Source organism: Argiope bruennichi, chromosome X2, assembly GCF_947563725.1.
Source record: "Argiope bruennichi chromosome X2, qqArgBrue1.1, whole genome shotgun sequence".
NCBI lineage: Eukaryota > Metazoa > Arthropoda > Arachnida > Araneae > Araneidae > Argiope > Argiope bruennichi.
This window is the reverse complement of record NC_079163.1, coordinates 59,868,262-60,156,619: the sequence shown is the minus strand read 5'-3', so window position 1 is coordinate 60,156,619 and position 288,358 is coordinate 59,868,262. Positions and strand designations below refer to the sequence as shown.

Sequence of the window (288,358 nt, the reverse complement as noted above, 5' to 3'; positions counted from 1 at the left end):
TTTTGAAAATTTACTCAGAGAAAGTCTGTCTGCCTGGCTGTTCCAGTACAAATGAATTCCATAAAAGGAAAACGTAAAAAGCTAAATAGATAAAATTTGGTACAAGATTTTAACATCTAAAATGTTGATTTTTATAAACTTTTAAACCAAATCTGTCAAAAGGTTAACCTCTGTAGGTCAGTACTTTTGCATGCATATAAAGACAATGACTTTAATCGATAGAATTCGATAGGTGATTACATGACAAAAACTTTAGTTCTGGGTTAAATTTTGGTTTCAATCGGGCGGAAGCCGGCGTCCTGGCATAGAGGTAGCGCATCTTCCCCGTGATCTGGGCTTCCCGGGTTCGAATTCCGGTTCGGGCATGGTTGTTCATCTATCTGTGAAGTGTGTGAATATGCCCCCCTGTAAAAAGGGGTTGTGCAAGCGAATGTGTTAGTTTCATCTTCATATCAGCTAGAAGTCAGACTTCTGTCCTCGGTTGCTCAGGGGTCTTTACCCTCAGAAGCTACTGCACCCCCTTTCCGTGGTAACACGGACACGACATCATCATCAATCGGGTGGAAAAAAGGTGCTTAAAATACATATTCTTATGATTTCAATAAAAATATTAGATTCATACCAAAGATATTTCGTTTTTATTGCCAGCCAATACCATGCAAGGCATTTGCGGCCTTACCCATGTTCCATAATTTTATGCAAGAAGAGGTGGATAAGGTATTTATTGAAGAAAATGCGAGAAAGTTTCGGGGAGACCATTCCTACTAATATGTCTAAACCTTTGAGATTCTGCATAATCACGTAGCCAATTTTTTTTTTATTTTTTTATCCTCGCATTATTTCTATTTTGTATATGAAAAAGTAATACGTATACGAGAGTAACTTTTGTATACGAGAGTAACTTAAAATTACAAACAGAATACATTAGATGTTTCTTTCCTTTTTTTTTTTTTTTTTTTTTACCTTTTTCTCACTTTCAGAAAGTTTTTAAATATTATGAGGGTTTTTTTAGTCTAAAGTATTATCAATCGACTAATCTATATATGTTTATTAAGTCTGGTTCACACTTGCACAACCATTTTGACACACTATATGTGTTAAAAATAATTTTTTTTAATTAAGATTAAAAGGTCAAAGTTTTTTAGTTAACTTTGTTTCCGATTAAAAAGAAATCTTACGGAGCAATTCAATGAGTTAAGAGAGGCTACGAAATTTTCTGCAGGATATCCATCAATTAAAGATAAACGGTCGCTTCTGTGAAGGAGATGAAATAAGATGGGGAGAGTGTCAACCTTAAAAGAAAGTAAGTTTCCCGGTAATTACATTCGCGTATACTTATGGGAAATTGCCTGCTTTCAAAAAAGCCGACTTGTGATGAAGGAGGCGTTCATCCATCAGCGCGAAGGGTTGGTCAAATCAGGTGAGAAAACATTTTTCGCAATACAACCCTTGACCCCCATCAAGTAATGAAGCTGACCCGATCGCTTGAGAGTGGGCTGTTGCAATCATAAATCATAAAGCCTTTTAGCAAAAATGAAGCGTTAATTGATTCTCGAGATTCTGAAGCTACCTCTGCCATTCCTGCAGCTATCCAATGGATTTTTTTCACTTTCCGGGCACGTTTCGGTCGGGAGTAGAACAAGAACGGCTCTTAACACCTCTGGAAACTGGTGAAAGGAACGACGCGTTGGCGGGCAAAGTTACTCAGTTCTGTAAAAAAAGATGTGAATAGGATGTGCAAAATACAAAGGCTGTTATTTTACAAAATATCTTGTGGTTTTCGTGGGTGTAAAACAGTTTCGGAAGCGCTGTTGAAATGAACTGAATGGAACAGACAAAAACGTGGAGAAAACAGGAGGGGTAACCCCCCCTACATGATTTTCCGAGTCATCAGTCGGAAAAAAATTTTGAAAGCATTACTGATTTTTTTTTTTTTTTTTTTTAATTTTCATTCTATATGTTGGAAACATTTGAATAAATATGAATATAGTGTTAAAAAAATGTAGAATTTTATTTGTTAAATCGGTATTTTTTCAAAATATTTTTTGGAAAAATATTTAGAAATTATGTTATTTTTGAATAGATAAAGTAGATAGTTGATATTACCGTTTTACATATCTATCAATTCTTTTGGTGTTAGATCAAATAATCAATGTATTAAACTGCAAATGATAATGATGCTCAAGACAAACAAATGATAGACATCAGTCGCATGAAAAATTGTTAACTTGACGAGGGAGCAAATGCCAATTGCAAAATATCAATCGAGAAATCGTTTAAATATATCATTCGTAATTTTGTTATCATTGTAATGTCGCCTTGATTGTCTTTGGGCTATAGCAGTTTTTCGAACTGTATATACATCGGTTAATGTATAAGAAGGAAGAAAAATCGGACGAATTTTTGATTATTTAACTTAATTCGGAAATAACGTAATTAACGAGACAACAAATATTCAACACAAAACAGAAACAATGAAAATGTTAATCCTGTAGCTAACAAAGAAGATTACAGAGTATATTGGTTACTGATATTAATCTGACCCGTGATGAGAAATGTTTAATGTATTTGATGTCAGAAAGCACAAATGACGTCAATACTATTTCAATCGGATTCTTAAAAATAACATGGGTTTTTTGCAATTGTTAAAAATTATTTAGAAAGTTCTAATTGCAGTGGGACTTTGCCAAATGGAATGTTTTTAACTCAATTCAAAAGTAATTCGAATCTGTTTCCTTGAGATTCCCTACTAAAATTATGTTAAGATATTCTCTACAATTCGAATACATTTTGGTTGATTCATTGTAAAAACTAAAAATTGCATTTATTTATAAATTGTCATCATTACAGCAATGCAGTAACAATATACAGTAATGCAAGTATAATAATAATTAAATTCTTTAATTAAGTCGGAATGTCACAGAAAATTTATATGCTATTAGCGACAGCAAAAATTCAATAGAAAATCCAGTTTTTGTCAAGCTTCGAATCATTTTACAACTTAAGTTTTCGTATTATCACCAATGAATTTTGATATTTAGATTTTAAAGAATCAGTGAAGTAGTTAAACTAAGATTTTGGCATACTTTTGGCAATCAATTTCTTTTGTGCTTTTTCTACATTCAGTGTTTGCATCACAATTCATATGGCGCTGCATAATTTTTCAAAAGAGAATTTTGGAAAGCTTGAAATTAATTTTGAAATTGGAATGAGTTCCATCTTTATAAAATTGATTACCATGAAATAAAATCTTAAAATGACTTTGAAAAGAATAAATTAACTTTCTTTGAAATGCAAAATTTTTCCACTGAGAACTTCAATTTAAAATTAAACTGAACAAATAATCAGAATCAAAGGAACAGGATTTCACATTTAAATAACGAAGTTTATTTTAAAAATTCTATTATATATTGATTAAATTTATACAAGTAAAACATTTTTTACAGAGTTAAATATTTGACAGTTCTTGAGAAAAGTTTCGTTTTGTATCGTTATGTGGACATATTAGAATTTCTTCTCAACTTGAATATTTGTTATTTTGAACAAACAAATAATTTATCCAAAAGGATAGTTGATAAACGTCGTTTTTGTTGATTTCAAAATTTAGAATAAATTATTGACCTAATAGTATCCCTTTTCTCGAAATAATTGAATTGCCCGATGAAAACGAAACCAAATATAATGATTCAAATGATTTGAACAGTAAGAAATTGTTATTCATAACAGTGTTGACATCTGTTTAGGGATAATTTTACTTTAGCTAATAAAAATAGCTTTTATTTCATTCTTAACGCGACATTCTTAAGAAATAATTTCATTTTATATAAATATAATTCCTCAAAAGATTCCATGTCAAACAAATTCTTCAGTCTCTCTTTACAAATTCTTCAGTTGTTAACTACATTTTATTCCTTTACTTTTTGCATTAACAATGAAACAGAGTCTTTAATCATAATTTTTGAAATAAATATTATTGTATTCCACATATTAATACTGTGTTGAGCAGTTAGTTAAACGGAATACCTTTCAACAAATAAAAAGCGGTCGATTTTTTCCATCATGAACGATGGATTCAAGTTATATTAATTCAAAAAGCACAGTTCAAATATTCCATGAGCAATATCTTTTCTAACGTCCTTTGTGTTCAACCTGCCCTCTACACGAACAGCAAACCCCTTTCGAATTGCCTCTGTGGTTTCCCCCTCCCTCCCGTGTTTTTCAGCCCTGCGAGATGGCCACGTGTGACAGTCCCCCAGGTGTGAGTCGATATGAATATCAAATAATGACACCGTGCCATTCTCTGCCTTTTGAAAAGGCAGATTCAATATTCAATTTCTGTGCGTGGAGAGGGGCGTAATTAATTCCCGTTTGTATGATAATCATCATAATCTCGGTAACATGCACCAAAGAAATCAGGGAGTCGGTGACATTTTCCGGGCTCCGGATGTGACAGCTTCCCCAATATTCCCCCTCACTCCTCCGCACTCTTTCCAAAGTGCCTTTCGGGGAGAGCGGGTTGTAAGATCGCCAAGCAGCGCCAAGCAGCGCCAACCAGCGATACTTTTCAGTAAGAAAATAATTTTTAAACGAATTCTCTTTCAATACATATTTTGGAAAGATAGTTCAGAAATTTATTTATGACTGTAAGAAAAAACCTCGATATCTAAGGAGAAAAAATCGAGCGGTATTTTTCTTAACACGAAGAGCATCGTCTTTGTTTTCTGTACTTTTATCCCTAAAATCGATTTGTGTTTATAAATAATTAATGAAAATTCAATTTAACCCCTTCCAGTAAGATTTAATAATGAAAAATTGTGCATGAAATAACCATTTAATTTTTATTTAAGAAAATGTTGCTTATTTCATAATTCTTACATATTGTTAATTAAAATTATATTATTGATATGGATATAATTGCAAATCGTACGTTCATATTCAACACTTCTTCAAAAATCTAGTGATTTCAGATTGGCCCCCAGCTTTCGCGTTTATGTCAGGCACTCACATTACTTTTTTTTTTTTTTTTTTCTTATTTCAAGCTCATTCATTATCAAATCCATTCTGATGATATGTCTACGACTCCAGAGCATTCACTAAAATCACTTTTTAGTTTCTCGGCACGTTTTTATCTTCTTGGTAATATTTCACTATCATTAGTTTCATTATCAGTATCAGGTAAATGCACGTTTATTTCTTCTAATTTTTCTGAATCCCTCCAATCACCTTGATCTTCATAGTCTATACTACTCTTATTCATTACGGTGTTTATTTTTCCTTTATTAAGACTGATGTTCGCATTAAATGTTTATATGAATGAAATCCACTGACTAGCGACAATTTGGTCATGCCTTGTAACAAGACAATATAATGTAAACAATATGGAATAGTGATCTATGATATCAACATAAATAATAAAAATGCTTCCAGATTCAGTACATTAGAAATTTTAAACCAAACTTATTATCATATACAGTAGTAACTATAGTCGCATGACGAGTATTGACGAGTCATTTTACTGGATGGGGTTAAGGAAAGTTCAAATAACGATGGTCATGTTTGTGCACTTCAGTTTCCAGATGATTACTTTTTAATATTATTTTACGTTTTGCTTTATTAATTTTAAATATAAAATTGCACAATTCTTATTCATATTTTTTCTATCCTTACCAGGAACATTGATAGCCATTAGTAAATACAAAATATGACAGCAGCAAATTTTCTTATACAGTGAGCCATGCTGATATAAAACATTCAGCTTGACTACTTGAAAGTACTAAAGATACAAATATATTTGATCTGGATGTAAATAATTTCCAATTATACTATTTGGAAAAAAATGAAACTTTTTAAAAAAATGATTCAATGAAAAATGAAGTTTTGGAAAACAACCGTATTATGCTGAAAGTGCTGATGGATTTTAGCCTCAGAAGATCTTAGGCGATAGCTGAAAGGCACTTGTCGATCCTTCAAAACTTTCATTCACTCTTTGAGCTTCCTCTTGTCAACCATTAAATAGCATAGCAAAAGTAAATTGTTCGCAAATAAAATTTTCTCAAGAATATTCTATTTTAATAAATGATATCCTTTATTTTGATGCTTATCAATTTAGGAAATGATGCGATACATCTTAAACCAAATGCAATGATTACTACCAATCAGTAGGTTATCAGTAAATAGTGATTTTAAGAGGAATTTTGGTAAATTTTTTTTATCAGCAGAAGTGCTGACAGATTAAAAAAAAAAACTTTATATTCTTTTCTTATCATACTGAAATGAAAAATTCTTTTCAAAGGATAAAACTTGCAAGTACTTCTGGAATTTTCGAACTGTATAAGAACACATTTTTGAAGATTTTTCCTTGTTTTCAAAGATACAAATTTGATGTATTTTGAAAAGTTTTGTATCAAAAAGTAAGTTGTATTTAATATATTATTTTGTGGTTATAAAATATTTAGTTAAAAAGAAACAATAAATAAGCCAATGGTCGACTTCTTTACAATTGCAAAAGCTCATTGGACTCCAGAAAAAAAAAATGAAAATTATATATATGAAACTTTCATAAGAAAGAGTAAGATTTTTACATACTGAAGATAGACATTATATTCTTGGTTTTATGAAATAAAATGCAGCATTCTAATTCCATTTACCCAATTTAAATCTAATTTAATATATCTAATTGATAAAAAAATAATTTGCTAAAATTTTTCATATTATTTATAATTCAAAATAAGGCTCAGGTTTTTAATCAATGCTTTGTGCCCATTTATTGCTTTAGATTGGGACACTTGATTGCCGAATTATTGCCAAGGATTTAATAAACTACAAATAATAAAGTATATGGAATTTCGAATCCAGAAAGTAAATTTTCTTTTATAGTAGTGCATCTAAAAAGGTTCCCTAAAAGCATACTTTAGTTAAAATCTAAATTCACAATTTTTAATCGCTTTTATTTCTCATTTCATGCCTGTAAATGTGGAATTTTGTAATTGATTGTTCTCTTATTTCCTGAAATTCTAGAGGACTGAAAATTTGTGCTCATTTTTTCTTGATGCCAATACACATATTAATAATTTCAGACTTTAATTACTCGTTAATCATTAACTAAATCAAATTTTGATTCACTCCCTGTGGCGTTACCTGTTAGTGAGCGTGAAATGCAATAAAACTTAAAAAAGAAGAAAATAATTCAAACAAAAAAAATCCTGCTTTTTAGCAAATTTTAAAAAATGCGCTTTAAATTTTTTTTAACTCCTAACAATTATTATCTTTAATTTTTCACAGTTTAAAGCTTTACATTACCAACAACTATAGTTTGGTAAAAATATATCTATATACTCTGATATTTTTTTAATTATTAGAAACATGCTCTTATAGAGGATTTCTTCATTTTCAGTTCTTAATGTTTTCACATTTAAAATTAAAATCAAACAGAAATCTTTAGAACCTACAACGACAAGACTACAACAATAATAGCAACATGAAAGGAGATGTCAAAAATGTGCAACAGCAAATTCTAAAATATAAATTCAATATCAACAAATGTATAGCGTTCTACTTCAAAAATAGGATACCTCTATGACTCGAATATTTATTAACCCATGTTCATAAAATTGATGTTGATGGAAATGACTGGGAGGGACAGGTTTATTCAGATTGACAAACTCATATGACTAGATGATTTAATTCCTCCATTACACTTCCCAATATTTTCGTTGAATTTATTATCCATTATGAGACTAACCCTTTCCACCAAAAAACACTTTTATGGAGTTTAGTTGAAAATTTTGAGAGTTTGAAAAATGACACTTTCAAAGCTAACCCTTTGCACTCCTATACTGAGTCCGATTCCCCATTCTGAAGGATTTTTCATTTTCACATTCTTGTTGGATAACAATCATTATAAAAACCATATAAAGACATATATTAATTTTTAGAAACATATATTCTATTTTTGAGCTTCTTTAGTATTAAAAGTACTTACATTCGCATCCTTGCACTCAAGTATGTATAATCATACATCTTATTACTGTTCTGAGTACAAAATGCTGAATGAGTCAAACTTTTGAAACTATCTCAAAAACTAGTATATATTTTTCAAAAAAATTTCTTCTAACAAAAAAGAGCATTATTTCCTTTCATGAAATCACGAAATACATTAACAAATTACAAAGGTGTTAAATGTGTTGCAAATTTTTAAATATCATTATGAAAAAAGTGAATCGCAACAAAGTATAATTTTTTCATGAGAATAAAGCTGACATACTAAAACGTCGGAAGCTGAAAAATTGTGCGCATATTTGTAATAGTTCCAGAACTACTTTTAAAAAGCCGCAAAGTTACCTAATTCCCCCCGAAATTCTTACTTTTTTTAATATTATATGTTTTTGTGCTCAGTTTTCGTTAAACCTTTAAACCTTAAGGGCTATTGTAAAATCATGGTTGATAAATATCAATTTCTATTTTAGATCAGACGATTTTAATACAAAATGTATTTTAAGCTTTGGTTTAAATTTAATATTTTTTATACTTCGATAATATAAAATTTATAGCATTTAATGAAGTAAAATTTCAGAAAAGCAATAAATGCGAATCAATGTTTAATATGTTTCCAATTTTAGAGCAAACTTGGATTTTAGAAATATTTACCAGCCGTTGTAGCTAAGCTGTGCAGTTTGCAAGATCAAGCCACCATCTTGTCTTCACAAAAGATTTTTTTTTTCTTGTTCGGAATTGCACAACTTCGCTGAGATACCTTAAATGCTCAATTTCTCAGATTTCTGTACATTTGTACATCTAATGTATATATATTCCCATCTAAATTCATGATAAGTTCCACTGAATTTAGAAATAAACATATATCTGCCCATTTTGTAAACAGAAATGTGAAACTTTTTATGTCCACAGGTGAATGCAAGATAAATATTGTACTAATTGATACTTTTATATTGTGGGGGCTGTTTGAAATTGAAAATAAAAAGTTAAAAATTACAATATCCATAAAAGCCTAAATGTTTTTATGCAATTGTCCACCTTATTTAATGAACTGTAAACTGTAACTGGAAGTATATTCCGTTTGCAATATTTAGGGAAATAATTGTTTCACTTTTGTTGACACCCTGAGGCGATATAAGATATATTGAAAGGTATTGTTGATATTATATATAGACCAACCATTCCGTTTAATAATTTTTTTAAACTCATTAATGCTGATTAAACATTCCTCTGAATGACTTTCCATTTCTTCGTGAAATTTCATCTTTACGTTTTTTTTCTTTCTTTTTTGTGTACAGAGAAAAAAAATAATTCTACAAAAGAAAGGATTTGCATATAAATTATTTGTATAGAATTCTTTGCAAAGTATAAAACATTTCAACGATTAAAAAAAAGGAGCTTAAAACATAAAAAACATGGTTCTGAAATTTCTGGTTTTAATTTTAAACTTTATTCACTAGATAATTATTTGAAATATATTAACGAAAACAGAAAATCCATTTCAAACACTGAAATAGAGCTGAATGACATTGTCACGAAAACTGATTTCAATTTAATGGAGGCACTTAATCACCCCTTCCGTAAAATACCACTGAAGGCGGGACTCGCACTGAAAATGAATTCGGGCGTCTCCCGTACTCATCTGCAAACGCCCTCCTCATTATCAGAAGAACGAGCTGTTAATGAAACATACTTGCTTTCTTTTTCTATTACGAAATGAATCAGATATTGAACAAGAAAACTGAGCTCCGATAAATAACCTTTGAAAGTAAAGATTGACTCAAAGAACGAGATTGAGAAGGATGCATTTTTTCTTAATATGTCACGGCATATGAAGAACTCCAGAAAAATTATTACATGCGAGTTGATTCCAGACCTTTGAAAAAAATCGTGCTTAAGAAGGAAATGTACAAGCGTAATCCACGGAGTAAGATCCGGCTCCATCGAATGTTGCTCCAGTGTAGAATACCTTTCTCTTTTGAATTCTTTCTATGCTTCTCAAGACTTCACTTTAGAAATGACGCTATTTTGGGGAAATTATACAGCATTTGGTTTTCAAACCGATATCCTTACAATACAAATGCAAGAAATAATACTTTTGGTTTGTTTAGTTTAATTATTTTTTCTTATCATTTTGAAGGATTACAAGGGTTATTTTCACAAAGTTGTTGGACAGAAAGGACTCTCATGAGAGGGAAGTATAATTAATGGAATAAGGGATTTCTAAAGAAGAAAAAAAAATACTGCTTCGAAAAATGAAAAACTTGCAAAGGATTTTATTAACCCCTTACCTGCCGAGGATAACTTGCGAGATTCGGTCCCTAGTGCCACGAATATATATACGTATACAGTTGCGAGACGTATATATACGCCAGGGGCAGTTAACACATTGACTTAGGGAGACGTATATATACGCCCGCGGCAGACAAGAGGTTAAATCGAATTAAACCAGTATTTTTGAAATGAAGGATCAGTTTAAATAAAATAATCTTAATTTTAACAAATATTCAAAGACAAAACAAAAGGGTGAGCAAATTATCAACAATTTATTGTTGAACAAAAAAAGAAGGAAAATATCACTTCCCACTAATGAAAGAGTGACGAATTACGAAAAATATTCCTTTATTTGAATATTCTTAATCTTCACTATTATTTTATAATGTTATCGATAAAGATGTTTATGATTAACATGAAACAGAAATAAGGATACATGTTAAAAAAATAAGGCAACTAAACGTGCGTGAATCTTTCAGGAATGTTAATAGTAAGCACTAGAGAGTAAAAACAGTCAGTTACCACCTTATTTAATATTTATTTACTGTTGTTGGCTTGTAAGCCTAATAGATGATGAATGTGACACTACTCTACCAACATGTACTGATCAAATTAATCTCGGCAATTTCTGAATGTAAGTATTCTATATTTCTGAGCTGAAATTAAAGAGATTGCTTAACAAACCGACAATGACATCCTTTTGGAATTACAGGCTAATGGTCTTCACAAACTGTCAGGAACATGGAACTATCGTTACCAAAGAAGAATATTATTCGTCCGTTGGATAAGTTATAGCGTATCTTATAAATAAAAATGACAATTATGAGCGCAATTATTCAAGACTGAATGCTGCTTAACTGGCAGTTCAAAAGATTGCGGTATCAGTACCTGACCAATTTCCATACAGTATCGATCTAATGTCATCAGTATTCAGTTTATCTAGAGTACTGAAAACTGATGCGTGTAGGAAGCAATTTCTAGATGACAACGATATCATTGTTTTACGAACGCCTTGTGAGAAAAGATGGCTAAAGTGAAGTAAATGGATCATATATTAAGTGACATTTCCAGGGGTGGTGGTGGAAGAATAATGCTTTTATCTAAAAAATACAATTCTCTTAGTGCTTATCATTATCGAGCTACAGTGGATTGTGCGTTACGTTTTGCCATGCCATTGTGGTACATTTTTATACTGCTGTATGATTTTATCTCAGTCCATCATTTATACAATTATTAAAAGTTTTCTCGTCCGATGCTACTTTTTAATTTTTTTCCTCTCCCTCTCCTTGTTGAAATATATCTAGGACGTTAAATATGGTTTTCTTGTCCTGTATGTACTCTAATTGTGGCCCAAGATCTAATTCCTGAACATTAAGAGATAGATATATACTTCAAGTTGGAAAATGTTTTAAATGAAGTATATGATCGTTACTGCTGAACGCTGACAAAAATATTGAAGCCTTTTTTATACAGTTCCTTATCCTATTTTAAATAAAAAGAGTTTCACACAACTGTGACCAAAACTGATCGAGATATGAAGATTTTAATTTCAATATCTTACGGCCAATCAACGTACCCCTCCAGGAAGTGATGAACGTTGAATAATAAATCTTCCTTGAAGGGCCATTGAATTAATCTAAAATACGGATCATAACTCGCTCAGTTTTAGTAGCAAAAGCGACTAAAACTGGGCGAGTTTAAAAAATCAGAGCATTTAAAATATACCATTCATTTGGATTGGTTTTTTGTTTGGATTTTTCTGATGCAAGAGTCATGGTTTCCACTATGCTGCGTCAAACCAAGGTTAAAATCATATCAATGTACAATAATTAAAAACGGATAATGTACAAAAGTACTTAAAAACAATCAAGTTTAAATGAGTGCATAAAATCTGATAGACTAAAAATGAAAACATTTGAGCATGTGGTGTCTTGCCAAGTAATAAAGGTAATGGAGAGTTGGCGTTTTGAAAAAATAGCAAACGCTGAGCATTGAAATTTGGGCATTGTGATATTATATGTTGGACAGACATTTGACAGTCACATTGAGAACATAGAGGTGTTTGTTCACTTAGCAACACGTGGAGATGTGTGAATCTAGTATGCCTTATGCGTAAACGAGTTAACACTGTCTGCTTTTTGATTCGGTAATGTAGACTACAGTTGTGAATGAGATTTAATAGCATGTAGTTTGTTAGTTTCAAGGTGAGCTTGAACATTTGGAATAAAGAAGCATTTTAGTGTGCTTCTTTAAGTCGCTTACAGGGACAGACATAGCTGCTGGAACTCTTGCCAATGTAGCAGCCTTGTCTGCTTCCTCATTACCCAGAATTCCTACCAGAAGGTATTCAACAGAATAAAATAGAAATATCCCGAGAAGTCAGATGGTTAAAAATATCTATGATTTTTAAAACCAAAGAATGAATATGAGGATGAAGATAAAATGATTTTAGGGATTGTAAAACACAAAGAGTCTGTAGAAATAATAAACTTTTTTCTCTCTCAGGTCTCTCAGAAATTTCTTCTAATGCATATAAAACAATATATACCACTCAATTTGATTAATAAGACTGGAGACTGTATAAAAATAGACATTATTATTTTTTTCATTAGTACATTTATTGAGTCAAACAGCATAAAAAGATATTTTACGTATACGAAGGCCTTTTTCCAATAGAATATGCCTATTTCTTATTAATCAGAAATAAGAGATTGGAGAGGATACCCTTTACAGAGAGAGTAAGCAAAATAAGTATCTGATTACATGCTTTATTCCGCTTAAATAACTGTAGAAAGCATTTGTTAAATTGTTTTAAATATTGCATTATTTAAATTATAAGAAAATACAAATAATAAGAATGAAATAATAATAAATAAAATAATAAGAATTTAAAAAACAAAAAAGCATCTTCTCTAACCTAACTAAATTGTCTCAGATAACATTTACTAACTTTAAGGTTGGTAAATGCAAGCCATATGCAAATTTTCATTTAATGTGAAAGGTCCCAGTTTTCAAATGCATAAAAGGATCATTAAAGTGATGGTTTTGACATATTCAAATCGTATGCCTTCAAAAACGTGTATGCGACTATTCATGAGAAGATAAATCTTTATGAGAGAGTTACATAGAAAAAACTAAAAAAATTATTTTTTTCAAGCGTTTGTTATGTTATAATGATAAAAAAAAAAGAATACTAGCATGATAGTGAATAAATACAAATTGGTGCTAAATATAAGAGGAAAGAAATATCTCTGAATACCAACAATAAAAAAATTGTTATACACTCAAATATAGGCTACTGATGTTGGCTTCAAACATTAGTTATTACAGTTGCATAGCAAAATATTAGAAATATTCCGCATGGTGCAAATATTTAAGGAAAATCGCCCAGAAAAAAATATACAAATATACAGGAAAGGCTTGCATTTGCCAAATATATCAACAAACCAGTGGAATTTTTTTTAAAAAAACCATTATATTTTCTGATGAAAGAAAGTAATATTTTCACTTCTGATTGAAAAAAATAATTCAATATAAATGCTAAATATATTCTTGTCACATAAATTGAATGGTGAAGAAGAAATATTTTAAAGGAATTGCAATAATTTAAATCCCTTCTCCCAAACAGTTTGTTGTTTTCACATATTTCTTTTATGCATAAAGGATGTTTTTGAATTCTTATGAAATACTTTTGAAAGATACAATTTATGGCCATTGTGAAGATCTTGCCAGTAAAGCGGCAAAGATAAAGCAGAAGCAGGAAACAGAAGGTAACAATTAGAAAGCCCTCACAGACTTTTACTTTGAAAGCTCGGAAAAAGGTTTACTCAACAATTTTATTGAGGCCTGAAAAATTAAAGATTTGTGCTACTTTTTAAAATATAAATCTTTTACATTAAAATGGATGAACTTTTATCGTGAAATTAAAAGGCGTGCATAAAGAATAATTACATTAATATATCACAACATAATTTTTTTTAGAAATGCATTAATGGCAAATTCCTGTTATTCTCAAAAACACAGAGACCATAACCACAACTACGATATTATGGTTACTTTATCATGATAAAAAGTATTGAAAACGCTCATTCATTCCTATTGAGCATATTTGTATAAGAAAGTACAGAAAAAAAAGAATTTCTGAGAAAATTAATCAAAAGGCAACTCTTAGAAAATAGGCATAGAAACAGGCATGTCATAAATAAGCAGAATCAATGATTCCACGTCATTTTTGAAACTAAGGATATGAATGCTAAATACCAGTAGTGTTTAATAAAGTATTCTCTACATTTTATTTTCATTGCTAAAGTGTAAATATTTCTATGACGTTACAAACAAACGTTTTTTTTTTATTTTTTATTTTACAATGCTAACTTCAAGTCAAGTATCAAATCAAACTGGCTCCGAATTATTTGGTCTAACGTGGTGGATGAGCTGGTAGAATAACAAAATAGTTGCTCTCAGCACAGTAAAAGTCGTTTTAAGCACACATTTACTAACCCACTCATATAATTAAAAACTTTTTTTTTTCATCCTAAACCCACTCTTAGACATGTTTTTAGAATGGGCCAATATTTAATAAAGAATTGTACTCTACCGTTTGCTCAAAATGTATTGATGGAAAATTAAGTCCATGAAAAGAGTATTGTACAGATTGCAAGATATTATATAATTTCTGGATGAAATTCAGGAAATATAAAATCAAGTACTTTGTATTTGATAAACATGAATTTTAAAAATAAATAAAACGTTAATGTACAAATCTTAGTTCTTTCAAAAAGTATTTAAACTCACTTTACTTTTCATTCATTAATTATTACATTAATATGAGAAGATGGACTTAATATGAAAGAGTTAACACAGACTGGCTTGAATTTGAGAAATTCCAATGCTTTGTTCAATTAAATTATTCCTCATATTATAATGGGAAGTGCTTTTTTTAACTGAACCGGATTATCAATATTTTTACTGGATTTTGACTTCTTTTGAAAAGTATGTTTATGCACGCGTGAATAAAGCCATCCGATGACGAGATTTCAAAATTTCGATATATCGTCTAAGATTAATCAATAATTCCCGATACATTATAGACTACTATAATCAAACAAAAAGGGGAATGCTTTATTTAAAATGCATATATACTAGAAATCATTTGAATACTTTTATTCAAAATATTTACAACTTATAAAAACACATAGCCTAAAAACTCAGTATTTGATTTTAGACTATTTTTGGAAATACATTTGTTTATAAGATGAGAATTTTAAGTTTGCCGATTTAATATGATGAAGTGGATTAAATTTTGTTTTCTGTATATGATTCCTGTTACAAAAGCATTTAAAATGTTGCAAAAAGACTTTGAATATGAATGCTTATCAAAATTGAAAGTATTTGAGTGATAAACGTTTAAAGGAGGTAGAAATCGTCTTGGATAAATCACGCTCTGGTACCAAACTTCGCTTGGTAGCACCATCAACAGGAGCCACATTTTGTAATTTGATATACTGTGAACATTCGACCAATGCATTTCCTGAAAGAAGTATGTCCTTTGGCTATTGTATTGACTTTTCCTCTTTCAGTGACGTATACTTTTTAAAAATTTCAACCATTTGATTCCCATTCACTTTGGTCTACTACAGCGTTTGAGAGAGAAAGATTATCTTTTCGCTTTGCTTGTTTATATTTTTGAAGAAAACATTGTTCTTTTACGCGGTTTGCTTTGATTCGCCAGCTGAAAACTCAACTGACATTTTTGACTGCGTTTTTCTACCTTTTATACCTCCATTTGTTTTATATTATATATATTTATATGAGAGGTAGAGTGAAAGCCAACAGCTCGCGAAACTCAGAAGTTAAAATAAACCTCCTTCTTTTTGAGTTTGAATTTAAGTGGTTTGGAGAAGAATTAATTTTGAAAAGGCTGATAATAATATATAGTCTTTACGATTAAAATTTCACTTTAAAAATGCTATAAAAAGAAAACTACTGGACAAAATGTTATCAAACTTGGTAATAATTTGCAGGAGGTCATGGGATTTTATTTTCCGAAAGTGCCTTCACCACCAGCTGGTAATGGTGCTGTATATAACATTGTTAAATGAAATAAGTCATGAATACATCAGTTTTAAATTTTGCTAATCGTTCTGAAAAAGGTAAAAATCATATCTAATTGTGGTGTCCACTATCTTCAAAAAGCAATTTAAATTGCATCACTATATTCCAACAGTAATTCTTAGAGTATCAGGAGAAATACTACAGGGATATCGGTATATCACATTTTCAATTCCACCAAATCGTATCGCATTTTCATTACCACCATAAACCAGTATTTTGAGGTAAGCGGTAACCACATAGACAGAAGTCATAGGGATTGCAGTCTGGCAAACAGAGTGGCCAAGAAATGAGGGAAACGACAGCTTATAATCCGGTTAGCAGTGAAATGTTACTTAAGAAATCGTTTGGCACATACACCATTGTGACAAGGAGTCTCATCCTGCATAAAATTCGAGGTGTTTAAAATGTCATTTTGCTGAAGTTCAGACGTCACGAATTGTCTTAACATCGATTCAAAGCTAGCAGCAGCCACAAGGGGATTTTATACTGTTGTGATAGCATAAGTAATTTGGCGGAATTGGAAAATGCAATACACCGACATGTTCGTAATATTTTCCACCCGATATGCTAGGAGCTACTACTGAGAACGTAATAATGCGATTTACATTGATTTTAGAAAATGCAGGGTGCCGTATTGAACTTGATATGTACCATGTTTCAGAAAGATTAAAAACAATTTAAACGATGTCTTCATGTTTTATTTCATTTAAAAATATTATATAAAGCACCATCACTCACTAGTATTTTTTTTCTCCTTGTTTTTGGAAAATAAAATCTCACGATCTTCTGCAAACTGTCACCAAGTGAAAACTTGGTAACAGTTGTACCATTTTGCCATTACCATTTGCCAAGTACCATTTTGCTCGGCATTTTTCACTTTATGGAAATTTCAAAAAGTGTATATATTTCCGCATAGATATATAAAAAAGAGTTTCATTTCCGAGTCGCAGTCTTTACTGCAGTCTAGCAGACAATTCAGGGCCGGATTATCAAATAGATTAAGTAGGCCACTGCTCAAGCGGTCGCAACTTTTTTTGGGTGGGGGAGGAGGGGGGAGCAAACCTTCGAGACTTCTTTTTCGGTACTTGCAGGGTAATTTAATTTTGTGCTTTCGCTAATTTACAAGGGCGGTACAATTGAAATTATTAAAATTAAAAATAGTATAAATTTTAGAACATTATTATAAAAACAATCAAAAATTTGTCAGTTTTATATCATTTTATAATTCTAAATAAATGATGCTTTATACTTTAAAAAAATGTTCTATCCTGTAATATCCTTTTTAGGTGGCATTCAAAGGGGTTTTTTAAAACTTTTTTTACTATTGGTTTGAAATTACTTTTAAGTTTTGGTTTTGAAATTTTTCATACGCAAGATACTGAAACCTATTCTTTTGAAAGTGACATGCTGTTAAATACTTCGTAATTTCAATTCGTCAAAATTTGGTTCTTAAAGCTGATTATAAAGGGACAAAATTTAAATCAATAAAAAGTATCCGATTCTGGAAGTTGGGGTGACGAGAGCTGCATCGCCTAAAGTTTTGCCAGAAGACTGTAATTTTGTCATGTTTTTATCAAGCGTTTTGATGGGAATCAAGCTGCAGGAGCTTCAATTGAAATTCATTTTTTTTTTTTTTTATGAATAGAATAGAAGGAAAAAAAAATTTAACGAATCAATGAAAAGCATCGATTACAAAATTTTTGTCCATTGAAATGTAAAAGATATATTCGAAAGTATTCGTTCATTTCCAAATTCGCTAATTTTTTTGAATATGTTCGAAAGAGCTAATTTAGTTATATTTACGTTCCGTTTCAAAACAACACTAAGAGTACTTTCGGAAAGACCTCGTAATTATGATGAGACATTCAGATGGCGTGGACGACACCTGAGCTAACATACCCTTTTCAAACTTTCACACCCCCTTAGCGGGGAGGAAGCTTGACTCACTGTCGGATGTAGCATGCACTAGGTCCACAAACACCGCAAACCTTTAATGAAATCGGATCCCGAGCTTCAAGGATTTCAAGGTTTCAAGGATCGAGACTTCACTATTAGATCACCCGCCCCCCGGAGAAAAAAATTGGATTAGCCTGCTCAAAATTCAGATCTCGATTTCAATCTCAAAGAATAATTGTTAGGTGAATTGGAACTTTGCACTCGAATCGGATTACAACATATCAGTTACGGAGCGTAATAGTTTTCTTTTTACAAGAAGGACGTCCAATTCCTGCAAAAAAACCTGCATTAAACTAAACTTACACTATATTATCATATTAGTAAGTATATGATTATATACTTACTTTATAAGTAACCAGGCGAATTCAGCATATTTCAAAAATTTATTTAATTTAATATAGTTATTCAAAAATTCATGTTTTAAAAATACTAATTTGCGGAAAATCCATATTCAGATTCATTTTTAGAGCAGCTGAACTTCAACTTACTGCTTTGTCGTTATTTTTTTTTTACTCTTAAGCATATTCAACTGGAATTTTCGCATGAGCTGCTATATCATATATCCGGCTTTGACTGTATGAAATAAATCTGTTATACTGCTTACATGCGGAATTAAAAATTGCCCTTCACAAATATTCATATATCCTCGAATATTCAAAATATTTAATTTAAATTTTCATATAATCAGTTTTCAAGTATTCTTTTTTTTACTATAATTAACTGCCACCTAATTGCCAAATATTCCTTTTCATATAAATTAAGTGAAAACTGTTTGGCAAAATTAAAAAAAAAAAAAAAAAAAAAAAAAAAAAAAAAAGCAGAAAAATTTAGAATTTAAATTTTTTAATATAGTCAGTCTCTCATGTAATACATGGAAATATTTCGCATAATTAATAAAACCATTGATAAAATTTGCAATTTATTATCTTTTCGTGAAATAGGGTGAACTTTTTTTTTTTTTTTTTCCCCTAATGACCGAATCTTGGCTATGCAATGCGAGCTTGAACGTATTTCTTACGTAGTCGAAATTCAAGGGCAATTCGTCTTGCTTTTTCTTAGAAATTCGAAAAAACAAAACAAAAAAAAAAACTTGTGTAAATGTGTCCGGATTCTTTTGATCACATAAGGTAGCAATGTTCAGCTGTGTTCACGAGAAAATTTCATCCGAGTTAGCCAAAGTGGCAAATACTGGAGCCAATTCTTGCAACCCTACCTCTTTTGAGTGACTTGGGGCTATCGAAGATGGGTAATAATTGGAGCGGTCTTTGTGACGGCTGTAATTTCTTCCTCATTTCTATCATCCGCTTATTAAATCAAACATCCCAGCCTCCAAAACTTTTCATCATTTCTAATATTGGATGCGTTTATCCATTCACAGCGCCCGCTGCTACTGTGTATGCTCGCTTTTTTATCCAAAGCTTTTCTTTTTTTCTACATTTGCTCTTCTGATAGATGATGCTTTTATTTTTCATTTCTTTCGGTAAAATGTTATGGTATCCTTTAATAAAAATTGGATTGTATACTGTTTAGTAGTCCGCATTAAAAGCCTCGAAGTGATTGTTTGGTAAAAATCTATTTTCAGTGCATGCATTTATAAGATGGTAAATTGAAAAACTTCTTTTTTGTCGATAGATCATGAATGTTTTGGTAGTAGAGGTTTTATCTCAAATTTACTTACGAAGTAAAAAAAGAAAATGTTTGTAGCTTTTTAAAATGAATTTTTTATATCGGAGCAAAATGGGTAAAATTTTTGTAATTTTTAATAGGGTATTATATGAATGGCCTTTTTATTATTTACCCTAAACTGGGATAAACTTTTGAGTGAGTGCATATGAAAGAGAATGAAAAGCTGAAATCCTGGGAAAAAAATCAGTAAAGTAAATTAACTAACGATAACAGATTTCATTGCAATTATTTTGTTCATTTCACTAATAAAATTAAGATGCATGAAATAAATTTATAGATATTAAAAATTATTAATGAAGTAATACATACTACATGGTTGTATCATTTAAAGATCGTAAAAATCCTTTCTTTCGAGTCCTTTAAACAAAACTATTAAATCTTACAATAGCGATATGAGTAAAAAGATCGCGTACGTAGAAACCAGCCCCATCCCTTAACACTTCTTTGCATGGTGGAAAATTATCATAACATTTAGAAAAAAAAAAAATGTACTCAAAACAGGTGTATTGCAAATTGGCTGTTGCTGGCAACTTTTTTCATTTCTATTTTGCGTAATAAGGAACGTAACTGCAAAACAAAAAAAAAATCAAATGTCAATCATTATAGCGGGTTTGAAATTGTCATTCCGCTGTTTGTTGTGGTTGGAAGAAACGTGCGATACTTTTTTTTATAACTAATCTGAGATTTTTTGCTAATAAAAGCGATAATGAGCGGATAAGAGGGACACTGAAGATTTTGCACTGAGCTTAACATGTAAATTTGCATAATGAAGGATATTTCCATCATACTGTTTTTTAATTATTTTATATTATATATTTATACTAGGATTTTTTTAAAAATATTTTTCCTTTAATCTAAAGCATGAATTATATCAACCTGATTTATTTCACAAAAAAAAGAAAAAAAATCATGCAAAGGGGGGTTAAGAAATGTTGTGACTAAAAGCTTTCTAGTTCAATGAAAAATTATCGAAGCATAAAGATTAGGATTTTTAAAACAGTGATATGGCGCTTTAGACGCCATCTAATCAAATTTAGCCTTAATTATAAAAGCACTGAATGTTCAAAAAATATATATAACCAATCGTTTATGTAATTTAATGTTCATGATTAAAATATAAATATGAAGAAGCCGAAAAAATTTTTTTTAATTAATCGAAAGTCATTAAATGATACGATATCTAAGGACATTTGTTTTCCCTCATTAATTGTTAGTTTCTGTAATCCACATTTTTGAGCTCACTGGAGGACACTTTTTGTGAATCGTTTTCTCTAAATTTATGATGTTTATCCAACCCCCTTCCCCGAAAGAAAAGTTCAATAAAAATATGTACCAAAGACCTTTGGGGGATGCAGAATTCCAGGTGGGATTTTATCAGCTCTCTCAAATTATTGAGTCAAATTTTAGTTAAGCTTAACCTTTTCGCATATAATGACAAGTCTGACTCGCACATTGAATCATTAAATTCTAAATTTTAAATCTGCATTCAAGTAAAAATATTCAACAATTTAAATTGAAAACAATCACATACAAACGCTTTAGTATTTCAAATACCCTTATATTATTATAAGAATTATATTAATAATAAATGTCTCAAATAGAATGTCATCTAAATGAAAAGTTAAGTAAATTGGTAGGTTAAGGGGTTAATGTATTTAATTCATTTTAGTATGAGGTAACTTTTTTTGTTGTGAAATTATTATTTTTTACTTTATCAAAAGTCAAAGAATTCGGCCTCATTTTTCTATTCGCTTCAGTTTTTCAAAATTATGTCTATCTACTATCTGCAATTTGATAACTAAAAAACGAAATAAATTAGATGGATTAAGGTTGATAAATGGTTTTTATGTAAACACTTTGATATCCATCAAATTTTGGGAAGTTTACTGGCTGTCTGATGCCAGTTCATCTATTTGAAAACGATAACTCGAGTACACGAATAGCTAGATATATGATGATCAATTATGTGATCTTTGGCGATTCATTTCTGACAGGCTGTTAATATGCAAATAATACCTGTAAATTGAATTTGTATTTTGGGCACCTTTTTGTTTTCGGCCGATTGAAACAAAGATTTTACACAAAACTATAATTATAATCTGAAGATCACAAATCAAATTTCAGTAATTTAAGTTACTGTGTTTTTGTTGTTATGTTTACATCCATGCGTTAGTACAGACTGACTTTGACGGATGCGATTCAAAATTTGATTTTGAACTTCACTTGAACCCTTTCTAGGGCCGTGGGAAGTATGCTTCCCACCAAATTTATCAATCTTTGTATGAAATTATGTAGGTTAGCATAAGTTCTGACAAATTGTTTTTAGTAAGTCAGAAACTTAGATGCTTCAGTTCTTTATCTCAGACAAAATGACGTGTCTTGATTTGTTACTTAATTATTAATTAACCAAATTAATCAAATTAAATTTATCTAATAAGCTAAATGAATCCCTTTTCTTATTCTAATTTCAAGCCTAAAAATATTTTAACATAATATGACTAGAAAAAAATGGTCCTTTTAAGGGTTAAATGCTAAAACTGAACTAAATTTCATTTACCCAGGTTATTACGTTTTCAAAACATCATGCTTATATGGATACAAAATTACAGACGATCAAACCCTTGACAGATTCAGTTCCAAATTTGATGTCAATCTTCTCTTTGGATGATAAATCTTCCTCTGAATGGATTTCGTTCAAAATTTGTTAAAAATCTACAATTTGATGTTAAGATCAAATGTCATCCATCTAGCTCAAAGCGTTTGTGACTTATCTTATTCGTAGGCAGAGAGTATAATTGCAAAAATTTGTTTTTTAGAATTAGGGAGATCCAAATTTTGAAGCTTCGTCAAAATCTCTTCGAATTTTTTTGGACCATTTCAATACTTTCTCTTCAAACACTTTATACATGAGAAAGTAAAAAGGGTTTAACAAATGAACAGCTTTCCAATTTTATATTATAAACTTGTTCGTTTAACCCCTTAACTGTTTTATTTTCTTCACTATCTAATAAGATGACACCTTCTATTTTGGGAATATTTTCTTATTTTGATTCAAATGGAAATGCATTGAATACTTGACTTATCTATTTATTCGAAGTAATTTTAATATTGAATTATAATCGTTTATTTTTTGCTTACAACTATCAAAATTCAATAAATTGATGCACGTATGGCACTCGGGCAAAACAATTAAGCTGTTAAAAAGGACGTTTCTTATCAAATATAGTTGGTTGGCCGTCATTTCAAACATTATAATTTTGTAGAATACGTTATCGTCGGAATGCTGGATATTAGCAGTCTTGTAAAAATAGCTGTGGGAATGGAGCCGCGATGATGGATTGGAATAAAAACATTGTTAAAAGTAAAACCTTTTTTCCCCTCTTCTGCATAGTTGTCACATATGTGTTAAAAGCACAGGGTGAGCACAGAGTCTTGTCCTGATTACAAAAAATTAGCATGCAATAACCATTGAGGATAGAAGTACAAAATTTGTGTCATTACATTACCCTATTTGTAGAGGTGGTTTTTTTTATATATAATTGAAAAGTTGTGCAATGAATTCATATATGTTAATGTAAATGAAATTTCAATTTTTAAGGAAATGGAATTGAAAGAAATAGTGCAATGTTTTTTGCGCTTCCAGGAAATGAAGTCAATCATTTCTGTTCAAAGGGGTTTTAACGTTGTAATGAATGTTTGTCGCACGATACCTTGATAATAAATCAGTAAAAACTTGTAGAACAGATGTTGTGTTTAGATGCAGAATCTAGACAAATGATGTGCAACCTATAGTGAGAGCCAGCAAATTGCCTTGGCATTTTTCGATCTACAAAAAGAGAAATAAAATTTTTCTGAAATTTGCTAAACTAATTAATTTAAATTACAATTTGAATTGAAAAACTTACAATTTACAAAAAAAATCATGTCTAAATATAATAGTTATCTAATACAATATAAAAATGAGTTTATTTTTTCGTATTGTATGGGCTGTTGCACCGTTCATACGATTGCGATAAAATTTTGCCAACTTATTGCTTGCACTTGCGCGAAGGCATGGTGCGACTTGCATTCTCGATAACCATCGACTAGGCACAAGGTCAGTTACTTCGAGTGTGAGGATTGAACCTAGAAAATCCATGTTTTTCACATGGTCAGTTGTATGTTGGATGCGCACTAGTCGGACGGCTAAGAAATTTGTTTTTACTGAACGCGGAAAAACTAAATATATTGTCTACCCTAAATTATATTTGAATAATAAAATTTTAAAAAATAGAAGAAATATTATTAATACTTTTCCTTTATCTGTGATTAAATTTCAATCAATATATTCATTGTCGATAAAAAAAATAATATATCATACCTAATTAAACAAGATAGCTATTTCAAATTTCAAACGATATTTCCAAAATTATTTCTTCTGCGGCAGCGCCGCGCCGGGTACCAGCTAGTTAGGTAATAAAATTTTTCAGTTACGGCAAGACTTTATGCTCACCCTGCGTAATACAATGTTAGCAGTTTAAAATGGGTTATTATTTCAATATTTGATCATAATATTATAAATAATTCTGAAGATGAATAAAAATTTCTAAAATAGAAGATTTCAGAACTAAAGGCCACAATTTTGACAACTATTCTACGCCTTGTCTCTAATTTTCCCCCCATTTTCTCATTGAACAATAAAATATCCGTAAAATCTGACTAATTTTCGAAGACAATCGACCCATGGCCAATCTGCCATGAGGTGAGGCGATCTGAACCCTTTTCCCTCCAACCGGTAATGCTCCAGGGAAGATGACCATTAGAAGGGGGTGGAAAATTGTGAGTGATTACATTTGTCCCAGTGAGCACCACCCTCACATTCTTTATCTCTAAATGTCCCAAAATCCACCTCCCCGACACATTCAGCTGTTATTGAGGACTAAAGGGTGGCTACCAAATAACTCACTTCTATTATTGCCTCTTTGTTTCCAAACAACGCTGGGGCAATGAATCTGTTGACTGAAAAAAATCGATTCTGATTTGCAGCATGAAACAGAATATCAAAGTCAGGCACTGATACAAATGTAGCTGACAAATTTCTAATAATTTCCGGGAGAGAGGAACTACCGAAGGGGGAAAAAAAGATTTTAAAGAAAATTTGTGTTTAATTAAAATCTTTATTTAACATGACTTGGTTTATGGTTGTAAAGATAGAATTTTATAATCTATTTTTTTACTACATATTGATGTATAAAGGTTCTGAAATTTTGTACATTTGTGTGTTCCCAATGACTATACAATATTTTAATATTTTCAGAATATTCTTTTAGATAGTCGAAATTTTTTTATTAATTTTGATTTCAAACAAACGGTGCTATCTAAAAGTGGTTTTAAGAAAAACTGATTTTTAGGTTCTATTTGTTATAATAATGAATTGTGAAATACATTAAAAATTAAAAAATTATAAAAGTAAAAAAGTTCTTACAAAAACTTTCATTTATATACTTAATTTTTGAAAAAAAAATATAGATCTCCATATAAAATCTGAGTATAATGCGCTAAAAATAATACCATAAATAAATTAAGTCACAGTGAACAACATCTCTGATAGAAATTCCCTTAAAATTCATTAAAAGTTGAAATATATTATAAATGTGATCAAAGTTCTAATTTACTTAAAATATTTCTAGAAGTAGTTGACATGCTTAGATTTTAATTCCGATGTTCATATTTTAGATAAATTTTTATGAAACATGGGAATTAAATCATGTTTAATTTTTTATATATTTATATCCTTTGATTTAATTAAATATCTATCTTGAAGCTCCCCGAGCGTTGTTTTGCCATGTATCTTATACTGAATTGAAAAGCGGTCAGAGGACGATACTTAAGTTGGCCTTCCTTTATCCCCTCTAAGCGTCTACAAAACACCTGATGGTTAACAGCCGTTTCAGGCAGACGGATTTAATGAGTAAGGAAAGCATTAATTAAAAAGAAGAAACTCTGAAAATAAAATTTTGTTTGTGTAAGAAAAAGGATACAATAAGTATAAATATACTGAAATTCTCAGAAAATTAGGAACAATCACTATACCGATAAGTCAAAAAGAAGAGAACAGATAAAATATAGATAACATCAGCTTAAAGTTTTAAACAATGATCATTCAAAAAATATAAGTAGTATCTATGATCGATCCATTTGGAAATTCATGAGTTCCATCGAATATGAGGTAATCGGATACAAATGGCCATTTGAACTTAATAATAAACAAACAAACAAAATATAAACAAACATTCAAATATAAAAAAAAATAAAACTTGTTTTTTGCTTTTTCGGCACCAAAATTTAAAAAACTGTTTGATCAAAGGTTGGGTTAGGTACTGAAATTTAATGCTCAGATCTCATTGATTATCAATGTTCAGGTAATTTTTAATTTTTAAATCTATATAATCTCAAAATTCGTTACATTTTGCAAGAACAAGATGGTACCTAATAAACAGTCTGCATAAGCCGTTTGAATTTATATTTTCTACAAAATAAATTTATGTATGCAGACATTCTAAAGGAAGCTGACTTTATTCAGCAGAGAGCTATATCTCCATATTTTAATGATAAATTCATTAAAACCAATTTGAAACACAATTTCGAAATAACTTCACATTTTTTTATCTTAATATATCAGTGATGTTAATTTAAACTTTAAATTGCCTAATCTGCATCTTAACTAGTCTTGTAAAAATAGACTTCCAAAAAATTAACCATTATTAACGGCAGCACTGATTATTTTTTTTTCAAACACTATCAGCCTGATCTCAGAAATAATTTCACAACTGAAAATTATATTAGAAAAAATTAATGATGAGAAGATTCCAATAATAGCACATTTAAAATTAAGCTTTGTATAGATGATCGAAAGCAGTATAAACAGATAGTTTTTTTTTTTTTGCAAAGTTGTTTTGTTTGAATGAATTCACTATAAATTTAATAGAATGTAGAAGATAAATTCCGTTATTTAAATATGAACTCTTATTTCCTTTCTTCCTAATTTTCAATTAATTTTTTTGGAAATATTCTAGATTTCTATGAAAATTAATTTAAAAATAATTATTTCAAAATGATTTTAAGAATTTGATTGCAACTGATTTCAAAAAGAAAAAAAAATACTTCAATTATAATTTAAATCCACACACACACACACACACACACACACACACACACACACACACACACACACACACACACACACACACACACACACACACACACACACACACACACACACACACACACACACACACACACACACACCATAACAGAATAATTTGCTGCAATGTAGTAGAACAAGTACACTGAAATTTTTAAAAGGAGGGAAACCTAGTAATAATATGAATAAATTAATGTTGGATTGATTCGACAAAGCCAAACTAAATATTTAAATTCATGTATAATACTAGTAAAACTAAAGTTAGCTAATTATGTTAACGTCGTGTAGGGCATAACATTGCATAACACTAGGGTTATTTTGGGACGGACCCCTGAACTGGCAGCCCTCTCCAAACTTTCACGCCACACCAGCGGGAGGACATTTGGCCCCGACGGATTTAACATGCACCAAACCCGCTTACACGACGGTTCTTCGGTGGAATCGGGTCTCAAACCTCAAACCCTCCTGTTCCAAAGCCAAGACATTACCACCAGGTCACCACGGCCTAGTAAAACTGGAGGTGGAATGAAAAAAAGAAAGTGAAATTTATGAGAGATACTGGATATCCGATAATTAAATGTGTGAATGCTAGGTAAATAATGGATTAGCTTTTAATCCATTATTTACCGATTGTACTGAAAAATTCCATTCAAAGCAGACTGATATTTTCGTAATACGACTGGATTTTTAACGGTACTCAAAGGATTCAGACGATATCATTTGAAAGAAGAAATTAAACATTTTTATTATTTATTTACTATATTATTATTTTTATTATTTATTATATTTATTATATATTTTATTATAACATTTTATTTAAAACATTAAGATATTTTAATTTATCAAAAAAATTTCCTCTTTCTTGGGCTTATTTTTATCCAAACTCAATAAAGGGTTCAAAAATAAAATTGAGAAATTGATAAAATCACTCGTTAAATGAAGTGGTCGTTTAAAGCATAAAATTCAATAAAATTAGGCCAGTACCACCTTAACGTATTGTTGAAGCACAAAATTTATCAGAAAATCCAATAGGTCTCTATAATTATTCTGTAAATCACTTAAACCTTCAAAAAGCCGTAAATAGTTCTTAAATTCCCCAAATCTAAAATTCTCATTTGTTTGATATGAGATATCGTAGCATAGCGCCATCTATCTGCAATTGAATTCGTAATTGCTGACAGATTATATGCCATATGTACGCATTTATTACAATCTTGATCGCAAAATTTTTATAAAAGATAATTTATTTAAGTATCAACAAATGAATCTACATGAAAGAATTACTACTTGTGTCTATTTACGAAAACTTTCTATGATTTTTCGAATGAATTAATGCTGTTAAAAATCATTCTCTTATGATTACTCACAACATTTGTTTTTAGAAGTATTTAAATAATGAAAACAATTCATTGATAAATATATGGATCAATTTTTATTTTGAATAAATCGAAATAAATAGCATTGCATTATCGAAATAAATATCTTAACATTAATTAAAATATTTCTTAAGTTTTTACTTCACTTGATTTAATGTTTGCCGATCATATGTAAATTGATTATGTAATCTGAAGTATAGCAACTCTAAAGAATTATAATAATTTATAATTTTGATAGACATTTAAAATAACATAAGCTGTCTAAAAAGTATATTTTGTGTTTGTATGAAAACAGAATCGAAGATTACTTGTAGCTTCAAAAGAATCAAACTATAGAATTTTGAACGAAATTAAATGAATTAAAACAATAACAAGAATGTTGAACTTCGTTTAATAAGAAGTGAGCGGTCAGTGCATGATATAATTTGAAGAAACAAAATTAATTTCTTCTATGCTTCAATAAAACGTATTTCAAATACAAAGTAAAAAATAAATGCACTCGGAAGATATTTTAATCTTTGTTTTAGTAAGATGCACATAACTTCTCATAATGGAAAGATCAAAATTAAAGTTTCTTGCCAATCAGAATCGGTCTTCATCTTCCATATTTAACAATAAAAGTTCAATAAAACTCAATAAAATATTGATATAATTTTTATATATTTTACGGGCTTATACGTTTGGGTGCAAGGCCCATAGTGGGTCGGTTCGAAATTCAATGCAAAATCGTATTTGACAGTTTGGAGTGTTTTTGAAATCGTAAATCGACAATTTGGAACTTGCGAAATTATATTTACTTTTTAAATATTAATTAGCTTCTCAAAATATACTAGGTCACGCACACCCAGCACCTCACAAAGCTCAGCAAAGTGGCAAGCATAAATCTGAAATTTTTGATACTTCAACCGCGTTGCCAAATGCAGTGGTGGGATTCCTGTCAGAACGATAAGAACTTGCATGTCTTCCTAATCTATAGTTCCACAAAACGATTCTCTGTATGGTATATAATCTCTTTATACTTTCAGATTTTAGAACCCAGCCTTATACACCTACGGCATAGAGCAATTTTTATTCCATTACCGTCTGATGAAATAATTTCATTATTCTTTTCTAATAAATAATTTCATTATTCTTTTTTCAGTGCTGAAGTCGGCCTGTAAAATATCTATAAAATGTTAAATAAATTATAAACTTTAAAATTCAAAGTTAAAATGTGTCAACCTACTACCTATATTAATACTTAAATGTTTTAAATTATTTGTTTTCTCATTACTTCCATTATCTATCTTAGAACAGAGAATCTGATAAAATGACAAGACACCTGCCTATTCAACTTTAGCACAGATCTTATAGCTACAGCCTGGAACTTGTCGACATACAACTTAAATAATTTGAGTTTATTAAGAATGTTATTAGTGATTTTTTCTAACGCCTTTCTAATCTTATCAGACGAAACAAGTTCTATGTCATCGGCGAAGGCTTGCATGGCAAAACTTTCGTTATTGAATTCTAATACCAGATGTATCGATATATTCCATAATAGCGGTACTTCTGAACCCCGATGACAGTCAGCTATATAACATTTATTAATAATAAAATATCCACTGTTAAAAGCTACCTTTCTATTTATTAAATAGTGAAATATAGCACTTTTTATAAAGGTTTGAAACGAGATAATTGAGTGTTCTTAAATAAAAAAAAAAAACCGTATTTATTCGAAACCACAACCACAATATTTTCTCGAAGTTTTTCCAGCAATTGTTTGTTGTTGATATTATGGGTTCGAAAGATTATAAAACAAGGAGCACCAATATCAAGCGATGGTATTTATATTTACAAATACCAACACATTCAAAATACATAAGAATATTTAAATATAAAACTATCTCTAAAATACTTTAGAAATAAAAAACACGCCAAAAGAAGCAAAATCCAGAAACACAATATTAAAAACCAGCAGTTATACTGAATAATAATTACAAATTTATAAAATATTTTTAAAAAATCCTTACCAATTGCACGGCTAAATTAGCAAAATGACGAGAGAAGTAAGAGGGAGGGATTTGTAGCAACAATGGCTGTTATCACCGATTTCCAGATGTAGAGAGCAAACACAAGAGCGCGTACACATACAAAAACAAATTGTAGGTTCATTCAGTTAGCAGTTACAGAGCAACTCCGCTGATGCGATTTAGTCCATATTCAAGTTTCTAAAAGTCAAATGAAGAGGTACAATAAAACGGAGAGTTCCCGCAACACGGAATGGTGGTAAAATAAAAAGACCCAAAGAGGCCACAACAGAATACGGTCAACAAAATTATTAGCAAAAAGACGAAATCCAACTGTAAATAATCAACGCAATTGAAAAAAATCAAGTTCCAAAATGACTGAAACAAAAAGTTACTTAGAAGGAAAGGAAGATAGAAATATAAACACAGGACTAAAACCTATAAACATTCTATTGGTTACAAGGAATTAAGTGCGTAGTTCTATACAAAACAAAATAAGCAGAATAGCAGGCACTAACATTTCTGTGGTAACACGTTCTTTTTTCCATGGTGAAATGGTGGTACACCTGTAAATTATTTTCATAGGTATACCAGCAAAGAATCAGTTTCCTCTGAGGCAGAAAGATCTGTTTTATGTAATACTGTAGACTGATTTGGAATGCTGTAAAAATTGTGTAAACATTTGGGAAACTCTTCAAATTTCTGAAAGGAAGTAATGTTCGAAGCACCAGCATTCTAACCTTTGTGAGTCTTGCTGTTTCACTACCCACTATGTAATCTGGCCGGCAAGAACTTAATTTCTTTCCCAACTCGAAAGAGCTACTTCTACTTGTTCTGTTAATTTTTCTTGTTTTGTTCTTTTTTTGTATAAAATAAATCTACTCTTGTTTTCGTGATATTCGTGTTTTGGATTTGTTAACCCGACATAAAGTAAAAATCCATTCACACCAGGAAACAAACCTTCATCCTTCCTTCTCTCTTGTTAAAAATGACGTAGCGTTTCTTGAAGCTTTGAACATTTAAGTGGAGGAATCATTCCATAGCCCCCACTTTTCATAATATTTCAAGGATTCCAACCTTCCTTCAACCTTCCCAATTACGGTTGACATATTTAACACTATCTATTTTTTCTGAGTAAGTAAGTAATAATTTTACCGAGTTTTGTTAAAATAAGTCATTTGGTTAGAAGGAAATGCGGAACAGACATAGATACTCGCATATGTACATACAGTGACTTTTATTTAACTTAAGATTGAAAATCTCAATTTAAAAACATTAGAAAACTTCGTAACCAATAAATTGATGAATTAGATTTCAGATTCCTTTTTCCCATTAAAACAGCTAAGTGAAAAAACAATCGTATTCTGTCAATTCAGGTCCATTGGATGATCATAATGTTCAGAATTCCGTCAAAAATTGGGCCTTATAATTTAATTTCAATCTTATGAAATCTGAAAGAAAGATTCTTTTTTTAGAATTAGTTTAAATAATAAGATTAACTGCTTATAAAAACAATTCTGAATAACACATGAAAAACAAAATATAAAACTTGTTTCGTGTACTGTAAGCGTTCCTTCATTTCAATTAACTACTGTCTTCTGTGTAACACAAATGTCCTGGATCTTTTTAAAGGTAAGTTGCATTTTTTGCTCGTCCAAGATTCGATTTTTTATTTTGTGATGTTACATACAACAGCAAAGGTATCAAAATCAAATGTTAGCACATGTCAATAAACAAGAGAAATGAAAATACTAGTCTTTATAAAAATGTTGGTTAATTTCAAGATCACAGAAAAAATAAAGGGAACGATAGTAAATCTGATGTATTTTTCGTGACAGTATGCATCTTTTGTCTGATGGTATCGTTCCTGCTTCGAGAAATATCATGCTCACAGAGATTGCTTACAAAACTGATCCAAGGTAAATGTCAATAAAGTAGAACCTAAAAGGGAACTTGTATCCTTTTATAGATGAAAATAATTGCTCCTACTTATTAGTATTTTCAAACAAGGATATAATTTCATTTAACAATTGTCGAGGGCACTAATCATGCATAATAAAGGACTTGAAGAATTAAGTAAGAAATTCTTATTAAAAATTTTGCCACAGACTGTTATTATTGCTGGGCCCAAAAGTTAATCTTTGTGGCCCATGATTCTCATATCTTTATACCGAGAATATAAAAAGATGTGCGTCTGTATCTATCTTATCAGAACAAAAATTTGATTAACTCTATGAGCCTCACATGTCTCATTTTTATTTTATACTAATTTTATAAATTTGCTTAATTGAATATAAATTGCTTATTTAAATTTAATTCAAGTGTTATCAAAAGGGAAAATAGCTCTTATCAAATAAATACGCAGGCAATTAAAGAAGCATAATCTATGTTAAATTGATAACAATTTTCTGTGATATTTAAGAGCAAAAAAAAAAAAAATATGGAAAATGACATCTTCAGTGTTTTATTTTAAGCAGTTATTTGGATAGCTTTAATCAAATGTTAAGATTTAGAAATGTTAAGAATCAAGAAAATGTTAAATTACTGTTGTTTACCTAATTTTAGCTAACGTTGTTATAAAGATGCTACTGTTTACATGGCAGTGCCAGTCCATTAAGCCATGTTTGAAAGGAAACGTTTCTTTAAATCATTAACTTATAAGCATAAAGAAAATTGAGATAATCCTTAAGAGATCAAAATCAATGACATTATCAATAAATTGCTCAGCTACATCCTCAGATTCCCAGTTTAAAGAGAAAATTTCTGCCTCTTTTGACCTCAACCATGGGTGCTCCAGCAAAAATCACTTTTCGGACTATCCCTTTCATCATCCAATAATGAAAAGAACAAATAAAAGAAAACTAGATATGTGGTGTTGCTTCTGACCATCAGAAATTGCGGGGCGAAAGAAAAAGAGTTATCAAAATGATAGGCTCTAAGTAGCTCGTAAAAAGCTGCTTGAAAATCGACGCAAACGTTCAATTACCAGGCTTCAGTTGAAGGGAAAGTTGGCGAGCCACATTTCAAGTATAGCTGATTTATGACCAATAATGGGTCTCGTGATCGCCGCTCGTGGTAACTAGAATCGTCATCAGATGGGCTTCGTACCGGAAGATCACTTGGAGCTTTTCTTACACAAGTATTGATTGAAAAGTTCCGTAATGTTCATAGTTGGAAAAAAATATCGTCTGTTTGTTATATATATATATAAAGTGAGCTATCTCTAATTATTTTTTCTACCAAATCTTTTAAAATAACTATTAACACCCTTTGTTTGAAAAAAAAATGACCAGAATAAGAAATATGTCATATTTTGTTGTCCTCGAACTGCATAGCAGGACACATTAAAAATACCGAACATACCGAAAATTTTAAAATTATATGCCAAATGTTTTTGTACATACGAATGATAAATATTTTTCTCTAAATGAAATATAATCATTTATTATTTCATAACTGTTCACTTATATTTCAGATAGCTCATTCTTTTTTTTTATTATTATTAATCAACGAAATGTCAAGTAGAAATAATTCTCTTTGAACCCATTCTCCTTCACTGAAATAACCTTGATTTAACCAAATGATATGAATAACCATCACATTCTGATGGTAATCCCCTTAACATGTTTTGCTACGTTCAATCTGTAAGATTAATTATCTTTTTACCGAATCTTTTAAAATAACTATTACCACCCTTCATTTGAAGGGGGGAAAAAATAACCAGAACAGAAAGTATGTCATTTTTTGTTCTCGAAGTACGTAGCAGGACGTATTAAAAACATTTTATGCATCCCAAATATTTTAAAATTATATGCCAAATGTTTCTGCAGATACGCGTGATAAATACTGTTCTCTAAGTGAAATATAATCATTTATTATTTCATTTCTATTCACTTATATTTCAGATAGCTCTTTGTTTTTGATTAATCCTTTAAATGTCAAGTAGTTGAAACAATTCTCTTTGAATTCATTCTCCTTGACTGAAATGGCCTTGATTAACCAAATGATATGAATTACCATCACATTCTGATGGTAATCCTCTCAACGTATTTTGAAAAACAACTACCATCTGCGCAATACGGAAAAATTGTACTTATTTTTAACTATCCTTCCTATTCAATGTAAATTAAATTGAACCAAGTTGTCTTTATAGAACGACAGTTTATTGTTGTACTTTCTCTCCTGTACTTTAAAAATCTTAATGAAAAACATATAATTTGAAAAAGTAAGCGAGAAAGTGGAGGGGAGAATATTTAAACTGGTTGCAGCACCATTTTATTATGCTTTCGAATTAACAAATGCAGAATATCCGGGCTAATAGTACATTTGGAATTAATGATTTTTACTAAGAAAACTGTAATCAGAGTGGAATGCGGTATTCATTTGGATCACGCAATTGTTTTATGCTAAAAATGGAGGTCAAATTGATATTGTTAGTTTCATAGATAAGGTAAAAAAAAAAAAAAAATGAGATAGATTTCTTAGTTAAATCAACTTTCCAGAAGAACAGGTCATTAGATGCCCCAGATTTGATTTTGACAAAAGAAAAATTACTGTGAATACAAAGAAGTTTGAACTAACACTTCATAGTTCTATTTGAATGTGAAAAGGGTTTCGTTAAGAAATCGTTCAGTAATTGAAAAATATGTTTGGAAACTGTCCGGGTGGAGAGTTTTGGAATTTCTGTTTTGATGACACCACTCTACCTGGCTCATCAGAATTTGAGGAAATAGTTACATCTTCAGAATAATGCAGTAAAATTCAATGAGAAAAAATCTAGACTTATTGGAAATTTTATCGTACCTTTCAAAGAAGTAATTGTTGAAGAAATACTAACTTTAATTAATGTGACGCTATAAAGGCAGTCAAAAGGCCCTAATAATTACAAAAAGAAAGAGTAAATGAAAATATTAAAACGAAAGGTTTTGAAGAGAATAATCATTTAAATGTAAGTAATTTTAATTAATCGCGTTTTTAAAATGGATTAAAAAGACTAAAATAATATCTCTTATCTCCACACAGATTTCCTGAAGTTTGCAGTTGTGAATTTTTAATAGTTATAAAAGTACTTGTAAGACTGAAAATGGAAAACGTGGGGCACATGCAATAGATGGATAGACAGACTTCGGGCTTTTTAACCCCTGTCAGATGACGAGGACAAGCCCTGTGCTGGAATTCCCCTTTCCAAACTTCCACATTACACCAGTGGGAAGACGTTTGGTCCCGACGGATTTAACACGCACCAAGCCTACTTACACAACGGTTCTTCGGTGGAATCAGGTCTCGAACCTGAACCCTTCGGCTCCGAAGCCGAAACCTTACCACCGGGCCACCACGGCCAGAGATTAACACAGAGACATATAGTAAATTTTATTTCGGTTTATTTTCACCTGAACATATCTGAAATAGAAAATGGTTATACCTAGTTACCAGTAATATATCACTCTCTTTAATTGTTAAAATTAATTGCAAAATTTATGCCAAACAGACAAAAAAAAAAAAGAATCGACAGATAAAAAAGCGAGTAAATAAAAAATACAAACACTGCTACGTCTTGTCATGCTCCATTTGTTGGTAACGAAAGTTTTGATTACTTTACAATCGATTGCAAAAATTGTACTGACAGACAAACAAATAGACAAATAGAAAGCAAGAAAGTAAATTAATATTGCATTGCCATCCAATTCTGAACCATATTTAAAGTTTCAAGTTTTTAGTTCATAGGAAATTAGTTTTAAATCGATTGCAAATCGAATTATTAATTAATTACACCAAAATTATAGAATTGTTTGCAAATATATGGAACAGACAACATACAGAGATGAAAACAAGTAATTAAGGACATTTTAATAAAAATAGAAATATTTAGGAAAAGGAAATAGTAAAGAAAGTTGAAAAGCTTAATAAAGGAATTTTTCAGTCATATACTTCTTACTGGAAGGAAGACAAAATAAAAAATTAATTAAAGAGTTTTAGCAAGAAATAAAATTATTTAAATTGTTGTACAATACATAGTTGTAGTGTTAAAAAAAATCTAGCCTTGACATTGATATTATTCTATAATAGAGTAACAAGAATAACATATTTTTACAGATACAGATTCAAAGTAATTTAAACAAGTATAAAATGCTATTAATTCGCAAAAATTTAAACTTTTTTGCAAACTTTTTTCAATAGGAAATATGAGAATTTTCAATAGGAATAAGAGCACACTTCGGCCATTAAGAAATAATCGTATTCTAAGATAATTGAGAAATAAGTGAAGTCTTTTTTATTATTGTTTATATTTAGATTATTTATTTCTAATCATTTCATTACGATTAATTTATTATTTACTTTTAACGATTACTTTATTCTAATCATTTATTCATTCATTTATTTCACTCATATCATTCTTAATTCTAATCATTTATTCATTCATTTATTTCACTCATATCATTCTTAATTCTAATCATTTCATTTTTCATGATTATTCTAATCATTCATTCATTTCATTCTTAATTCCAATCATTTCATTATTATTCTAATAATTTATTCATTTCATTATGGTTCTTACAATGCGGTATTTTCAGTAGGAAAAAGGTAGAAAAATTAATTATAGGTGAAACCTGTTTCCAGAATCAAGGATGCAGTCATTGTTACTAATTAGGGTTGATTTCACTACTAAAGTACAACCGGCTGTCTTAATGGCAAAGAAAAATAGCCTCCAAATGTAATACCATTTTGAGAACAGCATTAAAAGGAAAAGCATCCTCTCCGCCCATCGCGAGTGGACAGTGTCTTCATGATGATCTTGGCCAGCGAAAAATATCGCCCCTCTCCAAACACATTTCTTTGGAGTGTGAAAAGCTTTGATCAGCACCGCCCCTGCCTGATTCCCAACTTATCGGCGCTCATCCCCTCGCCACCTCAATCATTTAAGTGAGATCCCAGTACTGGTGAACGCCCCTTTTCGAAACTCTCGTTTCGGAATCGATCGACCATTTTCTTGGTGGCTCCAATCCATCTTGTCACCCCTAATTGGAGTCTTCCGGATGATGTTTCAAAGCAGTGATCAAGGCTCTGTACCTCCCACTGCCGGACACCTCCGCTGAATCACCCTCCTGCCCAGTTAAGCCGCCGGGTGGTCCGGAGGTGCACCTCCCCGGGCCGAATAAAGATCATAATTAAGAAGAAATGGAGACGGGAGGGTCACTCGATAAATTGACCGGGGGAAATAAGAACATTTTTTGTGTGTTATTCGCGATTTTTTTGTCTCCGCATAACGAAGGCGTTATTTGCTTTTCAAGCTTGCTTTGTTATCATTTTTTAAGGGCGCATTTGAAACTTCTCAGTATTCATGTTTATTTTGCTTCACAATTTCTGTATCATTAAGTTGATATCCGCCAGTAATTCTTTTTTGCAATTCAGTGTAAATAATAATCCTTAACTGGGGAGCTGCGGTCTACGAGCACGCCTTTTCTTTACACTCAAATTTTCGAATGAAAGTATGAAAACCAGGTAATATATTCTGCAGATATGTTTCTTGATATATAAATAATGTTTTAGAAATTTTTCAAAATATATTATCATTGTAAAAATTAATTGCGTTCGAACATATATTTTCTTCTCAAATTACGTGTTACGACAAATAATATTCTAGAAATAACATAATATTTTTTTTTACTTTTTAAATCATATTTATTTTTCCAGGATACAAAGGTATATAGAAAACAATATAATTGAAAATTCAGCAATTATATGAAAAATAAAAAAAATTCACAATGAGTAAAACTGACCCTTTTTTTTATCGGCATCATTTCTATGCAGAAACTTGTGAACATCCGGTCTTCGATGGCATTTTAGGCATACAGGTTAAGTACTAGTATAAAAAATCAGCCTGTAAATTCTGTAGATATTTCTATTGGTATATTAATATATTTTATAAATTTTTCAAAATACATTATCACTAGAAAAATTAATTATATTTAAACATGCATATCAGAATCAGTCGAATGCGAACTTTCATCGAAAAAAAAAACTTCTATATAACTATCCTCATCACTAAAATCACTTTCTATATCATTTAAAAGTCTCTGGAATTCTGCACCATAACGAGGATCAGTAAGTTGGATGATATTTCGAGGAGCAAGTTTTAGGGCCATCTGCTAAGCCGTGTATAATACTGAAACACTAAAAGGGTAGTGCTGTCTTACAGACGTCGCGCAAAGAAATATCTGAACTATTTTTTTAAAGTATCCATTGAAACTACTTGAAAAAGTGCACGCGTAGTGAAGGTCACAAAACAAAAAGCTATGCGTCAATCCATTCGATTGAGCTAAAAATAGAATAGGGTGACCGAAAGTTCGTCCTCAGAAGTCTTAGATACCGCACCTCCCCAGTTAAGGGTTAAAGAAATTTTTATATACATAGAATCACTGGAAAAATTCTTAAGTGAGGATACAATGGATTGTAAAATTTACGATTTTCTCTGGGAGAAACTAGACAAGATTAATTGTTAATAACTTATGACAGGAAATGAAAAAAACAATAAATGTCGAATGCTAAATTTACAAGAGAGCAAAAGGAAAGTTTCAAGCCTGTTTTAGCACTTATTGCGTTTTTCTATTCAATGTTACTAAATAGATAAAATTATTATAATCTCAAAAGTAATCATGAAACCTTCTACAATCTTCAAGTTACAATTCATGTATTTGTGTCACTGATTATATGAAAGCTCTTTCCAATTACTTAGAATGTGTTGGCATAGTTTCCCATTCATAAATTTACTGTACTTTGATGCAGAAAAACCCCACCCCAAAGGAACCAAACTGCAAAATTTTGCAGCGAAAGGTTTTGGCACTTGCAGTAAATTCCATTTATTTCAAGTCAATTTTATGTGAAAATCTTTCTACTCTTCCTTTAAAGAATTATTAAATCTCATTATTATAGCAAGTCATAAGAAATAAACTGAAAAATAAGGAATTTAAAAGCCGTTCTACTTAAAGAAATTAATGTTCCCTAAATAATGTTCCCTAATAATTCCCTAAATAATCATCACGTTCAATTTCTTTCTACACTTTGGTAAAAGTTTTTAATAAGACAATTTGATTTTCAGTTACTTTACTGAAGCTCTGGTGTTCCCTGCTCATAAGTAAAGTCGTTTTAACACATGTGAAAGCCATGGGCACTTACATCTGTTAATTTGGCACTTAATGAGAGCTACAGATAAGAATTTAACACCTCCTATATAAATGAAATGATCGAGGGTAGAAAATCCTGCTCTCAGACTAACTCCTTACGATTTTGCAAATAGGAATTTTTTCAAAAGAGGATTTTTTTACAAGTCACCTTGTATCGTTCCAGATATTAAGCATGATTATTTTTTAATAGTTGTATTATAAGAAAAAGTATTTTTTTTCTGTTTTATTCTAAATATAAAATAAAACCGAAATAATAAACTTAATATTCAAATAAATACATCGAAGTATATATAAACATTTGAACATTTTTTTAGATTATTTATTTAATTATAACCACTCTGTGCCATCACAATTGTAAATCTCCATAGTCAAAATATTTTCTTTAATTATGAAAACGTATAAGAAATGTTGATTAATGCAAGTAATTTTTGACAAAGAAACATTAGGAGGAGAGAAAAAAACAATTCTGTTTGAAATTTGTTTTAGAAACTTCTCTTTATAGGAAAAAAGTTAATAAATTCGAAAAAAATAAAAAATAAAGTCTGAGATTATTTCTATTTTTTATATTATATTGATCATTCTTAAGAACACTTTAAATATCAATTTAAATCTAGAACTCTACCTTCCTAATCTTTATGTGTTATAAGAAAAAAATTATTTTTATTTAAATCTTATATTTTGCAATATCATTTTTAAGAAGCATCTGACATATTTTACGCATTTAAACGGAATGCAGATCACTTTTCTTTTACAAAATTTCATAGTTTTTACGTTGAATTCTCGAATCATTCTGACGAGATACATTCCTTTAATAAAAATTTCCAGAATCACATCTAAACATTGAAGATCAATAAGTGAAGGGGGAAAAAAGGAATTTTAAGGATTTTATAGGAGAAGTTAACAATACTTCTATAGATAGATGCAATTATAGAAAGAAGCTTGGACATCCCTTAAATTAATTTTAAGGAATATGCAAGATATATTTTTATCAGTATCCTCTACATTCAAAAGAAATATGTAGAGATAAATCACCTTAAAAGAAAATATTTATCTTTTTATATTTTATAAAGAGTTTAACCATTCATTCTTTTGCATTTTTTAAAATGCGATTTCGATGTCTATAATTCACTGCATTAATAAAGAAGAGACTGCGTTTCACAGAGATTTAATTGAGTCTGCAAAGTTGAAGCACAACTATTTCAATTTTTTTCTTAACATTTGCTGAAATTTTAAAGCTCTGTGACAAACATAAGTTTCATTTGTACATAACTGGAATTTTGTAGTGAAAAATCTATTTTTCTTCTATGAAATTTCAACTCAAATTCATATATATTATTATTATTTTAGTTTTTGCTAAGTTTAGTTTTAGTGAGATTAAAACAAAAATAATTGTTGATGAAATTAATAGGAAAATAAAGTTTAATGATAAGTGGTCACAAGAGGTCTTGCTGACTTTTATCAATCCTGAAGAATTTCTTTCTTATATTCTCATACTGGATAAACAAATTAATTTCATAATTAGGACACGTTAAAAACTTTGCTGTTGTCTGAAAGACTGTACTACAAAAACTCTCGGAGCTGTTTCAAGTTGCAAATCAGACTAGCATAAATCTTTGTTTAAAATTGTTTACTTCGTATGCATAAGAAGAGGGGTGACATCTTCATTTTGCCAATTCAGTTTCCAAAATCATAGGGAAAATCAGAAATAAATAGTTTTCTACATAATTTGGTCTCTCTCTATATATATTTACTATCTTATATTGTTTGGAAAAGTTTTTATTTATTTATTTAGAGTCAATATTTATGCAAAGAAAATAATTCTTCTTACTACGACAATGTCAAAAATTTTTTTTTTGTCTAAAACTCTTCTTTAAACTCATTTATTCAGATTAAGATAACTGTGCCGGCGTCCTGGCATAGGGGTAGAGTGTCTTCCCCGTGATCTGAGCGTCCTGGGTTCGAGTCCCTGTTCGGGCATGGTTGTTCTTCATCTGTTCTATCTGTGAGATGCATGAATGTGCCCCCCCCCGCCCTGTAAAAAGGGGTTGTGCAAGCGAATGTGATGCGTGAGTAGCTAAGACGCACTCTTGGCCCTAGTTGGCGCTACTAAAAACAAGAGACACTCCTTTGGTTTAGAACTGCTGACTTCGTCAGCGAGCTTGTCCATGGCAAGTGCCATTAGAAACAACAACAAGATAACTGTTTATTAAAAAGAAAAATAGATATTCTGTGTTTAATATAACTGGGATTAATTGGCGATTAAGATAACTGCTTATTAAAAAGAAAAATACATCTTCTGAGATAATGTTTTGTATTTTACAAGCTTTGTTAACTGAGAAAAGGATACGTTAGTCAAATATAAAATTACGTGTAGATGTTAGAAAGTAAAACTGTCTTGGTATTGTTAAAATTCAGAAAAATTAACATCTGATTATAAAATGGAATTTTTATTTAATTAAAATTAAGAGACTTTATTAAAGCACGTTTTCCAACATTTTCTGCATGGACGGAGTGCCAATTATCTTAGATTACTTATAAATATGTTATAGAGTTATTCTAAACTTCCGCTTTTTCCAAATTTCTTCTGTTTGATTTTGAATACATGCTTTTACGCTTTACTTTAACATAATAATAGATTTACTGCTTTCTCGTCTATTTCGTATAAGATCAGTAACAAGGCATATTAATGAGCATAGTAAATTCTTTTTTTTTCCATGAACCTATTCGAATATTTGTCCTTCCCTTTTTGCACCGTGCTTTTTCGCGTTTTTGTTCATTTGGTGCATTAAAGTAAATGATTGGCCAACGTTATGATTTTCTGCATTGTGGGAAGAAAAAATATCATTTTCAATATTTTCATAAAGCTTTAAATAGAAAAAGGGCGACATTTATTGATACTTCTTGGTCAAGAAAGATTTCAATTACCTCATAGAACGAGCATTGCAATCATATTTAGTTTCAGTTATTTGCATATTAAATGAAGGAACACATATTTAGCTTACTCATTAAAACAGAAGAAACTACATGACTATGAATAATATTTACCTACATAATATTAATCTAAAAGTCATTTAATACTTGAATTAATCATCAGTTTTTGCACAATTTTATTTATCTTGATTTTTTTTTCGTGTATATAAAGATGGAATTTTGTAACTCTCTTCATTATGCATCAGAAGTTTTAAACTTTTTTTTCATATACTTTTTTGATGTGTATTATTTTAAAATTCTCAGAGCCAAATTGTCAGTTACAATGTATTTTTATCCCAAATATTATTGCATTATCATTCCATATATGCATTACATCCCAAATATTATTACATTATCATTCCATATATGCATTACATCCCAAATATTATTACATTATCATTCCATATATGCATTACATTCCAAATATTATTACATTATCATTCCATCCCAAATATTATTACATTAATTTATAGTAATCAAAACTTGATCAATATGAAAATAAAATATGTATTGCAATTGAAGACTTTCATCTTTCCGTGATATTTATTGTACATAAATTCTTATATCAGTATTCCCATTGACTCTTCATTCTAGTGGAAACATCTGTAACAAGAGAGTATGGATGCTTTAATAACAAATGCATTCCATCTACTTCCTGTATTTCCATCCATCTCAGACTAGTTGATCTCTTATCGAGACCATCTTGGAGGGAAACTAACCCCGAATCAGTGCATCCCAAAAGATCGCACTCAAATCGTGGGAGGGCCGCCCCATCAGGGGACGTCGGTGGAAGGCGGTCGTCCAAAGTGCTTCCGGCGGCGACCAAGGGGTGGAGCCGCTGTTTGCATGATGGATGGGGCTCTCAAGTCGCCAAAAATAAATATCTGAAGAACCAGTGGATTGCAAAATATCCATAAAAAGGCATTCTGTCTCCTGCGATTTTCACGACTATAATTAGATTATTTGACATTTCGCCTCATTTTACCCAAGAAAAAAAAAAGGAATAAATGACTCAAACCCTATAAAGGAGACAAGGCAATGAAAAGAACCAAAAATATTTAAAAAGGAAATTGTAGATTGAGTTTTTTGCACAGACTTTTAGCTAGAAAGTTCATATAGCACTATTGTTGCTAAGAATATTTGCATACATCTCAGTCGTTCCTACCTACAGCTATATTTAGACATTTCTATGGATATTTATCAACCGTTAAAAAATCGAGATTGATTCTAAAACTCTAATATATTATTTAAAACTCTGATTTATTGCTTTTTCATAAAATGTAGTCGACTGTTTTGTTTGTAAGAACCAAATTAGTTGCGTTTATCCTAATCTCCTTCAGCCTGTTTTGGCATCATTACAATTGATTGGTTCTTCTTTCGAGTCTCAGCTAAAATCTTGAGAGGCCATCAACACCTGCTAGTCATCATCTGTTAATCTTTATTAACGTAGAACTTCCTGCTCTAACTTATTGCCTCACTTAATTAAAAAGACAATTAAAGACTTTTAAATCTACAATATATTATAATAGTCTTTATTATTTATTAATTTTTTTTTATCATTATTCGGTAGCTTTAATTATTTTAAGTGTATTTCCAAGGGCGAAAGGAAGATATACTTTTATTGAAAATACCAAATACGTGAACTCTGAAATGTCTGAGTCATGTTAAACCAGCTTGATGACTTAGAGTTCCATTGTTAATGGTTAAAACCACTGTTTAATCTGATTTATATCGCTTAGGTTATTAAAGTCAGTTTTTGTAGAAATTCTTTGTAAGAAGAGGTTTTAAGCGTTTCTCTGAGTTCAGCTATTCAGAATTATTGTTTTACTTTAGTTATGCTCCGAATTATTTTATTCCGGAAGATTTTTATTGATCAAAATAATTCGATGCAAAATGAACTAGCTTATACAAACCTGGACGGAAATAGGAAAGACAGAATTGGAATTTGTCAATTGGAAGCATAGTTCCTACAAATGAGAAATGCTTAGCTTGGTTGAATTGCTTTCTGACGTAATTTATACGACGGCAGAAAATTAAATGTTTATCTAAGATTTTACCTCATTTTATCAAAGAAGTGTAATAAATATTTATTCTTGAACTAAGTGAATCTTCCATTTCTTCCATGTCATTTTACATTTTATACTTAATTATTCAGATATCGAATCTAATTTCTCAAAGAAATAAGGGCCTGTTGTTTTGAATTGAGCAAGAATGGTAGTGTTGTAAACAAACAGGCTTACTGTGTAAGGTATATCATTAATGCACAGAGGCAAAAATTCCTCATTGTGGAATATCTGCTTTAGTGTGTTCTGTGAGTAAGATCAATGCTTTTGGTCTATGTAGGAAAGCGTCAGTCTTGCATGTCTGAGTAACAGTCATACAGTCAAGTCATGAGTAATAGCATGTATGAGTAGTAATAGAAAATCATAAGCGATAAAAGTTTATAAAGGATCAGACACAGTAAAAAGCCTCGGCAATATCAAGGAACTCGACAAATTTTAATAAAATCAATGCATAAAAAAATCCACCTTTAATATCTAGATACCAACAGGTTCAAAGAAGGTTATACTTTCCCCCCTGTATGAGATTTAACATTTTTTTTTTTTTTCTTTTCAGATTCATGTAGTATCAAAATCTTAAATCTCAGAACTTGTCTTTTAATAAATACCATTCTTAAACAATTTAATTTTTTTTTAAAATAAAATTAGCTTGAAATCAGTTAATTCTGACAATGAAGCGCAAGGGAATTGAATCAACCGGAGTTTCGGAAGTTTAACATTCGTTGTACCAATAAAGAGTTCTAATGCTATGGTATTGATCTAGATGCGTCTTAAGAGATGGATGCTTATGCTTAGGCAATGGAAATAGAATTGAATTTTCCAAATCAGCTATCTTTCTTAATGCACTTCTTCCACATAACATCAATCCACACATCTTCAAACAAAATTTCAAAGGGATATAATGTTGTTTGATACATGTATAACCTTTTGTATTTTGAAAATATTTCGATAATTTATCAAGAAGCTAAATAAGATGTGTTTTAGTTTCCTTTTCAAGAATTTTAAAAACAAACAACTAAGTTTCATTAAAAATTTATATCTAGAATCAATCAAATTCGTTATTTATTTCTAGACCTAGGCTGATTAACCAATCCATTAGTTCAAAGACCGTCAATATGTAAATATAATACAGATAAATTAAACTGGTCAAAAATAAATAAAAAGATTTATATCTTTGCACGACGAATCTTGGAAGATTCAGGGAAGGACTATCATGCAGAACAATTATAAATTGAAATCTCATTCTAGATCCCAAATTATTGTTGATAAATTATTTGGCCATTTGTGAAATCCTAGGAATTATCAGTATCTCAAAACATGCTTAAGATGGCTATGAAGACTCATAGTTCGTAACTGTACAAAGTTAACCTTGTTATTAAGGATTGAACCCTCTCTTTTACTAACCCATCCACAATTTCTGATCTTTTAAAATTCTATTCTTCTGAGAAGAAAGACGATGGTTTCTAAATGAAATACCAATCATATACAATTCCAATCATCACCGTTTTTAATCCTTTCTAGGGCCGTGGGAAGTATGCTTCTCACTAAATTTATCAATCTTTGTATGAAATTATGTAGGTTGGCATAAGTTCTGACAAATTTTCTTAGAAAGACAGAAACTTAAATGCTTCAGTTCTTTATCTCACACAAAATGATGTATCTTGATTTGTTACTTAATAATTAATTAACCAAATTAATTAATTAATCAAATTAAATTTATCTAATAAGCTAAATGAATCCATTTTCTTATTCTAATTTCAAGCCTAAAAATATTTTAACATAATATGACTAGAAAAAAATGGACCTTTAAAGGGTTAATTGACACCTCCAGTTCCTTAATGGTTAGTTTCATCGCTTGGAATTATTGCAGCACTAAATAGAAATTACAGGACAACAAAGCTTAAATTACTATTTCACACCCAGGATGTGTTGCGCTTCAAAAAACTTCCTTGAAGCTAAACTTTTATTAATAGTTATGTTGTTATAATTAGTAGGAAAGATAATGTGTTTAAAGTATCAAACTCTGGTGTAGTGTGCATTTTAATCTCCAAACTGTATCACAATATCACTCTCTTTGCAGGCTTTGACCGCACAATTTCATCAGGTAAGAACTTAATTACGGTCTGCTATATATATATATACACCACCGAATGATGTCATCTCTCGAGGCTACCTTGATATTTTGGTAACTGTCTCTGTCTGTTCCATAATGGAGAGAAGACCTACTTTCACGAACACATTCCAACATTTCATTTTCTTGATTTTGGTTATTTGCTCTCAACACTGCTTCCTATATTGCATTTTGTAGTTGGAGATGATTTTCTGATTAGTGATTACCTTTCCCTTATTCTCTCTCATACTGATAGTAGCAGTTTGCTGCTAGTTTCTTTTGAATATGTGTATGTGCCAAACATTCTTTGATTGAAGGAAAAGCAGGCGCTGAGTTTCTAATCTACAGTTAATACTCCAATTCTACAATTTACATTACTCAATTTTTAACCGATTACCAAAATTTCGTTGCAAGAGCCATGGTGAGTGAGATAGGCAGCCTAAAGAGGAAAGCAGAAAGCTGGAAGTGAGAAAATATTTTGAACTTATATACTTTCAGAAAGGAATTTAAAAAGACATTTTTGATTCATATGGAAAAATAAAAACACGATAAAACCAGAAGTTAAAGACAGGCCGGAGTTCGAATTATTAAGAAATTATTTATAGAAGCAGATAATTAGAAATTATTCTATATATAATTCATAAAAGTTTTCCAATTTGAAATTTTCCTTATAAGGTATGCCATTATTAACTAATTATTGAAAATCTTCAGTCTATTTTCAAACTTTGTATCAAAATCTCTAGAAATAGAGGAACAATCTTTGTAACTAAAAGAGACACAGATTTTGAAAAACTGCAACTCCTTGGAGAGGCTTAAGCAAAATTTTTTAACCACTTTTATTTGATATGTAATATTTTTTTTTTATATATTTTTGTCCTGGAAACAGATTATCTTATTGAATTACATTAAAAAAATTTTTTTTTCATGAATTTTTATTTATTTTGGCACCACTCTATACTTTAGTAAAGAAATAAGCAATTTGCCGATATTTTTTTAAATGAAGAATTTAACGGATGTCAATATTCCACACTTAAAATGTTTCACAATCGTATAAAATAGTACAGTCATATATACTTATTCTTTAAAATCTTCATATATTATAATTCGAAATGCTTGAATATTTTCCCCTCTGAGCTAGATAGTCATGAGTAAAGTAAAGGACATGCCATTAGACATTTTATAGACGATAGAAATGCTCTTTATCCATTCTCATAAAAACACTTAAAGTGAATCTGATTTTGTGATTTTTATTTATGTATTTTGACTTTGTAAAATAATTGTCGTACAGCCGACTCCGTAGCCATGACTACTGAACGCAAATAGCATCAGCTCCTATAAGAGAAAGGAAATGGTGGCTTCCGAGGGAGGAGAGTTGTCCAACCTCTGGTCGCTTCTAATGGAAATGTGTTTTCCAGCTGAATGAAAATCTGAGCCAGAATGGAAATTGGAGGCTCATTTGCAAGCAATGATTGCAGATGATTCAGCCGATTGAATAAAATTGTGAATAGAGACTCTCTTCCAATGAGACCCGACCTACAAATCTAACCAAAATGACAGGCCACTGGGGAAAAAAAGATAGAGGCTTTCTTTCTTTCCATTGAAATGCCATAAAATTCTGCAAGGGCGTGTCAAGAAAGACGCTTCGCCAACCAGATTTGCCGCTCCGCTTGGTGTCTGGGCCATTGCAAATGCGTCCATTCAATCTTGTTTTATAACAGAAATCAAATAAAAGGGAGCCTTTTTCAATTCATCCTTCGCAAGAGTCAACGTCGAGACGCTTTTGGAATAATTTCAAACGGGAAATTTTATACATTGTGACTTTCTCTTCTCATTCATTTGTTAAAATATTTATAATATTCTTTAAAAGCAGTCATGAAGCACTTTTCTGCAGTCTCAAAATGAGTGGTTAATAAATTTTTCATGCATGTATTAAAACCGCAGTTATCAGAGCTATGGGCAAAATTAGAGGTTAAAAAGTTATGGGTTAAATTCAACCTTCAAAATAAAAAAATAAGGAATTACTCATTGCCTTTATAAAAAAAATTAAGTGTACGCGTATATATATGTTTGACTGAAAGCTCTAAAAAATTAAATACATTCATTTGTTTGATCTATTTAATTCTTCGGAATTTATTCTAACTTTCTCGTACACGAATATATAAAATAGAAATTATTAACTATTAATAGTTAAAAATTCGACCTCTATAACTCTGCGAAATCCTCATTTTTATTATTCTATTTGTCTGTGTATGAGATATCTCAAACACTCAAGGAGCTACACGAGTGAATTTCTAAATATAGTTTAAACACTAAGATTTCGTTAAAAAATTTGATATTCTGAATGGAATCTATCAGCTGGAAATCTGTCCTCCCGAGTATTTGTGAAAACGATGACTAAAAACAAAGCGATCTATTTTAATGACATTTTTTAAAGTGGTTTTAAAGTCAGAATGGCTAGACTTATAAAACAATTGCAGATGATTTCATAGAAGGCCTATATAAAAATTTAAAATTCGTAATTCACCAGAACATTTATAGACTCAAACTACAAAAAAATATAATTTCTCTTAACAAATTTAATTTAGACCATTTTTATCAGATATATATGCCTATTGCTAAAAGCTTAGAAATTAACTGCTGGGCTCTGATTAGAGTGGATATCATATTATATTAAGCCATTTTTACCTTTAATAAAAATGAATTATTGATTCAATATTATAGATTATTTTAGAGGTAACAGAAAACTTTTTCTTGCATTTAATTTTTTAGAAAATATCACATTTATTTCATTTCATATAGATACATGCTGAAAATTACACTTTTCTTGGTTAGTTTGAAATAAGATTTAACTTAATTTTTTAACTTTAGCTTTTGTCAATGTAATAGCAACACATTGATAAAAGTTAATTTTTTCCATGCATGCTAATTGCGCAAACAAATTAAATTTTATTCTTGTTTTACGGAAAATAAATTGTCGGAAAATATGCTTAGAATATTTTTTAAAAACTGATTGCAAATAGAAACTTATTTTATGTATTAAAAATATTGGTATCATTTAAAAGATAATTTATTCAACTTTAAAATGATATAAAAATCTTTTTTGCGCTTAATATTTTCGAAAGTTGTCGAGAAAAAAACGCCAAAATTTAGCTTAATTTTTAATTAATTAAAATCGCGCAGAGTTGCGCACTTTCAACCTCCAAAATATATATATGCCAAGTTTGGTAAATCTAGGTTAAGCAGTCTGGTTTGTAGAGCCCCAACACACATTCATTTTTATTATAAGTAAAGATAAAGATTTCTATTTTATTTTTTAAAATACTTTTTTCAATGCCTTTTTTTGGATTTTAAAAGAATTCTAAAGTTTATTATATAACAATGTATGTTTCTGGGTGCATCTTATACAAATTTACAGTTTTAATCTAATATCGAACAAACTTCGCCCATGTGGTTTTCAAAACGACAAAAAAATTCAACTATTGATTTCTTTATTAATTATTTGATTAACTGTCACAAAACTTTCGTTAAAGCCTCTATTCTAATTCAGTATTCGTGAACAAAATTCCAAGTACTTAAGTATCAATAACAAAGAGAAAATCAGCTATCGGCGGGTTTTTAAAATCGCCTGCATCACATGGTATTTTCCTCATAATTAAAAGAAATGTTTCAAATGTAAAAGAATTTTATGTATTATAATATTTTAGACAAAAGTACTTTTCACCTTAAAAATATTAAGCATGAAAGTATTTTAAACACGGGTATATCTGCAAGTAAACTTATTTTAAAACAGGAATTATAGAGAATGCGGAGCTGCTGCCCTCTATCTGTAGAATAGTGAATGAAATGAACTGCAATGGATTGGATTGGATTGGATTGTATTTAGTTATTAAAAAAATCGATATTAAGTTAAAGAAGTTGTACAGTAAGTATAAAGAACTAAACAAAATAAAACAGTTTTCATCACTGGCATCACAAGTAACAGATTTATATCATTCATTCTTTGAGATTCAATATTATTCTTAAAATCGGTACAAAAAAAATGAGAAAGAAAAAGTGGCATATCTATAAGAAGCCTGGCTACATTCATCCCCAGAAATGCTATTAGAAATACAATTCTAGTCATTTTTTCTGACAATTTTACTGCTTTCTTTCACCATAGTATAATATTTTGAAAAATGAAGCAGTATTTAAATTAAAAATGTCTTCAAAAAAATATTAATTCGCCGCACAATTTTTCGGTAATGCGTCTCTTAATCCGAAGCAAAATGCATCCAAATAGAAAAGGTAAATAGTGCAATCGGTATTTCAAAAAAGTTTTTTAAAAAAATCAGTTCTGGCAGAAATTCTGCGTTTCTGGTTGCTGCATTTGTATCATTTTTTTTATTTCAGCCGAGACCCAAGTTTTAGAGGCCAAATTTATGTGATACAAGTCATCAAAAGGGCGGCTTAAAACAATGAGGAAACTTATAATATTGAATCGTTTATTTGAGTAATTTAAATATTTTTTAAATATGCAGGATTTCCAATATCTACTTCCTTGTTTTTGAGTTTTTAAAACTTAATTTATCAATCATTATAAAATGTAGCGATATCTATGAAATTAAATATGAGTAGACCTCCTTTCTGTTATGTTGTTATAATACTTTTTATTTTAAAGTTGACAAATAAGTCTTCATAACATAAACATCGTAAAAAAAATCAATAATTTAATAACTTTAACAATAAATATTTAAACTATATTTTCTGTAAATTTAAAGTATAAAATTCAAAATACAGTCCAAAAGTAGAAACAACTGAAAAGAGATAAACACGAATATTTCCAGTCCAATAGATAAAATTATGCAAAAACAAACTGCACAATAAATTGAATACTGCATTTAATGCTAACATAATAAATCATATTGCTTTCTTTGCCAACATTTGGGGGACAAAAGCATTGATAGGTATTCAGTAGTCCATTTTTAATTTGTATTTTAACCATGTTGGAAGGTAAGCATCGTCAAATCCTTTATACATCTCCAAGTTTCCAGCAACTGAAAGCTCACATTGTTTTTCTAGACTGATTCTAGATTAATGCTTGGAAAGCAGCTCTTTTCAAGTACTGAAATAGTACATTTTCAATGGCTCTATTTTTCTTAACAATTAAAAAACGCTCACAATCATTCGGAATTTGATAGTTTAGTGATTTTTCTTTAAACAGAAAAGCAACATATCTTTGAACAGTTAGCATTTGCGAATTTCCTAAAAATACATCATTCAGCAACTCAATAAAAGCGTTCTTTACCCCAAAGAGATCCATTGAAATTCTCCAGGCTTTTTTATTACCTAAACCAAAAATCTCTAAGACAGTACCACATCCTGTGATAGAATGAAATATTGGTAGATTAATACATATTTCTGGGAGCAAATGGGAAAAGATTTTGAACTCCCATTGGCAGAATTTTAGGAAAAAAAAATTTGATGATGAGTTATTTCCCCATAGGGACAACAGATGCATCAAAAAGTTGTGAAGAATCGGTATCATGCATCTGCAAAACACAATGTTTAAAACGCAAATGAATTAAAAACAGACCACTAAGTACCTCTCATATGAGGACAAGAACATCATTCTTATCATTTCTGTCCCTCAAATGATGCTTAACTTTTTCGACCCGAATTTTGCATGATTAAAATTTTAAATCCCATTCAAAAATAGTTCGTCCTACATAGCCAATATAAAAGTAGGATTTACTTACCAAACAGGAAATGACATCCGATTTTCGCACGCATATGCCTATTAGGGCCGAAAAGGTTAAGAATGAACTTTATTATGATAGTCTTAATTGAAGAATTAATCATATCATGCAGCTTGCATTTTGTTTTTGTACAATTTTATCCATTGGGCTGAAAATATTTATGGATGTCTCTTTTCAGTTTTTTCCTCCTAAAGTCCTTCAGTTTTTCCTGTTCTGAACTGTGTATCATAAACAATAATCATTCTTTGCTGTTTTCTCTGCTAAAGTAAACACAAAGATTTTGATCATTCATATTTTAGGAAAGAAAAAAGATTTTTCGGAACCAATACTGACATGCTCATGTCCGTTTACAGCAGCATGCTTTACGTGAATATCTGCTATCTTCATGCAAAATAGAAGAAATTCTGTATACATCTGTGTTACAAATTTTGCATTCAAGTGTGCAAGCAATTATATCTTTTCCGTATGGTTTCTGAGAATGTTCTATCTCTAAGAAGTAAAAAAAAGAGCCGTTTCTTCTTCTTATCTATTTTTACAAAGTCTTTGTAAAAGTAAGGGTTTTAATTCCTATGCCTCTGAATAGGTGGCAAACAGACTTCAGGAATAAAAGATTGAGCCTATCGAATACAAAATCCATTCACGTCACATGCTGGAATAAGCTATGAAAGCATGGCTCAAAGATATCATTATAGTAATTAGTAAATGTTTTTCATTTTCTTTGGAATAAGTAAGTGAATTATTACTGCACCCCCCACTATAACTACAATAATGGTATTCTGATGAGGAGTAGGTGTGTGCCAAAAGGGGCGTTTCACCGATAAAAAGCTGATAGTTAAAATAAAATAGAATTTAAGTAGCTGTCAAAGGACTAGCCATTTTAAAAATATATATATTTAATGCGCATGTGTACTATACGCAAAAGTAGCTAAAGACATCAAAGAAAAAAAAAAACTGAAATAAAAAATAAAGTAGCAGGCATAAAAAGAAAACGTGGAGAAGGTTTAAATGGTTCGAGCAGAAGAGCATACATAATATTCCACAGTAACAGCATCATTTAAACCTAATTAGTAAAAAATAAAATTTATCAAAGAAAGGCAATTTAAACTTAGAAAACAGAAAAATAAGTAGAAAATAAAAGAATTTTAAAGAAAAGAGAAATATATATGTATAAACAAATGAAAACATCTTTAAAAGTAAAAAAGAAAATAATAAATATATATATTAGCTCAGTCTAAGGTAGAGTCCACAATCAGGAACAAAAGGCTAGAAAAAAAAAAAAAAGAGTTCGTTTTGCATTTTTTTCTCCTTATACTCACAAGATACTGTCCACTTTTAAACAATAATGGTATAGATCCCGTAATTTTATCCTTTCTTCTAAGTAGATTTCTAATCAATTGACAATATCACTTTATTATTGGGCTTTCTTAGCCTTCCATTGGCAGATAAGAAAGATTTCATGGAAGACGGATATGGATGAAATATGTTTCCATGTCTATCTCTCGATTTTGAAAAACTTACAAAAATATACATATTACGAAAAAAGATTAGAAGCTTTTCTCAATGCATTTATTATTGTCTCTACTTTCGACATACTTTTTATTTTGAAATACTGAGCGATATCAACGTTGTTTCTTCTGATGATATCGTGAATTGAATGTTCACTTTTAATTAGGCGAAGTTCAATTACTCTTTTAGCTGTTTGAATCCATTCAAGTAAACTCAGAAGCAAACTTGATTTTTCAGAAGTTACAAGCCATTTACTTCCAACTGAAACTAACTAATTCCTTTCAAATATTTTTCTCACATTTACGAAACTTAATACTTAACTTGACTTTTATTTAACATCTGATTTAACTTGATTTTTAAATCTGAGCTCCAATGCTCTTGAATTATTAAGATGTAAAACCATCTGCCAATCCAATGAAAGAATCTTCCTTAATCTCTATTATAAACCTAGAAATATCAGAATCCGATAGAAAACGCTTTAAAGGAGCAGTTTCATTACCTAGAATTTTTTCAGCGTCTCTTTGTTCTTTTCTTGTATCCTGCTCAAAGAACTGATAATCAAATATGGTAGAAAAGACAATGATTACATAGCTTGTAAATTTATCTTGTCTGTAATTAGATGCTTGTTTGACATTTCTTCATGATCTCGAACAAACAGAGCAATCAGCATAAATAATGTGAAGCAGCATCCAAAGCGACAGTCCAAAAGCATATATTCTTTAATGTGACATCTAACAGTCATCATGAAGTTTGTAGAATGATCATCGAACACTAGTTGAAGGATAAATGGCTCAAGCTCCATAACATTATTCCAAAAATTAAACAGTGAATTTCCAACCCTGTACTTTTTTCCATTCTATCTTGCCTTTTTATTCATTGTTGAATGCAATTTATTGTCTAAAAGTCGTAAATAAAGCTCTTTTTGAATTTAGATTTATAATGGACACCAACAATACGTATGACATACGAATTTGTACAAGATTTTCTCGGTTCGATTGTAAAATACATATCACGAATTTTGGCAAATTCAACGAAACTAAATTGCACGAAATAAAAGTTTCTTTAATTATATTTGAAATGAGTTTTTGTGTGATAAAATTTGAAATGTTCATTATTTCCATTCACATAGTAAATAATTTACCATGTTAAGATTTTCTTCTTTTTTACGTATTTTTAATTTGAGATTTGTAAGTATTCGCTTAATAAAAAGAGAGAAAGAGAAGGACTTTTAAATGAAAATTCTGGTTGCATAATTTCTTAAACTTCAGATATAAATTTAATCAATTTTAACTAAGCAAAAAGAGGTAATTCAACCAACAAAATGCAACATATCTAAAGTATTTCCCTAGCTTTATATATTTTTACAAGCTACATGGAAAGATTTAATAAAAAATATTAAAAATTAAAAAATAAAATTTAAATTCTCAAAATAAAATTCAATCTTTCATCAAAAAAGTATAAAGTGTCTTCCATGGGAAGTCTCTTCCTGTCAAGTAGGTTTAAATACTAAATTACTGCATGTTTCAAAATCAGTATCTCTTGAAGCAAGTACAATGTAGCAATCATTCAGCTGTTTAAAAGCAAATATTGGTGCAAAATTAAATATAATATTAAGAGATGTCCTGTAATTGAGAAAAAGATGTCCTTTAACAAATTATACTATCTATCTTAAGATAGATAAAGCAGTATATATAGCGTTGTTTCATAGTAATCACTTTCCTTTAAACCAAGCATTAGTTTAAAGTATAACACGTTTTTCTTTGAATAAAGATTTATCCCATTGCTTTCAATTATTTACCTTCATAAAATTAGGAAAATATTCTTTAGCATGCATCATTTCAATCTTAAAAATTTTGTTCTGCACTTAGTAATCAAATTAATAACAACAGCAGCAAAATAATAATAATAATAATAATGAATGTATTTTGTAATAATTTTTTTCATTTAAACATGAAATTTTAAATCTTGATTGCTTTATATCTGCACATTTTTTTTTTTTTTTTCAAAATGAAAAAGTGTTTAAATTTAAAGCTCTAGCTAAGATCGTACAAAAAACTTTTAAAGTAAAAATTTTATATTTACTTCAAAAGTTATTGATAGAAGGAGGACCTGATTTCAAATGCAATAGCAAGAAATGCAAATTAATACCAGAAACGAAAGTGGAAAACATGCTAAATAAAAATGAACGGTAACCCAAAAAGCTAATAAAAATTGCAATAATGAGTCCTTCGTTTTAAAGTTGTCATATTGCTGTGTTCGTCCTTACACTTAAAGACTGAGAGTATAAACTATCTTTCTCGAGCTATCATTAGAAAAATTCTTCTATATATTAAGTTCTTAAGAAAATACTGTAATACTCCGAATATAAATAAGCATGCGCAGTATATAATCATTAATGTATAGATGATGACAAGTAACAAGTGCATTTAAGATTGAAATAGTGCATAATCTGTAGCTAGAAAGCAACTATACATGATTAATGATTTTAAGAGAGTTACTTCATTTTATGCCCTTGAAAAATAGTCTCAAGAATGTAAGATAAATGAGTTCCGCAAAGCATCTCAGAAAAATAATTCTTTTTTTGCTGTAACAAAATGCAGAATGCGAAAAAAGAAAAAAAAAAAAGTTTTTTTCCCATTTTATGCCAAAGAAATGTTTATTTGTATTGCATTATTTAGAAAATAATGGTACTGTATAGCCTGCCATAGTCTTTCCACACTTTAAAATAATATAAAACAAACAAGTAAAATTCTGAAATCTCATTTTATTAATTTTTTTTTTTTTTTTTTCCCTTTTAAAGACAGTGTAGTTATCTGAAATATTGTATTTGTAAGATCATGTTTGTGAATTATCTACCATAATTCCATGCACTTTGAATGAGTGATAATCTTAATTTTTTAAAATGCTTGAATGGCTTTCTGATATAAGTATTAAAGGGGAACATTTTAAATGTATTTTACTATAAAGGTGATTTCAAAATTCGTGTTCATATAAACATTTATAGTGTGTGTGCAAAAGCAAAATCTCACAGCTGGAAATATAACAAAGTATTTTCTATTAGGTGTCATCTCTATAAACATTATTGTGTTACTATAAAATATGCACCATATATATGTAAGTACATGGTGGAGAAAGTTCATACATATTTCATTTAAGAAAGCTTTGTCAGATGATATGTGGAAAGTGTAGCAAAACGTTTGCAAATAAATCAAACTTAAATTTCTATTAACGATTTCATATAATAAAAAAAACAAGATTAATTTGAAAAATGTGTAATGAAGCATCTCTATAAGCCTAAATTGTTGGTCCATTACTGTAAACATACAGAGGAAATACCAAATATCTGTGAAAAAGAAAATAGAACATGCTATAAAAATATTGTTTGGATTACCTTTATAAAACTCCCATAAATAAAAAGTAATATATTTATGAAAAGTATAGAGCAATTTTCTTGTATAAAGCTAAATTTGCAGCGACAGATTTCTGAAAAGACATCTGGGTAAAGGACAGGAGGTGCGGAGGCAGATAGATTATACGGATATTATTAGTCTTTTTGTTAGATAGATAAATTTCTGTAACAATGCGAAATGTGTTTTCATTTATGTTTCATTTAGTGATAATAGTATTTGTAGACAATGAGCATCTAAAATAATATTTTATACAAATGCTGCACAGTCACGAATCATAACAATGAAATAAAAATAATTAACTTACAATAAATTTAACATTTTAATTTAAAAATGTGTTGAACTATGAAACTAATCTGACCAGGTTGTTAAAAGAGAGACCTCATAATAATGTGCACTGTCCAAGTTTGCAAAACGCCTAAATCCACAACTGTAAACTACTTAAACATAAAAGTACCAATGCAAATAAGCATTTTACATATAAATTATGAAACAAAAATTATATAAAGACGTATCTTAAAAAAGCGCTGTCATATTCATGCTAAGAAGGAAGAAATCATTTATATTTAAAAATAAATAAGAGGTACAGCATTCACACTCGTATCTCAATTGAAAATCCATCATCGCATTCACAATAACGAAAAGTTTTATTTGTATGAAGAATGCAATAAAACATTTCGAAGAAAACTGGAATTAATTATTCTTCATTTCATTTAAGCAGAAGAAAAGACTTACGTATATATATTAGTAATCATTAGCACAGAAATCTTATCTAAATAGTCATTTACATTTTCTTACAAAAGATAAACTATATATATGTGAAAACTCTAATTAGATATCACTGGAAATCTGACCTAAGAAAGCATGTATGAATACATATTGGCGAAACGCTACATATATGCAAAATTTATAATAAATCATTATTTCATAAAAACATCAATTAAATGACCATCCATGTCAAGAAAACAAATGCAACCAGACTTGATTAACTAATAGCTGATGCAATAAAATTTCGATTTATCCAAAAACGTGAATTAAGAACAATGGATCTAAAGACAAATTTTAAGCTGAAAATGGAAATATTAAGTTTTATCTCTAATATTTGCAAGTTTAATCAATAATACATAATAACAAGTAAGTACATAATAACAAGTAGTAAATAAACAATAAACAACACTTAGAATACAAAAATTGTAGAAAAAAAACTTCAAATAAACAGCAAGATTCATATCTGACAAGTTCATTTTTTCAAAAGTTAAAAGTTTTTAATTGCTTTTTCATTGAATACGTTGGCGTATAAAATAAACACAACATATGGCACAGACATGTTTAAATACAATACAGAAATGAAAAGTGTGCTTTGATTTCAAATTAATCAAAACAAATTTCCAAATCATTTAGCTCCAAATGTAACTTGTGAATCTTGAATGAACAAACAACTCCAGAATTTCAATGTACCAAATTCTGAATAATTTTGTTTTTCAATTGACTTTATTTTGATATTCAAGAAATTTCATAATAGAATGCTTTGATACTTTATTTTACAAAAATTACAATATTTCATGAATTTAAAGCTGAAAAAATTAATGAGATATTCTAGAAATTATTTCTTTCAGTTGGTATTTCCATTTACCGTACTTCATAATAATTAAAGAAGTTTTTGTAGATGGCCTGTTTACTGTCTAAAGTGCAGTAATTAAAATTTTGTATTTACCACATTATTTTTTAAAAATATTATCTATTTTAAACACATGTAAAAGGTTTTTAGTCTACTAAATAAGTTTACATTTAGATTTTCTTACCTTAAACCTTTATTTCTTACATCAATTCGATTTTGTATAAACTTCATTTTTTTTTTACTTATTTTTTGATGAATACTTTGCTAAATCATTAGTATGAAGTTATATTGCTATAGAAAGCATAATTACCGTATTTTTTTCAATTAAAAATCAGTTTTATGCAAGCAATGTTTTAAAAGTATTAGAAATTATGTGTATTATAAAAGCTGGAAGAAACGTTTTATCATAATACTTTCAATAACAGAAAAAAAACTTTCTCAATTCTTTCAACTTCAAGCTTACTTGTTCTTGTAATATTCTGAAACTTTCAAAAAAAAGAAATTCATTAACCTTTGGCAGTCAGAAAAATAATTAAAGGCATAATTTTTCACTGAATTCAAAGTCTCATTTTAGTGATCCGAGACTCAAAGTACTGAGGAGGATTGATTAATCCATAAAGTTATTTGTCATGATCTGACTGCATGTAAGGGTTTGGAAGCAATCACTCTCTGTGTTATATCAAAAATATATCTTTATTCGACACACAACAACATCGCGCACTCTGTCCCTCGGAGCTCTCTGGTTGTATTTCTCTGCGCTCCCCGAGAGGTGGGAAACTGAGTCATGCTGCGCTTTCAAGGCCATTTTATGATTAATGTAGATGAAACGCACATCAAACTTTGGCGTGCTTTCTCCGAGAGAATTAGAACGATCGCTATAGAGTATGCCCCCAGTGACAAAGTCACGATAACACATATGCAATATATACAAACTAGGATACATAGGTACAACTTAGAAATAAGGGTAGGATATGCAAAATGAATAAAAATAATATATGCAATGTATTGAGAATAATAATATATGCAAGAATATTGAGTACAATAACGTATGCAAAATTCAACATGAATGTAACAAACTATATAATAAAAAAATACAGGTTGCATTTATACAATATAGTCAGTAACTAGATGCTTGGGAAATCAGACTGTACGGCCGTATCTAGTGATAGTGGACGGTTTAGTAGGGTTTGGTGAAACAGTAGACTTCTCAAGGATTGGTTGAGATTGAGAAGGTTCTGGTTGATCAGTATCGTCTGCGAGTAGATAAGCAGGTTTTACTCGATAAATTGATACTGTACTATGTTTTCCATTTAACTCAATAATGAAATTTTTATCATTTCTGCTAAGAACCAAGTGGGGTCCAGTATAAGGTGGTGTCAGTGGAGGATTAACCTTTATCTGATCTTAAGAAAATATGTGAACAATTTTTCAATGAGGGATTGACATAAACTTTTGAGGTGCCATGAAGGGCAGTGGAAACAGGATTCAAAGACCTCTTTGTGTTTATTAAATTAGTCACATAAATAGGGTTAATGGTTTGATTGATAGAACCGCTTGTCACAGAAGCAGAGGGTCTGGCAATTAAGTAATTGCAGGATATTTCATTAACAATTTACCATAAACATTATTTACAAATACAGATTTTACAGAAAAAAATGAACATGGACCTAGTTTAGCATGCACTTTTAAATTAGTAACATTATCAATTTAACGTTTATTTCTTAAATCTGCTAATAAATTAAAATGGTACAAAAAATCGGCACCAATAATAGCACATGAAACATTACAAATATAAAATAAATATGTGAAATTTCTGCGTAAACCAAAATTTACAGTTGTAGACTTTTTGCCATAAACGTTTATTGCAGTACCATTTGCGGCACGAAAGGTTTGCATAACAGGCATTTGTCTGTCCCTTTTAGAAGCAACAATTAAGCTGGCGTCACTGCCGGAATCAATTAAAAAAGAAATACCTGTGTTATGTTCACGTAGAAAGAGACGACGAGAAGTATATCCAGAGGAAGAGTCCGCCGCCGCTACTCTTCTGGAACAGGATTTCCCTTAAAAGAGCAGGGCGGAATGCACCTTTTAGCTTTCTCGTGGAATCGAAAGTGATACCAGCAGTATCTATTGCCCCCCTGATTTTGAGCGAGCATGACGAGTACTGCTAGGAGACCGAAATCGACTGCGAGAATGGCGGAGGTCAGCCAATTCCTTGATTTCGTTTCGAAGCAAATCCACGTCCGATTTAAGCTCCTTCACAGGTGAAGAGTTGCGTTCACTTCCAGAAGAAATAGTGCTGATTGAGGTAGAATAGATGTACAGAATTCTATCCGCTACATCTGCTGCCTTGTCCGAAGAAATCGGTGAAATGGAGGCCAAAATAGTTTGCACAGGTACAGGCATTGCTTGATTGAACAGTTCAAACAGCAAGGAATCATCGATGTTATGGCTTTCGGCTCGCCTTTTCATGATACGAAGCAATTCGCTGGGCTTCCGATCACCTAAGCTTTCACCAGCCAAAGTCGTCGAATTTCCTGCGTCTTTGATTCGGAACAGCGTTCGACGGCTTTCGTTTTCAGATCCTAATATGGATCCGTGGAATGCGGTTGAATTATTACATCCCGCACAAGAGTGGCAATTTCGGAAAGTAAGTGAGCCACGATGTAATCGTATTGCTTTCAGTAATGGCTTTCGGATAATCCAATTCGAAAGTGGAGTCGAGCATATGAAACAAAAGTGCAGGATCCGGCTTTATGAATGGCGGGATTACTACTGCTGCTGTTTCAGCTGTAGCCATATTGACAAGAAAAATGAAATTCTCAACGAAATAGATTTAAATTACAGTCCGTTGTCACCACTGAGGAGGATTAATTAATCCATAAAGTTATTTGTCATGATCTGACTCCCTGTAAGGGTTTGGAAGCAATCACTCTCTGTGTTATATCAAAAATATATATTTATTCGACACACAACAACATCGCGCACTCTGTCCCTCGGAGCTCTCTGGTTGTATTTCTCTGCGCTCCCCGAGAGGCGGGAAACTGAGTCATGCTGCGCGTTCAAGCGTGACCTCCGAGAGATAAGGCCTGCTGGCTGTTGTAACGAGTCATCACGGTTAGGCGGACGCTCCAAGAAGGACGGAGATTAACATAACGCATAACTTGCGATGTATAGCGTTATGCTTCCTCTACAATTTTCGCCAATTCTCTAAATTATCAAATAATTGCATAGATACTAGTTAAAAAATATTACTTTGTATTTAAAAAATTGACATTTAAATAATTACAATCGCGGTTTGAGAATTTCCGATATTGAATATCACCATTTCTTGACAACTTTCGTTATTAAAAACACATTCAGCGAATTATTAAATAGGTGCATAATAATTGCTAATTACGAATTATTTATTATCTGTTTGTGTAAAATAGATGTCTACATTAAATTTTCTTTGAAATGGAAACTTTTTAGTTCTCAAGAATTTTATTTTTTAAAAAAGGAAGCTAATTAATATTAAAAGATTTACATGTAGGAAATAAAAATTGCTGTAAACAAAAAATTTGATTAGTAACATAATGAGATTATTCATTCATTTATTTATGCTTTATATAAATATTGGATTTAAAATTTTTTTACTAGAAACGTTTGTTTTAAAAAATATAGCAAATCTATGAGCTGTACTTATATAAAGAAATAACATATTTTAGTTTACAAATATGAATGAATTAATAAATTATAAAATATGAACCAGATGAAGACACATATTAGTAAACATTTATTTATTTCAACATAATAGCAAGGGGGAAAAAATACAATTATTCAAAACTCGTATATACACAAAATAGAAATACTATTAAAATGTGATAAATAAACAATTATTTTTATTCACTATATAAAAAATACAATTATTTAGAATACATATATACAAAATAGAAATATATCAGTAAACATATATTTATTTTAACATAATAGCAAGAAAAAAAATATAATTCAGAACTCATACATATACAAAATAGAAATACTATTAAAATGTGATTAATAAACAATTATTTTTATGTACTATATAAAAAAGGTTCATTAAAGGTACTATATATAAAAGGTGTTCAGGTTTACACTTCAGCAAATGAATTGCTCAAGAAAAAATTCAAAGAAAAATTTACATTTGCCAGTAAATACATCTTCTGAATTTTTGATGATAGATTCAATAATATTGTTACGAATCTGTGATGCGGCTTCACAGCATAGTTGGTTCCATCATCAGAAAGACAGTTTTACAGTCATCTGTATTAGACGGAGTCCGGGTGTTGCGTCGGAGGTCCATGAGCTTGGCGCCAAACTTGGCGACGACTTTGGCGTCAAAATAGATTATACCCGAAACATCGAGAATTTTCCCGGTCCGTTCATTAGGAACCGAGATACGCCTCGAACGTTCCTGATTGGTTGAGAGACTTCTAGCCCCGCCTCCTGAGACCTATAAAAGGAGACAGCCGCAGCTGCCAGAGCAGAGTAGTCGGAAGCGACAGAGTAGAGTAGTCGGAATCGAAGGGAAGAACGAGTCTTCCAGAGATTAGCAGAGCAGCGACGGAGTCAAGCTAGTGCTGAACTAAGCTGTATGCTACTGTCTGCAGTAGAGTCTTGTTGTATGCTGCACGTCTCGGCTGAAGATAATCGTCTTCTATGCTGTATATAGTTGTCGTCTTTGTGCTGTCCTGTGTGTCTTCGTGTAAATAAACGTCGTTGTTTCTTTTTCTACTGCCGCCTGCTGATTGAGCATTCTCCACACCATATAACTTTCACTATCCAAACGAACCCGGAAATTTCGTAACAATATTAATTTTGACATTCAATGAACTTGATAATATATCGCAGGGATCCTTTTCATAATAATCAAGAATATCAAATATTTGATTTATATTATTAACTTTAATTGGTAATGGGAATTGCCAGTGTTTCAAAATCCTTTCTCCCATAAATGATGCATTTAAAAATAGATCATTGTTAATACTTACAGCATATGTTATGGTAGGAATGCCATCATTAACAGATATAATGAATGGATGAATATAATGGATCAATAACATATTTACACTCTTTTCAATAATAGTCCAAAAGAAATAAAAGGTATGGTCTTTAATACATTTTTTTAATTCACTAAAATTAGTACATGCAGTCTTGCTGTCATAGTTCTGTTTGGAAATTAAGCTTTCAATGATGGAGTGTTCAATTTGGACTTGTTCTAATCGTTGCCTCTTTTTTGAAGGACTCTCTCGAATTGAGGATGTTGATGATGATAAATATGTAGGGCAGACAGGAAAAACACTTGGCAAAGCATTTTCTTTCACCCTGGGCTTCTTCAGAGGAGCTGATAATGTTTCCCCAGTACTTTCATTGTAGAAAGTAGTTCTGTAAAGCACTTTGCCATCTTTAAAATGTCTTTCACATACCTGAAAGAAAAAGAAAAAAAAAAATCGCTATCATGTAGAATAACTTTTTATATTTATAAACCTTCAAATCAAGAGGAATTTTTTTTTAAGTTCTAAAAATGTTTTAAACTACTGCTTAAAAATCAGTTATTTTCATGCTTTATTTAAAAAAAAAAAAAAATCTGAGTGGCCTATATTTTACATTAACAAAATAGTGAAGCTAGGATTGAACTAAAATTAATGCATCTTAAATAAATTTTAATTAAATCAGAATGACATTAATTTTTTTTTTACAAAAATTAAGACTGTAACTAACACAAATTATAATATTTTACACCCAAAAATAATTGAAACTATTTCAAAATATTGAAACGTAATAATTATCAATGCTAATTTTTCCAACTTTAGAATTCTTTGTAATGGTAAAATTTTTTTCTTGGTATGGCATGCAGCCATTTCTCTTTTAAAGCCTCATCAGTGGGATATTCAAAAACAGCGACTTTATTTTCTTTATCATAATTTCCACAGCAAGTTAGAACTGAGCATTTATATGGCATCTTTTATTAATTTTTTTAAAGAAAAGGTAAAGTTTATTTACTAAAAAATAAATGATTTAATTAAAATAAAAGTTCAAATAAAGTAATATAAACTTCTTTGTTCATAGATATTCATAGTGATATTAATTTACATTGTAACTTTAAAAATAAAACTCACTGTCATGATTAAAAATACTTAAAAGATAATGGATGCAACTTTATAAATTGTATGTAACTAAATAGTAAATAAAAGATAAGCTTGAGATTAATTGGTGAAAAAATTTAATAAAGAGCTTATTTAAACAGAATTTTTATACCAAAATTATGAATAAGAACCGAATAAGTAAGAACTCTGGCAGGACTATCGTAGATAAACAAATGATAGTCTAAAAATAAATTCGATTCTTGACATAAAGAAATAGAGAATTTGTATAAATAGATTACAGTTATTTATTCTTATTCAAGTTCATTCTTAATCAAAGCTACATCATTGAGAGAACAAATAATGAAAAACTAAATCGTAATTATAATCTGTTGTTAAAACAGAACGTGATTAATAAATAGGCTTAACAGTAACAGATTCAAAAACACTTTAAGTTTATATTGAGGATTATAAAAGAAATACACTTACCTTCAATAATTTGTATCCTAAACTTGCTTCTGCATCTCATCCATTTCGATATAACACTATCTTGGATCAAGAAATAAATAGAAAAAGAAAGAAAAGAAGAAGGCTTATAAACGCCAGCCGTCGTTTACTTCGCGCAGAAAACGTGCAGAGTGACGATTGTTAACCGGTTTCTCGATCGACTAGCAGTGATGACTCATGCAGAAGCGAGTTGTAGAGCCAGCAGGCCTTGTTTTTCGGAGGTCACAGTTCAATGCCATTTTATGATTAATGGAGATGAAACGCACATCAAACTTTGGCGCGCTTTCTCCGAGACAATTAGAACGATCGCTACAGTACACAGCTGAAAAAGTTGAACTATTCCAAAAAATTAATCTGCGATATTTTACAATTATGCAAGTTTCTTTAAATTATTAACATCAAGAAATACTAAAATGATGTAGAATGCAGCCTGAAAAACATCTCCGGAGTTTAAATACTACAGTAAACTGTTTCTTTTTAGGTGTGGAAGATATTTATACTTGATATATCAAATAATTTATCTTAGGTGCTTTAATTTGACTGGCAATTGTCCATAGAGTTTTTTTTTTTTTTTAATGTTTAAAACTAAACACTGAAATTCTTTTCTTGCTTCTTAAATCTGAATATATCATTTAGTAATATCGGAATTTTAATACCTTTATATATATACTGCAATAAGCATTTTGCTTTCGTGTTTGAAATGCATCAATACGCAAAATTAAACTGCATAAATATAAACGAATCAATAGTGTACTGTTTTTCTTCATTGTTATATATTTTCATTTTTCATCTTATTTGAGAGCAAATAATAATCTTTCATAACAGAAAACTCACATTTTTAAATGTGTTTAAATATTTAGTTTTTTAAAATTTATTTCTTTTCAATTGTCAAATTAGTTTAATTTAAATGCATGACAGAAATAAAAATTAAAGTAAAAAATGTTTTGATGCAGTAATGTTTTTACACACTCTAGATTTCTTTAACTCAGTAATAAATTCTACGGCAATTTCTAATTATTTGAATATTGGCAAGATCTTTCATCACTGAAAACTATAATATTTCTTGATGGTGCAGACATGAATATTGATTTAAAAAATGTCGAGAAATAGGCTGATAAATAAAGGTAGAAACTATATATTCCAAATTTGGCTTATACTCACTTAAACATTTGAAACTATTTTTTAAAAATAGGTGTATATACTACATTATTAGTAGCATGCATTATATGGATACTGGAGCACTATAATTTAGCAATATCAAACATATAGCAGACATTTCAGATTATTTTCTCATTCCTTCTACTTTCATTTTCTACACACTAATGCAAAACCAATTATTGTTGAATTAGAGTCATTAACATTATGAATTATCAGAACATTCTTACTTTATATCAAAAGATTCCATATCAACACCCATTTTTACATTACTAAGGAGGAAAAAAAATTTCAACAAACAATTTGTTAGCAAAGTACATTAGCTAAAATATGGCATGTTTGATTTTAAAGGAGTAACAATAAGGCTAAATGAATTAAATTTTGATCCTGGAAAAAAATTTATATGCCAATATAATACAACTTCAATAATAATTCAAAAATAATCCAATATCTAAGCTTTATTTTAAGAGAAAAATAGCTTAGAAAACATAGTATCATGAGAATTCTGTAAGATTTCAGTCAAAGGATAAGTAATGCAAGACTCTTCTGTACATGTTTCCCAATTTCTAAAGAAAGATGTAAATAATATATAATGTCATAAAGATAATTAAAATTATTTATACTATGTAAAATATGACAAAAAATATAAAAGAGATTAAGTAAATTTTAGTTCCATTTGTTTCAGTATCATAGAGTACACCACATATTAAAAACCAATTCAAATAACAAGCCATTTTATTAGTAATTTTTATATAAAATAAAATAACTTATGTACAGTGAAAATAATTCTAATATTTTTTAAAAGGAGAGTAAATTTTGTAAAACGTCTTGTATTATATAAATTTTCTAGTCACAATGGAAAAAGAAAAAGGAATAAATTTATTTTACAAACTTTCCTTTTAAAATAAATGTATAAAAGACGTCAGATAGAAAAAAGAAAACATTAATATTATTTCATTGTTTCCTTGCTTCTGCATTAATTACTGTACACTATTTAATAAACATGAAACTGTCAGTATTTAATACCACAATTTAATAATAAATATAAACTGATAATAATATGGTGTATTTACTTTAAATCATAAACATGAAACAATCCAATATCCAAGCAATATCATGGATTTCTGATAAAATATATTTCATAATACTAGTAACAAATTAGCAGCATATATTGCTACTTTTACCTTCCTAAAAAAAGGGCATTTATATCTCTTCATGCTTAAATTTTCATTTCTAAATTTTTGCATTATAAAACAATTGCACTGTTTTTCATACTAATATCTAACTGTCTATTTTAAAATAAATTAATCATTCTTTTTTTTTCTTCTTCAAAATTATCAGGAATGTTACCTTACGCAAATCAAATATAATTAAAATGCTCATATCTGTAATTTAAAAACAAACTTTTAAATACTTTTTTAGCATAAAACTAGGAAGTAGTCAAAATAGGCAACAGCAACCATATTATTGGTATGCGTTTAAGTTGATCTATAATTTAAGATTATATATTATATATATATATATATATTGACTGTCAACAGAAAGCAAGTATAAATACATAATAACGGAAATAATTTTTTACATACGTTGCAAGTATATCGTCCAAAGTATTCTGCAATTCAAACTGCAAACGTTGTGCCTGTAATTGAAATAAGTAAGAAAAATATGAAATATAACAAAAACTTTCAAAAGAGTAATCAAGGCATTTAGAAAATTAAAGATACATACAGTAGAAAATTAGACTTAAACCTTCGAAGTGTGAAAAGTAATAAGATGCATAATTTACATATGTGAGAATAATGATACTTTTCAGTGCTTAAGAAGCATGGCAATATCGTTTTATAATAATTCCTAAAAATTAATGCAACACTTACTACTGTTACAAGGCAAAAAAATAAATAAAAAAAAAATCATTATCTGTCATGAATGTGGAAACGATACATTCTTCAGTATGATCAGTCAGACTCAACATAGGAGTATAAGACTTAAAAAAGGTCTTTTTGTACATTCTTTTCTATTGTAACCAACAATCGTTTCATTAATACATGAAAACAATGATAAATACTAATGAAAAGATATCTTGAGAATAAACAAATACATGTGTAAACACCTCTCATTATACAGATTGGTCCAAATTAAAAAGAATACAGAGAGGAGAAAACAATAGAGATAAAGGTAATCAGTAAGCAGATTTGTGTCTTTCATTTATTTGTAAAATATCGCTTTATAATAGATATTTGCATATTGCCACACTAAGAAGACTTATAAGTAGTCACTGCGGCTCAGTTGAGAGAATATTAGAAAATTAATCTGATTGTTTGTGTTCAAATTCTAGCCACAATATTTCATTTGAAATGTTATTGTTATCAAATTTGGTAGTTAATTATAGATCTTTTCTCAGACTTTTGAATCATTCCTTTAATAAATAAATGGTGAATCCCACCAGTTATGGGCAACTTCTCTGTTTATTTATGTAATGAGTTGCTTCAACCTAATAATGTCATGTAAGTATCTGCAACAATGATTGTCATTATACAGTAACTAATGTTCTTGTTAACTAAAATATATTTTTTAATACAAATTATATTAATAAATTATATATATAAAAGATGTCAAATTATGATTTATAATGTTTTGAAAAGCACTATTAAGCAGAGAAATGACAAATAATTCCACTTTATAGTTACAATGTGTACTACAGTTCCTTACATCTTTATGACAATATGAATTACCGTTATAATGTCTCATCAGATTTCGAATTAATTTTATAAAACTTCCCCCTCAGCATAAGAGTATACATCGTATTATCCTTTTAAAAGAAAAAAAAAAGGATAATTTCCTTTTCTTTTAAAATATATTATTAAAAACATTTATCCTTTAGAAATTATGAAAAACTGCACACACATTCTTGCTCTTAAATACTTAACAAATATTGCTGGACAAATATAGTTCTGAAATAATAATAACCTTATGCTTAAAATTCATGCAGTGAAAGAGACAGAAATAAAAGGTATAAAATCTCTACTCTTAAACCATGAAAAGTTATGCAAAGTAAAATTTTAAATTAAAAAAAACATATGAAATATAATCTTTTTGATTGAAGGATTTGATGAAACATAAAAGAGGTTTTTACTTTAAACTTACAAAAAAGTTGCATAACACAATTTATATCGCTGAAAAGATATTTTCTAAAATTTCATGAAGGCACAAAAGTTAATTTTGTAAAATAATATTGTGAATAATACAAAAAAAAAAAAAAATCAAATTTCACTTAATTTTTTGTGTGCCCCTTTCCACCCTCCAAAGTGCCAAATTTGGTAACTCTAACTCGGATGGTTTATGTGCCAACACACAGAGAGACAAGAAACACATATTCACTTTTAGTATGATTATAAATTACAGCATACTAGGCATTACAAGTGGACGGTTGTTTTATTTAAAAGGCATCAAGAGAATGCATCGCGAAAATAGCTAAAAAATATTTTTATAAATTTATTTCGAAAGTTTGTTTTTTAATGAAATTCTGTTAACTCGTTCAGAAAAATAACTTTATCTGTTTAAAAAAAGCTAAGATATGAAATTCGGACGGTTATTTGTATGTAAATTTTGATACATTAGAAAAATAAAAGACAAATACGCACCCCATTGATCTCAATAAGATTCATAGATTAGGCATAACAGGGACTTAAGATAAAAAATGCAACTATATCTAGTGGGAAAGAAACACCTCAATATGAAGAACAAAAATTAAAAGAAACTATATATTGTAACTGGATAAACAAAACAACAACCTGAATTTCGCAAACCATAAAAAAAAACTGAATTTTTTGTAACCAACAGCAAATGATCAAATCAATTAAACACAAATCTTTGAAAAGAACGTGGCTAGCTATCTATTTTAAAGATGAGGCTTCTGTCATTAGATCTCTGTTAACATAACTATTCATTATGAGAAACCTGGCTACAGTTAGGTCTCAGGATGTAAAAAAGACTATATCCTGTAAGTTATCCCCTACTTGATAAGAATTATTTCAATTTTTTAAGACGCTAGGAAATATGAATATTAAGAAAAACTTTTCACACCCTGATTGTCTGAAACTAACATTCCAGAAGAAATTGAAAGAATGGAAGAACAGGCAGAATTTTTTCAACTCATCTAAGAACTAAAGATGATCCTGGACAACACTACTAACAACAACAACAAGAAAGGGGGAAAGTCCAGAAAAAATATGAAGGAACCAAAGACTAACTGTTGTCAGCTCTTAACTGAAGACCGAACAACCATCCGTCAGATCAATCAGTGAATTTCTTCCAAACTTAATCCTCTTAACAATCTTTAACTTTTTATGGAATCTTCTTTTTTTTAGAACCATCTATAAAAGTTAAAATTTTACTTACGTTCTGTAATTAATAATAATGTGTTCAAGTTTTATTCAAAATCAGCAACATCGTACAATTGATAGCATGTCGTCATGGAAAGGAGATTATAGGATAACGTCCAGGTTCTCCCTACAAATATCCAATGGGCTGAAACCTAGTTACGACACAACAAGAACTATATATAAGAATGACCGCCTTCTATATTGAGGTATGACTGTGTTCACCGTGGAATGGTGAACTAAGCCTGGTCTAGCCTTGCAGTTTTAAAGAGCATGTAAGTAGCATGAAGAGGAGAAATTAATTCTATTTCTCATGCAAGCAACTGGAGTTCAATATATCAATAATTTTGATGGGTCACATAAAAAAAAATATCCTCATGTTTTATGAAGATTTTAGATACGATGATATCAGTTATAATATTCATCTTCGTAATTAGGTAGCTTTTAAGTAAACTGAATGTAAAATAATCATTTGTTGAATTTGGTTTTCGAGAAAATCAGGGCTATAGAGGTTTGATACTCTAGATATTTCTCAGTTTTCAAAGGAGAGGAGCCGACTATAACGAATTTATGAGACCATATCGGAACACTTTACACAATAACACAGATTTATATTATTGCCTATGGGTTATTTTGTGATCGTTACTGTATAATAGCTCAAACAATAATTGATAAATGTGACGAATAGTGATTAAGTTCACCTTTTCTCAAAAATGAACCAGTTTGGGGGCGGGGGAGAAACATATTTCTAAAATGATGAAGCGGTTGAAGAAAATATATGGTAAAACTCTAATTATCAATATCATTTTGAGAGGAGCCCATAATAAGTATATAAAATGATGTAAGCAACATTTTTAAATCATTAATACTTAACCATATTTACCTTATACATTAATATTAAACCTTCGCGTTATACGTAAATTTCGCTTTTTTTAAAATTACACAGGATTAAACTTTTCCCCAATCTATTATAAATTTCTAATTAAGACATTCACAATTCAATAAAGTCCACTTTTTTTTATCTCTTTGTTTGTATTTTAGTCTAAAGATGCTATGCTAATATTTTTTTTAAACATAGAATATTTCCCCAGCAGTAAGGATAATGATCATTTAATGAAAAAAAATTTATTGGCAATCGAAAAATATTATTTATTCAGAAATTAATTTACTTAACTGCATATTCCTATATAATCCGCCAACACCGTAGCATGCATTGTATTCTAATTTCTGCCATAATACCTTGTAGATACAAAAAAATTTTAATGTGATCTCATCATAATAAGTAAGTGGAATAAATTAATCTCTTACAGTCGAATTGCTGCGAAAATAAGTGTACTTGTGGATTGCTAAACAATTGCGATCTTTTTAGTTGCAGTTGGTTTTAGAAAAAAAGGAGAGTTATACCGTAATATTAAGATATCTGAAACTAAAAACTATTTGAATGTTGAAATCTTTGATAAAAATATACAAAATCGAAGTTTCTCATCCATAAAGAATAGATTGAAGATTGAATTTGATGTTATTTCTTTCATGACTAATCGATTATATCCCTCAGCCAGGGCAAAATTTTAATAAGATTAACGATGATTTTAAAGGCATGCTATTTTAAATACTTTATAATTCATTAAATAAACGCCACAGCTGCAATGATATATTCTACAATGTTTATTTGTAACTATATTTAAAATTGAATTTTAAAAAAACAAAAGTATATTACCTTATTAATTTTCTGCACTTTCTGGTTTATGGAGTTTAGTAAGAGAGTAGCACAATTAATCTAAACTGTCGGAATTCTCATGGTAAACTTCATGGCTGCATCGATGGCAACAGGCGAGTATAGTACTAACATTGCAAAACTTGGGTCTTTGGTTGCAAAAGTCGATTCCATATAATCGTCATTATTGTATTGTTAGGTTTACCATTGTTACAAATAAAAGTTGTGTTTCGATATTTTTTATTTTGTTGAAACCAACCGAAAGATTCTTTATTTTCTGAACGACTCTCATAGTATAATTTGTAAATATAATTTAAACGCTACAACTAACGTCTGCCGTGGGAGTTTCTAACGATGCGAACGCACAAAACCCCGCACCACTAATTTAGGGAATGAAAAAAAAATGCCTTCGGTGTTTGTTTGTTTTTTGTTGTTTGTTTGGTTTTTTTCCCCCTTCTTCTTTAATCTTACTCACTGAATTTAGATAGTTTTGTTGAGTGCCAGTGTAAGTGCACTTTTACTCAGAGTGAGAAAATTTGTGGAACCTGATTAGTAAGACCTGGGAAAAAATGGAAGACAGCGATTTAGGTTATCTTTAATCTACTTATATTTTAATATTATCAAGCGATTCTTAGATATTTCATGTCAACCAATTGAAGTCAAATTGGATACTTTCAATCACATTACAAGACTGACAAAAAATAAAGAAATTACTTTTGATTTAATTAATGAAAACATTAAGAAAGACCTTTTTAGACACATTCGCCGAATCCAAACTATACAAAATATAATTAATTTAAAATCAAAGAATTCGTTATAAAACATATAAGAGTATGAAACAAAAAATAACATTCTAGTAATTTGCATAGTAAATAATCTTTTATGCATTTATGAATCAGCCATTTTTGTTTTTTGACAACAGCAAAAAAAAAAAAAAAAAGGCATAGAGCCGCAATATTACGATAATTATTGAAATGAATCATATTAATATTATCATAATAGTTATCAGTCCAATAGGATTACCATCTAAAGTATTAATAGCAATTTCATTATTTTAAGTTGTTGAATTGGCCATCCCAAACGTGCCACTGCGTTAAGTATACGGTTACTGAACCTTATGAGAAAAGCGTAGGATTGCTAATTATGCAAGCAGACACAGTTTATTGTTTGTAGACGACTGTGATTCAGAGAGGTTTCATTAATTTTTTATTCAATTGATTCATTTTATGCCCACTTTTGAGTCGAACTACAGGCAAATATTATATGGATTTTGCACCTATTCATAGTAAAAAAAGAAAGAAACTTAAAAGCATGCAAAGCTATATCAGTAAAAAGGTATAGAAAATAACTTTCATAGATGTGCCTTGGTATTTTAATTACAAACAGAAATAAGTGAAATAAAGTTAATTTACCTGAATAGAACCGATTTTTCCTAGTCGAACAGTACTAGCAAGTATGGTTCTTAAGCAGTTGAATAGGTACATTTCTCCAGTCTTTCTAGTAGGAATTTTCAATGCTGAGCAAACAACTCCAAAAACAATAGGCTGACATAATATGGAAAATAATATTTATAATATAAACCAATTATCACAAGTAGTTTGTAGTAAAGAAATTTCTAAAAAAATAATTAAATAATATAAATAATGTTTCAAACCTGCAAAAATAACCTTAGAATTTATAATATAATAAAACTGCAAAATTACAATAAAACATGTATTTTAAAAAATTACAAATTCTTCACAAAAATCATTTAATTTAATTGGAATGAAAAAAACTAATTTAAAATTGATTTTATATCATAACATTTTCAATCCAATTTAAACTTATTATCTTGAATATCCATGAACTTGCAAATGCTATAAGATACCATAGCAGCCGACATATTTTAAATAAGTTTTAAACAATAACAAGTCAAGAAACGGTAATTCTTTTCATATAATTGAATAAAGAAACTTTTCTAAAGACAAATATTCTTTTCTTCTCTTGATATTAACTTGTAAACAATTCGTAAGAAATATTTTTAAAAATTCCATAAATAACAAATCATTAAGCAAACAACATGATTTTACTTTTCCATAATATCATTTTTTATGTAATTCCTTTTATTAAAAATTTACATATTTAAGAATTAATTGAGATTTCTGAAAAGAATTACCACAAAAATTAATTAACATTAAATTTTCCACAAACGACACACAGAAACATAACAAAGGTAAAGGGCACCTGGAACAAAAAAAAATTTTAGATTCTAATTATCCTCACTAATTCAAAGAAGGTAAATGAGACATGAGCTTGATATTGTTTTTTCGCTGTTTTTCAAACTTGACTATGAAAAATGACAAACATGATTGTATTTGTCAGTATCGTGTCCCCTTGCAGAAGTGTCCATGGTATCTATATCCCCTTTGCCCACCTCTCATTTCGCCACTGTTTATACGAATCATTTCTCTTATTTTCATAGATATATTAGCGCATTTAAAACAGTGATTTTTTAATGCTATTTATGTAATTAATCTTTGAAATATGGGGTTTCATATTACTGGATCATTTTTTCACATATCATATTCTTTCTGTAAACAGGCACTTCCGAATTTCTGCATCTTTAGCACAAAGTACATTTAACACAAAAAATAACGCAAAAAAGGATGCAACTCAATCCAAAATTCATAAACACCTAAGACTCAGATAGAATCTGAATTTTATAAGTATTTTAGAAATTGAATAAATTTTCTAAAGAAAAAAAACACACACATTGAACTTATTAATAGTATTCCAGATTTAGTTTTCAGTATGATTATAAATAAATTGTTAGACTGCATTTTAGAATCCCAAAATTACTATAATTCAAAATGAAAATTAAAACTATACCCCAAACAACATGTTTAATTACACTATAAATGCTTATGTTTTGTGTGTGTATTATATCTATTAATTAGGTTCCTAAAATAATATCCTTTTTTTCAGTAACCCTGTTAAGGAAGGATGATGATTTTTACGTCCTTTACATTACAGCAATAGATCAGAGGAAAAAATTAACTGAATACATTTAAATAAAAAAAATATTTCAATAAATTTATTATATTTTACAAAACACTAACTAAAAGGTATAAAATTTTATATACTCTCCAGGAATAAAAATCTAAATAAATAAATTATCTTAAAAACTTACAAGGTGGCAGTGAATTTTACCATTATCAGCAAGCTCTTTGAGTTGTTCTATTTCTGATAGCAGAAAAACTTCGGAGGAAGTGGCAAGAAAGGATTTTCCCTAAAAGAAATATATATTGTGAATGTAAAATTCTAACATATTATTCAAAACATATGAATATTATGGAATAAAGACTTCTTTCTCCACTATTAATATCAGACAGGACTCAAACTTGGAAAAAAAAGAAAAAAAGCTGAGCTTCATGAAATAATAAATTTTGTCAAACAGAAACATCGAGATGTAAAGCAAGATTAAGTGAACAATAAAAGGAATACATTTATACTGGAGGTGCTTAATATATTAAAAATAATAAAATAACTACACTAACGATAAATTCAGATACCGAAAACGCTGAAACCCGCGTTTCCACGAAAATGTGCCGTGTCTGTAATATGAAGCATAATCGGAGCTTTTACATAAACACATCTATTTATTTATTTACAGATAACAAACTTTCTAAGAAACGAAGTTTCCAAAATAGCAAAACTGGGGAGTAGTTCATTTGGCAGGGGGACAAACAAACAAATAACAAATTTATAGAAAATTTTAAAACCTATCTTCTTCGGATTGTTGTCAAGCAATGTATACTTAAAGGAAGTCCTTTTTGTAAGTCAAGTATAACATTCCAGTTAAATTTATATGTTTTTTAAATTACCTTCTTGGAATTAATAATTAAGTAAAGATTCTGAATAGTTTCAACTCCAGATGAAAGCAACGTTCATTTTCTAAATTAGTACAAAGTAAAGATTGTTTGCTAAATTAGTTATACTTACTTCATTAGAAGCTAATAAGCAAATAATTAAACAATAATTGATCAGCACGAAATTAGAACTTTTTTTCATTAGTGAAAACAAACTTTTAAGAAGTTTGTTTTATTAACCGGACGCTTTATGATTTTTGTGTAAAAATAAACAAAAATCTTCTCAATAAAAATAATTATTGAAAATAATAGTTTTTTTTTAAGTACTAGTCCCTAAAATTAGGACAATTTTGTGTAGTTTATACATTCAAGGCATATATTATACCGATTAACTTGTTTTATATACACAAAAATTCTAAAAGAAAGCAATATTTTGATGCGAAATAAAACAGTTTAGTCTGAAAAATCTTTTGGCAGTAAAATTAAAAAAGAACATCCGATATGCATACCGAGCACGCAGTATTTAAAATGGTATTTGAAATTTACCTGTTGTTTGCTGGCCCTATGAGAAACATGATTTAAAAGTGTAGCATTATGCAAGGAATCTAGATTTATTAGTTTTTCTAAATTATTTGCATTTTCAGAAGCAGATCTGACAAATGGAATACAGGAAGATCCTGTAAAAGTAAAAATTTTAAATAACTATTTAAAAAAAAGAAAAAAAAAAGAGATAATTACAAAAAAAAACATTTGGCAAAGCAGACCTTTTACATCATAAAGATGATTTATCTTTAAATGCCATAACTTAAATCTTAAGGTTAGTTCTTAATTGTTTTGGGGCAAGTGTAATAAGATATAAAAATCTAAAAGAATTTCTATCTCACATATTTAAAGAAATATAAAATACTTTTAATCAACAAATTTTAACTTCAGAGTAAAATAATGCATTAGTTGCTCATTACAATGTTGACATTTATATTTTAGGGAATCTTTAGTTTTCAAATATGTAAAATACTATTCAAAATCCTTCAACTTATAAAGACATAAAATACAGTCATTTCGACTCTTTTTAGAAGCAAAGTGCAAGAAATGTAACACAATAAATCTTTTTTCTAACAAAAAGTAAAAAAAGAAGACACTCTCAAAATTTAAGCTGCAGATTTTAAAATTGATTGTGTTCAGCAAAAATATTTATAAGCAGTATTTTATTTATGATATAGTAAGGACACTAACTTCTTGCAAGAAATTAAGATAAACAGCATATACTGAATATATTTAAAATATTTAATATAAAATATACACCTAAAGATCAGAAACTGCAAGGGGGTAAGTGCGACAATGTCATATAATGTTGTGCAAAACATATATATATATTTAGTAGTATTCCCTCTAATATTATTCCACTAAGCCAGCACTTTCAGAAGTTTGAGTGGAAAGCAAAGTGAACAAGAGTCACAGCATGTCAACAATCTAGGCACAATGTAAACAAACAGGGTACTGCTCAAATTTTGAACTATTTTGTGGAATAAACATATGTTTTGCCATAAAAATGTAATTTTTTTAACATGATTCCACTAATATGATACTTTCCATATTCGGGTAGTCCTCTGGTTTGATATCTGTCAGATTACTGGAAGGACTGCTGCAAATAGCATAACTGTAAATCAAATCCAAAGGATATCAATCTCCACAAGCAATTAAAACGCTCACACTTGTGTAAAATTTATTTAATTTATTATCAAATCACAATTTTGACAGTAGTGAATGAAAGTGGAAAATATATTTTAAGTCGAAAGTTTTATATTAGCAAAAAAAAAAAAAAAAAAGCAGGACTAATTTGAATTTTTTTTTTTAATTATTTAGAATATCATTTTCTTAACTAAAATAAAATACATGAAAGTGTTTAATTTCAAATTATATATGTATTTAAAAACATTCTATGCTCAATGTTCATTAATTTGTAAGCAGTGTATAACTTTTTGTAAAGTACAGTCTGTAAAAATATATGGCATACTCTTACAAGAAATTAAGACAAGCAAGATAATAAAGATAAGGAAGCTGGTGAATATATTAAAGTGATTGATCATCTTTTAGAATTAATTTTTTCAGAAAGTATACTTTAAAATATAATAAATAATGATTTTTAATTTTTTCAAAGAAAAGAAAGGGAATAAAAGTTTTCAACTTTTACAACAGATTCAACAATACAATAAACCATTTTTAAAATAAAATTACTACATAACATAGTTTAAAGAATAAGATTTTTAAAAACTATGATAGAAATACCTGAATTTGCAAGACAACTTAGAATAAACATCTTCAAACTTTCTGTAACATTAAAAAGAATATGTCAAGAATAAAATTTTACAGTACATTAAATCACTGTTCTACTATCTATAAATTTTTTAAATGCTATTTTATTCAAAGAATCTGTAAAGGATACATATAAATTAGAGAGAAATTAAACCAAACACTAAAAGGAAATTTGAATAAAGTGTATTTTTAACCTGTTTAAAATTTGTAAAGATGGAATATTATCATTGATTTTTCACAAATTTCCTGATGTGCTAAAATTTTACAATTTTGTACACTTAAGTATTCAGAAGTGCTCTTAGATAAAAGGGAGAGTCGAATAGAAGAAGCATCTAAAATATTGCAATACCTCTGGAAGGAGTCTTGGCCTTTCGTAAATCCTACCATGCTACAGATAGATCCATAAAAGATAGATACATTAATTCATAAATCCGTAAAGGATATTACATTTTTAATATCCAGAGAAGTAAGTATTGGTTGTCAGTAATAACTTGCTGAAGATATGAATAAATGGTTAATCTTATGTTTAACAACTGCAATTATCCATATACCGGATTTTTTTTTAAAAAATAAATAGGGCTTGCAAAATGATCATGATGCTTGTTAGTTTCTTAAACCACTAAAACGATTGAAGTTACACACATAAATGTTTCACACATAGATAACAAAATATTTACAATTTGTGTTCAATTTTAAATACATTATTTGAAAGCTTGAAATGTCTTTTAATATTTTCCGACATTTATTCATTATATTGACATGAAAAGATAATTATTAGGCATGATGCTTTTTCATTTCTCTAGCTTTCAAATGGTTAAAAGACAAATAAAAATTGCTATGAACTAATGACTATAAAAGCTCTATAAAGAGAAACAGTATAAATTATTAAGACTTTTATTCTAGAAAAATTAGTATTCTGGCATTATCTATATATATATATATATATATATATATATATATATATATATATATATATATATATATATATATATACACAATAAAATGAAATAAATAATCTATTCATTTTTTAAAAATGTAAATTTAAACTCCACATATGCTAAATAAAATAATGGTTAATATTTTTTATGAAATTAATTCAACTTTAATTTTAAATATAGTTCTAGGTGTGTCTAAAGTGAAATTGCATCGATATTGTTTCTTTTACATATTTTAAAATCCATTTAAAATTATATCTTAGCAAAGTTGCAACAATCTAGATACCTTAGCTTAAAAAAGCTATTCACTGATATATAAACTGATTAAAGGTCAAGGTAAGAATAGAAGAAAATGAAATATGACAAAATACTTATCTCAAGGATTACACTGATTTAAGGCACTATAAAATTCAAAATTGAAAAATGTATTTACTTGGATGTTAGTAGATATAATAAGCGTAACAAGTAATAGGCTTTATAAATCACACACAATAAAATTGATCTTTTAGTAATGATGATGAAAGCACATGATTGTTGATGCACAAAATTTTCCATTCATTAAATATTTAACAAAAAATTGTATTTTTGCCCTAAATAAGAGGCCAAATATAAATTTTTGGTTCAAATAACAGGGAATATCTTTTATAACCATACTTTTTCCAGCTTAACTTAATCAATTTAAAAATGATTCTGATAGCAAGTTTTTAGAATATTGTGATTTACAAGAATGAATGTACACACAAAGAGAAAAAAAAAAAATCAAGAATATGTACTATAAAAAAAGGAATTTTCTAAGAAAATTTTTGAAAGAATGGAATTTTAAAAAATATATAGGATATTTTAAATAAGCAGACAAAAATTCATTAGGTATTATTAAAAATAAATTCGATTAAAAAAACGATTTTATTGGTTTACTCTAGCAAATTAACTGCAACTTCTTCACTCACTCATATAAATTTGTATAACATCAGAAGTACAAATTTTTGCAAAGTAATAGCAATGAAATTTAGCTATTGTAATTGTTTACTAAGATTTTAAAAAATAGTTTTAATTATATTTATTATAGTTTGAGATTCTTTAAATAAAACAAATTATATAATAAAATAAATAAAATTTGTGCAAAATACCTTTTTTTAAGACAGTATTATCAAAATTACAATATTAAATCACACATATAGATGTCACAATTAAAATTTCACTTTGAAAACCCTATTAAATGAAAATTAATGAACCAGAAACCAGCAAACTTGATAATATTGTAAAGGAGACACGAGATTTCATATTTTAAAAATATTATTAATAATTAGTGTAAAAAGTCATAACTAAGGAAAATATGAAAATTTATTAATGGCACTGACATTATAACAATTTTTTTACAAATATAAGCAATGGCAGTATTTTTAATGTTATATATCTATCATTTTCTGAAGAAAATCTCTACAGTAACTCAAAATAAACCAGCTAGAATACTACAAATTTGTTCGCAAATGACATTTTTCAACTTCAAAAATTTCTGATGTTACCGCAATAAATGGTGTTTTAGAGAAAAGCCCAAATCCAAAACTAACCTGGGTCCATTTATAATGACATGACAGGAAAAAGTGCCAGTGAATAAAACTGTTATCTGTAAAATGTTACCTATTTTTGTATATGTAACAGCAAGAAATGGATCCTTGTCATGCATAATAACCTTGTTGACAATGCCATAATGTTGAAAATTATGTAACATGAATAATCAGAACTTTGACTTGAGTTATGACTTCTGGTTTGGATTTAGTAGATGGTAGTTAAAAGCAAGTAATGTGTCCTGAGAGAAATTGTTTTGTCAAGTCAAATAATCTAATTATGAACTTGAAAGGGGGAAAAAAAAAAAAAAAAAAAAAAAAAGATAATGATAATAGGGTAATGCTATGTTAGAAATTTTTTAGAGTAAATTCTACAATTAAGTGTTTTGATGGTGCTATAATAGTAACAAATTTGCTATTATTATAGCACAATTCGGTCCTGAATGCAGTATACAGTACTATTCTTATCTTGGCAGCAACTTCTTTTTTGGAGAGTATAAAATCTCATGTTCCTTTTTATAATATCTCCAAGTTTAATAACCTTTGGTGTAGTAACTAATTTAATACAGATTTCAAAAAGAAACTTTTATGATGAACATCTAATATATTTAAATATATTGTGCTTAGTAAAAAAATATTTAAATGCTAATCACCAAAGTCATTTATGTATAAATTTTGAATGGCTGCTTCAGTCCCCATACTATGAGAAAAACCACCAGTAGGAAATGCTAAAAATAATAAAAAGAAACCAGTTAACAAATTAATTATTCGAGGGAGAAAAATAAGTTTAAAATAGGCAATTAAAAATAAAATTATATAATATAATTTTATAATTAATAGTATTTATAAATATAAATTTTATAGCTAAACAATGTTTAAACCATTAAATATTTCTATTTAAACAAAAGAATAAAAGAGCATCTTTTATTAGTTAAAAAAGTTAACCATTTATTAGTAAAAAGTATTAACTACGGTTTATTAGATGCCTTCTTAAAAGAAATACAGCTCTGCCATAATGTTTATGATCCATCATTTACAAAGCAAATTCATTTCTCAGCAAATGCTATGTGAAAGATTTGATAAACAATTTTTCAGGGATTTTTTTTAGTGAATTTTATACAAGAAACCCTTCCAGTATAAATGAAAAAGAAAACAATTCATACTAGACAGTTCTGTAATGATTATCTGAATGGTTAAGTTACATCACTTTATATCACAATGGTTAAAAATGGTATATCATTTATCAGTTTTACATGTAGTTTATGCAATACAAAATGACATAAGGAATAAAAGAGAGCTTATGCGCAGGAATAGTGGAATGACTTTTTTTCTATTTTTTTATCAAAATAAATATTTAATCATTAATTTATTTGATTTTTCCCATAAAATCTATCAATATAGCATAATTTTCTGTTTACAACTTTCAATCTTCAGAGGAAACAGGAAAATTAAATACTTTTCTTTACTGAAAGGAAGAACACCTCGAGGAGAAAGGTAGCTGTGCTTTACAACAATCGAAATTTCTTTTTGCTACATATGTGTATTAACAAAGCTTATTTCTTTCTATTAAATGGTTTGCAAAGAAAAAAGAAGAAAAAAAGAAAGAAAAGAAAGAAAAAAAACCTTGTTAACAAGATATTGTGTGTGTGTGTGTGTGTGCATGCGTGTGTATTTTAAATGCCTTTTTCACCGTGGGGAAATTATTTTGTTCAACACAAAAAGTGAAAACAAATATGAATATGAAGGATAATTAATAAAAAATGCAAAAATAATTGAACAATAATATTTTTTTAATAAATAAGAAAATAATTTATTCATTTTAACTTTATACTCATATATTATTCAGCTGCAGTTCTGCAAATACTTATAATTGAAAATAAGAAATGCAGGGAAAATAAGTGAAAATATTATTTAAAAGTTAAAACTTAAATAATTAGTAATTTATTAATTAAAGTAATTAAAACACTATTAAAACTTACATACATCAAGCCAAAATTACAATTAACAGTAAAAATTAATTATTAGAAATTAACTGGAAAGACAAATTAAAATTTATACAAATGTATCACTCAGCAATTTAGTATTACAAATTACATTACACCAATTTTTACACTGCATACTATAGTATGGAATAAACATAAATGCAGTTTAATGAATTCCAAGATCAATTAATTTGTATCTTTAAAAATCAGACCAATTATTATTTAGCATAGTACGGGAAATTACAATCTAGCATATTTTTAAAACAAAGAACAGAAAATGAATCATAAGTAAATGCAATCATTAATACTTTAGATTAGAAAGAAAACTCAATCAAGAACATATAAGCAATTAGTTTGAAATATTCAGTGATTTAACTCTTAAATATCGTATCTAATTGTTACAATCAATGATAGAAAACACTGATAAATTTTTATAAAATAACATTTGAACAACATGATATATTGCAGTAAAATATGAAAATATTTCATGTGTTCAAGCTTCTTTATGGAGAGGTTTCAAGAACAAAAGTTTTACATTTTTTTTAAATACCCTGATTTTAAAATTCTTTGATGAATAGATATTTTAATAATTGTTTTCTTCTCTATTTTTTATTTGAGAAAGAAAACACTTTTCAGTTGAAGCCAAATTCTTGATGCTTCGGTTATCCCATTTCATTTGAATATGACAACAGAAATTTTCATTTGAAGTCTTCAATTCAAACCAAAATTAGATAAATTCTATTTTTTAACCTTTTAATTAGAGCTGCAATTTTAGAAATTGACTTTTTTTTTTTAAAAATCTCAATTGCAAGATTTTTTGGCAATTTATCATGTAAAAATTGTTTAGACCTAGACATCTTTAATTAACATCAAATGACATTTGTCTTATATATTTAGATATACATCCTCAATTACTTGTGTGATTTCACTGATTTCCATAAAAGCAATTTTGTACCTACAGTTTTGCCATGTAATTTCCACAATATTCTTAAAACTGATGGTTAGATATAAAGTTTAAAAGACAGTTGCATTTAATATGATTTTGAAATTGCAGTATATATATACAAGATATTGAAACAACATGAATATTTAAAAATCACGTTTAAAATTGTTGTATTTAATATTTTGACATAAATTAGATCATACAAACACAATTCTTAAATTTAAAAAAATAATAAATGCTACTATATTTAGCATTTTCTGTATGCTTTTTGGATGACCATATAGAAAAAAGAATTAAATTCATTTTTATCTAATTGCATATTAAATTCAGCCACTAACTACAAAGAGATAAATCATATTTTATATATTGAAAAAGAGAAACTTATATATTATATCAGAAAATATTTTTTCCTTTCAGTATAATATTTACAAGACACAATTTTATTCAAAATAAAGTTGTTCTGTAAGTATATGCCCTAGAAAATACCTTAAGAATCTCTAATTTAAGTTTTAAAGAATGCAAATTCTTACTTACTGCAGATATTTTAATATTACAAGAGAAAGTTCATATTGATGGATTACACTAACAATATATATAAAAAAAGGAAAACATTAAAGTTAATCCCATTCTGTTTTTCATTACATTCTGGGAGAAATATGTTTCTTAGGACTTATAGAAATAGATTTCAAGATATCTGTTTTAGTAGTGATTGAATATCACACATTATTAATAGCAAACTAGCTCTGCTGATATTAGCTAGAATAAGCCATTCCTCTTTCAGCAATTTGATGGTTAACACGTTTTTAAAAAAGTAAAGTTTTTAAAATATATATTATCAAACAAATAAAGGAAATAAAATTAAGAGAAGATAAATCATATTTATATTGCCAAAGATATTTATGTGAAGTAGAAATTTTATTATTTCATACACTAAGAAAATAAAAAAAAAGTTATACCATTTTTATAGCAATTTCTTGATTACCTAAGGGTGCTTACATGGCATTTTTAGTTTGTTTTAAACAAAAATTATGAGAACAGGTGCTCAGATATTCTTTTATGAATGAAATTGATCATATTTCACATATGAAATTTCTCAGTATGGAACTTTCTAAGATAACAACTTCCTCATAACATCAGTAATACTATTATAAATCAGGGATCCTAACAAGTGCAATTAAAAATACTTCAACACCAAGAATTTTAATGCATTATTTTTGAGCTTGACGCTTCATTGTTAATTCTTAAATTATTGCTTAAAAATAATACCATACCAATCATCATCAATTTTTTTTAACATACTATCTTGTTCAATTTGTTATTAGTACTTCTGAAATCATAAATATTTGAAGAAAGCAACTAGATGTAAAATATAAAAAACTGTTTCTAGTAACATGGGATATCAAAATGCTAAATAAATAATATTATATTATTAAACAAATAATATAGCAGTCAATGTAATAACATTCAGAATATTAAATTATTTACCATCGGATGTTCAACATGTTTTAACATATAAATATACCATTTTTTTTTTTTACATGTATATTTATTTTAATCTTATAAATACTCTGATAAAGAGCCTTTACTAATCTTCTCAATGGAATAGAGGAGAGGGTTTACTTTTAACTGTTGGCCGGTTCCACAAGTAATACATTACAGTAAATTTTGAATATCATGATATATTTCCTTTCTTGACAAGCAATATTTTATGGTAATCTTACCATAGTTTCTTTTCTTTTTTGTTTCATAGTATTTGTTGTACTTATTATAAGCTCTGTTGCAGTAGACTAGCCTGATGACAAGTAGGTCCCATATGCTTTAGATAATATAGACCTATAATCAGCTTTGGATAAGTATGTTGGCTCAAAAATTCTACAGATCCAACAATTAGAAATTAATACGGTGGCAGAGTGAATCTTTGGGAATGGGGACAAAATAAAAATCTTCACAGGTATTTGTCTTCAACATTAATCTTAGAAAATTTTGCAATCAAATTCAGATTTATATTACATGTAAAATATAAAATTTTGTAATATTATGTATAAATTATATTATGTAAAATATAAAATTTTGGAATCGAGTCTTAAATGCATTAAATACAACAACAATTCTAATTTTGCAGTGGTATGTACATTTTTAGATTCAACAATTGTATAGAACTTCTTTAAAAAAATTTTATGAACTATTGATTTTCAACTATCAATTGCTGAACTCCTGATCCTTTTTCTTCAAACTCTGTTATTTTGTATTTATTATGCAATTTGCTATTTGTTTTTTTATAGTTTATAACAATACACATTATATGGCTAATTTTTGTTAGAATTCCTTTATGTAGCAGACTGCATGCAATACATTTCTGCATTTTTAAAATTTTAGTACTTGATTAAGAAATATTTTTTTAAAATATTAAAGAAATTCACAGAGAGTTTCATTAAAAATTCTCAGAATAACAGTGAGCTACAACTATCAAAAATTACTGCAGTTTCAGGCATAAAAACTATACTTCGTTTTCCAATAATAAATATGTAATACACATATATACATATACTTTAATTAGTAATATACAGAAAAAAATTTCAGATAAATTAGATTAGTTTCAACTTATTAATGCTTATTTTTTACAGTTATTTACTAGCTATCCAATAGTTCTTAGGATTAAAATATTTTTATGATTTGTATTAATGAAATATTAGCTATTTAATTCTCACAAAACATTTACTTAATCTTTGCTTGTTCTTTTGCATTAGTAAGCAAATTTTTAAGAACTTATAGCACAGCAATAGCTACTATTATCATATTAGACCTATTGGAGGATATTTAATAAATTTGAAAGAAAGTAAAAATATATGAAATATTAGAACTCGATAGACACCAATGCATAAGCAAATATTTTTTTAAATATATATAATATTTTTATGTAAAAAATACTAATATATAAAATAATAACATTTTAATATTGCAGAAATTATATTTACATCTTTTGGTTTCAATTCTAGTACTTTTGAAACTTTTATTCATTGGTTCTAAAAGTTAAATGACAGCAATATAAGTATGAGTGGGCTCCTATTCTCCTATTTTTAGCAACCACTAGTTTCAAAACCAGTTCATCAATGAACTCTGTAGTATCATCTTAAGTTAATAAAGCTTTATGCAGCAAGAAATTTAATTTTTGGTTTTCTTTGATACTAAAAACAGTGAAATTTTTTCAAGTTTTCTATCTTTTTATTTCATTGACAGTCATAGATTAGGCTACTTACATTAACATTCATTTTTTTAAAAATATTTTTGATTAAATATTTACATATAAACTTAACAATTTCTTTAATTATTTTAGCTCAGAGCAATTTTTTTAGAGCTTTTGTCAAATAATTTTTGATTTTAACATCTTTTTAAGTATTTTGTTAATATATGGACATATATTTTAATTATAAAACCCAAGTTTTTATTCACATATTTTACTATATACGATTAAAACTTTTCCTCTCAATACATATATCCAAATAAAATTAAAATTTTAAGAACTAAATGGGCACTTTCAATAGATTTCAAAAATCAAAACTGTTACACAACAGCAAATAAATAGAAAGATTATGAAAGTTTGCCCATTGCTTATAAGACTTCACTAGGGATTATGTTCTTACTTTCAACATTATTTTTATACATAAAATCGGTTTATAGATGGAATTTTACTCCATAAAAAAAAGATTATTAAGATAAAACAAGTTGTATTACATAAAAATTGATTCTCCATGAATAATTCATTAATGTAAAATCGTTAATACTTTTGAAATGCACACATTTTACAGAAGGATTAGGTGATTGGTTGTATTTTTGGCATAAGAGCCAGCTTGAGCTGACGAAGGCTTCAACATGACATATGGAAATACATCCCGCTCAGTTTCGAAAAGAAAATTTTTAATAGAAAATAAATTAATATTATAATCCATTTAAGAAATAGAATACAGACAATAAATATATATAAACATGATTAAACTTAAAATTAAGCAAGAACCAAACATACCGCTATCGCATAATTGTAGAATAGTGAAAAGATTACAGTCATCCATTTTTACAGTAAAGAATGCTAAAATTACAATATGGGTCACAAATTAAGTTAAGTACGTAGATAAATATAAAATATGTCTAAAAGTAAGACTTGTGCTAGGCTGCCAGCTACTCTTTCTTTCAGATTATAAAGATTCGATAAGCAAGCGTCCATTTGGAATTAAAGCCATACCCTTCTGTTTACAGACAACAAATCGAACACCCGGTCTCGTTTTCACCAATGCGGCCTGTTGACTCACAAGATAAGCTGACGCTTTTTTACCAGTGATGTTTCATTCACCTCGAATCGAGTCCGGGGTTCCAATATATGTGCAACAATTTTACTTCCACGTCCAAAATACATACTTTCACGATAGATTTACCAAAAATGTTAGATTCATGCCAAAAGCTATATTTTTGTTTGCTAAATATTTTGTTTGCTTTTAAATAAATATTTTTATTAATATTTATTAAATAATTATTATTAAATAATTATTAAAAATTAAATAATATTATAAATTATTTATTAAATAAATATTGCTAAATATTTTGTTTGTTTTGTTTAAGCAAACAAAATATTTTTGTTTGCTTAATTTGCGTCATTTCCCAAGGTCCATAATTTTACGTGAGGGGTGGGGGAAAAGACCTTTATAAGAGGGTATGCGCGAAAGTTTTGTGGAGTCCACACCCTTTGGTTTGCATATAGTAAACGCATTGGTACTCTTTTAGTATATTTAGCACTTTGACAAACTCGTGCAAATCTTTAAAATTTTTCTTTTATTCTTAAATAAATAGACGACAGAGTTAATTGGAATCAAGTTTCTAAGAATTCTGGATTTTCTGAAAGTTTTATAAGAAATCTGAAAGATATAAAAGATTTAATTAATTTTTAGGGACATTAAAAATTATTAGAATCATTCATTTCAGAATTTAATGATAAAATAATTGACAAAGCATATCATCCTACAAAAAACAATTTATAAAAAATTGGAAAAAATTTTATAAATGAGATTTGATCAATTGGTATGGCATATCCAATTATCAAAGATAATCTGAAAAATTTATGTTGATGGAAGATCATAAAATTTATAGAAATTTATTTCAGGAAATCAGTCTTAAAGCGATCAATTTCATTTCTTCTTTGGTTATTGTTTTAAAATTAGATATGGCTTAGTTTCTAAATATCAAAATATAAATGAAAATATAATCGAAAGTCTCGATAAAGTGATTGACTGTAATGAGATTTTAAAATATCAGATTATTTCTGACTATGTTATTAAACATATTAAAAAAGTAATAGACTGTAGAAATATGATGAAATTGAGAAAATGAATATATGAATATGATAATGAATATATTAAAATCTATAGACGTTTGAAATTATGGCACAGAGACAAAAAATGCTTAAAATAGGAGCGATAAATCAAAATTCTCGATGATTTTGTCGCAAAAAATTTTTTGATTGTTTTTTTTTAATTTTATTTTCTTAATTTTGTCGAATTTTTATTGAAAAAGATATTTTTGATTTTTTTTTTCAAAACTGTTTGCTTTTCCTAAAATTTGGTTGTTTATATATCATTCGATTTTCAATGTCTATGAAATATAGTAATTAGGAAGGATTGTGTCCCAATATTCTGCCCAAATACTACTGAAGATATAATCGAATTTTAACGAAATTCGAAAATATTTATAGCATTAAATTTGAAGCATGTGCCTATTACGCATCAAGAGTGTATAAAACTGAATGAGTTCTGAATGGATAAAATGAATTCCTCGAAACTGCGTCTGGATTCTTCGTTTCGCTACATTGCTTTCAAAGATTCACTAACCATATGATTGTGACTTCTTGACTAACAAATCGCCTCTCATTTATATAGTGAAATTACAATTTCTTTCCAACATGAATGTGTAATTCTTCAGAAGCTTAAATGCATTTTACAGAATGTTTCCTATTACGATCTTGAAATAAAGTTCAGGAAATGCTCTTTCTTCCAAAGGAAAATCATATTTTTGGGTTAAACAATTCAAAATGGATCCCTCACCAGTCGCCGCTCTCGAGATTTTCAATTCCTACAGCTTTTTAAAGTTGCAAATTTGTCTTGCACCTGAATATTTTATAAAATTTATTCCTGGATACTTTGAAATTGCCAAATCATTGCAATCGATACTCTAAGCCATTCTTCATATTTGCTTGCAGCAAATATTTTTTTCTACAACCCAGACTGTTACGTTACTTTGTGATCTTCTGTTGTAGTCGTTAGTCTTATAAAAATAACAAATTCTAATAATTTATTATAGGATATTTTTCATCTAATATATTAGCAGAATTCATATTTAAAAAAAAATATTGATAAAATTAGAACGAAACTAAAATTGCGGTGAATTTTCAACTTGGATTAATAATATGTCTAAAAAAAATAAAACAAATTTTTGAAATGAATACTAGAGACAAAGAACAGATCTGCAACTCTAGAGAAAATAAAATGTTTAAATCTATTTTATTATTTTAAAAAATGACTAATTTATCAACATTTAAAACGATGAATTCTGCGAATGCTATGAATTGTGCCGTTTTCTCTGATAAATTTTATAACATTAATTCTGTTCTCAACACAGGTAATTTGGATTTATTTTTCTTCATATCTAATTGCATTTCATTACCACTTGTTTAGTTTAAATCTTATTAAGATGGAAAGTGATACGTTTTTGCTAACTCTGTATCAAATTTAAGACTCCAAGTAAGCAGATGTGAGTTAAGTTTTGAAGATACTCTCTTAAAAATTTCGGGCCGCGGTGGCCTGGTTGTAAGGTCTTGACTTCGGAACCGGAGTGTTTCAAGTTCGAGACCCAATTCCACCGAAGAACTGTCGTGTAAGCGGATCTGATGCACGCTAAATCCGTCGGGCCCAAACGTCCTTCCGCTTGTGTGGTGCGGAAATTTGGAGAGGAAGCGTGCCAGCTCAGGTGTCGTCCTCGTCATCTGACCACGGTTCAAAATTAGGAGGTTCGTCCCAAAATACCCTTAGTGTTGCTTTAAAGCGGGATGTTAATATAACTAAACTCTTCAAAACTTTAAAATATTTCTTTGATTATTGATGAATTTTCAAAGAAAGCTCTCATTAATCTAAATAAATTGATGGGAGAAAATTTATGAAGAAACTGTCCTAATCCTACAAAATATATATTTAAGTTAGCTTTTTTATTTGTTTTGGAAGATAAAGTTGCTTAAAACGTATATTAAATAAAAGCAGAAATCATGAAGTTACCTTTAAAAAGTAATTATTTTTCAGAAATCCGAATCATATATAAGAATTCTTTAAATGCCGAAATGAAGAGAGACGTTCCACTTAAAACATCAAAAAATGCATAGAAAATTTTTTAAAGGAAACAAGGAACAGAATTATCTTTATTTGTCAGATAAATATTTTTATTTATTCATTCATACAAAATATTTAACAATATTAAAATGGGAGTGATAAAAAGCAATAGGAATTAGAAAATACCCGTTATCTATTGGAATTAATAATAATACAGATACATGCATTTTCCATTAGTTTAAATATAAAATTTTAAAAAATATAACAATTATTCATATGGATTTTTTTCTGGTGGCAACACGGAAACTTTGTAAACAAGCTCCTTTCTAGTAAACCAGCTGTATGAGTTATCAAATAACAATTCATCTGCAAATAAAACAATATTCAGTTAATATTATTTTCATTTATTATTGACAGTATAAATGTAACTAATCATATTCCCGTAAAAACAGAAAATAAAAAGAAAGCAATCAAACTCATATAATTTAAACGTGTAAAAATAAACGAAATTTTTATAAAAACGCGATATTTCACTAAAACTGAAAGTAATTCCTTTTCTGATAAGATTTATCTTTGATGAAATAATGCAGTAATAGTATATATTATATGCAACTGAAATAAATTTCTGAATATCTATAATACAGATTAGAGGTTTTATTATATTAATTAAGCAATAATCAACATTCTCTCGCTCTCAAAAAAAGTAAGTAGTACATTACGGACGCGAAATGTTTTTTATTAAACGCTTTTACTTAACTTTACATGCTTTTAAATGCTTGTAATGACGGAGTTTTGTAATCGATTTTTTTTTTTTTTTTTTTTTTTTGCTTATTTCCTCATGTACTAGCGTTCCGAAATTCTGTACAGTCATTGGTTCCCGATGACAATAATATATTTTAACTCTTATTATTGACTAAAGTATGTGAACTGTCAAATTATTTTTTCTCTTTCGAGGCTTAAGTAAATTTTTGTCAATGCTTCGTAAAAGCGATGTAATTTAAATTGTTTTTGAAGCGATATGTATCCGAGGAAAATGTTTTCAATAACATAACAGCAAGGCAGGACATACATGAAATAAATGCCAACATACGTTGTCTTCAAGAGAGCATAGTTACGCCTGTTATCTGCAGGCATTTCGACAACAACAAAAGGTAAAATATTTAGCTATTTTTAATCTCAAAATTATAAATAATCAGAAATGGTCAAACATTAACAATAATTTGTTTAATTCCATTTGATAATAATAATTAATAATTTTAATAATAATAATTTAATAATTTTGCTATGCATTCAAAAATATTTGAAAAAAAAAACAGTTGCAAATATTTTCTCAATTAATTATTTCAATCCGTAAGAACTTCAGAATAAATTATATTATTGGTATTTTTATATTTTGATAATTTGCACCATGGCATTACGCAGTGTATTTTTTAATTTAAACTTAACAATCAATGAGCAAAAAATTAAAATTTGTCTAAAATTTGTTCATAGTAATCGCAAAGGCCAGTCGAAGTGTCTTTTCGCAAATACAAGAAGTAATTCGGTTACATGAAATATTCTTTTCATTTTGAAAGTCTTAGATCCTGCTAGTTCTTTTATTAAAACAGTACAGATCATACAGAGATTCGTGTTCGCATAACCGAATTCCAATGACTCAGCCAGCATCCAAGTGAAAGTTTCAAATTGAAATTCATAAAGACATTTAACTTTATGCGGTCGTATTAAGTTTATAAATAAGAGTCATGCTCGTCAGATTTGATTTTGAAATTTGATTTTGTCATCGATTATTTCGAAATTGTTTAGAATTTAACTAAGCATTTACCTGATACGTCAGCAACTGATTTTGAATTCAAAAACTCTTTAGAAGATTCAATGTTCGGTTTCAAAAACTATTTTTAATTAGGAAATCTCGCTAAAATTAATGTAGTTTTCTAGTACTTTCAACATAATGCTGCAAAAACATATATGAATACAGATATACTATACTATGTCAGTAACCAAGGCGTTGAATTCGGAAATAAATTACAGTAAAGACTTTATTGCTAAAGTAATCATTGCATTTAGCATCCAATATGGCCATCCTAAAGTTTCTCCTCCGATAAGGTGACCTCGCAAACGACATATTCAATTTTAAAAATGATCTAATTTTAAACCGGAGAAAATTTTAAAAAGGGAAGTTAGTGGTATTAAAAAACCTATACAATGAATCGTTGAATGTTAAGTCTTAAATAGGATAAGAGTAAATTTTTAAGTAAAGAATAAATTTGGAAAATATTTTTCATATTTCTTCAATCTGACCGAAATTTTTGTAATTCACTTAAGTATGTGTCAAATCGAAAGAAATACCTAGAAAAAAATTTCAGATAGACATATGCATTTTTTTTCGAGTAACGCAGTTATGTCGAAAAAAAAAGTTACCGAAGAGTGCTTATAGGTACTTTCCTATCTGTCCAAATTCACAGACAGAAAAAAGAAAAAAGAAAAAAGAAAAAAAAAATCCTACTCTAAAACTCTTATTTTATAATTTAAGGTCGCATTATAATGGTCCAAAATTATTAATAATTTACCAAAAATAAATAAATAAAAATTAAAAAGGTAATTAAGGTTAAACTTGAAAAAGTAAGAAAATATCTTATTTTGTGGCGACTGATATTCGAAAAATATTAATTGGTAGAGTTCATGAACGACGGAAAATGGAAAATGAGTTCTCGCTCAATAAACTGAGACAATAGAGAGACAGATAGTCAGATAGTCAGTTTTTAGCGACTCTGTTTTATTTGTTAAATCTGAATTTAAAAAAACAATGTAGATATTGATCTGAAATTGTTACCAGGTATTTTGTTTCCGATTGACACATATTTAAGTGAAATTACTAAACAAAAATATCAAATAGAGGGAAAAAACTAAATATTTTTTGAAATTAACAGGTTTTTTAATTTACTCTTGTTCTATTATTATTAAGTTATCTTAAAATTAGACAGCCTATTGTATAACTTTCTTGAACTTTCCCTTTCAGATTTATAGAGTTTTAATTATATAAGAAAAATTCACAGCTTTTCCGCCTCCTTCCCACACTTATCTGGTTCAATATCTGGAAATAAGTATGATGGCCTGCTTTGAAAGGCCAGCCATTTAAACTAATAAAATCGTTCTTATATATTTCTTACATTTCAAAGCACAATTCGACGGTATCAAAGTTACAATGATTTTTCCAACTTTCGAAAAATATTTATCATTCTTCCACACAAAGACACATATAATCAAAGAATTTGTCTAAATAAAGGCTGTATAAAAATATTTACTTTTTTATGTGCACATACAAATTGATATACAAATAATAGAGCGTTACTATTGCATGGAAATTACTGAAGAAAACCGATATTGGACAAAATTATTTACGTCTTCTCAAGCTACTTTCATCCTTATTCTTCTATGATGTCTCTCACATTCTTTTGTAGAGATTTTTTTTTTTAATTTTATTCATTTATTTCTCACTAATGAAACATTTTAATTGCCCACAAACTGCATTATAGTATTAGTGGTGTTTATGCACGTTTATATACTTCCTAAAGAATCTTAATTTAATTTATGAATAAATTAAAAATGAAGAACGATGATTTGCCGTCACTTGTAGAAATATACGCTTTTTAAGGCTACGTTTTCGGCTTGTAATACAAACATATTATAAAAAGTAAATAAAAGTCTAAAGACTTACATATTCCCGTCTCTTCACAAGTGAAACTTCCCGATTCAGGGATTCTATGGCTTTCTACTCGGCGGGCGGGCAAGAGTTGCTTGCTTTCTGAATTTTGATCTTTTTTAAGATTAAGTCCAAAGCATATATCAAAATTCACTGTTTGATAATCCCACTGCAAAAAGGAATTAGGTTCGGTGACGACAGCTTCTACTTTGTGTATAGCTCCACATTCTACAACCACTTTGACAGCCAGCGGATCATTGTCGAGAACACCAAATTGATTGTACAACATCAGACTTTCTGGAACAGGAGAATTCATCGGCATTTTATACTGAAAATATATTTATTTGAAATTAAACTCATTGAAATGCTAACTGATAAATGGCAAAAAAAAACAGAAAATTTTTAGAATAAACAGAGTACCTAATAATTTTTACGATTGAGTCTAAATGTATCTTAACACTAGTGTCATCAGCATAATCGCGCATGTATTGAAAACATCAATGTTCTGCTGGGGTACTGGCAAAAGTTCTGCGCATTTGTTAAACTTACACAAAAGATACGACGGTTCATTAGCAAAGTAAAATTCTGTCGTGTTGAATTATTAGGATAAAAACGAGCTGCAATAAAATTTTTTGCACAAAAGAAAAAAAGCCTCGTAAAAATAAAAATAAAAAAATGACCTATCTTTGAGGAGGAGAATGATATCTTTAAGGAGAATCTTGTTCAAGTAGATCAAATGCTTTCCTACATACACATTTTTTTTTTATCAAAGTAATAAGCCAGAACATAACAAGCATACCCGATGCCATGGTTCATTTAAAACACCTCACATAAAAAAAATAGCTGTGTGTCATTGAAAATAATGGAACCATCTTTAAACATCAACAAAGAAACAATTCTAACTACATAATGAATGAGGCAAAACAAAAGCTTGTGGAAGGTTTGTTCCCCAAACAAAAAATAATGGAAAGTGCATATTGCACAGGTGTCATTTTCGCTGCTGAAAATGTTTTTAAATTTGCTAAAATTGATTTTATAACTGATGATATATGGTATTTTCCATATGATACTAAAAGTGTGGAAAAGAAGTAAAACACTCACCACAAAATCAAAAGAAATCCATTATATTATATATATGTAATGATATTTTAAACTTTTAATTTCAATTTAATTAATTTCCAAGGTTTTATCTTAATTTAGCCTATAGTAACCATGCGCGTGCTCCTTGTATCTTCAAGCATTTGGGGCTCCTTGTCATCATAAAAATTTTCTGGCTCCTTACCTGTGCTGAATAATCCCGATCTCGACGTCATTTCCTCGTTATATCATCACCACAATATAATACTCGCCAGTGGTCTCCAGTGCCAACTTGAATCTAACAAATTTCGAAAATATCACTTGTGTGTTATATTATCAACTCAATATAAAAATAGCTTTCCGTCACCTGCCGTGGTCTCCATTTCCAGTGCTCAAAATTGCATTTTTGTGATTAATTAAGAAAGTGATAATTTATCAAAAAAGTGTTTAGTGTTTCCCGACGGTGAAAATCAGAATTTTTATTGTGTTTTTCTTTTCTTTTGATTTTTATTTTTGAATTTTAGAATTATTGCAAGTTATATTTTTATAATATTATTTAAAATATTGAATTTTTAGTCTTTTATCAAGTTTATTTTTTAAAATTTTATGCATAAATTTATAATGTTTTTTATTTGAAATATACTTTAATGTTGTTAAGATCTGGAAAAATGACTGACCAAGATAAAACAAATGTGTCTAATTCTCAAGGTTCAGAAACTAAAATTGATAAAAAAGAAAATTAACGAATAGCTCAAGAACCCTCCATAATCCCTTTTGATCTCAAAAATGGGATGAAGATGGATTTATGGTTAGGATATTTTAACAAAATTTGTCAAGAAAATAACAAAACTGATTTGTGGAAAATGAAAAATATTGCTAAATTTCTAAAAGGGTCAGCTTTAACACATTATATAAATAGTTGTTTAAATATTGATAATTTTGGTGATTTATGTTGTATATTAACTGAACAGTTTATGCAACCCAATATTGTTAATTTTTCTGACTTTTCACAATTCAAATTTGATTTAAAAAATTCTAAATTAGTTGATTATTTTCATCAAAAATTAAAAATTGTGGCAGACAGTTAGGCCTTAATCCACAACTGATTTTAGAAGGTCTTACTGATGGACTGCCAACTCAACTAAAACAATTGGTTAGCATAAAAGCTCCTTGTACCCTTACAAAATGGCTTACAATAACAACTAAACTATTAAAAATGGAAGAATCTTCAGAATCAAACCCAGGAAGGTGTAATGAAACTAAAATCAGAATAAGGCAACCAGCACCTTTTTCACCTAGGCATAATTTTAATTATAGATTTCAAAATTCTTTTCTCCTTGAGCTCCCAATAATTTTAGACAAAATTATCATAATTCAATAAGGCCATGTCACAATAATTACAATAACTATAGTCATAATTTGCATTTTCAAGAAAGATTACCATCTTCTCCATTTAGAATTTGCACTCAAATAGGTATTCCAAATGTTTATCATTGGACACAAGCATGTCCAATTTATCAACCTCACTTTATGACCAATACTCCAATAACAGCCAATGTGACTTCCCCGTGCACAGAAGTCCCTCTTATCCCTCTTTTTTCAAAATTCTAAAATGAAACCAAATTCTTCTACTTCTTAGTAATGAGGCCCCTAGCCCAGTACAGTTACAATTATTAGTTCCGGACACGTCTCAACTTTACCAAGTCTGGCTAACTTGGACAATGGTTATAAGCTTCATAGTAATGTTAATATTGTTATTGACACAGGATCCACTCTTTCAACTATATCTGCAGATATTGTAAAAAAAACTTAACTTGACAAGAAAAAATGTAAACCCTATTAGAGTCAAACAAGCACATGGAAGGTTCCAATTAACCCAAATTTGTGACATATATTTAAAAATTGGCCAAATAAATAAGAAAATTATATTATAAATTATGGACAATCCTTTACCATATATCATTTTATTACTTCCAAATTGTGGTTTATATAAGTGAATTATAGATTGTGACAAAAATAAAATAATTCAAAATTGAAAAATTATTACCAACTTGCATACCAATAATAATTATGTCTTTACATATTGTTGAAAATTAATGACATTAGTGATAATAAGGTCAAGGTAATGAATACCTCAGAGGAAATTTTCTCACCTCTGACTGTAAATAAACTATCTGAACCTGTGTTATCTCTGGTGTCAGAATATTTTCATGTGTTTGCAAAAAATAAATATGATGTTGGTAAAATAAGAATGGAACCCCCTAGAATAAATTTAACATCTGATTTACCAGTGTCCCAAAGGGCTTGATGAAATTGAAATAAATAAGCAAATTAAAAATTTGTTAGTTGCAGGTTTAATAAAAGAATCTACTAGTAATTATTCCTCCCCTGTAACATTAGCATATAAAAGAGATGAAAATAGAAAAAGCCATCTTTGTATTGATTATCGTAAAATTAATTCCCTTTGCAATCGGAGGCAGAGCCTCTCCCTAGAATAGATACCTTATTATATAAATTAAGTACTGCTAAAGTTTTTTCAACTTTGGATCTTGCATCTGGATATTGGCACATACCCTTGCATGAACAAGATAAACATAAATTGGCATTTGTAACTACTGAAGTTTTATATGAATTTCAAGCCCTACCTTTTGGCTTTAAAAATGCACCTGGAATATTCAATAGAACTATTCATAGAATTTTAAATAAGCATAAATTTTCAAATTTTGCATGTCACTATTTTGATGACATAGTAGTTTTCTCTAACTCATTAGAGGTACACTATGATCATTTAAAACAGATTTTTCAAATGTGTGAAAAAGAAAACATTAAATTAAATTTTTGTAAATGTGTGTTTGCTCAAGATAAAATTAATTTCTTGGGGTATGAAGTTAAAGAAGGATGCATTTCTCCCGATAATCATAATATTGAAAGTATTAAAAAATTACAACCTCCAAAAAATGTTAAACAACTTCAAGGTTTTCTTGGTTTTGTAAATGTTTATAGTAAGTTTATTGATTCTTATGCTAAAATAAGAGAACCCTTAAATAATCTTTTTAAAAAAGATACACCATGGCAATGGAAGAAGACTGTCAAAAAGCTTTTGAATTGTTAAAAATTAAATTGATAACTAAACCAGTGTTACAACTATATAAACCTAATTTACATCTTCATGTTTTTTGTGATGCATCTCAGGTAGACATTGGAGCTGTTCTAAAACAGCCTGACTGTTCTGGTAAATTACATCCTGTATCTTATCATTCAAAAACTTTATGTTCTTATGAAAAAAGTTATTGTATAACTGAGTTGGAATGTTTAGCAATAGTGGATGCTTTTGATAAATTTTATTATTATTTACATGGGAAAAAATTCATAATTCATACTGATCATGCTGCTCTTGTTTGGTTTAAAAATATAAAAAAATTAAGGGGAAGATTATTTTGTTAGTCTTGAAAACTAAGCATGTTTGATAATGAAGTTAAATATTTAAAGGAAACAGCTAATGTTGAAGCTGATATGTTATCAAGGCATCCTACTGCTCAATAACTCCAACATTCTGTGCATTTATTGGAATTAGATGAGATAAAACACTATCAAAATTTAGACAATTTAGATAATTAGACAATTTAGATAATTAGATCATTAGATTAATGATGTACTTGACAATAAAATATTAAAATATTAATAGACAATTAAATATTAAAATATTAATAGACAATTAAATATAAAAATATTAATAGACAATTAAATATAAAAATATTAATGATGTACTTGTTGTTAAAAAGAAAAAATTGTTTAAAATAGTTATACCGTTTTCTCTTAGGAGAAAAGTTTTGCAAACGGCTCATGGACAATTTAGGCATCCAGGCACTCAAAAATTGATAAATTTAATTACTCCTCAGTATTATTGGCCCCATATTACTCAAGATATTGCACTTTTTGTTAAACATTGTGATATTTGTCAATTAAATAAAAAGAAAAAGCAAAAAAGATTTGGCCTTTTATAGGCTGTGCTCCCCACAGATCGTCCTTTTGAATGTCTTTCTATCGATACTGTTGGTGGATTTAACTATTACAATTCAAATAAAAAATTTCTTCATATAGTAATTGATCATGCAACTAGATATGTTTGGGCTTTTCCTTCCAAAAATGAAAATTCTGAAACTTATATTAATATATTAAAGCAAGTTTTCCAAATTCAGGTTCCTTCCAAATTATTAACTGATAGAGATGGTGCTTTTACCTCATCTAAATTCAAACATTTCCTCAGAAATTACAGTGTCAAGCATCTGTTAACATTTTCAAATCATCCACAAACTAATGGGAAATGTGAAAGAGTTAACCAGTCAATAGTAACTAAATTAAAGTGCAAGCTCAATTCTTCTCCTACTAAAATTCCTTGGACTAAACTTTTAGAACAAGTAATCAATGAATATAATTTAACACCCCATTCAGTTACAAAATTTCCTCCTGCATATTTGTTATTTGGCACTTTACCTTATCCTCCTCCCTTAACTCAAAAGCAATTCTATCCTCCAGTAGAAGTCAGAAAATTAGCTAAAGATAATACAATAAAATATCATGATAAAAATAAAATAAGATATGATGCTAGATTTATAGATTCTCCATTCAAACCTGGTGACATTGTAATGTATGAGGAATTTAATTACCTAAATCGTAGAAAATTATCTCCAGTATTTTCAGGTCCATATGAAATAGTAACTAAAATTTCAGATGTAAATTATGAAATAACAAAACCAAATGCATTAACAAACAAGGCTACTGATATTGTCCATGTATCAAAATTAAGAACATATTATCCAACAGAAAAATTAAAATTAAGTCATGAATAATAATTTAAATTTTAAAAAAAATCCTTTTATTTCCCATGTTTCTTCCAAATAATCTCTAACTTAGGTTAGCCCATAGTCTCCACTATAAGAGTTATTCTTTTCTTCATGATGATGATGTGATGGCCGCCATCACAAATTCAAATACCTCAGTCTTATTGAGATGTGAGTATAGAGAGAACCTTACAATTAATTTCTATCTCTTTCTATTTTTATACTGGGTATGTTGTTCTCCACTTTCGAAATAAATATTCCTGAATGAGAGGAGAGAGAGAATAAGAATTACGTCCCTCTTCTTGATGTCCTAATTTTGGGTCATTAAGTTTCACCCACTACTAGAAATTGGTGGACAAGGTTCAAATATTCACCACTAATTGGCTAACTAGTAGGTTAAAGTCTTTCTTTTACAATTACATATTTTTATGTCATTTGTTTTAAATATTTATGTTATAATAAGAGTATTTTGAATCTCATATTATTATTTTCAGATTCAAGTGTTGCATACAAAAATCAGAACTATGTTGATATATTACTATTACATAAGTTAAATTTGTTATTCCGTTATTTTACATTCAATTTGATAATTTTGGTGAGCCTTCTACTACTATTTTAAGGACACTGTGTGCAAACCTTCTTTAGAGACATTCCTCACCAAATAGAGACAATAGACTGAGTTTCTGCAGAAAATCATTTGTATATTGCACATTTTAATATTATTTTTGGTGTTGTTGAATATTTAAGTATATTTAATATTTTCACAGATACCACTTTATTTTTTTTTTTATGCTTTACATAATCTTGTTTAAAATGATTTTTATATTAATGTAAAGGTAAGGGAAACTTGGGTATCACTTTTAATATGCCTTTAAATGTCAATTTTTCTTACTTGACCACCACTGTAAGGCAAGGCTGTGTGTCATTAGCGAAGTAAAATTCTCTTGTGTTGAATTATTAGGATGAAAACGAGCTGCAATAAAAAATTTTGCACAAAAGAAAAAAGCCTTGTAAAATTAAAAAAAAAAATGATGAAATTAGTTTAAGGAGAATCTTGTTCAAGTAGATCAAATGCTTTCCTACATACACATTTTTTTTATCAAAGTAATAAGCCAGAACATAACAAGCATACCGGATGCCATGGTTCATTTAAAACACCTCACATAAAAAAAAATAGCTGTGTGTCATTGAAAATAATGAAATCCTCTTTAAACATGAACAAAGAAACAATTGTAACTACATAAAGAAGGGGGGGAAACAAAAGCTTGTGAAAAGTTTGTTCCACAAACAAAAAATAATGGAAAGTGCATATTGCACAGGTGTCATGTTAGCTGCTGAAAATTTTTTTAAATTTGCCAAAATCGATTTTATAACTGATGATATATGGCATTTTCCATATGATACTAAAAGTGTGGAATAGAAGTAAAACATTCACCACAAAATCAAAACAAATCCATTATATATATATGGAATGATATTTTAAACTCTTATTTTCAATTTAATTAATTTCCAAGGTTTTATCTTAATTTAGCCCATAGTAACTTTATTCTAAAATATTCTCTTATTTCTCGATCCAATTCCAATGTCTCGACTTAATTAATTCAAGAGAAGCTATATAAAATTGCTGAATCGGCCTAACTTTCCCAAACTCCGCGTGAAGAGACAAAATACCGCTGAGACAAATTCTTTTTTAAAATCTCCCTGTGTTTCCCCTACCTCGCCGACGCGTGTAACGAAAATCCCTATCGAAATCTTAATAATATATTAGCACTATGAAGAAATATTTTCCCTATCAATTTCTCTGGTTATATAAAACCACGGATAAAATGTCCAAGAGCTTTTTCCTCATTTCCTTTCTGTGTCGTTCTGTGTGCTCATCACTTGTACATATGCCTGCTTCTTCAAAATGAAATAAAATGATGTCAAGAAATCAAAAGTATCTTCACTGTCTTCAAACTGCATTCTGCTTCACATAAAATAATGCTTACATATATATAGTTTCGATGCGTGTTTTAGGTCATTCTAAAAAGTGAATTAGGACAGGCATTCAAATAATTCTTAAATCGTTGTAACAAGTGTATTAAAGCTGGAAGGGTAATTTTAAATAAAATTACTAAATAACAATTTTTTGTTTGATTCCTTTTACATACTCAATCTTACAAATTCTTAGATATATTATAGACAGGTTTGTGATGCATACTGTTTATAAAAAAAAATACTATTTTTTTAAATAGAAAATACGAAAAATATGAACAAATATTGCCCCTCAGACCCTCCTCGCCTTGTCTAACATTACATTTATGGTTGGTTAACCTTCGTTAGATTTTTACAAAGTGTTTTTATAAAAATATATAAATTAAATCATTAAGGATTGCACTTTTTGCTCTTATATCTTTCTATTATACACTATTTACTATATCAGCATATCTGAAGCACATCTACAGACACTATTTACTACATTAGCATATCTGAAGAACATCTACAGACACTATTTACTACATAAGCATATCTGAATCACACTATATACACAATTTACTACATCAGCATATCTAAAATTATAAATAAGTTGTGTTCATTCAGCACCAACTTGCAATGAAGCAAATAAACCATTTCAGAGAAACCAGTTCACTTCTTAGAAAAACTTACTCAAGTCAAAAGACTATCAAAATGGCTGTTGCATACAAAAAGGCTCCTGCTCCACTATCAACTTGACTGCAACGCCAAGTAAACCAAAAGTTCAATTATTCTGTTTTGCCCCATTCTTTCCTAACAGTATATAGTTCAGTGTTTCATGACAGTTTCTCTACAGTCTGGAAGGTTATTCCAAAATATTGAATATTAGAGCAGAATAAAATTGCTATTCCAAAGAACTGCTTTGGAATTAACAGATACATTTTCATACTATTGGAAATATCAAATTTAGGTACTAAAAGATTCTCATATTTGTCTTTATGACTTCGTAGGTTAGATTGGGAATTACAAAATGTGAATCTTAACTGTGCTTGACATCTATTTATTTTAACTTTCTTCATATCTGAAACTAAGCCTTCATTCATTTTTTTCTGTGAATATAACAGCATAAAAATCAAATTACCAGAGAAGGGCAATTAGGATCTCCACTAGCGTCGATCATTTTGCCTCCAACAGAGGCTGGTAAGATAGAGAGATCGATGTGCTTACCAAGTATTTCGGTGGCGCTTTCTAGGAAAATGAAACATAAATTAAAATTAATGACACAATATTTAATCATTATAATCACATTTAGCACATGCATTTCACCTAAATAAGAGGTATATGATATTTATAAGCTTAAAATAAGGGAAATCATGAGAGATAGACAACACAATTTTGGTTTAGGGCCAAATTTAATTCAGTGTATGTGTCAAACCGTTCCCCAAGTTTATTGACGCACATGATTAGCAATATACAGTTAGAGATGGCATTTTTGTAAATATAGGTATATACTCGTTAGCTTAAATTATCGTCACACGATTGAAGCTCACAACGTATGGAAATGTTTCTAAAGGTTATTGACAAATGCATGGTTTGGTATATTTAAGCAAGGATAGTTATTTTAATGAGCAATTTCTCAGTTTTCCTAACAAAATCTTATCATGGATCTTATATTTTAATATTACAAGACAATTAAAAAATGTTAGCATTTACTGTTTAAGTATGTTTTTAAGTGAAAATCATTCAACGAAATATATGCACTTTTGGGAGAAATGCCAAACACAGAAAGTGAATTGATATTTGTAATCAAACCTTAACAAAAAAAATTGGAGACACACTTTTTTTTTTTAATTTTTAAAAAAGAAAAGAAACAAGAAAGAAAGAAAAAAGAACTGAATCGTCATTTTTTAAAAAAATTGTTTTATTTTTGGAATAAAATGCTTTTTGAAAGAGTTTGTAGATTCTTCATATTAGTATTTGATTTTAATAATAATATTAAATATATTTTATATTGCCAAATTTTATACTATCAATGATCTCAAAATTTCTCATCGACCATAAACTGTTTATATGTACTGTGCGAGTGAAATTGAAAAAATAAAAATTACCTTTTGAAATTAAGTGCACTTTTGATAATATGCTCTCAGGAAGAATAGTTTTCAACCAATTATATATGAAGTTGAAAAAAGAAGGCGCTGGAATAAAATAAATGGTAATTAATTTTTGCTCTCTTCATAAATTTCATCGGACATGTATCAATGTGACACTTGGAAAAAAAAACATAAGGAAATATTTGAAGTAGAATACAAAGTAGATTAAGTTTAAAGAATATTCCTGAAAAACTGCTGAACGACACCTGAAATACAATGCTAATTCTAAATTATACTAATCATATTCAAATATTTAATAATGTTCTGCATTTTAACTAAAAAATGTTACAAAATTTATTGATGAATATGGATTATCACATAAAAGATACTGAAAAGTAAAATTATACAATTCATTTTAAAAATAATGTTGATATAAAAAAGTTAGATACAAAATAAATATTAACTATACTAGTCACCAACCAGTTCATTAAGACTGTGCTTGAAAAATTATTCCTAAAATTGGCTTTTTACTTTAAAAGTATTCATATGCTAATCAATTTCAACGAATATTTTATTCATCTTTACATTTGGTTACATATCATTTAAATAGAAGCAAAGCTAAAACTGGATTTCACTTTACATTTAATTTTAATACCTAACATAATAATTAAGAATTAAATATGATAACAACAATGATGAGTACATTACTTAAATTAAACCCGAACTAGTCTGATTTTTTAAAACCTCCTAGATAACCACATTTGTATATTTCGATGCTTTTATGATACTTATTTTTATACTTTAAATATATTTATTTTTCGTAATCTAATTTATTTCCTTTGCGGGGAATTAAAAAACTTAGCACGCATATTCGTGTCATATATAGTATGACACGAAATATGCAATAGCAATAGTGTGACAAATTTGCAGGAGGGGATGACACAAAGGCGATTTAGAATCGCATTACGTTGCGTCGTCGGAAACGCTTCCTTCATATTGTAGAGGATATTGTAAGAGAGAAGGATGGCACAAAATTCTTGTAAATCTCAAGATTAAAATGCTTATTTAGACTTGCATCTATGACCATCGTAGTTCCATTTCTGATTTTCTTTTTCTACCCTAGATCGAAGGATGACATGTTCAATTATGCAAAGCGATGTGATTTTGAATTCTCTTCCGGGTCCCTAGCCCATTCCGCAGGTTGGGGCTAGTATGGGGCAATTGGAGGAGAACCCTCAGGTGAATACGTTAAAGAATTAAATTTATAAAATTTACTTGCATATATATCAGCAGAGCAAGAACTTCATTTATGTTGTAAATATGAAACAATATGGTTTTATTTATAAGGCATTTATCCAACTTATATATATATATATATATATATATATATATATATATATATATATATATATATATATATATATATATATAAAGATGTAATTTCACAAACAATTACCCATCTATTCTTTCGCGAACTAGAGATCTGAAATTTTGAATGTTTGCGTGATCCTGATGACAATATAATAATGTAATACTTTCAAAGCTTATTTGTGAATTAATCGATTAATTTTTATTAAAATTTCATTCCATAAGAGTGGCGTCATGTGGAATTGAATTTCTGAAAAAAATCGACTTGCAGATTTTATAATGTTATATAAAATAAAGCTCAAAAAGTAGGAAATAATAAAAATGAAAACAAGCTTTTATTAAAACTCATACATTCATAAAAAAAATTTGCATTATAAGGACAATTGAAATTCCAATTTTGTTAAGAGTATTCCTATCATCAGCAATCACTTTCACGGTTTTGTTTTGATGACCATATTTTAAATAAAACTTATTTTTTATCTTTTAATCCATTGATAAAATAGCTTTTTAATAGTGTTTTATTGATATAATTTGTTAAAAAATTAAATTATTTGAATATTTTTATTGTTTTTTTTTCCTACCGCAGACGCCCCCAAATTTTAAATTGTTATACATAAAAATTATTTAAACTTACCATTTATGACGTAAACACATTTCAAACTCTCAGGGTGATTTTTTTCATAGTTTGTTAACAACGTGTAGGTCCTTTCGATCACTAAAATGAAAGAATGAACTTAATATCTCATACACAGTGTTTTCAGCCACTAGAGAGAAAAATATCAACATTCAAATTTTGTATTGTTACTCAAAACCAATTGAATCTCCCTTTAAATTCTCTAAAAAGTAGTAGAAAGAAAAAGATTTTCGAAAGCTTAAAATACTGAAATGTTTATTATGTTATGTTGAAGCATTATTACGTTATCAAAAGCTGCAAGTTTCTTCTTTAAGAAAATTAATCTGATTGAAAAACATAGATGGCCCAGATAACTTATTAATCATTATTCGCATCTTTTACCATATACAATTTCAATTTTACGCATTTAATATTTATACTCAATCATATATTTTAGCCATTTTCAGTTTAAAAAAAGAAATTAATAAGAAATATTTCTTACCAGCTCTTTGAATTACTGATGTCCAGTTTAACCCAGCTAAATCAAATATATAAACTTGTTTATGGCAAATTATATCCTGAAAAAAAAACAGTAAAAACCTATTGTTTTCTCTGATGACTAACAATGAAAGTACAAAATAATGTAATAAAAATGAACTTACATTCGCTCTCTCTCTCCTTTGCTTTCTGCCATCGCATAGAAGGACGTAAGTGGCATACCGAAGGGCATCGATTTTTGACATGGATAAGGCTAACCCTAATGACCAGTACATAATTAAGCTTTATTATAGGACTAAATATATTGACATATTTTAAAAATAATTATTTATTAAAATATTGGGAAAAATAGGTGTAGATATGCAGGTAACTTGAGTCATTTCAAATTGGATTCTTGGGGAGTAAATATTAATCTTTATTTCTTTTCCTTAATGTTAAAATAACTGAATTGCGATTAAATGTTAAAATGATGACGTAAAAAAAAATAGTATTTTAAACCAGTTTTCTGTTTTAATTATAAAGGCAATTTAAAGCAAAGAGCTGAAGTGTTGTTTTCTCTCTCTCTCTCTCATTATCTGACACAGTTTTCGAAATAAAATTCATATCGTCTTCAGTCTCATATAATAGCGCACTGACACTTTATAGCCTGAAGACAATGTTTTTACACATCTCGCTTTCTTCGTTCGAGCACCATTCCCCTGTCTAAGCAAGCAGCTCTACATTAACTGCAAGTGTTGCGAAACAAAATATCTACAAAAATTTATTCTTCTGATTTAATTGCAAAAATAGAAGAATGTTTAAATTTATTCTTCTCATTTAACTGCAAAAGTAGAAGAATATTTAAATCAAATCAAGCAGAGCAAATTAGATAATTTTTAATTCATTCTTAACATATTCTTATACTTGCATTGATAAGTAAAAAATCTATTAACAGCAACCTTTGTTTTTCGATCAATATTTTCCAGCTAGAAAAAGACTTATTGATTTGGGTTGAAATGTTCCTTTCAACTGAAAAGTGTTATGCTATGAAATGGCTCATCATATACGAGCATTTTACTTTACACACTCTCAAAATTTCGTATACGTTTTAAATGTTTCCGGGGAATGATTTTCTATATCATTGACCATACCTCTAATATCTGTTGCTCCAAGATGAAGTATACGAACAACTGATCCTTCGTTGTCGTAGCCCAACATTCTTGTATGAAAATACTCTGCCGCCTACAAAATAAAATAGCTATATATACATTGATACTTAAAAAAAAAAAAAAGCGGCAAATAAAATAATTTTTTGTGACTGAGATAGAGTGCATTCACAGAATTCAAAGATTTACGGAACAGCATTCTCAATTATTTGATGAAATTAAAAAGGTGCGCTTAGCAGTAATTTATTTCAGATTTCCTTATGTAAATTGTGTCTGTAATCCAATTAAAATGATCATTTAAAACACAATTTCTATTAATCTCAGTAATTAGTAAGACCCCTGAAAACATTCAAGAAAAGTACGAAATATTTTAACACTAAAAATAATAAGGAATGACATAAAAATAAAAAAATAATAAAATTTTGTTTTTCGAAAAGCAGCAATCACATTATTATACGATTGGTGTAGTTACAAGGATTGTTATGATTAAAAAGGCATAGATATCAAAAACGGCTATGCGACTTCAATAAGAAAACTATAGACAAATATTCTATTCTAATAAAAAGCCAAAATCTCTTTTTTTGCAAAAGCCTTTTATAATTTAATCGTTTATAAGCAGTTTTATTATTTTTTGTATGTCTGCTCTATTTTAAAATGAAAAAAAAAAGCATATGACAATACAACTTACTTTAGGGGGTATGTAGTTTTCGTCAATTTTATCCAAACCACGAGTTCTCATGAACTTTAGATGCTGAAAAAAAGAAAAAAAGATTGAATTTACTGTTTAGATTTATGCAAATGATATATTTTCAAAGAATCTCCCCAGCTTCAATATTTGAACTACATATACCTGAAAGCCATTTCTGGCTCTTGCAATAAAAGAAAAACTTCAGTTGCTATTATACAAAAATCGTTGAAATCAAGATAATGCCTTATTAAAAATGTATATAGGTAGCTACACATTTTGTATAGTATACCTAATTTTGTATAGTATCTCATTTTGTATAGTATACCATACATAGAGCTTTATAAAAATTATTTTATAGTGGTAGTATATTTTTATAAAGTTGTATGTATGGTATACTATACAAAATGAACATAAGGGTTAATATACAAACGTCTCTTTCAAGATTAATAAAATGGAACTAACATGATATGACTATTTGTGACTGGAATGAAAGAATGTTAATAATTCACATTTTTTTATATCTGCATTCCACAGCAAAGTATAACGCATAATCTCATAGAGGGGATGCTTTTATCTGATTTTTAATAGCATTAGCACGTTTTGACATCCACACTTTTTATAAAGAAAATATTTTTTACTATTTAGTACGTTAATTGTACGATACTCATAATAAAATAGAAAATTAATTAAAAATTTTAATAAAACATTCTTATTTTTAATCATTTTTTTAAATTATTTAGTCATTATTATTATTTATAACTCATTATTATAAATAATATAAATTATTATTATTTACAATATTTATAGCCCATTATTATAAATAAAATTATATGATGAAATCTTCAAAAAATCTGTCTGAAATTCCCAATTAGATGGAAATGGAAAACTCACATGGAAATGAAATCCAACAGAAATTAAGCGTGAAATTATTTCTCGTTAAAAGAACAGATAGAACTCGTAACGGAAATAAAACTGAAATATTTTTTAAAAATATTAAAACAGTGTATTGTCATCGGAAATACATAAATGTACAAAAATTTAACTTCTAGCACAGGGAAGGAAGGACGTGAAATAGGTTACAAAATCCCATCTTTGCAAACTTGAATCAAGTCAAGTTAAATAAAAATGTAACAAAATTTGTACAGAGGAAATATTGATATATGTCTATTAAGACATCTACAGGAAATAGTATGCCTAAAAACTTCTTTTCAAATGTTATTCTTGGAATTCCAAGAATAACTTTTGAAAACAAAGACGTACTTCTAGAACCCTGAGGCAATGACAACTTCAAGAGCTTATTATTCAGAATGTATCTAAAGGAAGGAACGCAATGTGCAGTAAAAAGATTGATTTTGGCGAAGTTTTGATTTCATATGAGACACTAACATCGGGCAGTGGATTTGGGAAAGAAATGCAGTCAAGGTTCCGTAATAATTGTAATAATAAATAATAAAGCACATTAAAGACTGAAAATAAACAGAAAATAAGTATTAATAAATATTTTTTTTTAAAAAAAGCACGCTTTTGTTAGTAGATATTTTGTTACAAAAAAGAGGTCAAAACAAAAATCACAAAAACGTGAAGTGCTGAAACAATGTGATAAGTAAAAATTAATTATACTGAATATCATAAGAGGAAAGATTCATAAACATTCATTAAAAATTAAAATAAATTGTGAATATGGTTAAAACTAAAACTTACTTAAAGTATTTCTATCAGCGTCTCACTTCTTAATATTTTTTGCCATTCAGATTTGAATAAAAATATTTATTATATTAACGCAAGTATGTTTTTGAATTTCTATTAATAATGATGTCATTTATAAAAGGAAACTTCAATAAACGAGTCTTTTAGAGTACAGAATTATTTATAAAAAAGATGATAATTTTATTATAAATAATTCTGTTTAATAAATAATTTTATTTAAATAAAGATGTTTGATATTAATTCTTGGCTAGATATCTGACTCCATTATTTTGCCATTCTTGATCTGAATAAATTACTAGATAACAAAAAATATTTGTTTATTTTCCAAAAGATTACTGAAAAAAATCAGCAAATTACAATTGCATCACAAAGAATTTTTTTCAAAGAAAGATTCTCAGATTTCACAGATAATTTCAGACTCAATAAGACTATTTCGACGTTATGAGAGAAAACATGCAAGGATGATTACCTGTTTCAGCATTGTCTCGGCTTTATCGATATCATTATTTTGAGCTGCAAAGAAATAAATAATTTTACATATCTGTTTATAATTAAAAATCAGGTCATAAATAAAAAGAAAATAATTGAAATTAAATATCTTTTTAAAATATCTTAGAATTTATCGACATAGAAAGCTTTAATTTGAAGACGATAATGAAAAGCGGCCAATGCCATAAATGTTCCTTATTCTTGAATATTAAAAAAATATTTATTCGAGTAAATAATTTAAATTTGCAATCAAGAAAGTTTCTATTCATTTGATTTTAAAGCAATTTTTTAAGAAGTCATATTTTTCTTATATGTTCAGTAAAATGATGGAAAGACATATTCTTGCCTTAGAAGTTCCATCAAAATTTAGATAATAATTTTTTTTAGAAAATCTGCCTCTAGTTCTAGCAGAATGCAGTTAGAAAGAACTCTGCAAAGGCGATGTCACTCTCCAAACGTCGATATCGATATTCAACGCGACTCATGATTCTTCCCGACAATCTTAGATCACAGGGAGCCGCGGTGGCCTGGAGGTAAGGTCTCGGCCTCGGAACTGAAGGCTTTCAGGTTTGAGACCCGATTCCACCGAAATGAACAGGTCACATTTGGAGGGTAAGTAAACTTGAAAATCATTTTAATCTGTCAGTGAAAAATTCGGGGATTTATTCTCCCAATAGATTATTTGCTCTCCACCATTATTATAATGAATAAAGTAAGCCACATTTTTTAAACCATTTTTAATGGCTAATATCGCTTAGTACTCATAAATAGTTTATTCAAATCAAAAATGTTAGAATATTTAATATATGTTTGCAACAAGAAAGTTTATTTAGTTTGTTTGCTTAATTATATTGTTTAGAAACGCAAAGACATCGCATTCAGATATTTCGTCTTGTCTTTGAACTTCTACTGTAATGTGAACGATTTTGACAAAAATAAAGCACATTTTTATAAAAATGGCTAACTTTATTTTAAACTTCCTTTGTTCAGAAATTATAATTTCTCGTCTTGGTATACTTTTTCGATTAATATCTTGGTAAGACACATTGCAATTTCTAGACACAGACATTCGCTAAAGGAAAAAAAATACCTTGTGAATACAGAAGTTTAAATAAAATGAATCAGTCAAACGACAGAAAATAATGGAATATAGTAAACGATGCCTTCAATTATTCTATAGTATATTCAGAACCAATAGCAAGGAGAAAATCTCTATCAATGGAAAGATTATTACATCACATCTCTTGAATCCATGTTTTGGTTATAATAAAATAGAAAGTGAATTCAAAAGTGTATATACTTACCAACAAGCCATTTTTTTAAGAAGTAATCTTCCTTCTGTTCTTCAGTGAGAAGGCTCGAAACTTTTTCCCGCAGCTGAAAGAAAAAAAAAATCAATCAGTAAATGATTTAAAAATTCAAATAACTTTAATTTTCATCTTGAAATACAGGAAGCATCAAACAAATGAAATGAAACACCGAAATAAATGATTATATCACCTTTGAGGTATTTCATATAGTGGATTTAGACGGCATGCTAAGGACATTCACTTGTGCCTAATGCGATAGTAAGATTAATCATTAATGATCATTGATGATGATCATCATCATGTAATCATTAATGAAAGTATTTTGGATTCTATATAACAATACGGCAATCATTCTTAAAACAAGTTTCATCCACCGTTTAATTTAGTTTAATTATATTACCTTTCGTTTAGAAGAAATACGAGATCTATTTACGGAATATCCGCGTAATTTTGAACAGTGGTCAGAAGACGAGGAGCATTCATAAAGCTACATGCTTGTAATAGTAACTTTTCTTCTTCCATCGATACGTCCAACAGCATTTCATTTGAATAAACAGAAGAAAATACGCAATATTCTTAAGACAATCTTATAACTAAGTTTCTCACTGGAACTTATCCATATGTATGTAGACCATACGTATGAGAGGCCTTGCAACGTAAGCTTATAATAAGCCGATTTTCTCCTTCATAACGAAATGGTTAAATGATTTCTTCTAAAGAACAATTTCATAAAAGAACCTGAAGGTCACCAAACAATGTTCAAATACACAATTTTAATAATGGTATATAATTGACTTCTGGAGACTTCTTAACATAAAAACTGGTGACTTTACTTTTCTACATCTGATTAAAATTTCTTTTTCTTTCATATTAAATACACTGTATGTATCATATATATATATAAAAAAATTTCGATGCTCATCTGAATGTATATATGGTTATATATTTCGACACTCATACATAAATATATATATTCATCTTAGCGTCGAAAAAATTGGTTTCTTAACTTTTGGAATGAAAGACGCCATATTTTCGTTATCAATGTTTGAGAAGTAGACTCCACATTTCAACCAAAAAAAAAAAAAATATTTTTTTTATAGATCAAGAAAACCGCAACATATTTTCATAGCTCAACAACCCTGGCCAAGTCAAAATTTGTTACAATAAGCCATCATGAATGGATAAAGAAAACATACCGTATACTGGAAGTACAGGCAATGACCTTGCAATATTCCAATTTGCATTATTTTAATGATACACCTCTAAACCTAAATTCTTTCGAATTCAAATAAGTGTAAAATATAGTCATGAAACAAAAGTACAAAAATCTACTCTCGTTGTAACAGACAGACGTACCAAAAACGTTTAGAAAAGGGTAAGAAAAAAAAAAGACAAAATAAGAAAATATAATCTATTTATATCGCTTTAATTTTTAATTAATGATTATTGGTTATAAAGATTGCTCATAATGATGGTATTATATTTTGAATTATTTATCTGATTTTCAAATAAAAGCAAAAAGAAAAAAATTATTATCATTTCCAGTGACTTGTAAAAATGTCAAAATAAAACACATGAAATTGTAGAAGTAATGCTAAAAGTCAGGTTTATGCAAGACATTTAACCTTTTGCAATGATGTTATCATGTGAGCATGCAGATTACTGCTAAAATTATTCACATTAATTCACTGAAAACTACTTGTTATCGAAACTTGAGACGCCATCACGCGAGTTAAAACAATTTTCCTTATTTACAATGCAAATATAGATAGGTTCCTTCAGAGCAAAGAACTAATGCAGCCATTTTCTTGAGAAATTTTTCAGTAACGAAACATCAGCTTATTGTTCAAGTAACTGCTTATTGAAAAGAACGTTAAGAGTAGTATAATATTTTTGTTTATTCAACTGCATAAAAAGTCTTTGTTTTCAAACGCTAAACTTTCCTCATATTTTTATTTATTTCTATTGTAGCTAAATAATACAAGCAAATATACCGTTATAACCTTAATATGTTCACATTTCAGTCGGTGTGTTTGCATATATAAATTCACAGCACAATTTGTAACTTTAAAATACCAAAACTTTGAACTCGAATTTTTTTTATTCGATTTCGGATTTACTCAATAACTGCGAAATGTAAATATAAATGAACAGCATTTATCTCATATGAATGATAAGAATGTTTCATCAAAGCTAAAATGAATGGATGAGATTGAAAAAATATACTTTGATAAAAAAGAAGAAAAAAACATTTATTATTTATGTTTGTAAGGTGAAACATATATTCTAGTTTTGTTATTTAGGATGAAGTTGGGAATCAAATAGATCTTAAGTATCAGGGAATCAAGAAGAATTTAAATATGAAGAAACCAAATTCAACATAATGTGCTCTATCTTTTACGTGAATGGAAAAGTGATATTATAAAAAGGGATAACATGCCATTTGACAGTGAAATTCTTACTATAACACAAAATGGTGCTAGCGTTTTCTGTACGCCAGTAATTCACGCGTGCCTTTTAGCTTATCAGTTTGTAAGAACAAATTCTGTATAATTAGTCGATGGATTGATAAGGATAAAACAAAAACACAAAAATTATTTCAAGAAATCAAAATAATTCTCTATAAGAAATCAAGAGTGTTAGATATGAAAAGATACAAAACCAGACTATCATCGTTTTACTGAGTAATAGACTAAACATTCCTTGTTTCAAGGAGATGCGTAGAAAATTTCTATTTGTACTTGGCAGGTGCAGATTTCAAAAGATATTTTAATAACCAAATGTAGTCATTTTTACATTAAAGTAAGAAATTCCAGTTGGTTATTCATGGCAACGGTTTGCGACAGATTTTAAAAGCTAACATATAACAATGCAGAAGCAGCTGTTGTTTAACAAGTTGAACGATTAAAGAGTAATTTTATTCTCATTGAATATAACAATCGCTACCCAAATTTTAGATTCCTTATTTTTGGAAAGCAGTTTTATTTTGGGGGGCTCATTGATGATTTTGACTTTTAAAGCAGCACAATTCTGCATTAACATTTAATTTTAGTATGATCTCATAAAAGATTTCTTTAATAAAAATTAATTTGGGCATGAAATTTAGAAATAATTGCTTGAAAAATTCAATTAAGTTTATTAAAACTTCAGTTGAAGCATTTAAAAGTGTGAAATGTTTTGATAGATCAATATAGAATATAAGATATTTTCAGACATTAGATCGTAAAATAGCTTTCCAGCACTTTTCTGGAAAAATTTTATGAGCATCGCTTTGAGTTTGCTATTAAACCAAAATATACATTGAAAAAATTTCTACTGGTGAATAATACTATTTCATTTTACTATACAGTTTTATTCACTTATAATTAAAATTACGTAGGCTTATTTTTAATTTAAAAAATATAAAAACAGATGTTGTGATTAGAAATCTCAAGATTCTCTGAAACTCGATATTTTGAAAGATTTCTTTAAAGCTGAAAAATAGCGTGACCTTTGACAGTGAGTTATGACCCAAATCGAAATTCGCAGTAGAAACTCAGTTTAAAAAAAGGCCCTGGTGATATTTTCAACATTAATATTCAAAAGAAAAAAATTCAAAACATCAGCCTTGAATAGGGGCCTATAAATTTGTTTATTTTTTGAAGAAATCTTCAGTACAATTTCTTTTTTATCATTAGAAAAGTAAATATTTATATTACTTTTTAAAATAAAATTTGTCTATATTTATTTTTAAAGCTACTCAAAAGTTTCCTATTCATAATATTAATTTGCAATAGATTTTTAGTTATACTGGTATAACATTACTAAAGTACCGATTCGAAAGCATCTATTTGCCTTTATATTTATTATATGATCCAAGAGCTCTAGTCAAAAAGAAGTCTGCTGTAATTCCATTATTACTCTTCGGGATTTATCTGGGTTTTCGTAGTGTTTTAGATCACACAAAATGCTAATAAGAAGATAGGGACAGGTAAATTAAGGCTATCGAAAATCTTCAGGTATTAATTCTTATTTTTGCCTTCTAGAGTAATATATTTTTCAAAATTTCACTTTTATTTGATGAAATGGAATGAAAAAACTTTTATAACCACGATTCTATCCAAAAGATGTCTCAGGAGGGAAAACTCTTAAGCTCCATCAACTTTTCGAAAAACAAGAAGTTGAATAAAAAATAGAACTATTCGCCTTACTTACATCTAATGTACACATTTAATTTCTATGAGGCCCATTGTAAACCACAAAAAAATATCAAAGAGAAACATATCAATACATCAACTTGATAACATATCCAAGTATTCATTCTGTTAACCCTTTAAAGGGCCATTTTTTTCTAGTCATATTATGTTAAAATATTTTTAGGCTTGACATTAGAATAAGAAAAGGGATTCATTTAGCTTATTAGATAAATTTAATTTGATTAATTAATCAATTTGGTAAATTAATAATTAAGTGACAAACCAAAACACATAATTTTTTGTGAGATAAAGAACTGAAGCATCTAAGCTTCTGTCTTTCTAAAAAAATTTGTCAGAACTTATGCCAACCTACATAATTTCATACAAAGATTGATAAATTTGGTGGGAAGCATACTTCCCACGGCCTTAGAAAGGGTTAAGATAACTGCATTTATACAAGAATGAATAGAATGCATTTAATTCTTTCAAGTATGACGGTTTATTTACTGAGTCACTCATATCACGAACATACTTAACCACATTTAATGCATACTGAACCACATTTAATGTACGATAGTTCAGTTTTTAAACCATTTATTGAAAAAAGCATAATTTAAAGTTTTAAAAATATACTTTTTTTATTAAGTATTTTAAGAACTCAACCTCCATGCATTAAATATTTTGATACAAGTGATTTAGAAAATAAACCACCATAATTGAAAAAGTTAATATAACTCTATTAAAAAATCAAGACATTATTGGGTCAGGTATTCAAATGCATACCATAAATACTTGAAACTTCGTAGCAATTTTTTTTTTTTTTTTTTTTTTTTTTTTTTTTTTTTTTTTGCCATAAAAGTTGAGCCCGCAACGGTTATTTCATCATCAAAACAACAGAGATCAATATTTTTTCATTTAGAGTAAACGTTATAGAATCCAGAATGAAATGAACAAAATTCTTAAGACTTACAATTATAAAAAAAAATATATATATATATTCTTATTGGTTTAGAGTTGATTTTGAGTATCTTGTCTCGGTAATTAAAGTTTCAGAACAGCTTTTTTTTTTAAAAAAAAATAGCGCTGACTTATTTTTCACAACTATAAAAGTTTATTTGAAACAAGTTATTTGCTACCACTATTAATGGAGGCAGCTGAATATTACATCAAGAACTTACAAACCGATATCATAAATGGTATTCGATTACTTACTGTTTGAACTGCTGCCGATTCCTGCTCTTCGAATTCTAGAGCATCCATTTTTTGTTTCCTTTATTCTTTAAATATCAGAGTTGAAAATTGTTCGGTATCTCTAAAAATAAAGATGCACAAATTAGTTTAATTCATTAGAAGAAATCAAAAAATGACAATGAGAACATAACATTGTGTAGTTAAAAATTGTTAAATTTATTCATGTTTTACGAATGATTCTCAATTAGTTTTACAAAGACTTATTTTCCTTGTCCTTTATCTACTTTTGAAAAGAAATAACAAGGTTAAACTTGCGTTTAACATCAACAACAGCAACTTTTTTTATTCACCTTCTATTTTACATTTCAGGTGTTAAATATGAATTTTCCGTGTTTCCCATGTCACTCCATTTTCCTTGTCAATTTCAATTTCCTTTTATGATAATGATATACTGTCAATATTATTTGACAAACAAATTTTAAGTACTGAATGGTCTGCACTTAGTCGGAAGGACATTTATTATTACATGTCGTTCAGATTAGCATTTTTTGATATGTATTTCAGCAACATGAAAATTTAAGACGTTCTCTAAACAATATATACTTCACCATTTCATTGATCATTATAATCAAGGAGGGAAAATGGCAATAATGAATTTAAAAAAATAAAATGAATGTATAAATTATTTATAAATAACAAAACCGTCGATAAAAGTTTGCAAGCAATTTTTTTCCATGTTTTTTTCAATTACAATAGCAATATAAGCCTATATATATCTTTAAAGATGTTATCATTAATTTTTCCTTAACTACATACTGAATGAATTTGATCTTTATATTAGAAAGGGCATATACTATATTCGGTATGTAAAGAAAAATGCAAGAGATTGAAATAACAGAACATCCCAGTATGTAGAATTTATTATCCTACCCCACAGAATTCACATAAAGTCAATTGAGTTTAAAATTTGCAAGTGAATTATTTCATTATTTATTAGATATTTGAAAACAAAATTACTGAACGAATCAGTATCAAAATAAAAATTTCATATGAATAAGACCTCGGCTACTATTTGTCGGTACTAATCCGAAAAGGATTATGCTCCAAACGAATCAATATTTCAGGTAGACAAGAAGACGAAAGTTCGATTTCCTTGTCTCTTCGTAATTTTTTTTTTTTTTTTTTTTGAGATGACAGTAGCGAGAAAATACAAAAGTTGCACGTGCCTCAAACAATTTTATTTCAGTACGAGCTGGTACCAGGCGCGTTGCTGCCGCACAAGAAATAATTTTGGAAATATCGTTTGAAATTTGAAATGGCTATCTTGTTTAATTAGGAATGAGAGAAAGAATTATATTTATTTTCTTGTCGACAATGAATGCATTCACTGTCGAATGATTGAATGATATATAAAGGAGAAGTATAAATAATATTTATTCTATTTTTTTTAAATTTATTTTTTTACTTTATTATGATTAGCTGATTGATTTTGACTTTATTGTGACCGCTGGTAGATCTACTAAGGGACAAATGTTTGGGAGGCATATTTTTTGACAAAGCACTTAACACAATATATGCTGGTATAACCGAAATATCTTTTGTCGATTCACTGAATAAATAGAAAAATTATTATTTGCACGGGAAAACTTCCATTATATATAACTTACTTTAATAGATATCGATAATAATAATTCTATTTTGTATGTGTGAGATAAACTCGGAATAATATGTGCGGTTCGCCGCAGCCAAAATATTGGGCTCTTTGAATGACAATATTTTGTGTAGATGATTATTCATTAACGAAAAGAAAAAATAACCTTTGTGCTAAATAGTTTCTGTTTCATTTCACTCACATTGATTGACATCTATGATAATAATTTTATTTTGTTTGATAAATGTACAAATAACTTCGAATGACATGTGCCGTTTACTGTTTGTCTTTTGTCGATTGTCAATTTTAAAAGGTTGAATAATAATTTAATGCTGAATAATAGAAACGTACAAAACGATTTGTTTGTAAATTTTACTGTGTTCAAAATAAATGCTAATAATTGTACTATGCCTATAACCTTCACGCAAATGCAAGTAATAAGTTGGCAAAGTTTTATTGCAATCAGATGAACCATATGACAGCACATATAATGCGAAAAAACAAAAAATTCTTTTTTTTGTATTAGATTAGATATAATAACTGTACAATGCCTATAACATTCGCGCAAGTGCAAGCAATAAGTTGGCGAAGTTTCATTGCAATCGAATGAAGGTACGGCAGCGCATAAAATACGAACAAACAGAAATTCATTTTTGTATATTAGATATAAAGATGTAATAATTGTACTATGCATATAACCTTTTCGCAAGTGCAAGCAATAAGTTGGCAAAGTTTTATTGCAATCGGATGAACGGTACGGCAGCGCATAAAATACTAACAAACAAAAATTCATTTTTATATAATCGATTAGGTGCCTTTAGTGATCAGTTTATTTTCCAGTGCATTGATTTTTTTTCCAAATCAATCCAACTTCCTACGTTATTTAATCTCTTTGAGAAAGGAAACTTCAAATTGTGATAGGTATTCAACTTGCACTGTATTAAGAGCATTGAGCCCATTCTGTTCATTTTGATACAGTACCTGCCTAATTACCAATTTTGTGACCTCTCCATAAACTTTAGCTTTAATATAATGTAAAATTCAATAACTGCAATAGTTTATCAAATTCTACACATAAAAACATTAGAAAAATGTGTGTACCAAATATGCTTCATATTCTGTTAGAAGAGCGTTTTTTATAGATAGAAGAAGAGGTCATTAACTACAATAGGAATATAAAACTGAGCGGCAAATAATAAAATATTTTATACATCAAATAATATAACAAGAAAGCTTAGCAACATATAAAAATATACAATATATTAAAATGAAATGCATTCTTATTTTTAAAATTTCTGTGTCTAACGACCTGAGCGTAAACATACAAACAAATTTTCGCTTTTATTATTATTAGATATGTAGTGGAAATATTTTCATTTCTATTAAATTTATATGTAGCCTACTTCTTTGAGCTAGGCAATTTTTAACCTCAAATTTGAAGCAGTACTTTAGTTCTCATTCAACTAAGATTTGAACTAGAAGGTAAATGCCAAATTCAATTGAAACATACAGATAAAAATTAACTATAATCATTTAGCATGTTATCTAAATGATCTCAAAGCCCTTTGTTTACATATTTTTCACAAAATTTAATGAAATACTAAATTTAATGAATAATAATCTAATAAATAAAAATGAATTTTTTTTTGTTCTTATTTTATGCGCTGCCATACCGTCTATCCGATTGCAATAAGACTTTGCCAACTTATTGCTTGTACTTGCGGAAAGGTTATATGCATACTATAATTATTACCTATTTACATCTAATATACAAAAATGAATTTCTGTTTGTATTTTATGCGCTGCCATACAGTTCTTCCGATTGCGATAAAACTTTGTCAACTTATTGCTTGCACTTGCGCGATGGTTATAGGCATAATGCAATTACTATATCTAAACTAAAAAAATAGAATAAATATTATTTAGACTTCTTCTCTATATATCATTCAATTTCAATGAATGTATTCATTGTGCACAAGAAAATAAATATTCTTTCAATCATTCCTAATTAAACAAGATAGCTATTTCGAATTTCAAACGATATTTCGAAAATTATTTCTTCTGCGGTACCAGCTAGTGAATTATAAAATAAAGGCATAAGATTTATAACCCATAAACTATTCAGAATTTCACAAAATATGCAATAATGAGATATCAAAGAAGTTATTTGAGAATTTTCAGAAATATGCATTGAAATTGTTTTCATGTTTTTCAAAATAAAATATATACTTTATCGTAAGTAGCTATCACCACAAATCAATAGCAGAATAAATATAATGTATTAAACGGAGTAGCAAAGAAAATATATTTCATTATAAAAATTGAAATCGTTCCATATTTAATTTTGAATATCTCTTTTTAAAATAAACAACATGACATTAGCCTGACTCACCGAACGGTCCAGCTGAGAGGAGAACTAAACAAGTAGCAATCAGCTGAGGTAAAGAGACTAAGTAAGCTTTCTCACAGACAACTTAAAGGAAACGTCGACAGTGGAAGTATCTTCAATATTATCATCACACTTAGTAACGTGACTTTTATATTTTCTTTTTCACGCAACCTCAGGACCTAATGGCCTTGGTTCACAATAGAAATGAGTCGAACTTTTCCTTTTCCATCAACTTTGAATCCACAAGCCGGTTATTTGAGATTGCGTAATGATTGTTTCCTGCTATGTGCCACTGACCACAGATTACAGCAGAAGTTTGCATTAATTCGCTAGGATCATTGCATGCTCATATGAATATATAAGATAAACACGTGGTTCTTTCACATTATTTTGTACAATCAGAACTAGTTACATTAATGAAACATTTTTTCAACCAGCAATTAATTGCAAGTTGAAATTTAAAACTGATGTTACAACTGTTTCAAAACAAACTGTTGGGACTACAACATGTTTAAAAATTTTATATTAAAAGTCACAATTCTAATTTTCGCGTTCGTCACAAGTAATTTCTACTCGCCGAAATCCTAAGAAAGGGTTATGCATGGAGTTTTTGGTACACTTTATGAACTAATAATGAAAACGTACATACAATACCTCCTGCAAAGCTGATGCTTCTAAATTACACTTCATGTTGAAAATATAAATTATGCAGTAATTGAGGAATTTATCAACAAAGAATATTAAATACGTTATTTTCAGTTATGCTTGGTACATCGCTCAGCGAGAAACCAAGAAGAAAAAACAGCCATGTTTAAAATTGGAAAATGAGGTAAGAACCAAATAAAGGGGTTTAGTTTAGTTATAAAAAAAGTCCCGTTTTAAAGCAACACTAGGGCTATTTTGGGACGGATCTCGTAATTTTGAATCGCGGTCAGATGACGAGGACGACACCTGAGCTGACACCCTCCTCTCCAACCAGCCATACCACACCAACGGGAGGGACGTTTGGCCCCGATGGATTTAACTTGCTCCAGACCCGCTTGCAAGACAGTTCTTCGATGGAATCGAGTCTCGAACCTGAAACCCTCCGATTTCACAGCTGAGACCTTACCACCCGGCCACTGCGGTTCCCTACCAAATTACGAGGATATCTCATTAAAGTATAAGAAATTGATCGAAAATTAATCATAATTTACACACAAGTGTTCTTGTTTATTGATATAGTTAATTTAATAAGCATTATATCGCCGAGATAAAATTTCACAATTTAACAATAAATCACATTGCGTTATTATCTCACAGTACTTGGAAGACCAAACTTCGCTTAGTTTTTTTTTTTTATTGTAAATAAAATCCTACCTTATGGCTCCTTTTCAAGTTATAATTATAATCTAACTGAAATGCAAACGGGGTATCGAACATGAGAAAAATGCGTGGGAATCCGAAGCCCTAACCACAACTCCAACTCTCATTCGTTTATGCAGGGTCATGTATAGCCACATGTCAATATTTAGTTATAAAAAATGTTTTGTTTGTGTAAAATCAATTTTTTTTTCCTAGGAAAGACAGCTTTATAGATAAACATAAAAAGCAAAGCCTTATCTAAATATAAAATTTAATCCAAATCATTAGAACCGTTTCCGAGATACACGAAATAAATTTATATATTTACCAGAATTGCTCGTTTAAAGTTACGAGTTCATTTCTCATAAAAAAAAAAGAAAAGAAAAAAAGAAAGAAAGACGCCACAAGTTAGAAAAACACGCCTTTTTGAAATCTTTGCAGGAAATCTGATGTTCAGGTAAGTTAGCAACAGAATTTTAACTTTAAATTCTTCCTTAAGTACGGATAGAAAAGTTCGACGTATCTTTCTTATATAAAAATTGGAACATTTCTTCTTATTCACACCATTTCAATCAAAACATTAGATATCTTTCTTTAAGCCAGTTAAAGAAAGCAGTTGACTCATTATTGAGACTTCAGAAATTTGGCACAAATGAACAAATCTTATTCTACCCAAAGTGAGACGCATCTGAAAGTAAAATGACAGATCAGCTGGGCCAAAACTTGAAAACCATGAATTAATGCTTTTTTTTTTCAGCTGTTTGATTCATTTTTTGAAAAATTCCTCCCTAAATACATTTTTCCTTAATTTTGGTAATGACATTCTTTTAAGTTTTTATATCAATTTTAATATATCTTCACCCAGAATGCTCAATCAAATAGATAATTTGGAATCACAATCAGCAGATAATTTGGAAATAAATCATTGAACACAAAGTAAAATGCAAGTTTTCGATTCTACTGGATAAGCTTACCCACCCAAGAGAAACTGAATGGAACAGCATTGACATCTCATGCTATTTTTCAATTTCTTACAGAACGATTTCTTAATTGTTGAAGCTTCACTGAATAAGTCATTTAAATAAGTCACAAACATTTTTCTAGACGCTCTTTAAATATAAATTATGAAAAATAAAAATTAGCCCAAATGAAGAGCAATTGCTAGAGAAAGTAATCGCGACTGATTTCTGAATAATCCGCAACTCTATTACAGCCGCTTAGAAGGTCAAAGTTTACTAGTTGAAAAAAACTTATTTTCGGTAAACATATGACTGATGCAATGTTATTCATGCCTGTAACGGGATTTCTGCAGTTTCTGACGAAACGCTTTTTCACGCTTCAGAACACCTCGAGTTCGAAAATTACATTGTTAAATTATGTCTCTCTGATTTCTTCGTGTCTAGGAAGACAATAGCTCAAAAATAAATTCTGTAAGACGGATGAAATTTAAGTCAGTCGGTCTTTACACAAAATCTACAGATTTCTATCAAAGAAGTTCGTCTACTTGTTTGTTGGATGACCAGTGAGCACAATAACTTTAAAACGCAAAGGCCAGGAGAAAAAAATTCAGCGCACAGTTTTACCATCTAAAATGTAGATCCGTATCACATTTTGAACCAAATACGTTGAAGGATCACCTGTTTTTGTATCTGTATTCATGGAAACAATATAACACAAAATCGAACAACTTAGGTTAGTGAAACTTATATATCACATTGTTATTAAAATTGTAGTTTTGTGTTAAATTTTGGTTTTAATTGGTTGGAAAAAAAAAAGCCCCCCACCCCACCCCAAAGCCGTACCACATACTACTAAGCACAAAGCATTTTTGAGTGGGACTCGAAAAAAATAATCTTAGCACTCATGATGTTGATGTTCTTGCTCAAGGTCCCTAATTTTTATGCCGAAAGACAGATAATAGCACCTTTATTAGGGAGAATGAGAGAAAGATTTAGAGAGAATACTACCACTGGTGTCTGTGGTGACTCTCTATAAGAAAAGAAATTAAATCCTATGCATGTTAAGGCTCTGATTTACCATTAATTTGCAGTCAGCTGAAAATGAATTGAGAAAATATATCAACCGATAAAAATTTTATCAATTATCAGACTTGAATTGAAAAATCACCAGATTCAAATTCTCAAAAACGTCAGATTTATACTATCTTTTGTTTGGGTCACTCCACATAAGCAATTTTTAATTATGGAATTCTCATGAGTTTTGTATTTTATGCAGATTTTACAATGATACAAAGGTCATAGTTATAAGTGGTTTTCCAAGCTTACGTCTTCCGACCTGCAGTCAAAATATTTATGTTTTAACTTTCTCTTATCTCCTTTCAGGCAGAGATATTTCTCTTATTCTGACTTTTCTTGATTTTGATAGTTAAAAATATACCTACAGATTTGCAAGAGATCTCAGATTAATTTATCAGAGATAATCAACTCATAGTATTTTATTTTATTTTATTTTATTTATTTTTTTTACTTCTCAAACTTTTGCAATCATACGAATCTGTCTATTCTGCGAATTATGCATCTAATTACTTTTCCAGGCGTAAAAGTTGATACTCAAATCAAAAAGTTTATAAATACTAAAAGGCTTCATTTCAGTTTGAAAATGACATTCATTTACTTGTTTCTTGTGTATTTTAACACTTTCTTTAGGAGAATTCCACCTTCGGCAATACGTCATTTAGGATAACACACGGAAATCTCCTTTTGTACGACAAGTATAGCCAGTGAAAGTATTCAGTTTTTTTTGTTTTTTGTTTTTTAGGGGGGGGGGGATATCTAGAGGAATATTTTCTATGGATATCTTTTCTTAAAAAATTAAGATTCCTTCAATGAGGAAAACGGAAAGTGCAAAAAGCTCAAAGTGAAACAGAGTCAAGCAGGCCATCTTAAAATCCATTTTTTTTAAAAGAAAATTTTGAAACATGCATTTTTTTTTGAATCATAACCAATTTTTATTACAAGCCATCAGTTTTTTACTCCAAATAAATCCAGATAATCAAATGCATTTCAGATAATAACTTACATATAAAAGGAAGTTTCATCTTATGCATTCAATAAAACATATATATAATTATTTTGGCTTCATTTTGTGTTGTTAACGAAGATTTTTTAAAACTTGCATCTCAAAGGAATCAAAAACAAACACATGCAAATAATTTATGTTTAAGATAACAGTTATTCCTTATTTGATAAAAGGTCAATATCAACCATCGTCCGAGTATCTGTATTTTAATTTCAGAGGATAATTATTTGACTCACCGCTTTTCATTTCTTATAATCACATCTTAACTCTTTCTAATTTTATAGGAATTCAAATTCCGAAATTGTTTTGAAACATGAAAACAGCTACAAAAGAAATTCAGGATTGATATAGTTAAAAAATTAAATATCTTTATACTTATAAAATAAAATGATTCTTTATTCATCTATTTTCCCTACAATATTGATGACCCATAAATTATTCCCAGCTGAAGTGTTGTGTAAAAAGAGATTAACCATTTTGTTTCAAATATCCATTCCTTATTGGAATTTAAATATTATAATACAACTTCACATGGTTAATTGCATTAACTACTTATTTTGGTCAGTAATCATATTATTGTGATATAACATGATTAATTACATTGACAAATAATTCTAATTAGTACTTTTTCCATTTTAAGACATGTTCACACTAAAGAAAAGAAAGAAATGCTTTTTTCGAAGTTGATTAAGAATTTACCTTTACGCTCAAAAAACATAGATAATAGAGCCTGAACAGTTATCAAAAAAACATCTAAAATACTCTTTTTATATTTCATGACCAAAACGAAGATAATATATATATATAAAGCATAAATAAATATATTCTGGCATAATTCATACATAATTCTAAGTATCTTTTGTTCGTTGGCCTTTGCTAACAGTAAATCATTGTTTCATTCGTTAATCACGTACTTCTGATGTAAATATGCTCTGAATCTGATATGAATTGCAAGAGACAATCACACAAATTTTCTAAAAATATGGCACGCACAAAAAATTTGGGTGAAACACAATTACTAAGTTAACGTCACACTAAAGCGTCATAACAAATTGTAGGCGATGATATAATAACAATTGAAGGGTAATAAGGCTGGAAACAATGCAGCGTAAACAAACGTGTTTAAAATACGATCTTAGAGAAATGTGTTATTTTCGCTATCTGGAAGAAATAAATATTAGTAGTTTCAATGCTAATACGCAGGTATAAATGAATAACGTTCATGGCAGAAATTTGTAATTTCCATCCTGTCGTTAATCAATTATTCCTTTCTCGCTTGAATAAAGAAAAATTCCACGAATTTTCATTTTATAATTATAAGAAATTGACTTTTACGTGGAGAAAAATATGTGGCAATGCAATATTAAATGAGTTGTATCTAAGAGACCAAGCTTCGCTTGGAAGGTTTTTTTTTTTTTTTTTTTTTTTTTGTAAAATTGTAAATAAAATCCTATTCTATGGCTCGTTTAAAGTTATAAGCGAAATCTAATTCAATTGCAAACGCGGGATCGAACATGAGAAAAAAAAAGCATATGAACTCGAAGCCGTAAACACTACTCCGTCTTTCATACGCTTATGCAGGTCATGTATGCATGTCAACATTTGGTTCTAAAAAAGATGTTTTGTTTGTGTAAAATCGAGGTTTTTTTTTTTTTTTTTTTCAGAAAAGACACCTATACAGATAAACATAAAAAGCAAAACCTTATCTAAATATAAAATTTGACCCAATTCATTAAAGCCGTTTTCGAGATACACGAAATGAATTTTATATATACAAGAATTGCTCGTTAAAGATATAAGTTATAAAAATGATACATTTTCATAGCTATCAGGTTTTCTTACTCAACGCACTGTCTGGATATATGATACAACAGCTGAATCCTAAATAAAACATGATGAAATTATGGTTATACACTTTAAATCAAACTACATAGGCACTTATAAATACTTTCAATCTAAAATCCCATTTGTCATTATTTGAGATTAAAAAAAATTAAGCTTTCAAACTCGTTTTTACTCCTATATTCACAGAGCGGCAACTGGAGATACGTGGAGTGAAATTTGGCAGATGAAAATGTTATTCCTAATGGAATAACCAATATCCATGATTATTTCAATATTCAACACAACTTCAACCATGGTGATTTGTAGTGGTGTAGCAAGAGAAAGGGTGCATCAGGACCCAGGGTGCCATTCAAAGAGGGGCATTGTGGAAACAACATACGAGAATCATCAGTGGAGGGAGTAATTAGAAGTATGGATGGCTCGATGGCTTTTTTGTTTTCAGCTTCTAATTGTATGATGAAAGTTAAAAGCTTTACAAATAAATTTATTTATCCATAAATCTTTTAATTGGGTTATTGCATCATGTGAATAAACCACTGGTACCTACATCCAAAAGTGAACACAAGAGTGTTTATGTCACTTTTTAAAGTCATATATAATGAAGGGGCAAAAATAATAAGACCCATGATAGGAGCATCATTGGTGAAATTTTGGAATTTTCCCCCTGATGCAAGTTAAATTCCTCAAGATCAGACATCAACCAACTAGTTTGATTAGGAGTTGCCGCCTTTGGTCTCATCCTCGTCATCTGCTCTCAGTCACACAGTTTTATTAAACTGAATTATAATCTAGTTTCCGAAATTTCCCCTCACAAGTAATGGTTTAATGAGTTTTGAATTTAGAGAGTAATGGATTTTGACACTAAAGATTAATCGATCTTTATATTTGGGGCATAATTCTAAGGTAACATTATAATAATAATTATATCTAAAATAAAACAGCAGATGAAATAACAAGCAACGAAACAACTATCAGACACTTACTGGCTACTGGAATGCAGAAACCTTATAACGAATCAAACCATGTTTTAAGTACGAAGCGGAAGTCTATTTGACAGCTACTTCCGTCGCTTACCACAATTATGTGTATTATCATTGATATATCCGAGTGGAAATTTTTAATATTCCACTTATATTTTAATATATGTGGAATATTATTTTCATTAATAAATATTTTTATATTTTAGTATTTGAGATCATGACCCCTTTTTTTTTTATTTGAAGTAATAAAATTTTGAAATTGGATTCATTTAATCAAGCTCGATTTCTTACTTAACATTCATCTAATTAGAAACAAATTTTCAAATGATTGAGAAAATCTTATAAAAAACATTATTTCGAACACAGTAGGAGCACGTGAGATTTAAAAATAATTAACAGTTTCCATCACAGAATTTTTTAAATTCACATTACACAAAAATTATGCATTTATAAATAAATGAAAAAAGTAAATTTACAAAATAAACGTACTCACCTAACTATTCAATACCAATTTCTTTCGGTTATGAAAACATCGATCCCATGAAATGTGTGATTTAAAGGTGAGAGTGGAATTTCTGAAATGTTAGCATTAACATACCTAGTTTTTCCCTGATCGTAATCGAAAGGATAATTCAATAATGCTGGACAGAAATTAAACATCAGATTTTAATCCTATGAAATGTATGATTTAAAGGAGAGAGTGGAATTTCGGAAATGTTAACATTAACATACCTAGGTTTTCTCCCCGATCGTAATCGAAAAGATTATTCAATAATGCTGGATGGAAAGTAAACATGAGATTCCGATCAGTCAGTCTCAGCCAGCATTTCAAAATCCGGATTGTAAACAAAGAAAACGACAGAAACGCCCTCTTCTGAATGAAACTCAAGCCTGTTATGCGAGGCCACTTCAATGCGTCACTTCCGGTCGACGAGAAGAGTGGGACCTCCGTTACTGAGTGAGAGAGACGGCTTCACTCAAAACAGGAACTTGCGAAAGGAGAGAGAATTGTGTATTGCAGCTTCGGGGAATCGATTACTCACTGGACTTATACTACCGTCTTTTTCAAAAACAGAATCATTTTTCGTTAGAATTTTTTTTAAAAAGATAAAGGCAGATAAACAATTGGAAAATAATATTCAAATAAATAAGTTAAGACGCTAATGATTGTTCCGTTAAATGGTGTAACACCGTAACGGATAATGTGATTTTTCTTTGAATTCAGTACGATTAAATAAAGTAATACGCAAATTAAGCTTGTTAAATTTTATATTAGGATTGCATGAAATATTTTGATAGAAATTAATTTTTTATCTATTTTACATTATTTTTATATAAAAATTTATTCCAAGTATTAATTAAATTCTTTTTAGGAAATGTTAGATTTGAGAAAATCTTCATGCTTACAGAAAACGACTCAAAAATGGAACATCCTTTAAATTTGATTCTGTCATTTAAAAATAATTTACGTTATAATTTGTTTAATTATTTGATAATAAGACAAAATTAAATTATTTTCGCAATGCAATAATTTCATATTTTCAACAAAAAAGGAAAGGAAAGAATGGGAAATGAAGGAAAGAGATGAAAAAATTATCTGATAGAAAGGAAATAAATTTATACATATAAATGCATGCTGATTTTGACTAACTGGAAAAACTGTTAAAAAACAACTGATTGCAATATCAATATAAATTAATTCATAATCAAATAAAAACGTAACAAAACGGAATCATATCAATGTCATTGGCTTTACAAAATCTAATTAACCCTTCTGACGACTTTTTCCAAAGAAATTTTCTACAAGACAAATTAATATATTTCATCTTCTCTTATACGAAGAAAATAAAGAGAAAATATTGTAATCGTCAAAAAATTCGACGTGCAGATTTTGACGTATCTCTAAGTTTCAGACCTCACAAAACATATTAAAATTATGTCTGTCAGTCTGTAAACTCAACAACACTTTGAGCTTAGCGGATAAAATTTTGGAATATGGATTTTGCCCTAAATTTGTAGATTTCTGTCAAAGTTTGAATGAAATCCATTCTCAAGAAGCTTGTCTATCCGAGTGTAAGTGAATACAATAATTACTAAATGCAAAAAGTTAGATGTATAGAGTTTGACACACAGTTTTAATGTCTAAAGTGTCAATTCGAGTCAAATCTGAATCAAATCCATCAGGGATCTTCTATCGGTCACATTCGCATGCATGTCTGTGCGATAGCTCAAAACCGCAACAGCTTAGATAATTAAAATTGAATATGTCATCTTGTTGCTAAAATTATAGTTTTATGTCAAATTTTGGCTTCAGTTGGTTAAAAAAAAAGAATCCAAAAGATATACTCGGTTTTCTTCATTATGTTGCGAAGCACAAGACCCTCATGTGTGGGATAGGGAAAATGAAATTATTAGCAATCGTAGCGTGTCCAGGATTAACAATTTTTATCGACATAATAGAATAACAATGTCATTATTGATACGCCCTTGTATCTTTTTTGTATAATACCTTTATTAACCCGTTCGTTGCCAGGAATCATACCTGTGATTCAGACCACTATCTAATAAGATGCATACTTCTTTACTTTCTCTTAACTGTAGTAGAGAAAAGAATATTTTATTACATTGAAGGTGTGAATCACAGGCCATTCACACGATGAATAATGGGATAAAACAAAGAAATTTAATACGTTCATAATTTCATTTGATGAGAATTCGCATCACGCGATACTGCGTGATTGGCAATTAACTTGTTAATGAGAATGCGATAAAACTTCTGGCAAACTACTCAAGTAGGTTTATTCTTTGCATTGTTGGTAGAATACGTTCCTCACTAAATACTATTGAATTTATAACTTTTTTTCTAGTGAGCCGAGACCTTCTATCAAACTTGCTATTGTTAATTTTCTTTTCTGGCGAATCTAGGTTCGAGGCGCCACATTCTGGGATAGATACTTTCCTTTTATTCTGAATTTTGTCCTTATACATATTTTTAAACTAATAAGTACTAGACGAAGAAGAGGAAAATAAGTGTAATTTCGAATTCGTTTTAATTCAAGGTAGCGTTAGTTGAGGTATTGTGTAAGTTTGTCGTAGTTAAACAATTTTACATCTTTACGATAATTTGACTTAAAAAAAGGGAGGGGAAGTCGTTATAGTGAGAGGGAAATTTTACAAATTGAAGTTAACTTTCGCTTTTGTTGTTTCAGAAAGAAAATTTTCTATTCAAATAAGCCTGGAGCATGAATTATTTAACTAAAATACAAAAAAGATACAAGTGCGTGTCAATTCTGACACTGTTATTCTATTGTGTCGAAATCGAACAGGAAATTTCCGACGAAAAAATGAGTTTGTGTAGACAAAGTAAGGTAAAAACAATGGAACAGATATATTCTAATATAAAGCAATCATTTACATTTTCTTTCTCTGACAAATAATCTACAAGGATTTGAAGAAAAAATCCTCCCTTTTATTTCTCAAGAGGAAACACAATGCAAAAACAGTTACTTTGAAACTATTCATTCGAATACATTTGAAACTAATCGTAGACAAAGGAGCACGCAACGGATAATACCTACGTATGCACACACATTATATAGTACATATGTGTGTACTTTCCCAAATAAAACAAGCAAACTATGCTTTAAGAGTCTGTTAAAACTCATGATAATCTATCTCTGCATTACATTCTTTCTATCAGATTTGGTTAATAAGGTAAAATAAAATTTCGAACCTTGCATTTCTTTCGGATTTAGAATAATCTTTCAATTCCGAATAGAAAAAAAAATCTTTAAAAAAAATTATAACAATTATGGCGGGAAAAAAAACTTGCCATTTCATTATATCCTTATTTCCTGTCAACCATTCTACAATTTCTTATTCTTGTTTTTAATCATTTATATAATACAATGAGAGATGCACAAGGGACAATGCGAGGAACAAGAGTATAAAACTTCCTTTATAGATATAAGAAAGCAGTTAGATTAATTTCGTTGGGAAAGTAAAATCTAAATGCTTTAGAGGCTCAGCATTTGAGCGAAATCCGTACAGAGAGTAAAACAAAATTTGCTGACAGAGACTTTATATAATCGGCAAAGTAAGAATTATTACGATATTTTGTTAATAAGGAATGCAATAGAACAGAAGAAAACAAACTCCGAGACTATCATTTAGTCTAAATATGGAACAGCATTGATATACAGTCATTTTCACCCAAAAAGTTTATCGCCAAATTTTAGCGAAATGGCTGGATGTGGCGCGAGCGACAGCAATAGCGTTTCCAATCTAAAGGTTCCGAGGAACGCTGCAGCAAATTAACGGAAATATAGAAAAAAAAAAGACAATAAATGCAGTAAAATGAAATGCATGCAAAAAAATTTAATCAAAAATAATGAAAGTAAGCAAAAGAAGTATGTGCAGCAGAAAAAAATCAAGAGAAATGAACAGGAAAGATCGAAATACAGTAGCATACAGTAACATAAAAAAAAATGGCGGCCATGTAACCCCAAACAAAACGCTACCGAAAAATTGCCTACCTCGTAAGGTGTCAAATGACTGTATATCAAAGATTAGCCCTAAATATTTCCGCACATGTGCTATAAAAAATGTTTTGTAGTTATTTTTGATGATTTCTTTTTGATTCCGCATGACATTACCATGTTATATCGGGTGGAGGCTAGACTTAAGTCTAAAGCTAATTTTTCCTCTTAGATGTTAAGCCACGGTCAACGCTGTGCGGGTACTACTAGTAAATAATAATTAATAATTTATATTTGTTTCTTAACAATTTATAAAGGTTGCTTCAAAGTATAATAAATTGAAGCTACATATTGTACTGATATTTTAGAAAAAAGTACCGTTTCCAAAACTGCTATTTATATTTTGTGATAGCATATGAAATGCAATACTTTAAGAAAAATGATTCATTTATGATTTGTACCAGGTTTTTAAGTAACCCTTTTCTAGATTCTCTAGCTAGAATCAACACTAGTAAACGTATCCAGTTGAAACTTGTTATATATATTATAAAGGCTTCCATAATACAACATATTAGTTCAACCAGATTAGAATACGACAAGTAAATAAAAAAACCCAAAAAAACATAAAAGTTTATTTAATCACAGCATTCATTCCCTGTATATTGTATTTGAGTCAATTGCATGTTAAAAATATGTCACATAATACCCATGCAGCAAATTGGAATTTTGTGGGAACTGGAGCAATAAGGAATTTTATCCTGGGAGGTATAAATTATATACAAGAAAGAAATGACGACATACGTCAGTCCACGACATAAGAGAAGAGCAAAAGAGACCGAAATTTTTCTCTATTGATTTTATACTATGAGAATCTGATAGAGATTTCTTTGACACGTGTAGATTTAGGCAAGGGAATTTAGGTATCTTTAAAAGAATGTTTCAAAGCATTAAGGTTTTTTAATCCCTTCATTCGGACCATGGGAACATGCTGATTAAAGCAGTTTTACAGAGTTCGTGTAGTATTAATTAAATAGAAAAGGTGGAATTGGATCAGGAAATAAAGAAGCCATTTTAGAATGAAGTTAATATGGGTTAAATTAAGATGAAAATTAGAAATTAATTAAGTTTAAATTAGATTTAAAAGTATCATTACACACACACAAACATATTTATGTAGTTTCTATTAGAGATTGGGATTTTTTTTTACTCCTCAATTATTTTATTAACCAGGTATTTTCGATGCAAGATGGATATAGGAGCTCATATTCCTAGCTAGGGGTCTAATAGGACATCAAATTATACTAGCCCATGGCACTCAAATTTGTTTAAATAGCCCTGTTGCTTCAGGAGCTGAGAAATAAATTAGTTTTAAATTCACAACTTTCTGTCACGTAATCAGATGCATAGGCGGTTCATTCACAAATTGGAAATTTTTTGTTTTTTACATGCTAGAGTTCTACATATTTATTATTTTGTCTAAGGTCATATAGATAATCATTGTCTGACTACGAGGGTTTTCAAGGACACACATTATCATTTGCTCTTTCAGAGAAAGACGAAAAAACAAAAAGCGCTGTTTTGATGCGAGCCTTAAGATTTCCATTTTTGGATAATTTGAATCTTGTGGTGGAACCATTTAAAATGTATCGCATATATTCTCTTGGTTAGGCACGATTTGAATCTTGTAAGGGCATATTTAAAAATAGATCTTATATATTCTTCTCTATAGAACAAGGGATACACATTTCATGTGAAACATTGAGCCTTTGTAAAAGAAGAGACTCAAACAAGATATAGTTTCAACCACAACAAACATAATTTCTTGATACTTTTTAAGATGTTTGCTACAATTTAATGAATGAATCTCAATACTTGTCATTCTCAATGATTCCAAACAAAACTTCAGTGTTTCAAAATATTTTCGCTTTAGCATAGAGCATACAATAACTCTACTGTACTCTTAAGAAGAGTCCGTTCAAATCAGTTACAAATTCAATCGTTTTTCTTTTTGGCAATTTCAAAATCATTCAAAGCAATTTTGTTGGATTAGTTTAGCTTAGCTTAATTATATTAACGTCCCACTTTAAAGCAACACTATGGCTATTTTGGGTAGGACCTCGTAATTTTGAACCGCGGTCAGATGTCGAGGACGACATCTGAGCTGGCACCCCCCTCTCCACACCACACCAGCGAGATGAACAATTTTGTTGGAATAAAACATTCAGTAGACTGATACTTTCCTGAGTTTCAACTTTCAGATGTTGCTAATTAAGCTCAAGTTCAAAATAAAAGGTTGGTGATAAATGCTACTCTTATAAATTGATCTTCAATAAAAGGTTTCCAATAACACAGCTACTTGTATATATATAAAATAATTTTAAGTACTCACACTAATATATTCACATTCCATTAAAAACTGAAAAGAAAGTATAGAAGTCTATTTATTTCCATTTTCTACTTTAGATGGAAAGGAAATTTTGATCCTCTATTAATGGAAATCTGCAAATCTTATAATCATTTGCCATAAGTAAAAAAAAAAAAAAAAAAAAAAAAAAAAAACCCGCTAACATTGTTTACGTTTTTAGCATTAAATGAATAATAAAATGTCATCTTTAGTGTCAGATGTAGGTGAAAAGAGTTCTACGCAGTAAAAGAAAATTAATGTTCCTGTCCCTGAGATATGACACAAAAAAAATATGAAGCAAAGAGTGGCAGTTGTAAACATATCTTATATAAATCTACAATATTTGCAATATTATTTTCCAAGAAAATTTCTATTGTTTTCTTTTAATATGTATATTTAGTCTTAATTTTCAATTCTTGGTTTCCCTGAAGCATCATATCCATTAAAAGAATTTCCTTAACCTTAATTCATTGTAATAATATCAGATCACGTTTTGAAATTCTTTTGGCAAAATGTGCATATCAGAGCATTAGGCACAATTCAAATTTTTTTTCATTTGTAATTAATGTTGAATTATTTTATTTTAATCTAGAAAAAAATAATAACAAAATCCTAACTTCTATATAAAGAATTTTTAAAAAAATCACTTGTATTTAATTCAAAATAATTCTTAAAAATAAAAGTTTTCAATTATTTTTCTTGCAGTCCATTCTCTGATTTTCAAAGGGGCCGCGGTGGCCTGGTGGTAAGGTCCTGGTTTCGGAACCAGAAGGCTTCAGGTTCGTAGAACCCGTTCCACCAAAGAACCGCCGTGTAAGCTGATCCAGCACACGCCACATCCGTCGGGGCAAACACCCTCCCGCTGGTGCTGCGTGGAAGCTTGGAAAGAGGGAGCCAGCTCAGGTGTCGTCCTCGTCATCTGACCGAGGTTCGAAATTACGAGGTCCATCCCGAAATAGCCCTAGTGCTGCTTTAAAACGGGACGTTAATATAACTATAAACTAAACTCTAATTTTTGAAGATTTACTCCCTTGTGAGTGAATAATAATAATGAAAAAATTATGAAATTTAAATGTGAAAAATAAAATGTCCGATTGCTACTTTTCTATTTATTTACAGAAAGGATTTAACAGTAAAATATTTTTAATAAATTATTATTTAACATTACCATTTTCAATTTTTTTAAAAAAAATGTATATTCAGTTTAAATGGCCCAGAAAAGAAATTTCATCAGCAGGAAAACGTTTAAAAAACTCTTTCACTATTTCTGCTGTATTCTAGACGGTACCTAAGGAAGAGCAATGAGGAATGAATGATCTTTACTACTGTGCCCAACAGCATCTTCCTTTCACAGATTGTATAATGGAATGAATGCGTTTTACTACTGCACGCGGTCAGCAGTAAAAATCTGTACTTTCTGGAACTTTCATTTTTACTTAGAGAAGTATATAGTTTTTCGTTACTTTTCCGCTGAATATTGAAACATGTAAAAGGAATGCAATTAGATTATGAATGAATCTACATATCGTATAATTTACATCACAATATAAAAGATTACAATCATGTTGCAGCAATTCAATCTGAAAAAGTTGAGGTGCTGCAGTCTCTTAGTGCTTATACATGATGTGTTTCTATCCGTTCGGCAACGTGATTAGGTTTTTAAAAACTGTAAAGGGCTTCAATTTATGTAACTTTAATTAATTATATTTTCATTGATACTTTTTCTTTTGTCATCCATACATATGTAGTTCTTCAAAGCAATTTCTTATAACGCAAACGAGAATAACATATCCTAAGTAACTTGTATTTTATAACTACAATAATAGATTGAAAGGAAAGTCAATAGTCAATTTTAATCCCCTTGGCCGCTTAAGCGACCAAATGCATATATAAGTCAGCTCTTTATAAGTAAAGCTGTTCGTTTGATAATTAATATAATCAATACAACGATAATGAGTACAGGAAACTTGTGTTGTTATGACTACGGGCATGGCATTGCATTGAATAGGGTTAATTAAAAGGCAGAATAATTATTTTTTTTTCTATTTAACAATTTTTCGATAAAGCAAGAAATCCTTCATTTAAGTATAGTGATGCTAAATCCGAAATAGAAATCGGATTTTCTGCAGGCAAAAGATTTTATAAACTACACTTATGTTAACCGTAAATGAATCCTCCCTTTCCAATATTAGCGCCCATGTGATACTAAATGACCCAGTCGCCGAGAACAATAATGTAATACGGAGTGTTCTTAGAGCCATTCATTCATTCAATGCATCTAGACAAAAACCGATATATTTTATTTACACAATTTAGAATCAAAAGAATATTTTCTCAATAACACTATGCAAGCATGAAAAATTCTAGCTTTCATCAGGATATTTTGACGCACTCACTACTCTAACATAAGTACTGCACTACCACGTGATCAATTTAAAAAAATAACAAATTCTATGTCATGCAACCCATGCCCCTAAGGAAATACGTCCTGTTATCAGAGATGTGGCCAACACGCCCATTCCAGAAAAACAAGAATCCGCTTATTTAGCCTGAGACTTTTCAGCCCTATATTTGGGGGGGGGATAACATTCCGCCCCAGAGGGGTGTTATTAACACACACACACACACGCCTCCACGGTGGGATGTTAAACGGATGAATGGTATTCTTCAGAACGAGAGAGACAGAGAACGCACAAAGCAGAAAAAAGGGATTGATTCATAAATCCTTCCTTCGTTTGATTGACTTCATTTAATAAAAGAAAGACATTCCAGCTTTCGGCTAAATTATTCTTTTTTGTTAATCAAGTGAATATTTGTTTTCTTATTGATTTGTGATTTCCTTGTGATGAAGAGCAGGGATGTTTCCCAATCCAACGAAAGGCTCAATCATAATTATTTAAGGTATAGTTTTCAGAAATCCTAACAAGTGATTAATCTTATGATACAAAAACGAAGAAATTATTAAGCCATTTATCACATTTTGCAGTATCAGAGATTCTATTCACTTGTAAAAAAAATCCAAGATTTACTTTTTGGGTAAAATATTCATTTTCCAAGATATTTCCCACCAAGAAATTTCGCCCCTTTTGTTATAGACGAACAATGAATACTCATGGTAAAAATTCGATACTTCATCATAGTATTTCATTTCTTTTTTACATTGAAAATAAATAGCGACATAAAAAGATAACAAAAACTAACTTTAAAGAATAGATATTTTGATATATAATTTTGAAACTGTTCTTCGATTGAGAAAAACGATGCAAACGATGCAATACAAATATTTTTTCAACTTTTAGTCCAATCTCTGCTCTAATTCTACATTTATCAAATGATTTGAAATAAAGGAGAAAATATTTGTTCACATAAATAAATTATTTGGTGAAAAGCATCAACAATTTTAAAATTGTAGTGAACAGTGAAAAAAAAAAACGTTATATGAAAATGTCTAAAATGGAGAAACGAAAAACGAATAAAGATGACAAAGAGTGTTCAGAACATTGCGAAACAATTCTTTAAAAGTCAATAATACAGCAAAATCTTTCATTGAATACACCTTTAGAATATCACTGCAGATCTGATAGAACCCCTCAAGCACAGTTCTAGATTACATTCATTCTTCGGCTTTCCATTAGGGCTTATCTTTCATTTACAGGTTCAAGGCCCAAACCGCTTATCTACTTTTGTTTTCATGAACCATATTTTATCAAAAAAGTTACTATTAGATCACTTTTATTATTCCATGACAATACATATTGGAAGGTATTATCAATAATTCAATTATAGGGATGATGCTTTGTGGCAGTAATCACCAGTAGATGAAGCCCCTTATACACATAAATACAAGCATTTCATTTTAGGGATAAACAAACATTTTTAAAACTCTCATGCTATTTTTTTTAATTAGTGGAAAAGACAACAGTTATTGTTGTTATCAGATCAATAGGATAATGCTGAAAATTTCGTTCTATGTTTATAGATCATTTTTCTATACAGATCAAAATGCAGACTCAATTCCCAGTCATGACATTAGTACGCTACACTTTATGTCTATATGTTATGAACATGCGGGAAAACTTTGTGATTTTTCTATTTCTCTAGCTTGTTGCTAATGTTCTCGCATTCATTAAAGTCAGAGTCTTCCTACACCTAGCAGTTATTCAAATTACATTCAAACAAAGGAAAAGAAATTTCGCGACTTTTGGACCTTTCCTTTTTTCGTGGCATTATTTTTGTAGTAAATAAAGGGTTTCCAGATGATCATTATACATTTAAATTCTGCAATAAGAACATAAGAGATTCTTTCCAGTGAATAACGATGCTGTGTTGTGGTATTGAACCAAGAGTGATTTCATCACCTTCTCATAATGATTATTGGTATCCCGTTCGCTAGTTTACAGTTCATCCTTTCTTGGAAAAGCATGATCAGAGAATTTTCCTGGAGCTTAACAAAACTATATTTTATTGAAAATAATTACTGTTTTAGGCTGAACAAAATTTTTTAAAGGACATACGTAACCAATTACCACCAACTATTTGTGCTCTAGACAATCAAAAATGGTGCGAAAGATGGGAAGACGTAGAGCCAGATAAAATCTTCATGAAAATAAAGAGGAACGTTTAATGGAACAAAAATGGAACGTTGAAAATGGATTTATTGCATGCGTTCATATTTTCAATAACCCTATTTTCAACCCTTATTTGCATGATGATGGGAATTTCCCTCATAAGATTTAGTGAACAAAAAATTGTACTCAAAACAGGTGTACTGTAAATTGGTTGTTGCTGTCAGCTTTTTTCATGATTATAGCTTAATAAGGAATGTAGCTGCAAAAAAAAAAAAAAAAATGTTACAATCATGTTGTTTTTTTTTATGGCACTTGCCACGGACAAGTTCCTGTTCGAGAGACAACCGATTTAAGCCTAAGGGGGTGCGCCTCTTATTTTTATCGTAGAACCATCTTGGACTAAGAGTGCGACTTGACTACTCACGCATCACTCATTCGCTTGCACAACCCCTTTTTACAGAAGGGAACATTCACTCATCTCACAAATAGAACAGGAAGAACAACCATGCCCAAACAGGGACTTGAACCCGGGAGGCCCAGATCAAGGGGAAGACGCGCTACTCCTATACCAGGACGCCGGCTGTTACAATCATTATAGCGGGTTTAAACTTGTCATTCCGCTGTTTTTTTGTGGTTGAAAGAATAGTGCTATTTCTTGAATATTTTTTTTATAACTAATCTGAAATTTTTTTGCTATTTAAAGGGATAATGAGAGGAGAAAATTAGAAGAGAGGGATATTGAAGAGGAAGCTTAAAATGTAAATTTGCATGATGATGGATATTTCAGTCATATCGTTTCTCTAATAATTTTATAATATATATTTATATTACGATTTTTTGAAACATTTTTCTTTTAATCTAGAGCATGAATTATATCACCCTGATTTATTTCACAAAAAAAGAAAAGATTGTGCAAAGAAGGGTTAAGATGCTTCAAGATGTATTCATCAGCATTATAGCATGATTCTATTGAAACAGAAGGCTGTTATGAACTCTAACGAAAAAAGGTTCGAGTATTGCTATGCTATTGTAAAGAGATCTATCCATTGAAAAAGTAGGAAATCATTATTCCACAATTCTTTGAGCACACTTCTTTCAAAGTAATTGTAAATAATAATCGAACTGTTAAAGAGTAATTTATTTATTCAAACATTAGAATTATGAAACCGTTCATTAAAATTCTTCGACAATATAAGAGTAATTGGGTTAAAGCAAATTCTGCTTTATATTTTTTTTACTATGTTCTATCACAACGTTTTTATTTGAATATTGTCTGCAATCATGTTATTATCCATTTTACACCTTTCTATATTCGTTCCAGAAAAAAAAAAAAAAAAAAAAAAAAAAAAAAAAAGAAAGAAAGAAATTATAGGCGAATTTTTAAATCTAGGATTACTCTCAAAATAACACAAATTATAAATAGAATTTATTCAGTTGCAAATGAAATAGATTTTACTAAGATTGTTTTGATTTATTTATCTTTTTATAATACAACATGATTAAAATAAAATTTGTGATCTACTTTTTCCATTTTACAGTTATTTTTTAAATTGCATTTATTATGTCCTATAAATATAGTCAACATAATAACACTTCATTAAAAAAAAAGAAATTAATTCAACAGTGAGAATATTTTTTACGTACTTTGGCTCAATTCGGCTGGAAGAATTGTTTTGCAGTTGTCTTCTCTTATTAAATGAGTGCGCTGCTATGGAGCTGCATTACTTCTGATTCGGAAACATGAATATGAATAGATAAAATTAATATAAAAAGATAAAAGTGATCTCATCATTTCATGATAAAAAGCAGCTGATAAAAAGAGATGTCAACTTGCCCTAAACATCGCTTAATACCAAGAAGATAAATAACATATATCAAATGAGCTACGACTGAAATTTTGTTTGCAAATGCGTTATCGCGACACATATATTTAGAAATCAGTTTGTTTTAAAAACCCATTTTCGAAAATTTTTGTTTTTTAAATAAGGAAAAAAAAAAAGCTTTTCTTCAAGATTCCATATTACAGGACGCGGCAAAGATTAATGAATGAATATAAGCAATGTCGTTTCGTGCTAAATTCCAGTGAAAGTACTGTAACTTAATGCTCTGCATTATGCAATGATGCTTTCTGCATAAATTAAATTAAGCCATTTTAAATCAGTATATATACAATTATTATGAGGTTTTTGACATGTTGAAGATTATTTTTAACTCTTTCTAGGGCCGTGAGAAGTATGCTTCCCACCAAATTTATCAATCTTTGTATGAATTTATGTAGGTTGGCATCAGTTCTGACAATTTTTTTAGAATGACAGAAAGCTAGAGGCTTCAGTACTTTATTTTACTCAAAATGATGTGTCTTGATTTGTTACTTAATTATTAATTAACCTAAAAAATTAATTAATCAAATTAAATTTTTCTAATCAGCTAAATGAATCCCTTTTCTTATTCTAATTTCAAGCCTAAAAATATTTTAACATAATATGACTAGAAAAAAATGGCCCTTTAAAGGGTTAAGAAAACAAATTTCAATTCAGAAATTACTAATTTTTGATTAATTTTACTAAAAAATTAAATTTAAATGTATTTTTTTCAATATAATCGACTCTTTTCTTCCTCTCGCTTATAGGGATTTAAATAATTGCCAGTAGGCCTTACAATTCAGGGAAAGTGATCTCCCCCCCCCCTTCAAAATTCTTTCCACCCTCTCTAATAATGATAGCATCCCCCTCTCCACATATAAAATTTTGGACCTGAGGTAAGGTTGTGAATACTTTGCATGGCATTGGCGAATAATATTACGAGATATTTGTATTTGTCATGATTCTAGTATTAATGAATCTCTCCTATGATCTTTGGCTATTCATTCCTGACATGCGGTTAATACACAAGGATCCGAAAATAAAATTCGTATTTTGAGTGCTTTTTTTTCCGACCGATTGAAACCAAAATTTGACATAGAATTACTGTTGTAATCACACGATCACATATGGAATTTTATTTATTTCAGTTATTCCGCTTTAGAGTTATTGGATTTACAAGCATGCGATAGTACCGATTGACGAATTTAGCCATTGACCCTTTAACAAATTAGTTCTAAATTTGACAACATTTTACATTTCTGTTGCGAAACATTTGCGCCAAATTTTATTTACCTGGGCCTTTACGTTTTGTGGTTATCATACTCACTTTTAATCAGACAGACAGACAGCTAAACACGTTTATAATTTATAGCTTTTTGGTGGCTAGGTAAGTGCACGAAGAACTTTTCGGGGTGTTCCCGAAGTTCTAGAAAACCGAGTTCTTCAAAAATTCTCAAATAGCAATTATAGTACTTTCCCTTTGAATACGAAAAATTCAAGAAAGAAAAATGATTAATTCAAGGTATTATATTAACCTATGGATGTACTGCATGAATGCACCTTCTGATGCTATTATGAAATTACATTCATTCAAGTTTTCTGTGTCTACTTCTGAGTGGATAATACAATATGTGGCAGAAATGTTTATTTAATTTTCTATATGAAGTTGTATTATTTGGAGTTATCCGTATTTTTTTTTCTTAAGGTAGAACTTCTCTGCGATATTAAATAAGATTGTACAAAAATATTACTGAGATTTCAGAAAGCAAGCAGTATTCGATTTGCAAACAACTTTTCTCCCACTTTCTAACATTTAAAGAAAAACTGCTAAAAAACTTTTTTATTGCAAAAAATTTATCTGCAGCATTTTTTTAAGGTTCAGATTTTTTATTTATTATTAATTCTTTCATCATTTTCATTCATTATTTATTTTGAAATTTTAACTCACAAAAAATATTCCTCAACGTATGTTTGAGAAAAAGTAATTTACAATTCTGGGAGAGGGATAGAAGCCTCTCTGGTAGGGAAAAGATAACGGATGAGGATAATTCTTTAAAGTAGCTCTTTATTTTTTTCTCACAGGTTGAAGACGAAAACGACGGGGAAAAAAAAGGTTGGATTTAGATATTCTAGATAAAAACAAACAAATAAGGGATTAAATTTATGCGTTGAAAATGCGTTGTAATATCTTGATCAAGACCGATCAAGTAATAGAGTAACGTTATAAAATAAGTCTTTTATTTGCAGCCTTACACATTTACAAAGAACAATTTGTTCTCATTTAGGTTAATATTATTTACAAACAAATAACAGTTCAATCATGAAGTAGTTCCTCGATCAAATCGAAGAATAAGTCACCAAAAAAAACCGCTAAATGGCTGTTAGCTCTGAAGGCTACTCCAGAAATCCACCACCGATTTCTATCGGGGAGACACCGAAGCCCAAATCACACAAAATTTCTTTAAAAAAAAAAAAAAAAAAAAAAGGAACAATTTCTTCGCACACCTACGTCTCTCCGAATTCCGACTCGAAGCCTTTCTCTCTTCTTTTATAGAAAAAAACAAAACATCGCATTTTATTTCCATCAGATATCCGCCTCTGGTTTTCCCATTAGTGAACCTGAGCTCCCTATCACCCAATAGCAATATTTCCTCAATGGTCTCCACTGAATCAAGGGAGCATCTGTTGTGATTGACAGCAGCTAACACCGGCTGAAGTGCACTTGGGTTCGACACTTAATGACGATGGTTGCTGGTGATTGATCGTTTCTTGGTGACTTGAGGAGTTTCTTCATAAGAGGAAATAGAGTTTAGTATTTGTATGTTTTGACGTTCCTCTCCTTTGAAGAAATTAGGGATCTATTTGAAATGACGGGCTACACATTTGTTTTGCCATACCTGAATAGTAACAAATCATCAGACACAATGACTCTATTAATGAAAAGGATCCATGTCTGGCGGTCCGTATGCACTTAACTATGTGTGGGAAATCGGGGTGCATTACATCTGGTCTGAATGCCAATACCATGTGAGGAAAGTGGGGAAACGTTACAGCATAGAGTTCCGTAGTCCCTACATATGAGTAACTATAATTAAACTTTCAAAAAAAACCTTAAATTTATTAATATATCAATGACTTGTAAGGTATTTTGTGCGGTGTAGCTCAGAATAATCTGTATTTTTTAAACCACTAATAATCGCTGCATTCCTGAGACTGGAGTATTTAAAATTATTAATATATCAATGACTTGTAAGGTATTTTGTACGGTGTAGCTCAAAATAATCTGTATTTTTTAAGCCACTAATGATAGCTGCATTCCTGAGACTGGAGTATTTTGGAAAAATGAAATATTAAGGTTTTGTGTAAAAAAATATCCTAAAACCATGCAGTTTTTAGAAAACAGTTTTTCAACATTAATAATTCGTCAAATAATTCAGGCCCCAAGTAATTATTCCCAGGATTACAAATGAGGATTCTCAAATTTTAACTTTTCATGAAACGTTAAAAGGAAATCCATTAGTCGGTGTTAAGTTGTATTCCGAGTGGTATAATTTTTACTAAAGTTTACTTTAAAATATTAGTTCGAAATTTTTTACAACATTCACTCATTATAATTATAAAACAAATTCAAAACCCAAAGAAGAGATCCTACACCAGATTTCATCCGTCTAGCTGCAAGCGTTTTTGAGTTATCATGTTCACTGACGAGAGGACAGACATACATACATAATTCCAAAGATGTGTTGTGGAAATTCAGGAAATTCTAAAACTTGGAAATTCGTCAAAATGTCGAGTTTTAATTTTTTGATGATCACAATGCTTTCTCTTCGTATTCGAGAAAATGAAAAAACAAAGAACGGGACTTTATTCAATTAAAAAAATTTCTTTTATAAAAGGACATATTTAGTTTAGTTATATGTTAACGTCCCGTTTTAGAAAAACCTTTGGGCTATTTTGGAAAGGACCTCGTTATTTTGAACCACGGTCAGATGATGAGGACGACACCTGAACTGGCATCCCCCTCTCCAAACTTCCACATCAAACCAGCGGGAGGATATGAACAGGGCAGAACAACTGAGGTGAGCAATAAAATCTTTTCGCTTCGTTATTCCCTATATTGATATAATTAATGAAATTCCATAAGTAAATAGGACAAAGAATAGGAAAACAGCTTATTCTATGAAATAAGCTATTCGAATAATTGTTTTAACCCTTTGTTTGATTGCCTGCTATTTTTGATGAAATTAGTATATTGAGCCAAGCATAAAAACAGCTGCTCATTATTATTGCACATCTATCATGTAGAAGGTAAATATTGAAATGAAGTAACGTGAACATTTACATTGGTTGTAATTGATATTTAAATAATATCCGCAATTTTTGCATTACTCCAAAAAAGCAAGGATGAGCAATTAGACAATTTTTTTTTCAATCTTTCCGAAAATTTCGCCTGCTCTAATTGCCTTTTTTTCTCGTTTTCCAAAGAGTATGGACAAAAAGAAGGTTATTAATATATTTACAATAGGAATAAACTTTTTTTTCCTTCCTACAATATTTCTTTTATCTGATATTAATATCACTATGCAGTCTTCATCTAATATCAAATAGTCTTTTTGTGACTTCAAAGCAAGTTAGTTTTTGAGGACGTATTTACTTCAATCTTTTAGTGTTTCCTCATTCTGCTTGACATTTGACTGCAATGTCATTCATCATTGTTTATTCATTGTTTCGAGTTTACTTGAGGACTTTCAACTTCTCCAGTCAAATTCATAATCCCTTTTGAGATATCCATTTTCGCTATTTTTAGGTCACAAGTAGGTTTTTGCAAATCAAGCAAGTTGTTCGCAATGAACTTATATGACATGCAAAGAGAATTGAATTGTTCACTGAAATTGAAATTTTAATCAAACTACATGTTTTCAATTTCTAATTACACATAATTATTAGTAAAAGTAAGTAATTTTTAGTTAAACATAATTATTCCCATTTCTGTCAATAATATGCAGTAAAATTTTGAGCATTGAATCTGAATATGTAATAAGATGTGCAGGTTGGAAATATTTGGAAGGCCACATGTCTAAAATCCTAAATCCTCTTTTCCTCTTATTAAAGGGTCTAAAATCAGTGCTTGATTATGTACAAATAAAGATTCAAATAGATTTAAATTTGCATGTAAAATTTAACGAACCTTTATTATTGCCTCTTTTTTGAAATATGAAATTAATTCATTTGTTTAACGTTATGCACATCGGTTCGAAATTTTATATTGAAATAAAACTCGTATAAAATTTGGTATCGTTGATATTAAATTTAGATTTTTGAAAATAACTGCGTTTAAAAAATTACTCTGATTGTAGCAGAAATATGAGATGATAAATACCTGGAAAAACCATTCATTTTACCTTTCTCACTGTTCTTCTTCATATTGTGTTTCAAAAAATATGTTTAAAAAAATTGAAGAATATTTTCCCTTGTGACCTTTTTTAAATATAAACCTTGTTTATTTGGTCATCTTGTTTGTTATAAGAGTTTACGAATGGGCTTCCTCACATATTTAATGTATTACCAATATATCAGTTACTTGTTTGACGTCAAATCCATAATTTCAACATCTTAATTATAAGGTATTTAATTTTTTAAATATTTCGTTTTCAAAAAAATCAATATCAGTGTTATGAAATAATCGAAGATGCATCTTAAGCTATTTAGATTAAGAATAATAAATATGATAGATTAACGCATAAATTACTTAAATTTATTTAATACAAAGAAATGGGAATGATAAATTCTTCGTTATCGATAGCACGATTTGGTCAAAAAATTTCTTCTCAGAGTTATGACTGCTTGACAGTCTGCTAATACGTAATGAGCTAGACAATTAAAATTTGGCAAGAGGGGCTGAAACCTCTCTTGTAATTTCTATCGAATTTTGGACAAAACTGAAGAACAAAAATTCCGCCACGTAACCGAATGACTAATTCAATTTAAAATTATCAATAGCATCGATTGCTACATTTTCGTTTTTGTAAGGTGAGAATGGAGATCTGCTGAAAAGTTTTTAGTAATGGACACTTATAAAGATGCTTCTTTTAGGGCCTTGAGAAAAAGGAAAAGAAGAAGGAGGTCAATAAAAATCCCAAAATACTATCAAACGGTTAGAATGTAGAGTCTGTACATTCATATTGTTACGCCATACATTTCCCTATATGTGACAACAATGCATATTCACTATGTTTAAAGTCAACTGCTCCTCATTTGAAGACAAAATTTTCCAAGGGTGTCCAACATCAAAGATTGTTCACATCAATTGCTGAAACTTTTGTATGATTGTGCAAGGGATACTAAACTGACGTGATACTGATGAACATTTGTATTATTATCAAGAGATTCAAGATGATATCAAGACATTCTTTCAGTCATAACAAAAACGGCTCCATTCACAGATTTGATTCGAAACTGTTTTCTTCCCATGCCTGGCAGCACCGGGTCAGACTTTTTCAATCATATTTTTCATATCAGTCTTCTATGTAAGCCATTTTGGCAAGGCATTCAGGCTTTAATGTTCTCGCTGCTCTGGTAAAATGCTGCTTGAGTTCTGTAAAAATAACCTGACAGTTGAAGCTCTTATCAAAAATAACTGGATACTGGCAATGATTATTGACATTAAATGATTTAGAAATTTGTAAAAGATTTTTCATGATTTGTATATTACCATTTGGTTGTCAAAATTTGAGATATTATTTTCTTAAAAGATTTCCTTTCTTCAGGGAGCACTTATTACGTCAAATTTTAACGAAATTTGTCCACCAGAACAGGCTCTATATAGGTATGAGTAAGGTCATTTCAAATATAAACTGTCTATGCTAATCTTGGCTAAAATCAGTATTTTTTTTTTTTTTTACATATAAGTGATATTTATTCTCCTCCTGTTTATCCAGTGAATATTAAAATAAATTTTATTTAAGTAATACTTTATTATGTTGTTTCATGAAAAAGTTTTTATGAATTACTTTTATCTATTAACTTTCTATGCATTAACAACGCAATAATGTACAATATTAGAAGGTATTGTGAATACAGAGTATTGCTGAATTCGAACCAACGATATTACCAACCATATTGTACTAATAATATTGTATAATATGTATTACTATATCAGACAAAGTTAATTAAAATATTATAAATTTTAAACTTTGAATAAAATATTAATTTTGCTTAGGCAATCGACGAACAGAGTCACAAACCATTAGCTCCTAGGCTAAATCCTACCGGTCATGTAATTTTAAGTGAAACACATGAAACAAAATGAATGAGCAAGTAATTTATATTGCTATCAAATACAGAATTTGCAGCGATGCTTTGAAAACAATGTATAACGTTGTTAGGCATAGAGTTTATTATATTGTTTTAACTTTATTATATAATATTCTGCAGTATTTGGTAGTTTAAAGAAAAATTGTCTTAGTAAACTTTTTTAAAATAATATCTCAAGTCAAGTGAATTGTCAAGTTAAAATTAATAAAGTTTATATCTGTAATATTTTTAGTTATATCTAAGTTGTAAATCTCTATTTAATTATTTTTGTAATATCGAAGTGACTAAATATGAATATTCAGTCTCTTAGAAATATTGTTACACATTAGAAACATTGTTGGCATTTCTCAACATTCACAACATTGCATTGTATTGTGAGGAAGTTTTTCAATATATCACTGTTCTAAGATAGTAACGCTTGTACAGTAAACGAGAATACGAATCGCCTGATACGAATGATCCGAGCTTATTTGAACCATAATCACCGAGAATAATCGAAAACTCACTTAACAGAGACTAAATTTTTTACCATTAGTTCCTTTCATCAGGCAAGATTTCCAAAAAATTTTATTTGAAATTAAAAATAAATCGGCAAGTAACCGAGAACTTTTATTAGTTATCAAACTTCCAACATGAAGTTTTGAAACATTAACTACGTTTGAAAGAATTTGTTACTTTTTCACCCGTAACTTGATCAGCCATTGCACAATCACACAATCTATTGAACAACGAAAAATCCACTGCACAAGCTTTAACCCTTTGACTACTAATGGGAGATTAACACCAAACTAACGTTTACAAATTTATTTAAATATTTTTTAATAAAGGTAGTTTTTTTTTGGTGGGGGGGGAGGGTATTTGATCATCAGGCTCCAGCCTCTTTCTTTAAAATCTTTTGGGGAAAAAAATTCGAACTAATTTCAGAACAATTTTCAAATTCAGAACCTATTCTCTTCTCTTGCACAGAAAACGAAAGATTTTAAAATTTCGTTGTCAGTACTCTGGGCTTCAGGGCTCTCAACACAACTAATTTTCACATTATTCGTGTCTGCTTCATCGTCCTTTTTAAAAACACTCCTATATCAACATTGCATTTTTTAAAGAAATTAGTGGAATTTGCTCATATCAATACCGAAGCACATAAGATTGGGATTGCGTATTCGTCCCCCCCCCTTTAAATAACTTGCTCAGATATATTGTCGGTAAAGATATTTCATAAGTACTCGCATCTTTAAAATCTGCTCCAATGCCAACTTTGATATCTTTTTCTGAAATCTTTGTGCACTTTTTAAAAAAAAGTAAAAATATACTTTGATTTCCAGGCACCTATTTGATTAATAAAGGTGTATCGTAACAGAAAACCGTTTATATTTCTGGTGTTGTTGTGTTATTGCTTATGGCACTTGTCATAGACAAGCCGGCTGACAAAATCAACAATTTTAAGCCGAGTTTCGCTTCTCTTGTTTCAGTAGCGCCATCTAGGGCCAAGAGTACGCTTTAGCTACTCATGCATCACAGCTCTTTTCACGGAGAGCACTTCATTCATACATTTCATTCGCTCATCCACAGATCGTAATTTAGACTTGAATCAGAGAACGATCACCTCTGATCCAGTACACCCAATAGTATAGTCTCGACTTGGAGGACTTTGTGACTATGACTAATTTATACGTCCACCAGCCACCATGTACGCAGAGAGTCTTCGGCCGGTGGGGCTCGAACTCATAACCCAAGGGACGCGAATTCAAATGAATTATTTCTGGTTAATTCATTTATCATCTGTTATTTAGTGATACTACGTGAGAAAACAAAAACAAAAAATCTAAAATACCTATTTTGTCAAGTAAAGAAAAATGGTGATATCGCCAAATCTTTCCATTAACTGGTAACGCATCACAAAATTTATGCATATGTATTCTAATCATCAATAGCTTCAGTATAGTTCTTGCACGAACTTTGTATTTGGTATTTGGTTTCAGCAATTTGTTTGAATGAATCGATTATTTCAATTTTATAAATAAGATTTTTTCACTCGCCAGCGCGCCCCATAAAACGGCAATCAGTTATCAAAGACGTATTTAGATAGGCTTAGAATAGTAAAAACTAATTCCATTTGTTGCAATTACTGAAAGTACAAGGACTCACCGTGTTATATTTTTTTTTAATACTGAGACAAAGATCGATTTTGGTTTTTTCTAGTTATAATTATATAAATGCTTTAAAATGAGCATATGCAATATAAGAAAAATAAGTAAGAAATTCAATTTTCAATTAGCTTTGCATTAAAAACGGCAACTACTCAGTTATAATTACTTTATTATTAAAGTGTGATATTCAATTATATGAAATGTGTTTGAATATATGAAATCTATGAATATCCAAATATGTGAAGTCCAAAACTTATGAAATAAATTGCTAACAAATTTAGAAAATAATCAAAATTTATTTAAAAAATGACGCCAAATTCCTCACTGCGTGGCACAGGGTTAAAGCTTATTTTGAATCGCACTACATTAATTTTTCCATTTTTATTTTTTTTTTTTACTTAGGGTGAATTTTCCATATTCTTCCTGAAAGCATGATTAATAAGGTATTTCGATTAATAAGGTTTTGAAAAAAAATTGGAATCTTTTGTTTTATAACAAAGTCTAGAGTATATCGCGTGCAAATTTTGAAGTTTAATTAAGAATCAGACGAACTTTCTGGATCCTGAAGCTCTTGCTCCAAAAATCTTACTAAATATTTGGTTTTCAATTAAATACAGAAATTTTTTTATCTGTATAAAACAATGAATAATTACCTAAGAATCAAACTTTTAAATTAATGCGTATTAAAAGAAAATTATCTGGTATTTCTTATTTTTTGTCTCATTTATTCTGCCAGTACCACATTTGACATAATTGGTGCAATTGAAAGAAAAATTTTAATTGCCAATCTAGAATTTTTTAAATTAAAAACAACAAATGAGGGCATTAATATAAAAGTAATCACAAGTATTCTATTCATGCAAAATTCATATATCAACATATTTTGCTTATGGAATCTATTTTAGTTTTTAATTAAAAAATTGAGACGTACGGAGCATTTTTAAAAAAAGTCGCATTGTAATGTTCAATCTGACAAAAACAAAATACTTTTAAAATGTCCTAAATTCATGGAAATTCCATATGAAATCAGCTTTATTGGTTAAATTCCATTTCAATCTGTTTGTTAGTGAAGAATTAAAACGAAAGAATTGCAGTTTTTATTGATTTTGCACATTCTTTTTCTTTCTCCAATACTTCCAAAATAGATCAACTGTAAATTTATCTTCAAGGAATATTTATTGTAATAATTGGGGGAAATCTTTTACATAAAACAATCAACTAAACCATTTTAAAAGTTAATTTTTCCAATTAACATAAAACTAAACCATTTTAAAAGTATGCATAATTCGCGAACTTTTTTTAATAGAAAAATGAATAAATGTCAGATTTTTTTCATCTTTTAAAAGGCTGGTGAATTATGTATTTAAAAAAATTGAGAAATCAAAAAAACAAGACAACTATACATTTTTATAAGAATTTTATTTTTTCACAACTTACACTGACACTATTGAAAAATATCAGAACAAAACACGACAGATAAAAGTTACAAGTGTCACAAGTATGCTAACTGAAAATACACTGATAAAATGAATGACAGCAAAAATCCCCAGCACACAAAAACATACAAATATATAACAATATGCCTTACATATGACATAAAATGGGATCTAGTACAAAGCAAATAGGCTCCGATGAAAGTTGAATACAAATAAATGTTTTATGAAATGTATCTCATACAGAATTAGAAAATATTTTATTGTAAGCATCTACGATATGCTTTTTCTTTCGTGAAAACCGAAGATCATAAGAAATTAAAACCATTTGTAAATTAAGCAAATAAATAATAGAAATTTACTTATAATATTGCTGTTACGAGTAGAATATCAGTTCTCATCAATTTCAGTTTAATATATTCTCAATCCACATTTAAACAGAGTTTTCGATTGAATACATTCTTATTTCTCAATAATAAAACGGGGTCTTTAATTGAACCCATTCTTAATTCGTCGTTATAAAACAGAATAAACAATTGAGTCCACTCTTAATACACAATAAAAGGAATGTTTACAAAATGCAAAATTATTCTTCATCAAAAATATCATGTATGTTAAAACATTAAATCTGAAAATAAAACGCTGAAACATTTTAGTGTCATTAATTCATTAAAATACGTAAAAATTGAGTAACATTTATTCGAATTTTTGTTCAATATGTTTAAATTTTCAATTGAATTTTTGAAACATTTTTGGGATTAATATAGAAAGAGATTCAAGTATGATCTTGAGTAATTGGTATATTACAAGTTACGAGGGTTTGATATCTTCGAAAATGTAAATGAATATCTATACATACATACTGAATTATGCAATATTTATAAGAAAGTAACGTAACAGAAATATGTTAAAAATATTTCTGGAATAATATTTTGTATAAGTCATTATAAGTGCATCATCTGTAAAAATGTATCAAAATTTCCCAATGGATGTTGACATCAAATAACACATCTACAATGATACCTCATTTAACACATTCACGGATAATCGGTTATAACTAATTTGCATGTATGTGACTTAACTGCACCATAAATACAAATGAAGGCTATACCAGTCAATTAAAAAAAATGCAGAAATGTGTTCTTTCATTTCTGAAATTCACCAGGATATTGCTCTGTATGTATTTTTAAAGAAAGTCACTTTAATCCAGAAGATAAACATAACATTGCTCGTTTTATCCACATTTTAAAATTGTCCGTGAATGGGTTAATGCTTTCAAAAAGATAATTCCAAATAATTTGGGTAAAAAAAATATTTTTAAAAAGTTTATTTTATTTCGCAATTTGTATGATTCCTTCAGTATTTATTATTATTATTATTATTTTATCAAAAACATCCAAGTCAATAATTTATATTTATCATTTGACGCAGTTAAACTGTATCTAAGTACTATTCCTTTAGTTTTCTTCTTCATAAAAGCTGCCAATTGCTAATCATGACTATCAAATGAAACATTATATTAACATTGATGAAAATCAAATACGCTGAGTTGGAATTTCAATATTTTCTCTGACTTTCGCGATTCAAAAATTAAGCAAAAATGAAGAATTTGGAGGTAGTTGCACCGAAGGCCAATATAGTTGCAAAAGTTAATTTATATATTGAATATTTTCATGAAAATATTTTCATGAAAATATTTTCATTAGTTGAAGTGATATCGGGAAAATAATTACATAAACAACAGAGACCAATTACTTCACTGCAAAAGTCTTGATGAAATGAATAATTAAGATTTTACTGCAAAACAGATATTTTTTCACCTGTTGGCCTGACTACAATAGCCCTGAAAAATATTTCTTTTTGCTGAAGCCAACTGTAGGTATTATCAAACATCAAGATATCTAAAAATAAAAGCATAGTTAAAAAATAAAGCAAATAAAAAAATAAAGCAAGATTAAAATTATTAAAAAAATAAAATGATAATGTTTCATTCTCGTTTATCGATAAAACCAATGACAATCAAGATTAACTTGGATTGAATCATATCTATTGTTGCACTAATCAGAAAACATATTTTGAAGCCGCAACTTTTCCTTTCAATTACGATTTGTTGACAACAGAAACCTAAATAATCGCTAACACTAACAGTTATTGGAATTTGTGCCATGCAACGATTCTAATCATATCTCGGAATGAATGTACTTTGTTATTAAATTTTTCGTTTTTTTTCTACAATTGAGGGGATTAGGGCAAGAAAGTGCCAAATCACATTTTAGATGAAATAAATCCAATACTATAATCTGGTGCTCTTTAACGAAAATTATAACAACGTACATATTTTTTGTTTCTAATTTTACTAGGTGGCAAAATATGTCAAAAGTTTCGTTTTCGTTTCAGATTTTTCCGGAAATTCTTAGCGGGAAGAAAGTTTCAAGCAGCAAGAGTTTCGGAAATAACGGTGTAATAAATTAGAAAATGAACGGCGATAATAATTCAGATGATTCTTATACAAATGAACACTTGGATAATGATTATCAACTTACAGAAAGACGCTTTATCTACTGAAATTCAGATAGAAATAAATTTGGCTTGGTATTATATTCATTCAAAATATTTTCGTTTTTCAGTACTATTAACCCTTTTTTGCATGATTTGTTTCTTTTTTTGCGAAAGAAATCAGGGTGATACAATTCATGCTCTAGATTAGGAAATTCTAGGTAAGATGTTTAAAAATATCCTAATATAAATATATAAAATAATTAAGAAACAGTATGATGGAAATATCCATCATCATGCAAACTTTTATGTTAAGCTCAGTACAAAAATTCAGTGCCCCTTTCTTCTAAATATCTCCACTCATTTTTGCTTTTATTGACAAAAAAATCTCAGTTTAGTTATAGAAAAATATTCAAGAAATCGCACCATTCTTCCAACCAAAACGAACAGCGGAATGCCAAATTCAAACCCGCTATAATGATTGCGACTTTTTTTTTTAGCAACTACGTTCCTTATTACGCAATAATCGTGAAAAAATTTGACAGCAACAACTAATTTACAGTACACCTGTTTTGAGTATAATTTTTTGTTTACTAAATGTTATGATGGAAATTTCCATCATCATGCAAAGAAGGATTAAAGTGATATGCATGCAATAAAAATTGCTGAGATATTTTATGCATCTGTAATTGGTCTATTCTTTTATGATTCATAAAATTGTTTTATATTCGGAATTAGTAAATTTCAGCATTTAGAAAAGCCAAATTGCTTTTGTGGCTTGGCAATATTTTGACTAAAATAAAAGTATTGAGCATAATTTCATAATCATAGCTGTTTTTGTTCTATAATATTTTATAATTTATTACTTATTTTCGTTATAATGTACTCAGAATATTATAATTAATCAAAGATTTTTTGAATTTGTTATTAATATCATTATTATAAACTTTTACAACATGTGAAGTTTATAGTGAAGTGCTAACAATGCATGCAGCTATTTTCAGTACAGCTGTAAAATTTCATTATTATTATCCGTTTCCTAAGAGAATGATTCAGATGTTAAATTATTTGAATTGGAGGCATATAGAACAAAAAGGAAGGAAAATTCAATTGTTATTAAGTTGCATAAAAATACAATGCTCCAAAAAAAATTTAGAAAAATAAAATTAAGGACTTTCGAAAACTTCTGGATTACATTTGACCAGTCTACCATAATTACTACAAGAATTTGGTTGTTGATTCTGAAGAAATAGGAAAAACTGAGGAAATATCATCAATTAAGACTTTGTATTTCTGACTTGTGTTACTTTTATGTATTTTATTTTCCCTTAGTTAAAATATTGTTTATCTTACATAACAATACTTTATTATAATAAATATTTTCATAACTATCACTATTATATTTTGTCTGTAGAAAATAACAAAACTATCTCATTAACTTTGAAAAGTCATAATGGGAAGCCTAACTTGTCAAATCTCATGATAAATCATCTTTCTAACATTGGATCAAAATAGTACCAAGCCAAACAATTTTCAAGGTTTGCTGATGAAAACAGCTGATTTACAAAGAAAATAATAATAATATAATTATAGTAATGCCGTATTGTTATCCAGAAAAGATAAAATATTACTAAGAAACTGGCAAAAAAACTTTATGATGTATATTTTGATTTCAATATTTGCTCTAACTTTCACATCGCCACATTTCTAAATTTCTGAGATATAACTTGACATTCTCTTACCCATATCCCTTCAATTGATAATAGAAATTTTCGTTTATTTTGTTAAATTTACAAATATTTCTATCAGCAAAGAGAAGCTAAAATTTGCGCATCATTGTAAAGGAAATCACGTCTGAAACGAACATTTTAGAGATTTGATAAATAATTTTATCTATCAATAACCTTGATTTACAAAATTTTATCAGCGATTGTTTTTGTTTATGCATTGTATCTTTTGAATGTTATCGCATAAATTCAAAAAATCTCCGTTTTCATCTTTGATCATTATTTTAAACTCTTATTTTTACCATTTATGCAAAATGAAAGTATCTAAATTTAGAACAACAAAACAAATGCGATTTTATTTTTTTCTAATGGAATTATAATTCAATTATTAAAGGAAATTTGTATAATAATTTCAAAAATAAATCATTGTATTTAGTGACTGATTTTTTATTATTTTTGTTGTATTAGCTGCTTAAAGAACAATCAAACTATAATAAAGAAGTAACAGCTGTTAAGAATAATTCTTTACTAAAGAGAAATTTATAGTTCATTTTAATTCTCTAAATCAGCAATGGAAAATGGTTTTGTCTAAGTTAAGCTCAATTTTTATTTTTTTGGTATGTAAGCAAAAATAACCATCTTTTTATTACCAAAAAATTTATAATTACAACTCTTGCCATGTTATTGTGTAAAGAAATAAATGATAACTTCAGGTTTAACTAAACAATTTTATTTGTTCCAGGCAACAGAGCCTGTAAAATCCCTGTAGTTTTTTTTAATTATCTAAAACATGTAGTAGATACACATAAACCAAATTTTTTTATACTCCTCAAATACAAATTTAATATTGTTATGCTGCACATATTTAGAAAAATTACCGTGCACGAACACTAATAACGTTTCATGCCTAAATAGAACGCGTAAAAATTAGCAGAGCTAAAGAAAAGAATTTGCGCAAAATTCATAATTGTTGCGCAAAATTCATAAATCTAAAAACACTTAATCCTGATACATTTGCCATCATAGGAAAAATATCTAGAAGGCGATTCAAAAGTCTTTAGGAAATCTTTACGCAATGCTCACGTTTTATTATAATATATGGCACGCAAAGGACAGGTGCTTCAGGAGTCTCTTTGGTAATGGATTAAGTAGAAGAAGATGTTACATCGTTTAAATCTCATAAATCATTAATAAGATTTTATTTTAAGTCATGTACAGCACGACAAATACAATGGTAAATCGGACGCAGTATTACTGCAAACCTATAGATACTTAAAATGAGTGTTTAAAGCTATAAATTATGTATAATGATTTATAAGCTGAATAAACTGTACAAGTACTTCGAAACGAACTATATTTCTATTCATGCTATTGTGATACGCTTTACGAATTTGCATCCATTAAAAACTATGCTGCACACTTCCCCGGTTGTGTAAGTTGCACCTTGATTTTTTTTTTACTTAAGTGACACAGAACTCCTTTCAGTGGACCGTTCCTTTACATGTGTCACCCCCTATTTTATTGTAAAAATGTCTATTTCTGTATCTCTGACCTGCTCTTTTTATATAGGTCTTTAAAATTTCCCGTGTATATTTAGACTGACATAGTCCACATACCGGCATCTTTGGTAGAATCGATCAAACCATAGACATTTTATATTAGCAAGAAAGTACTGTTCCATATAGTTAACTGATGTTTTCAAAGCAAACAGAATTTCAGAGGTACTTAATAGAAAATTTAACTTGCACTACGATGAATGGGAGATTTACTTCATTATAAAATATTTTTCATTAGGTATTTTAAACCTTCTTAAATTTTGAAAAATAGTGCACAGTTTCGCTTTTTTTTTTTTTTTTTCTTATAGATTTCATTTTGAACGAAGGAAAATGGGAAGGTTTTTTTTTTAAATTCTAATAATAAGTGCAAATCTTATACATCTTTTCATAATTTTCATCTATACTTGCTTTTTTTCCAGATCTTGTGCTCAGTGCTTGGGACGATTTACACGAATCGTCCAGGAAATATTCAGGTCTTTTCCTAGCTATTTTTGTGTATGTGCAGAACCATTTTTCGTCTTGCATATCAGTGTACAAACTGTTTCAAAACCACCAATTAAAACTGAGACTACAGGCAGCCAACAATAAACGTAAAGTATCAGAACTTGTAAGTGAAATGAAAATGAGCCATCTCATTCAAAAAATTAATATTTGGGTTCCTGAATAACAAATGCGATTTTTTTTTATTTCTAATTAGATTCAACATTCTGAAGAATAAAAGCTCTTGATAAAAATACTTACATGTTCCTGGAATTTCGCATTGAAACATGCCCGTTTCGCATGCCATATGTGCCTCCACCCGTTGCTTGGGGATGAGTTCTTGGAGTTTATCTTGTTTCTCTTGTAGAGTATCGATGGATTGAAAATATAGTCCGAAACCAATGTCTTTGTTCTCTGTTTCGAATTCCCATTCGATGTGTGAACCCGGTTCCTCCACATCAAGGGTTATGTTCACTTTAGACATTCGGGATACTTGTAATTTTTTCACCCCAGGTTGATGACATAACCTTTTATTAGAACTTCGAAGGTAATAGGAAGGAGGCACCAATCCACCAAGATTCACCTGCGAGGACAAGAAAATAGAATGTTTTATCTGATAATCAAAAATAGACTTCAACATACCTTTCGTTTGACCAACTTGCTAATATATTATTCAAAAATACTGAGAATTTTGTTGATATTTAACACTGAAAAAATGACTTTACTGACTTTAACATTGATAAATTAAATGGAATAATAAAAATTTTCATGGAAATTTAAAGTGTTTATTCAACATCTCCCATTCTCTGTTTATTGCCGCTAATTTCATGTAATGTTATACCGGGTTTACGCTAGGCAAATTACAAGACGGTCAATAGCAAGCGTAGAAGGCTGAAAAATGCCAACGGGACAACAACATGCCGTTGTATTGTATTTTTTTTTTCTAACAACAGTGCATCGTTTGTAGAATTTGGTGGTTTTTTTGGCGTGAAAAAAATTGATCACATTATAGATTAATTCCGACAATTTTTGCTCTTTGTTCTTTTTGATGCGAAGTCTCTTTTTTTTTATCCATTTTATTTGTCATTTTTTTTCAAAAGTTTTCCAAATTTAGGTATGTTGACCTTTATATCATTTTACATTCCTTCTTTGTGTAAATATCCATCACTTTAATAAGATACGCAGTAAACAATTCAGGAAGGCCAAAACGGCAATTTATAGCCAAGAATGGAATGCCTGAATCTTATGAAATTGTGGCAAACATAAATCAGTACCAACTGGGCATGATGTGTCTACTGGCCATCCTATAACTGACCGAGTGTAAACCCGGCATTTCTAATAGATAACAGATAAAATGCAGAAGATTAATTTGTCCCAAATCACTAGTAAATGCGATGAATCTGTAAATTAATTACGGTTCATTCCGTCTTTTTTTTCTAAAAAAGCTATCCCTGTATTTGAATAAATCAAATTTTAAACAAAGCGAAATGTTGGTATTTTAAACACTGCAAACTTCTCACTACAATGTAAAAATTTTTATTTTATAGTCACAGACGCGTGTATATATATATCATAAGTGTAAGGAATACAGGGAAAACTAAAAAAATCCTATTAATTAAAAATTTAATGAAGTTATTTAATATAAGAGGTAAATGAAATTCTCTACAATAAACTTTTACAACTCAAGTAAAGTCAATTATTTAATTGACTGATTAATTATGTCTCATCACAGGTCAGAAACTAATTGACTCCATTCGATTTAGATCCTTACTACTGAAGGGCACTTGGGGTTCCCATCCGGATCCACTCTTGCTCCTCCCAGAAAAGCAGGCAGTTCCTTCGGATCGACGTGCTGGAGAAGTTCTTCCTTCCATCCTTCTGAGAAACAATAAAAAGAAAAAGAAACCTTATCACTTAAAATCAACTCTCATCAACGGAATTATTTCATATATTTTATATTCACGCACAATTATATTTGAGATAATTTTTATAATAAGTTAGTTTACACCTTTTCAGTAGAAAAATCCGTTTTATTGTTCCTTTTCGAAGATTCCTTTCAGAGGGTAAATATTTTCACTTTGGTTCTGTGTGAAAGAGTGAAATATCGACACAGGTATAGTTTTTGTTTTCAAGGACTGCCCGAAATAAACAGAAAGAATGACTATTTAACAAATATCAGCATGCAATACTAGTTGAGGTTGTCGTTTTGGTTATTTGGAATGAATTGGATTATCACAGCTGTTGGTAAGCAATACAAGATGCGAGTGTCGTTTAGGTTATTTGGAATTAATCGGATTATCATAGCTGTTGGTAAACAATACGAGTTGAAGTTGTCGTTTAGGTTATTTGGAATTAATTCAATTATCACAGCTGTTGGTAAAAAAGGATATGTATAAATTAAGATATTTGTTAAAGATTTTGTTAATTAAGATATTTGTTTATCAAAACTTTCAAGCAAAATACTTTTCAGAACCAGTAAATAAATTTAAGTTAATATTATTTTCTTAAAGAACGTCATATAAATCCGAATGCGAGCTGTCACGTACTTGAATCATTTTTAATGAACCCTTTCAACTGTATTGTTTTAATATTTCTGCATTCGTACGTAAATATTTCAACATGTATAACAGCAATTTTACCTACTTCGATTGGAATTTAATTTTGAAAAATTACTTTCTGTAGATATAAATGGTTTTAAAGTGCACACTAAACAGATAATTTTTACCTTACATGTCAGGAAACAAAGAAATATTTACCTTTTCCAAAAATGCTAATTTTGCTGAGCGTCGCTCCCGTAAACAAAGGTTTTACTACACTGAAGAGTAATGTGAAATACACAGAAGCTGAAATAATTCAAAATATTTATTACAATCAAATGAGCATACCGATGAGTATACATGTTCATCGGTAATTTTAGCATGTCAGTGAAATAATGATATCGTTAAATTGTGTTTTTAGATAAAAATAACAACTGAGTCAAAATTTATATTTTTACTAGCAATAATACAGTAATTTACTTCAGATTATGGGAAACCGTAAAGAAAACTTTAAACAAAAGGAAAGTAAATTTAAATTATTTCTTAAAGATTCGGGTTCAAAATGACTTAATTCGGAATTTGGAATAAATCATCTCTAAGCTTGCTCTCCATTCTTCCGACACAAGTATGGTTCAAAAGAGAAAACTCCATCAGCACTTGGATGAAGGCAGCAATTAGTTCTGGATCGCCTATACACTAATGCGGAACACTAGAAATGGTGTGCTGAAGCATCCAACCTGCTTTGTTTCGCATACATCACACGGGCAAGTTTTGCGATCATGGTCTGTCAGTCATTCAAGCTTTTACAATGTTTCTTAAATATTACGAGTGTGAAAAATATTCATGACTAAATAAAAATTAGCGGATTAGTTTTTTTCATCCATCAATCTATCAAGCCCTTATTAAAGTAGGTTGAGGCAGTTGAATGGATCAGAAGCCAAAATATGCATGAATCGCAGATATCGTTTTTCTTCTGGCTCTTGAATGTAAGGTCGGTGTTACTTTGTCTAGAATCAATCTTATTTATTCGGGGTTTATATACATGTAATGCAAAATAATTATTCTTATATTGAAGCTCGTGGTAACAGTAACAGAAATATATAATTATTTTTGAATTTATTTTACAATTTCTGAAGTTATTTACTGTAGCAGTGAATTGTACGAAATCTCTCCTCCCCCTCTAATTATGGCTGTTCGAAGTTTATGAAAAAGTCATCTGAATTTTTCACAATATTTTGCTTTATGAAAAAAAGAAACAAGTGGTTGGTTTTCTACATATTGATTAATTTAACTTAATTGTACTTAAATTATTTCTTAGTTTCAATCTAGATCAAGGGTCTTCTAACCTGATGTTTATAACAAAAACATTCATTCATCACTAATGTATAAACATGAAGCATAATTACCATTTATAATATAAGCTTTCTTTAACCTTTCAGGATAATGAGCTTCGTATGTCATCATCAGATAAGCAAGCATTTGAACAGCTGGAATAGAAAATGAAAGGCTAATTATCATTTGGCAAAATTCCCTAATTTACATAGTTTGCATGCTTGTAAAACATATACATTATATGATCAAAAATATCCAGAGAGTTTCCAATTTGCACCCACCCACCCCCCAACAATTCAAAAAGGTTGGAACCCTAGAACTTCGGTCATTCGAACATTGAAGTTACCAATTCAAATTGAAGATTCTTCCAACAGGACACTTAAAGAATGATCGGAAATGATAAAAAAGCCCGATTCGCAGAAAGCAGGCAATGATTTATTTGAAGTTCTCGTGAATTGTTTTATGTTCTGAGAGCAATACATACATTTCCGTAAAAACAGCAAGCGTATTCGAGAAAAATATAAAGGTTTTTAAAAATTCCGGACTCTTTGCATGCTTTATATAACATGCAGAATTTCAACGTAATACGAAATTTGTAGAAAATGCGATAATGTACCATTGAAGCATTATATAAAATTTCGAAATAAATACTTTGAATTTCGAGTATTTGCAGTAAATTTTTTAGTTGCGCATCTGCGAAGCATAGTATATTTTTTCTTTCATATTTCAAAATACAGGAATATATAAAACTTTCAGAAAGATAGCGACATTACAGCGAGCTTAATTTCATTTCCTCTCCAAGAGAAGCTAATATTTTGAGGATTCTGCTGAAAAAGATGAGGCTTTTTCTCAAATTCATACTTTTCAAGCTGGAATTATCACATAGTTACACAGAATTTTATAAAATTTCTAGAAGACCCTAATTAAAGTGCGTAATATAAATTGCAGTAAATGAGATATCATTAACAATAAATTTTATTGCGTTGTTTGCATTATTGGTCCAAACATTAGTAATGTAACATTATTTAACACGATATGCACTACATAATTAAAAGCATTCCGTGCAAATTTTGTTTTGCTTACGTGCAGATGCTTCAAATATTAATATAAATTGGGAATTATTAATAAGAAAAACCTCATAGAACATCTGTGGGATGAAATGGAATGTCGAATCCGATTTAGATTAAAACAGCCTACATCAGTGGCCGAACAAATAAGTTTGATTTAACAAGAAAGAATAAAATTTCTTCAGAAATATACAAAAAATAGTGGGTGGGCTTTTTAAAAGAGCATCAGTTGTCAAACCAGGAAAAAAAGATCGCTTCCTCCATATTAATAATTATAGATATTAATTATTAATATGAATAAACAATTCATATTAATAATACAGAAGTGTTTTGCATTCTTTTAATTCTGATGAGGTGATGCGATGTCGTCATCGAATCAGTCGAAAACCATAAATTTGAAAGCTTTGTCCGTTTCCTGAAGTTACTGTATAGTGAAATACCACGATACAATACACGAATGTTACTATTCTAAACTTTTGTACAAATAATAGAAATAATATATCAGCATTTATTCTGATTTGTAATGCCCAATTTACTTCTCTATATATTACGTAATTGATTTATAAGCATTCAGAGTGATTTAGCATTTTCATAACCTTTGTACAAATTAATATACATATTTGAATATTTAAGTTTAAGAAAAATAAGAACTGCTGATATTTTTCTGAATCTGAACAGTATTTATGCGCAATTCTTTATGTAAATTGTCATGCATAGCTGGTGTCGAAATCAGGAAAGAAAAAATATGCTGCGTTTTGCATTTACGCAGTTAAAAATTATTTAATATAAGTACATTTCCCTAAATAATCAAAGAATTTTTTTTTCAATTTCAATATAATGGTTTGAGGTTTTATTGGCACATATTCATAATTTGTTTGAAAAATCTGCATATAATAATAAAAAATCAAATGGAAAAATTTTAGTTTTTTTTAAAAATAATATTCTATACCATACGGAAAACAGAACTAATTTTAAAAAATGTATGTAAATATAGCACAAAAATATAAGAATAAAATCATCGATAAATATAAATCATTATCGACTTTCTGTGATATAAGGCAAGACCAAATCATTTTATTCATCAGTTTCCGATCGGTCTCCAATGCAGCTTTCTACCGAACCTTCGCTGTGAAATGAACTTCCCAGGTAGCATAGCCTATTGTGTAATATCATCCAATATTGGGCGATATTATATGATATTAATCAATATTCTACAATATTATACAATATTGCGAATATTGATCAATACAATATTGTACAGTATTTGTGTCCTACTACGGTTAGGCCATATAGAGAAACGGCAAGAACAATTCTTCCAGCCTCTTCTGCAGAAATCCAAAAATTCTAGATATTTTTTAAATATATAGCTACTATGAAAATAAATTATCTTTCCTACAAATATATATAAATTACAACTCTTCCAATGCTGTTAATTTGAGAAATTATTTTGCATTATAGACTTTCTATCAAACCATGGGCAAACAATCTTTACATATTAAATAAAGTGTACAATAAACTTGGAACTAGTGTTTTTGAAGCTTTATTCTATGCAGCGGAGTTTTCTTTGGAATATTGCCAGGAGAAAAGGTATAAAATGGTTAGAGGAGGTGTATAGTTGATTGAATCAGAAACAATGAAACGTCTTACCATGTATTGTTCTCAACAGGCTAAGGTCATAGTAATTAGTTTCTGTTTGTAAAAGGTGTTAATGGAACTGACATTTTTAGTCAAATGAGGAATGTGCATAAGACTGAGTTTTATGGTACAAAGAGGTGCGATTTTCACACTAATGGCTAAAAATGTGATTGATCTAGGCGTACCATGTCAGCTGTGCTTACAGGTCCACGATTCAAATCACTGTACTATGCGACATATGCTGAGACCTATATGCGTCCGACTGTAGATGTAGGTTCCACTAACACTTTCAGCTAACAAAAATAGGATTATTGAACAATGAGCCTGCTTGTAGAAATACATATAAGACGATGCTTACTTTGTAGCTTTTATTTCACTGAAGTACGATGTGACGCTACCACTTTTATATCGGATTTTCCTAATATTCGCAGCTATCTACCTGAGAAAACACCTTCTATTATGTAGACCACTTTTATATCGGATTTTCCCGATATTCGCATCTATCTACTAGAGAAATCACCAAGTTTTATCATGTGAAATAAAGCCGATAGAACTACAGTTCATTTTTTATTTAGATGTGCCTTATATTACTTCAGAATTCAACTATTCATAGTTATTAAATTATATTTTTTTTAGTATTCCAAATCAGTCAAATGTCCAACATAAAAAGAATTAAATTGAAGATAATTTTTATACACCAAACCAAAAACCAATTTTGATTTTACTTACTGGGCTTATGTGTTGCTTTGGCAAATGTGTAGTTGTCGAAGTCAAAAATGTAAATCCACTTATTTATATTCTTCCCCGTCTGTAAAATAAAGAAATTCAGTCCGAGCTTATTAAAGAGTGAAGTAATATAAAGAAAGAAATAAAATATAAAATAAAATAACGATGAAGAATATAGAAATGATTCATGGCTCTTTTTACTCTTAATCCTGGTTTTGAAATTTTAAATTTCAAAAAGCAGTCGTAACAGAACGATAAATTAAGCTATCATCCGATTCTATAGGTGGGTTCCCTCGAAGCCAACTATTGCGTGCAATAGAAGGCCACGCCTACTTGAGAAAAATCACGTGACTGCAACGGGACAATGGCAAATGGTTGTCCCGTCGGGACAACTATTAGCCATTGTCCCATCGACGTTGTCTCAACTGTTCACACGGGGTCAATACAGGGACAACAGCAGACAATAATTGCGCGCAACTGTTAGCCTCGTGTGAACCCACCTTATAGAATGACTTTTTTTTCATTATATTCTCTATAAAAAGTTATTCGAAGTAAGGAACTCAAATGTAAAGGTAAAAAAAAAAAAAAAAATACAATGAAATAATATAATGTCAAATGTAATATTTTCCCTTGTTCATATTTTTGAATTGAATGAAATTTCCTTTAAACAATTATAATTATTTCATAAAATAATTCAAACTATGGTTTTTTCTGAAATCAAAATAATAATAATAATAATAATAATAATAATAAATAAATAAATAATAATAAATATATAAATCTGTTAACCATTTCAGTTTTACATGCTCTCATCCATGTGCAACTAGTGTCAAAATTCCGAAATTATACAAACGAAGTAGATAAATGTTTACTGTTCTAATTATTGTTTTTTGAATTGGAAACTAATTTTATGCAGTATTTAGCATTAAAATATGCATATTTGTGAGAAAAATTTTATTTCATAGGCAATATTTGTTTCAGATTCCTAATATAAATTAATGCACTGAGATTATAATGAAAAAGCGATTAAACAACATGATACTTGAAACTTATGCTCGTCGTTCCGAATATTTAATACGCCTTCTGATGAGCAAAATCAGAAATATAAGGAACTGTAAAAGAAATTATTTTCTACCTCTTCTCTATTTTAGTTTTTATTAATGTTCTTTAATTTATGAAAGCGCTTCAAATAAGTTTTCATCCTATTTTAATTCAAAGACTTAGAGTTTAAATATGAAAATTGTCTTCAAAACAAACTTTTTTTAATGAAGCAAATTATTTGATATTTCAAATGACTACGAGAAAAATCTCCTAAATATTTGAGCTCATATTTAAGAATATGTAAAAAAAATAAATAGTGACATGACGCAATTAACTGATGCATTTTACTACCTACTCCATAGACTAATTTTTGTTTTAAAAAAAGAAATTCAGTGACCTCCATTTTCGAATGAAAAATCTTTTCACGCCCTCCAAACAGATGAAAAAATATTAATTATAAGCAATTGTAGATTCAGTTCATACATGACTTCATGAATTTTAAAAATATATTAAATAAATACCGTTTTTTAAAAATGTTTTTCTTGAGTAATTAAAGAAATCAACTTTTTCAAAGCCATTCTCTGCTTTAAAAAAAAAAAAAAAAAAAAAAAAAGTGATGCATCATGCTACAGTTATTTACTACCAACTAAAAATCAATTTAAGTAATGTTCTAACAAAGTAGAATACGCAATTTATTGATATTCAAATAAAAATGGAAACAACAATTCTAAGAAATAGTTTTCCTTTCTGTTCATTCTTAAAACAGATTTTATTATAGAATACTTAGTACTTGCCGTTTTGCTTAGTTGCTTCATTGTTTGTACATCAGATTCTAATTCTTTTACAACAGATTTTATGCAATCGTTCTTTTTCACCGATTTCAGCAGACCTAGGAAAAAACGTGAATTGAAAGAAAAAAAAAATATGTTTAATTTTTTTATAATCAGCAATAAAGTAGTATTTATTAGGCATATATGCAATAGATAAGAAAAATCATAAACATTATCTTAGTAAAAAGAAATGAATTCAACTAATCTGAAAAATATAAGATTAAATTGATAATCTTAGATATGGAATTCTGAAGAAGCAAGAGAAAAGCAAACATTTTTTAAATTAATTATTAAGTGCCGTAACCATTAATCATGAAAAAAATAAATGAAGACTCACGACTTTCTTTCAAATGATGGGTAAAAATATTCAAACTAAATCAGCGCGAATAGCCTCCTAAAACTTTCTCTTTTACTCTGTAATAAATGTATTGCCTCTCCCACTTCTTCTGTATAAAACTGGTCCTTCGGTTAGACCATGAATGCTACGAGTGCTCAAATTTCATTTATTTTCAGAGTACCAAACGTGAAAGTTGTGTACTTCATAGTGCAGAAAAGAAAACCGATATTTGTGTTATAACCGCATGCCCTTGGCGAATAGTATTTACTAAAGATAGATCTTTGGTGTGAATCTAGTATTTTTACTGAATCTAGCATGTGGTCGCTGGTCATTAATCGTTGGCCTACGGTTAGTACACAAATACCAGAGAATCGAATATGTATTTTGGACATTTTCACAGATTTGGCATAAAACTACAATTGTAATTACAAAACCTCTTGGCGAATTTGGTCTAAATCTGACACAAATCTACATTTTTGATACGTAACCTGTGTACCAAATTTTTATCTAGTTCTTTAGTTTTTCTAGTTATTATGTTCATTTGTATTCAGACAATCGGACAGTCATATTTGCTCTGAAAGAATTTTGCTCAAATTTTGATAGAAATCTACAAGTTTCATGCTAAGACCATATGCTATATTTCATCAGCAAATCTCAAAGTGTCTTTGAGTCAGATAAACCAACAGTCAGACAAAAATAAACAAAAGGGTTTTTTCAGACTCGGGAAGATGTAAAACGTGGAGATGCGTCAAAATTTCAAACTCGAATTTTTAATGACTACAATATTTTCTCTTTGCAAATTTCGTATACAAGATAATGAAAACGAAGACCTTTGATTAAACTAGAAATTGAATTTTCTTTTGTATAGTTTCATTCGAATATAAAATCATGCATATGCATTTATAGATACGATTTTATTTAATAATTAATAAAAAAAAGTTGTAGCAAACCTTTCGGTAGTTTTAACTCATATAATAATTGAATAAATTAAAGATTTTTTTCCTTTCCTTGTATCTCGACCTCTTCTTGTAGAAGCGTAAATTTGGAAAATTTCGCGTAAGTAATATTGCAAGGACAAATATTTCAAGAATGTTCTCACTTTCAACTGGATGACAAACTTGGATGAAGAGAATATATGTCTATTTGAGCTACTTTAAGGATATAATATTCCATCTCATCATCATCATCTCGAGAAATAATTTTAAGACTGGCCCGATTAGGCATGATTTCAAATATTGTGGAACTAAACCTAGTATACAGCAAAAAATATTTTTATATAAACAATTTCGATATCAGTTCTGCTATCATCAAAATGGAAAGTTTTGATATTTTTCTGAACTATTTCGATTCTAAATTTTTTTAGTTATTCCAAAGCTTATTTCATATTTTTATTCCTTTGAAACAAAAATTTGATTTGTTTTATGTTTATGACTTTGGTATTTTGTAATTAATTTTTTACTCGCTTACAGACGGGCCAATTTTTTCATTTTTTAAACTAGTGTGTTTTTGATGACAATACATTTTTTTAAATATTTTTAGAGATTTATTATCAACTTATTGGTTGATTCCATTAAATTGTTATTCAACGTGAGTGGTGCCACCAGGTAGTGAATTTGAGAAAAATTGATTTCAAGATTAATTTATAAAAAATATTGAATAAAGGATTAAACATTAGAAATTCGAATAAAAATTTCTTCTGTTAAATACATTAACAAAGGAACATTTTAATAAACAGCTTCATTAAATTTGATTTTTCATTCATCACGGACGTTTGTAAGCAAAATTCAAATTTTAATAAAATGATTTAAATTAAAAAGAATAGTATAAATGGACAGAAATAAAATTTTTGTAGAGACATTTCTAAAAGCACTGTGAAAAAGATGAATTTAATCTCCAGGTAGCACAACCTGTTGTACAATATTGTGCGATATTACATGATATTAATCAATATTCCACAATATTATACAATATTGCGAATATTGATCAATGCCATACAATATTGTACAGTATTTGTGTGCTACTAGGGTGGCATCCATCTTTTCTAAATGACATCCATCTTTTAAATGGATGCCATTTCCTATTCGACAATCCGGTGTCACCACATATCTCGATATTTGACACAGAAGCAATTACAATTTATCATTTTCAAAGCTTGAAAATAGTCCAATCGTATAGACACTATATAGTTTCATTCGGAATCGCAGATGCACAATAATTTATTGTAAGTTTTGCCGTTTCATTTTGCGGTTGTACTGTGAGTTTCTGCGAGTTTGATATCTTCATAATGCCTTTGAAACTTTACCTTTAGCATCCATGTTGCCAAAATTGAGGTAACGAACGGGGTTTCTTTCTTTGCTGAAAGCGATTAAGCTCATTGGAAAATACTTTGCTACCTGTAAATAAAATGAATCTCAGTTTTAGTATGGAAGAAGGATTAGTTTAGTTATATTAACGTCCCATTTTTTTAATATGGAAGAAGGATACGATCAGTTTTCTGTTTTAGATAAACTATTTATTCTAAATGTTTTGTACCCTAATTAAGGGATATTCCAAAAAACAAACATTTTTGAATATTATTTCTTAAACAATTAATTGCATATATCGAAATATCATCATTCAAGTTAATAAATATTAAAGTTGCTTATTGAAAATGATGACATTTTACCATTTTTCAAGTCTTATATAATAATATTCAAAAATAAACTTTGAGGAAAGAATTTATCATTAATTTAATCGACTTATATTTATTATTAAAATTTTTTATGTGTTTATTAACTTATCATTTGCTGTTTAATTGTTTATGCTATATATATTGAAAATATGCGTACATACCATGATTAAGGAAATAAAATCATTAAAGAAGAGTTCTCTATAAATTTCAATAGAATTCTTAAAGCATATTGCTGGGATACTTTTTGGAAAAAAAAAATTTCTGTCTCGCACAGATTTCAAAATTTATGACTAGTCCGATACTGCATTCTTCGTGTATTTTTAACAATAGAACATTTTCCGTCTAAAGTTAATATTTTAAAGTAGTAACTCGCTAGTTTTCTTAACATGAATTTTTTAAATCAAGTAAACAATGCTGGAAAGGGAGTATATAAATTGAAGATTAAGTTCCTAAAAAGTCCAATTTTGAAAGAAAAAAGATCAGTGTATCACACACAAAAAAAAACGTAGTTTTTTTTTTCTCATTGAAATTTAATGCTAGGGATTATTTCATGAGTTCATAGCATATTCCCAGTATTGAAAATAACTTTTTCAAAAAATTTAATTATGCAATAAATATAAATTTATTAAATAATAATCAGTTAAGTTATTAAAAAAGTTCCTGTCATTCGTAGAAAAAAATAATTTATCAATAACTGTACCTCAGGAGGCTTGTAATTATCAATATGATCTATATCATTCTTTTCCCTCCATTGTACATGCTGAAAAAGAAAATGTTTATTATTCAATTACAAAATATTTCCATTTTGAGAATACAGTGAAAGAATATCAATTTTTACAGAACAGTCCAACAGAGTTGAATAAAATACTAGATAAAGATTAATTTAGCAAAAGCATCGAAAAGAAATCCATTGGGTGAGAATTACGCTTTTCATTTCTTTTCTATAAAACCCGAAAAAGTGATCGACCATCGAAGACTTTTCAGAAAATTTGAAGCAAATTACTGACAATCTAAACCTGCTTCAAATTTAAAATAATTTAAAACAAAAGGCAGTTATTAACATTATGGACAATTTCGATAAATAGGCCTCTTCGGATATATAGTAATATATATATATATATATATATATATATATATATATATATATATATATATATATTTTGAATGGCAATGACGAGACGACACCTGAGTTCTCCAACTTTTTTCGGCATAACAATGTCAAATAGGTTTTTTTTTATTATGGAATTAATAGAATTGAATAATTAAATATTTAACTATAAAAATTATATTTGATGTTTAAGAGAATATACTCTATTAGAATATGTCGCTTCTTACTATTTTGTACATTAAGAAAATTGTACAGAATACGCTTTCAAAAGTCATTTCATTTTAAGAAAATTGTACAAATTACTCTTTCAATAATCTGTACAATGAAATGAAAATGAGAACAGATAATTTCTTAATCTAGTCTGAAAAATGTTGAGATTGATATAATTATTTTCTTTCGCTTCAAGATTGATAAATAAAAAATGTCCATTTCACTTTCGGTGAAGAAAAAATAGATGCCAAGGGGAGTTCAATAAGTTTTTTCCTCTCAGTTGTTTGAAGAATAGCACGCGAATTAAGAATTATGACCTCAATGGCCTCATTTTTATATTTTATGGCGGTGTTTTTTTTAAGGGTTAGACGAAATCTGTCGATTTTCGAATGTCATTCATCTCAATGAATTACTTCTATGTTATTTGGACTAGAAATGTTTTCGTTGTCGTGTTACATAATGGTCGGTTAAATCTTATTAATTCATTCTTTTATTTTCGATAAAATTAAATTCTTGATTTTGACAAATTTTATGCAAAAAGTTTAATTTCTAATAGAAAATACTGATTCTTAATTTAATAAAAAAAGATCTATAATCTAATTAAAAAAAGATCATTCGAAATAAAATAAAATTTTTCTGCGCTCTTACTTACATTTCTCAGCATGTCTTCGGCCTTATTGAGATTGCACTGTCGAGCTGAAAGACGAAAAGTTTAATACGTCACTTACAATACGATAATCCAGTAACTACAACAACTATAGATCTCATAATTCCACATAAGTCACAAATCAGTCAAATAATAATAATTAATTATTCGATTTTACAAATTATCGATAGTTTTTTAAAATGAAGTTGTCTTTTCAGTTGTTTTCACAGGAATAACTTTTTAAAAAATATCATGCTGCACATATTGTTATTTGGAAATGTTTCTAAAGGGCATGCGTATAAATAATTCATTAATCAAACAATTCTTAAGAAAATATGGGTTAGCAAGTGAAATTTTTAATACATTTAATAAAATGTTTTTTAAAACAATTAAAAATTCTTTCAAAAACGTTGGAATTTTTTTATGTTATTTATTTTTTATTGTTTAAACTCTCAATTTTGAGTTATCATTCTAACTATTAAGAAATTTTAAAATCATTTTTGATCAAATCTATTACCTGGTAAGTGCGACTCGTATCAAATTAGAATTTATTTTAATTAATAACTGATAATTGATAACCAATAATTGATGATAATTTTAACCAATAACTGATAATTTAATTCTGAAAATGTTTTGTACACTTGCGTATATTATTTTAACAAGTGCACAAAATTTCAAACCCGATAAATCTAGAAATGAAAGAAAAAGCGATTATAAAATTCAATCATTCCAAATATGAAACAAGTCTAAATAAAAGCTTATAGAAATAGTTACAAAGCATCATTAATAACTTCAATAATGATAGGTTTTAATGAGAGTACTTAGAAATTAACAAATATTAAAAATTTGTCAAATTGCATTTGCACTTATTTTAACAGAAAAAAAAGACTTATGCTGTCAGTAGCGAGTACACAAATCTTTAAAGGCAATGTTTCCACATGCGAAAAAAAAATTCTGCGCATTCGAATGTTTTCTTGTATAATGCTTAAATAAGTTATTGTTTCGTGCAAAAATGGACTACCGTAATTTTGGTATCTTATTTTTTGAAAAAAATTCAAGATTGTTGGCTTTGAAAAAGTCGGGAATGCATTTGTTTTACAAGTAAAATAAATTTATTCTATCATATTAGATATTTAATAAGGCGTAATCACTCTAACCAAAAAGGATATAATAGATGATAACATTAAATTTACCTCTAAGAAACCTGAGGAACATTGACTCATCCTTTAGATATTCCGGTTTCATTTCATCTTGCATTCTCAATTTCAGCTAGAAGAAAAAACATTACAATGTATCAAACGACATATTTATAGCATTTAGTATTTCTGAATAATTTGCCATAATCTTTCACAAACGTTTTGTAAATAGTTTTGAAAGAGGAGCATATCTTAAATCTCAGAGGAGAACATTTTAGGAAAAGGACTATAGTTAGATAAAAATTAATGAATTTTTAACTAAATGTATTTCAATTTTTTTTAAAGTTGTATCATTCTAAGAATTCATGTAATACGTAAGGTGTTCATAAAAGAGGTGGCCTTATCTTTTACTAAGAGATGACATTTTAACTTTTTACTATGAGAGGCCTTAAATTAATAAGCTACATGCATTATAAGTTGCAAACGTTTTCGATGAAGGCAATAAATTCGTTTAGGTTAAAGGAATTGCCTTGCTATCATTTTTCAAAACGTTGGTTTGCACAAAGTTAAAACGTGCAAGTTTTTGGAAATTAATAGCTAGGCTATTTTAATTAAATTAATTTCCTGCCTTTCTTTGAAGACTTTTGAAATTCACAGTGTCTGCATATGTATATTAAATTAAAGCATATTTCAACCGTTTAAGAACACACTATATATCAGAACTAGTGCAACATATACACATATTTTCGAACTGACTGAATATCAGTGCATAAATAAGCGTATGGATTCACTATTATTTATTAAAAATATTCATAGGGCTGGACGGTGGTCCGGTTCTATAGAAAGTATGAATATAAAACATGTAAGAATCAACAAGACGTACGAAATCGATTTATATTATTGAATCAGAACAAGCAATGATAAAAACTACATATTCTTTAAAAAATTGTCATTCTGACGCTTCTTATGCATTTTCATCCAATTAAAGTCATTATAAATTGGATTTTACATTATTTTAGAGGGGCATATTTTATGACATACCAGAGATGGGGGGGGGATTATAATCATGCAATTTTTTTTGGGGCTTTACAGGAAAATGCGAGTCCAATTCGTAAAATGAATGTTGATTATATAGTGATTATGTAGCTCTGAAATGATACTCATAGAAAAAGTAACTTCAGTCAATTTTAGTAGAATTGCAAGTATTTTTAATCGAAATTTACCGTTAGTTTGTGTCTATGGTCTATGCTTTTACATCAAGAAATTTGCTTGATAAATTCTTTCAAAAATGAGCTAAAAACTGTTGTGCAATACAGGAGTCAGTAAGAAACTGTACGGATTTAACAGAAAATATTAAATACCCTTAATGAATGCAACATAACCGATTGTCTTTACAGATAATTTTTACAATATTAGTTTTGAATTCTGTTTTGACATAAGGATTAGCTCAAGTGAAATTTTAAAAATTATACCTCTTTCAAAGCTAAGATAGAATCGTGAGAAATTCTGATCAACGTATCCAAAAAATTTAATCATTAGTCGAGCTGACCTTGGATAGTAAATAAAACCTTCACTTTTTTATAAAAATGTCAACCATGCATGATCACATAGGTATAATAAGTACAGAGTTGTAATTAAAAAGTAACTTTCTAACTATAACGATGTTATAATTTGTATTCAGAAAAACTGAAAGAATACTACTTTAAATAAATGATGTTATGGATGAAAACAGTTTTTCCTTATTTTACGTTTTTTTTAACTGTCGAATCACAATAGTTCCGCGTAAAATGCATTTTTTTTTCTTATCACTTTTCTTATTCTCCACAATTGCCTCTTAAAATGCAATCAAAATAATCATCAATTTAGAGTTATAAAGTAAAACAATGCAGCTACTCATATACAATGATTCGTCCTCAATACGAACAATGACCAATTCAGACTGTCGTATGTGCTGTTGGTATGGGAAGTAACCAGTTCTAGCGACTTCGTTTTCTATTGAAGTTTGAATAGAATGGTTTTAAAGTTTCATTAAAATGAATGACTGAAAATTGCAAATTAAAAAAAATATTCTTCAAGCATTGTCTTTTCTAGGAATTGAGATTTTTTTCTTCCTTTTATGAGAGTTGTTCGTACGAAAAGGTTTCGTCATTTCGATAGTTACAACAAATATACGATTGTCATTAAACAGAACTGAATGTAAGGAAATTCGCCAGTGAAACATAATGAAATTTCAAAAGGAAAGCTAAAAGAGTTGAACTGCCCTTTTCAAGTTTCTTCCGTATGTATTTTTATCAGTTGTCCTTAAATTACATGAAGGAAAAGGAAGACAAGCGTTCTCAAAATAAAATAGGCCAGGGTGACGAGTGTTCAACCTTAAACTGAAAAAATTATTTTTTAAAAATGTGTGGGAGTTATGACTTTGCTTAAAAAGAGTTACAAAATCAAGTCTGTCAATACGATAAAAAAAATTGAAAACACACTTTAATTAGATTAATATAAAGCAGATCTTGTTTTGATTATTTTCTGCTTTTTTTAAAACTGACTACCATGCGACGACGCCTCATGTACAAAACACGATTTTGAGAAATTTGTTTAATTGATAATTAAGTTCTACAAATATTAAAATAATATAATATCTTAGAGAACACGAAGTGTACAAAATTTCGAAGTTCCAGCATATTAAGATAGGAAAATTATGTTTGTATTGATAGTTTGTTTCATGTTTTAAAATTCCAAGTGGAATAAAAAAATTTTCACGGATTTTCCAAATTGAAAAATCAGTTTACTAGAAATTTCTGTAAACTTAAAGAGATGCTACAAAATTATCTTCTGAATGACTTTTTTTCTCATTATCATCTTTCATTTGAATGAACAAACAGAAGCGATTTCTAATTGTTTAATATTATACAAATGCTATTACATCAGAGAGAATTTCTAGTTTTAAGCAGAAAAGAATTCTAGCCTAAAAAAACTGATTAATGGAAAAATTTATTAATTTTTTATTACTAGTAAAGTATTTAAAATAAAAGAATTTGATTCAGCAATAAGAAGAAAAAACATTCAGATATGATGCCATTAAATGTTTTGTTCAAATTCAACAATGAGATATTTTAATCAGTGATAATAACAAATATAAAGAATTTTTTTTTTTTTTTGTAAATCCATTTGATGATTAAAATCATTCACACATATACACAAAGAAATCACTGCGATTTGGTATAAAATTCGAGTCTTTTTATCCTTAAATAAAATTCTGTTTGATGTTAATTTAAGAAATATATATTTTTTCCGCAAAAAAAAAGCTATAGAACTAAACTGAAATTTCACCGAAAAAAACTTCACACAAATCGCTTCTCAAATAAGAATTTTTCCCTCGAATTATATATGTAACAAATAATAATGGCTATTTGATACTAAGTGATGTATATATCAGTTTTAAATATCTATTAATTCATGCGTATTAATGCATAATTGAATAGCAAGAGATTTTTCTCACGAAATCTCTTGAAGTTTCTGAATTATGATTTTTTTCCCCTAAATGTACGACACTTTTTTTATCAGCTAGGATTAATAATAAAGTTAGAAATCAACAAAATGTGTTTAAAAATTTTATTATTATTGAATGCATACTACTTACTGCAGTTCGAAAATAATTTGAAAGTTTCGAACAAGCTAAATCATATTCCGGAAAGTTTCCTTCCCCATTTTTTTTTCTTTTTGAATTTACCTTAATGAATTACCTTTCAATTATGTCTCCAATCTCCCGAGTTCAACTACTATCTTGATGAGTCCTACATTTGGAGTTACGAAACTTTCAGGTAAGTTACAGTGCCAGAGGGCTCTCTTGCGTCCGTGACCGATGATGTTTTCTTTCAATAAGATTTCTACTGTGCTAGACTTCGATTGGTGTTCCCTTTCGGTCTCAATACAGGTTAAGGATACATTATCCGACTAAAATAATGTCATTTGTGATATAATACAGAGAAATGTTTGCAAAGTTTTGGTATTTGGGGGTCATGTCTGATTTGAATTCTTTTCGAATTAAAGGGAATAAACGCCAATTGGTTTTCTTTCATCATAGTTGTATAGCCACTGAAACCAAAACAGGAATGAATTAAACATTATTAAAGGGATATTTAGCGAGATTAGTTCAGATTTAATATACACAGCAGGCTTCAGAACAGCGTGGATAGAAATTGAAAAGAATTAAAATGAATATTGAAAAACACGAAACATTTCAGCATAATTATTGAGTTTAGCATACATCTCATTGTACGGTCATTCAAGCATTAAACCCATTTGCTTCACCTGTTTCATATCAAACCATTTAAAGAGTTTTCGTTTAATTTTAGCTTTAATTTTCTCCATGATTAAGCAAGAAGATTATTTAAATTCTTTATTAAATACATTACCAGGGAGAGACACTCTTAGCAAATCAGTAGATAAATCGGGAAAAAGATGGCGTGGGAGCTTATATAGCTTTACAAGTTAATTTTTGCGATGTCCAGCTGTCAAGCATTACTTTTAACTGCTTAATTTTCATTCGAGATTACAACTTAACGTTGCACTTTACATAAATTAGGATCTGCGAAGTATGGAGCAACCCGATCCTTGCAATTCTGAAGTGCTCTTAAGTAAATATCTAGTTTTGAAAACATGGATAAATTGAATTTATTACATTTATATACTTAAAAAGAGCATTTCATGATGTTTAAAATAGAATGAAAATCTCATTTTTTATTTCTGTCGAGTTTTCTAAAAAAGTTTTAATAAAAATATTTCGAGTAATTTTTTTTTATTTTTTGTATAAAAATATTACGAAAGAATAAACTGGAGAAACCATAAAGTAAAAAGAAAATTGTAATGGAACTCGGTAAATGCTTAGTTTAATGCAAATACCTTTAGGAATTTTTCAAATTCTTTATTTTCAAGTTTTTTTGGGTAAAATTATATTTCCCAGCTGTGGAACATTAAGTCATAAATCTTTGGTGGGGAAATGGATTTATTTTCGCTCCAAAAATAACTGGAATTCCAAGCAGAATTTTCGATTCTAATAAACATAAAAAATCAGCAATTATTACTTCACTTGTCAAAATTCTTTTATTTGAACTTCTTTTATCTAATGATATTTTTATTTAATGAGAGAAAACAGTTTTTTCATTTATTCAATTATATAGTTTTAGATGGAAGTCATATTTCCTCATTAGAAGTCATTAAATTACATAAACTTCTTATTTTAAATTTAAGTACGATTTGAATCAATGTATTAAGCACATGAAAATATACCTTTTTATAATTTTTTTATTTAACTTGTTTTATATTTATAAGGATTGAATTTCACTTACTTACTGATGCTCTAGAATTTTGAAATTTTGCATATTGCGTTTTCTAGATGTCAATACACATAATATTTTCTGAACTTATTACTTAATTTAAATAATTATTTCATACAAATAGCACCGGTTATGAAATCGGGAGCAAATTTGTTGCGAGTTTCCCCGATGTTAATTATTGTAAAGATCAAAAATTAGAAAATAATTAAAATACCCATTTTTTAACTTGAGTTTAAAAATCTTTTATTATATTTATTTAGCTTGTTAACCGGGTAATTAACTCGTATTCAATTCGTTTTGCATTGGAATATTTCGTCATACCCAGTTAACAGGTTAAGACGTAAAAAGAATTCTTGATTCAGACAGCCCATCATTTTTTAAATGAAAGCGATACAAACTGTTACAGGCTTGATATCTTTTCAATTATTTTAAAAGACAATCAAGCTCATCAAAATGACCGAAAACCATGAATAAAAATTGACGTCCGAAGTCATTCATTTCTGACGGTGAACTCAAAATCATTTCCTTTGCTGTCAATTATTTTAATTTTGCGTTCTCATTAATGAAAGAAATCTGCTTTATGCTCTAATTATAAATAAAGTATAAAAGAAAGCTGAATTCAGTACAGAATGGTGTGAAAAAAAAAGTACTCTATTTTGCACTAGGCTATTCGGACGACTGCTTCAGAAGAACCACTGAATTCAATTATCCAATTGATTCTTTTTAGAAGCCGGTGTTTCTGGACGTGCTTTTTCTTTTGGTAACAAAAATTAACAATCTAAAGTGTAAGATAAATTAATGCAAGTAAACGGTTGACATCTTCCTGATATTGCATTTGTTTCATATATGCATATTAGTGAAAAAACACGCAAAGCCATTGATACCGATATGTCTAATTTTTTTGGAAAACAGCTCCTAACAATAAAAATGGGTCGCATTTCAAAGTTATCAGAGACTGCAGTAAATAATATATAGTTAATATAGATTAGTTAGTTTCATTAGTAGTTTTAATAGTTTAAAAAATTAAATATAAGATGATTTTAATCGCAGATATCAAAGACACCGTTTCGAACCACAACTCTCAAATACTGTCAAGCCATGTTTGGTAACTATTTTTCAAACAATTCTGCAATATTAAAAGAATCTATTAATCTCTAATTTTATATACTAAATATTAAAAAAAATTTAATGAAAAATTGAAATTAGGAATTACTTCTGTAAACTTTGAATTATCTTTTCCAAAATAAATTTATTATAAAAAAATTATGAAAATGGAAATATTAAAATATTAATTTGCGATAGACTAAAATTAAGAAAAACTATTCAGAATTATTAAATTATGAAGACAAGTGCCATTCTTAAGAACTATTGATTTCATTTTCCGGCTATAAGCAAATATTACGATTCCATGATATTAGAGGTTCTAAAATCATTAAGGTATTGCTCATAGATTTTAGCAATGAAAATATCATTTATAATTTGATAGATATATATTTCAATTTTGATCCACAGGTTTTAAAATTTCACTGATTTTTTTATTAATTTCCAAAATATTTGTGTGTTTTAAAACATTTCATATTTTAAACAAAAGAATGCATTCAGAGAAAAAGTATGAGATAACATTGATTATTAAAAAGTATCCTGGTATTATCATACAATAGTGTTTAATATCGTAAAATATTGGGCAATAATTAGTGCTATTTGAGAAATGACTATAAATTTTATACCTGTTTAATAGCTTCTTCTTCTTGAGGGGTAATTGGCTGGTTATCGCTATCAGTCATGATTAGACGTTCAAAATAATCAACAGGTTCAAATATTCAGAATAATGAGAAATGTGTTCAGTCTGAAAAAAAAAATGTACTTCTGATTATATAATATTCAAAACACTAATCTTCTCTACATTGCAAATGATGATTTCTATAAAAATTCGGAGGTTCAAGAGGATAATTTCAATGTATTGACATAAAAACAAAGACAAATTCATAATTGAAAATTACAATGGCGTTTCAAATTTAGTCATTTCAAAATTTTTAATAAAATATTCAAAACAAGAAAATTTGTTTTACATAAACTATAAATGAGAAATATCTTTACTTGAATGCAGTTTCTGAGCTTACCTACACAAGAATAAAGTTAAATATAGTTAAGAATTTAATTAGTTTCATTAGTAGTTTTGATAGTTTGAAAAATTAAATCTAAAATATTAATTTACGATAGACTAGAATTAATAAAAACTATTTAAAGTTATTCATTTATGAAGACCAGTGCCATTTTTTGAAGTTAATTTCTCAAATATTCTCCTGCTAGGTTTGATAACATTTTTCAAATATCTCAATTGTATAAGAAGAATCAACTTTACATTTACCAATTTTGTATAAATTACTTCAAAGATTTAAAAAAAAAATAGAAGTAAGGATTTTCTTATTTAAAACTAGCTGGTACCCGGCAAGTTGCTATAACAGAAGAAATAATTTTGGAAATCTCGTTTGAAATTCGAAATAGCTATCTTGTTTATTTAGGAATGATAGGAAGAATGATATTTTATGGCGACAATTAACATATTAACTAAAATTGAATAATATAAAGGAGAAGTATTTATTCTATTTTTTTACTTTATTATTCAAGTATACTTTAGACAATATTTTTTGTTTTTCCGCCTTCAGCAAAAATAAATTTCTTGGCTGTCCGACTCATGAGCATCCAAATATATAACTGCCGTGTGAAAAACATGGATTTTCTAGGTTCAAAGCAATAAGTTGGCTAAGTTTTATCGCCATCGGATGAACGGTACGGCAGCGCATAAAATACGAATAAATAAAAATTAATTTTTATGTATTAGATTTAGAATTATCTTTTCTTAAATAAATTTATTCTAAAAAAAATCATGAAAATGGAATTATTAAAATATTAAATTGCGATAGTCCAGAATAAAAAAAACTATTCAGAGTTATTCTGATATCAATTCTTGCCCCGTATTCAATTTAATACAAATTTCATAAAAATGCAGCAATCAGCAGCTTAAAAATTAAGTTTGTATTTAATATATTTATTAGAAAAACAAGAAGTTAATAACCACAGGTCTTGATAATCTTACCCAGAAAAAGTAGCGTGCTTTTCGGGTTCAGACAGAAGTAGAAATCTTCCGAAAATGTTATTATAAAGCAGCTGTAACAAAACAAGTCTACGACTAGTGAATTCTAAATGAGGGTGACTGGTCTTTGCTCCCGAAATAGCCTAATGACACACAAGCGATGCTTTTAAATACTATTATATCTAGTAGCATACAAGGAAAGTCAAATGGAATAATATTGGATATGAATTTGAGAGAGACCTGATGTCACTTTATTTACGTCATAAGTACTGCGGTTAAAGGACTAGGACCCCACATCAAAATAGCCTTTCTGATGTTTCGGAGAGAACTAATTAGTGCTTTAGGGTAGGACTGAATCTTTTTGAAGGTCAACAAGTTGAAGACGGAACAAAAAAAGTTCTTCGTGAACTCTTCGATGTTTTTATTCTTAAAGAACCGTTTCGGAGAAAGTCAAAACATTTACGTAATCCCCCCCCCCACTTGCGGAGAGTGCGAGGGGGATAATTGTTCCCTCCACATCTTCAACATGAAATACTGTGGTTCTGTCAATTGCGTAACTTACCAACTTGTTGAGAGTCAAGGAAAAAATTCTTTGAACAATTTATACTCACCCGTTTAAACCTACCAGAATTGCAGCAAAAAAGTGCGTGCGCATATGTTTATTTGCATAGCAAGATTGCTATAATTGGCTGATACTTCACTGACAAATTATAACTAGACATGAAATTCCGGAGATAGTTGTAGAAGCTATTTCCATTGTCTCGAAAACTCTGTTGTAATCTGTCATGAATATCTTCAGTATTTCGATGAACTTTCGTAATATAGTGGCTCGTTATTAACTAGACGTTTTCTTAAATGCAATCCATTTTTTTTTTTTTTTTTCATTTTTATAAGAACGCTGTTCTTTAGAAGATGCCTCTTCCATCCGATTCATCTACATCAGCTTGTAGCCATGTTCTTAAATCAAATATAATCCAGAAGATTATAAAGCAGTCAATTAGTTTGAAGGGACGATAGCTTAATGAATTGTTTTTCTTTTGCTAATGGCAGAAAAGTTATTTTATGAATTTGCTTCAACTGAAAATTCATCCACATACTAAGCTTATTTTTATTTTGAAAGCATATTTTTAGTACGATAACTATTTCTGTAACGAAAGATGAATGAGTTTTCAGGAATATATAGAATTTGATTTTCAAACAAGGCGCTTTCTCAGGCAAAACGTGAATGAAAGGATTCGAAAGCACTCTTGCCATAAAAATTCAAATGGTTAAAGGAGCATAGTCTATCATCGCTTTATTAATATGAGTTAAATCCTAATAATATTAAATTATAATATATTTGTGTAGTGAACTTAATACAAAGTAAATTCGATTTTAAAAGGATTCTTATCAAAATATAGTTAAACGACTTTTTAGGAAGAATATATAAAAAAAAAATCACAATATAATTATTTGCTTAATGTAGTTTTTTTCTTAGCCTAGTTAGATTTTTATTACGATGCACTAAAGATTTTGCGTAAAGCGAAGCCACTTTGATTTCCTTTATGACAACTATATATTTTTAAAATCAAATTTCTTTCATTACATAAAGGCTTTATAGATGATTAAGAATGATTCGAATGCTATCCCTCAACAGGGTTCACACAATACAGCCATCGAAACAATAAGAATTTTTAAAAGCTGAAAAATGTTTATCTATAACTTGAAAAAATAAAACACATGCAGCTATGTCTTAAAATGCCGAGTAATTCAATCGAGTAATCTCAAAAAAAAAAAAAAAAAATCTAATGACTAATTACAAAAAAGTATACAATTATATATTCTTAAGCATGACAAGAAATAAATATTTTTATATTCTGAATTTTTGTCTTGTTTAGCATTTCAAACTTCGATTTCAACTAGCTTTACCAAGCATAAAATGTTTAACAGCCAGAAACATTACCCACGGAGTGCGGCACAAGGTTTACAGGAACTATAAACGTCTTTTTTACTTAACAGAATTGATGCATTCAAAAAAAGAAAAAAATGAAATAAAAACAATCGAACATATTCATTTCCAAACAATACACTAAAATTGCATTGCTTTTGTTTTATGGTTCCTTAGTATGAATAATGAACTTAGGTATAATTATTTAAAACTGTTTGCTAAATTATTGCATAATTACAAAATTTATGAATTAAGTCTACTTGAATCATTGCTATTTAGTCTTGTTATTTTCCAAATATATCCTTATAATAAATGAGGAATTTACTTACGAAATGTAAATCGGTGTAATCGCTTGATTCCTTGATGTTGCGCACATATGGAACCAGAACTACCAAAGATATCAAAATTATACGAGACTAATGCGTTGAACCGATATGAAGCTCTTTCACTTGTAGAGTGATCTCTTACCGTGAGGCTACCTAAATGCCAACAATTGTGTCACTGGCATTCAAGGAGTAGTTCAACCACTTGGATCTTCTCCCATATAGGTCAAGCTAATTCGATTCGCTATTCCAGTCAGCCCTTTAGTTCCCTCACTTTTCGGAAGGTCAGAATCACAATGATATTTTGAGCCCTCTCCACATGCAATATTCGATTTGACATTTTTTTTATAAAAAATATCTGTGTATATTTAGAAAACTCCAAGTAAGAAACAAAAAGGTAAGCAATACGGGCGGTCATTCACTTCTGAACTTGATAGAGCTATATCAATTCATTTATTAATCTGTTTATCTCCGATTGATAAGTCCAGACTCTTCAGACTGAAGTGCTTCCTTTTCGTTTCCTAATATTTTGAACCAACTTCTGAAACATCTTAATAATAGAGACAATAAAGATCATTTCAACAAAAAATTATCTAACAAATCGTTTATAGAAATAGATTTTTATCATTTCCTGTTAATGAAACAATTCTCTATTTTTTAAGGGAAAATTTCTTTTGAATTTAAATAAAATAAGGTAAGATTTTTACTGAGATGAAATAAAATGAACAATATATCAGGTCGTTCATCTTTGCAGTTAAATGAAATTTTGGTATTGGCCTATTTGTCAAGGTATATTATTTCTATATATATGGAAAAATATTTTTAATGATTTTCTTAATTTTTTAAGGATTATTTGAAAAAAAAAAGCAAGAAACAAATGCAGAAAAAGATGAAGAACCAAATTATTATCAATATTCGGCAGTAATTTTGCTGAAATTTTCGAAAGATATTGCACTGTTATTTTTCTTTAAAAATTTCAAGTCCTTGAACAATGATAACAATTAGGATATAAGTAATTCGAACACATAATTTGAATGAAATGGTATAATTAAACATTTTAATTAGTATTATTTCAGAATTATTTTGTTTAAACTCATTACATTTTTCTCCACACAGATTCCAAGTCCGATAAATTTTTCGAAAATTTTCTTCTTTGCAGTTTAATTTTATTGGCATTTTAATTTAAGAAGCACAATTGTTTTCTAACGAACCTTACTATCAGCATTCTCCATCCAGACATAAAGAAGGATAAAACAGAAAATATTTTTTTCCATAGACGTAATATTTATCGGATCTTTAGTCGAGTTGTATTTTCTGGCGCAAGAGCCATATCTGACAATGCTGTTATAGGATCCTTAAATAGTCAAAAAATTCGATACAATCTAAGTTTTTCTATAACTGCAACTGAAATTGAAACATAGTTTCCGTGAACTTAAAGAAAGAGTGGAAACATTCTTATCACAATCATCAAGAATGAACGCAACATTCGATTTTGAAGTACAAAAATCGTACCACATGTTGTAAAAGTAATCTCAAAGTTTGTTTCATTTCTAAAAATTATGCTTATTCAGTAACTTTAGTAAAATTTACTTTTTGCTTGCTTCTGAAATTTTATTCTCATGATTATTCGTATTCCGTGATTAGTATTCAGGTACATGTCTTTCGAAACTTCTCTGAATACTTGGACAACAAATAAGTGCTGTAAACTAATATCTGAAATAAATATGGATTGTGAACTGTTTCGTTTTACTAATTTCTTTTCTTTATTGAAGCTACCACAGAGACCGTTATTGGATGCTTTGTATTATATGCCTATGTGGTGGCCAACTATCATTGTCGCAGTAAATAAGAATGCTTTTGACATTTTTGGTCAAAAAATGCTGATACGAAACTGAAACAGTCGTTATCTTTAATAATTAAACAATTTAATTTTTTTATAATAGAATGATTAGCTGAACTAAAAGAACCATAGCGCGTTTATATTCTAGCAATTTTGATTGTTTCAGTCTTAAGTTACCTTTAATGAAAATTCTGCAAATCCTAAAGTTTAGGAAGCTCATTTTGAGAACAATAGCTACGAGAAGTCTTGTTAACTCAAAACTAATCATTGAAGACTCAAATTTATTACAAGTTTCTTCTAAAACTAATTCGATTTTATTTCAATTGAAATCTATAATATACTTCATTAAATTTCAAAATGGGGAGAATCTCAAGCATTTAATAATGTTTCAAATTTCGTTTTCTTTGATAACTTCTCTGTGTAAAATGCAATACTCTGTAATTTGTAAATTCCAAGTAATTACTCTAGGTAAATATATTTCGATATTAAAAACACTAGGACTAAGAGGAGTTAGATACATAGCGATAAAAAAAGATTTTTAAAAATTTTGTTGTAAAAGATCGCATATTTACAATAAATTAGTTACAACATGATAAATTGCAGTATCTTTTGATTACGGGCCATCCTTTGTAACCACGCAATTGAAATAAAAGGCTTTTAAAAACATTTTATAATGTATCTTTAAACTTAAATTGTATAATTAAAGGTTATTACTGAATATTTATCGAAGTAAAAGATCCATTCAAAATTTGTTTTGTTTGAAATAAAAGGAAGTTCCTTCTCTTCATACAAACTATGACTTTTTTATGGTAATTTTACAGAAAAAAATATAATAAATGTTAAGATTTCCTTTTGATTCAATAACGAACAACATAAAATATAAAATGAGAAGATGCATTTGAAAACAAGATTAATGTATTTTTGACAAATTTATAAAGTAGATCTAAGATCTTAATTTATTGCTAAAATTATAGAATAAAAGTAAAGAAAAGACTAAAATGCAAGTTCGCTGAAGTTCCATAGAAAACTTTTATATACTATTTATTTATAAACTATAGCTATATAGTATTTATAAACTATAGACGTCGAAGTAATTACTAACTGATTACTCCGACAGGTAAAAATGACAGATAATTTGACTCTAATTAATTGTAGCATGGTCTTTATCAGCACAATTTATTTCAAATGCATATTGTAAATATTAATGAAGAATATAATTCTTTAATGCTTTCGAAAATATAATATTTTGAAAAGATTACCTTCGATTTTCACGAATACATTTGCAGTAAAACCTATGTGTAACGATATTGTCTATAACTATTAAGTTGCCAATAACGATATTTTCTTTGGTCTCGAAGGAATTCCTTTCTATTTAATGGATTTTGAACAGGCCTACAATGATAATAAATTTTCATATTCGCCTATTTATAACGATAATTTTACTATTCTAGAAAGTTAGTACGGTATAATTCCGATTTTTTTCTCTTGGAAAACGACACCTAACGATTCAGAATATGAGAAGTCAAACAGGGAAATTGGGAAGAGAAACCAAAACCTATTGTAGAAGGGGGCTAAAGAATGAGGGCAAGCCATTGAAAGTGTACAAAGTTATTTGCTACCTGTGTCTCCGAACGAGCAGAATCGAACCCAGTCAGCTCATTGAACTGATCACTCATTGCTTGAAATTCGCTTTGGATATATTTGTCTTGAATCTACGTTAGTGCAGAGTAAGGCATTGTCATTTAAAAAAAGATACAAGCAATGTCGGAAATTGATCATGGATTAAAACAAATTGATGTTGATAAAAAGTAAAAGATTTCTCAGTAGACTATATCTAATTTTAAAAAAATGAATATTAGAGATGCTGCAGAAAAAAATAAATATATCAAACGAAAATAATTTAAAGGGACTGTAAATGTCGATGTTGATAAAGATATCTTTATATGGTTCATGAAATAAGAGTGTAAAACTCACCTATTAGTAGGCCAATGATTTCTGGAAATGCAAGGAAAACTCGCGTTTTGCCTGAGAATAACAATTTTGAAGCTAACAATGAATGATTTTCCTTTTTTCCTAACCCTTTATACATACTTCTATAAATATAAATTTTAACTAAAATTTTCATTTTGAAATTAAAGTTTTAAAAAGTGTATAAACAATGAATGTGCTGATGCTCAAGCTGTCTATAACAATAACTTACACGAAATAATAGTTTTACAGGTATCTGCAATATCGTTATAAGCCCTTTTGTATTAATTAACAAAATATACAAATGATGTAATTACACTTCAAGTAGATGCTATTGTTTGTTTGCACGTGACGACTTTGTTTAGTTTGAGTTATGGCCGTGGGAATATGGAATACCACAATCATTTTAGAATTCCATTAGCCAGATCAAGTATTGGTGTAACAGTGTTCCTTGGTGTAACTGGAATGGACACTTGACCAAAATGTTTTCGGACTTGTTTAAAATTTTTTAAAAATTAAGGTTCGTCATTTGTTTTAAAAGTATCCATTGATATCTGTTACGCCTTCCTCCTATTTCTCAATGAACAGCCTTTTCAACGACCACTCCTTTCCCTCATATATGAAATAATAAACGAAAATCACATACCAGTGGGAAGTATATACGATTCATCAAAGGCGCTGGTACATTTTATGAAGAAATTTATCCAACTTTCACTTCATTCAAATAACATCTTTTTTCCATTCAAATAACATCTTGAGTACATTTTTTTAAATATTTGATGATTATTTACTCATTGCTCTTAGAAAGTTCACGCCAACGTCTTATGATTCAGTGACACAGAATACAAGAGAGGAAAAAAATTTCTTCCGATTGATTATTATCTTTAATCCTCTGTATCCTAAATTCGTGATTTGATAGTAAAAATTAAACATTAATGCAAAACAATTTAGAAATACCGGATGTTTCAAATTAATCATTTCATCTAGTTTGATTAATTTAAAGTACTTGTTTGATCCAGAATATGTTGCCATCTAGAAACAAATAAGTGCAAATAGAGACATCTGTTGATTATTAAAAGCAAAAGGATTTATAAACCTTCTGTAACGCTTGATACGAATCATTTATATTTTATGGTCTTTCTTTCTAATATTTAATAATCAATGACTAGATATACAAGTAATGTATATATATATCGATTTTTCAAGTAAAATTTATCAATCTTATAGTTTAAATACCTTTGATGGGCATAAGGATTTCAAATAGGGCTATAAAAATTGCATTATTTATGGCAATCAAATAAGGTTACAAATATTTGCCTTTCATATTGAAATGAATTTTTTTTTTTTTTTTTGTCGAAGAATTAAAACGAATGTTATCTTAAGTTATGTTGTTAAAATATTAAGAATGCTATTTAAGATATTCTGTTAATTGGAATTATTATCTTATCTGTGATTTAAAAATGATTTCATAATTTTCCTGAAATGCATAAATTAATATAATTGGAAGAAATCAAATAATTGAATCTAAATTAAATAGTGGTGAAGTAATTACCAGAAAGAATGAAAGGCCAGATCAACCATAGAGGTGGATCCGAAAGTAAATATTTTGAAACGTAATAAAATGCTCGCATTTTCAATATATATATATATATATATATATATATATATATATAATTATTTGAATTTGAAAATGAATACTCGTGCTAAAAATCAGTCTGAATCACGTTTGTTTAATTTTTTAGAATCTCAGTGAAATAAAATGAAACAAATGTACCTTTTGCTTTTAGCAATCTGAGGTTTAATTACTACATGGATCTTAGAGGATTAGTTCTTTTCAAGTAGAGATTTAAGCAAGCAAAATTAATTACTATTCAAGAACTTCTGTGAATTTTGGAACGAAATTTCATATATGTATATAAAAAGGCATATCGAATCGAATTATTGAAAAATTCCGATTTCCGTAATGGAAAATTCCGAGATAATAATTAATTAACCATTTTAATTGACTCGGTTAATCATTTTTATGCTCTAAATAAATCCGTCTTATTGATTAATTTCCATCGATACCAATTTGGTGAAGATGTGGTAATAAATAACAAAGTTAGAGAGTGTTCCATTATTTTTTGTTGATGATTGTACTTCCTGCACCTTAAGGCCGCTATTGCTTGCAGAAGGTGCCAACTTCTCTTTTTTTTATCATGAATCTTTGATTTGTTGACTTGGCTAGTTAAGATATAACAGGCTGGACTAAAATCAACATTGTCAGAATTTTGCATAATTGTATACAGCATTTACTGAAGAAAAAATATTACACATTTTTATAAAATGATCTGTACTCAAAATAGTGCATTTTACCATTCCTTGTAACGTATAGAAAATTATCACATTATTTAAATTACTTTAGTGAAGATTTTTAGACTAGTAGAAAAGTTTTTGATCATGAAAATTGATTATGTGATTGATTGATTGATTGATTGTGAATATTAAGTAAGTTTTCATCAGTTAGGAAACACATTTAATTAAATATGAAATTTAAAGCATATAAATTTTATACCACTTTTTATGTTTACTAAATTAAGATTTATAACAAAATGATTAATATGAAATAATAATTAAAATTATAGATATGAAAACAACTATTATCAAAATTTTTGAGTTCTGCATGTGCGTATAAGGCGAGCATTTTCATAATGGATTATTCGCTTTAAATGGTTTAAACCATTCAAAGACGAATGCATAATTCATTAAATAGTAAAATTCGTATGATAACTGTATATCTGTAGCTTTCGCAATTTTGTAATAATTTTGATTTTAAAAATAATGTTTTGTGTGCGTATAAGTTTTGTTAAAGGAGAAATATCTGCATTCGGAATAAAAAGGTTTTCGCGTTTCGAAACGCAAAATCTGTGACACAATTAATTTTGAGTTAAAACTATAGGGTTTATTGATAAAAAGCAAGCTTTATTTTTGCTGAATTGTGAAGACCAGCACAAAAAATAATCGAGTAAAGTAACGCTGAAACGTTTCCTTCTAAATAAAGATGTGTTGGAAGGGAAAACTATCAAAAGTTCGAAAAAAATTTCCTCATTTTATGCATTCTGTTACATCATCAAAAATGCTACCAAAATAAATAAACACCCAGTATTTGTGTTATGTTATTTTCCTACTAATATTTCCTGCAGGGCAATGATCTCGAATATGAAGGTGAGAAATCCTACACAAGTGATGCTGTCGCTTTCCCCAGCACTTTATTGGCTAATATAGACTGATTAATAGTTTTATTCCTGTGAGAATCGTCCATCTTCCGACGTTCGCTACCTATAACTTTTTGTAATTTGCTGCTTAAAACTCTTTGTAAGGCTTACTACGATGAGGCGTAAAGCCCATGCCAATGTTGCGGATCCCACAAAATAGCAGATTCCTCTTAACAAATTCTCCCTAGGAATAATGGGGATAATTTAAATGTAATTCTGTAATAATATATTATCTCCAATTCCTGCCCCTCCCCCCACAAATTTTGTAATATAAATTTCCATACATTTATAATAAGTAACTCTAAAGTAGTTGCTTTTGTTACTGATATTTTAAAAATCTATTTTAATCTGCGTTATTCATTCATTTATTCGACTAAAAATTATTAATTAAAATGCAAGATAAAGAAGAAATTTTTGCATATTCATCCTGCTATGCGATCTCATAAATAGGATCTTGCTAGACAGGTATTTGATACAAATTCAAATAAAGACAAAATATATTTTTTAACAGAGAAACTTTAAGAAGAAGAAAAACTGAAATTGTTTACTGAATTACTGAAACTGACTTACGGTAAAAATTCATTGGCATAATTTTTAGAACGAGTTTTTAAATTTACTTCATTTTTTTCCACAAAGAGAAACTTAACTAGCTACATCATTTTTAAATAGTAAGAAAACTGTTATATTCACCAAATCATAAATACTATAACAATTATTAAAAAAATATTGCTTCACTTTCGTTTTAGAAAGATAATGATAAACTATTTATCATAAATCTCCTGTGTTTAAAAATTGATATTTGAAATTACATGGGAATAAATGAATTTATAGAGCAGGGTGTGCAAAAAATAAATAAAAAGTAAATTTGCAACAAAAATTATGAAAGATTTCTTGAGAAGCATTGAAAATGAAAAATCATTAAACAACTAGTCTTAGAGTGAAAATATTTAAGTTTGAAGCTGCGTTGTTATAAGCAAACAATCTTAAGGATAATTATCTCCACTTTATTCCTCAGATTTGCGTTATGAAACATTGAAAAATAGTCAACTGACCCGCAACGATTATCTAATCTAATGATTTGACGACATAACATGCTTTCGGATTGATTAATAACAGATTAATGGCAATCCAATACTAATATCTAATAAGATACCACTTTCAACAAAGGTCTCACTTAATTGCGACTGAATCAAGAACCGGTTAAATTAAATTCAAAGGAACCGAAAGCATTTGACCTAATAAATTTTATTAAAATGAGTTAATGATCCGATGTATTTGTAAATATTTCTTTACGTATCGGAAAAGTATTTAATAAAATACCAAAATCTATTAAAGTGAAGGAACTAATATATATGAAATTTAGACTCTATGAAAGGAATTCAAATGCTAGAATAAGAACGCTTTTGATTATTTATTTCCATATTACTTTAATTTTTCTTTTGTTTGAAAATCATTTAATATTTTTTTTAATTTAATGTATATTAAAGACGGTGGACAAAAATTTACTCCAAAAAGCAATATTTTTAGTCCTTTCAATAAGGAACATTAAAAATTAGAAGGGTTGATTTACTTATTGTAATATTATGCCATAAAAATGCTATTTAGGGAATATGATTCATTCATTTATATATTAATTTGACACACAAAATGTGCATAGCTCTGATAGGTATACATTTTTTAAAAATTATTTTAAATCTCCTAACTTTGTACGAATGTATTATGATTTAAGGCAAACTCAGGTATCTAAAGAGTAATATTTATCAAAATCGGTCGAAACGTAAGAGCAGAATTGAATCATTCATAGATGTTATATAAATGCATGAAATCCATTAACCTGACTTTAGTTCACAAATTTCGAAAAGAAAAAGAGATCATCCAATTTGGTACAAAAGAAAAAAAGAACAGTTCATATTGAAGAAAGTTTACAGGAATCGAAACAGATTAATCAGATCATTTCATTTAATATTTTTACCTGAGGAAAGGTATTTAGAATACAGTATACTCCCGAGTATCCGGTTGGCGACTATCTAGCCTAATTTTCTTTTATAGTAATTAAATGAGGAAGGCATGGCGTTGCATTGGCAATATTGCAAGGCAATGGAAGCAGGCGTCTGATATGAGCTAAAATGCAGAAGCAGTCATCTATTAAGGACTTTTTCATAAACTAAAAACTCTAAATTTTAACTCTTATCTTAGGGTTACATTTTTATATCTGTGTAATCATTTATCAGTAAAAAATAAAATAAGTTTGAGTTAATTTTCTTAAGAACTAGGCTGACGACTTACGCTGATATTTTTTTTTTATGTGTCCTGTATTTAAATTAATCATTACATACTTTATGTTAAAATCTGAACAATTTATATCCTTTAACTTACTTTTTCTCTAATAAATTCCTGGAACGTGCAGTGTAGTATATAAACTACCAATACAGAGATTTCTATTTTAACTCGACACGTTACCGGCAACTGCTTCTATGATTCACCGGGCTGTGGCCACATTCACATTCTACGAGGCTTCGTACACAATAAGAAGTGAAAAAATACATATTATAACCGGTAATATTAGAATAAAAATTTTATCTTTTTATATTGGTGCGCAAAGAAACGAGTTCATTAGAGCCCCAGTCTATCCGGCTTTTTTGTTATCCTTTTTTGTTTTGTTTTTTATGGTTCCAAAATAATACTACAGAGAACTAAGGGCAGTAGGCTTCGAAGCATTCAAACCCTTTTCCACTACAAACGATTTGATTTCTAAAACTAATCTCAAAAATATGAAAGTGTTGAAGGAATCTAAGAGTTTAAGAAAGACATGTGATGGTTTTCGATTCTTTTCATTGCTCAATTATATGCTACTGACAAGAATGTCCTAACAATGGCGGCACATAGGATGATTTTATCAACAATGGTTGTCGATGAAATCGTTCTCTAAATGCGCAGTGATTTGGAAATTTTACGTTTTTTTTATTTGCAAGTGTAGTATTTAGCATTGCTATATTTGATTTCCACCATTTTCTTTACTTCCCTTTAAATAGACAGTCTAGGGATGGGAAGTTTTTATCTCCAGAAATACAATCAACTGAAATATGGAAAAGTTCTTTTTTCATTTTTCGTATTTCTTAACGATTCAGAGGATGAATTTTTATTCAAGAATTAACAAATAATAAGATTATATGCTTAAATCAGCATATAATCACATTTAGATTTAAATTTTATGACATATCTCTATTTAATAATATAACTTGGCAAAGTTGCACCAATAAAGTTGATAAAAAGGGACTACCTTGCCTTTTTTTCTCATAATCTTGGATATTTTTTTCAAATATTTGTTAACTGTGCTTGTTTTTATAAGTATTTAAGATGCATGATGAGTGAGAACCAAATTGGGAAACCAAAAGTAATCAAAATGATGATAATACTACATTGCAATTTTCTGTTTTTTTTTGTAAGCTCAAAAATCGTTCGCAAGCCGCGAATTTTTTCGACCAAATCCGTTATCTATTTTTTATATATCCATATATATTTATTTTTTAATTATGACTCAAAAGTTTAAACTAACAATAGGTAATCAAATAAATTAATTAATCATTCTATTTTGTCAATTTCAAAAGTCTAATTCTCATTAGACTTGCTAGTATATATTTTAAGGAGAAATGCCTTGAATAGTCAATGGTTTGTGAAAAATAAAATTCTCTGAAGCAAAAGACTTCGAAGAGTGCGATTCAAAGTGGAAACTATTTATTGGATAATGAAAAAGATGATAAAAAGAGATCTAGCAGGATGGTAATCAAGTCAATCAAAAGAGCTTGTTCCCAAACAGAAAATTATTTAATTAATGCCTATTTATTTTATTTGGAGTATTTTCCTGCTCAAAAGCAACTTTAAGAAATATCTTATCTCGGCCATCTAGATATGTCTTTCAATCCTAGTTTTATTCTAATTTAGAAACAACATTTTTATTGAAGTTTTCATACACTGTGTTATTCATTTGTCTAATATAATTTTCATGCTTCTTTGACTGACAGGAAAAGATCAAAACACGCGTTATTTTTAGATGACTACAAAACTCATTTACGTCACGACTGAATATGATTTTTAAGGGGGAGGGGTCAGGAGTGACGTAAAGTAATAAAAAATCCCACCATTACCGCAAATTAATTTTCCATAGAAGGAAAATAGAGTTAAAAGCATTCTAGAGGAGTTCTACAAGGAAAACTTCATAGATTAGATACAATTCTATTCTAATTTCACCTATTATATAAGACATCTAATAAAAACTAACCATATAAAAAAATCATGTATATAATAAGAATGCATAATTGTAAACAGAAAGATAAAAAAAATGCTAAAGAATGATCGAAGTTTAAGATGACTGAATAGTCGCTTCAACTTTAACAAATCCGAAAAGGGAAGCTTATTATTTTGTTAAGAGTTGAGAACACTTTGCTTTTTTTCTTTCTTTCTTTTTTATTTATTTATTTATTTATTTATTTATTTTGGAAGAATGATGAATTTAATATTTAAGCTGCAATACTTCAGTTTCGTTTTCAATATTCTTGGGGGGAAATATGGATATGGATTCTGGAAGGCCATATGGCAGACAGATTCATTGTGGATGACAATATTCTCTGCAAACAAGTGGTTGCCTTGAAAAATGTGAATTTAATGGAAAACTGTCAACTATATTTATACTACGCGCGCAAATTAAGAAATGTACATATAACGAAATAAAAGCGGAAGTTTAGTTTAGTTTAGTTATATTAACGTTTTGTTTTTAAAAAAGCGGAAGTGAAAATACTGCTTCGGGGTTAATGTCCAAAGACAGAATATTTTTTATCTTAATTTTAAAACTAGGAAAAGCACGCTATTGTATGCTTTGAGAGAACAATGAAGTTTATTTGATTTTCATCATAACAATAAAATTGATGTGACATATTGTATATCAAATCAGATAAAAATATTAAAATTAGAGAAATATTGGATGGACATGAAAGTAGCACAAGAGAAGTGTTTATTTTTTTTAATTATTTTTTTTCTTTTACTTTTAAGATTGTGTAAAAATAATCATTGTAAGATAATATTTTCGGAAGTTATAGTTGAAAAATACCAAAAACTCGCTATTTCAAATTAATTTATTTCTCATTAACTTTGGACTTTGAAAAGTTTACAGTGACCTTCTTTCAGCTTTGGAGGGCATGTGGGATAAATATCCTCAAGATCAGATAAAAGCTGTAGGATGCAGATATGATTAAAAGACACACAAACATTCATGTTTACGTATATAGACAAATTTTGTTCCATGTGTTGTTATAACAATAGTCTTAAAATTTTTATGCTATTGTATTATGGCAAAATAATTCATTTATTATTGTGTTATGGCCTAATAATTGGTCATTTCCATATCTTATTTCAATGTCATGTGTGTTGTGCTAAATTGTTTTTTTTTTTTTTTTTTTGGAATTGCTATTTATAATATCTGGAATTGCTATTTATAATATATATTGCAACATAAAGAGAAGACAGCGCATCATATTCCAAATATTGTAATTTCTTTGCCAATGACTCGACGTGCCTGATACAGGATGAGTTGTACCGTGGCCGTTGATGGCCCGTAGGACTCAATATTCCCCTTCGCCTCATTGCTATCGCGGTGTCCAGATTGTTTACCGAACTCCATGCGCCTTCGGGCAGGGCAAGTGTTTTGCGGTTACTGTAGTTTCTTCATGTTACCAGAGAGCACGAAAAGGCAAGTTTTCGAAATAAAAATCCAGTTATGAAAAAATTCTCGCATACTGAATACGAAGTCTGAGGTCAAGACACAAATTTTGTTTTTGTCAACCTATACCAGGAAGATAGCGTATTGTTTCTCATATTCATAATAATAACTTAATCAGATTATAAGAGAATAGAAATTGAGAAAAACTGTCAGCAAATCTTCACAATGTAATGGAAAGAATTTCGTCATCCTTTCTACAAAAAATGCATTTCTCTTTTTTTTAGTGGATGGCTTCATTTTTTTTTTGTTTTTTTTGTTTTTTGTTTTTTACTCAATTTACTGATTTCGCCTTGTGGCATTCTATTAGATTCAGATTCACAGAGTAAAAAATTCACTTCCTAATTTCCGATGGAATATGAAATAAACTCGATGTCATGTGCAATTTTTCCTTCTGTTCTTTTTTCACTTTTCAGCTACGATATTATGTACTAAAATTAATTACACATAGAATTTCATTCCAAATTTTGATTGTAATGTTTGACAACATAATGTTTTAATTAGAGTAGATAAAAAAGACCAAATAGTGTTAAACTGAGTTACAATACTCAAGTCAGGGTGTTCCGTGAGTCTTGTACTTATAATTATTGTAGATTTAGCCCGCTGTTGTAGTAGTTACTTATGCACTTATCATAGACAAGCCCGCTGACGAAGTCAGGGGCTTTAGCTGAGTTTGTGCAGTAGCTTCTGAGCGTAAAGTCCCCTGAGCAACCGAGTTCAAAACGCTTGCTTATTGCTCATATGAAGATGACACTCACACAATCGCTTGTACAACCCCTTTTTACACGGGGGGGGGGGTCTTCCACACACCTCATTGATAGAACGAAGGGGGGAAGAACAATGATGCCCGAACCGGGATTCGAACCCAGGACGCCCAGAATATGAGGAATGCGCGCTATCCATAGGCCAGGGGACGCCAGCATTTAGCCAGCTATTCGATATATAATGATGGCATACTTTAATATAGTAACACGGACAAAGTATTGTGATACTATCATAATGCAACTCAAAAAGATTTGTTTCATGCTAGTTCTTTTTGAGCTGGTAAAATTTTAAGATAATTACAATAGTTGCGATTGAAACCAAAATACAATGAAATATTTGAGGAAATAAAATATCAGAGAATGTTTTCTAAATATAAAAGGAAATAAAGGAGCCGAGAGATTATTACATAACTTTTTTTATGGAAAGCTATAAATGAATGACATGAAATGTTTAGTAAGTGAATATAATATAAAAAAAAGAAAGGATATTTCTTAACAACTAAATGAAATTATTTTTTTATACACAAAGCAATAGGAAATGTGACGGAATTCTACGAATTGTCACTTTTGAATTAAAGAACCATTGATTTTTTGTTTGTTTGTTTATTTCTAGAATGGAACTTTTTTCTTTACTGGTTATGTTTATCTTTCAGTTATTATCTGTAATGAAAAAAATAGGGCGTAACATCGGAAGTAGAATCAACAATCACTATATGAGAAACAATTGCTGATAAGTTTCAATTGAATCGAAATAACAAGTATCATTAATATCTCATTCGATGTGTTATTTCATTCGTTTATTACGAAATGACTTGAATTACTTTCGTTTTTTTTCAAAATTATTACGCAATAACTTAACATGAAAAACCAAGCCAAAATATTGAATGACAGTATTTATGAAAAGAAAGATTTCTATTAAATTAATTGGAAATTATTAATATTTAAGTGCCGAAAAAAAGCTTTTCTTTATTGAAACAGTGCATTTTGTTATGGAAACACATTACATCAGTTAATAAAGATTTGTTAGAGAAGAAGACGGAATCTTCTAACGAATCTGATTAGTCATGCAAAAGTATGAATTGTTCCAAAGCATTGTTACAGTTCGACCATGACTATGCGTAATGATATTAAGATCTCCTAACGCTTGGATTTCCATCATATATGTAGGCAAAAATTTATTGAGAAATTGTATACTCGGCCCTCCATAATCTAAAACCCTAAATACCTCACTTTCCTTTTTTTTTCTTTCTTTTTCGGATTTCTTATTTTTTACATACATATGCCATTTAAAAGGAACAACTAAAGGAGATAATCCTAAATCAGCTGTTTACATTTTTATTTATCACAAATTTCTTAATTCTTTAAATAGATTTGAAAGAAACATAGGTCACAAGTTAATAATTCAGGCGCTCTAAATTTTATGCAGTGCACTATTCAGAATCTTCCAGATTATAATAAAGAATTTATTGAGCTTATAAGGCCCTCAAAACCATTTTAGAAGGATATTTACTGGTTAGGGTGAAGGAATTTTAATAAAAAAATGTTCCATGTAACAGATTCATTTTTTATTGCGAACCTTTGAAATCGCCGAAAAATTTTAATTAAATTTTCACAGATATTTTACTATGTTTGCAAATTTCATAGCATTCAAAAAGATGTATTGTAGGGTTAGAATAAAAAAAACATTTTCCCTTTCCGTTCTGTTTCTACGATGATAAAATCTTCTCAAAATTCAAGTCACTCTCCTGACATTTTTTTCATCGATCAAGTATTACAGGTAACGTTTCCCCCCCCCCTTCTTTTTTCTTTTTTTGGTGTCATTGAATCTTAAGCAATGCTGTTTGTCCACGCAATCTTTGAAAGAAATGTTTTGAATTAGAAGATCTTTCAGGGAATAAAAATATTACAATTAAAATCACAGTCCTTTGGAAATACTTGCAATTTTCATTGATGATTCCTCTTTAAGCGTTCACGAGGTTGTTAAAGGAATTGTATAATATGCATTCTATTTTATTATAAATTTTCGTTATTTTGCTATGCATCTATATTATTTTATTTGAGATGATTTTTATTTTTTTTAAAGTAAATAGAGAAGATTACGGCTCATTTCAGAATAGTTCCGAATTAACATATTGTTCTAAAAAGTGATTTTTATTAATTTTTTTATAAAAGTCAAAAGTGAAACATGAACAAGAAGAGCATATTTTAGATATTGCATTTCATGAATTTTTTGTCTTTGTAATACACAATATTTTGTTTAAAACATTTCGGCTCTTTAGAAAATAATTCTTAAGATATACTTCTTTAAATAATAAACATAAAAATTTCATTCAAAAATATTGAATAAACTATCCGAAAAGATTTTTTCATGAAATAAGTATTTGCTTTGTCATTTCATATTGCTCTTTAACAAATTAGTCTTCATTTCAAATTTAACCCTCCTAGATAAAAATAGAATAAACTTGAGATTAAATTTAAAAAATAATAATTAAAAAATTAATAAGAGATTTTCTTATTCATTCATTCAAGTTTAAAATGCAGAGAATTGAGTGTATTTTATTCATAGAATAAACGACTCATTTTCGCACTTTTACATTTTATGGATAACTAATCCATTGGTTTTTTTGACAGTTTTGAAATAAAAATGAACTAAACAATTATCACGGGGATATTGAATAGAAAAGGCCACTTTTGTCGCTTGGGATAAGCCTTTTATTGCAGAAAGTAAACGCCACCGCACCCTCTACAGTGAGCATTCAACATTTACTAGTTGTATTTTATGGGAATTCATTGTTTTTTTTAAATAATTAATGATAACAAAATTATTATGCGTTATCTAAAAAATTGACATATTCCTTCCACAAATTATTAAAAAATGGACAATGAAATTATCATGATTAAGGTATTGGCGCTTAGAGTTCAATTAAAAGAAAGTACTGAGCTAAATACAACGCAGTTTCGTATGATAATATTCAAACCATGGTTATACTAAACATGGTATTATCGAAACATCACATCATTATCGGTGTATCATGCTGCATGATCCTTAACGTTAAAAACGTGTTAAAATATGCATTAATCAATAGTCAGTCACGTAAACATTCTATATTTTAATTTTTAAGCTTATTTTAATGTCCAAATTCAGCCTGTAGCACTACTTTTCCCTCTAGGGGAAAATGTGAACTAATTTTTCCCTTAATAAATTGATTTCCCATAATCTAAAAAGTATACATAAGAAATGACATTATCCAACACTTTATTTACAATTGAGTTATATATACCTGCACTTTAATAATAATTTATAGCATTATATATTTTTGAAACATTTTTCCTCAGATAATTTTCAACCCATGTAATCCACATTAATGTGCATTAAATGTGATCACCATTAACCGCATATATTCTTTTGACAAAAAATGTTCAACTTTAGATCTGCGCATTTAATCTATTTTTTATAACAATATCCCTTCAGATTGATCACTTTTAGTTGAATGATCTTTAAAAATTTCTTGAAGGGTGTTAAAGGTTTGCTAGATACTTTCCTTTAGGGGAAATACTATTCTTCATTTGGGAAACCCAATTTCAAGGCCTTTTGAAAGTTATTTGTTTTCATCTTCGCATCTTCTTTAATCGTATTAGAATATTCTAGATGTTATTTCCTCAAAATTCCTTCTCTCATTTAAAGAAACAACCTCCTCACAGACGAATTAAATTATATGTCTATATACTGGGACCTCCTCGACGAATGAGGAAAAAATAACTCTTTTCTCCTGGAGGAATTTTTTATAAGAAAAATTTTACGACACCTAAAAGAAGTCAAAATGATGTATTATTGATTTTTTTGATGTTACGCGTTATTCAGGATTCTTCTTACCCTAGCTTTCTTTGAATGAGGGTTTTCGAATCGCGCTATTGAAGTCACTGCAGGATCAACTTATTGCATATTATTATATGGTTGAAAAATGCCTATAAATACGAAGTACAAATATCAGTTCTAATTAAAGCGGGTTAAAAAATTTGGATTGCTACAAATTTTAGGAAATCAGAAATTTTGCTTCAATATATTTATGAAGCAAACTTGAGGATAATAATTATCTAAGCAGAAAAGATATTGTTTAACATTAAACGTACCGATACAATGAAAAATGGCATTTAACTGGTCGCAATTACAATTTTATTTATTTATTTCATATTTCGGCTTCCGTTTAATGAAGATTCTACGCTTTTTCACGATTCATTGAAGATAAAAAACTTCATCTTACAAACAGGTTTGAAAACTCGTGAAAATAAACTACATTCTGATCACCTGAAGTTCCCTTTGAGAAGAATTGAATCGAAAGATTTTCTGTATTATTTTGAAAGGAAGGCGGATCCTTGAGGATTGAGTGAATCAATACTATTCTTGAATTGTATTTTAAGCGTTTGTGTAATTATAGTCGGTGATATCAGTTTTAATTAGTATAGAAATTACATAATTCCCAAGCTATGTTTGGAATATTAATAAGTAGAATTTACGATACAGAACATGCCTCAGCTTGCCTTTTATTCAAATCTCTTATAATTTTAAATTGCAACAATCTAAACGTATTTTTTTATTAGTTTATTTTAGTTACGTTAACGTCCCGTTTTTAAAGCGACACCAGAGCTATTTTGGGACTGACCTCGTAATGTTTACTGTGGTCGTGGACGAAGACGACACCTGAGCTGGCACCCCTTCTCCATTCTTTCACACCACAATACAATGGCGGAAGAGCGTTTGGTCCCCACGGACCAGACGCTCAGACACGTACACCAGACCCGCTTACACGACGGTTATGCGGTGTAATCGTTTCTCGAAACTGAAACCCTCCAGTTCCAAAGCCGAGACCTTACCACCAAGCCGCTGCGGCCGACGTTTTTTTTTTTTTTTTTTTTTTTTTTTAAATACAGAATAGTGCTAGCACCTTCAAATGTTATATTAATATCGTCTCTAATACGATCACAGGAATAAATACGCTAATGTCACAAGACAGAAAGAATTCGATATTAGAAAGATTTTTTTTCATTAGAAAAATACTTATTTTAATTTTATTTAATTTCATATATTAACATTAGGAACATAATGAGAAAATTCTGCTTTATCATTGTTCAAAAAAATTTAATAGCAATTTAATATGCAGCCATTCATATATATTTAATACCACTTGGTATAGACGCTGCAATATATAACGTATATACTGCACGTATAACTTATATATAACGTTGCAATATATACTGCACGTATAAATTCAAAGAATGAAGTCTCATTTCAGATGCTGACCTCGTCATCTAAACATCTGAACACCATTCAGCATGAAGAAGTCAGCCTTTAAACGGCTTTAGCTTACCATCAAAGTGAAATATTAGACCAAAATAAGTTGTTTGTTTCTTATGGCACTTGCCACTGACAAGCCCGCTGTTACGATGACAGCGATTTAAGCCTGAGGGGGACGTCTCTTATTTTTTATAGCAGCGCCAACTAGGGCCAAGAGTACGACTTTGCCACTCACGCATCATTCATTCGCTTGCACAACCCCTTTTTACAGGAGGGCACATTCACACATCTCACAGATGGAACAACAGAAGAACAACCATGCCCAAACCGGGACTCGAACCCAGGACGCCCAGATCACGGGGAAGACGCGCTACCCCTATGCCAGGACGCCGGCCCAAAATAAGTAATTAACGTTTATTACAATCAAGTGTTTTTCGCCTTGGATTCTTTTTTCAGTAATTTACTATCCAAGAAGCAAAAGATTTTGCACAATGTTTAATGATATTCTCCAGTATTTTACCATACCTGTTTATTAATGAGCTTAGCGCAACTATTAAATTCACATGAAAACTGAGCAATTGTGGCGATGCCGAAATGAATATCTTCGGAGTCACCGCAGTGACATTCTGACGTCAAAGTTCATGAGAAATCCCTATTAAAAAAATCGGTCAGTGTGTGAGGATTTCACCATATAACTTATTTAACAATAACAAGAATAACAAATATCCATAAAATTGCCGTAAAATAAACTAATTAAAGGAAATAATGGAATTTCCTTTCTAATTTAAAATATAGGTGCTCAGAAGGTCAAATGGATATAAGTATTGCTTTCAATTTATTAGTTAATGAGAAAAAGTAAAATAAACTACCAACACTTCTGCGTAAGAAATGTAAAGTTCACATATTTTTTTTTTATTATTATTTGTTGTCCTGTTTCACTCGTCCTCTTTACTTCTGAATTCAGATGACCTTTTTCCAGATTGTTACATTGAGTTCTTGTTTCTTAAGAATGATTTCAACGGTTACTTCCATTAAATATGATCAAATTTATGCGTATTTATTCTAAAAACAAGGATAGATCCTCTCTATGGCAATTGTTTCTCTACTTAAATGATTCCACCTTTTTAATTGTGCATAGTAGTTTATATGATTAACAAGACTTCATATATTGGGTAATGGAAAGACCGCAGTTTTTAATATATATTCGGTATTAGATGAACTTCTCGTTTTGAAAACCAGACGATTCTTCCTTTAATCGTTGTCAGTTTGAAATATAGTTATATGATGCAGGAACAGTCTTTATATAAAAGATCCTCTTGTAGTATAAGAAGATACCTTATGATTATTATATCCATTAAATAACACTTACGTAAATATATAAAATTTTCAAATCTTTTTTGATTTATTAATATTAAATTTTTAATTATAATAATTATTTTAATATTATAATCACAATTTTTAAATATATTCATAAATTTAATGTTAGAACTATCCAATTTAAAACAAATCCCGGCTTAATTGAGTTAAGTCTTTAAATAAGGTAGCATTCGATTTCTTCGATTTATGTAAGATAAGATAAAAGATAAGTAATTATAATTTTTAATTTAGTTCTTATTGTATTGTAATTTGATTATTAACCCTCCAACTGCGTAACCCGCGATTTCCGCAGTTTGGCAATCAGTCCATTTTCTGTTGCAACCTGCGTTTTTCGCAGTTTAGAGTGCTTATTTTTACGATTACAGATTTTTATTATATTATATAATTATCACGTAACCTATAGTATCAATTCAATTTCTTTGAAAAATATTTATACTTATTTGCAAACATCGCATCTAAATAGCAATTTTTAAAGAATTAGGCAGCCAGAAGCTTTATAATTATAATTAAATAATTATTCAGATTGTTAAATTATTTAATATAGATTGAATTCAAAAATAACAGAATTTACATAAACAGAAAAATTGTACGCATTATGCTGGCTTATATTCTGTCACGTCAAAGAGCTGCTGAAGTGAATAGAAATGAATTAAAAGAAATAATTTTCAATAAATTATGATAAATTAATTTATTATTAAATAACTTTCAATAAATGCATAAATTTATTGAAAGCACGACGGCGCGCGTTCAGCTTGAAGAATAAGTGTTATGAGAATATTTTAGTTGGAGGGGGGCTGGATAGGATATTTTAGCTCTGTTTTTAAACGAGATCTTTAAAAAAAACTCGAAGACAGATGCTAATTATAGTACCATTTAACCGCAGAATAATACAGCAGTCAAGGATTTCAAATTAATTACACAACATCCTATTACGCAATCCAATCATTGATATTCATCGGTCTTTTCCTTTATTTCTACTTAGCGATTATTCACTGGAAGTTTCTCACCGTAATTGCCTCAAGATGATTTCACCTTTTTTGAGAAGGACAGTCAATTTGACTGCACGCTCACTCTCAAACGACATTCACCTGGCCCTGGCACAATTTCGAGATTTACACAAAAATATTGAATTGTCTGAAGAAATATTTTTTTCCGCGGAAGGATTTTGGACAGGTGAATAACAATAGACGTGTGATATTTTTATATATATATATATATATATATATATATTTTAGTTTGAAAAGGGCTGAAAACTTTCTTTTATAATTCTTTTCAAACTAGTATTCTATTGGAAGTTCTAACAGATTATTTTAACCTTTAGATGAGAGCTTTTATTTTACAAAGCAGTTTATATATTTTTGTCTCATTGCGAAAATGGAAATGCTGGATATTTTATGCAAATTGAAAATGAAATTCTTCACAAATGATCAAATAAATCTGGAAATTAAATAATAAAAATTGAAAAGCATCTGAAAATAATAAATATCACTTCTTATATTAGTATCGAATCTCTTCCGGTTCATCAATTTATATACTGTGATAGAATTATAAAAAAACTTTGTCCACCCAGAAAGAATATTATTTGAGGAATACGATATGCTTCTCTCAAAAATGCTATGAAAAACAATAGTTCAGTTCTTCAAGTTACGGTTATAGTGAAAAAATTCGAAATTTTCAAATGACCACACTTATTTTCACGGGACTGTAATCCTCACAGTAAAAAACTTAAAATAATAATAAAACGTTATTTTTAGCACAAAAAGGCAAATGGCGGCGCTGGGGAAAGAATGTGAAAATAACAACTGTGACGTTCACCTAAATATTTATTGTTTTTTCATTGATGTCGAAGTTTACATTGTGTCTTCTGCTCTGAACCTAGCTTACTGAATCACTTTCGAAACCAGAAGAAAATATGATGTTATGCAGATTTCCAGCTCTGACTTAAGGTAATGTCATGACTGAAGTGATTGCCCTACGGTAAGAAAAAGGCACTGTGTGAGTACTACATCTCTCTCTCTCTCTCTCTCATTTTTTTGTTGCCTTTTGATTTAAGCGACATGCTTGAAACGGTATAGCGAAATGGTAAAGCTTTATCATCCCAATGGACAAAATACCCCAGATTCATTGCATATGTAACGCAGAAACCACCAGGTGCAACAAGACTCCTGTTTCGCGTACACTATGTGAGATTTGATTGGCAAATTTGAAGAAACTTGCACCCCATGAGATCTATTTCACTCTGGAAGACCTTCCTTTCCTGTTGAAGTCATTACAGAAATGCACCTGGTAACAAGCAGGGATCGTGTTGCAACGTACACAGTGCTCACATGTGGTGTGTGAGCAAAATTCTCCAGGCTGCACAATTCTGCATTCTATTCATTAAATTATCATCCGATTTCAGCACCTATCAGTACTGATTCCATCATATTCAAATGCAAGCAACAAACGGATGATCATCAGCTATGAATGGATTTTGTAAGGAATTCCACATCCAGTATGACGCTGATTACAACTGGCATATACACATTCTATGGAGAAAAGAGGTACACTTTTCATTAACTGGTAACATGAATTGGAAGATCTACGAAGCTGGTCAGATTCAAATCTTTATGATGCGATCGCACGCTAAGTATGTGAATATATTGTTGATCATGGTTTACGAAAATGAAAGGTAACGAATGTTTATGAATCAGTAGTGATCAGTAACGTCATCTCCGATTTGCAACAGCGAAATGTTCTATTGGACATCGTGCGGATGCAAGATGGTGCTACCCCACATCCTCCACATTCAGTCTTCTTTCAAACGCTTGGGATTGCTACACTTTGGTGATAGAATTATTTTTGGCTTTTTCATGTTCCCGTGGTTGCCAAGTTCACATGATCGCACCTCGGCAGAGTTTTGGCTGTGGGGATTACTGAAATCAGAAGTTGCGTATCAGTTCCGCACACTATGTCTGAATTAGTAAGATGGTCTCCAATGTCAGATTCAATAAACACTTCTTCACATGGTATGTACTGCAGTATTATGCACCATGTACCATACGCAGAGTGCCACTGTGAGTAGAGGCGGATACATCGAAAATACATCTAACATAAAAATGTTTGCTTTACTACTGCTGCTTTATATTTTTCCTGGTTATTTCTGCTTTTTTTTTTCGTCCCCGCCAAGCGCTGCCATTTTTATGATTCCAATTCCATTTTAAGTTTCTTACTATGAGTACCACGTTTCCATGAAAATGGGTAGTGTTACCATTTGAAAATTTCGATATTTTGTCACTGAAAACACGAGAGAGTTAGATAATTTTCTTGCACATTATTTCTGAGAGTATGTCATACAATGCATGCATTTATAGTTTTAATCCTTTTCTTCGAACGGTATTCTTGCTATGCGAGCATACATCGGCGGCAGCTTTAATAATCATTTTGTATATATCACAAAATATTCCGATTTAATACATGCATTATTATGGTTTTGAGGCTTATTTCTTTCTTTATTGTATAGAATATTTAGTTGAATAATGTTCTAAACCCATTTATTCGATAAAATTTTATTTTTCTTTCTAGTGAAATTAATTTAATATCCCTTAATTTTGATTACTGTTTCAAAACTTTTCCTTATTGTATTTATCAGCAAATTATCTAATGCTAAATTTTAGCTACAGTATTTAGACAAATTTAAATCATTACCGTAAATTTTAGTTTGGATACTGCTTAACTTCAACTGCCAGTTTTTTACAAGTAACAAGAAGTAATAAATATTATGACATAAACATCTAATCATTCGGTATTTTTGAAATAAGATGAATGTATGGCAACCCGTTTGTGTTTTAAGTTCCTCAAATTCCAACCCAATTTCGTGATTTGAAATTCTAGAATCCATTCGAGAGCAGATGGTAAATATAAAAGCTTTATTTTGATGTGGAAGCTGAGTCTAAATAACAAGGTCTATTTCTTATAGCCCCTACAGAGCCTTCAAGACGAATTTCAAATGACATTTAAATATTCTCACGTTATGACGTTTCTAGTGCTCTCAGGGGTATTTTAGAATGTTGCCTATGTTACAAATTCAGATAATAACTGATTCGTTAACAAATACTTTTTGTAATAGAAAGTTTTCTGTTTTATTTTAATGTTAAAAAATTAGTGCAGCAAAATATTAATTCTTTTCAGCATGTCTTCCCTAAATTTTTGACGGAGGGTTTCCCCCTTTCTAAAATTTGACAAACAATTGATATTCTTTTTTCAGATGATCCTCCATGTATCCGACATTACTCCGGATTCATGGAGGTACAAACATATTTTTAAAAAAGATTCAAACTACTATGATACTGGCTTAAGTTAAGTTTTAGAGATCCGAGGAAAATATTGCCGGTATATAACTGATAAGGTATACAACAGATAATTACTATTAGTAAGAGTTAAAGATCATCGTATGATGAGAAGTGACGAGATTTTATTCATGATTTTAATAATGGAATATTATGAAAACCGGACAGTCTAGTTAGTTGCATAAGTAATTTAAAAAGAAAAGACTACAATTAATTATTACGATTATTTTCCTGTTCAAAGTATTTATCCCTGTTTCACGCTTTCCGAGAAAAAAAATAGCCTAAATGCACATTTTATTTTTTTATTGAAAGTTGACTTCTAATCGTTCATTCTTACCTTTTGTTACTTTCCAAAGGTTAAAAAGATTACATAACTAAGACAAGCACGTTCCAACCATTAAAATCAAATATACTTCAATAAAACTGCTCTTTCCTCGTTTTTATTCTTCATTTAGTTGATTAAGCTAAGCTAGCTCTGCACAACGGGTCAAATCTTAACTCAAGCGTTCGATACAGTGTTCTAAATGGACCAGTGGATGGCGAAAAAAATTGCAATTGTTGCGGCCTTAGAAATGATGTAATCTTTTCCCGATTACTTAATTTAAAAAAATGATAAATGTGAAAAAAGTTTATTTACCTGATTTACGGCGACAAAATTACTTGTACCGTGTATTCGTATGCTCACACATGAAATGAACTGCTAAAAATGTTCAAGACCTCCTTTTGACTCAAGTGTAAAGGACAGACAACCGCCTGAATCTCTTCCAGCGAGAATGTTCGATACGTGACATCGGAAACCCATAGGTCGAAGACCCGTTGTATGGCGTTACAAACTATCTAGCGTTGAACGTTGGGAGGTGTTCGTAGCACCGAGTAGCGCCACCTTTAATTAAATGAACGTATAATCCGATCTGCAAATGTATTCATATTGTGATAAGATTTAATCATTCATTCTAGACTAATCTAGAGAAAAGTGCCACTGAAACTTGACCTAGTCGTATACTTTTTTGATTGATGACAAATTTAGTGACCTAATTTCAGACCGAAAAATTTTATTGATACAAAAACTACTAATGAAAGAATATTTAAAATCACAATGAAGCAATACTTAGTCATAAATTATGTAAAATTTAAAGCAATATGTCACTAAGTATTAATGAATGAAACTGCCTTTAAATACAAATGATTTTCTTAACCATTTTCACTTCCAAATGTTTGAGACTTTAAAAGAAGATGGTGTCTTGCCTTTTTCTACTTGATAACATTTGAGATTGTACCTTGGCTAAATAAGTCCTACTCGATTGGTGATATTCTTCAGCTGAAATGCATTACAAAATGTAGAGACTTTTGAATGATTAAGATATAATATTAAATCAGAGTTTTACATCTGAATACAGCGTTTTAAAATCTTTGAACTTCAAATATTCTATTTTTTCTCTCTTGTTCTTACTAATCATTCCACATTTTCATTTCAAGGATAACAAGACTATTCGAAAAGTCACTACTTTTCTTATTTACTAGAAGTTACTAGTTTTCGTCTACAGCAGCTTCTTAAGTGCATTTTCCATTAAAAATGCACCAAAGAATACTGAGTTGCTCTTTCCAATAGTACATACAACTGAAAGTCCATGTCTGGTACATAATATTGAGATTTAGCAGGAATATCAGTAAAAATATTGGATTGATAATGGTTTCTAATTTTCTATTTCCCAAAGATTTAAAAAAAGGTTCAAATGTGAGGCTGCTTGCTTCGTCTGAGAGAGTTCTTTTGTTTGATATATGTGTCGAGAAAGAGATGGCATTTCTTCTTTAAATATCTAATATATAAAAATGAATTTTTGTTCGTTCGTATTTTATACGCTGCCGTACCGTTCATCCGATTTCGATGAAACTTTGCCAACTTATTGTTCTTAACCTAGAAAATCTATATTTTCCACATGGCCAGTTTTATGTTGGATGCTCACATATCAGACAGCCACGAAATTTATTCGTTTTTGCTGAAGGCGGGAAAAAAATGTCTCTCATTAAAGTATGCTTGAAAAATAATGTCAAAAAACAGAATAAATATTATTTATACTTTTCCTTTATATATCATTCAATTTCATTGAATGTATTCATTGTCGAACAGAAAATAAGTATCATTCTTTCTGCCATTCCTAATTAAACAAAATAGCTATTTCACATTTTAAACGATATTTCCGAAATTATTTCTTCCGCGACAGCAACGCTCTGGGTACCAGTTAATTCGAAATAAAATATTACTTCGAAAAGATGAGGAGTTAGTTAAATATTATTTACATTCGTTATTTTGAAACGGATTTCAAAATTGAAAGTTGAGATTGGATATCTGATTCAATCAATTACTGGAGGATTGATGATTCAATCAATACCTCTTTCGCAACCTTCCACTTCGCAACAGCAGGAAGATGCATGATGTTTGATTTAGTTTTCGCCAGGCATTAAAATACAACGATTTATCATGGTTCTTTTTGAACTTGGAACTTTCCAACTGCGATATATAGACCTTAATACTAGGCCGACATAGTCTTCATAGTAAAAAGAACTGATTTTTATATTTCGTATTTTCTTTACGCTATATGCAAAATTGGTATCTTTTATCGAAAATCCTTTTAGTGTTTTCAAACTTTATCCTTCTTTTTTATAATAATTAAAAATTCTTCTTATCGCAGCCGTTTAGATACAATCAAGTTTAGAGAGTTTTGCAAATTCTTTGAGGAGGTAAATACGTTTTATTAAGAAACCAGTAAGCTCTACATTTTGCCATCTACATATGTTGAGCTTAGTTTTAGTTATATTAATGTCCCGTTTTTAAGGCAACATTAGTGCCATTTTGGTTCAGATGACGAATACGGCACCTGAGCTGGCACCCACTCATCCAAGCTTCCACACCACACCACACCAGCGTGAGGACTTTTGGCCCCAACGGATTCCACTTACAGGACGGCCTTCGGGTAGAATCGGGTCTCAAACCTGAAACCCTCCGGTTCCGAAGCCGAGACCTTACCAACAGGCCACCGCGGCCCCCCTGCCATTGTCGAAGAAAATTTTTAAGTTTTGAAAATTCGAAACAGCATTTACTTTTTTATTTACATTTAAAATTAAATAATTTTATTTTTTAATAAGTTTTAGAATTAGTACATCTTATAGTATTTTAAATTTAAAGATCTTAAAGATAAAGTTAAATAAAATTAAAGAAATATCATCAGAATTGCTCTCCTTTCTTCAGCATATTAAAAATGCAAAGTGCTTTGCTATTCTTATTAACAGTTATACTTATTTCGCCTTTATATAAACTGATTCCATAGATTTTATAAAGGTTTTAAATAGAAATATTTCTCCAGAAAATCCCAGTGTGCTATTCTCAGATTATTTACAAACCCAGTTTTGAATTTAAGGCAAACTTTGTAGTATGGATGGCAACTTAAAGACCGAATAAGTAATTATTAAATGAAAAAAGCTTTACATAAAATGGTTGCTTACATATTTCATCAATCATCAGAAATCTCCTCTGTATGAATGAAAAATAAAAAAAAAAAATGAATGTAAGAGTCAAATAAGTTTGAATCCTCAAAAAAAAAAAAAAAAAAAAAATCACTGGAAACAAATCAAGTTTGTTTTTATTTAAGTTATCTTTAACATATCCACAAATCAATTAGTATAATATTATCGTATAGTTAATTTATCACAACAAATTAAATAACAAAAGTTCTATACAATAAACGACGAAATAATTTTTTTCAAATTTTGCGTTACTTTCATAATTGTTAATATAATATAGCTTTTCATTTAAAATGCCCTAGCAATGGTAAACCAATTACTTAGGCATAGAATTTTATCGAAATACATTTATTTCTATTTATACCAATTATCTACTAATTAATGATAAAAAACATAAACAATGTGAAGTATGTAATTGCACAACATAAAACAACTTTGTGTATTCAATAATTAATAACAAAAATATTGATTAAGAAAAATTACATATGTAAACAGCTTTAAAGTGAGAATAGATTTTATTGCCATATGGCTAACCCTTGCAACATAGTATTTATTTGATATATTTTCATTGATTTAAAACCCAATATTGAACTTTTAACTTTTCTAGTTTTTATATTAATCCCAAATAAATATTTAACAATGACCACCATCATAATTAGCTTTCAAACATTAACTTAGAAACCAAATAACGATTTCTAAAAACATTAAGTCATCTAAATTAATCTAATCTAAATACTATTAATTTACATTTCATTTTACAAAACCAATATTTAACCAACTTATTATTATTAAAAAGCATGTAATTGTTTAAAGAAAATTTATTATTTAAAACTATGTAAGTGAATACTATTTTTCTTAAAATGTATAATTAACAAGTGTTTTAAATGAAAATATTAGTTATTAAATTATTTATTCTTGCATTAATATCCCATGCAATAAGCATAATAAATTATTCGTTACTAAATTGGCAATCAGAAATTCTCGAACTGAATGTTAAAGAAAATCCTTAAAGCAAAAAATAAAGAAATAAAAAATATAATAACATTAATATTATATAGAAAGAAAAATATAATTTAATAAAATGCAGTATTTATGATTTCTCTTTAAATCCTCTAAAAGAAACAAAAATGATAAATGCTTATGAAAGCAGAGAAGAATCATATTCTTAATTAAAAGCAAAGCTATATTTCTGTATGTCTATACTTCACCGAAATCTCAAAAACTAATCGTGTTTTAAAAAAAGCAAAGCTGTCAGGTGTCATAATGGTGTAGTTAATTTGCAGTATGGTTGCCAGGAAGCGGAGCTACCCAGACCTGCAAAAAAGGGCCATCCTCTTAGTATGGGACTGGAGAGCGAATGTCAGTGCCACGCCTTTTTCTTGGAATGGAAAAGCGGCAAATTGTATTTGTAACGCAATACTTTTTAGCCTGGTTCTGCATTTTATTTTCATTTATTTTACTACAATAGGAACGTTTGCCTAAGCTGTTGAGTTCTAAAACAATTAGAACATGCACCAGGAGCACAGGGTGCAAAAAAAGAAAGAAAGACAACATTTATTCCAAATGAATTCAAAAACATGAAGAAAAAAAAAAGCCCCAAATAATAATGTTTAGAAATTAACACGCTACTTAATTTTTATGCCTTCTTTGAACTTAGTTTAATTATCTTTGGAAGCAACACATAGCCTATTCTGGAATGGATGTAGCAATTTCGGATCACGATCGAATGACGAGACTATACCTAAGATGCCACTACCTTTCCAAATTTCTGCACCTCATCAACGGTATGAAATTCCGCCTCCGACCTCAGGTTCGAAATGTACCAGACCCACATACACGGCGAATTTTTCGTTGAAGCCGAGAGCATGAAACTAGGTCACTGCAGCCTCCGTATACATCAGGAGTGGGCGTTAAATCGATCGATTACCGCTATCGATCGGTGAACCGCCAAGAGACATAAGACGCGCATGCTAAAAGAAACATACTTCTGGAACACAGACGAAAATTTTCAAAAATATTTCTGATGAGTTGTTTAAAAATGGAGATACATTAAACAAAGAGAAATATTATGATGAAATAATAAAACATCACTCCGAATTCGAGGGACGTCTTCAAGAATTTACTAAACTGGAACCAATTGTTACATACATGTGTTACCCATTTGGCAATGTTCATGTTGAAGAAATAATTGAAAATATAATTTATATATTCTCTTTATCTCTTGCTGAAAACGAAGTTCATCACTATGCAGTTGTTTCACTTTTAATGTATAACGAAAAATTTTTTTACCATCAGCTTATTTTATATTATTTTTGTAGAGAAATTTAAAAGAAATAGACATTAAAGATTTGTCAGAAGTAGGTGGGTCATTCCGATGAAAATACCCTACATGCAAAGGGTATTCTACAATCTCATGAAGTAAATGTGGAATTAATTTATGTCTAAATAAGAATAATAATTGCTTTTTAATTATCACGAGGAATAAAAATAATACAAAGATATATTTTTTTTTATTTATTTTGTACTGAGTATAACATGTAAATTTGCATGATAATGGATATTTCCATCATACTGTTTTTTAATTATTACATATTTGATTTTATTTTTATATTATATGTTTATAATAGGATTTTCTTAATCATTTTTTCCTTTAATCTAGAGCATGAATTATATTACCTTGATTTATTTCGCACAAAAAAGAAAAAAATCATGTAAAGAATGATTAAAATTTCATTTGGTTAATTCTATGAGAAAATAAAAAACAAAATTGTATTAATTTTTCTAATTAACTTTTAATTATTACTTATATACGTCCATTCGTTGTGATCGTGAGAGAATAACTTTTAAAACTCTTAATTCATTTGAAAGATCCTAGAACATTTTATAAGCGATTAGAGAGAGCAAAAACTGAATTATTGAAAATCCTACAGAATTTCAAAATTTTTACTTTTTCTTCAAATTAAATTTTCCTACTGTCGTCTATTAACCTCAGCATTTAAAACTTGACTCTACTGAATCAGTTTAGCAATTAAATCAAAATTTGACATACTTATGTCAGTTGTTTTCTAGCATGTTTTTCCTGCGTTTAATACTTGCACAAAAATTTTGTTATATTTATTCTGCACTATAGTGCTGTATTATTTTTGAAACAAGAATTTTTTAGAAGTTTGAAATGACTTTTTAACAAGAGTGAATAACATCTATGCAGAATTACTTGCTATAAAACAAAATTTTAAAATGATTTTGAAAATAGAATTTTTAAATTAACTTTCTTTGAAACGTAAAAACGTTTCCAACAGGAACTTTAATTTAAAACTAAACAGAAAAAAAGAATTAAAATAAAAGAAATACGATATCTAATTCAAATGAAATATATCTTACACATTCTATTGCATTTTCAATAAATATATAGAAATAAAATATTTTTTTTCAAGTAACGATTCTTGTTTATTATATATTTATTCATTTGCGCATTGAATAAATATATATTAAAATGTATAATATATTTATGAATAAATATTTAATTACTGAAAATATTAATTTTGAATATGTTATTGTCACGATTTCATCATGTCATTGAAATGATAAATTCTCTGAGTGTTTTTATCAAATTCAGTCATAAAATTCATTCGTATTTAAGACTGATAATATTCGATAAAGAAAAAAAAAATTTTTTTACTATAATTGGTTACTGATTTTTTTATTTGGATATCTGCTTTCATTGTCTTATTTCTAATTATCTTTTTTCTAATATAACTTAAATTATATTTTATATATATATAAAGTATGCCGTATTTCTTTAATTAGCAATTTTAATATACTAAAAAGATAAAAAGAACATTTTCAAGAATATATTCAGAAAGAGAGTTTTAAATTAGCTACACTTAATTTATCATTTAATTAAAAAGTGAGGTCCGGCTTGCAGCCCAATAAAATCCGAAGTTTTTTTTTCCTTTTGTCTTTTTGAGAAAGTTTTTACCAAATATGTTTATGTGTCCCAAGACAAATTTTTGATATCGGAAACACAAAATAATTGAACAAATTTTTCCATATTCGATCCGACATTAAAGTGGATTTTGCAAATCATCAAATGTTTCTTTACAACGTGGTAATTAATCTTATTATCACAATGTAGTCAACAGAAGTTGTTACTAGAAATTATAACCTTGCACCAATCACTTTCAATGTAATTTCTTTGTTGCATTCTTTTTTTCACACGCTCTTTTATTTTCTTAGCCATTTACTGAATAATTAATTATAATTTCTCAATTAAATCTTATTTTTCAAATATTTATCTCAATTGCTGCATTTTAATAATAACATCATATTGCACGCTAATATATAAAATCTATGTATAATTATACTGTTTTGGAAAATAGTTCTAAGCTTTATGATCCCTTCTAGAAATACTTTACACAATAATAGCCTCTTTAAAATTTTAATTACTTATGTACACATTGGAGGCTTAGAGATAAAATGTATTATAAAAATAGAATAGAATAATTTGAATACTTACTATAATTCGAACAAATTTATTCTAGAGATCTTTTCACAAAAACTTTTTGCAATTTCTAGCAAAGAGAAATAATTGCTCATCTGAATCAGTAATATTGACGATATAATCTCATTCAAAAATGTTTTCATCAGTGTATTTATATGACGAGCTACGAATATCTCTACTTTCAATAATAATGAAAAAATGCCGATATTTCATAAGTGGCTTTTCAATTACAAAATATTCTACTTTGAACTTTCAAAAATGCTCGTATCATCCACCTTTATAATCAGAATCTTGTGAAAAATAACCGAGTGCATTGAAGTTGGTTTCCAACCATATTCAAACAAACATAAGCGCTGAACGTTTGAATTAATAAGAATTTCTTTTTTCTTTAAAAGGCATAATATCATATTTGACATGGTACAGCAATAGATCTTGTACACAATATAATCTTCCAATTTTCAATTAAAAGTGGAAATAATAATATATTTCACAGTATGAGCGAAATTATGAATTTGACGCCATGAAAAGATTAGTCAACAATGCTCATCACCAGAATCGCAATTTTACTATTTATTCTATTTTGTTATAATTATTTTCTAACTGCTTTTACTGTGTTTACTATCCTCCAGATAAAAATGTTAGATCATTTCCACGTCTCTGTAAATTGCCCTAATAGGAATTTATCATCATTTTTGTTCCACACAGAAAATCGGCAAACAAATACAAATGCATGATTTAAATGTAAGTTCCAGCGCAACCAGAGATTTTACTTTGCCGCAAACGCAAAAGGAAAGAAGTGGAGAAAATTCGGGTGTACAAGCCAAGCGAAATTTCGGGGGATTAGGGTTCAAAGCTTTCATTCCTCCTTATATGGGTAAGAAAATCAAGATCTTGTAGGAAGGGTGGGGTAGGGGGCATTGATAAGGCCGTGTAAATATATTTTCTTTATACAAAATTCCTGTTTTCTCTTCTTGACAAACTGGGTTCAAAGTGGCAAGGGAAATTTTCTAAGATCAATTTATTTTTGTTTTCACAAAATTCCACGGCTTATCTACAAATTTCTCACCATCTATCAGATATCACCTCAGATATCTACTTTATAAAACTGTAAACAGGATGGGAATTTGTAAGAAGCTTAGGGAGTATAATCCTAAAGAAATCACATGCGAAATTTTACTTTATTAACCCTGCGAAAATTATCATCTGCGCACGAAATTTAAAATCTAAGAGCTTGATAAAAATTACATTTCGTTTGAACTTCAAAACATAGGCAAATTTTTAAAGAAAAATGATATTCAAATCTAAAAACTACCCGAGAACGGTTGATTTCTATCAAGTAAAATGTTTAGATTTAAATTTATTAAATTAGTAAATTAATTACTAGGCATTTTCATCGCCAAAATGTGTTGAAAATCTATCATAGAAACTGCCGTACCGGATTTGAGCACAAAATTCTTCATATTGTTGCAATATGCTTTTCAGGGAGAATTTTTCACTACAGCATTTAATAAAAGAAATTGAACAAAGTTTTGTTTTAATTTCACAATCTACATTATATTACATTACATAAGCCAGCTGTTCATACATTATATATGTGTATTTATTATGGCCAGTTGTTCAAAATACATTGCATAAGCCAGTTGTTCATACTTTATATATGTACATTTATTGACTTAAAATTTATTAAATTAGTAAATGAATTATTAGGCATTCACATCACCACAATATGCTGAAAATCTCTCGTAGAAGCTGCCGACTGGATATTGAACATAAAATTCTTCATATTGTTGCAATATGCTTTTTAGAGAGAATTTTCCACTACAACATTTAATAAAAAAAATTGAACAAAGTTTTGCTTCAATAACTTCAGCAAATTTCAGTTAAAAATTGAGAAATAATTAGCAAAATTGGACATAATTTTGAGTCTCAAATATTTGTACAGGATAATGCTTAAACTGAAATGGCATCTTCCAATATTTTACAGCACTCTTATATGCTATATATAAGATGCCATATTGCATCATCCAAAATGGTCTCATTCATATACCAATAAAAGTATTCAGTGACACTCTTAATAAGAACAACGAATTTCATGTTATTTTAATAGTAATATATCGATTTTTCATTTCAAAAAAATATTCATTCACTCTAATGAATATTTTCACTCCAATGTGAATTTTTCTGTTGAAAATTTCTGTTATATTGTTTAGATAGACTCCCATTTCGAGATTATTAGTCGAATAAAGGAAATTCTAGAATATTTCCTTAAATTTTTGATTAACAGGTTCTTGATTTAAAAAAAACTTTGAATAATTTATAGTATGATTAATCAAATAATGAGAAAAAGTATAACAATGTCGATACGATCCCAAAAGATAAAGGTAAGAAATAATATTAACCTTTTATAAAAATACTTTACTAAATAAACAATGAAAATGTTGTATAATGTCGTAATTTCAGCTTGATAATTTATAAACGAAATATAACTGATCATCGCTCTACAAAAAATTCTGTACAGCTTATGTTTGAAATTAAAACATTATTTATATAAATCAAGCTCCTGGACTCGTTCGGCATGGATTAACTGGGCTTCGGATTATTTTTTTCGAGAAAGAAATCTAATAAACAATTCTTGTAATAATTAATGATTAAATATTTCAATATTTTATAAGCTGTGTCTGACATTCTTCTGCCATTTGTGCTTAATTTAATGATGAAGTACAAAATGAGGCATCATTATCTCAAGAAACCAATAAAAATATGATTTAGAAAACTTCAATCCTTTCCTTCATTTTTCATCTAAGTATTTTCCTTTATTAGCATTAGCATTTTCCCTTAGTGAATCATTGAGGGATTCATGAATACGCAAACATGTTCTTGAGCAACATCAAGAGAAAATGCAAATACAAAGAAAAATCCTGAATTCTCACAGAATTAGAGAATTAAAAATATTAGCATAGTAAAGAATTACTCAACAAAAACATAAAAGGCAATTATTCGTTTGGAAATGGGAAGAGTTCCCATTCATGTTGATTGAAACAGTAGATAATTTATATGGAAATCTGCATTTAATTGTCAACGGTCATGCCTACTTTTCAAGCTTATATATAGTGAGTTTGATGGAAATGAAAAAAAGAAATGCTTTCATAATAGAATGATCATCCTATGAAGAGTCAATATTTCTGGCAAATTTTGAAAATAGTGTGACAGGTCCTAGAATAAACGTTGAACGAGTTGATCAAAATTAATACACACTACATGCAAGTAGAACTTATATTCAGAGGCTTTCGTTGGAGAACCCATTTATTGTCAGGCTTACTAGTATTCCATCATAATTAAACCAACTTCTTGATTAAAAAATCATATGATTTTCCCTCCTTATCTAACTAATTTTTATCGGTATTATCAAAAATTGAGGTTAATGCTGAACAGTTAAAGAGAGGAAATTATTTCGAGCCGAATTACAATAAAGGTCTAACAAGTTTAGGAATGGCGATTTAAAACACAAATTTATCATTCAAATTCCATCTATTCCTGCATTATCGATAATGACTCTCACTAGTAAATCGGTCAAAATTTGTTTGTCATTCTATTTGAAGTTCTTCTGAAATTGACTCAATGCTATGTCTTATTTTTGATTAAAGTAATTACCATTGTTGATACAAAATGTTCAATCGCTGCTTATACATAAGTTATATTCAAGGATCCATAAAATATCGCATTCAGGGGCTGCAATAGATTGCGAGTTTTTATCTGTAAATAATTTCTTGTTCGTGAAATGAAAGCTTTTGCGCCCTAATCATTGATATGAATTCTTTTCTCTAAATTTGTCTCTAAACTTAAAAGAGTCCTTTTTTTCAATCTCCCTTGTAGCCTGCCCCCTCCCCCTCTCACCCTAAATTCCTTATTTTTCTATTTTAATTCTTCTAATATATCGTTTAGTCCAGAAAACATTAAAGAAATGTGGATTTAAAATTAAAATTACAATTTACAAATATTAAAAAGAATATTCCAAAATTTAAATTAAAATTCTATATTAATCTTATCATTTTTACATTTGGTTTTATCATTTTTTAATTTACTCTTTTTACAAGTATCGATTTTTAAAACAAATATATTTTGTAACTTTCTGAAGTTTCTACCAAGAACATTTTTAATTAAGATTTTATTGTTTACATTTGATTTTAAAAAGCACTAAAAATGCGTTTTGTATAAAGGATCCGCAAGCAATGGTTTATGCATTTAAAAAGCTATATAGGTTTATTTGATTATAGAATTCAGCCGCATTATAAGATGGCTTCTCAAATTTCTTTGTATGCTTATTGCGTTCAATGTGATCTCTATTAATGGCTCTGTAGATGTCCAAATGGTAATAAATATCATGCATTTTCATGATATTTATTACCATATACAGTTATACAGATATTTATTACCTATACAGTTATTAATATTGTATAGAAGGACGAAGTTTCATTGCATAATTTTCCAGAGATCTCAATAACCTACTAAATAATTAGAGACCAATTATCGTTTCGGAATCATCCATTTAGGATAATGTCAATTATTTTGATATACTTTTTTCAAAAAGCCCCAATAGTTAGTTATATTGATCAGAAATCTAAAAAAAAAATTGTTTCACTTGGAAAATATGAAATAATTTTGCGTCAGCTCTCTAAAAGTTTTAAAATGTGTTAAGTTTATTTTTTATTTGTTTATGAGCATTTTTCTAGGTCAAACTTTTCGGGTCATGTTTTTTTTCAATCCTATGCAGTCTGGTTTTTCAACTAATAAATGGAAATTTTAATTCTCATCACCGTGTTTTACTTATACATAAAGTTAAAACTTTTAAAGGAGGTTATTCGTTAGGTTTGCCTAGCAGCAGACAAAAGAAGGTTTAGAAAATGATTCAAATAAATATTTCCAGCATCCCAAGTAAAAGTTGCTTCCGTTATTCAAGATTTTTTTGTATAGGATAAAACTTCTCAGTTAATCAAGCATGCAAAGCATTCATTTTAAAAATATATTATTTTCATGATGAATGATACATTTTTTAAGTTGATAGCACAAAAATGTTAAGAATTATTCTAAGATCAAAGCCATAGAAAAAAATCTGTGCATCAATTATAATCTTTACGTAGGTAGATACAGTGATATTTTATATTCCTAAATCAGTATCAAGCTCTATCACGCTTAATATGCCGAAAGTTTCTAGAATAAACTATTTGATCTTTGCAGATCTTCCAAAGAGATACTCTGCATGATCATGGGACAATGAGAAAATGGAAGTAAATGAGATGAAAGTCGATGTAAGGATTTTCAACTCCTCCGTCTTTTCCGATTAACTGCCGCGGCCGTTGGTTGGTATTCAGAGGGTTAATGATAATGTATATTAAAAATGAATGTTTCAAAAATATGGATTTGCATCAAATCTACATGAAGACAATTCGATTTTCTTCAAAGTTATCCATCTTTTCATTTCTTCAATTTGAAGTCCTTGTATTTATTTCAACCAATTATCTATTCGTATATTACACTCATGCTATTTCAAAGTCTGCAGGTACATTTTTATATTTGACGCAAGAGGAATTCAAATGAAGAGCACAATATAAGGAAGAAACCGTTAACACTCATTTTATATCTCTACAAGAATATTCATTTTGAAAGTCCTATAGTATTGTTTAAATTATTTATGAAAATAACCCTACACATATAATATTCATGTATAATATATAATATTGCACACTTTATTCAGGGGGTCATCTCTAACGATGTCCAACCACTAATTTCTAAACTCTTAGAGATAGGCATATGCTTTCAATTGGATAACTACCTTAAATGATACAAATAATTATATTTTTTGCTACTTGAGTCAACAACTATAATTTTGAAAAATTACAAAATCTAAATTTTTGTTCAATTCCTCAGTTCTATTAGTCTTATTTAGTAGAATATTCTTGATACACTAACATTTCAAACAAAATATCCCACTGTTCTGCTATCGAAACTTGTCTAGTTATGAAACTTTGAATTTCTTTCGTTGAGATGAATTAATGAGAAAAGGGAATTCGTTTATTGGATTATCTTTCTTGGGTCGGTCATTGAGTTTATTTAAAGTATAACAAATAGCGATATTCAAATGACAGGAAAAAAATACAATTCTTTATGACATTTAAAGCATCTTTCCAATTCGAACTCTCGAAGGAACCCATTTCACACAATCTTTCGTGAAACACGCAACCGTTCAAAACAAATCTTGGGCAGCACTCCTTGTACAGCAGTTTGCTTATTATAATCATCCATTATAACTAGCCAATTATAATTAGCCATTATAACCAGTCCATTATAATTAGCTATAATCCAAATGATAGATGGATATCTATTACTAGAAGTAATTGATAAGGAATGTGCTTCCTGAGTGGATACTTCATCGGTTCCTCATCAACACCTTCTACTACGTTATGAGTGCATTGTTGACTGATTTCGATACGTTTCTAAACCAGAAATGTATATAATCGACAGCGAATTACTCTGTATAGTTGTCTGAGGAAACATGAAACTTAGCAGAACTGAAATTGCGAGGAAAAAGAAAGCAAATGAACTTCCTTAGAAATTCATGAAAATCAAGATCAAAAGATATTATCCTCTTGAGTTCCTCGTCCAGAAGGAATAATTATTTTATTGAATAACTAGACTTCATATTTTTTAAAACTTTTTTTCTTTGCTAACCACTTGGAATTAAAGGTCGTTAGATGTCCCATGAGCAATACTAATTGAAAGATAATGTAAGTTAGTATTTAAAATAAGAATGAATTAAGAAAATAAGTATGTGGATATTATCTTGACGCAAGATAAATTGTCTCACTAAATTTCATAGAAACCAGTGGTGTGTCATACAAAGCTGCTTTTTTAAAAACTTTTATTCCAGCAAAACATGAAATTTATAGTAAACCAGGTGCCATTTATAATTAAAGAGGCCGAAAGACAAGGTTAAATCATAAAAAAATATTTTTAATACATTAAATATTGTTAATAAAACCTCTTTTTAAAATAAACAGGTAAAATTAAAACCTTATTTCTGCCGAGTTAAAGACAAAAAATCATAAACAATCATGCTTAAGATTCAATAAATCAAGAGATAAAAATTCACTTTAAACATGGAAGATAGTTAAAATACCTTAAATTATCTCCAATGACGCAAGTCGGTATTGGTTGCTTAAAAAGAATATATTTATGAATATACACATGAATGGCCAACACGTAATCATGCCAAAATAACGTCACTGACATTTTAGGATAGTTTAACTAGCACATATATCTATCTACTCAAATGGAGTTTTCTAATCATTGGATAGTTCTGACAAATAATGAAATTTTCCCAAGCATTCAAAATTTACCTTGCAGGAAATTTCTTGAACATATTCTTAATGGTTATATTGCATGATAATTTGCTATGGAACTTTTTTAAGGAAGAGCGAAATAAGAGGAAGGTTGCTATTTTGAAGGACTATCAAAATGCTCTAAGCGAAAACATCGAAGAAGAATGAGATGGTGAAGATGGAAACACTACAAAATTTGTCTGAAAATCCATAAGAAATATGGCTAATTAGCTGCTTCAAACCACCTTAAATATATCGCATAGGATGATGCGTAGTTATGTAATTATATGTAAATTATTTATACACTAGAGATTTAGTTATTTTACGTATACTGAATGGCTGATCTCTAATATTAAAAGAATGCATAGATAAAAGAATAAAAGGGAAGTAAAAGTTTTATTTCTAAAATACTTATACAATCGGTCTGCTTTCGTCTCAAAAGTTAATTTAAATCAACTTTTTTTCATTCTGGAAAAATAGTCTTTGAAAGTTTATGTCATTTTTGTTTATTTAAGGATTTCTTCCACCCGAAAATTGAAACAAAAATTATCATTCAGAAGGCAATATACACTTACAAATTCGAAATCTCTGAATTCGGTTATCATGAGTACATCTAAAGCGTTCAGTGAAATAGATAATAAATTAGGAGCAACTAAATTTCGGCCTCTCGATATCAAATGATAACTGAAAATTTTTCAACATATTTCTAGATATATTGGAAAGATTACAATAATTATATTAAAGAGTTACATAACATGTCATTTAATAGTATTATTTAAAGTAATATGTTTAAATTTTAATTAAATGCTTACATCAAAAATTGCTAGATAAAACACATTAGAATTTTTACCCCATTAAAAAAAGCAGTATTCGGAAACACCCCAGTGCAAAATTTTAGTCACTTTGATTCAATAGTTTTGAAGGCACACGGCGAAATTCTAAAGTTTTAATATAGCAACATTCATTCTTTTAGGGAGGGTCATCATCATAGGTGTGGTGTGGAAGTTTGGAGGTGGTTGCCAGATCAGGTGTCGTCCTTGTCACCTGAACGCGGTTCAAAATTACGAACTCCGTCCCAAAATAGCCCTAGTTGCTATAAAATGGGAAGTTAATATAATTAAATTAAATTAAACTAGGGAGGATCATCGCAGTTTAACGAAGAGATTAGTAGAGAAAAATTATGGCTACAAGGAAAAGTAAAATAAAATAATCTTTAAATATTATTTTAGAGAACTTATTGAACATAATTCAGTATTGATATAACAGTCTTCTTTCGTAAATAATTAAAACATAAATAAGCAGGAATAATTGAACAATAAGTCAAGAAAAAAATGGTTAAGGTTTAATGGCGAAGGAATGGACTTTTTTTTTTTTTTAACTCATTTTCAGCGGATCAGGAATGCATAAAATTCTGGGAAACCTCGATATATGAAATAATAATAATAATAAAATATTTTTTTATAAAGTTCGTTCAACGAAACACAGATGAAAACAGTTCTTAAAATATGATTAACTGAAAATGTGTAAACAGTTTCAAAAATAAGATTAAGTGAAAATACGAACAAATATAATAAAATTATAAATCTTTGAATAAATTAACTCTTTGCTTTAGATTTTAATATAGCATCATTTTTAAAGTATATATGAAAAAATTATTTATTTTCTAAGCTTTCAAAAAATAATGGACGCCAGCAAATGTATCTCCACAGTTCTATTAATGGAAAAATTCATATTAAAGATTTTAAACCTCCACTGTAATTAATATTTGCAATAAAACCAATTTTGGAAATTAGCCCAAATTTGGTGAAAACTTTACTTTGAAATTATATTTCATTGAGAAAAAAAAATTTAAAACAATTACCCAACTATCGACTTCAGCTTATCTGAAAATATTTTTATTTCATATCAATTATTTTATTTTTTCAGAGCATTTTCTTATTTTGTAATCTAAACCACTTACAATGAACCATATAAGGAAATGTCATTTCATAGGTTTTTGCAAATCTGGATTTATGTATAAAGAATAAAGAAGCAAACTTAAATTTAGCATATACAAGATTTATTTATGGATAAGAAAATCAATGTAAAAGCTTTAATCAGAATAAAAAAATTTCCGTACTCAAAATTTTTTCCACAAATGAATCTAAAAACATAAGTTTGTAACGCTGAATTCCTATTTTGATAAACATTTTGGATTATTATTTAAGGATTATCATTTCAAGAGCAGTTAAAAGCCCCCGGTGTTAAATAATCGAATGAACTAGTAAAATGGAAATAGTAAAGGAAAGTGTTATAGGAATGGCAAATTTTCTACATTCGCATAATATTAAGACAATCCTTTAAACAAGTTTTTTGTATATTTCTGATCATTTTGCCTGAAATTACCTAAAATTTTATATAAGGAGTTAATTCAGTGCGTGAAATCGTATAAAAAAAAGAAAAGTGACGATTGGAAAAATTGAAAGTGATTTAATAACAAATATGAAGACGCTTCCTCATATAAATTTGATTACATGCATCGAGGGAAACATTATTAAATTAAATGCCCTATTTTGCTTGATTTTAAAATCTCTGGATCATGAGCAACATGAAGATCTTCGAAACTTTTTTGACGAAATTGTATTAGATGCTTTAGTTTAGGTTAGTTATATTGACATTCCGTTTTGAAAGCAACACTAGGGCTATTTTAGGACAGATCTCGCAATTTTGAACACCGATCATTGAGACATTTGAGCTGGCACCCCCGTCTAAAAGCTTTCACGCCTCTCCAAAGGGAGGGTGTTTGACCACGTTGGATTTAACATGAATCAGACCTGTTTACATGATGGTTCTTCGGTGGAATCGGGTCTCGAACCAGAAACCTTTCGGTTCCCCAACCGAGACTTTACCACCAGTCCACCACGGCCCGTATATGCTAATCCTAATAAAGTTCAAGAAACGCAGCTTTTCAAGATAGAGAATTTATTAAGATAACAATCTATGTTTAAAAAAAAGCAAAACAGGGGGGGGGGATATTTAAAAACAAAATAAAATACTTTATCAGAACAATGTTTGCTTCTGCAATGCAAATCCTCGCCATGGTATCCAATATCCAAACATCCAACCATCATATACATATTTGTAGCTTCCTCCTACTATTCATTCTATTTCACAGTTTCTTCACTGGTCATTTTAATATCAGTGATACTTTATGAATTGAAGCAACAATTAATGACCTTAACCCCATAATAAGATAGTTATATGGGTAAACACAAATAGAGTTCCTGACTAATTACAGTATAACAACGTATACACAAAATTAATGAAAGGTTTGCATCGACATTAGCCACAGCTGGGAGTCTGCTGTAAAATTAATTGTATGGCCTTTTGAGTGTCACATGTTTTGCTTAAATAAAATAGCAAACGCCCGCATATAGATGGCGAAAATTACGAAATTCTTTTTATACTTTATAGTTTTCACTTAAGGCTGAAGTGATGTAGATCAAAACAGGATATTTTGCCTGTTAACGAGTTTGTAACAAAATTAAGTTTTAAAAAAGTACAAATTTACTTAAAAAAATATTTTATCAATATATTTGTTTATGTTAATTATTTTCTACTTAGATTACAATTTAAAATTAGTTATTAAAAATATTATTAAACCTTGTTTTCAATTTTTTTTCTGAAATTAATTAGAAGGCGGTGACGCTTATTTGTAATTAAAATGTTCAATTAGATTAATCGAATAATTTACGAATTCTAAAAATATTAAAACATACGCTAAAAATATATAAAATAATATTTGGAATTCCAGCACCCCAGGAGGTGAATGAAAGATCGATTCTAATATTCAGTCTGCCAACATGAAGAAAATCAAGTCAAATAAAAGATATATTACCTCAATGAATTCTTTAGGCCTTGTAACCTCGTTGAAAAATGGTAAACTAATTTTTATCGACACTCTTTAGAGCCTTTTGTGACGAAATTTGAATGAAGTTCTACTTTTCTCTTTTCTTTGTTTTCAAGTGAGTAAGCGCGTCCTGTTTCAAGATTTCCAACGAAAACATAATAATCAAAAAGACGCGAGTTTGTGTCAGGTCATTCAACTCGGACCGGTCATCGCAAGATCATAACTGAGATGTTACGATGCGATGTTCTCATTAATATGCATTCGTAGTGCTACTGATTATATTCAAATTCCGATGGAATCTTGCTCTGTCTGAGTTTTATACTTGCCTGAAAGACATGGAATAATTTTTCATTCATGTTATAAATTTGTTGCTTTGGAGAATCTGTGGTTATTTTTTTTCAGTTAACTTGGGATCAATTTTTGATTGAATATTAGTTTCAAAACGATTAGAAATAGGTATATAGATCTAATTGGAAAAAGGTTTTAGAATGCATTCAAGCAAAATATTATTTTTAATCAACGCATTTGCTAATTACATATCCCTTAAAATAAATGAACTCTATACAGATAAAATTTATTCAATCAAAATTTAATAAATACAAGTGTATTTAACAAATGAAGTCAACTTGGTTACTAAAATATACAATTATATAAAATGTATCTAATCAAAAAATTAACAAGCTGAAGTAGATTTTAAATAGTATTATGTACCGGGAAAAATAATTCAAATCTATAAAATGCTGTTTGTTTGTTTTTTTAGTTTGGATCTATTAAATAAGATAATAACTGATTTTCCATATTTACATGCCCATTACATTACATTCCATATTTCAGTCGTGTGATGCTATTAAATGATCTCTTTCACAGTGACAGAATTAGAATAAATTATCGGATATATCTATAATTTTTTGGAATGAAATTCAAACAAAAATAAAATTTAAATGAAGGTAAAAATTTTGAAATCTTTTTAAAAAAAATCCTTGTTGTCACTTCAAGGGTAAACTTCAAAAGCTTAAGTAATCGTGACTGGAAGTGAAGAACTCTGAAAAGGGAATCACTTCCTACTACTCATCTAACTGTAGACTTTTTAGGGTCAGTTTAAGGTCAGACACGTGCAACTAGAAAGTGAAGGTAATTTGGCAAGGTAATTTGTCTAGAAAATATTGTGTAACTAAATAGCAACAAATTTTAATTTTATTCAAGTAAAGAGCGGCATGGCTGTCTTTATGAAGTAACCATTTCTTTGAAGAAGTGGAGTGGAAAATAGTCATTTGTAGAATAAGTTCGGTTACTTCCTCTTTTTCATGACGCAGAATGAATCAATAACTAAGATAACTAAATAGTTACAATGAGATTTTTTTTAAAGAATTTTTTTACTTATTGAAGCGAGGGGAGATAGTTGAAATGTGCAATAATTCAAGATGTCTATGCAATCTTAATGTTTCTCTGGCTACATAGACCTACTCAGTATAATCTACATTATATAGATACAAACTGGATTAAAAGAAATTTATATACCCTTAAAAATTCTCTAAACACACATTCTCCCTTACCTACTTCAACGTGCTTCGAATTCATAAAATTATTTCAATAGTTTTTGCTGGACTTTCATATAGTGATGAGTTAAGATTCTAGTATGAAGTTTTGTATGATTTCTTAATTGTCTTATTATAGATTTAATACATTTTAAGTGATTTATCTGTGCTTAATTCATATTTTTTGAATAACAGTGTGCTGAAAACAGCTCAGATGTCGTCCTAGTCATCTGAACTCTGTTCAAAATTACGAGGGCAGCCCCAAAATAGCCCTATTGTTGCTTTGAAACGGGACGTTAACATAACTGAACTGAACTGCACGTTTCGAAACTTCTTATGATCCATGTTTTGAAATACTGTATGAGCATTTCTAAGTTCCAATTGCAAAACTATTTTTTAATTCTAACATTTATATGATTTTTATTCGATAAAATATTTCTAATGCTAATATCTTCAAATTTGCTAAATACAGTTACTTTTTGCAATTCATAGAAAAATATCAAATGTCTTGATCATTTTCTGAGGCAGTTTTGGCTTTTTTCCCCAAACGTTGCGCACTCTTTTTCTAAAAATGATAATGATTTTACTAAAATGATTTTAGATTTGTTACTGATAAATTATATTATATTAATACCTTAAATGAAAAGTTCGATGACGTATTATAAAAATCATTTTTGTAGCTAACTAATGTATTTTATTATATATATGAAGCAGAACTTTCATTAACGAAAACATGGTATATTTCATGCTTATTATTATTTTTTTTCCTTAAAAAAAAACCTGTTATTTGTTCTTTTTGCAGAAAAAAGGAAACAAAATGACAAATATTCGTTGAATTTAAGGATTTCCTATCAAAGCCATATCAGCAAGCTATTTCATTGGCGAAAAATGAATCATTGGCAGAATAAGCATTAAAAGTTTAATCTAGTTTTGTGAATTTCACGTTGTTTTGAGGATCATTACATTTTAAATAATCTTGAGCAAGTTTGAATCAAGTAATAAAAGGAAAAGCAAAATATTGGGAATGGATTCACGCTATATATATATATTCACAAATCATATTAAAATTACTTCTAATACTCTTAAGTGCCATTAGTGCTGAGTTAAAATACGAAATTTTAGAATAAAATTTCTTGGGTTAAATCTCGAGGACGAAAATATTGAAAACTTCTATTTATATTGTGTTTTTATTTGCAACTTCTAGAATATTCTTTGCTCTCCCATAACAGTATTCTAGAATATTCGGTCGAGTTCTTTGTCATGTCTGTTAATGGTCTTTAATTTAACTGCTTTAGTGTAATTTGGATTGTGTCTTTCATTTCATCTACTAATAACATACCCGTAACATTTTTTTCTGCAGTGACCGAAAAAATGAACTTTCGAGTTCCCAATGCCTTATGTCTCTTGAGATAAAAATGATGAAGTCATCTAATCATTCCTAGGAAATCTTTCACATTGTCCAATTTTCAATTGAGAGTGTCTTTCCATTGTTCTTTGTTTAAGAATATTATTTTTACACAATCTTATGTAACTTTAAAAAAAATAACATCATAATTTTTTAACAATCCTAATTGTTTGATTTGAATATTTATCTGTAGCTTTCGGCATTTTTTTTTTTTTTGGCTTACTTTCGTATATTTACTGGCGTTTTGTAAACATTTTCTTATGCTTATTTACTTATTTTTCCTAAACTGTTAGATTTTTAATAGATTCTATTATAAACTTTTTTATAAAGTAACGTTTCTTACATATTTGGACACGTTTCATTATTTTTACATGATTTCTGCTTTACTAGAAAAGTATGAAACATTTAACAATAACTATTGTGGAATTAATGTTACTTTTTTCTTGATTTACTATCCACCTTTAACAACCAGCTGGTTCGTCGGTATCGTTGATTGCGAAAAATTTCAATCAAATCCTTGATGTTTACCATCGTCTTAATAATCCCTTCAGTAGAGTATTTCTAATTAAAAAATTTTGGTAATCATGTAACTTTTACTATTTTAAAGACCGGGTGGCTTGGCAGCATATTCTCAGTTTCGGACCCGGACGGGTTCAGGTTCGAGACTCCATCCCCTCGAAGAACCATCGCGCGAGCGGGTTCGGTGCACGTTACGACAACGAATGACATTGCTGTAAAATATGCTAAAAAATAATTTTTGAATTTAGAGAAAAAACTGTCCCGCAACTAAATATACAATTTAGAGAAGATACTTTTTGGATTTTAGATGGTATAAAAATCACTTTTGTGCTATAATGATTCCGAAAGTTATCAAGGAAAAAAATGCAAAATGTCGCTCAATTTTCAATCGATTATTTTTTAAAGTAGTTTTGACTTGCTCATCAAAAGTATGAGAGTGTCAAATTCCGTAGCTTTATGTGCGACGGTCTACTCTATGGAGTAGGTTTAGATTATTTATATTAACGTCCCATTTTTTTAAAAGCAACACTACGCCTATTTTGAGACACACCTCGCAATTTTGAGCCGCGGTCGGATAAGGAGGACGACGCTTGGCGGAACACCCTCTCTCTACGCTTCTACACCAGAGGAAGAGCGTTTTGCCCTGAAAGCGTGCACTAGACCCGCTTACACGGTGGTTCTCTGATGGAATCAGGCCTCGAATCTGAAACCCTTCACTTCCCAAGCCGAGACCTTGCCACCAACCCACCGCGGCCCCGCGCTCTATAACAGAAGATTTTTAACATTAAGTTTCGAAATGTATTTCTCGATCATTTTATTTCTTTCGAGAAAAACAAGCATAATAATTTCTTTATACTGCTTAAGAAAAGGAGATGTTCTAAATTATAAAATCAATACGCATTTTTTGAAGACAAAATGAACGTCAACACTAAAGAAAATCCATATGTTTTATGAAATTATGCACAAAAGAGATGATTTTCTTGGCTAATCAGAAATAAACTAACATACGTCTAAACGATTATTTGTTCGCAGTTAAACTGTATACACATCAATTGTTTCAGAATCAGCTGCTTTCTATCAGTGATAAAGTTAAATTTGCCCGAAAATACTAGATACATCTTTATGATAAAAAATCGAAATAAATCATATTTTCCAATAGTTACAGGACTACGAAGCACTTTTATTGAAAAATATATATCCTTATGCGAGTATCAGCAGCATTCATTTTTCGCTTAGGAAATTGTTGATTTGTTAAATAAATGTCTTTATTTGCAAACTGCACCAGAGCTGCCTAAGGCAGCCATTTAAATCCATACAGGTTACTAGATTTCCTTTTTTTTTTTTTTTTTTTTTTCCTTTTTTTACGAATATAAATCCGATGCTCAATAATACGAATATAAATCCGATCGGCAACTGGTAAATATACTTTTAAAAAATTATAGCTATGACTCTTTCCGTTGAAAAAAAAGTCGAATTCCTTGTCGTCTATGTATTATTTATTTATTTATGCCCTAACCAATCTGAAACTTAGCATTTGATCCCATAAATTCTACAATTGTATATGTATTGTTAAATTTCTCCATTTACAGAATGATGTATTCAATAAAATGTAGATGAAATTTCATGTGCTAATTTTTGTTTATGAAATTGCGAATTGAGGAATAAATGATTTCTATAAAGCAGATATTTTGTTAATATCAATGAACAATCCAAGAACAAGCTATATGGACAATCCAAGGCATTTATTCTGCATCAGTAAGGTGCTTTTACATTTTTTTAAATTTGCTAGTAGCAGATATCAGAAAGAGGCAAGGTTTAGAGTGAGTAGTTATTAAATTAATTATTAAATGTATGAATATTTTTCTATGAAATGATGATTTTTCTATGAAATTTTTCTGGAAATTTTGTTTTAATGAGTAATTTTTGTTTGATTGAAGGTTAAATGAAAAATACAAGATGTCATGGAAGTCAAAGAGGTCATATTTCGCCCTTTTATATCGTGGATTTCAAATGCCTTAAAGTTTTGAAATTTTTTTTTTAAAAATTTTGCTAGTAGCAAATATCCAAAAGAGGTAAGTTTTAGAGTGAGCAGTTACTAAATTAATTATTAAATGTATGAATATTTTTCTATAATCATAAACTAATTTCGTGAAATTTTGTTTTAATGAATAATTCTTGTTTGATTGAAAGTTAAACGAATAATACAAGAAGTCATAGAAGTCAAAGAGGTCATATTTCGCCCTTTTATACGGTGGACTTAAATACGCCTTCAGGTTTTGAAGTTCGTTGCTACTCAGAGAAGTTCCGTAATAGAAACTTCGAAGAACAAATAAGTGTCGAAAATGAATTAGGAAAGAGTGTGTCCCATTTATGAAATGCATCAGCCAGGTGTGCTTTCGAACGACGGTACTTTTAATGATGAGAATTCACAGTAGAGTTAAGAAAGACTCCTTCCATGTGTGGGCAACTGGTAAATCTTGTTTCGTGCTTGGAAGATCCCCCACCCAAACGAGGTCAAACGCTTTTTTTCCCTATCTGCAAGGGCATTCGTTTATTAGAGTAAGACGAAGGACTGGTTAAGGTAAGGGACCCGACTGAGGCACTAAACGGATGATCCACACTTAAAGGACATTTTAGTAATTTATCATTCTTGGACATAAATTGATACGGCTCATCAAAATTGTTCTGATTATTCTGTTAAAATTTTGCTTTATTATACTGAGATTGTTGGAAGCAATCTCAGTATACTAAAAACCAGTTCCTTTTTCACATTTAAAACTTCGCTGAAAAAGCAATGAATGCAAGCATTTTGAAATGTTATCTATTTATATAATAATTTACTCTACGTACTTACATTGCATTTCTTTCTTAACACGCTAGTAAAAACTAAATCATAAACACGAACTTTCTCGTCAGGAGCATCAACATTCATAAATAAAACCACAAGGCGAACCAGAAAAAAGGCGTATTGTGTCACTATTTGTGAAACTGTAACATTGCATTTAACTCGTACAAGAAGACAAGAAAGCTCTTAACTCGTGCAAGAAGTCGTACAGGAAGAGAAAATGGAAAAAAATACAATTGTTGATCTTTAAACTCGCGAATTCTCAAGTTATGAGTATCCATATAAAAATGATCTTACAGGAATTTAGGAGTCAGCTATTTACAACAAATGCCGATATCCCGGTTATAATGCCATCTTTCTTTAAACTTATTGAATTTGGAAAGATTTTTTGTTTTCGAACAGGCAGAAAATTGAATTCTTGCGCCAGAAGTTCAGACGGACTCTTCGAGAAACAGCAAACACGTGGAGACAGTGATTAGTTATAACCTTTGTAAACCTATTCAAAAATGAATCTAAACTATTACATTTTTTTACTTTAATCCGATTTATTTTCTCCAGTTCTATCAAGAAATTTCACATATTTAAAAAAAAATCCCTATCTTTTATATAATAATTTAAATGGGTGTAAAGAAAAAATATTTTACCCTTTCTTTCAATCGTCTTACTCTACAAAAAGTTAAAAAATGATTAAGTTAGAAATCGAGAAAAATTTGAAAACGGTTTGAATAATTAATCACTTGATTCTTTAGTATGTTTTCTTAACGCTTCGTTTTAAAGCAACACTAAAGCTTACACCCTCCTCTCCAAGCTTCCATACCAGCTGGAGAGGGGGGTCCGGAAGGATTTAGCGTGCACTGGACCCACTCATACGATGGTTCTTCGGTGGAATCGGGTCTCGAGCCTAAAACCCTCCGGTCCCGAACCTGACATCTTACACCAGACCACCATGGCGCTGAATTGCTTGCTTGACAGAACTTGAATGAAACATCAAAAAATTGTTCGAAAACAATAGAAAATGTTAATTTATGTTTGTAAGCCTGAAAATAATTTTTTTTCCAAATTTCATTCAAATATAAAGGTACAGTTTATATGCAGCACCTACTACCTCCATTTGACTGGGAAAGTCCAACCTTGAGACAGTTATAATGGATTGCATAGAGATTGTTTGAGATTGTTTTCGATACTGCGTTGACTTCTTCCATTTCCTGCTACAAGTGCGTCAATACCATTTCGAGACCAAACTAGCCACAACCACAAACCAGAACTTTGAAATAAAGCTTCTCATATTTTTTCTTCAGGTTTTTTATTTCGGCTTTATTAAGGTCAAGTCTAGGAAACTTGACCTTGTATCAAAGGGCCTTAAGAATTTTCATTTTATCTTAAATTCATTTTCGGATTTATTTTCATTCACAGAACTTTATTAAACTATTTCTAATAATTAATTCTACTTTTCATAAATATCTTTTTATATTAAGCTTTAAAGAGATGCCGAAAGAGGACACAATTCATAAAAGAAGAAATAAACAATTTTTATATTAATGAAATATTTACCTCGATACTTAAGTAAAAAACATTTTAATATTAAACAGATAGAGAAAAACCTTCAGAAATGATATTTAGAACGAGGCAATGCACTGCATCTGCCTATTATCTAAATATTATCCAAATTAAGAAGAGGGTGTTTTTTAAAATTGTTTTCACAATTTTGAAATTATTAATGTGAAATCTAAAATCAATTTTATCTGTCCTATTGCTAATATTTTATTTATTACTTTTAGTTTATAATTACTATGATTCATTTATTTACTTACAGTTTTATTTTAATGCATACTTTTATTTTAGGAATTTTTTTAGTTTTATTATGAGTCAGAAAATCACTTTTCGTTGACTGCAGTCAAATTGAAAATAATATTGCATACGGTTCATGAATAAATTGATATACCTTTTCCTGTCAGCATTAGCAAGAGTAGAATTCTTTCATTGCAAAGCGGTTTTTGAAAGCGTTTTTAAATGTTTTTTATATCATTTTTGTTTCATTCATGCAGATATGTCAGTCTTGTAGAATTCATTTGCAAGAAAGAAACCTCTTTCAAATTCTAATTTAGCGACTACACTCCCGAGTATCCGATTCATGACTATCCGACCTAGTTTTCTTTTATCGTCGTTAAATGAGAAAGGCAAGGGGTTGCATTGGCTACATTTCCAAGGCATTTGAAGTGGGCTTCTGCTGCTATTTTATTACTTATCGTGTGCAAAAGGCAAATTTTCACAAAAAAAGAACAGCGTTCTGCTCTTTGTTCATTGTTTCGTCAGTCTGTAACTAAAAACTGTAAATTTGGACTCTTATCTTAGCGTTACCTTTTTCCTATCTGTGTAATAATTTATCAGTTAAAAATAAAATCAGTTTCGAGTCAATTTTATTAAGAACAGGTATACGATTTATGTTAATGTTTTGTTTACGTTTCCTGCATTTAAGGCATTAATGTGAACATTTTATATACTTTACTTTTTTTTAAATTGTGCAGTGCAGTATATAAACGTGCAGTGCAACGTGCAACGTGCAGTGCAGTATATAAACATGCATAAATTACCAGTACAGGGCTTTGTATTTTAACTCGACACGTTACCGGCAACTGCTTCTATGATTCACTGAGCCGTGGGCACGTTCACATTCTACGTAGCTTGAGATAAATGGAGGGCTTGGTACTCGATAAGAAGTGAGAAAATACGTTTTATAACAAAGAGTTTCGGTATAAAAACTTTGTCTGCTGGTATTGGTGGGGAAAGAAATTAGTTCATAGAACTTCGGCCTATCCGGCTTTTTTGTTATCCCGCCTGCCTTTCCTTCACATTACACCGGATGCTATTTCATAACTATTGTTCTCTAATGACATCCAAGGCAAGTGCAGTCTTACTCAAAACCCTCAATTTTATGCTGGGCTGGTAGGAGAGGTATAAGATTTTTATTGGAGAATATGCAAGAAAGTTTCGGGGAGATAATTCCCTCTGGTTTTATACACGATATACTCAAAACAAATTATCTTAAAAGTAATCTTCAGTTTTTTTGTTATCAGGCCTGACCTCCCGCCACATTAGGTCGGATACTCAGGAGTGTACTGTAATAATAAACAATAAATCACCCTATACTGAGTTCAATTTTCATTTCATAATTTTTATTCATTAAGTTAGGTCATCTGGCATTTTCCTGCTCTGTAAAGTTTAAATAGTGTCAATTCATGCTCACTTGAACTCTACCTTGACAATTTAAATGTAGAATCATTTGTGCATCTTGTATTTGATATTTGAAAATTATTTTGGAACAGTATGCATGTTTCTAAGTCATATAGACAAAAGCTGAAAAATAATACATTTTCTTTACTCAAAAAATTTACATAAAATGCTTACACTTCATTAGGTTTTAAATGACTGGTAGATGCGCAATATTCAGTTACGTTCAGTTGCAATACAGTTCAGTACGTCATTATAAATTGATGGCAATCGGAATTACGTTTGTCATATGACTGCGGCATCACTTGAATAGACTTTATTAATTTCGAATCTAAACAATGAAAAATTAATTAATATTTTTCAGTTTAAGATTCATTATTTTTTACAAAATTAATTATATAATTAAATAAATTTAAATACAGAATAATATTAATTTAAAGAATGGTTAATTGTTTTATTTAAGGTACATGACTACGTTCGGGTGGAATTTTTTGAAAAACGTTAGAAAATAGTTATATTTTTGAAATTTGCATAAAAAAGATTGAAAAAATATCCATGAAATCAAAATATACCAGTTAAGTGGCAAAAGTGTTTTAAAAATTTGAAAAAACTGCTTTGTTTGTCTAAAAAGAAGCGTAAAGCAAAAATCTTCTAGTTTAGAGGTTTATCAAGTGATTTGCTTAACATTTTTCAGATAGCTTTAAAAATATATTATCTAGTTTCTGAACAAAAAATAAACTGTATTTCTATCCATTCTTTAAATATTGGATTTCAACTTATAAATAACATGAAATTTTCAATTTTTTCACATTGTGGACGACGACTATAAATATATATAATAAATATACATAAGACGACACTAAAACAACTATAAATATTTCTAAATGAATAGATTACTTAATATCTATTCTGAAATTGCAAAACATATTCAGAAATTATTATTGCAAATTTGAACAAAAAATATGCATTAGATTTTTATTTATGAGATTTTTTTTATTAGGAAATTCTATCAAAAATTAAGAAAATAATTTTTAAAGTTATAAAATAATATTAAACATGTATAAATGCAAAAATGAGTGTAACTTCTCAAAAATAGACTTAGAAATAAAATTCTAACGTTTTTATAAAGAAACCTGCTCAAAATATTAAATAAAACAATTTAATGATTTCACAAAATATCGACTTTTCAACGTAGTCACTTAACTTAAGAAATGATTTTAATTAATATAATGATAATTTTTTTTAATAAACATGTGATAATCTGAAGGGAAAAAAACCCACTCGTATAGAAAAAGAAATAAAGAATTCCAATTCCATCTAATCTCCATGTTGACTGAACGTCTTAATTCTACTTCGCTGATGGTTTATAAAAATCACCAATTATATACAATATTACTTGTCCTCCATCAAATGGATGAGGCAGCAGCTGTAAAGATACATCTTTTTTCCTTCATTGTCATTGTTTGATTATTTCACTATCAAAATCTAATATTTTAAAAGATTTATAACAACCGCGTTAAAGACACTTGCTGATACATTATGAAACTACGCATTGCAAGCATTAAATAAAAGAATAATAATTAGTCTATTATTAAGAATATGGTTAAAAACAAGTTAACAATTACACAATATAGATATGTATTTCCCTTTATCTATTAGCACCAGGAAAACGCACATTTTAAACTGCTTTTTGTAAATGAGTAATGATTTCCTTATGAATTTGCGCAATTGTCCTCAAATAAATTAAATTATTTTCTAAACTTGTAGCAAATAAATACATCAAAAATTTCGAAATAATAAAGTTATAGAAATGCAATATGCAATACAGCTATTAAAAATAAAAGATTCATCAAAATAAATTGTCTGGGATGAGTTTTCTGTTTATGACATGACGGTTTTGTTATTTTTTGTTATGTCTCAACATAGTTTAGCAAAATCGCTAAAGCATTAAATTATCTGTAAGTTTAATAGAAATTTTTAAAAATTAAATAATTAATATTAAGTGATATTTTTTTGTTTATTATGGTCTTTTTCATATAAAAAATATGCCGATTGAAGTAATTCTTAAAAAGAAAATGTTCTTATAAATTCAACAAATTCTCTTTTCTACTGATAGTTACTACTTAATGAAGAAAATCACGTTATTACTTTGCAATAATATCCGAGGATCATCAAAATAAATTGTCTGGGATGAGTTTTCTGTTTATGACATGACGGTTTTGTTATTTTTTGTTATGTCTCAACATAGTTTAGCAAAATCGCTAAAGCATTAAATTATCTGTAAGTTTAATAGAAATTTTTAAAAATTAAATAATTAATATTAAGTGATATTTTTTTGTTTATTATGGTCTTTTTCATATAAAAAATATGCCGATTGAAGTAATTCTTAAAAAGAAAATGTTCTTATAAATTCAACAAATTCTCTTTTCTACTGATAGTTACTACTTAATGAAGAAAATCACGTTATTACTTTGCAATAATATCCGAGGATAAATTGTGCCTCAGATAAATCAATCATTATTATATACAGGGTGTTCATAAAAGAACTCCGGGAATTTTTTTATTCAATCATAAAATTAGGTAAATTTTATATATATATATGCACTTAAAGGTTAATTAATCAAGATATTTACCGTTTAGTAGATTTCAGCATGTGCCTAGTTTGTAGCACGGCACACATCCAAACAGTATTCAACGTCAATGTCCTGGCCAGCATATCTGGAGTGATGTTTGATATACAAGTGATTATCCTTTGCCTGAGATGGTTTACATCCTGAATTTTCTCAGCGTAAACAAGATTCTCGACACGTTCCCTGAAGAAAAAGTCTAATGGAGTCAGATCCGGGCTTTTGGAGGAGAATACATTATGCACTATGGGAAGAGTGCCTGCTACTTTATTTCAAGGTCAATGACGCGTGACTCTACCTAATGTTGAAAAAATAAGCTGAAACTAGTGTGAATAATCTTAGATGAGTTACTGATTTCTTCAAAATTAACTGCTCTGACCAAATTCAAACCGTTAACTCGATATGATTTTTTAAAACCCCGGACCTCTTTTATGAACACCCTGTATTTCTATACAAAATCAACTAATTTTGAAAAATATAATATAATAGAAGAACAAGTGAAGCAGACATATTATTTTTAACTGCACTTAACGTGTCTTTTCTTCAGAACATAACGTAAAGTTATTCTAATACGATTTGAGAATTCTTACAAAAAGTCATCCTGATAACCGTTCGAGAAATCGAAAACTCTCAGCGCTCAAAGTCGAAATAGATCCATTCCGGATTCAAAAAATCCGGAAGAAGTTTAGATTTAATCCAACAACTAAAGATATTTTCTAAATTAATATTTTATCTTGGAACCAAACATCAGTTTTTAATTTTCGACAATTTATTTCATGTCAAAAGAATAGGATTCCCTCATAATATAAGCACGATAATTAATACAAAAAATTAAAAAGACCTCAAATTAAGAAAGAAATTAAAAATGCCAACTATATTAATGATCTTACCTATTTAAAAAAATACATTTTTTTCATGAAATCTAATGCATAAATGTTCTCATACTATGAAGTGTAATACAGTACACACCCGAGCATCCGGCCTAATGTGATGAAAGTGTAAGCCGGATAACAAAAAAACCGGATAGGCCGGAGTTTTATTAACTCATTTCTTTGCCCACCAATAGCAGTAAACAAAGTTTTTATACCAAAACTCCCTATTCTAAAATGTATTTTCTCACTTCTTATTGAATATTAAGCCCTCCATTTATTTCAAGCTAAGTAAAATGCGAATCATGGAAGTGAATTATAGAAGCAGTTGCCGGTAACGTGTCGAGTTAAATTAGAAAGTTATGCACTACGGCGAAACGAAAATGGCATTTTTTTTTTTTTTTTTTTGAAATAGTGGAGGAAAGTTGCCTTTTGGGTTCAAAAACAATATTAAATAATTTGGTTGCGATATTACATTATCTTGAGGAAATTAGTAAAAAAAATTGATAAATGGGGTATTTTTAAAAAGGGCCTTTAAAAAATTTTCTTAGATTTTACTTTGGTAATAGTGGTAAAAAATTAGCTTTTAGGTTCAAAAAGAATTTTTTTAAAATTCTGGTTGCAATGCAACAATATTTCAAAGCGTCGAAAACAGCTTAAAGTTTGTAAAAAAAATTGAAAAATTATAAACTTTTGATAAAATATTTTTATGAATTTTTCGTTCATATAATGTTACAAAAGATTTTAAATACATATATAAGCATTACAAATAGAAAAAATTATTAATTACAAAGTATGATAATAAAAAAATATTTTTTATGTCCAATTTTGTGTTTCGTACTTCAGTATCCATAATGATTACAAATGTTACAGCTGCAAAATGTTTGTTTCTACTTCTTTGTCACATTAAACAGTTTTTTTAAATTAATTTTAACATATTCACATGTGAGTCAATTTTTGCTCTTATGCATCCTTTTCTTGCAATTGACCTACATTCATTTTGAGCCAATCTCGCAGTTCTTTACACGGCTTGCATGTGACAAGAAAGCCAAGGAAAATCGATAAAGGAAAGCCAGGGAAAATCGATAACCGTGTTCCCTATGCTATTCGGTTCAGCTTCAGATGCCTTCTCTGTAAAGTTTTAACTTAATATTAAACAGCACTGGCACTCGGTAGTTTTATCGCTTCTTGGCTATTTGATGCACAAGAAGCCGTTGGTTGGCTTGCCTCTTTTTGTAAAGAACACTTGTTTTTTCAGCGTTGTCATTGTCGCCAGTAATCGTTTCTGATGCACTAGTATTTTTTGCCCGTTCTTGATTAAACTTAACTGTTATCTGTAGTTCTTTACTCGTTGTTGCTTCTTTCTTCTTCAAAGCGTTTGTGGTAGCAATATCAATATTACATAATAACCATTTTCCTGTTAGAGCATTGATCGTTTAGAACCTTTTACTCCGTAACAGGAATTTTTTTTATACAAGTTAGCAATATAAAATAAACTTCTAGCTTCTTCTCTAAATTCTTTGAGGTTGAAATTAAACTTATCTGAACATTTTCTACTTTTAGATTTTAATAAATTCCCGTATTTAGCATGATAAGCTTTTATCATTTGTGAAATTCTTTTGCTAGAAGCAACGGGAATAGAAGTTCTTGACCCTATTTGTTCTATTATGGGAACTAAAGTGTCACATATTTCGCTTACAGAAGGATACTTTCTTGAAGCAATTTTGAGATTATGTCTAATATAACAGTAGCATTAGATTCGACAGTAGTGTGTTCAACTTCAAGCAAATCACTAAATTTCCCAAAAATAGAACACTCCAATATTTGTCTTGTCTTCACTAATTTAGACTGAGCCATTTTTATTGACAGCAAAGCACACAAGCACAAACTAACAAATGAGTTACAAAATAGACGGAGGGGAGACGCCAACTCAACTGAACTCGGCAAAACTACTGATTTGAAACCAGCTCTGTCCTTGTCACTGAACGCAGACAAATCCCTGCCTTACCTCGATAACAACTGTTCCGGCGAAGACTCAGTGCCATGCCAGTGCAATAGTAATACTTTTATTCATATGCCTAATGAAACCTTTTTATACTTTTATTCATATGACAATCCCTAATTAAAGCGTTTTATTTCATTATAGAGGCACGCAAAAAACCTTAAAAAGTTGCAAAAAGTGTGTCTTTATGAAACTTTAACTTCCTTGCAGCACCTCAAGACCTATTCCAATATTTTTCATATTTATAATTTATTTTATCTACACTAAAAGGCAAATTTTCCGTGCTACTACAAATTAAAAATTAAAAATTTATTTTTTCGTTCCACCCTATTGTATACTAGTAGTTTATATATTACACTAATTCTAATGCTAAGTGCTACACCATACTAATTTATATACTACACCATACTAATTTCAAGAATTTATTAGAGAAAAAGTAATCTGAAGGATATAAACTGTTCACATTTTAACATAAATTCTGTAATGCCCAACTTAAATAAGGAAACAAAAACAAAACATTAACATATATCGTTGACCTAGCTTTGAAGAAAATTCACTCAAACTGATTTCATTATTCACTGATAAATGATTACACAGATATAAAAATGTAACTCTAAGATAAGTGTCATATCTTACAATTGTTAATTACACGCTGACAAAACAATGAACAACGAGCAGAACGCTGCTCTTTTTCTGTGAAAATTTGCATTTTGCACACGATACGTAATAGAATCGCAGCAGATGCCGCTTCTAATGCCTTGGCAATGTTGCTAATGCAACGCCTTACTTCTCTCATTTTATTGCGATAAAAGAAAACTAAAACCGGATAGTACAGAAGCCGGATAGTCGCGAATCGGATACCCAGGAGTGTACTGCATTATTTTCGATTAACTTTATTTTCAGCCGAATATTGATTAAAAAACTGAATGGGGAAATTTTCCCAAGATTTAAAAATGATTAATTTATGTGGAATTAAAAAAAAAAAAAAAAACTAAACTAAACTTTTGGCTACATTTTTACTCCATGAACATTTAATTTATAGCATTACTTTACAAAATCAGTGCTGCCTTTACGTTTTTTGAAAGAACTGAGAAACCATAATTCATCCAAAATATTGTCACTTGTGTTATTTCTCGAATATTGTTGAAAATCTATTAGAAAGGACTTAATTACTTTTCAGATGCTGAATTAGTTTGGTTTAGTTATATTAAGGTCCCACTTTTAAAGCAACACTAGGGCTATTTTGGGGCTGACCTTGTAATTTTGAACATCGGTCAGATGACGAGGACGACACATGAGCTGATACTTCCTCTTCAAACTTTCACACCACACCAGCGGAACATAAAATGCTGAAAATGAAGTTGATGTCTGAACGAGAAACATTTATGCCCTCCCCCCGAATTAATAGTTTAACTATCAGAAAACCCTATATTTAGGGCAAGCAAGCTGGAGGCCAACGGTTTTCGTTTGTTATAAATGAAGCAGAATGCGTTTACGTTTCATTATTCAAATATATTTTCATTTCATATTACTTTGCCTGACCTAATTTTAAATTTAAATTCTTATTGGGACTTTTTTTACATTTCAAAGAAAGTTAATTCAAAAGTAATCTTTTCAAAATCATATAAGATTTTGTTTGATTACAACTAGTTCTACAAAGATGAAACTCATTCCAGTTATAAAGTTATTCCCAATTTCTGGAAAAATTTCCTTTCATACCATATACAGCACTGCAGTACAGAACAAGTGTACAAAACGCTTATAAAGAAGCTAAATATAGGAATAACATATAAAGATATGGTTGGCATAATAATGCTAAAATTAGGTTGGGTTACTATATTGATTTAACAGAGGTAAACTCTAAACATTGAAATTCATAGGTGGTGAAAGAATAACTAAAATAAAGAATCGGAAAGAAAAGATTTGAAATTTAACAGAAATTGGATTTCCAGCTATCAAGTTTTTGTTCTTAATAACCAGTAGGAAAAATAAAATCTAAGGAAATTAGAAATATTGTAATACGATAATATTTTAGGCTTAATTAACCTGGATTGATCACATCGGCCATTGCATTTTGTGTGTAAGGAGTTCTTCATTAAAGAAAATATTTCACTTTAAAATGATTATTATATCAATAAAATCAAAAGTAATAATTCTTTGTAGTTAATGCCCAAAAAAAACAATTTTTTATATGGATGGTAAAACTAACAAAAACTAGATACTGGTTAAGTAATGATATTAGCGTGAAGTTACATATGATAACAAACGTAACAGAGCTTTATATTTAAATTGCGAAAACATTTGAAAATATAAATAAAAATAGATTTTTAGAATTTTTAATTTTGACTTCAAATTAAACAAAAAAGTAAATTCGAATTATTTACGATGCTTTGAAAGAAATTCTAAGAGCTAGAAAAAAAAATCGAATTTCCGAAGAATCCGGATTAAATTCCTACCAATCAACCAAATACCATTAAAATAGAATTCTTTGAATAATTTCAAAGAGTTGAAAAATACTTTAGCAATTTTAACGTTCTAAGGACGTCAGCAATAATGATATTTCTGCTTCAGGCTCGCGACCCGATTCCATTGAAGAACCGTCGTGTAAGCGGGTCTAGTGCAAGTTAAATCCGTCGAAGCCAAACATCCTAATTCTGGTGTGGTGTGGGACCTTGGAGAGAATAAGCAGCCTCTCCCTTCCCTAGTGGGTATAGTAATGTTGTGAGAATGAGCTGTTTCCATACTGGTGTCGGGGGTAACCCACCCCTTAGTGGGGGGTGAGTGCATCGGCTGCCCTGTAATGGGGTCATTTTGCGTTCATCTCAATTTTTGACTGTGTTGTCGCAGCGGTTTCAGTTTTCATATTACCCCGGCCAGTTTGGCATGGCAGGAGTGGTTTAATTTGGAGTTACCCAAGATTCGTCTCGGTTTTCTCAGTTTAGTAATTAATACCTACATTTATAAAAATTATTGCAACACAGACAATAAAAAAGACATTTCAATACTGAAAAATATTTCTGGTATACTGATATTTTCTCATGTGAGATTACTTAATTTCTTGTATTTGATTACAATGTAAATATTGTAATCAATTGATACTGATTATGTAATCTGATATATGCCTACTCTAAAGAATTAAGCGATATATAAACAAGATGAGACATCATGAAATATCCCATCATTGCTTATTTGAAGTAGAATCAACATTTTCTTCGAATAGCAAATATAACTGTATTTTCCATATATTTCTATAAGTTTGTTATTTTTCATACGATATTTTTGCTTGAATTTTGTTTTATATTTGTCCCATTAACATTAAAATGTTGCAACTTATTTTTTCTTACAAAATTATGTAATTCCCTTAATTTATGAACATTAGTGGGACGCATATTGCAATATTACCAATATCAGCAGTTAATTCAGCAAGAAATTTTTCAGAAAGAAAATACATTAAACATTCACTCGATGGTTTAAGAAAGACCGATTTATTTGGCAATAAAATCATTTCAGCATGAAATTGAAATCGATCTGGACTTCGGCCTTTTTACTGAAATATTCGCTAAAGCAAAAACAATACAAATTACGTTCTTACAAAAAAGTAAGTTATTATAATACATATTTAACTTTTTCATTGTTGTTTCAAAATACGTGCTATTGAAATGTATTTAATTTTTTCTTTGTCTATTCAATTTTAATAATATTTAGTTGCTTAAAAAATTGATAATTTTTTTTATTATGTATTATGCAATTGAATATGAGTATGCATTGATGAAGGGGCATGACATTTTCTTTGCCTAAGGATTCTCGAACCTCTTGCGCATGCCCTGCATGGATGCGGAGAATGATTTCAAAAAGTAAATAAGGTTTCTTCAGAGAACCGATCTGTCTCGAATTTAAATTACATATCTAGAACAAACAGCTGGAAACGTAGACAGCAAGAATTGTCCCAATTTTTTCTCTTGTACTGCCATCTTTTGATAAAAATTGGTAATTTTCATATGTGAACTTATCAAAAAAAATATTAATGTATCGTGCCGCCATCTAACAGTTATACAAAGAATTACAAAGTAAAGCAACTTTTTATGCTAAAATAACGCGCAATGTCATATAACAGCATCTAAGGCAGGGATGGGCAAACTACGGCCCGCGGGCCAACTCCGCGGCGCCGGAAGGCTCTATCCGGCCTTCCGGAAGGTTCTATCCGGCCCGCGGATGTAATTTTAATTTTGCCGATTCGAGGCAAATTAAAAGAAATATATATTTATATATTATATATTGGTCTCCTTTTCTATTTTGATTAAATACTAGTTTTTTTATTCCTTTTTTTTCAAAGGACTGATGATCTTTTTACTTTCTCTACTTTTGTTCTACAAAACATAAAACGACGGAAATAGCAAGCAAAGACATCTTTCAATCCGTAAAGTGTTAAAAGAGGAAGTTCTTTGTTAGTTATAGCGGTAGATTGGTGCCAACAAGTGTTATCTCTTTCTCGGGGAGCAGATATATGGGAATCCGATATAGATGAATTAGACCTCAGATGTGCGCATTTTATACTACAGCCAGCGGCTTTTTCTTTTGATGCGAGTTCTAATATTATTCATTGCGTATGGAAAGATTGCGGACATACAGCATCATTATGAATAGTGGTGAAATTATTAAAACCATAGCGTAGCTAGTGCTTGCTTGGGTAATATTTCGTAAAATTTTAGTAAAATATTTCAACCCCAAAATGGCTACTAAAAAACGTAAAGTTGATTCAGAGTGCCATGCTTTTAATGATGAAGGAACTTCGAAATATTTTTCACAGTTGTAAAAGATAAACCACTGTGTCTCATCTACAATGCAGCTGTAGCAGTCTTCAAAGAATATAACATTTCCCATCATTTTACATCTAAGCATAAGAATTTCAATTACGAAGCAATGTCCGAATATGAAGGAAAACAAAATGCAGAAAGACCTTGTAAAAAATTATCAGGCCAAAAACTTTTTTCAAGAAGGTAAACAGTATCGAAGAAGCAGCCACACATTCAAGTTACATTGTAGCATACAATATTGCTAAAAATAATAAAGCTCTCAGTGAGGGGGAGTTTGTTAAACAATGCATGCTCTAAGTTTGTGATGTTTTATGTCCAGACAAGAAAAATAATTTTGAGACTGTAAGCTTATCTCGATAAACGATGACTTGTAGAATCGAAGTCATCGATAAAAGTTTGACATCACAATTAGAGTCAAAGATTGGCCAGTTTAAATTTTGTTCTATAGCTATGGATAGCTATAGCATTGATATAAATGATACTGTTCAATTAGTATCATTTATAAGAGGTATTGACGAGAACTTTGAAATTGCCCAGGAACTGGCGTGCATGCGTTCTTTAAAGGGAACTACAAAGGGATGTGATATTTTTCGGAAGGGCTTTTAACTTCGAAAGTGTCTATAACAAATATGTGTAATATTAAGACCGATGGAGTACCAAATATGATAGGAAAAAAATCTGGATTTCTTAAACTCATTAATCAAAACTTTTCTGGGAACAATATTGTTTTTCTACATTGTATAATACATCAAGATTCTCTATGTAAATCTGCATTGAATATGACCCGTGCATGAAGCTTGTAAATACTATTCAATCTCGTGGGCTCACTCACAGGAAATTTCGAGATTTTCTTCAGTACGTGCAATCTTAATATTTTGATGTACTGTATTACATGAAAGTAAGATGGCTTAGTGCAGGATGTGTTTTCGAGCGAGTTTGGCAGCTGAAAGACGACATTGTGTCGTTCTTCCATGAGAAACAGTGTTCTGCGGAGTGCGAAATGTTAGAAGATACAGAATGGCTTTCGGACATTGCATTTTTCACAGATCTTCTTTATCATATGAGCAACTTGAATGTCAAGATGCAAGGGAAAAATCAATCTATTGACGATATTTGGTATACCTGGACGATATTTTATATATTTTTACCACGCCTTTCAACGCAAATTGTGAGGCAGTGAGGCCAGATTTGCAGCTTGAATTAATTGAGTTGCAATCTATCATCTGTAGCAGTTGTTTCTAAATATGCCAAAGTTAGAGTTTTTCAAATCATTATAGAAAGTAGGTTTCCTAAATTTAATATCATACGCCCAGAAAATCAGTGCTATGTTTGTTTTCATCTTATATATGTGAACAAGTGTTTTCAACTATGAACATTAGAAAAAATTACTTCAGAAGTAGACTGATAGATGAGCATTTAGCCTCGTTCCTTAGAATCAGTACATCTCACTTCGAATCTCAATATAAGGAACTTTTAAAAATGAAATCGCAATTTCACTCATCCCATTAGCATATTTAAATTGTAATACTTGTATATTGTTTTTAAAATTTTAGAAAAAATTTATCTTGGCCCGCCAAACTTTTTTTTCGATTTTTGGAACGCGACCGAAAAAGTTTGCCCATCCCTGATCTAAGGAAATGACAAGGAGCAGCTGTAAGAGGTATCAGGAAGCAATTTTGGCTTAAAATTCTTTTCTTTAGAATTCGAGAATAACAGAATTTAAAATTAAGGAAAAAAATCAGAAGAAATATTTTCCCCTCGAATTTCTTATATACTACTACCACAATATATTTTACGATTTTTTCCCTTCATGGTACAGTAAGAAAAAAAAAAAACTGAATATGCATTTTTTCGATTGGGGCCAAAATTTTGGTGACATTCCCGATTTCATATATTTAGTTTATTAGAAAAGTTTTCATTTAGTTCATTATTTAGTCAATCAAGAAAAATTGGTTCGAAGCTTGAGAGCAACCTGCAACACTCAAAATAAAAACCAGAATCTAATTTGATTATTATTTTATTTTTTCATAATGCATATTTTTTTGTTTTCATGTAATTTACTAGGGCCGTGTTAAAAGATATACTCAAATTAGAATTAAGTGCTATTTGAATATCAGAAAAGCCTTTTTAGAATTTTTCTGCTGCTGTGATTGAAAGAGCGTCTGGTTCCCAATATTTTTCGATAAGTGCTAGATCAATGTCATTTCATTTGTCTCTTCCTTGATCTATGGGGCGACATGTTCTGTGATCTATTTAAAAAGCATATTCATTAAATGTATATTCAGGCACATGGGGCAAAAGCAGCATTCACAAAACCCTGAACATCGCATTGATTTTGCTTTTCAATTTCTGGCCAGAATAGCCATGACCCTAGAACAGTTGGCGGTCAGATGAAGTGCATTTTATACTACACGAAACAGTGAATACTCAGAATTGTTAGATATTGGGTACTAAATGTCCTAACATTGTGCATAAACAGTCTCTGCATTCTGATTACACTGCCAAGTTGTATGATTTTATTGCTGATTTCATTCTTGGCTCCTTTCTCTTTGAGGAGAGCGTTCTTCAAGGGAATTAAATGTATCCCTTACTGAAAACTTTTACATTCATCAAATCTTTCCTGCTTTACAAGATCGCGAATGTTTAGAGTATTGTCTTCATGCAAGATGTTGCAGCACCTCACATTTCCCGACAAGTGAAGGAACTACTTCGTACCCACTTTGGAGATGATCAGATAATTTGAGACATCTTCTGACTGCCTCGCCTCCTTGTTCTCCAGATTGAAACCCCAGCAACTTCTGGTTGTGGAGATTTCTGAAAGTTCATGTCTTTGGATAAACCATATGGACTTTGCCTGAATTGAAAGCAAAACTAACAGGCCATATTACTGAAATTCCTCAAGAACACGCTTTGAACCTATGATTGATGCAAATGGAATACACACTGAACAAATGAAATGATGGATGAAAGTCTAACATAGTGTATGAATCCTTAAAATCTCATTCCTTGGTCAGTGTATGTATTTCGATTATCCGAAATTCGAAATGTATTTCATATTCAATCATTAGTTTGTTTTATAATTATTACACGAACGTTTTGATGTATATCCCACTAATATTTGTTTGAAACAATCAAATTGAAATATATAAGGAAACTGAATACAAAATTTCTGTTTCGGAAAGTAATCTAATTTAGCAATGAACTGTATTACATACATTACCACCATCTTAAAATTCAGCATTTCTAGTCATATTAAATAATTTTCACTGACCAAATTACAGCATCAGCAAGAATTTAATTTACAGTTGCAAAAACATGATATGGTAAACAATGCGTAAACATTAATTTATTTAAAAATTTTTACGCTCTACTTCATATTTTACTGCCATATTTTACCTCCCATATTGTCTGATTGAGAGAAAAAGATCCAAAGAAAAATGATTGAAATGGAAAACAGGCTTTTGCAGAATGGTTCTGTTAGTAATTAGTACATATTCTTTTAAATCGTAGAAAGCCATGACCTACTTCTAAGAATTTTTTTAAATGTGCAGTCATGTGACTAAATTTGATTTATTTTATTTGCAAAGTCTTCTATACTTAAATTTAAATATTTATTAATAAATTTTACACAAACAACTGCTTTTTCAAACATTTATTCGGCAGAAAAAAAATGAAGATTTACGATTGTATATAACCAATTTAATCTTTATAATTTAATGTTTTGAAATTTCTTAAATTAAAGACACAGTTATGTATGAATGTTCAATGGATGATTCTTTTATATCTCTTATTTTCAAAACATTTACTAAAATCTGTTGAAGAAATATTCGCAATATTTGAAATTCCAATTTTAATGCTTTCAAACGAAACTAATTATGTTTATAGCTCTAAAATTTTCAGTAAAGTGATATATATATATATATATATATATATATATATATATATATAATGTAAACATTTTTTAGCGTTTGAGTGGCCGAAGGCACATTTCAAATTTTAAAATTTACGATTTATTTCATCCGGGAGGTCTATTATGTACAAGAAACGATGATAAAACTGACGCCCATTCACATCGCGATACAAATGTAAAAGAACAAAAGCAGACAAAAAATTTACCCTCGGTGATTTTTATTCTGATTTCTTTGACACGTGTAGTCTTAGGATAGGGAAATTCAGGTATCTTTAAAAGAATGTTGCAAGCCTTAAGGATTTTTCTCTTCACTGGGATCATGAGAATTTACAGAAGTAAGCATTTTTATAGAGCGCGTATAACATTAATTAAATAAAAAAGATGGAATTGGATCAGGAAATAAGAGAACATTTTAGCATGAAATTAATATGGGCTAAATTAAGATAAAATTTGAAAGTGAATTAATATTTAAATTAGATTATTAGATTTTAAAATATCATTACATCATATCATCAGCATATCATATCATTTATCATTTGTGTGTGTGTGTGTACACCTCTTCTGAATGAGAAACTATCTGTTGCAAAGTCAAAGCTGTATCAGCATAAACATATAATTGTGTTGATTTTTTATTTTTATTTTCCAAAGTCACTGACAATGGGTTTTTTTAATGATTTTTAATTTTTAATGATTTTCTTAATGCAGTTAATGATTTAATGCAAAGTCTAAACTGGAAAATTAATAGCTGGATTGTATGAAACTAAGCTGGATTTCAAGCATTAATTATGTTTATATGTTTAAAATGTTAACTGAAAAATGTTTTGAAATTGCAGGAAAGCTTTTGATTGTGAACGTAATTATTTAAATTCTTTGCATCATAGCTCTTAATAAATTTCTAAAGTCTTTCACCTGAAACTATCGTTCTATTGACAGCCTGTGACCTTATTGCGTGGCTAATGATGTTTTTCTTAAATATTTATCTTTCTTAGAAATTATAGGTTGTGTTAGAAAAAAGATTAACTATAATCTTCTTAACTACTACATTTTTTACAGTAAATAGACCGAAATAGTTATATGTACTTAATTAATGTATATTTTTACAGCAAATAAATTGAAATAATGAGATCTATTTAATTAATAACATACATTTTACAGTAAATAAGCTGAAATAATTAGATCTATTTAATTAATGCTGCAAGCTTTAAAGTTCGAAAACCTTCTGCACTGTTCGCTTCCAATGTTTTGCTGCGACAAAAAAAAAAAAAAAAAAAAAAAAAAAAAAAAACACGAAAGTGGAAGATTCCATGGCTTATGGTAATGGGCAGTCGTTGTATGCAGCTTATTCCGCTTACGGTTGTAAATATGAAACAATTTTTGAGATGAAATATTTTTTAAAGTGTTTAATTTTTTCTTGAATCTTTTCCATTTTAATATGTGATATAATTCCCTGTATTATTTATTTCCTTTAAGAAGTTTATTAGTATGCTAAGTACATCCATAACAAACCAGTTAAAATGTCTGGCTTTAAAAATGATTCGATTCAGTTTCAAAGAATCATACAATGGTTTGCTTGTCGAGTTTATTGTATATCTCTCCATGTCTTAAATGGGTTTCTTAGTTTACGAACTGCTTTAGCTTTATTAAACATTTATATTTATCTTGATTTGTTTCATGTGTGAAAAGTTAGAATTTCCAGATTAATTTTTCATTTGCTTCTTGATATGCTAGTTTTGAAACTGGGCAGTTATGTTTTCTCAATGACAATACTCAGTTTAAATATTTTTAGAATTTAATTTATCAGTTAATCAATACAATTGAATTGTGTTTCCATACTAATGGAGACACCAGGTAGGAAACTTGAGAAAAAAATATTGAAATTTAAATCCGAACTCAATTGAAAAAATGATTTAAAAATTAGCTTAAAACAAAACTGATTAACATAGGATAATACTTCAGTTTGACTGCAAAAGGTATCATTAAAATGTACAATTCGGATGGGAAAGAAACATTTCAATTACTTTAGAATACACAGAAAAAATCCCAAACACTCTTTCGAATAATTCCATTTATTTTTCAGAACTTAGGATTTATTCGCATATGTGTTCAATGCTCAAACAGAAAAACATTTACAACTTCTTTTTCAACAAAAAATGGATACATATTGATACAAATTGATTATATAAAAAAATCCTTTTATAGCATATCAATGTGTCACGCAATGTTTGTTATTGTGGAAATGTCTAAGCATATCTTTGTTATCTCTTGTAGAATATTCAATAATAATATGCAAGAGAATTAAAAATATAATATTTTTAAACTAGTCTTGGAAATTCATGTACATAGCCTTTTACTGTATACTGAAACTCATTTCGCTCGAGATTTTTGCGGCAGAGATCTTTCTTCTTCGTTTTCGCTTTTACTTCGAAAATACTTTCCTGAAAATAATTTTGCGGACAGTGGATAAGTTACTCTATCATAACATTCAAAAATCGCTTTTCGAGCATCATTCCATTTATGAGGCCCCGATAATCTATACTGGTAAGAAGTAAAAGGTCCAGTGAAGCATGACCAGAACAAGTAGAAATCTTTGAAGAGAAAAGTTGACATATAAGGTTTCACACCATATTCTTCGGCTAATTCATTCATGTACTCCATATAGTCTTCCCCTGCATACTTGGTAACTTTTTTAATCAAACGTTCTTTCAGAATGTCTTCGCTGGGGAATTTCAGTTTACCACTAAATATTCTAGCCGCCCATCTGCTTTGAGATTCTGCAACAGTACTTGTGGGGCCTTGACATTCGACAAATCCAATCACTGCTAATGTAGAATGCTTCAAGCCCAAAGGAAAAACTTTCTTATAAAGATTAAATTGGCTTTCATCTGTTTTATAGAGTTTATCGTCCAGTATTGGTATCTTCATTTCGTAACCAGTCGCAAAAATAACAACGTCTATTTCTTGTGCAGTTTGTTCACCTTCGAAAACAACAGCATTTTCTTCGAATTTTTTTATGTTTCCTTTGATAAGCACTCTATAATAAAGAATACTATTAATTATCACATAAAATCTAATGTAATATTTGCAAGTTATTTTTATAAATTTTTCAATGAAAGATTTTTAAACAATGAAAGATTTTAACAATGAAAGATTTTTAATAAACATAAAAATAATGTGTAGTGAAAGATTTAGTTAAAATTAGATATTATTAAAATTTATTTATTAAAAGATACATTTATAACAAGGCTGAAACCATAAAAAAAAGCCTCTTGAATACATTCTACGAAACAAAAGAAAAGAAACCTTATGAAACACTTTCGTACAAGTTATTATCACAAAATCTTTTCAAAATTGTTTCTAGCAATAAATTTTAAATTCTTATTTTTTAAAAGGTAAATATATGCCGCTTAACATTTTTAAAAATTCGAATGATATATCTTGATATATGAAGTCGATATATAAGGCTCCCAATCTAATGGTGGCCTAATTAAAAATCTCTAAGGTGTTAGACGTAGGCATGTACATCTATTACAAAAAAAAAAGTGCTCTATATTACTTAAAGAATCGAAATGTATATGGTTTGAGTCAATAACTGCTCTGCTGAAAAAATTATTAAGTCTAAATTTTTACCTAGTTCCCCAGTAGTTATTTATTAAAATATTATTGGCATACTAACATTTTAAACAAAAAATGTTTTAGACATTTTTAGGACACCAAAACTGTCCGAGTTACGATTCTTTAAATCTTAATATTTCAAATCAATAGTTGCCTTGTTTATCAGACCATCCACGAGGCAGTCTTTAAAATAATCAAAAATAATGGAATTTGAAGATTCGGACATCGTCAGTTTTAGTCTCATAAAAGTGTAACTTTATTTTTTTTGTTTACGATGTTAATACATCCATAATATTTCAATAAATATGCCTAAAAGGACCGGGAAACTATATATACTTGGTAATGTTTTCAGCGCCACCTTTATTCATTCAAAATATATGAAATATAATTCTATATGTTATCTCTAATAATGTAGAAATTATCTGTTAATCAACAGTTAGTGTGCATAAGAGAAGAAATGAAAACTAATTTCAAAATTTGAGGACACGTGTATAACCAAAACTGTTCCAGTTTTTGAAGAAAATGAATGCTAACTTTTAGGTATTAAAGTTATATTGAAAATTTATGATTCAATACTAGGAGGAAAATCTTTATTGCTTGACATATAAAATGGCGATAATTTATTGACTGACATATGAATTGGGGATAATAATAAGAAGTGTAATGGCGGAAATGATATAATAAGACATGAAAGACTATTAAGAAGCATTTTGCAACGATGCTATAATGAAACAATGTTTTGCTTCCATCAAGTGCCAAAGTACGCGCTTTTCTTTTAGTCTGAAATATATGAGGGTCATGTTTTTTCAACCAATGGACCATAAAAAAAAATTAGAGAACAAAATGAATGTATTACAAAAAGTTACGTGGGTTTACACTCTGCCAGTTATAAGACGGCCAGTAGGCAGCGCATTCGTAGAAAGGCTGAAAAATGCTGTACGCTCCATGGCAAGTAGTTGTTCCGACGGAACAACATGTCGATGTATTGGTGGTTTTTTTTTTTTTTTTTTTTTTTTTTGCTTACTGCGCATACGTTTGTAGAATTTGATGGGGGTGTTTTTTTGGGGGGCGGGGGTCGTGAAAAAATTTATAACTTATCATAGAAAAATTTCGACATTATTTTTTTCTTCTTTGTTTTTTTTATGCGATGTGTGTGTGTGTGTGTGTGTTCATTTTATTTGCCATTTTTTTCTGTAGTTTTTCGAATTTAGGTTTGATTGACCTTTTTTTTTTATTTTATCTTGTTCCTTTGTGCAAATATCAATCATTTTAATACGATATGAGTGAGAAAGAAAAATTCAGGAAAGCCAAAACGACAATTTATAGCCAAACATGGAATGTCTGAATCTATCTTATGAAATTGTGACAAACACTAATTAGTCCCTTTCTATGCATGCGCTGCCTACTGGCTGTCTTATAAACTGGCTGAGTGTAAACCCACCTTTATACGCAAACCTTTCGAAATAACCACCCTAAAGATTCAGGTATTTTTATCGGTGTTTCCGATTCCCTCTTCGAAGAATGTTATTGCCAATATGTGATATAAGCCCTAATATTCCTTTAAAGAGTCTTTAAGCTTTGACTTCTTAGCCAGTCTCCAATTCAGGGCAGATATGAAAATCACTCGGCTCTAAGAAGCGTTCTCGATAACTGGGCACAAGTCTTTCAGAACATAAATTCTTGTTCAACGTTTTGATCAAATACTTCGAACAAAAAGGAGAATGCTGAAATCCCAGAAAACGAGCTGACTGATAAAAATGCCAAAATTGCTACGTTGAAGGGTGAATATTTGGGCATTCTTGCTCGATATTCTTTCTTTATAAAAATTACTCAAAGAACTTCCAGACTAATAAGGAACTACAAAAGAGCAATAGGGCCCATTTCGTATCACTAGCGGCAACATTCTTCGAAGAAGGGATCGGAAACTTTGCTCATACATATGAAAAATGCCTGAATGTTCATGACGAATATGTCGAAATGTAATCCTGTTTGTACTTGGCTTTTACTAGTAAACTCATTTTTCCCTAATCGTCTTTTTTTATGATCCATTTTTAAAAAATAGGCCTGGTATCGTCCCAGTTTATTATTTAAAACTAATGCAAAACTGAAAAATACTATGAATTCATATTTATCAGTAAAAAATATGATTCTACCGATAACATTTTGGTTGATGCAGAGTGAACCAATAGTCCGTAGATAAACTTTAAAGGTATATGAGACACACGTAAATGAAATTTTTCTACATTGAAACACGTCGCAAACAACAGAAGGCGCTAAAACAATGTCGTTACAAAACGAAACAAGATGAAGTATAGAACAATAATGGAATTCAAAGTATAATTTGTTAACGTTTTTGTTTGGGAACTCTTTCAAAGGGTCTAAAAGTATAATTAAATTAGAAATTCAAAGAAATTTGTCCAAGTTATTACTTGTTTCATATTTTTGACAAAAAGAACCAACACAGTTTTTCTATGTTTCAATTTGGAAAATGTTTTTTTTTTTTTTTTTGTAATAAAAACAATGTATAAAACAGAACATATGCTTTATGAAGATTAAATTTCCAGTACATAACACTGAAAATAGAATCAAGCTCTCGGATTAAAAGAAAAGTAAAATGAGGATTACCTTCCAGTAAGTATTTTATCAGGAATAATGTCATTCATTATGAGACGAGCATCAAGAACTCGATGATTTGGCTTCAAATTATAAACTTCGTGTTGAAATTTCTTTTCTAGGAAGCTATTCACTGTACTATTGAAATAACGTTTCAATGTGTGAAAATGTTTTCGTAACAATATCATATCAAATGGAAGTCCTCTAGGTCCGACTTTTGGAAGAACCCAAGTTCCACTCCGAGTACTTAAATAAACCTATAACAATTGAAATGAAAATATGTTAATAGAAATTTGATATCTTATTGAATAGAATTAGTTAGAAATGAAGCAGAAATCCGTACGTATAGCATCTCTAATTATTCAATTATGGTTGCGTCTCACCGCAATTGAGCTTCTCGGTAATTTTACAGATTGTATCCCTGGTTCAACTGGCTTGAACATTGAGATCCCAGACTTTAAAAGCTCATTTTTGTTTGGGATAGAGGATTTTCTTTTCTAGATTATAAATCAAAAGAGTATGAAATATAAATTTGACAACAGTTGTGGTTTTTCGCACAGGCACCAGAGGTCTTCTCCTCGTGTCTCGGGGCTTAGAGGGAACTAAAAAACAAACTATCGAATGTCCAAGGTCTTGTTTTGCTCAATATCAGGGAAAGGATCTGGTTTTATCATTTGGCAATTGCTTTGAGTTGCTTGCTGACCACAAGAAACTGTCTTTCTTTGGACTTCCGACAATCAATAGCTGATAATTGCACAGTGAATATACAAGCATTACTAAATTGTTTATTATAATTAGTTTTATACTCCTTTTTAAACCACACATTAGAAATGCAAATGTGAGTACTTGTTGATAAGAGGGGCGCAAGGAAGCTGGGGCTAAGCTGACAGTGAATTTATGACATTTTGTCGGAAGAAGAGCTTTTAAACAGTTTTGAGACTGTGGTCTTGCACTCTCAAAATCTGCTTTTTTTTGATAAAGGAAAAAAATCAAAGGGTCAAATAAAAAATTGCTTCACATTAATTTATGGTTGAAATTCCAATCACTAGCAATATGCAAGCAATTCTATTGTTATCGCATAATTGAATTTCGCATATAATAAAACATTTCTGAATCAGGCCTTATCAAATGATCCTTTTAAGAAGAGTAAAACTAAAGCTTCCGTTATTATTTTCAACGTATACAAATGAAGAATGCAAAAATTCACTATCATCAAATATGTTATCTGACTTTCAAATTAACTTTTGACAAACTTTCAAATTAACTTTTACCACTATAGTCAGTTTCTTATCGTGAAAAATCTTATGATTTTTTAGCAACTAGATATTCATAAAAGAAATATTAAACATGCAGTATTCATTAACCAAGTAAAAATCACGAAGTTCTTGAACAAAAACTTACTTGCTTCGCCAGAATACTAATATCGACGGCTGCATCCATGGCCGAATTTCCGCTTCCAATAATCAACACATTTAAATCTTCGAATTCTGCCGTCGTTTTCAGTGACTGAGTGTGAATCACCTTTCCTTTGAAGTTTTCCCTGTTCGGTGTCGTTGGTATGTAAGGATGCGACAGCCTTCCAGTACAAATCATTACTCCATCGAATTCTTGTTCATTCTTTTTGCCTGTTTTTAAATCGACTATTTTCAGAAGCCACTTCCCTGAAGTATCGAAATCTTTGGCAGGAAAGACTTGAACCTTAAAAATTAACAACTGGTATATGAGACTTTATGCCATTGATCTATTCTTCCTAAATAGAAAATATTTCACAAATATCAGTTTCAACCAATTAATATTTTGTTTCACACTGCCAGGCTTTGATCACAACCTTTATTAATACCGTTAAAAAATTAATTACATTTTTTTTAACAAACTTGAAAAAAATAACTGATGTAAACAATAATTTTTGTTTACAAAATTCTAAAAATAAAAATGTCGACTTCCATTTTTCTCAGACACTTGAGTGCAAAAATTTCATACCGTACATTGCCAAAGAGTTGCGAACTGTTATGGATTAAAGGAAATTAAACAATGAAAATGTTTATGAAAAATTAATAAATTCTTGGCAAAACAACCTAATCAAATAGTGCGTAATTCTAAATTAAATTTGCTTGTATTCTTCAAAATTAAAAAACTGAATTAAGTCATGAATAAATAATAATGAAAAAATCATATTAGAAAACATTATATTTTCCTACTGTGAATTAAGTATGCCAAATATCATATGGCATTATATCATACAAGTTTTATTGAAATGAAAATATTTCATAGAAATCTGTTCTTAGTGTTATTTCTCATACTCTTAAATTTATAATCTTTGTACATTTATAATTATTTTTTTATATTTTTGCTTATTAAATCATTGTTTATCAGGGATCAATTAAGTTTTTTAAATTGTTAAACACATTTACTAAGTTGTTCGATCTCTGCTGAGTTTTGCGATAGCAAGAGACCAGTTATCATATGATGTTTGCGATGGAGAGAAATTATAATTTCTAATTAACTTAAGCTCTAAAATTAATTTTCTAATAACCAGAACTTTGGCTTCACTGCAGCTTCAATTTCTGAACTGAGCGGGCAGTTATTTTTTTTCTGTGAAACCAAAATGCTGCTTTTGCAAATCCTTTTCATAAGCTATATGAGTTTATAATGCTTTCTCACGACCTCTCTTTCGTGCTTTCTGTTTTCATAATCGGTTCTCTGTGCTGCTCTGGCCATGGTTTGAACAAGGAATCTTATTAATATATAAAATTTTCCCTTTTTCTTTAAAATTAGTAAGAATAAAATTCATTAAAGAACTCTACGACTGCTCCTTCAAATAAGGCCATCTTAATAATTCATTAATTGAAAGAATTCAAAAATTTATTGAAAAAAATATACTGAAGAAATACGTTGAATTTTTTCCAAAAATAAAAGGTTTGTTGCTTTTACAAAATTGACAAGAAAGAACATTTCTCACCACTTCATTTTGAAATTGTATATGAGATGAAAGATCGAAATGCTGTGCATACATTTGCAGGTACTCCAGCATTTTTGTGTTATGCATGTAATTTGGAAAGCTTTTAGGAGGAGGGAAGTCGCTGAAAGCTATCATCTCTTTACTGTGGAGTGACACCGTTGACTTCATGACTGAAGCAACGCCGGGTATGGAATGTTTCCTGAAATGCCACCGACCTCCGAAGTTTTCTGTTTTTTCAAAGCAAGTGACATCCATACCCTCTTCTTTACAGCATTTGATGGCAGTTAAACCACTCGCCCCTGCTCCTATCACTGCTATCCGACGCGGAGATAACATATCTGAAAAGCAGAGTCAAATTTATAAATCGAAAAAAATATTTCAAATAAATATTTGATCAATATTAAATATTTATTTTATCGGTCGTTTTCCCGATTATTTTAAGAAGTTAGTTGGCTATCAACTCGCTCAAATTACAATTAATGTGAAAATATTTATAAAACATCCATAAATTTATTCAAACATTCAGGCATCTCATATCTTTTTCACTCGTCTGTTGTTTCCTTTTCCAGCTATAATAAGAAGATATAGTATCAAATGCATTATTTTAAACTATTCTTTTTAAAAGTTTAGATTAAAATTCTCTAAATAATATTGTCAAAAATTTGATACAGGGCAACTTTTTTTTTTCTAATCGTTGACCAATAGATAATTCATAACACGTTAGATATAAGTCTATACTTACAATGGAAAAATATTTAAATGAAGTAAATATTTTTTTTTCATTGTACTATTTGAGTCAATAAATGTATTGATAAAAAAAGTGAAAAAGTAAATTTTACTATAGTCCCCCGACTGTATTGGTTATGTCTAATAAAACTATCCTGCTACATTAACAATTTTTACAAATAAATTTCCACTATTTTGTGACTAAAACTGACCGAGTTTAATATTTTTGGTTCATAGAGGGTTTATAAAAATGTCTTTTTTTTAAAAAAAACTTTTTACTATTAAACTCTACAAAAGCAAAAAAAAAAAAAAAAAAAAAATCACACAATTTCCCACCTTATTTATTGAAGCTTTGTAACTAGAAGTAAATATCTAAATACAGTATTTAGCGAAATAAACGCTTGTTCCACTTTTTTGAAACACTCTATACAATAACAGCATTATTTCTGATTGAATTTCGTTCTATAGTAGGACCTTATAATAAGTAGGAAGCTAACAATGACATTTCTGGTACAGTGTTGAGGAGAGGACAAATGGAATCAAATGCTTCGACGTATAAAACGAAATAGGCGAAGATCTCAACTTTGAAAGCTTGCCATAGCTTTCATTGGGAAGAATCGTTCTATATAATATTTCATGAGTGGTTTTCTCACAATGGCCCTCAATATAAGAATGAATTGGGATTGAAGAATGTAATCAATGAATTGGGGATGAAATGTTCTCAAATACTTCTGAATATTCCAATTAACCTTCAATTATTTTCTTTTTGAATGATTGAGTTCAGGGAATTTTCATTGTATGCACATAAAGAAGTTCCTGTAGCTTTCTAAGAGAAAATGCAAAATGTTAATTAGTTAATTAAATAATGTTAATTAGTATCATTAATTAATTGTGACTGCATAAATAAAAGATTCACTAAAATATCAAACGAACATTACAGGAAGAAGTCTCACTTTACTGTCATTAATAGCGGGCTTTTCTTATGGCATTCATACTTTAAATAGATTAGTATAATTATATTAACGTCTTTCTTCGGAACAACACGATGGCTATTTTAGAACAGACCTCCTAATTTTGAGCCATGTTGTTTAAAGAGGACAACACCTGAGCCAGCACCTCCTATGGAAACTTCATTGCCGCCTTTTCCTTCCTTTCCCCGAAGGGAAAGTCGTTTGACTCTCGAAGCGAAATTTAATGCGCATTACACCAACATGCATGATGAGTATTTACTGAAATCGTGTTCAGAGCCTTGATCGTTACGATAAAAAAATCCTGTCCTTAACAACAGACGACCTTGGCCTTCGTATTTAAGGGAAGTGGTCGAAAATGCGTTTAATAATTTACCTTGTTCGATTTGTTAAAATATTTCCTTCACTCTTACTTCCTGATAAAATTAATAAAAATATATTGTTTCAGCAATCAACAAGCAATTAACCATGCAGAACTTTAAACTTTCGTCTTTCGTAATGAGGATAAAAATTGGAATAATGAGGCTAGAAGCAATTTCTCAACAAAATTGATTTTTTTATTATTATTATTGAAATCGCTTTCCTTTTCTTACGCAAATTCTACCAACTTCTGCCTTATACGATTACTCAACGTTTATTCGAACAAAAAAAAAATTGCGGTCAAGAACAAAAAAAAAAAATTAAAAAAATTGCATAAATTGGTTGCTAATAAAACTTTTTTTACTTGCATCAACATCATTTGAAAGGTATTGGAGTGTGAATGAATACATATTGTGTTCGATGTTTTTGTTTCGAAACCTTAAAAAAAAGTCATTCTTTTTAAAATACAAAATCTCTTCCATTTATTTATTAGCTAATACGATGACACTTCCTATTCAGAAAATGTGTTCGCGTTTTGATACGATGCCTTATAATTTTAGGACGATTCCATAGAACACTTAAAATATTTATAGATTCTATGTAATTTTTTATTTAATTATAAGAATATGTGGCTCAAATTCAATTTCGAAATTTGATGATTTGGTGCACATGTAACTTACTTATTAATCAGCTAAGTGGTTAAGAAAGATGTAGTGGAAATATTCCTTTTCTTAAAAAAAAAAAAAAAAAAAAAATATTTTTAAATATAGAAACAAATTATCAAATCAGTTTTAGCTATTTTTTCGCCATACTTTTTTAATTCAGATTTATGAAAAATCATTTTCTCGAAGAAAAGATGCTCAAAATATTTTCAGAAAGAAAAAAAAAATGTTTTGAGATTTTTGTAAGAAAAAAAGATTGAATGCGGTTACATATTTCTATAGAAAAGTTGCTCATAGCCGTTCCCTCTGACTTGATGGATATTCAAGATAAGACTGAAATCGTTGATATTTATTAGCATATGCAATGTTATATTTAAAGTGCAAGAAAAATTTAGTAAAATAGACTATCATGTTTGGATTTCTTGTCGAAAATCTAGAAAGAACTTTTACTAAGTGATTGCATTTAATTTTTTAAGTCTAGACTGAAGAAATAAGCAAAGATAAAATTAATTTGTAATTTCACACGAAAACCTTAGTAATAAAGGTTTAAAAATAAACTTGCAAAAGGCAAAAAATTCTTTTTTGTATTACAAAGTGATTGTATATTTTTTTTCTAGTAAAATATGCTTAATAGAGATATTCACATAAGTAAATCCTTCCAATGAAATCAAAATATTCTCCTCTCTGTAGTAAAAGTATTATCAGATGTTGCTATGTCTAGTGATTTTGATTTCCATTGACTGAATCATGTACTTTATATCTGGTAATCTACCATTTTAATGAAAGTTCGTGAGGACGATTTTAATTCTTGAAATGGTAATTTGTAAGATGACTCTTTATTCTTAATCTGTGTGGGAGCGTTCAGATATTTAAAACTTTTAATCTGAACCAAATATCAAGAAGGAAACCTGAAACAACTCTCGATTCTTTATATGTTTATATTACAACAGTAGATTTCCGTCGTATCTTCTCAGGAACAATTGTCGATCTTTCTATCACGAAACTGAATTCGCTCACTTATTTAAGAGAAAAAATGGTTTCCACTTAATTTCCGGCAATTAATTTTGATGATTAAAGTAATCTAAAATATATAAAAAACTATATAATTAATTGTTAACTATATATAATTAATTGTTATTTATGTTGAGTAATAATTAATAATGAAAACATTTAAGTTAAAATTCGTAATTAATATTTTCTAATCAGCTTCTTAATTTTTTTTTCTCTTCGATCCTGTTTCGAGAAGGGAAAACTATTCTTCGTTAACTCTCCTAAAATCCTATTACATCACCAGTATAGCATATTAAACAAGAAAATTAAACGTGATCAAGTAACTAATGATTAACTATTAGAAACTGAATGCTCATTAATTATTTAGCATTTTTTTTTCATTTCCGTTTCTTAATCATTTTGTTTACAAATATTGACGACTCAAGAAGAAAGCAACATTGAAGCCTTTCCATGTTTCTCCATATGGAGTCAGGACTCAAAGCCTTAACTATTTCGCTAACAATCGAGTCTTAGGATGAAATTAGATTAAATTATCAAGCGATAATTTAATGTTGAAACATAATCCTAAATATTTGTATTCATTTACAAAAGAGATCTATTGGCCGAAAATTTGAATAAAAGGTGTCATTTTATACCGTTTTGTAAGCAAGGCACAAGGCGCATTTAGATTTGATATCAATGTCTCTTAAATTTCTTTTACTTATAAATGGGAAAAAAGAAATTCTTACCCTTCACCCAAAACGAAACGTTTTATGTGGATACTTAATTATCAGTAAAAATATGTATTCGAATTCATTGTGCGGACCACAACTAATCCATCAAAATGTCTAACCTTGAAAGGGGGAAAGAAAAACGGAAAATAATGTCTTAAACTTTTTTGGCGAGTTTCGAGGTTTGCAGAATTATAGATATGAAACAATTTTGGTGAATTAGCAGGTCGACGTGATTACGCGTGTGAAACAATCTTGACAATTAGCCATTAAAGGACCATAATTAGGCATTTCGTGTTGTATCTAATTTGAAACTAATGTGGAGCTTCTAATACCACGCAAAGTGTGAAATCATTTATAACTCTAAGCAAATGAATTTGCATTTCAAATAAATAAAAATCGGGTATGATTTATGATTAAACACTTATGTATGCATGAGAATCCATATCTTGATTACAGATGCTTAGTGAAAGAGGTCAAAAATCGCTATGACGACATTCTTTTCATACATATTTACAAATCCGATTGCGAGTAACTGCTTACCAAAGAAGTCGAGTTGGCGAAAGAACTTTGGACTTAAACCTTACGTGTGGAAGAACACGATCGTTCTAATCGAGTACACAGAGACCGTTTGATGACCGGAATTCTGAACAGAGATCGAGAATCTGACATTGACACTTTTTTAAGCTTCGATGGTTTTTTGATTATCATTATTGAATGTATCTATCCTGCGAACTCTTGATCTGGAAGGAATCTCGTCCGAATTAAGAAATAATAATCGGTTGGGAATTTCATTGCTCTCTTACTTTCAGAGCTAAGTGGTTTTTAGGCATTCAAATTCGCTTTCCTTGTTATTTGCAAAAATGTTCCTGTACTCACTCATAATTCACTTATTTAGAATTTTTAGAATTCTCCTACTGAAATGTTTTTCTCTGAACCTCTAATTTCATCTGAATGAAATTTGTTCTCTAAATTTTGTAGTATGAACGTGGCACCTTAATTCAGATTTTAAAAATATAAAATAAAAATTCCTAATAGTTTCTACCTTAAAATCCTTTAAATAAAATAATATAGCTTAATAGCTGAAAGTTCGAGTTAGTTTCCCCTTGTAAAGTCAGCATATGAGATACTTTCAGTACGGTTAGGCATAAAGAATTTAATTTTCAATTTAATAAGATAAAAACAAAGAAGTAATTATCAATGAAATTAAAGAAAATAAAAACGTAAGTTTATTTAGTAATATGGAGAATATCATTTGGCTTCTTATAAATGAAAATCCATTTCACAGAAGCTTATTTAAAATTGAGAGATTTTCAAATTAAATTCACTTTTGAGATTATGGTGTTAATTAACAATAACTGGAACGCACTTCTGTGACTAGAATAACAACCAAAATTTGAAAAGAGAAAAATGATGAAATTTGAAATCGTTTCAAAGTAACTTTATTTTCTCATTTGTATACTAACTCAAGGTCAAACCTTGTAAAATGCCGAACAACCCAGCTGTCCAATTTTAAAACACTAAAGCACAAGATTTGATTCAAAATAAAAATTGATACGATTTCTAAAATTTAGATTTAATCTTTTGAAAATGAAACTATGCTTAGTACCGAATGTGTTTTTCTAAATAATCATTATTTAAAAGAAAAGTTGTTATTTTATAAGTAGAAAGAACAACGATTTTTCTTTCGACTTATTTTATAAGAATCTTTATATGGCATTCTATAACTCATGCTTAAAGGATTTCAGATATTCCTATCAGGGTGCTTCTTAAAAAAAAATGTATGCAGTTTTTTTTTTAGTGGTAGTGTCTTTTATCATCATGATATAAAACAGAACAAAAAAATATCCTGCAGATGCAAGTGAATCAATTTATTGTTTAAAAAGTGAAATGTTAAATTAACTTTGTTTTTTCCCAACTCGCATAAATCCCGCTCTTGTTAAACTGCTAGAAAAATCATTTTATCCTCTTACCTCTAAACTGTTAATTAATATTAAATAAAAGTAGATTCTTATCACTTAAGATACTGTTTCATTTTAAGCTTAATGATATCCTTAATGCTGATCTAACTGTGTTTATACCTTTTAAATAAATTAAAAATAAAATATTTTCTAAATTTTTTAGACATTTTCTTTAGGAAAAAATTATTATTCTTTTAACATTATTATTTTTTTAACATTTTCATAAAACCAATTACCTTCACCAAGCTTGCAGTAATATGAAATAATATTTTAGGTGCAATCAACTTTTATATTTTCGTCATTTCAAGTTATTTTAAGAAAATGAAAGAGCTCTTCAGCCGAACTTAATGTTTAAAGCACGTTGCTTAAAATATTAAGGAAATCTTTGAACTAAATATAATAAAACCCATTCAACAAGCATAACAAGTCAAACAAAAGATAAGCGCTAAATAAAACAAAGTTCAAATTAACACATCAATTACAATAAAATATTAAACAGAAAAACATTATGAGAAGATGGGATCTTTCTTGATTTTTATTTTGAAATATGGACTTGTTATGTTATTATTTAAAATATTTTTACAATTAACATGGGCAATGTATAAGCATTCTAGTAAACAACATAAGTGTTTCATGAAAAAAATGTCTTTATGATTTTTTACAAGTTTTCGGTATCAAGTTAATAAGTGGAATTTTATTTAGGTCTTCACCAAATTTTAATTGAATTATTTATGTTTCATTTTATTGTTGATGCGACTTAACTCAACCGCTTTCAATGAATATGATTTTGAAGCTCAACCTGGTTCTAACCAACAAAGCGATTCATTATTAAAAAAGTTCATTCGCATTGTGTAGCCAATATAATTTTCTTGGTCATGTTCTTTTTTTGAAAAGTTAAAATGAAGTTTTTGATTAGAATTTTTATTACTTTTTTTCTCTGTTACTCCTTGAGCATAAATTAATTGTAAGAAATAAAGCATTTAGATTAGGAATTTTTAAAAAAAAAAAGATTTCAACAGTGATTCAAATCAAACAATGTAAAAAGATATATAGTAATGAATGCAATAGGGAAAAAAGGATTAAAATAATTTTAAGGAAATTTTTAAAATGGGAATTTTGATCTCTGTATTTCTCAAATGCTTAAATATATGATTCTTTTCAAATAAAATAAGAAAGGGTTAGCTTTCATTTTTCATTACATTTTACGTGTGGAAATGTGAATTCAAAAAATTCTGTTTCTTAGAAACATTAGGTGTTTGCATGTATTTTAATCCGCGACATTTATTGGTAAACATACGAAGTATCTATATAAACGACAATGGTTTTGGGTTTTACTAATTTACTATTACTTTATTGTTATCATTTTGAAAGTTTTCCATTTAGTATTATTGAGTTATTCAGAGTATAAAGACCCCGATCATGCAAAGCTCCAAATTGCATTTTCGACATTCATTGTCTTTTTCATTATTATTATTATTTGAAGAAATCTGCTGCCGAAGCCCATCAGACACTTTTAGAAACTTATGGTGATGCTGCTTTTATATACCTATGGATACTAATAACTTAACAAAAGAAAGTTACGAATCTTATTAAAAATGCATACACCTTATGCATTAATGTTTGATTTACTTTAAAAATAAAGCTGAGCTTTCATTAGAATTCTACAAAATAAAAAAAAGCGAGAAATAAGCAGTAGATTTCATTTTATTTTGTTTTTTTAAACATTAAACATTTATTTATTTACTTTTAAACAGTAATAAAATAATAGTAAGTAATAATAGTAAAATAATAGTAAGTTTCGTAAAGGAAATTTACTGTTCTAAGTGATATTAGTATAAGAGGTGTTATGAATTCAATTGTAAAATTTAATATTGTTTTTCGTATTAATATAATGAGACGCTTTATGCATTAGGATTAATGTATAAGGAATTTCAAATGGAACGGTGTTTGAAACCAGTTGCTTAAATTTTGTATCATAGCATAAAAGGGAAATCTGTCTTTAACTAACATATCTGGCGTGAACATTAAATAAGGCTAACAAAATCTATCATTTCTTTTCATATTTCATAGCTGACAACAATGGCACTGAATCCATTTCATTTTGAATAAATGCCAACTTATTGCTTTTAAAACCAAAAATACATTAGAAAATGTACGAAATGAAAATTCTGACTGAAGCCTATTTATCAGTAAATGCTTACCTGAATAGTCAAGAAGCGCTTGTTCCTTCAAATGTCTCGTTTCAAATGATTATCATTCGCTTTCGTCGTAACTTATTTTACATCCGTATAGTATTTTTAGTCACGTGTTTGAACTGTGAAACTTCTTTGGCAGTGAAAGTGGTGCCGAAGTAATTGGAACACTTTTTCTCAGCGAAGCGGAAAGTACTTCTGAGACCTTTTCCTTAAGTTGCCTAAACGGAATTAAAATATAAATAAATGAATAAAATAAAACCTCTTAACACAAAGTTGAGTAAACACACCATTGTAACGCAACGTAGGAGGATTATCCTAATAATAGACAACCTTTCAAAAGTGTGGAAACTATTGTCCTATATCGTAAGAAAATTGTTCAATTGCATAATGGCGCTACAAATGAAAGGGTTTGTAACCACGGAAGCATAGAAAGACCGCAGCTGAAGATAATTAAAGCACTGCATTGGCAAATTGGGTCGAAGCGACATCGATTAGAATTTGAAAGAAAAATATCAGAGAAGGGATTCAAACCAACTTGTTACAGCAACACTCGAGCGATTTTTAATAAAATTGTAGAGTAAACCAAAAAAAACATCCAAATAGTGGGATAATACACTAAGTTGGGGGATTAAGTTAATGACATTTGTACTTGCATTGGCAGAAATGAACATAAAAGTTAAATTAAAATTCATTTTTTAAGATTACAATTTCAACATCTTTCATTTTTGCATATTTCAACGAAAATGTAAGAGTGCATGAAATATTGATCTATTTTCTTGCTAGAGAAAAAAGAATCTCACGAGTGTTTCAACAAAAATGTTTTGACTTTAAAATTTGTTCCTTCAGGCCCTTTTCTTAATGTCCTATTTTCACGTCTTTTTAAAAATTCAAAGCTATTATCTCAGTAGGCTACTAATTATATTCCGAAAAAATACATACAGAAGATAAGCATTATTCTAACACTATGTTGTGCTGAGCATCGACAAAAATTAATTAAGCATAGAAAAGAATGCGTTTTTTTTTCTGTTTAATTTCCGAGGAAGAAAAACAGATTAGTTTACAGACTCTTTTTTTTTTTTTTTTTTTCGACATAGTGAAACCAAATTTTTACACAAAACTACAACTTTAGTAATATGATCCCATATCAATCGTTTATCCAAGTCAATGCACATTTAAATAATCACGTTTACAAGTACACGAATGTACAGACCGACAGACAGTCAATGCCTTGAAGGTTTTGGTTCATAATCTACAACGTGACCTAAAACAAATTTAAACAAAATCTAAATTTTGTTATTTTTGTAATTATTCAGACAAATAGAGACAGGCAAAGTTTGACTTTGCGTTCTGAGACAAGGAGACAGATGCAGTTCCAAATTTTTTGTTGTTGTTGTTTAGGTAGGAGGGGGGAAGGAAAGTCTTAAGTATGGAGATTCGTAACGAGGTCGAATTTTGTGTTCGTTCTCTTTGAATACTTAATACGAGAATGTATTTAAATATACGAGATACGAGTACTTTATTGAATACTTTTATATGAGAATATATTTAAAAAATTGCGGAAGCAAATTCCTACTAACAAGAGCTCGTAATTCAAAATTGCGTTAATTCATTGGCTTCAGAATGTTCGCGTCCATTTAGTTTAGGATTCAGTTGCCTTAAGATATTATTTTTTATTTATTTATTTATTATTTTGCTTTGAAGAGATAAATGAGAAATTTGATCTAAAGTGTATGGCGTTTAATATATTCTACAGCAGATTCCTCAAAGATTTTGCTTTTATAAACTTGGACATGGTTTATTAGAACAAATATTGTTTAAATTAATACTTCTGTTTCTTTTCGAAATCGTAGTGCAATTGAAAATTAAGTGGAATCATGCCTTTTTTTAAAGTTTCCTTTATTTTTTATTTGCAAAGAAAATAAATGACTTTCAGAATGAATGCATGAGGCAAAAGAAATCAACAAGTTTCAGTAAATAAACAATATAAATCTTTACAAATTTTCAAAGAAATACATTTAGGTAAAGCTGTTTAGATTTTTTAAAGTTTATGCAATAATTCTTCGTTCAACAATCTATGCAGCTGTGCTTTTCGCAGAATTTCGAATCGAGTAAGGAGCGATTGTGTTCAGTCTTTATGACAGAACTACATAATTGCAGCCAACAAATTTGAGTCTACAACAAATTTTTGTTTCTTTCTATCCAATAAAAACTTAAAAGGATGAATGTAAATTATGTTGAGTGCCGTGGTGGTTTGGCGATAAAGGATCGGCTTCGGAACCGGAGGGTTTCAGGTTCAAAATTCGAGCCCGCCGAAGAACCGTCGTGTAAGAAGGACTGGTGCACGGTAAATCCGCCGGGTCAAAACGTTCTCTCATTGGTATGGTGTGGAAGCTTGGAGAAAGGGGTGGCTTCTCAGGTTCCTCTTCATCATTTAAGTGTGGCTCACGGTTACTAGGTGCGTCCCAAAATAGCCCTAGTGTTGCTTTAAAACGGGACCTTAATATAACAAAAGAAGTAAAATATAGCGAATTCTTGTTTGAACAGAGTAATTGGAGCAAAAATGTACAAATAAAATGTCAATTTTGCCATGGGAAATATTTCAAGTAAAATAAGAAACTTGCAATCGGGCTGTATAGTTTAAATGTAAAACATTTAACATACACAGCATATCTGTTTTTAAAAAATTCTTAACAATTGTATTTCTTTAGATTTAAGAAAAAAGATTAACCTCTGCGTAACTGGAATTTTTTGTTACAGTTCTACGTTTATTGCAATTAATTCAAGTTTGTTACACACGCAGCTTAAATTTTTATTACTATTCAATGTTAATATTTTAATTTCTATTATTTTTGTAATTTTAACATTTCAATTATCCTTATCTATCTCATGTATTTTTTATGAAAGACTAAGTGACGAAATGAAAGCAATTTTTTTTTTCACAAAAAAAGTTTACTTACGCTGTGTATAATTTTGAATATTGTGTCACGCTTATGTTTAAATTAATATTTCTCAAGTTTCCATTTCTTTTTTAAAAAAATGATATTGAGGCAAAATATGTATATAAATGCTATGTGGAAAAAAAAAAAAAGAGTTATCTACTCAGCAACTTTCCCTTTTCGTTTTGAAAACGAAATAGCAGATAATTCCGCTGGTGTATCCGCAGTTAAAAAATGAATCTGCCACTTTTAATCTGCCATCTTTAAATACAAAATCTTTCAGCAAAGAATCACAAGCAAAAATCGTATGGTGCGAGATCAGGTGATCATGATCATCATATTGTTTGAAAATAACGACCTATTAATTATCTTGCATAAAATGGCGTTTGTAGAATTTACTGTGGAAATAATATGAAGTGTGCATAAAAATAATGTTTTGAAAGTGGCCTCGCCGTTACAACCCTGGAATAATAATAATAATAATAAAAAGACTTGACAGTATATAACGATATCTAATTCCATTAATATAATATTCTTAGGAATCACCGAAAATACATTTTTTCTTTAAAAATTAAACGACTCTGTCGGAAATCCCGGTTTTTTCCCCTCCTTATGAAACTTCTTTCTTCAAAAAATTATTCTCGCATAATGGGAGCTCTTATCGTTTAAAATGTTTTCTTCATGCGGAATTTCCTGCTTACGTTCCATAAATTATGATATAAATTTAAATGCCATTTTTTCTCTCGTATATAGTAATTTGTTAAAAAAAATGAATTTTTTTATTTTTAGATGAAGGAGATGCATTTCGGTAAGAATCCTTTTGCTTGCAAGAAGGAGTTAATAAAATATGTATCATTTCTCACCGCCTCAGGAAAACCATTAAAAGGTACGGATTCAAATTATTAGTTTATTTTTTAAGCCTTTACAGTTCGTAATATAATAATTTGAGACAAATTCGATTCCTATAAAAACAATCAGTAATATCTAACGTACATAATATTTCATTGATGGCAGAAAGTTGCCTTACATTTCATTGTATACGAACAATAATTGCAATATTACTTCTGGAGAACATATTCATGCAAGAAACGAATGTTCGATTCCTATAAAAACAATCCGTAATATCCATGACGGCTAATGTACATAATATTTCATTGACGGCTGAAAGCTATCTTACATTTACTTGTGTTCGAACAATTATTGCAATATTGCTTCTGGAGAACACATTCGTGCAAGTAGCGAATGTTTGATTCCTATAAAAGCAATCCGTAATATCCATGGCGGCTAATGTACATAATATTTCATTGACGGCTGAAAGCTATCTTACATTTACTTGTGTGCGAGCAATTATAGTAATATTACTTCTGGAGAACACATTAGTGCAAGAAGCGAATATATTAATAAAAAGCTTTTATCTTATAGGGAGATATGTAAAGACTCAATTTCATATTCGATTTTTAATTTATCTTTTTTTTTATCTAGTTACGAAATTCCTTACAAGAAATTTTCAGTTTGGAGTAAAATAGGTTCATAATTTATTTTTGATATAGAAGCTATTTCCAGATTCTACATAATTGTGTAAATAAACTTTTCTCTCTTTTATGTTTGACATTCAAGTTTACTGTCTTACATTTCTAATTGCACTTTTAAGTTGGAATGCAGGTTATTTTATTGAAATATAAATAATGGATAATAAATTATTCCATAATATTTTTTTACGTATTGCTTAGTTCGCTTATCTGTAAAAGAAAATAAATAGTAAAAGCAGTTTACTAAATTTCTCTAACAATTATTTACTTCTGTAGCTCCATTAGAAACGTTTCTTTTCCGAAAATCATCCATAGATTTGATGAGAAATGAAATTAAAATTTAAAAGTCTGCGATGCATTGGTCCAATGCTGGAGTCGAAATCCCTTCAGCATTGGTATGAGATGCTTGAGCAAAGAATCTCTAGCAATCAGGGCTGGATTAAGCCTCCAAGGGCACTTAGGAAACGAAACTCTTGGGATTCCTATTTCTCCTTCACTGTTTTCAACGTCATATATACAGTAGACTCCCAAGTATCCTGCCTAATGTGGTGGAAGGAAAGGCCGGATATCTAAAAAGCCGGATATGCCGGAGTTCTATGAATTCATTTCTTTGCCCACCAATACCAGAAGACAAAGTTTTTATACCAAAACTCTCTATAACAATACGTATTTTCTCACTTCTTATTGAGAACTAAGCCCTCCATTTATCTCAATGTGAACGCAGCCGCGGCCCGATGAATCATAGAAGCAGTTGTCAGTAGCGTGTCGAGATAAAATAGAAGGCCCTGTAATGGTATTTTGTATACGTTTCAAGAATTTTCTAGAGCAAAAGAAAGTTAAAGGATATAAACAGTTCACATTTTTAAATAATTTCTGTAATGCCCAACTTAAATGCAGGAAACATAAACAAAACGTTAACGTAAATCGTAGGCCTAATTCGTAATTCTCAAACTGATTTTATTTTTTACTGATAAATGATTGCACGGATATGAAAAGATAACCTTAAGATAAAAGTCAAAACTTACAACTTTTAGGTTTTGTAAAAGTTCTTAATAGGTGACTAAATCAACGCCTTTTCCTTCCTCATTTTATTAGAATAAAAGGAAACTAGACCGGATAGTACAGAAGCCAGATAGTAGCGAACCGGATACTCGGGAGTGTACTGTACTTTTACTGAATTTAATTTAATTTTCATACAGTCACTTTTATGTAGCAAATTTAGACAAATTGAAATTATAGAGTGTTAAACCGAGGATCACTTTTAAGATAATTTGGTTTCAGTATATCGTTTATAAAACCAGAGGGAGTTGTCTTCCCGAAACTTTCTTGCATATTCTTCAAAAAAGGACTTACACCTCTCCCACACACCCAGCATAAAATTGAGGACTTTGAATAAGACTGCACATGTCTTGCGTGGTTTTGGAGAACAATAGTTACGAAGTACAGCACACTCCTGAGTATCCGGCCTAATGTGGCGGAAGGGCAGACCAGATAACAAAAAAGCCTTATAGGCCGGAGTTCAATGAACTCATTTCTTTGTTCACCAATGCCAGAAGACAATATTTTTATACTAAAAATCACTGTAGTAATACGTATTTTCTCACTTCTTATGAGCACTAAGCCCTCCATTTATCTCAAGCCACGTAGAATGTAAACGCGGCAGTGGCTCGGTGAATCATAAAAGCAATTGCCGGTAACGTGTAAAGTTAAAATAAAAGGCTCTGCACTGATAGTTTATATATGCTTATATACTGCACTGCATGTTTCAAGAATTTATTAGAGAAAAAGGAAGTTAAAGGATACAAACCTTTCACATTTACAGGAATTCTGTAGTCTTCACTGTGGTACACTTATAAAAACTTTAAACATACCCAAGAACAATTTATGAATACTGTACTTACTGTGCAGTTATAATCAGGAAACAATTGAGGTCCGTTACATACTGACGAAACAAGGAACAACAAGCAGAACGCTTCTAAAAGCCTTGGCTTTGCCAATTCCTTATCTTCCTCATTTAATTACAATAAGTCAACCATCTAACTCTCCGACCAGCCCGAAGGCGCACGGATTTAAACCATAAAACTGAATGACCGGACCGCCGCAACAGCAACATTGGCGGGAACTGTGGTTGAGTCCTAAGGGCCGTCACCGGCCACGGTACAACCCTCCCCGAAGGAAGTACGTCCCGCCATCGATGGGAGGAGACAGATCCCACACCTATTAGTGTACCCTCCAGGGTGGCGAGATCCAACCACCATACCGGAAGCATCTCATCCTCATTTCGAGGTGCCCCCCCGGGGACAAATTTAATTACGATAAAAGAAAACTAGGCCGGATAATACGGAAACTGGATTGTCGCGAACCGGATACTGTGGAGAACATTGTATATCATTTTAATTATAAAGCAACGTATTGCGCTTTTTAGAATTACAAATCAAATTAATATAAAATCCACGAAAGATAATTAATGAGGAATGTTGTTGGAATAATGTTCCAAAATTTATACAACGCTTGAATTTTATTTAAATAAGCTGGTGTGCACGGCCTTCGTAAATTCAAAAAAAGTAAAAATTAAATTACTCTGAAAATATAGCAAAATGATCGAATCTTTGCCCCTGCTCCTACTTTACTTTTTTAATATTCTGGCTCTGTTGGAAATGAAAGGATGATACTGAGAATCGTCAATATTAATGTTTCTTTTATCTTGAAATGGAATTAGAATACAATAACGGTTTGTCTTCAATGAAGCAGGAAATTTCTTTTCAAAATTATCAAAGTAAGATAGATTAGTGAAATGACAGGTTATCCAAACAGTTTGGAATGCCGGCTTCGCCTTTGAAACAAGAAAGCTGAATTTGCTTTCTAAAATCTGTATTCGCTATATTAATATACATTTCCAGTTTAGCGTAATACAGTACACTCCCGAGTATCCGGTTCGTGACTATCCGGCCTAATTTTCTTTTATCATAATTAAATGAGGAAGGCAATGGAAGCGGGCTTTTGCTACGATCTTCCTACATGTCGTGTGCAAAATACAAGCTATGACAGGAAAAGAGCAACGTTCTACTTGCTCATTGATCGTTTTTCCATCTGTGTGTCACGGACCTCAATTGTTGTCGCTGTTCCTGATTATAACTGCACACTACATATAGCATTCGAAAATTGTTTTTGGGTGTATTAATGTTTTCTTAATTGTACTTCAATGAAGATTTCAAAATGGGGGTAAACAAAAAAAAAGTTGTATATTGCATTTAAGTTAGATATTACAGATTTTTGTGTTAAAATGTGAAAAGTTTATGTTCTTTAACTTACTTTTTCTCTAATAAATTCTTGAAACGTGCAGTTCAATATATAAACATAAATAAACTACTAATATAGAGCATTCTATTTTAACTCGACACGTTATCAGAAACTGTTTCTATGATGTGTGTGTGTGTGTGTGTGTGTGTGTGTGTGTGTGTGTGTGTGTGTGTGTGTGTGTGTGTGTGTGTGTGTGTGTGTGTGTGTGTGTGTGTGTGTGTAAAAAATATCGAAAAAAGTTGCTCCATCTTGCTTTAACTTTTTGGAAAATTTTGAGACAGATTCACATATCGAACTACTAATCCAGATTCCAAAAAGTTTTATTGCATATGAAAACTTATTTCTCTTAGATATATCATCATGGTTAGTCTGTCTCCTACTCTTACCCTCCCGTTTACATGAGAAATCGAGAATGCACTTCTCTGTTTATTCTGTATGGAGAAAAATCTAGACCGAATTCCTATCCATAACCATTGTACCATTTTCAAAATTTTTGCTTCATGTGAATGCTTGATACGTTGACATATCATGATTGATCATCTTCCTCCTCCCCTCCCTCCGACTTTCAAGAGATTTTGCTAAGGATAACTCTGATGCAGCATTCAGAGAAAAGATTTGCCAAATTTCGCCACCAGCTTCACAATTTCATTGTTTTGTAGTAAAGTTAACGAATAAGTATGCTCTATTATTATTGTGCAGATAACTACAATTTTGTTATATTTATTTCATCAAAGCTGATTGATATGATTAAATTTATCCCATTAACACTAACCGCTTTCTGCGACCGTATTAAAATGTGGAGAATTAACTCGTGAGCAGGGCCAGGCTGTCATTTTAATATATCAAGAAAACATGTCAATTGTTAGGATTGCTCATCGGTGTGACTGCATTGAGTCGACTGCTTCACGCCTCATAAAAAGATACAAAACCGAAGGAACCGTAGATAAAGGGCCTAGAAGTGGTCGTCTGAGGTTATCTTCTGAACCTGCTGCGCATTAACATTAACAAGATTATGCCGTAAAAATCGATTTTCAAGTTCCGCCACACTTGCAAAAGAATGGAATGAGTCACATCTGCCATTGCCAGTCCCAGTACAATTCGCAAGAGGCTCTGTGAAGCTGGTTATAAGGCGCAAGTATCTAGAAAAAAAACCCAGTACTGACGAAAACACGTGGAAAAAAATATTGGAGTGGGCCAAAGTGCACAAAAATTGGAGTGTTTTGGAATGGACACAAGGTATATTCAGCTTTCGCTGAATCGCTTTTTTTTTAAATGCCTAACAAGCCTGGCCACGTTTGACGTAAAGCAAAGGAGAGCATGAGGCCAGAATGCCTGCTTCGTACATCAAAATACCCAGAAAGCTTAATGGTGTGGGGGTGCATATCATATCAGTCAAATGGCCGATTTCATTTTGTACAGGGAACCATGAATGACGACAAGAATGTTAATGCGCTGAAGGATCAATTGCTTCGTAGTGCTCGAAACATGTTCCCAAGACAGAAATGGATATTTCAGCAAGATCTAGCACCCTTCCGTACATGGAAAAAATGTAAGACAAGTTTTACAATTAATTTTAAATTTCATTTAAGTTCAATTCTGCCCTCTATATCGAAACATTCGTTATTTTAGGTTAAGGCTGCGTTTGCAAAACATGATATTAATATTCTCGCATAGCAAGGAAACTCTCCAGATTTAAACTCCATTGAGTATTTAGCGAGTATAATCGTAGCCAAAGAGATATAAGGCCGCAGCGAAGAATTTCTTGATAGCTCTGACGTCATATCCGGTAGGGTTGCTCCCGTGATCCTTTCTTCTGACTCATTTTTCGTTCATTTCCCGCTTTGTTTGAGAATGAAATCTTAGCAATTTTGTTTTGCGTTTTTCTCATCACTAGTTTTGTGGATTATAAAATGCCATTCACTTTTTGAGTTCCCAACTGTAAAGGAAATTATAAAACTGGGCCCAAAGTTTCAGCTTTTAATTTCCCGAAAGATGGGAATCTACGAAAACGGTGGATTGCTGCCATTCACAGAAAGGATTTTGAACCCAGCAAGGTATGTAAACTATTTCGACAATTTTATTAATATATTCTTCAAATAACCGTTTCATGATATAACGTAAGAATAGTGTTATCTTATTTTCTTCAAAAATGAGATATAGAAATAGGTCTTACTTTTAAACAGAATCTAATACTAATGAGATAATTTTCTTTATAAATTATTTTTGCTCTGTTTCATTATTGATTCTTGAGCATCATTCATTTCTGTTTATTTATTTTATATAATATACATGTATTTACCATTATCAAGTTTGAAATGCTAATAATTCAGAATTAGGGCTAATGTATGTTTTCAAGTAATGTGTTCGAGTGCATTATTGATCGAAATTAACTCCTTTTTTTTTTTTTCATTAGAACAATAATATTCCGATTTCTTTCCCTTTGTAAGGATAATAATAAATTTATATCATAAATATTAAAATTTTTACTTACTACAATCTATTTTACCTAGTTCCATGTAAATTTTATTTCCACTGTAAAACGAAAGTGAGTATTGAGCATTATTTTGAATATGAACATTGTTATTGTATTATTATAGAGAAAAGACTAAATTTAAATTAGTAAATAAGGAAATTAACCCTTAATTTATTAAATTAGTCTCAAATTCTTAAAATTATATTAAGGGAGTAATTTCTCTTTAATTAATGTCATTGCATATAATGCAGTTATGTCAGAATGAAGGTGGTAATTTATTTCTTAGCTATTGCTTTATTATTCGTTTTATTTATTATAATCCATCTTGCTAGTTTCTGTTCATTTTACCTGCAAAGTAAACAATGAGTCATTGTTTTGAATTTGTAGTTATTATGTTTCTGTTATTGTAGTTTTGAAGATTAATTTTGCATCTACCTGGAATGATAAAGTCAGTGGTAGATAAAATAGAAATTATTTTATATTGCAGGTGTGTGAGCTGCATTTTGTAGATGATTTTGTCAAAGAAGCTCGTGGGTTCGACATAAACACAGGTAAAGTGCTTACCGCACCATTGGGTATTAAAAAATTAAAGGAGGCATTCCCTACAATTTTTTGTGGATATCCAAATTATTTTCAAGTTCCTAAGATCCAGGAGATTGTCCTGAAGAAAAGATAGAGGAAAGAGAGCAGTCTTCTCTCATTCAGGCTATTGAGAACAGCATTAAAGAAAATGAAATATATGAAAAGTCCAGGTCATTTGGCTCTTTGGAAGAACTTGATTTGAAGGTAAGTAATTTGGAGTTATTTAGTTTATGGACTGTAATTCGAAAAGATTCATATTTACTTTTTGCAAAACTGATCGATTCTCCTTATCCACAAATTAAGTATTCGGTACTAATAAATGAAATATTGGAGGTAAATGTATTTTTCATGAATGTTAAATGGTTAAAAGTTGGATCGTATTCTTTTCCTCTTCAGTGTCGAAGCATTAATTTACTTACCGATATTCTTTCAACTTGTATTAAAGTGTTTGAAGAAGAGCCAAAAGATGTTTTGAATTCTGTTAAAGATGCTCTTCAGATCATGATGCATAGTGATAAAGATCCTTTTTTCCAATTTATGAAGAAAGAATTTATGTAGATGAAGAAAGAGTAGTTCTTTCGTTTTGGCCAAATATTCAAGTTAATGATGAGAATATAGAAGAAGTTAGAGAGGTTTTAGGTCCATTAACCTACATAGCAGGATAGTGTGTGTTTATTGCTGTTAAGAAATTAAAATGCGATACCTGCAAAGTAATTTAACAGTAGATAAGACAATTGAAATTGATGAAAGTTTTGGGCTTATTTTTAAATTAGACAGGGGCCAGCTTCTTTGTCCTACACCAAATGTAGTTAATGCTATTGTACATAATTATATTATTATTAAAAAACTTTGTTTTAATTTTGAAGATGATTTTATTGCATCTGAAAATCCTAGAAAGATTGCTTTGGGACTATCTGAAAATTATTTAAATTCTGAAAACTTATTTGAACATTATTGTAATAATAAACATAGTGATGAAAAAATTCTCAAAATGTTACTGTGGTCATCTACAAATATATTTTTAAATAATTACTGTAAAGAAAAAAATCAGTGTAGGAAACAAACTGCAAAACAAAAAAATCGTAAACTTCAAACTCTAAAGCAATTTTCTTTAATATTATAAATTGTATCTAAAAAAATTAATTTTGTTTATTTAGTTTAAATTTTAAAGTTACAATAAAGGAATTAAAATTCCCCATGGTTTAAGAGATTGTCCTTGGTTTTAATAGTTTTCTTTCAAGCAAATTTAGGTTTTGGTTTGGTTTTGTGTGTTTTACTGGCGCAAGAGCCATATTTGGCTATACTGCGCCAAGCAAAATTTAGGATTCCTGACATAATAATCTGATTATTGTAAATTCTTTGCACATTATTTCATATGTAGAAGACATGTCTGTTTTGTATGAAATTACAGTTTAGCTTTTATGTAAATTTTTCTTTTATACAGGAGATACTTTTAGTTACATATTCTATTCTCCATATTATATGCTGCTTGAAAGAAATGTTGTCCCAATGGTCTGGCTTAAGTGATAGACCAGGCATATCTGGCTTTCACTAGAGCTCTAGTCTTTTAGGACTTTATCATTTCTATTATCTTCAAATACTGAACAGAAATTTCTGGCTTTTTGTAAGGTTAGTGAATTTTTATTCTCTTATTAAATTATATAGACTTTAGTGAAATATAAAGACAATTTATCAAAGATTATATTTACAATAAATCTTTGTATATTTTATTTGAATTTTCTTTTTTTGAGAAATTTAAATAAATTTAATTGATTTTTATATTTTAAAGAGGTTGGTAAAAAAGCTATATCAACTGATTGCCACTGTAGACCTTTTGTCCGTGAGGAAAAAAAAAGAATGTTGACATTAGAAATAATTTTAAAATGTTGCCTATAGTAAAATCAATGAGAAAATCTAAAATCTTTCACTGATGTTTTGAAGTTAATAAAATTATGCTGTAAAATTTTTCACTTAAGCATTATTTAATGCATAGCATTTGACGTGGGGAGGGTTAGAGTTTGCATGAATGTCATGATCTGATAATTTGTTAACTGTGTGATTTGTTTTGTTAAGTATTTGAGGGGGTAATGTAAGAAAACACTTCTGTTATTTTTCTTCAAGATCTTGGTCTTGAACTCTTAATCACTAATAGTTTAAATATGTTTATCATATTTGTAAATATTCTCTCAGGAAAAATATATTTGAAATCAAATAAAACTTTAATAATAAAATAGAACAAATATTTATAATAATTTTTAGTTGTCAAATTATGTAATTGATAATGGAAGAAATTTATTATCTTTCCCCCTCAAGAAAACAGGCAAAATTCTTTAAATGCATTGAAAAATTTGAAATTTATATTTTAAAGAAATACTTTTATCATAAATTTTTACTTTAAAAGATTAAAAATACTCCCTTTTTCTTAAATAATCGGAATATTAAAGATAGACAAAAAAAAACAAAAAAACTTCCATGTTTGTTAAAGTTCAAAGTAAGTTTTTATTTCTATTTAGTTAGCATTTTTAATATCAACGAAAAAGGAACGTTATAATTTTAGTATATCTTCTTTGAACTTAAAATAAAATTTCCAACAAATTTTGAAAATAAAAGGAAATAAATCCCCATCTAAAATGGAGACAAAACGATTTATGCAACAGTTCGCTATTCCCGAATCAGTAGAGAATAACCCTAGTGATGATGATGTCACGAAGCAGCACTGAGGCCTTATCTCTCGACGGTATAATGGGAAAGAAAATAACTGAGAATCATCCCAGAACAAAACGAGAACTTCAGGAAACAATAATTAAAGTTTGGCGCCATGAAATACCGAAAGAAGTGTTGCGAAACCTTGTGGATTCAATGCCTAGTGGCTGCTGTAATCGAAGCCAGTGGCGGTCTAACCAAATATTAAATGCTTTTCAGTTAATTTGAACTCTTTTATTATCTTTTCTGATAAAAAGAACTTACAATTTTTTCTTTACTTCATTTTATTTGTATTTTATTCTTTTTGAAATTAAATAAATTTTTTTGTTCAACAACTTAATTATATCTTGCCTTTAGATTAATTTAACATATTGACATTAAAAAAAATATCACTTTAAGTGAAAAAAATATTACTTTGGGGGGCTTATTCTTGAAAAAACGTGAAATTTTTCAAACTTGCAATACTTTTGACCAATAGTGTAAGCGTGCAATTATGCCATATAGGATATATAGCGGAATATCTTGTATGGCGAATATGTAGTGGAATTAAGTCACATACTTGATTTTTTGATCCTAAAATTGATATTCTTATCACAAGAATTATAATAAATACTTTAATTGTTGTTTTTTATAGAAAAAAAATTTTTTTTTAGAAGTTCACATTTGATTGAATGGATCCTCTATCGCCTCAGGTTATATATATCAATTAATTGAATATCATCCTATATCGTCATTATATTTTTTATAAAAAGATATAATGGCAGCAGCATACCTTTTTATGAAATTCTGATCGAAACTATGAATCACAAGTCCTATTCAAAATCCAGCTATATTTATTCTCGTACTTGGCAATGAATTTCCAAAAATATTTAAATTGCTCGTTATTATTAAGAGCTGACTGAAATAACTAACTGAAGCTGTTGATAATTTAAACACATTTTTCTGAAATATTTACCGAATACCATAGATCAGTGATGTAATCGTAAATCGATAGAATGTTCTAACCAAAGTGATACTGGGAAGAAGGGAGAATATATATATATATATAGTCATCAATAAAAAAAAATGCATATTTTTAAATTATTATTTGATATTGTATTTTTTTAAAGGAGCGTTAACCTAATACACACTGTAGTTCATAGAGAAATGTTTTTTTACTCACGTCATTTCTGTTGCGTACTAAAATTAAGCAATCTAAATGTGAAATTATGTTATATTATAGTCAATATAATAGGTTTTCAGAATCAAAACATTAAGTACATTTAGTGTTTTTAAATATCAACCACCACTTCCCACTGACTTAATATTTTGAATTATAGCGATACAGTACTCAAAAATTCCTTTGAGAATTAGTAATTTTTTATTAGTTAATGTGATAGTTTGTAAAATTATAGAGCTACATCATTTTTTATTCTACTATTTAACAATTTTTAATGCATGACAAGGGAGCATAATATGTTGGTACATTCCATTAATTCAGATCATCTGCTAGAAAAATGCCTGATATATAATGAATTTCATGACATAATTTTTTAAAACATTTTAAGATATTTATTAAATAAATTCATGTATGCAAATTTTCAATTTTGACATACTTCACTAATAAAATGTTCTTTATAAGAATGAAAATTTTAAATTAAGGATCTTTAGAATTTTGCGTACAAGTGAATAGCAGAACTGTGCACGTATCAGTTCGGAGGTATATATTTCATTATTGATTGGTAAGATTACAATTTATGAAATATATATCTTCCCTTTGTCTTCCTTTCAAACATTTATTATGAAAGTATATTTTATTTCCACATATTCCAATAGTATTTTTAGTACAAGAAGTTTAAAATAAGCTAATCAATATTTTGTAAAAGCCACTAACTATTCTACAGATTTTATAGTATGCTATTGGTCGAATAAAAAATGTTAAATTGATATTTCTTTAAATAGTATTTTAGCTCATAAATTATTTTTCGAATTCGTAAGTGGATTCGAATCTATGACTGAAACAGAGGTGTGAATTTTTTTTATTCTTTTGAAGTACATATTGTTTGGCACTAGTTATCGAATTAGTTCGAAGATTAGCAGATTTTTTTTTTTTTTTTTTAAATTTCAAAGTCAAATAATTAATGCCCATTTTAGAATTTGTGAGTGTGTGTCTAACAATAAAAATGAAAATAACAGCATCAGATGGAAACTCATATCCAGTGTAATGCAATGACTATTTGGTGTTTAAAAAAAAAATGCATATTTGTATTAGAACCCATTTTTCTTCCCTATTTGGTGATTGTTCGCCTTTTTTGTGAAAATAGTACTTTCTCCAGAAATAAAAATTCAAATTTGGAATTTTGCGGAAAAGGAAACCTTAAATTTTCTGTTGAAATTATTTTCATTAACAACAAATACTTCGCTTTCTTTTTCCCCCAGCATCATAGAATATTACATTTGTTTTTCGTTAAATCCGATAATTTTAACTCATAAAAAATCCCGCATATTGATGGGTATTGTTTAGTAATTCGTAAAAATATTTAGATATTTCAGAACATTTTTTAAAAATATATTGGCCATTTTATCGTTAACAAACAATAAATTTTGTATGAACGCAAATGCAAAATTTCAAGAAATGGAACGAATTTCTTTGAAATAACAGCTACAAAAAAAGTAGCAATACGTTAAGTTCCGGTGAAATCCGTTTTTGCAAATTCGATCAAACGCAAATACGCATTTATATAAATATTCATAAACAAAAAATACATAATATTATAATAAAAATCTTATATTAATATAATCATATTAAAATATATATATTAAATGTATCAATATCTATAAACAAAATACTGATAAACAGGACTGTCTGAACTTTTGAATTCAATGCAGTTCTTGAATATAATGTGCTTTGAATTTTATGCTACTACTTACTAATAATAAATTCCAAAATGTTA

At 29.3% G+C, this 288,358-nt stretch overlaps 4 protein-coding genes across 12 annotated transcripts; all 4 read right to left on the bottom strand.

Annotated features, from left to right (window-relative positions):
* Window positions 1–63,240: 63,240 nt before the first annotated feature.
* LOC129960829 (uncharacterized) lies at window positions 63,241–89,012 on the bottom strand. Of its 3 annotated transcripts, XR_008783700.1 has the most exons (9): window positions 88,642–89,012; window positions 82,349–82,423; window positions 79,169–79,210; window positions 77,429–77,559; window positions 76,204–76,302; window positions 74,447–74,578; window positions 68,528–68,580; window positions 65,769–66,122; window positions 63,241–64,622 (listed from the first exon to the last, which is right to left on the bottom strand). XR_008783700.1 is itself a non-coding variant. In XM_056074490.1 (8 exons), exons 1-8 carry the CDS (start codon window positions 88,685–88,687, stop codon window positions 65,948–65,950), a joined length of 753 nt encoding a protein of 250 aa, XP_055930465.1. In that variant the 5' UTR covers window positions 88,688–89,012; the 3' UTR covers window positions 65,617–65,947. The 3 variants fall into 3 exon arrangements, 2 of the variants coding, with proteins under 2 accessions (XP_055930465.1, XP_055930466.1); XM_056074490.1 differs by lacking the exon at window positions 63,241–64,622 and having other exon boundaries at window positions 65,617–66,122; XM_056074491.1 differs by lacking the exons at window positions 63,241–64,622; window positions 65,769–66,122 and adding an exon at window positions 67,382–67,507 and having other exon boundaries at window positions 88,642–89,009.
* Window positions 89,013–92,064: 3,052 nt separating this feature from the next.
* Window positions 92,065–143,275, bottom strand: LOC129960074 (SEC14-like protein 2). Of its 4 annotated transcripts, none has more exons than XM_056073159.1 (13): window positions 143,169–143,275; window positions 118,848–118,947; window positions 113,455–113,527; window positions 112,131–112,174; window positions 109,955–110,017; window positions 109,252–109,342; window positions 108,286–108,380; window positions 108,126–108,201; window positions 107,645–107,725; window positions 105,661–105,747; window positions 104,694–104,800; window positions 95,697–96,009; window positions 92,065–92,347 (listed from the first exon to the last, which is right to left on the bottom strand). In XM_056073159.1, exons 2-13 carry the CDS (start codon window positions 118,893–118,895, stop codon window positions 92,250–92,252), a joined length of 1,176 nt encoding a protein of 391 aa, XP_055929134.1. In that variant the 5' UTR covers window positions 118,896–118,947; window positions 143,169–143,275; the 3' UTR covers window positions 92,065–92,249. The 4 variants fall into 4 exon arrangements, with proteins under 4 accessions (XP_055929134.1, XP_055929136.1, XP_055929132.1 ...); XM_056073161.1 differs by lacking the exon at window positions 143,169–143,275 and adding an exon at window positions 130,807–130,950; XM_056073157.1 differs by lacking the exon at window positions 143,169–143,275 and adding an exon at window positions 130,568–130,937.
* Window positions 143,276–154,280: 11,005 nt separating this feature from the next.
* Window positions 154,281–211,869, bottom strand: LOC129960596 (SEC14-like protein 2). 4 transcript variants are annotated; one of them, XM_056074096.1, is made up of 13 exons: window positions 211,724–211,869; window positions 182,876–182,994; window positions 175,873–175,948; window positions 174,686–174,729; window positions 173,416–173,475; window positions 172,347–172,437; window positions 169,672–169,766; window positions 167,840–167,918; window positions 164,483–164,563; window positions 163,296–163,382; window positions 162,311–162,417; window positions 160,801–161,122; window positions 154,281–156,181 (listed from the first exon to the last, which is right to left on the bottom strand). In XM_056074096.1, exons 2-13 carry the CDS (start codon window positions 182,930–182,932, stop codon window positions 156,075–156,077), a joined length of 1,206 nt encoding a protein of 401 aa, XP_055930071.1. In that variant the 5' UTR covers window positions 182,933–182,994; window positions 211,724–211,869; the 3' UTR covers window positions 154,281–156,074. The 4 variants fall into 4 exon arrangements, with proteins under 4 accessions (XP_055930071.1, XP_055930072.1, XP_055930070.1 ...); XM_056074097.1 differs by lacking the exon at window positions 211,724–211,869 and adding an exon at window positions 190,947–191,186; XM_056074095.1 differs by lacking the exon at window positions 211,724–211,869 and adding an exon at window positions 186,499–186,646.
* A 44,345-nt stretch (window positions 211,870–256,214) lies between these two features.
* LOC129959947 (flavin-containing monooxygenase 5-like) lies at window positions 256,215–272,048 on the bottom strand. Its single transcript, XM_056072862.1, has 5 exons — window positions 271,909–272,048; window positions 263,310–263,647; window positions 261,752–262,048; window positions 260,363–260,607; window positions 256,215–257,156 (listed from the first exon to the last, which is right to left on the bottom strand). Exons 2-5 carry the CDS (start codon window positions 263,643–263,645, stop codon window positions 256,490–256,492), a joined length of 1,545 nt encoding a protein of 514 aa, XP_055928837.1. The 5' UTR covers window positions 263,646–263,647; window positions 271,909–272,048; the 3' UTR covers window positions 256,215–256,489.
* Between the last annotated feature and the right edge of the window lie 16,310 nt (window positions 272,049–288,358).

What these genes read in the sequence shown, in the direction of transcription:
- LOC129959947 (XM_056072862.1), bottom strand. Translation starts at nt 263,645, where the DNA reads ATGTTATCTCCGCGTCGGATAGCAGTGATAGGAGCAGGGGCGAGTGGT. An exon ending in TTAGTATTCTGGCGAAGCAA is followed by an intron (nt 260,608 to 261,751) that starts GTAAGTTTTTGT and finishes CAATTGTTATAG; the next exon opens with GTTTATTTAAGTACTCGGAG. An exon ending in GATAAAATACTTACTGGAAG is followed by an intron (nt 257,157 to 260,362) that starts GTAATCCTCATT and finishes TCTTTATTATAG; the next exon opens with AGTGCTTATCAAAGGAAACA.
- LOC129960829 (XM_056074490.1), bottom strand. Translation starts at nt 88,687, where the DNA reads ATGGATGACTGTAATCTTTTCACTATTCTACAATTATGCGATAGCG. An exon ending in GTAAAATTCACTGCCACCTT is followed by an intron (nt 74,579 to 76,203) that starts GTAAGTTTTTAA and finishes ATATTATGTCAG; the next exon opens with CCTATTGTTTTTGGAGTTGT. An exon ending in GAAAAATCGGTTCTATTCAG is followed by an intron (nt 68,581 to 74,446) that starts GTAAATTAACTT and finishes TTTCAATTACAG; the next exon opens with GCACAACGTTTGCAGTTTGA.
- LOC129960074 (XM_056073159.1), bottom strand. Translation starts at nt 118,895, where the DNA reads ATGGATGCTCTAGAATTCGAAGAGCAGGAATCGGCAGCAGTTCAAACA. An exon ending in AAAACTACATACCCCCTAAA is followed by an intron (nt 109,343 to 109,954) that starts GTAAGTTGTATT and finishes TTTATTTTGTAG; the next exon opens with GCGGCAGAGTATTTTCATAC. An exon ending in ATGTGTTTACGTCATAAATG is followed by an intron (nt 105,748 to 107,644) that starts GTAAGTTTAAAT and finishes ATTTTATTCCAG; the next exon opens with CGCCTTCTTTTTTCAACTTC.
- LOC129960596 (XM_056074096.1), bottom strand. Translation starts at nt 182,932, where the DNA reads ATGACTGATAGCGATAACCAGCCAATTACCCCTCAAGAAGAAGAAGCT. An exon ending in TGGCAACATGGATGCTAAAG is followed by an intron (nt 169,767 to 172,346) that starts GTAAAGTTTCAA and finishes GTTTTTTCCTAG; the next exon opens with GTCTGCTGAAATCGGTGAAA. An exon ending in TGAAGCAACTAAGCAAAACG is followed by an intron (nt 167,919 to 169,671) that starts GCAAGTACTAAG and finishes TTTATTTTACAG; the next exon opens with ACGGGGAAGAATATAAATAA.